The following is a 275,128-nucleotide window of genomic DNA, read 5'->3' as shown; positions in this document are numbered from 1 at the left end:
GGGGCTCACGCCTAGGGCTCTGTGCATGCTCTGTGCATGTGATATCTCCAGCCCTTTGTGTTACTTTTATGTAGTCAAGTAGTCTGTTAGCTTTAGCCAAAAGCATCCTTAGTACTGAAGACTCTTTGCAGCAGCAAAAGGTACACAGTAATGAACATGACAGACACAGTCTCTCTTCTCATGGGGCTGGCATTCCACTATAAACAATGAGCATGTTTACTTCAGGAATAGAAATTCCATACAGAGATTTAAAGCAATATGCTTCAGAGTCATTGAAGTTAGGCGCCTAGTGTAGACAGTTTGATCTAAAACAGCCTCTTTGAGCTGAATCCCAGGGAGGTGGGCCCTGCGAGTGGCTCAAGAATGCAGGGAATATCCTGAAGATGAAGGGAGACTTAATGTCTTCGAAGATCAGATTTTTTTAAAAAAGGCCCAAGAGGCCGAAGGACTGAAGTGAGACGAATAGTTAAGAGGTGGAGGCAGAGAAGTAGCAGTTTCTACAGAGCCTCGCGAGCCATGGGAAGCATATGTCATGCTGATGGTGCACAAACACCATCTGGCCATTGTGCAGTCTCCCCGCTCATTCATGAGGGTGTAGGCTTTACATCTTCTGCCTTAGGACTTGTGTTTAATTACTTACACATCGAGAGTGGAGCTATCCGCTGAGAGCATGAGAAAATTAATGGCACTGTCCAATTCCTTCATGGGAAGAATTGAAGTTTCTGGAGAGTGTTGTTTGTGATTTGAGGCAGGCTGTGATAAGGAGCTCAGTCCATTTTTTTTTTTTCCTTTAGGAGAGATCCCGCCTCTGGAGCACTTCTGAAGAAGGGGCTGTTAGAGCTGGACATTGAAGAATGAGTGGATGTGGGCAGGACTTCACTAACTCACGTGATAAAAAGAAATTGTAGTGGCACCTCTCCAGCCTGCAAGAGGGCATTTCATTTGGTGAGTTCGTGTCTACATTTGTTAAGCAGCTTTGGCGGTCTCTTACAAATTTACATGTCACATGAACTCTGTCATAACCAGACATGGTGGTGCAAGCCTGCAATCACAGAACTCAGATAGCTGCGGCAGGAGGATTGAGTTCGAAATTTTAAGCAGCATAGCAGTTTGAGACAAGCCTGGGACGCATAAAAGGAGTCAGTCTCAGAAGCGGGCGGAGGAGGAGGTAGTGTGGAGGGGGAAGAGGCTGAATAACTATTTGCTTATGGAAAATAATTCATGCATATACTTATGCCCTTATATGTGAATTAAGAGACTGGTAAGAGCCAATGAGCCTTTACATTTTATTATCCAGCTGAGACTTCAAATGTGTGCACCTCTACCCAGCTGGCTTTATGTTTAAGTATATCTTCATTTGATTACATTATAAATTCCATTCCTTCTTCACATGAGCCACCTTTTGCATGCTCAACAGCCAAATGCAGGGCACGCTTAGAAGAGCATAAAAGCTATTCAGGGACAAAATTGTGTGGGCCTTTTCCAATGAAAACACAGCGATTGTTATGTGAATGAAAAAACTAAAACAGCATAAGCAATCATAATGCTGTGTCTACCTCTTGAGCATGGTCTGAATGGTGAATGGTCTTTCTGGTAAGCCGAATAGTCTCCAGAACACATTCATGTCTATATCACTTTCTTTTTCATTTTTTAGATTTATGTATCTATCTAATAAATATGGGCATTCTGTCTGAATGGTTGTGTATGCAGCATGTGCATGGCCAATGCCTGCCGAGGGCAGAGGAGGGCACTGGATCCCGTGGAACTGGGATTAGCAAGGCTTTGAGCCGCCATGTGAGTGCTGGAAATTGGACCTGGGTCCCCCTCAAGAGCAACAAGAGCTCTTAATCACTGAGGTCCATATGTCCATATCTCTCTCAGTCTTCAGAACAATTGTGAGAAGTGGGGAGATTTGAGGTCATTTTCCCCCCATTTTATAGATAAAGAAATCAAGGAAGATAAATCACACAGTAGTTGGCCTTTGAGGTCTTTTGCAGAGATACCATATAGTGTCCAGAAATCCAACTGTTCCGGAAAACAATTCCATTACACTTTAGACGTTGTGAACTCATCGTTACTAATTTATACTGAGGTGTCAGACTGGATGTAATAATATATGCACTGTATGAAGATGTGTATGTAGAGCCCCATTGCAATCATATAGCATTCATTTAAAGTAATAGGAACCTTACTGAGTATCTACTATTGGATGGTTGTATGGTTTGGTATAATGGGTGATTTTTTTTTCCAGAAAAAGTTACAAATGTTTTAATGTTTTCTAAATTCACTTTCTTCAAAGGATATAGTAAAGATACACTCCAGTGGGCCACAGTTACCCCAACACTCAGAGGTTGCGGCTGGAGAACTGCCCTCAGTTACACAGCAAGACCCTGTCTTAAAGCAATGAATATTCTTTGTGAGCAAAAAGGAAGAAGGCATTCAAGGTATTCCTCTGGCCTCTTCATGCATTCACACTGACACATACTCCTGTCCTATCTGTCTCTCTCTGTCTCTCTGTCTCTCTCTGACACACACACACAACCCAAAACATAAAAAAAAATAAAGGTAGTCTCTACACATAGTAATAGTACTTTGTAGATTTAAAGATGAACTTTTCTCTTCCAGGAATTCAGTAATAGGTCTAAGAAAATGTCGTGTGCTTCTTATGTGTTTCAAATGTTACAGAAAGCATTGGGGAGTGCTTTTTCCAAAGTACATGTAAACTCCTAAATGACAGCTCAAGCCATGGAAGGCAAACCAGTAAGCAGCACTTCTCTGCAGCTTCTGCTTCACTTCCTCCTTCCAGGTTCCTGCCCTACCTGCGCTCCTGCCCTGACTGCCCACATGATGGACTGTGACGTGGAACTGATAGTAAAATAAACCCCTTTCCTCCCAAAACTGCTTTGAGTTGTCATGTTTTCCACAGCCACAAATCAGAGCATTAACCCTGGGGCAGAGCTGACCAGAGCAAGGAGGACTTCCAGGGACCTTTTAGGAACAGTTGCATTGTTCCCTGATAGTTGCAGGAACTAGGATCAGAGCAAGAAGAGGACAAGGGCTGGGCAGTGGTGGCACATGCCTTTAATCCTAGCTCTTAGGAAGTAGAAGCAAGAGAATGTCTGTGAGTCCGAGGCCAGCCTGGTCTACAAAGTGAGTTTTAGGACAGGCTCCAAAACTACATACAGAAACCCTGTCTCAAAAAACAAACAAAAAAAAAAAAAAAAAGAAGACAGAGAAGGCAAATTTGTAGACCTTGGAACAGATCTTAGACATTATACGGTGTCTAGTTGGTAGGACAAAGTGCGTTTTTTTGTACAGAAGCCAAAGCTAGGTTTCATCTAGATACAGGAACATGAACCACTCAGAAGGCAGGACCACCTCACAAGCCAACAGACAAGGATAAAAAGCTAGCTTGACTCTCACTAGGTATAGAACCTTCATTAATGAGGACCAAAACTGATACCCCAGAGAAGCCCTAGAGATAAGGACCCCCACAGACTGCAAGGTTATACCATAGGAAAGCTGGGGGAAGCGGGGGGGGGGGGGGGGAAGAGTTTACTGAAGCTCTACTCTGCACCAGGCAGTATGAGAATTTCTGTTGTCCGGTCACTCTAAAGACCAAGCACAGACACAACCCACATGGTTGGGGCTTACTGAGGCTGCTGTTAATCAACATGAATAGGGCAATGTCGCTGGTAAGCAATAGGGGCTAGGCTCGCACTGTACTGGGTCACAACATCTTGTTCCTCCAGCCGCTACTAGACTACAAGGACTTGGCTCACATGGTTATAGAAACTTAATAAGATAAAATACCCTAGCTCGCACTAAGCATCTAAGGATTAACTGTGGCAAATTGTGTTTCCCAAAGATATGGGCAACAGTACCTCCCATCTCGTGGGCTCTGCTGAAAATGCGGTTGTGGCACTTTTCCTTTCTTGGCAAAATCGGTTATAAAATCTGCTAGGCTTAAGGGACCCATGATCATAGTTTATTTCAAATTTCATGACAACAGTAAGAGAGCATTAAGTCAAATGCACAGATCGTGTGAGCGAGGAGCCCCATGGGATGGCACAGGTGGCAACACCTGTAACCCCCATAACAGAGGGAGGGGTCTGTGTTATCTCTGAGTCTTGGTTTACTTGTGACTGAGTCTGAGTCAACACAGATATCTTCTGATACCAGAACAGAAAAAGAGGGCTAGTATCTGGGTGCTCTTTGGGGTACCTTTGATGGAGCCCTTGGCTGCCACATAAACAGCCCAGCTAACCTTCCCGAGTCTGCCATGCAGGGAGTGACACTACCCACAAGGAGAGCCCCGTGAGGACATGAGGTGAAGGCAATGCATGCCCAGCTTTGGCAAGTGTCCAATTCCAGCCTCAATCACCAGCTCACCCCTCCCTCCTACCACACCACCCCACACGCAGCCTGCTGGGAGCGAATGGGTCTGAGACCTACATCTTTCAATTCGGCATAGCTGTGCCAGCAATCTATGAAGCCGTCTTGTTTTGCTGCTTTGGTTCTGTTATTTTGCTTGCAGTGTTCATATGTATGTCTCATGGTAGTTTTTCTTTGGTTTGTATATTACTCAGGCTTTGGGACTGTTTGCCCACTGTAAGATGCTTTAAGACAACACACACCTGGGTCTCAAGACACAGGGAAATCAGTCTGGAATGGACTGGGAACACCTCCGTGCCAGCTAACCAGCTAACTTCCTTCCATAGTGCGAAAAGGTGCTCTGTGGGATGCTGGGGGCAGGGACATCAATGATCTTACCCAGGGCTACAATACTACAATGCCACCCTGCCAAGCCAGATGTGCTTACTGGGAAAAAAAAAATAGTGGCAAAGCTCTTTATGAAGGCAACCAGTTTCTCTCTTGACTATAAGACTCACTCCAGAGGAGGGATTTCATGTCTGGTGTTGGAAGCCAGTCAAAAGCTCACAAGGGAGATCACAGGCACTAAAGGAAGCTACTAATGTTATTTTGCTAAGAAGTCACACCTTCAAACCTCCTTCCAAATATTTATGTTTCTAGCCATGGACCTGTGCTGCTCTCGTCGTTGCTCAGGGAGGCTCTTTCTGCAGCGGGCAGCAGTTAGTACAGGGGCACAGAACTGCTCAGCCCTAAATGGGACAGTTGCATCAACCCCTCCCCTAAGGTGGAGGAAGAGAGGGCTGGAACAACATAAGAGGCAGAGGACGGGGAATGCTATTTTGAAATACTGTCTTCTGGACACTTCAAGGTTGTACTTAAGAATGCCACAGCAGCCGGGGTTGCCTGAACAAGATCAAGCTAGCCAGAATCCCAGCATGGATCAGACAGGGCCTCCCAAAGCTTTACCCTTACTTGAGGAACAATTGGCAGCTAAGAGAAGGCCTCTTTTCTTTGGGGGCGTGGCCACTGGTAGGTTGTCCATGTTCCAGTGGATGAACCTACGCCCACATACCTGAGGGAAGCACCAACTAGACTCCGTGGGTTATTATGTTTTAAAAAAGTAGGGCGAGGACCAGGAGTGATGGTTCAGTGGTTAAGAGCACTGACTGCTCTCCCGGAGGACCTGGGTTCAATAATCAGCACCCACATGGCAGCTCCCAGGAGTCTGTGACTCCTGGCCTCCGCAGACACAAGGCACACACATGATAGGCAGAAATATATTGAAGCAAAACTTAGACACATACAATATTAAAAATGAAAAACAAGGGCTGGAGAGATGGCTCAGTGGTTTAGAGCATTGGTTGTTCTTCCAAAGGTCCTGAGTTCAATTCCCGGCAACCACATGGTGGCTCACAACCATCTGTAATGAGGTCTGGTGCCTGCAGACATACACACAGACAGAATATTGTATACATAATAATAAATAAATAAATAAATAAATATTTAAAAAAAAAAAAATGAAAAACAATTAAAGAAAGGGTCATATGACATCGGGAAGGGGACATGTTGGGAGGTGGCTCTGGACGGAATGAGAGCGGGAAGTGGATATGATCAAACTTCATTCTGAACCTGGAGGAACTTCTTTAAGGACTGCATTGAAAAAGCCAAAGGCGTGGGGCTGGAGGTATGCCTCGGCGGTTAAAAGCATGTATTGCTCTTGCAGAGGATCCAGGTTTGGTTCCCGCACCCAGATGGTGGCTCACAAGCATCTGTAACTCCATCTCCAGGGATCTGAGGCCTCTTCTGAACTCAGCGGTCATCAGGCATGGATGTAGCATGTGTAAGTGTCTGCAAACAAAACACTTGAGCATATAAAATAAACAAATCATGTAAAAGGCATGTGCTGTTGAAGCCGGATAATAGCTATATGAGAAGTAATTCAACTCCCTTTCCTTTGTCAGTTTTGTTTATGAGACAGGGGCTCACTATGTAGCCCAGGCAGGACTTAAAGTCCCAGAAATCCTTCTGCTGCAGCCTGCTGAGTGCCAGGATTGCAGATGGACATGCCCATGGCCAGTCACATCAGTTTATGCCCACAAACTTTTCTCAGCTACTGAGACCTACATCACCATCTGGGCCTTTCTGTACTCATCTTCCTCAGGTTGCATCTCATCTATCAAGAAACCCTGGCAGCTCTACCTTCAAAGTGAAAGAGCAGTTCTCACACCACCACTAATGCTAGGCTCCAGAGCTCTTATCTCTTCGGAGATGGCCGTATCTCCCACTGAAAATACCAGCCGCCCCAAGGGCCTCTGTGCTTGCAGCCCTAGCCCCCTTTGGAATGGCCACAAAACAAGGACCAAATGCAAGTCATTTCAGAAACTGCCATGATTCTCCTCTCACTCGGCAAAACCCCAGATCCTTTGGATGAGTCTGTACCCTCACCTCCTGTGGCCACTGTGGCCTCCTGCCCCAGTAATCCCTTCTTGGCCAAATTGTGTCAGGCCTGCTGGCTTCCTTGCTCTTTCATCAACCAGTGGAGCAATGCTCCAGTCTCAGGCCTTTACATTGATTGCCCCTTTGGTCTGGAATGCTGTCACTCCCACCCTCACCCCCACCCCCATCCCACCCCCATCGACAGCTGCAAGGCTCTCTGGACACTCTCCTGTGCTCAAATGCGCTTTCCCTGAACACCTCGTTTAAAATGGCAACCCGTTCCTTCCCCTGAGGCTTGCTATTTTTTTTTCCATTTAACCTGTTCTCTCCACTCCTCACAGCACACACTACTTAAATGGTTTGCAAACTGATTTCCCTGCAGCATAGTGTAATCTCTGGGTTAGCAGGACCTTTCGTCTGCTTCATTAAGGCGGCTACAGCACCTGGTACAGTACTGGCACACGGCCAATGCCCCACGCACACGTGTCGGATGACATGGGGGACTGAAAATGCCTACCCAGTACGATTATTTCAGAAATGTTCAGAAAACGTGTGCTGAGAAGATGCAAAAACCTATGGTGCCATTTGTAAACATTTCTTCTTGTCTATCACATTTTATTTAAAAAATCTGAAAACACAAGATGGTGGAAGTTAATGCATTTTTAAATTAAAAATATCTTTCAATATTTTACATATGTTCCCTTGTGTATTTTGATGTCTCAGGAAACTTATAAAGCCAGTGGATCAAACTGTAATAGTTTTGAAGAACAATTCATTTCTCAATTGTTAACGGATCTGCGGGCAGGCCTGCTTTTCATCCCACCCGGCTCCCCGCATGGCTAGCTTTACACCCGAAATAACAACGCATAAACTGTATTCATTTAAACACTGCTTGCTGGTCTACTATAATTCAAATGAGCATTATATCTTGAGTTCCTGGTGTTATTCTAGCTGTACATATTAACTTCAAGGCTGTCCCTTGCCAAGTGTGGCAGCTCGTGCATGGAGGCTGAAGTAGGAAGATCCTAAGTTCTAGGCAAACTTGATATAAGAAGGGAGTAATAGGCCAGCCTGGACTACACTGTAAGTCCCTGTCCCTGACAATCAGAACAATTGGCTGGCAAGGCCTGGCAGGAAAACTCCTGGGCTAAGAGTGTGTGCCTGCCAGGCTGACGACCCTAGTTCATTTTCTGGACCTCACATGTTGGAAGGAGAGAACTAACTCCTACAAGTTGTCGTCCTCTGCCCTCCACAGCATTCATTCAGCTTCAGAGAAATAAATAGACAGGAAAATTGGTAATAAAGCAAATAAGTTTCCCTTGACATTGGGGGAGTAGCTTAATCAAAATGCTTACTGCTGCCGCCGGGGTGATGGTGGCACACGCCTTTAATCCCAGCACTCGGGAGGCAGAGGCGGCGGATCTGTGTGAGTTCGAGACCAGCCTGGTCTACAAGAGCTAGTTCCAGGACAGGTTCCAAAACCACAAAGAAACCCTGTCTCAAAAAAAAAAAAAAAATGCTTACTGCCTTTGCTGGGTTTGGTTCCCAGCAGGGGAGGGGGGCGTGGAGATCTGATGTCTCTTCTAACTTCGGAGCTCTGTACACACTTGGAGTACATGCATATACCAGTCACAAACATATATAAAGATAAAAAATTAAATTAATATCTTAAGAGAGGAGGTGAAGGAGTGCCCCTTGGCTACATAACTATAAGAATTGTTGCTAAGTTCTGGGACAACCCCTCCTTTTCCTTTTTCTTCCCTCTAGCCCAAGGGACTTCATTTAACAACATGTTCTTCTGGTTGGTGCCGGCCTCACTCCAGGTGTGGCCTTTCCTTTCGTAGTTAGGGTGCCATTCTCAAGTTTTCCCTCTCGAAGGACTTGTTTCTTTGGATTCGGATTCCTCGTGGCTGTTGACTTCAGTTTCCTATTTCTCTTGAAATGACTGGCCAGGCCTCGGAGTCGATGCTTTTTTCTCTTCTAGTCTTCTTTGCAGTACCTCTAAAAATAGCTTTCCAACACTAACTGTCTCTAGCATGCAAACATAGGGCCTTAGGGCATCCCAAATGCAAAACATCTACGTGGACCTCTATCATCATGTGTATGACACAGTCATGCATATGTATGTATTTGTTCACTGTGAGAGACTTGGGAGGGCGTATTAATTAGTATTGTGAGCAATGAAAACATTCCACAATGTGTGTGTGTGTGTGTGTATAAGCATATATACAATTCATGTAGCTTACACATGTGTATATTCTTGTACATAGTCTGTACTTCCCAAAATTATAATATTTTTACATTTTTACTACATATATCCATATTCATAAGCAATATATAGCAATGCCTACTCTTCATTGCCCGCCTTCTCAAACGAATGGTCCACCACTTCCCCCTGCTGTCACGTGCCCTGGAGCATTCTGTCACCTGGCCTGTTGGAACTGTTAATCAGCCACCATTCCTCAGTCCTCCTTGTCTGAGCTCATCACTGTTCCTCCTCCTCTCCTTCTGGAATCTCTCTTCTGTTAAATGCCTCCTCTCTGGCCTGGCCCTTGGGACACATGAGACATTGGCACTCAGGGGGAATGAGCTGATTTGTCATTCCATCTTTGCGGTTTCCTGTGCCGACCCCCAGCATGACACACCTTGGCGTGCATCTCAGCGCTATTATTTCTTGACGCTTATCTTGTCTGAATTCCAGCTCAGCATCCTTCATGAAGCCAGCTTCTGCGCCTCTCTCTGTGTCACTGACATCAGCACCAGATATCCAACCTGAGTCAGCCCTGACTCCCTTCCTGACTTCACACCCACACTCTATCAATCAGTTCCTATTGTTGATTCCTTTTTTAAAAAAAATGTTTTGAATTTATGAACTATTTCAAACATACGAAGGATGGAATAAACCTGTTACAGCAGCACTCAGTTTTCATAACAAGCATTTTCAGTTCATGTGCGGACCTCACCGTGCCTTCCTCAATTCCCTTCTCTTCGCCACTGTTTTGGAAGTAATTTCGAGCTTCTTTTTCTTTTCTCCCCTTTCTTTTTCTCTTCCCCTCCTTCCCTCCTTCCCATACATCCTTCCTTTCTTCCTTCCTCCCTGCCTCCTTTTCCTTCCTTCCTTCCTTCCTTCCTTTCTTTCTTCCTTTCTTCCTTCCTTTCTTCGTCTCTCCTCTCTCCCCTTAGTTCCTTCCTTTCTTTATTTTGAAGAGACACCTCAGTCCCAGTTGGCCCCAAACTTGATTTTTCTCCTGTTTCAACCTTCTGAGTGCTGGCTTATGCCACATTGCCTGGCTCAGAAGAAACCATTATCTGATGTCTGTACATATATTTTCCAAGCAAAATTTTATACTTTAACTGTATGTGCATTTATCCATATAGCACATGTAGTATTGCTTTGTGTGTGCATTTTTTAAAAATTTAAGGATTTATTTAATGCATGTGAGTGTTCTACTTGTATGTAAGAATGTGTACCACCTCTATGCCTGCTGTCCAGGGAAGTCAGAAGGCAGCATCAGATCCCCTGGAGCTGGAGTTAACCTATGGTTGGGAGCCATGGCGTGCGCGCTGGGAGTCAAACCTGGGTCCTCTGCAAGAGCAACAACTGCTCTTAATCATTTAACCATCTCTCCAGCCCCTCCCTGTGTATTTACGTTTTGCATAGCTTTTGGGGCATAGCATTCTATAACCTGTGCTTGTAGTTTGTTTGGGCAGTGGAAAAAATGGCCTTGTGCATGCTGTGCAGGAGCTCTCCCTCTGAACTATGCCCATACCGTTCATAAGGAGTCTGAGTCTCTACTGCTTCATAAAACGTGGTGTTCCTTATTCTGGGGAGAGAGAAAGAATATGCCTATTCTCACAGACGAGGCTCTAATGACAGAACAAAGAAACAATTCTATTCTAAGGTTAGCTTGGTGAATCAGTGAATTTATTGGGGTTACTTATTGGGGTTATACTCATTATTCAAACATAACTGCCTAACCCGCAGGCAGCTCCAGCAGAGCCCAGAGCCTCAGGTCCTGGAAGAGACTGTTTACTGCTTTTTATAACCTTGGGGAAGGGCCTTGGGAATCATATAGCTCTCTAAGCGTCTTATATCTCCAGTCTCCTAAGTTTCATAAGCATCCTGTCTTATGAGCCTCTAGTCCTCCCTCCCAGGAGGAAATGTTTCATTCCAGAGGAAATATCTTAAATAATTAATTAATACATTTACTTCTAGCTTGTTCTATTGAACTTAATTTCATTCTAGTTACCTTTCTGTCAGTGTGATAAGAAACTTGAACAAAAGTAATTTAGGGGAGGAAAGTTTATTTCAGCTTATAGGTCACAGTCCATCACTGAGAGAAGTCAGGCCAGAATCTCTGACAGGAATTTGAAGCAGAAACCATGGAGGAATGCTGTTTGCTCTCTCCTCCCAGCTCCTGTTTAGCTAGCTTCCTTATATAGCCCGGGGCCACCTTCCCAGGGAATGGTGGCTGCCCGTAGTGGGCTAGGACCCTCCCACAGCAATTAGCGAACAGGATTCATCCAGCCAAATGTGCCAACAGGCCTATCTGATCTATGCAATTTCCCTCCCAGAGTGACTCGAGGCTGTGTCAAATTGACAGTCAAAGATACCTAAGACTATTCCACAAATACACACTCTCTCTAGAACTCTAAATATTTGTGCACAATATCTGAGAGTCTCTCTGGGTTTGTATAATGTAGCCCTTTCTCACCTTTCTCATCTCTTGTCAAATTGTTCCTTGATATGGCAGTATACCGTATAATTTTGAAAACTTTCCATTTCCAATTTCTCCCTATCCTCATTCTCCTGAGTGCTGTCTCCAGACTTCTAGAAGTCGTTTTAAAATATCCAAGTGTTTAGTTAACCTGGGGTGTATGTGCGTGCACCGCACATGCTTAGGTTCACTTATCAATCTCCTCTGAAAACCAATTGTTCTGGCACCAGATCATAGTCTACCATTTCATGTTTGTGTGTGTGTGTGTGTGTGTGTGTGTGTGTATGCGTGTGTGTTCACATGTGTGCATTTACATGTGTGTAGGTGCATGTGGAAACCAAGAGGACAATGTTGACTGTCATTCCTCAAGTATTGCGCTATTTCCTTTGTGACAGTGTCTTTTCCTCTTGGTAAGTCTCCAAGTAGGCTAGGTCTGTTGACCATTGAGTTCTAGCAATTCCCTCAGTGCCAGGATTTCCAGAGTGTGCCATATGGCTTTTCCCCACATGGGTTCTGAAACTCTCGAATTGAGGTTTCCATGAGGTACATGCCTTTCTAACTAAGCCGTCTCCCCAGTCCTAAAAAATCCATCCTGTCTTCTCTTCTCATTGAAGCCACCTCTGTCATATAGCAAGTTTCCACCTTGGGGTAGGTCTGTCCTGGCTTCTCTGATCTACCCCTAAGCCAATGCCACCGTGTCTTCATTGCTATACTTTTATAATAAAGAAAACATCCTCATGTTGTCTTGAAAATGGATTAGAATTGGCACTTTTTCTCTTACATACTTTTGGAAGATCAATTCACCAAATTTTACAAAAGCTTTGTAGAAATTTTAGTCTGATTATGGGAGTTTATATGCCAGTTGGAAGGGACGTGATCTTTTTATTATGCTACTCCTTCTATCACTGAACATCCTGTACTTGGATATTTGGTTTTTCTTTTTAGAATTATCATATTATAATCATACATACCACAAAGGTTTTATAAATCTTTTAAAACTTATAATTTAATAATGCATGTCCTACTGTGAATATAATCTTTTTCAATTGTTTGGTAACTTACTATGGGTACATAGAGCCTTACTGAATTTTTTAAATAGTAAGCAATTGTGTGTGTGTGTGTGTGTGTGTGTGTGTGTGTGTGTGTGTGTGTAAGCTGGAGGACAAATTTTTAGAACTGATTCGCTTTTGCTACCTTCATTTATCTTGCTTGGTGGCAGGCACTTCTAAGCCATATCGCTGGTCTGTCTCCTGCATTTTTAACATTTACCACAAGCCAGCCAAAACTTATTGAAGAATGGATGTCAGAATCAAGAAGGAAGAAGTGAGGAAAACTCCCAGACATGGGACTATAAAAATGGTCGGGGTGTGTAGAACTGAAATTGTCTAGGACTTAGACCCTAGGGGAACAATGGAGATTAATGGGAGTTAGCAGGGAGAAGTGGGGGGGGGGGGGTATTATGGGAGAGATATGCTCAATACATACTTGTAACAAGATATCCTTATATAACACAAGATGTGCACAATGAATATATTTGATAAAACTAAGATTGGAAGTTCTCTCTGTGAGAGCAGATAGACTTCTTTACTCCTGCCTGTGGCATTCATACAGTCACATGTCTATTTAGAGTTACTGTACAACACAGCTTCTTGACCTGTGAGTTGTGAACCTTATGGGGTTGCACATCTGGATGGTGGTGTTGCAAAGGAAAACTGCCAAAGGTAAAAGGTTTCTAAAATGCAATGACTGAAGATTTTATTCAGGATCCAGACAATGAATCCAAGATGGTTTGGGTCGCACTCAGCCAGGTAACACCTCAAACCCAGTGATTTCATTACAGCCCAGGTTCTGAACATAAGACCCATGCAGTTTGTGCTGTAACTGCTGTCAAGACACAAATCACCAGCGAAGACAGTTTGGAATGTCTTGGTTTGGATTTGGGAATATTGTATGCTGTGGACTAAAGCATATGACGTTTTACTGTGCACATAAGGTTTTCTGCTCTTAAAGAAACATCATAGTTTTATTATAGAAAACCAAGACCTTCAATATTTTCCTACCGCCATCCCTCATTATGTTGAAATCAAATCAGCATATCTTTATATTGCATTGTGTTAGAGTATTGCATTTTAAACATTGCTGTTTAAATTACTGACTTGAATCTCATCAAAATATCATCATTAATTTTGGCTTGGTTTTTGGATAGAATCTTCAATAATTTTTGAATGTTCTAAATATATTTCTTTCATCTTACACTACATATTTAGGTGAAGCAGTGTCTTCAGCATTGGCGATTATAAAATCAAAATATCATTCAATTCTGAAAAATATTCCCACAGAATCAAATGTTCAGCCAAGATTTATTATTTATGTAAAAATAAACAATTACATTTATCTCAGTATGTAAATCCACTTTTATCATTAATAAGTGGTCAAATTATATATATAGCACATATACACATATACATACCTATATATACACATATATTACATCCCAAAATTGTTTTTAAGATAAAATTATTTACAATTTATTATCAGTTACCATTTGGGCTTCCATAAACATTTTCTAAGTCACAAATTGATTGCAAGCACAAAAAATTGAAAGAGCCCTGGCATAGAGTATCCAATGATAGAGAAAAGAAATTTCTAGCCCCTTTTACTAGACATATGAACCTCAGCAGCAGTTATGACTACTGTTCTCATCTATTCCCACAATTCCCTGCTGAAACAAGTGGCCTTAATGGTAGCTACTGATTGGTCAAAGATGGGCACTTAATTTATGCAATCAATTCATACACCAATGGACAGTAACAGGATCCGTCTCTGCCCAGCATGAGTGTTGACAATTAACTTGATCAATAGTTTCTCTTTCTGGAATCAAATACTTTTACTCCCAGAATGATGGAGACAACATAAAATGAGGCACAGCAGTCCCTTGTTGATAGGGAACCAAATTAAAAATTTATAGTTTGAGGCTGGAGAGATGACTCAGTGGTTAAGAACACTGACTGCTCTTCCAGAGGTCTTGAGTTCAATTCCCAGCAACCCCATGGTGGCTCACAACCATCTGTAATGAGATCTGGCGCCCTCTTCTGGCCTGCAGGCATACATGGAGGCAGAATGTTTGTATACACTATAAGTAAATAAACCTTAAAAAAATTATAGTTTGTTCAGATGAGAATGTGCCAAGATGAGTGGTCCTTAAACCTTTCGTCAGAAGAAAGGTTGTAAATTACCTTATGGTGAGCAAATAGTATATATTCTTTTCATTTTTTTTCCTTTGAGGCAGAGTTTGGTTACATATCCTGGACTGACTTGTAACTATGTGGTCTAGCATAGCCTCAACGCTTCCTGCCTCAGTTTCCCCAATCTTGGGATTATAATTACATGCCATTACAGCTAGTGAGAAGACCATTTTTATACCTCCAAAAATATTTAAATAGGACTTAAAATTTGGCATATGGAGTGTAATGGCTAGTTGTACGTCAACTTTACATAACTTAAAATCATTTGGAAAGAAGGAACCGGGACTGGAGAGATGGCTCAGCGGTTAAGAGCATTGCCTGCTCTTCCAAAGGTCCTGAGTTCAATTCCCAGCAACCACATGGTGGCTCACAACCATCTGTAATGAGGTCTGGTGCCTTCTGGCCTGCAGACATACACACAGACAGAATATTGTATGTATAATAAATAAATAAATATTTTTAAAAAAATTTAAAAAAAAAGAAAGAAAGAAGGAACCTTGGCTGAGAAAACGCCCCCACTTGATTGGCCCGTAGGCAAGCCTGTAGCGCATTTTCCTAATTAGTGGTTGAGCGGGGGAGTGTCTTGGGGTTTCTGTTGCTGGAAAGAGACACCATGGCTGTGGCAACTCTTAGAAAGGAAAACATTTAATGGAGTGGCTTACAGTTTCAGGGGCTTTGTCCATTGTCATCATGGTGGGACACGGCAGCACAGGCAGACATGGTGCTGGGGTTAGGAGTCCTACCTATTGACTGTTGAAGGCAGCAGAATGTGGACTGGGTGTGGCTTGTCCTCAAAGCCTTCCTCCACATTGACCTATTTCCTCCCTCAAGGCCACACCCCTCTCCAACAAAGGCACATCTCCTATTAGCACCACTTCCTGTGGGGGACTTTTTTTCCAAACCACAGCAGGGAGGGGTCAGCTCACTGTGGGTGTTGCCATCCCTGGGCTAGTGGTCCTAGGTTGTGTGAGAAAGCCAGATGAGCAAGGCAGTAAGCAGCGCTCCTCCAAGGCCTCTGCGTCAGCTCTTGCCTCCAGGTTCCTGCCCTGTTTGAGTTCCTGTCCTGAAAGCCTTCGGGCATGAACAGCAATGTTTATGGTGTTTCATTGAAGCCATAGCAATCCTCACCAAGGCAATCAGAATGTGTATACATTTTTTTAAACCATGTAATAAGTTCCTCCTTGCCTTAAAGACCAGATTATTCACTTTGACAGTTTCTACGCAAATTTATTGCTCATTTAAGGGGGTGCTAGTGTCAGAGAGTCGATCTGGCCTGCACTGGTTTTACTTGCATGCACAGTAAGTCAAACTGTGTCCTCTGGGTGTACTTTTAGGGAGAATCTCCCATTTGCCATCTTATGCCTCTGCCCAACCAGGCACGGAGATGATTAAAATGATATGCATTATGTGTGGTGACCCAAGTCTTACATAATCAAAATCTATTAACCAGACTCGAAAACCACCACACTACAGCCTTTAGCTTCCAAGTTCCTCCCTCTGAACTCCATAAAAGAGATCACAAGCAATAATCAGAGCACTGGGCCCCTCCAGTATCTCCACTCCTAGGCTGGCTTTACCAGCTTCTCTCTCACAGCACGTCTTACCCATTAGAATCTTTTCAATCTTCAGTTTGTTTTGCTGGGGTGGAACCTAGCAACTTTGCAATCTGTGTGCGTTTTTATTCCATTCTTTAATAAGAGCCCAGGAGCCAGGAGGTGGTGGCGCACGCCTTTAATCCCAGCACTCGGGAGGCAGAGGCAGGCGGATCTCTGTGAGTTCGAGGCCAGCCTGGTCTACAAGAGCTAGATCCAGGACAGGAACCCAAAGCTACGGAGAAACCCTGTCTCGAAAAATAAAATAAAAAAAAAAAAAGAATAAGAGTCCAGGAACACTTGAATCAGACCCTGACTACCAACCAGGAAGGCCATTTGATACCAAAAAATACAACTTGATCGTCGTTTGGGTTTATCAGGTGTGATTCTCCGGTGTGTACAGAGAAGGTTTGTTTCTGTTCATTGTTTGTGTGTTTATGTGACCAGTCTCCAGCCCAGGGTGGCTTTGAACATGACGCTGTTCTGTTTCAGCTTTCCGTCTATGGAGATCACAGGCATGCCCTGCTACACACGTCCTGAAGAGAGAACATTTTACCTTCTTGACTTATAAACCCAAGGGTGTAGAGCAAGATTCCTGTTCTTATCGTCACATGTTGTTTTAAAGTCACACACTGAAATGCTAAAAGAAGGAAATGAAAGAACTCTGGGCTGTCAAATAACGGAAGAGGAAAAGCAACTACACCAAGAAATATTTTGAGAAAGAAATTCTTTGGGTTGTTTCAATGAATACTCAGGATAATTGGTTAACAGTTTAGAAAAAAAATTTCCTTATCATCTTTCTCCACGTACATTAAGCAGGGAAAAAATCAAATATAAAAAGCTAGAAAAATATGGATGAATATCAGATGATCTCTAGACAGGGAAAACTGTTCTAAGGATAGGGCAGGGAGAAAAGCCTTGGGGAAAATCTCCGTGAAAAACAAACAAACAAAAAACCTCAAACAAACAAAACAAAGCAAAGCAAAACAGAAACCACCAAAAAGGAAACTATGGGCTAGCAAGATGGCTCATGGGATAAGGGCACTTGCTGCAAAACCTGATGATCTGAGTTGAAATCCTCATACACACATGGAGAAAAGAACCAACTCCTACAAGTCTTCTCTGCCTTCCATACATGTGTCCCTCCCCATATACACACAACACACACACAAAGATAGATAAATTATAATTGCTTCTAAATATTTTGGGTCTGGTTATGTCTAAAAATGATTTATTTATCTAAAATTCACATTTATCTAAGTATCCTTTCTATTTTTAGTGCTGAGAATCAAAGTCAGGACCTTGTTTGTGGTAAGTATGTTAGGCAGATTTCTCTAGAAAAACATAACTGATTGTGTGTGTGTGTGTGTGTGTGTATGTGTGTGTGTGTGTGTGTGTGTATTTGTTGAGTTTTCCCAAGAGAGACTGGGTAGTCCAAAAATGGTCTCCTGCATACATGAAGAAGCCAAGAACCTGGTGGCTTCTCAGCCCATGAAGCTGGGCCCATTCTGATCCTGAAGGCTTAGAAGATTCCTGTAGCCTCACACTGATCTTCAGTCAAGGTTGGGAGGGCAAAGAAGCTTTATCCTTGGACTTCTTTCTCTCTGGACCATCCCTTGGAAAGTGCTGCTCCCTCTGAAGAAAGGCTTTCTCTTACTTTATTCCAGGAATCCAAGCATCCTGGATCATGTTTCTTTCCTTATTTTGGAGACAAGGACTCACTGTGTAGCTCTGACTGGACTGGAAATCACTATATAGAGACCAGGCTGACCTGGAACTCACAGTGATCTGCCTCCACCTCCTGAGTGCTGGAATTAAAGGCTTGTGCCGTCACAGCTGACTTAGCACTCTGTATGGTATCATGGACATCCTCTGAAACTCTCAGGGTCTGCAAGCGCTGACTTTAGCTTAGCTTTCAGAACGCCCGCACAGTGAGGCAGACGGTTAAACCAGCTTCAACGTGGACTTCCAGTTGTGTTCATCCGGGTGTTCACAAGATGAAGCTGGCAGCAGTGCGGGAGGATCCTCTTTTGTAACGAGGTTTAAGATCGCCACTGGTACAAGTCTACAGAATGTCATTTACATAGACTTTGATAGACACACCCCTACATTTTTGTTTTGACCCAAAGGCTCACTATGTAGCCTTGTAGCCCTGGCTAGCCCGGAACTCACCAATACATCCACAAGACTGACCATGAACTTCTCACAATCCTCCTGTCACTGTCTCCTGAGTGCTGCTGGGATTATAGGTATTTGCCAGCTAGAACGGCTTTCTCAAGATGCTAGTTCTTTGGCTTGGTTGACACATCCTTTCTGGTAGTTTAGCCCTCCCCATAAGTCTGGGAAAGACTCAGGATCTTTTAGTAAACTACTCTGCTCGGTGTTCCCCAATCAGGCTTGTTATTCGTGCCTGAGAACCCTGACTGGGGGCTGGAGAGCTGGCTCAGTGGTTAAGAGCACTGACTGCTCTTCCAGAGGACTAGAATTCAATTTCCTGCACCTATATGGCAGCTCCCAACTGTCTTTGACTTCAGGAGACCCGATACCCATGGCAAAATACCAGTGGACATAAAATTAAAAAAAAAAACTGACTATGGATCGGACCCTTAAAACATGTAAGTCTTTTGGATTCCTGTTCTAAGACTCCATCATGGTAATGTGTACTTCATAACTGTGGTGATATTTTGTATGCAAGATGTTCACCTAAGTTTCAATTTAGAAAACTGAGCAATTAGCAGCAATTTAAACCTCTGACATTAAAGGGAAGGTTGAATAAATTTGGGTACATTTACATACTGGGACACTGATGTATTCATCAATCAGAATCATTAGAGGATTCTTTATGGACATGGAAAAAACGCTATAACGTTAAGTGATAAAACGGCAATAATTTGTGTCTTGTGATCCCTTACATAAATGAAATCAAAGGAAAATCTGACAAAATAGCTTGCTTTGGGCTGACAGATTATATTTTCTTGTTTTTCCTCCTAATATGTTTGTTAGTGAATAAGAATTACTCTTGTAGCCACCAAAACAAAGAAACAAACAAAAAAAAAAACCACCCTCCTACCACCACCAAGAAAATAAACAGCCTTTGCTCTAGTCACATAGAGTGACCTATACCACAGCAGACTTTGCCGTTGTGCAAACCCTTGGTGACTTCTCCAGACACGGCAATGACAGAAGCACAGTACGGTTTGTTCTGATTTCTCCAACTAGGCTGGGGGACAGAATAGCTCTCCGCTCCTTTCTGTTTCAGGAAAGAATTTCTTTGGCTTGCGATATGGGTCAGCAGTAAAGACACCTGCTGCCAAGTCTGAGGACCTAAGTTCAATGCCCAGGACTCACATGGTTGAAGGAAGGAACTGACTCCTGCAAGGTGTCCCCTGACTTCCACAGGCACGCCATGTACACTCAGCCCCACACAAGACAAACAAGCAAATATAGAAGGAAATGAGGTTTTAGAGGAGTACCCCAAGCCCCTTAGGGCAATGTTGCTCTTATTGACTGTAAACATTTGGTTTCCACTTGCCAAAGAGCCTTTCAGTTCCTTTGTGGCATCCTTTTTGGGAAACCCTCTTATATGAGGTATATCCTTGAAGATATAAATTCACTAATCTAGTTGATATCAAAAGCACAGTTATTTTAGTCAAATGAGACTAAATGAGGCCTGCAAAGGGCTGGTCAGGATGGGAGGGAGACGGTCATATGTAAGGGACATCTTTCAGGACTGTTGACTTTATGAGAAAGCAATTAATTTCAAGGAGTATTTTTTCATTAAACTTGGAAACTGGGGTGTGGCTCTATGATAGAATGCTTGACTATAACACAAGTCATGCTCCGGGCTTAATCCTCATCATCACAAACACAAACAAACAAAATTCCACCAAAACTTGGTTGTGCAATGGAAGAGAACACAAAAAATTGCATAGTTTTTGTAAATAAAACATAAAACTTCAACCAAATTTTGTGTTTGCAGCACAACTCATACATCTGTCTTCAGGAAGTTCTGTGGGAAGTCCTAGGCAGGCGTTCATTTTCTTCCTGGATAGGAGCAGTTTTCTTCATGGAAACATCTCTCTGTGACTACTTAGGGTCCCTGAGAGGCTCAATGAGAATGAGCGCCATTTTATTTACCAAGTTAAGATTCATTCAGTAGCCCGGCAGCAGTGATGGCGCACACCTTTAATCCCAGCACTCAGGAGGCAGAGGCAGGTGAATGTCTGTGAGTTCGAGACCAGTCTGGTCTACAGAGCTAGTTCCAGGAAAGCCAGCACTATTCAGAGAAATCCTGACTTTGAAAAAAAGCCAAAAAAAAAAAAAGATTAATTCAGTGTGACTAAGGAAATGAACAGCCATGATTTCTTTATGCCCCTCAAAACTTGTGCAATGATTTTTCGCCCTTGCCTACTTGGTTGGTATCCTGGAGTTTTTGTGAAAGACAGACGGGTTTCTTTTTTATTTTTTTTTTTAAAGAAAACAAACTATTTTTTTCAACTTACATATCAATCCCATTTCCCTCTCCCCGGTTCTCCCATTCCCTCCACCTATCCCCCAAACCCCCATCCACTCCTCAGAGAAGGTAAGGTGCATTGCTTTGGGGAAGGCCCGAGGCTCTCCCTACTATATCTTGGCCAAGCAAGGTATCCATCCAAAGAGAATAGGATCCCAAAAAGCCAGTAGAAGCAGTAGGGATAAATCCTGGTGTTACTGCCAGTGGCCCCTCAGTCTGCTCCAGCCATGCAACTGTCACACACATTCAAAGGGACTAGTTTGGTCCTATGCTTGTTCCTTCCCAATCCAGCTGGAGTTGGTGACTTTCCATTAGCTCAGGTAAACTGTCTCAGAGGGTGCCCCCATCATGGTTTTGATCTCTTTGCTCATATTCTCACACTTTTCAACTGAACTTTGGGAGCTCAGCCCAATGCTCCACTGTGGATCTCTGCCTCTGTTTCCATCAGTTGTTGGATGAAGGTTCTATGGTGAAAGTTAAGATCTAAGTACAGGGCAAAGCCAGTTCAGGCATCCTCTCCTCTATTGCTTAGAGTATTAGCTGGGGTCATCCTTGTGGATTCCTGGGCATTTCTCTAGTGCCATGTTTTTTGCTAGCCCCACATGGCTCCCTCAATCAAGATATTTCTTTCCTTGATCTCCATCTCTGTCCTTCCTCCATCTCCACTATCCCATTCCCCCAAGTTCTCCTCCCCCTCCCCTCTCCCCTCATCTTCTTCCACCACCCCCCCCTTCTCCCCCATCAACATGCTCTCAATTTTGTCAGGAGATCTTGGACAGACATGTTTGTATTTGACTTTACTTGATGATGATAGAGATGAAATGTAGTTTTCAAGTTCCTTCTTATCCAGGCTTTCCAGATACAGTCTGTGCTCGCAGAGACTATGCCAGCTTGTCGGTTCCCCTTTCAAAAGTCTCTTAAACTGGCTTTGACACTTTTGTAACATTTTCATCTTAAATTCCACAGTGACCTCTGTTCTACAAAATGATTTCAGGGCATTCCTGACAGAACTGTGAAGCACTGGTCTTCCAGACAGAGAGTGGTGCGGCACTTGGACAGGAACAAACAGAGTGAGTCCCAGAGTTCAGAGCCAACCTGGGCTAGCCCCTTCAGCCTGGCTTTATATGGGATCTGGGCTCTGAAATCAAGAGTTCCTGACATGTGTGCTCTGTATGCTTCATCAATCTCTCCAGCCCATGTCGTAGGATCGTTATAAAGAAGATCGTTCTTTTTTGAATCAGTATTTACCACGATGGTCACAGAATTCTGGCTGCCCAGTTCTACCATTTCCTCCATACTCAACACGGGTAAGCAAGATTCCCCCCCTTAGCTTATTTTATTTGTTGATCTATTATCTGGATATTATTAGTATGGAATCATGGCTTCCTTGTTGAATTAGGAGCAGCGAGGCTGCGTCCCCAGCACCCGGCCGCCCGCACAGCTAGCTTTACCCAAAATAATTACACAGAAACTGTATTCTTTTAAACACCGCTTGGCCCATTATATCTAGCCTTTTCTCAGCTAACTCTTGCACCTGGACTAGCCCATTTCTTATAATCTGTGTAGCCCATGAGCTGGTTTACCAGGAATGATCTTAACCTGCGTCTGCCTGGAGTGGGAGAATCATGGCGACTCCCTGACTCAGCTTCTTTCTCCCAGCATTCTGTTCTGTTTACTCCTCCCACCTATATTTTAACCTATGAGGCCAAGCAGTTTCTTTATTACTTAACCAATGACCTTCCTCCATCATTTCCCCTTTTTCTGTTTAAACAAAAAGGAAAGGCTTTAACTTTAACATAGCAAAATTACATAAAACAAAACAGTTATCAAGCAAGAATTACAGTTACAATATTTATATCTATTTTATCTTTTATCATAACAATGGAAAACTATAACTATAACTATCTATCTATTCTTCAACTCCATCAAAGACTCCAGAAGAATACAATATTACCTAAGCAAACAAGAAATCCAAAGCTCTAGAAATGACAGAGACATTTCGCTGCCTGTACAGTCACCCAAAGTTCCTTTGTACTATTGGGGCATCCATCTTCAGCCTTCAGACCCATAGTATCCAGCAGACATTTGCATGAAGCAGGAAATTTCAAAGGTAGTTCAGTCACTATCTGCTGTGTCCTGCAGAATGTCTCGCAGACTCTTCCATGAGTCAAGAACCCTAAAAGACCATCTCACCTTTAGGCAAGTTCAGCAGTCCTCTCTCTGCGGGTTCTGTGTCCAGTTTATGCATCAGTCCAGGCAAGAGCAGTTTCTTGCCCAAATGGCTATCAAACTCCATAAGGATCCTCTTCGATGCCCATCTTCCTCTTGAAGTAGATTGGTGCTGCCAGGAGCAGAGTGTCTCATTGTCATGAAAAACCCTAAGTCATTAAAACATTTAAAATGCAATATTCTGCAGTCTTTGAAAGATATGAAGAATGCCTCTCTAACTGAAATATATCTCGAAATATATAGAAAATCTAAGTAACATGACTACAAGCTTTACTATTATCGATGATTATCCATTAACAACCTATATTTCTTAATTATACAGTACATTTTTAAATGAACTACACAATCACAATACCTTAATCAAGATCAAGAAATACATATAACAAAATTGACCTTAAAATCCACACCAATGCAAATTATTCATATCTATATCATATCCCCCTTTAAATGTAAAAGAACATTTATAAACCATATTTGGGAACATGGGCGCAGTTTTTTCTCTCCAAACTGCTTCCTGTTGAATGGGGGCGTCATTAATTAGGTCTTTCATGGTATAACCTGTGTGCCAGGGTCATCTCAATTGGCAGTTGAGTGAAGTAAATTTTTGAGGGTGTTCATAGGAACTTTTCGGGAGGTCGTGGTCTATCATACCATATCAGGATAGATGCAATCCACAGGGTCTGGTCCTCTGTGAAAACAAAAGAAGACCCTCTCCAAAGCATCATATCCTTAGACCCGAATTTTGAAATCGTAATACCCTTATATCCATTCTGGTTTAGCTTGGCAGCCCATGTAATGAAATGTCTCTCTGTACTTAGCTCCTTCACAGTCAAAAATTTTAAAGAAAACACAATGTACATTATCCAGACTCTCTGTGAATTTTCCATTTTTACGTGGCTTATTTTTACTTTATTTCTCTTAAACTATAACTTTCTGTACTCTGTCTCTTTAAAGACTTTACCTTTTTTTTAAGGCATTAACTTTATGCTCTCTCTATTTTTTTTCTCTCTCTCAAGCCTACGTACACTCATCCAACACTGTGATCCATTTAGTGGTCTGTCTGAATCTGTTTTATTGTGAATCTGTAATTTTTTTTACTATCCAGGAGCATTTCTTAAAATGTTAAGCAGTTCTTAAAAACTTAAGTTGCACCATGTAGGGGTAATACGGTACTGCCTGTTTATTGCCAAGTCTAAACCTTAACTGCGCTGTTTTTATGGTAATTATGGTAGTTCCTGCCTGAGACCAGCACAGTTCAGCTTGGAAGAGCTGAGCAGCTCCTGCCTCAGATTCACTTGGTGCCCCTGAGCTGAGCACAGTTCCAGGCACACAGCAAGTTCACATTGGAGCCACACTCAGCAGTTTAATTTTGAGACTGAGCGTGCAGCACAGAAACTCTTTTTATCCAAGTTACAGCCAAATCTGACACGCAGAGCACTGCGCAGTCTGAAAACACGTCTCTTCTGCCATGCTCTTCCACCTGCCTAAGCCTGATTCTGCCTTCTGCCCAGGTGCAGGCAGGGAGCGCTGAGCCATCAGCGCGGTCTCAGAGCACTCTCCTTCTGATCACAAGCGGGAACACAAACATCCAGTCCCATAAAATCCATTGAAATGCATTAAAGCCAGAGTTCACGCTGGCAGCACAGCCCAAAGAAGCCACGCTTTAAAATGATGCAGTGTTTTTTTTCTGCTGCTGATGCCGAATCAGGAAATCTCTCTACAGCACGCCACCAACAAACAGCAAAAATCTGTGTTAAACTCTCTCTCCCTTATTTTTAAGCCGTCTCAGGTTTTTAAGTGGATTTAGTCCATCACGTCTGGGCGCCATTCTGTTGAATTAGGAGCAGCGAGGCTGCGTCCCCAGCACCTGGCCGCCTGCACGGCTAGCTTTACCCAAAATAATTACACAGAAACTGTATTCTTTTAAACACCGCTTGGCCCATTATATCAGCCTTTTCTTGGCTAACTCTCGCACCTGGACTAGCCTATTTCTTATAATCTGTGTAGCCCATGAGCTGGCTTACCAGGAATGATCTTAACCTGCGTCTGCCTGGAGTGGGAGAGCCATGGTGACTCCCTGACTCAGCTTCTTTCTCCCAGCATTCTGTTCTGTTTACTCCTCCCACCTATGTTTTAACCTATGAGGCCAAGCAGTTTCTTTATTACTTAACCAATGACCTTCCTCCATCACTTCCTATTTTCTATTTTAATACTTCCCAGTGTATTGCTGTACTTCGTTTGGTTTTAGTTCTGTGTGTTCCATGTTTTAGCCTATGACCCCCTTCGAGCTGATTCATGCCCTTGTAATTTACCCCATCACTTACTTTGTGCACCTTGTAATTTCTGGACCAACAATACGTTCCCCGTATGCCTACATCACCATGCACTGGAATCAGCTAGTTACTTTTGGTGCCATACCATCTTTGGACTCCAGCACAAGGTTTTTTTTTCTTTTCTTTCTCTCTCTCTTTTATTATTTTTGCTTTTTGTTTCTGTTTGTTTGTTTGCTTGCTTGCTTGATTGTGTTTTTAAGACAGGGTTTCTTTGTGTAGCATGACAGTCCTGGAACTTGCTCTATAAACCACACTGGCCTCCAGAGATCTGCCTGCCTCTGTCTCCCAGGTGCTGGGAGTAAAGGTGTGTACCACCATCTGGCTAGCTCTAAGTCCTTATTAGATAACTGGGTAAAATTATTTTCAATATCAATCTTACAAGCACCAAGATTATGTTTGTTGGCTTTTTATGTAAAACTGCTTTCCTGGAAATGCAAGGTATTTTTCTAGAGAGTAATGGAAAACAAAGTTGATTAGAAAGTTGTCCGGAGTGCCAGAAATTTCTGAGCTGATCACACGGGGGAATCATGAAGTTTATGTTAGGAATTCGCAGTTGTAAATTCTAATAAAGAGAATGAGAATCCACATGGATGTCAAGCCTTAACAAACACTGGACTTATGGATTTATTGGTTGAAAACATTATTCACACACACACTTTTTATATATTAATTAAAAAGAAAAGTATGTAAAACACGTCCCTCATATTTTCTCTGGTTAATACAGGCTCATAGATTAATACAAATACAAACTAACAGAAATCAGAAATCTCAATTTCATTTTGTCCTCCATGTAACATCAGTTTCTTCTGCTTCCTTTTCCCCCTTTCTGAGACTGACAGCGAAGAACACAAGCATTTGGTTTGAGTCTCTTCTTCTTTCCCTGGCTGCCCTCTAGTGGAAGTGAACTGGAATTAGGCAATGGCCCATAAACAGTAGAGAAAAAAAGAAATCATTAGGTTTGAAAACAATAAATAAAGAAACCTGCCTGGCAAACACACACACACACACACACACACACACACAGAGACAGAGAGAGACAGAAATGGAGAGAAACAGAGAGAGACAGAGAGAGAGAGACAGAGACAGACAGAGAGAGATAGAGACAGACAGAGACAGAGAGAGACAGACACAGAGAGACAGAGACAGACAGAGAGAGATAGACAGAGAGAGACAGACAGAGAGAGACAGAGACAGACAGAGAGATAGACAGAGAGAGACAGAGAGATAGACAGAGAGAGACAGAGACAGACAGAGAGAGACAGAGAGATAGACAGAGAGAGACAGAGACAGACAGAGAGAGACAGAGAGAGATAGACAGAGAGAGACACACAGACAGACACAGAGACAGAGAGAGACAGAGAGACAGAGAGACAGACAGACAGACAGAGACAGAGAGAAACAGACAGAGAGACAGACAGACAGAGACAGACAGGCAGACAGACAGGCAGACAGAGAGAGACAGCGAGCTGTGGGGATGGCTGAGAGCTATGATTTTCTTTTGTCAGGGAAGATCACAAAAAAAATCACAAAAGGGAAGGAGAGAGAAATTCTGATTGTTACTTGTTTTCTTGAGCAGAACCTTTAGAAAATCTGAGACCTTGGAAGAATGAGTTGGAAATTGATTCCTTCAGAGCGGGTTGTTCCCAAAGATGTCATGCCTCCTCAGAAGAATATGTCCTCGTCATTTCCAGCTGCTTCAATCCAGGGATTCGTGAATTTGGGTGCTGACCAAATTTGCTTGAAGAGGCTAAGGATACACATTCCAGACCCTGTTCCCTGTGGTTCTGAGGCCAGAGCTCTATTGTTAGGCCCGGGACTCTGCATTCTGAACACTGCTCTTCTCCCTCGGTCATCTACTGGTTGCCTGTGCTGTGAGAGCTTGAACTCCAATAGAAAATGCAGAGGCCAGCCTGCCTGTTCCTAGCTTGCAGATTCTTCAGTTTGAATGTGTGAAACAATTCCCTAGAAAATTGTTGAGACCAATCCCCACCTCCCTTCCCACAGAGATTGGGACTCACTGTGGCCCAGGAAGCTAACAAGCCCACCTCCTCCAATGTTGTTGGAGGCTGTTTGCGCATTCCTGGCCACTCCAACCTGAAATAATCACTCAGAAACTATTCATTAAATCACTGCTTGGCCAATCACTTAAATGTATTGCTAGCTCCCTCATATATCTTAAATTAACCCATTTCTATTATTTTATATTTTACTATGAAGCTTGTAGCCTACCAGCAAGGTTCTGGCTGGTGACTCACGTCTTTCTCCTCTGGCGGCTACATGGCTTCTCCCTGACTCTGTCTTCTTTCTCCTAGCATTCAGTTTAGTTTTTCTGCCTAGCTTTATTCTGCCCTATCACAGAGCAAAGCAGCATCTTTATTCATTAACCAATAAAAACAACACATATACAGAAGGACCTCCCACACCACCCCAACCCAGGATTCTAAAAGGCTGGTGTAGAGAGAGAAGCAGTTGAGAAGTGCTCGTTAGACCAAGAGGATCTTGAAAAAAGAAAAACAAAATGTCCTGTTCTTGGCAATAACGCACGACAATAAAATACTTTTATGTGGTTGTTTATATTTATAAGCTTGAAACAAATTATTTCCCCAATGGAGAAGCTTGAAAGGTCATCTGACTGACCCCAGCTTCCAATGGCCCATTCTTTTGATTTAGTGAATGCCCACAACAAGGCAAAAATTGAAGCCAATGGAGTCACAGAGGGATTGTTGACATCCCTTCAGTTTTTCTAACTTTTCTTGTTTCCCTATGCACTACTGTAGATAATCTTTGGACTGGACATTTGTGGCGTGACTCCTACTTCTAAGGCCAGATGATTGGCTTTCAGATACTTTCTATGGGTGAAGTTCATCCAGAAAATCAATAATCGTGTGAGACAGTACTTTCCTTTATTCCTTTCAATTTGACTCCCAGTGGTTTTGAAGGCTTTCTACAACGTTCCATGCTCACTGCTGCCAGCGTCTGGCCCAGCTGCTGCTCTTTCTCCTGCAGTCTGCCTGCACCCACTCCCCCACCTCCACTCCCCCACCTCCAGCAGCATTTACCTTTTCAGATCTTGCCATACACAGAGCATCTTCAGGACCAAGTAAGCATGCCCTTTGTTTGGTTGCATCCAAAATTTACCTTGAGGAAAACTATTCTGATTAAGGATTCTGACTTAAACAAGATTAGGTTCTACTTTAATCTTCTTTGACCAAGCATCCCCTCCCCCGAGACAGCATCTTGCCATGTTGTGCAAACTGGCCTCAGATTTGTGATCTCTCCTTCAGCCTCCTGAGGAGCTACGATTATGACACACTTGGCCATCATTTTAATTGTCGAGTCTTACTGATGCTTAACACATTTAGGAAAAGTGTTCAGTTCTAGCTTACACACTTGACTAAATATCTAAGGTTAATTTCATGGTTCACTAGAAACTTAATTTGCAGTCTCTTTGAGCATCAGAAGACAGGGCCAGTTCATTGCTGCTGTTTGGCTCCTGTTCTGTTTGGTGGTGATCCTAATGGAAGCAACGTACAAACATGTACTCCAGGATTCCTGTTTCTCTAACCAGGGATGATGAGCACAGAAGACATTTTGTTGCAGCCACTTTACATTCTGCCATTGGTCTTTCTATCCAGGTAATGAATAACATGCACTAAAAGAGTCTAAATGTTAGCTCGATGTGGTGGCACATGCTTTTAATCCCAACACTCAGGAGACAGACACAGGCAGATCTCTGAGTTCAAAGCCAGCCTCCTGGTTTACAGAGTGAGTTCCAGGACAGCCAGAGATATACAGAAAAACCCTGCCTCTAAAAATAAACAACAAACAAAACAAAAAGGATTCTAAATGTCACCAATTACAAGAACCAGGACTTCAAACCAGGGGTTTCAACTCACATGCAGGAGCTTCATATAACCCTGCATCGCTATTTTTCCCTAAGGGTTTCTGCTTTATATTCATATTTTAAAGATCTACCTCAAGTCAACTGTTAGAAATCCTGGTACAAGCCGGGCAGTGGTGGCGCATGCCTTTAATCCCAGCACTTGGGAGGCAGAGGCAGGCAGGTCTCTGTGAGTTTGAGGCCAGCCTGGTCTACAGAGTGAGTTCCAGGACAGCCAGAGCTACACAGAGAAACTCTGTCTCGAAAAAAACCAAAAACCAAAACAAAAGCAACAACAACAACAAAAAGATAAATAAATAAATCCTGGTTCATTGTTTCTATCTTCCACTGTTACAGTGATACAGATAGGTGAATATTGAAGGTGAGAAGGTTGCTTAAATTATGCCTATAAGATTCAATATCATGGGGCAGGAGACATGGTTCAGCAGTTACAAGCACTGGCTGCTCTAGCAGATATCTTGGGTCCAATTCCCAGCACCCACATGGCAGCTCACAACTGTCTATAACTCCATTTCCAGGGGATCTGACACCTTCACACAGACATCCATGCAGAACAAATATCAATGCACACAAAATAAAAAGAAATAAATTATTTCAAAACATCATATACACACAACACATAAATAATCTTAAAAAATTCTAAAATAGTAAGACCATCTCTGAATGGTATTTCAGGTCATTATTTATACAGTTGGTAGAAATGCAAAGAGTCAGAGTTGTGATGAACATCTTGATAGGTCCTCGAAAAAAAAATGAAAATATGACCCAGGAACTCTACTCCTAGGTCATACTCAGGAGAAATGTAAGAAAATGTCCACACGAAACACTTTTGCATGAAATGATCTGAACAGTATTACTCATAACAGCCAAAGACCGGAAGCAACTGCTTACCAACTGATTAGTGGATGAACGAAATGTGCTGTGAATCACTATTTAGCAATCAGGGAGAATTAAGTATCAAGCTGTGCTCACGGAAGGAGCTAGCACAGAGGGCTACATGTTGTTTCATTCCCCTTCCATAAAATGGCCAGGGTAAGCGAGTCTCCATGGAGACAAGCCGTTTATGAGTAGGGTGAGAGAAGGGAAAAGTGGCTGCTAATGGGTACAGTGTGTCTTCTTGGACCGATGACGCTATTCTAAAGTTAGGACTGATTATGTGCGGGAACCAGTGCACTCGTCTACTTTAACTGGGCATATTTTTTGCAGTGCATAAATAAACACCAAAGGTTTTATAAAGCGCACCTGGGGGAATGAGCTGGGGTTTGAGGTATTCTTTTCCAGTACCTGTATGTGTCTAATCTCATGCTTATCCGCTCCTCATAAACCCTGACATCCTATGCTGTCAACCTGCTTCAACTTAGTCTGATTTAGATGTATTACATATGCAGCCGTACACCCTGAGCCAAAAAGGCTCTTTCATTTCACTTACAAGTTTCCAGCTTACCATTGTTATTACAGTTTCAACACGCTAAGATTTTTTTTAAAGCCGAGTGTGGTGGCCCAGCAATCTGGGGGACTAAGAGAGAAGGTTCATTTTAGCTGCAGAGTTCAGGATCAGCCTGACCAACAGAGCAACATCCTGTTCATTATTTTTTTTTTGAAATGTAATGATTACTTGGGGTAGTGTTATGGACTGGAAATGGTCTTTAAAGAGGATACTAAATTAAAATGATGTTCTGGAGTGAGCCCTACCTTGTCCAAGTTGAATAGCGTCCTTACCAAAAGAGGAGACTGGGCTCAGACATACAGGAAGAGGTCTGTTTAGGGACAACAAAGAGTATTCTCTTGCCAGAGGAGGAGTGAGTCACCTGATATTTGGTTGTAGCAGCCCTGGCAGATGAATATAGCAAAATCATTGCCATCAACCTATGGCTCTTCCATACTTGTTCTTCCCAAGATCTAGAGTATGTATAACAGTGGGAGATGCTGCATCCTGAACTTTTGATTAGCGTACCCATTCGAGTGGCTTTGCCTCCCTATCTTTTCACCAGGAGGGCTGAACACTTAATGACAGAACAGGATTCCTATTTAACCAGACTCTTAGCACCCTCCCACCCCCATGGACACTTGAGCCATGGCACAGAAAATAAAATTCCAGAAGAGCCCTTTCATCATGCAAATATATATTTCAGGCAGTGTCTTTCCCCAGGTAGATGTGTTCAAGGTCTTGACATAGAGCAAGCACTTGCTATTGGCTGAATGAACAAAACCTCAGTGCTTTCAAACTGCTGAAGGATAGTGGTTAGATCTGTGAATCTAATTTACTAAGTACTGCTGATTGAAAATTCTGACTTTGTAGATGATCAAATCGCAAAGGGTTGCATTAGAGGAACAAGTAAGCTGAATTGAATTGAATATTTATTTATTCGGCAAAATAAAAAGATTTTAATTTGGGGTTCATCATTAGAAAAGGAGCAAGTTGGGCAGTGTCCCCATCTGTCTTCCTAGTTTCCTGGGACGTTTCCCACCGAGTGAGGATTTCGTAGGCTCCATTGCTCGCTTGTGTGGACTTTCTGATTTTACATTTGCTCTCAGGTGCAAACAGTTCACTTCCTGCAATGTTAGCCTCTCACGGTTTTGTAGCAGTCAATAGTGTCCATCAGAAACCACTCTGCCTGCTAAACAATATCCTGACTGCAAAGCTTCTCTGACTATTGGTGGATCGATAATGACACAGCACAGCTGTTATCTCCATGGCAACAGTACTCAGGACCCATCAGAGGAAAACCGCACATGGAACCACTGGCTCTCAAGCAGGCGTGCCTCAGCTTCCTCTAGAGCATGATTTTCCCACAAATCTGGTGTGCTGTAGGCTACCACCAACCCAATGTGAATCCAACACTACAGATAAAACCTAATATTTAAAACGGAATATAAATAGAGAAACAGGTACTGACTTTTTGTGTGACCAAGTTGTTTCTTATTAGGGTAGGGTACACGTTGGTGATCTTGAAACTGGTGAATAAGCTGTGTTGGGATTGAACAAATAAGTAACTTGATGATAAGTGTCAGCTGGTTTTCAATGCTGGAGGAAGAGGTTTCAGATAAGCAAGGAGAGGGTACTACAGTAATTCGTGTGCCAAAGAACTCTAATAGAAATGGTCAGATATGTTGGGCGGTGGTGGCACACACATGCCTTTAATCTCAGCACTCAGGAGGCACAGGCAGGCAGATCTCTGTGAGTTCAAGGTCAGCCTTGTCTACAAGAGCTAGTTCCAGGACAGGATCGAAAGCAACAGCAAAACCCTGTCTTGAAAAACCAAAAGAAAGAAAGAAAAAAAATGGTCAGATATAGTTATATATGTGCATTGATATGTGTATATACACATATTAGTGTATATATATATATATAGTGCACCAAATAACTCTAATAGAAAAGGTCAGAAATATTTACATGTGTGCATTAATGTGCATATATACTCAGATTAGTTTTAAAATACAGGTTAGTGTGCATATACACAGATTAGTGGACACTTATCTTTGCCATGCCCACTTTGATAGCCTAAGAGACACACATGCTGGGCCTGGAGAGATGGCTCAGTGGTTAAGAGCATTGCCTGCTCTTCCAAAGGTCCTGAGTTCAATTTCCGGCAACCACGTGGTGGCTCACAACCATCTGTAATGATGTCTGGTGCCCTCTTCTGGCCTACAGTCATACATGCAGACAGAATATTATATACATAATAAATAAATATTAAAAAAGAGACACACATGCTATCTTGATACCTAGCACACTCTTTTAAATTTTATATTTTAACTTACTTTTGATGTGTACATGTGTTGCCTGCATCTATGTCTGGGTACCATGGCCATGCAGTGCCCATAGCAGCCAGTAGAATGTGTTATATGTCCTGAGGCTGGAGTTATAGACTGTTGTGAACTGTCATCTGGGTCCTAGGGACCAAATCAGATCCTCTTGAAGAGCCGTAAGCATTCTTAACTTCTGGGTCATCACTCTGGCTCCAAACAAGACTTCTTAACGACTGTGCACACGTCTGACTGTCGCAACCATCTAATCTTCCAAGACAGATCGTAGGTCATTGTGTCTTAAGGATCAAGATTGAAACAGCATTTAATATGATTAAACAAGGCTTGTCCTGGGCAAGGTAGTGTGCAACTTCCATCCTGGCACTTACAAGGAAAACGTAGGCAGGTCTCAGTGAATTCAAGGTTAGCTTAATCTACGTAGTTCTGGGCCGCTACAGGCTACATAGTGAGGCTTTGTCTCAAGAAAACAAATAAGCAGAGAACCAAAAACAAGACTCATAAATTTTCTTTCCTTTCAACTCTTTCAAAGGGAAACCTGTTTTTTTTTTTTTTTTTTTTTTTTTTTTTTTTTTTTTTTTTTAGGGTTAGTCGACCAATGGAATCGAATAGAAGACCCTGACATTAACCCACAAACCTATGAACACCTGATCTTCGATAAAGGAGCTAAAAGTATACAATGGAAAAAAGAGAGCATCTTCAACAAATGGTGCTGGCAAAACTGGATGTCAATCTGTAGAAGAATGAAAATAGATCCATATCTATCACCATGCACAAAACTCAACTCCAAATGGATTAAAGACCTCAATATCAGTCCGAACACACTGAACCTGATAGAAGAGAAAGTGGGAAGTACTCTACAGCACATGGGCACAGGAGACCACTTCCTATGTATAACCCCAGCAGCACAGACACTAAGGGCATCATTGAATAAATGGGACTTCCTGAGGCTGAGAAGCTTCTGTAAAGCAAAGGACACTGTCACTAAGACAAAAAGACAACCCACTGAATGGGAGAAGATCTTCACCAACCCTGCAACTGACAAAGGTTTGATCTCCAAAATATATAAAGAACTCAAGAAACTAGACCGTAAAAGGCTAATCAACCCAATTATAAAATGGGGCACTGATCTGAACAGAGAATTCTCAACAGAAGAACTTCAAATGGCCAAAAGACACTTAAGGTCATGCTCAACTTCCTTAGCGATCAGGGAAATGCAAATCAAGACAACTTTAAGATACCACCTTACACCTGTCAGAATGGCTAAAATAAAAAACACCAATGATAGCCTTTGCTGGAGAGGTTGTGGAGAAAGGGGTACACTCACCCATTGCTGGTGGGAATGCAAACTTGTGCAACCACTCTGGAAAGCAGTGTTTCGGTTTCTCAGGAAATTCGGGATCAACCTACCCCTGGATCCAGCAATACCACTCTTGGGAATGTACCCAAGAGAGGCCCTATCATACAACAAAAGTATATGCTCAACTATGTTCATGGCAGCATTGTTTGTAATAGCCAGAACCTGGAAACAACCTAGATGCCCTTCAACGGAAGAATGGATGAAGAAAGTATGGAATATATACATATTAGAGTATTACTCAGCAGTAAAAAACAAGGACTTCTTGAATTTTGCATACAAATGGATGGAAATAGAAAACACTATCCTGAGTGAGGTAAGCCAGACCCAAAAAGAGGAACATGGGATGTACTCACTCATATTTGGTTTCTAGCCATAAATAAAGGACATTGAGCCTATAATTCATGTTCCTAGAGAAGATAAATAAGGTGAATCCAAAGACAAACACATAGGCATCCTCAGGAATATTAACCTTCATCAGGCGATGAAAGGAGACAGAGACAGAGACCCACACGGGAGCACTGGACAGAAATCTCAAGGTCCAAATCAGGAGCAGAAGGAGACGGAGCACGAGCAAGGAACTCAGGACCACGAGGGATGCACCCACACACTAAGACAATGGGGATGTTCTATTGGGATCTCACCAAGGCCAGCTGGCCTACGTCTGAAAAAGCATGGGATAAATCCGGACTAGCTGAACATAGCGGACAATGAGGAATACTGAGAATTCAAGAACAATGGCAGTGGGTTTTTGATCCTACTGCACGTACTGGCTTTGTGGGAGCCTAGGCAGTTTGGGTGCTCACCTTACGAGACCTCGATGGAGGTGGGCAGTCCTTGGGCTTCCCACAGGTCAGGGAACCCTGATTGCTCTTCGAGCAGATGAGGTGGGGGGGACTTGATCGGGGGAGGGGGAGGGAAATGGGAAGCGGTTGTGGGGACGAGGCAGAAATCCTTAATAAATAAATAAATTTAAAAATGGCTTGAGCTTTCTGGGGCCACTCGAGTGTGAAAAAAAAAAAAAAAGAAAGATGTCACACAAGAGATTCATGAATGTAACAATTGTTATGTGATTTAGGGAGTGTTAATTCCAAATTTGTTCTTATAAAATCTATTGGAGGGGATTGCATTTTGTAGGTTTTTCACGTTTTAAAGATGTCTTTTAAAATTTTATTTAAGATTTAAATGTATTTGTGTTTACATGTTAGTGTGTGCAGGTGCCCCCAGGGCCAGAACAGAGGTGGCATACCGTACGCTGGAGCTGGGGTCATAGGTAGTTGTGAGCCACTCACTGTGGGTGCTGGGAATCCAACCCACTCTTAACCATGAGCCCACCTGGAAGCTTCTCACAAGCTTTATTTCACAGCAATGACCACTAACAAGGTAAGTGTGAAAATGAAAGCATCAAAAAGCTGGAGAAAAATAGGAATGGAGAACAAGCTGCCTTACTGTTACTATTCTACAGTATTAGAACTCAGGTCCTGTTCTTACTCGTGTGTGAGGCCTGCTTTCCACTGAGTCCCATATATTTGATTTCACAGAATGCAGCTGGTTGTGCTCCCGAGTTCAATCAAATTTTGGAAACTCTAGATGGAACAGGTAGACTTCCAGACCCTTTCACTTGCATCGCTGATCTCCAGGGAGACTGAAGAGTACTGTAGGCAGGCCTTAGAACTTCAGAGCCCCAGGCAGAAAAGAGGAAAGAGGCAGCAATGGAGAATATTGCAGTGAATGGCTCCATCTAGTGGCCAAACTACTGTAGAACTCAGGATGATCAAGACTTTATTTTCTCTTTAAAAAAAAAAAAAGCTACAAATCAGGGCTTTCATTGCCAAAGCTCTGCTTTGCTGTATAGTTGTCTCAAAGCCAAATTGCTAATCTCCTCTTGCCAGAGTAGCAGCGAGTCCCACACTTGAAGATGGGAACTGTTCATCAGGTAGGTCGAGGCACAAACTGTTGGAAAACATCAACCCAGCCGTGAGTGTGTGTGTGTGTGATGTGGCACACGCCTTTAATCCCAGCACTCGGGAGGCAAAGGCTGGATCTCTGTGAGTTCGAGGCCAGCCTGGTCTACAAGAGCTAGTTCCAGGACAGGCTCCAAAGCTACAGAGAAACCCTGCCTCGAAAAACAACAACAACATCAACCCAATAGTTCATTTGGACCCCAAATTATATCTACAAGGTCCAGAAAATTGACAGTGCAGAAAATGGATGGCGAGGATTTTTACTCCATGTATGTTATTTTGGAGGTTCGTCAACAGGAAAAATGGAAAAGAAATGCTTGCCAACTTCGTAGAAATAAAAAGGGAAGTGGCCCTTAAACCCCTTCCAGTCCTTGAGATTGGGCAATGATTAAGTGACTCACTTCCGCTATGGCTTGGATCTTACCTTCGCTCCAAAGTCCCATGTGTTTAGAGTCCATGGTGGAGCTTTGTAAAAAACAAAACATAAAAAGATTTGTTTTTATGTATATGTGTATATTCCAGCACGAGTAGGTCCCCATGGAAGGCAGAAGGTGTCCGATTCCCTGGAACTGGAGTTGTGGTAGTTGGTGAGCCACCTGCTGTGGTGGTGGTGGTGGTGGGAACTAACCTCAGATCTGCAAGAGCAGTAAGCACTTAAAAAAATATTTCAAGACAGGATTTCTCTGTGTAGCCCTGACTGTCCTGGAACTCTCTGTAGACCAGGCTCGCCTTGAACTCAGAGATGCAAATGCCTCTACCTCCCGAGTGCTGGCATTAAAGGCGTATGCCACCGTGAGTCCTGGCAACAGCAGAAAGCACCCTTAAGCACTGAGCCATCTCTCCAGACCCTACGGTGGGACTTTTAAGAGGTGAGACCAGGTGGGAGAAACTTAAGTCACTGAGGGTATGCCCCTGAAGATGCTAACGGCCCCAGCCCTTTCTTCTGTACATTTTGCTCCATTCCCATGAGGTAAAAGGCTTCACTCTGCCACAGGATTCCTCCCACAGTAGCTGCCTCACCACAGGTCCAAAGTAGCAGGCCCAGTTATCAGGGACTGGAACTTCTATTTTTTTTTCCATTTTTTTTATTGAGAAAAGGAGAAAAAAAAAACAAGTTTCCACCTCCTCCCAGCCTCCCATTTCCCTCCCCCTCCTCCCACCCTTGTTCCCCTCCTCCTACCCTTCTCCCCCTCCTCCCACCCTTCTCCTCCTCCCCCCACTCCTCTCCCTCTCCCTCTGGACTGAAACTTCTAAAACTTGTGAGTAAAACACATTTTCTTTTTTAAAGTTGGTTGCCTCGGGTACTTGTTATAGTGTCCGGAAGTTGAGGGTCAGAACTTCCAAAGAGCTCTAACTGCATAGAAGAGAGAGAGGACAATTACCGACTACCTCAGCCAGGTGCTAAGTCATGTTGAGTGATGTGATATATTTACCTCCGTGGTCTTCTTTGCAGAAGTCCATAACCCTTAACTGCATCATGAGACCAAAGTGCGAGATACTCACAAAATAACCCAACCAGGTTGTGCTTGGTGGCAGGTGCCTTTATCCGATGAACCATCTTGCTGGCCCACGCAGCTTCTTAATTGTGGGGGAAAATATGATCTTAATGTATGTCAGGAGCCATTTTCCCAAAGATTATAGCAGGGCAGATGCCATTTTCCCAAAGATTATAGCAGGGACTATTGTCCTAAGGATGTTTGCGGGGAGCCCCACACCCAACGTCTCTTGAGAACTATTTGTTAGCGGAACCCGCACCACATTCCAACTATCTAGAGAATTGTTTGAGCTTGGAATCACAAAAGGAACGATTCGGCTTGCACAGAGAACACTAGGTGTGTCGACTTGTGACCTTTGCTGCCCCAGCAAGGTCCCTTCTTGCCCTTGCCACGCCTCTGCCCCCTTCCCAAGCCAAATTCCTCCTTCAAGGGCTACAGAAGCCACAACCATTTCACTAATAAAGAGAGACCTTGACAACAGAACTTTGCTTTGTCTCCATTTCTCCCTCCCCTCCCGCCCCGTCTTTTTCAAAGAGAGCCTCTTCGGGACCTTGGAACAACTGACCCGCTGGGCGGGTACAAACGTAAGCCTAACAGTAGGGGGAGCGGGTGTAGGTGGACACAGGTACGGTTTTCCACTTCTATGAAAATCTGAAATTTGACATTTTAAAAAACATGATGTCTATAAAGGCAACATGGCATCCAGGCTGGATCTTAGAACAGTGGAAAACTGGTAGAATCCAAATAGAATCTGACTTTTCCCTAGTAATGATGTATTGGTGGTGCTTCTTACTTCCGATTAACGCATTCTGGTGAGATGAGACAAACGCTAAGGGGAGTTGGGGAAGGAGTGGGCGAGAACTACTGTCTTTATTACAGATGTGTCTAATGAGCATCGTGGCGAATGCACATATCTATGCAGGAATGAATACCTCCGCAGAGAGTCACAGAGCAAAGGAAGACGTCCGGTCTCCTGCTCTACTCCGTGTAGAGCACCGAACCAGAACTAGGCCAGCAGCCAGCAAGCCCCATTGTTCTTCCTGTCCCCGCTCCCTAGGGAACTGGAGTTGTAGGTACCTATGTGGCCATGCTGGGCCTTTTCACGTGGGTTGTTGAATCTGAACTCAGGCTCTCGTGCTGCAGCAAGAAGTACTCTTACTAAGCCATCTCCCCGGTTCTATTATTTTATAATTTTATGATGCTGAAGATTATGCTGAGACTCCACACATGCTAGGTAAGCATGTCTCTAAGAATTCTCGACTTTTCACAACATTTCAATACATCGAAAGTGATTGTTGTTATTCTTTTTTTAAAAAATGCTGCAAGATCCCTGGTGGCAGTAGGCAGTAGAAACGCTGTAGGTCCCAAATGGTGGTGGCGGGCCATGTGGTGGCAGGCAGCGGGCCCTGGGAGCAGCCAGTTCCAGGCAGAGACGGCTGCTGGTCCCAGAACAGTGGTGGCGGGCTATGTGGCAGCAGGCAGTGGGCCCCAGGCAGAGACGGGTGCTGGTCCCCGAGCAATGGCTGGTTCCAGGCAGGGAGACACATGGCGGGCGGGCAGAAGACAGAGACATGGATAGACACAACATGCAGGGTGAGGTTGAATGTTTATTCAGGGAGTTATGGAGGGGGAAGGGTGAAGGGGGAGAGAGAGAGAGAGAGAGAGAGAGAGAGAGAGAGAGAGAGAGAGAGAGAGAGAGAGAGGAGGAGAAAGAGACAGAGAAGGGGGGGAAGCTGAGAAGTGGGGAGAGAGGCAGAAGCGAAGCTGCCTCTCTGAGAGGAAGATGGAAAAAGAGAGCGAGCTCAGGCCGGAAGCTGAAGATCGATCAGCCTGCCTCAGCAGATGGGGAGGGGAATGGGTGTGGCTTGTCTCTTAAAGGGACCAAAACCATAACAATTGTAAAATAAAAGAAACAAATGTAGTGCAGGTAGATGAATGTACCAAAAAATCTCCTTGGATCACTCTGGTAGCCCGCACGAGGGCACCTGGCTTGATTAGGACTTTGTGGTAAAGTCTTTCCTTTGATAGGAATCTTCTGCTGGAAACAAGGAGACTGAATTAGAGAACATTCCTGACACACCGAGAGAGGCCAGGGTGAAGATGCGTCAGAAAAAATTGAAGACGGAGACGGAGGAGGGACAAGAGTCTTGTCCTCAGGTGATAGTGCCTCTTGAAGTGGTCCCTGTACCCGAGGAGCAGATGCCCGCCCTTACTGAACCTCCTGTCCTCTATGAAGAGGTCAGCACAACGGTTGTGACCACAACCGCCTCTGAGGCAGTGTTGGCGTCTTGGTCGAGGATTGCAGCCAATGCTAACAAGAATGAGGCCCTGCAGTCCATTACAACATCTGAGACCTATGGGGAGCTGTGGAGTGTGGTCCAAGGGAGAAGCCTTCCAGCAGACTCAAGAGGATGGGTTCGGCTGCAGTTCCACACTGGACAAGCCGGGGTACCTGAGAAGAAGGGGAAAGTGATTGCCTTCTTCCTGCTGCCAGCCTGTACCTTTCCACCCACACACCTGGAGGACAACATGCTGTGCCCCGCGTGTGTTCACAAGAACAGCGTCCTAAATAAGACCCAAGGATAAAGGGAATCTCAGGTGTGAGTAGATGCTGTCATTACCTACTCCTTGGAGTGAGATACGGAACTGCAGCCAAGACTGAGACTGATGGGAATTCACATCTGTGCCCTTGAAGGTGCCCGGATCAGCCAGAAGCCATGAGGCCTTGTTTGTTATTTGTTGCTGTAGTCCTAGCAGCTTGGAAAAAGAGCCAGTGAAGCCACCAAAACGCAGCAGGTCCACCTCTTCCTTGTGAGGACTGCATACTCTTAAGTGACTATGCCTTTTATTGTTGTGTGAAAATAAGGTTTTGCTGGGGTGGGAACTGGCATCTCCAGATATAGTACTTGCTTGTACTGCCATGACCACAACGGGTCATAGGCAGTTCTCTGGTCCCCTGTAAAGATTTAGCTTATGACTGTAGCCTCTGCATGTCCCCTTTCCTGAGTTATAGTATGTTTGTTAGTGTGTAGTGCTTGGGTTTGTTTTCTATTGTTGCAATATTAAACCAAATCTGGTTTTTGGCAAAAAAAAAAAAAAAAAAAGAATATCCATTAGAACAGTGCAAATGTATTTCCTATGCACGTGGAAAAAAAGTGGCTGCAGTGAACAATAGAAACTAGATGACCCAAAACTAGAGAATAAAGCAAAACAAAAAGGGGCCAGCTTTCAGAAGTGATGTAAAGCCGGGCGGTGGTGGTGCACGCCTTTAATCCCAGCACTCGGGAGGCAGAGACAGGTGGATCTCTGTGAGTTCGAGGCCAGCCTGGTCTACAAGAGCTAGTTCCAGGATAGGCTCCAAAGCTAGATGGAACAGGTAGACTTCCAGACCCTTTCACTTGCATCGCTGATCTCCAGGGAGACTGAAGAGTACTGTAGGCAGGCCTTAGAACTTCAGAGCCCCAGGCAGAAAAGAGGAGAGGCAGCAATGGAGAATATTGCAGTGAATGGCTCCATCTAGTGGCCAAACTACTGTAGAACTCAGGATGATCAAGACTTTATTTTCTCTTAAAAAAAAAAAAAAGCTACAAATCAGGGCTTTCATTGCCAAAGCTCTGCTTTGCTGTATAGTTGTCTCAAAGCCAAATTGCTAATCTCCTCTTGCCAGAGTAGCAGCGAGTCCCACACTTGAAGATGGGAACTGTTCATCAGGTAGGTCGAGGCACAAACTGTTGGAAAACATCAACCCAGCCGTGAGTGTGTGTGTGTGATGTGGCGCACGCCTTTAATTCCAGCACTCGGGAGGCAAAGGCTGGATCTCTGTGAGTTCGAGGCCAGCCTGGTCTACAAGAGCTAGTTCCAGGATAGGCTCCAAGCTACAGAGAAACCCTGTCTTGGAAAAAAAAAAGTGATGTAAAGACAAAAGCAACTGGGAGATCTATTATCCACTGAGTTCTCTCAAAACAGAGATGTTGACGGCTTGGGTGATACTCCATTTTGGATGCTTTATATCATCCTTAGTGCTTTATATGAGATTAGCAAAGTTCAGCTTGATAACCTAGTGTCCCCCACAATTTACTAAGGGTAAAACACACAGGGATTGGAAGAACAGGCAACAGTCACAAGACAGTTGCAAGCTTCTCGTTTCTGCAGCCGTCTTCTCTCCGGACAGAGCTCGTCTGGCGCATGAATCTGCCTGTTCATTGTTTCCACTCAGCAGTTTTCTATACACAGTAGGTACTTAGTATACATTGTGTGATTAATGAGCAAAGTGGGAGGCCAGAAACTAGTGTGACCGGCAGAAATTTTCTTTTGAAAATTTTCTATGAAGTCAAGTGTAATCATTACACTCTATAGATAGATCAGAGGTTCAAGGTCATCATTTACTACATAGAGAGTCTGAATCCAGCCTAGGTTTGCTGGTCAGTGTTATGTCAACTTGACACAAGCTAAGGTCATCTGAGAGGCGGGAACCTCAATGAAGAAAATGCCTCCACAACATTGGGCTTTTAGGGCATTTTCTTAGTGATTGATGGGTGAAGGCCCAGCCCATTGTAGGTGGTGCCATCCTTGGGTTGGTGGTCCTGGGATCTATAAGAAAGCACGCTGAGCCGAAAGGAGCAAGTCAGTAAGCAGCGCCCCTTCGTGCCGTCTACATTAGCTCCTGCCTCCAGGTTCCTGCCCTGTTTAAGTTCCTGGCCTGACTTACTTTGATGATGCAGTGATATGAAAGTGTAAGACAAGTACACCCTTTCTCCCACAACTTGCTTTTTGGCAGTGGTGCTTCATTGTAGCAACAGAAACCCCAATTAGGAGAGTAAGCTACATAAGACCCTGTCTTAAAAAAAAAGCAGGCTAGAGAGATAGTTCAATATTTGGAGTGCTTGCCACACAAGCATGAAGACTGGAGTTTGGATCTTCTAAAATCGTAAATTGCTAAGTGGATGTAGTGGCCTGCCAGTAATACCAACCTCTGCAGGGTGAGACAAGGGATCCCCAGAGAAAGCTGGTTAGCAGGACTAGCCACAGGCTTTGGGTTTGATGTAGGAGATCCTGCCTCAAAGAATAAGGTGAAAGTAATAGAAGATGATTTTTTTAAGACAGGGTTTCTCTGTATAACAATAGCCCTGGCTGTTTTGGAACCCACTTTGTAGATGAGGCTGGCCTTGAACTCACAGAGATCCACCTGTTTCTGTCTCCCAAGTGATGGGATTAAAAGCATGTTCCACCATGCCTGGCAAAGATAATTCTTGATCAGCTTCAGGCCTTATGCGCACATGAACAGAGGTATATGCACACCCACACCACACAAATGCCCACACATGTCAAAACATGTACACACACACACATACACACACACATACACAAAGGAAAATATAAAAAAAGAACAAGGTAAAGATAAAACAACAAAAAGAAGACTAAATCTATGAGGAAACAATCTCAAACATGTTGCTATATTGAAGTGATTAAAAATATTTTAATAATTCGATTTTTCATTCCAACAAAGAGAGACATGATGTTAAGAAAAGAAATTGAGGGATGGACATGTAATACGAAGTAAACATTTCAAAGGATAAAAGTTACTGCCCAATTGTGTTATCTGAAGAGTAGTAGAAAATGGCATGTTATTTTGTGAAGTTTGCATCCTAGTTAAGGTGAACAGAATGAAGATGAAGACTCAATGCAGCTCTATAAAAGAGGCCTGAATGAAAGACTCAATCTGTTCGTGGTGGTTCTCAGCCTGCCACAGAACACAATGAGATTTTCATGAAAAAAACAGGGGAAATAGAGGAATAAAAGTACTTTCTTTCAAAAGTCAGATTTATTCTCTGCTTCTACTTGGTTTTCGCCTATCAAAATATTCTTTCTTTTTAAAGAAGATAATAGTTAAAATAAAAAGGGATTGGGGTTGGTCTTTTTTAAAAGTCCCATGTTAATTCTTGAAAAGCTCTTGTTGGCTGGGCGTGATGGTGCCCTCCTTTAATCCGAGCACTCAGGAGGCAGGTGCATCTCTTGTCAGTTCTAGGCAGCCTGGTGGACACCAGACAGGGGCACACAGTAAGGCACTAACTGAAAAGTAAAACAAAATGCATGATTGTGTACGTGTCCGTGAATCTATGCATTTAAAAAGTGTGTACAAAAATGTTTTGTTTGGTCTGGAAGGGGAATTGGAAAGAGCAATGAAAAATGCACATTTACTGAGTACACCCACTAGCTAGATCTCATGTTTCACACATATGCAATTTAATCACTGAATCTTTGTATTTTGCATTAGCTATTTCCATATTACATACAAGGTAAACCACAGTAACATCGGATAAATAACTTGGCCAAGGAATGGAAGTTTATCTGACTCTAGAATCTGCTCTTTCCTAAATCACATCACACAATAGAGAATTTCTAATACTCATTTTAGGGAGAATGGTGTTCAACTGATCTTCATATACATTGTTCTATTTAGGTTTTTTTTTTTTAGTAGTGGGATTGAACTGAGGGTCTTCCACATGCTAAGGAAGCACTTACTCATCGAATTATATCCACACTCTTATTTTTCATTTTAGTCAGGGTCAAAGTTTCCCAGACTGGAGTTGAACTAACTTGCTCTTTAGTTCAGACAAACCATGAACCTATGATCCTCCTGCCTGAGCTGTGATTATAGGTGTACACACCCTGCCTAGCTTCTTTGTATTTGATGCTTCCTTTGCAAATGCACCTTCTGACTTATAACTTCACAGTATTTACATAGCAATTGGAGGTGTCAGCATTATGTACTTAAGCAACTAGTTTAGCCTTTTCTCTAAGCAACTGTGTGACAGCTATCAGGAAGTATTCTTACAGCAACACCCTGATTATCTGTAGTTGAAACACCCAGCAAGACAGAAGTCAGACAAAGCCAGGTGTGGTAACACACACCTTTATCCTAGCTTTTAGGAGGCAGAGGCAGAGGCAGAGGCAGAGGCAGAGGCAGAGGCAGAGGCAGAGGCAGAGGCAGAGGCAGAGGCAGAGGCAGAGGCATCTCTGTGAGTTTGGGGCCAGCTTGCCCTGCTGCTCTACATAGAGTTCCCTGATAGGACTAGACAGACCCTGTCTCAAAAAGCAAACAAATAAAAATAAAAGAAGAGGAGAAGAAGGAAGAAGGAGGAGGGGGAGAATGAAGAAGAAAGAAGAAGGAGAAGGAAAAGGAAGAAGAGGAAGAGGAGGAGAAAAAGAAGGGGAAAGAGGAAAAAGGAAAAGAAAAGAAGTATTCAGCACTAAGCTGCTTCAGATTTCAGAGTGGAGACTGAATTTTAAAAAAGTGTCCCTGGACCAGCCAGGGACTTAAGACTATAAAAACTGCAAATCAAAACCCTATGATTAGTTGGAAAGACAGTGACATAATAATTCAATTTATCATTGTATAGGATAGAGTGTGAGATCTAAGAAACATGAGAAGAAAGGGGAGAGGGAGAGGAGAGAGAGGTGGGCAAGGACAAGGAGGGAAGGAGGAGAAAGAGCACTGTCTAAAGAAAGGTGAAGACCAAGGCAGAAGAGAAGCAATCAAGTAGAAAGCCAAGACCTCTGAAGATGAAGAGCATGCTAGATTGAGGAGGATATGATGGTGACTCCTCAGGTCCTCACGTGCCAGAAGCAAATGCAGAAAGAGCCTGTGAGTGCAGATGACAGTACTTCAGAATTCAACTCAGGAAAAGCTTTAAAGTCATGTAGCTAATGCATCATAACTTAGGGATTTAAAATCTGTTTGCTTAAATTCAATTTAAGACAACAGTTTGTTTTTCTTGCATCTCTTTGTTTACTCAAGTCATCTAAAAATAATTCACCTTTGACAAGTGTTGATGACCAACTTTAATGATACATATTTCAACTTCATAAACATATGCAAACCATCAACAACATTACCAGGGTTCCTTTGTCCCAGATGTTATTTCATTGGTACATTATACTGGCATTTACAAAGCCTTTCAAATTCAACAACACAAAACAAAACAGCTTAATTTTTAAAAACTACAATGCTTTAAAAAAATGTAAACAATTCATTTTTACATTATTGTAAAAAAGAACTTACTCCTTAATGGGGCTTATTTTTAAGTGAGCAAAGCCTGGTGCTCATGGATAAAGTAAAGAACTCTTTACATAGAAACATTGTGCTCCAGTGTGGCAAAGGAAAAAAAATTATATATATATATTTATATATATATATATATGTATATATATATACACATACAAAGTAAAGAATAAGTCCACAATTTAGATCACAAAAAAAAATCTTGTCCCCAAATTGAGAAATTTATAAAAAACCATTTATACATGGTTATTGACCTATTGAAAACCTATATAACATTTTCAAAACAATAATTCAGTCAAAAGATACCACGTTTCTTAAAAATGAAATTTTGTGCAAAAAAAAATTTTAGAGCTAGAAACAAGACCCAGTAGGAGGCCAAAAGAGCCACCAAAATAATTTAACTTTGTTAGATTTAGTGCATGTAACCAAAAGGCACGCACATGTGATTAATATATTAATATCTTTTCATGCAGAAACCTGTGCATGTTTATAATTATATAACAAAACATAAACATAACAAAACATAAACTCTATGCTTGGCAATGTTAATCTAGACACATTCTTTCTAGTCTATCAGTCTAGGGGTTCCTAGATCACTAACACTGCCTCTCAAAAATATATATTATATTTGAACAACTTTCAATAAAAGTTAAAAAAGGATGTTAGCCTGAAACACTATAATACTTTTCTCATTTCTGATACATATAGAAACTTGCTGATGGGTTTATTTTAAATATAGTTTCAAATTAAAATACAGTTTTCCTTCTGTTAATAAACACTTTGATTGCTCCAGTGAAGTCAGCAGAGAGAAGAACTTCTGTGTTATCTGTCTTCACAATACCTGAAAAGCATGAAAAAAAATATATTACTTGATTTTAAAGGACTAGGAAGCCTGTTGCCACAATACTACATGCTCATGACCTGTTTCTATCTTTGGGAAAGATCCTCTTCCAACCATCTGTTTTTTGGATTTCTCTAGAATTTTTACATCCTCTGGTACCTTTCTGCCTGACTAAAGCATACTTATACTTAACTTTCTCTTAGCTGCTCTTTTCCTGTCTTAGGGATGTTACAGTTCCTTGGAGCCTGAATGGCTAAATTCCTCCAAGGTAATCTAGGCCTCTAAGTCATCAATTGCTTCTATTTCAATCTGCTTTTAAGAGGAGTCTCTAAGGTGATTGATAGGGTTGACTGTAGCACAGACACACCGAAACTGCCGTGAAATGAGTACGTTTGCTCTGGGAATGCTGACAGCCTGCTGCCCTTATGGTCTCTACTGATTATCTCTGTAGCTATGCTGAATGGGCAAAATGCTTCCCTTTTACATTTGCCAGCTGTATAATAACATTTGACATATAAACTCTGTGTTAGCTAACTTGATTATATGTAGACTAAAAACTGGAGATGTAAGAAATACTGATTACTTAGAGATAGATGAATTTAAATTTTCATTGAAAAGTTGGTTACAGGATGAGCAAGACACAATGTTTTCACTCTAGGTGTGTTAATACCATCTTGTGAGCCACCGAACATTCCTTATAATCCTTCTGGAATATCTTAAAGGCAAGCAGTGCAGCTGTAGTAAAGGATTTAGAGATAAGAGAAAAGCAGGAGAGGAAAACGGAAAGTCTTTATTGAGACTCAATTCTAGTGCCTGACAGTCCTGGAATCTCAGCACTAAGCATGCAAGGCAGGGGTTTGAGGAGGCCAGCCTCATTATGTAGTGAGTTCCAGGTAAGCTTGAGCTACAGAATGAGACTACTGTATTACACTGTCTTCAATTCTTGTTACATGCTGTAAACCACATCACCCCAACCTGGGGTGGGGGTTAATACAGGAAAGCTCAAACTGCCAATGTCAGGAATAAAGAGAGAGGGCCATTGGATGTGTTTTATGGTCCCGTGCCCTGGGTTACTAGTTTAATCTTAGATAGACCTAGACAGGTACACATTTGGAAAGAATCCATTAAAGTTGCAACTCTTTCAAAAGAATCTAGAGTTATTGCGATCTTGTTAATGTGATATAGTTTTAAGAAGGCTTTTAAAAAATATACTATACATTGTCTCCAAGTAGGCATTTTGTAAAAGCTTAATAATTATGATTTGTGTTGAAAGAAGTGCTAGGCTGGAAATCATCCTTGTATTCTTCAGATAGAATAGCACATTAAGTGGAATGGATAGTATAAATGACATTATTGGGACAGTAAATTGAAAGTGCTTAAGAACTTTTCAGCAATTCGTGTACTTTAAGAAGCTCCCTCTGAAGCCAGGTGTGGTGGTGCACACCTTTAATCCCAGCATTCAGGAAGGCAGAGCTCTATGATGTCATCCTGGTCAACAAAGTGAGTTCCAGGACAGTCAGGGATACACAGAGAAACCCTGTCATGAAAGACAAAGACAAAGACAAAACCAAAACAAAACAAAAGCCCCCTCTGTGCATCCTATTTATTGCTGTGATTTTATGGCTCTCTAAAAGAGAGCTGTCTATTGTGTGCAAAATGTTTAAGGAAGTATTCTATCACTGCTTTTCCTAATATAAGCTTATTTTCTCTAAAAACTGGTTTACATACACATGCTCTTAACCACATTCTTTGTTTTTTAAATATTTATTTATTTATTATGTATACAATATTCTTTCTACATGTATGCCTGCAGGCCAGAGGAGGGTACCAGACCTCATTACAGATGGTTGTGAGCCACCATGTGGTTGCCAGGAATTGAACTCAGGACCTTTGGAAGAGAAGGCAATGCTCTTAACCACTGAGCCATCTCTCCAGCCCTCTTAACCACATTCTTAAGGACAAGTACAGAACATTTTTATGATAGCTTCATTCAATTACTCTTCCTTTTGACAGTTTCCTTTCACTTCCTCTTCTAAGCATTTTAAATACCTAAAATTGATGTGGGATTCCCCTCTGTATGCTATGAAAATGTTTTATTACCATTGGTTAATAAAGAAGTTGCTTTGGCCTATGGCAGGGCAGAATAGAACTAGGTGGAGAAAACCAAACAAAAATATATAAAGAGAGCAGGTGGAGTCAAAGAGATGCCATGTAGCTGCCAAAGGAGGAAGAAGCCAGAACCTTACCTGGTAAGCCACCACAGCCTCATGGTAATACACAGATTAATAGGAATGGGTTAATTTAAGATGTAAGAGTTAGGTAGGAATACACCTAAGCTATTGGCTAAACAGTGTTGTAATTAGTATAGTTTCTGTTTGATTATTCAGGTCTGGATGGCTGGGAAATGAACGAGCAGTCTCTGCTTACATGAAATTGATTACAGTACTTGGGAGGCATAGACAGGCAGATCTCTGTGAAGTCAAGACCTGATGGAGGAAGGTCATTGGTTAAAAAATAAAGAAACTGCTTGGCCCTCATAGGTTAGAACATAGGTGGGTGGAGTAAACAGAACAGAATGCTGGGAGGAAGAGGAAGTGAGCTCAGACTTGATAGCTCTCCTCTCTGGGGAAGACGCAATGAAGCTCCAACCCAGGATGGACGTAGGTTAAGATCTTTCCTGGTAAGCCACCTCGTAGGCTACACAAATTATTAGAAATGGGCTCGTCCAGGTGCGAGAGTTAGCCGAGAAGAGGCTAGATATAATGGGCCAAGCAGTGTTTAAAAGAATACAGTTTGTGTGTTGTTATTTCAGGGCATAAGCTAGCCAGGCGGCCGGGAGCTGGGGCAGCAGGAATGCAGCAGCAGGAACGCAGCCCACAGGCTCCTACTACAAAGACCAGCTTGGTCTACAAAGTAAGCTCTAATCCAGCCAGGGCTACGCAGTGAGAGCCTGTCACAAAACAAATAAGTAAACAAATAACTAACTAACTCCCAATTTTCCAAAATCCCTAGAGGAATTTAAAGGTATAAAACTTTCAAGAAATATGTTATTTGAATGTTCAGAAATGGGTATCTAACAACTGTTATGTTGTCTACGAGAAATGTTCTTTATGTGCATGAAAATCTTACCACAGGGGGCTAGAAAAAAACAGGACAAATAAAATATAGGCACCTACCAGTAGATGTGCTATCCAAAACTTCAGCATCTTCACTTGTCCCTTCTAATTTTTCAGTTTGTATATCAAGGGATAACATCAAACTCGGGTTCGGAGCAAAGATGGCTGATGTAACAACTGCATTATGTGCTGGGAAAAATTATTTTAGGATAACTGAGAAATTTTATACTAAACATGAGGACAAAAAACGAGAATATGAAAAAGCTCTTTTAAAATATATAAGACTAATTTAAAACCCAGAAGTATATTTTTTTTCTATACCCCAGAAGTATATTTTAACAAACTATCTCATATAGGTTCTGTTTCCATATTTTTCAAATTTTAGGCCAAGAAAATTCTTTTTTGGTATAGAAAACTGAAATAGTTTGCTATTGAAATACAATGAGTTATAATTGCTAAACTGAGAATATGTCTTGAAGATCAAGCTGTGCCTTGCTCCAAGTTTCTCCAAGTCTTGCTCTGGGTGGCTCCATCTTACAAAGCAGTATTTGACTCCATTTTGAATAGAAATGCAGAGGCAGGATGGCTTTACATCTCATTTGTACACACAGACACCATCACCCGTCCAGCACCAACTACAAGCACAGACTGATACCTTATTAAAGCTACAAGGGTAACACCTACAAACTCATCGAAGTAGATTAGAAGCGTATGACTACATGGGCCTATTAAAACTTCATCAGAGAAAAAATTGGGCCCCAGAACTTAGTGAACACATTGAAAGGTGGGATACTCTCATTTGGACCCTATAAAAAGATAGAACCTATCACTTTAATGACTGGTTACAAATGCAGTGAACTGCTATCTGACAACCTGGTCTATGTCAGAAACAGAGAACTTCTAATTGTCCTGTGAGTTTAAGCTCGCTCAGTCCCCCTGCTGGAATGTCCCACTTGAATTGCCTGCCTGCCACCTGTTTTTCAGTTCAGTATTTTCATAGTTTGGCTGTGGGTGGCTCTGCTGAGCTTCCAGAAGCTCTTCAGTTGTGTTCCTTAATGTCTTTTCTAACTGCCTCAGTGACTCTCTTTGCATCTATCTGCCTCTGCCCCAGGAAAGCTTCCCTGAACTCTGTGACCTCTTTAACCCTTTTGCACCCACTCTATAAACTACTAATTACTGTATTATGTGCAATGTGTGATTTGAAACGTAATATTAGTAATTAAGATTGGAATGAAAGGGCCAGCGAGATGGCTCAATTGGTAAAGGTTCTTGTGACACAAGCCTAGAGACCTGAGTTTGATCCTAAAACCCACAGGGGAAGGAGAGCACTGACTCCACAGAGCTGTTCTCTGGCCTCTACACTTGCACAGTGTCATGTGTGGAACTATACCTCCCACACTACCCCCACACAAGTAACAATTCTTAAGAATTGGGATAAAAGAGCCTGTGTTGGCCAAAGGCCAGCTATCAAAGAAAACTGGGACTTCTTGGGAAATTGCAGCCAACAAAACTGTTGTAACTTGTGAGTTTATTGTAATTCTATAAATTCTGACATAGTGGAGAGACATAAGTATGTCCATCTATGTTTCCAGCATTGCAGTCACAACAAATCTCTACTCCTTTATAATAAGGCACATACATATAAGTAAGCTGCATTTGCTTACCTTTAATACCTTCCCAGAAGTCATTACGATCTCTCCTGACTGAAGTAAACTTGCTTAGGTCATGGTAAGTACTCCAGATATAAACATATTTATCTTCTGAACCGCTAACGAGGTAAGTAAAGTCATGGCTATATTTGAGCAGGACAGGTCAAAAAATAAACAGAAAAAAAAATCAAGGTTTCCTTCTATCAGTGCTTCCTAATTTAAAATATCTAAAGCAACACCTGAGGGAGATTGTTGAAAACTCGAGCCATCTCCTTATTCTGAAGATTCCAAAGGTGGTTTGATTCAGAGCCAGGCTTTTTTGGTGCTGTTGCTCATTGCTACTTACTTGTTCTAGCACTGTTATAATGACTATACTATCTCTTGTGATAACAAGGCTAATCTTTCCAGACATAGGGATGTAACCTGCTGTTCAGTTTTTGAACATTATTATTAGTGCTGAGCACCCAACCCTGGGCTTCATCATGCTAACCATGATCAGCACTAGTATTTTCATCAAAGTCCTGATAACTGTGATGTTGACGAATTCACTCTAGGAGAACTAGTGACTTAAAGGATAGTTCATCAGTTGAATGGCTGGGTAATTACCAGGTACTTCAAGAAGAACTAATTTTTTAAGAAAAGTTGATAGCAGAATTTGAAAGAAGAAAAGCTAGGCAGGTAATCCTATTTCAGGAGAGCTCACAGATCCCAAATTAAGAACTGAAAGAATAATGACAAGTAAAGGTATAATGACAAGGTACTTTAGGGTGATAAAATACTTTCTTAGCTCCTGCACCTAAAAGGATAAAGACAATATGCATGTAGTGGTGGTGGGGGTGAGTGCCTCTTAAAAGCTTACATGAAAGTTGAAAAGCAAATATTCTGGAACTAAGAATCTTCTAAGCTCTAATGTCTCTGACAATGATGATTTTAGGCCAATTATTTAATGTTCTGGGTTTTGCCTTTTTTATTTGCAAAAGAGGGGTAGTTTTCTTACCTACCATTCAGGTAGACAAAGTAAGCACTGTATGATGATAGTGTGTGATATGATTATAAAAACATAAAGACTTAAAACCTTATATAATGAAAAACAGGGAGTGAAGAAATGCCATACTTTTGGGAATTTCCCATTGCCAATTTACCTGAAACTTGCTTTGATCTGGCTGCTGCTATTGACATAACCCTTATACTTCATGGACAGTGATAGGTCTCTGAGATCATATAGTCTGATTCTGGAGTCATTTGAGGTTACCAATATCTAAAAGCAAACCAAAAGCAAAGTTAAAAATATCATATTTTGCTAGGTGGTGGAGACAGAGGCAGGAGGATCTCTGTGAGTTCAAGGCCAGCCTGGTCTGTACAGTGAGTTCCAGGACTGGCTCCAAAGCTACAGAGAAACCCTGTGTCGAAAAACCAAAATAAAAATCATCTTTTAAGGGCGGTGGTGGCACACTCCTTTAATACCAGGATTTAGGAGTCAGAGGCAGGTGGATCTCTGTGAGTTTTTGGCCAGCCTAGTCTGGTCTACAGCCAGGACAGCTAGGGCTAGACAGAGGAAATCCTCTTTAAAAGAAAAGTTTAAAAAAAAAAAAACACCTTTTAATATAAATTAAGTCATAACATCAAAAGGTGTTAAACACCAAGCAAATAAACAGCAAAACTACAAACAACAGTATTCCCCTATGTTATTGCTCAGATATTAAAACTATCTTTCAAGAATCAATACAAAGTGTGGAGAGAGATGGTTTTGAATACTATAGTACCTTATTTTCTCCAGGTAAAGGTTCAATGCCAGTAATTTTTCTTCCAACCTTGTTGCGCCCTCTAGTAGATCGTACATGTATTTGTGTATGGTATTTCAAATGCTAAAACAAAAATCATAAATTAAAAATATCAGAATTAGAAGAAACCTCAAGGATCATTTGCTCTAAGTTTCAGATATTACCATTTTTGCCCTATTTTACAGAAAAGGCAGTTAAAGGCCAGAGGGTAGGAATTACTTGTGTAAAACCACAAGGTTCTTACCTCTGTATCATAGAAAATACATCTACCATCATACGTCCCAATTACTGCATATTTGCCATTCTGACAGAAGTTGGCAGCTGTGATCAATTTTGTCTGACCATCTACTTCATTCCATAAAGCCACTTTTTTGTCAGGAATGTTCCATAGGCGGAGCTTTCCGTCTAATGATCCACTGAGAAAATACCTGTCATCCTAAAAAGTGGCGAAAGAGAATGCTTTTATGTTCATATCAGGCCAATTAATAAAATAAAAGATTAGAAATAATAATCTAAAATAAAATCTTACTTGAAAAGTAATTATTACTGCTTTTTCTTGTGAAGGCTGGGAACTAGGGAGTCAAGTCAGGGCCTCATGCATGCAAACAAGTACTCTATCAGTGAAACTACATTTACACCTAGCCACAAAGAATCAGTCCTCAAGCAAGCACCATTCTGTGCACTAAAAATGACAACAATTAAACATGTCAGATTTCATGTTGGAGAAACAGAATTCAAATCACTTTATCATATCCTTAAACTGTTTTTCCAAAGTATGGCTGTTAATAGAAATGTTTGAGTAAGCATCACATGAAACAATATTCTACAATCAATTAAGTTTAATAAATTCTGGAGTGTAAAAACTTTATAGGATTCTCTGTTAACTTGTATTTTTGAATCTCCAAAAGGGGGAATAAAGTGGGTAGTGGCTTTTTAATTTCCTTCACCCTGGATTTTCTTTGGGTATGCTTTGGGAAACACTATCTTATGCCATACATGTTTCAGGGACATGTGTAACATTGCGATACCAGATTAACGCCAGTTACAAATTGAACCTGCGTTTTAGGAACTCTGATACTGACTTACAGACTAAGAGTTCTATATATAGAGAAACTGACTCTATCCTAGGCACACAGCAATGTCAGCATACATTTCTGATTGTCATAGTCTGGTGTAGGGGAGGATGTTACCACTGTAAATAGAGGCCAGAAGTGCTACTAAGCATCCTACAATATACAGACAGGACATTCATCCCTCCCCATAACAAACAATGTCAGTAGAGTCAAGGTTGAAAAGTCCTCTGTAAATGACACTAGTCCTACCACTCAGCTGGGCTAAATTCTGGTAATGTCATAATTACTTATTAGGGGCTAGGGAGATGGCTCAGTTGGTAAAGTGTGAGGACCTGAGTTTGGATCCCCAGCACCCACATACATGGCAATGGCACACATTAGTAACTTTAGTGTTGGGGGTCAGAGAAAGGTAGAGCCCCTAGAATTCCCTGGCCAACAAGTCTGGCCAAATGGGTGAGCTCCAGATTAAGTGATAATCTCTTTCTCAAAAGATAATATGAGAAGGCACACATACACAAAAGATAATATGAGAAGGCACACATACACAAAAGATAATATGAGAAGGCACCACCCCCTACAAACACAAGGATTACATATTAATAATCAGGACATTTTCTTCGTATTAGACACTTAATTCACTGCTGAAGCCTCTCATGGATGCTGCTTAAACTACTCAAAAGGTTGAGGCAGGAAGAACACTTGAAACCGAGATTTTGATGTGTGCCAGAGCAACACAGTGAAACCTGATCTCAGAAACAGTAAACAAGAAACAAACAAGATTAAGACTAACAAGAGCTGGGGAGATAGCTTGTTAGGGTAAAGTGCTTGCTACCTAACCAGGAGGACTCGATTGTTGATCCCTAGCACCTACATAAAAGCTGGGTGTGGCGGTACAAATCTGTAACCCCAGTGCTGGAGCAGGGGACAAGATAAGTACACTCTGGAGAGTTTGCTGGCAAGCCAGTCTAGCCAGAACAATGACTCCATGTTCAGTGAAAGAGACTCTCTCACAAAAAATAAGGTAGGGTGGGCGACATGGCTCAGCAGTTAAGAGCACTGGCTGCTCTACCAGAGGACACAGGTGCAATTTCTAGCATCCATTTGGTGGCTCACAAGCACCTGTAACTCCAGTTCCGAATGATCTAACACCCTCTCTGGCTTTGGAGGGCACCTGACACACATGTGGTACATAGATATACATATAAAATATCCATATACATAAAACAATAAAAAATCATTAGTTATTAAAAATAAGGTAGAGTGTCACAGAGGAAGATAATTCAAGGTTGACTTTAGCCTCCACAAGTGAATACAATGGCAAGTATACTCCCATACGCACATGTATACACACAAGTGCACACACATGCATGCAAGCATACACACATACAACACACACACAAAATATTCATTAACAATGTTTCAAGAGCCTAAATATTAATTTAGGATACCATACAATGAAATGTGGTCGCTACCTATTTCAGTCTTTTGTACTTTGTCCCCCTTCCACAATTCTCACCTATATACTTACTGCTACCATTTTACACCTATTGTTTCCTCCTTTTAGAGACAACGTCTTATCATATAGGCCAGCCTGTCTTAAACTAGTGATCCTCCTGATTTAGTTTAAAGAGAGCTGGGATTACAGACATGCACTACCATTTTTAGCTGCTATTTTTCTATCTCTCTCTACTATCTTCCATACGTAGTGTATACTGTATTTATAGTTCATGAGCTATTAAGGATTTGGGATAGCTTTTTACTACTGTATTTAGAATATAATTACCCACTTGTAATACAAATTATTAGAATATTTCTTTTCCAACCACTGACTGATTGATTGACAGGGTCTTCTTATGTATCCCGGATTGGCCTCAAATTCATTGTGTAGTGGAAAGTGACTGTGAACTTTTGACCCTTCAGTCACTACCTTCCCAGAACTGTGAGGACAGGCATGTGTCACCACACCCAGTTTCTGTAGTACTCGCAACTAAACCCAGAGCTTCCTGCTTGCTAAACAAATACCTTACTAAGCTACATTCTCAGTTCCTTTCCCCAGTTTTTGAGACATGGTCTCCCTAATCAGCCTTGGCTGTCTGAAAACTTACTCTATAAACTAGGCTAGACTCAAACTCACAGAGATTCATGTGTGTCAGCCTCCGAAGTGCAGGGACTGTGTTACAACACCCAGCTCCCTTCCCATTTTTAAAGCAAAATGTGACACTAATTTGCTTTTAGTTATGTGGCCACTAATGATTTTTTTTATCCTGTAGTCCTGACTGCTCTCCACAGAAATCAAATTCCTTCATCTCATGACAAAGAGTGAATGGTTACTTACTCTTGGATGGAAAGCGATGGCAGTGACAAAATCTATATGTTGAAAACAGCAAAGGCATTCTTTTCTAGAAATGTGCCATAACCTGACTGTCTTATCCATGGAAGAAGAGAGCAGAAAGTAGTTCTATGGAGAAAATGACATCAGTACTTTATTACTGTATATATTAAAACACTGCTTATACAATACAATTTAACTAGAATCACAGTTTTATTTTCCAGTTTTTAGTTTTATATACTATGTTATTGCTATATGCAGCATCACAAAGAACACGACTATTTCAATTCACTTGAAAAATGTGTTATTTTCTCAAACTAGTATCTATTTCACTGACTTTAAGACATTTCAGCATTACCTGTTGTTACATTATTATGAATCTTATGATGTATGATAGGAAGTATGCCAGGTATAAGCAAAGTAGTAAGGAGTACTTTAGCTATTTTAATCTGCACATGTTCAAACTTAGCTATGAATATATGGTATCTATTTATTTGATTATTTTAGTTTAGCTATTCTTCACACCAAAAATGCAGGTGAATTCTAACTTACATGGATCTTAATTGTCACTTAAAATGTCTTCAAAAATATTACTCTGTAGTGCAGCAAGAAATGAAAAGTTATTGTGCTCCTGTCACACGGTAGGCAAGAAAATTCGAGAACAGAAACTGTCAAGTTTCTCAGAAGACATCATAGAATTTTCAGAGCTGGAAGAAGTAGGCTAACTGACTTGGGCATTGTATTTGACCAATTACCCTGGAACCAAACACCCACCCACCAAAAGCACACAGCTGGAAAAGCCCAATAACTTTTAAAACTCATCTCTTTAAAGGGTGAAACCATATATTACACTGTATGAGGAAACTCAAAACGACTCCAGTATTTTTTGAAATGTCTAAGACGATCAACAAATCAAGGTAGTAATAACATCTATCGAGTACACAGAGTTGGCTAAAAGCTTTGTTCTTAGCACTATAGCAACTCTGTGAGGTAGGCAGATTCTTTTCATCCTTTGTGACAACTGAGAACAGTGGAGCATAGAAAAAGAACTTGCATAAGATTACACAGCCTACAGATAGGGCTCAAGAGCAGGTGCTCTGACTCTAGGTCTAGGCCCTGACCATGTTTTCCAGAGTGCAGAAAAGCACCAAAATGCTTTGCCATTTGCTCAAAGTTAATTAAGAACGCTTAATCTTTATCTATGTGACAGCTCATACTTGTAATTTTGGGGATGTGGAGGCACAAGAATTAGGAATTCAAAGTCATCCTTAGCTACAGAGTAAGTTTTAGGATAGCCTGGCTACAAGAGACCTTGTCTTCAAAAAATCATAAAAAAATAAGCAGAAAGACTAATTGCAAATATTTATTTGGCTATATAACTGTAATGAGCTACTCTATAAAACACATTTAAAATACCTATCTTTAAATAGATACTATACCTTATTACTAAAATAAAGCTTTGGAGCACACATGGTGGGAAAGAACTTGCAAGACTCTAGGACTGACCCTGAGTATTCAGAAACAAAGCAGAAAAAAGGAGGAGAAATTTGGAAGATCTATAATAGACTCTGGGGGTATCTAATAATTATTTTTACTTTCAAAGATAATCCAATTCCAGAAAAGTTTTAATGAACATATATAGTTTGCATTCTAATTTTCTGTTGATTAATAGCACTAAACTTATGGTGCAGTGCTCTTGAATACTAGCCTTCTTCAGAGCTGCAGGTGTAGCTCCTTCAGAGCTGAAGGTGTAGCTCAGTAGGAGAGTGTATGATTAGCATTAAAATAAGCCAACCAAGCAACCAACCAAAACAACTCAAATAAAATTTGGCTTTATTCAGCTCTTACTTTAAGCATATCATAGATGAATATATTCTTAAAATACTAAATATATATGCTAAAGACATGCTAAATTTTATTCTACTATGCCAAGAATTTTTGTTCAATAAATTCTTACTAAATGAAATTAATTTCTTTAATTTTTATGTGTATGAATGTTTTGTCTGCATGTATGACTGTATACCATGTATATATGTGGTGCTCAAAAAGGCCAGAAGAGGGTGTTGGATCTTCTGGAACTGGAACATATAGTTGTGAGCCATCATGTGAGTGCTGGGAATTGAACCTAGGTTCTTGGGAAGATGAGCCAGTACTATTAACTGCTGAGCCATCTCTCTAGTCCTGAAATAATTTCTTCAACTCATTGCTGAACTTTGGAGTCACATAAAGTATATTAAACTGAAATTCTGTATGTAACTAGACTTATAATACTTAGATGGATCAGGGAATGTAGGACTCTCATCTATACAATGAAAAGATCCTGCCAGGCAGTGATGGTGCAGCCCCTTAATCCCAGCACTCGGAAGGTAGAGGCAGGAGGATCTCTGTGAGTTCGAAGACAGCCTGGTCTACAAGAGCTAGTTCCAGGACAGGCTCCAAAGCTACAGAAAAAAACTGTCTCGAAAAGCCAAAAAGATCTTTCCTACATGGGATTTTTACTCTATGATATAATATTGTGTTAGCTGCTATAAAACAAGTATTTGAAAAATAGAAAACTCACTACAAACAGAGATTCTAATGGACACTGAAGAGACATAATAGTAAAGTAAGATTTGGCTGCTATCCTTTAACAGATTAGACTCTTATTGTAAATAAGATCTAGACATCTTTGGTGGTTTGAATGATAATAGACCCTACAGGATCATGTATTTGAATGCTGGTCCATAGTTGGAGGAATTGTTTGGGAAGGATAAGGAAGTGTGACCTTGTTGGAGAAGGCTTGTCACTAAGGAGTAGACTTTCAGGTTTTAAAAGCCCAAGCCATTCCTAGCTAATTCTCTCTTATCTCAATATGTTAACTCCCAGTTACTGCTCCAATGCCATGACTTCCTGCCTGTTGCCATGTTCCCTGTCATGATGATCATGGACTTGCCCTCTGAAACTGTAAGCAAGCACCAAATTAAATGCTTTCTTTTATAAGCTTCCTTGGTTATGGTGTCTCTTCACAGTAAAAGTAATTAAGACAGTAGCAGTTAGGTCTTTCCCGGTGAAAAGCAAACCAAAGTAACACTATATTATATTGAGCTGGTTGTATTTATGCATTTAGGAAAACACAAACATACATACACAGAGAGAATGAATAAAAGAAAAAAGAAGCCATGACTTTGAAAAAGAGCAAGAAGTGGGTGGTACATGGGAGAGTTCAGAGGGAAGAAAGAAACAGGGAAATGATATAATCTCAAAAATTAAAACTTAGTAAGATAGCTGAAGGAAGGATTCAACAAAACAAGTCAATACTCATTTTCATTGTCAGGAAGGGCTGACAGAGGATGCTCCTTCAGGAGGAAGCAGCATCAAAGACACTCTGATTCATGATGAGTGGGAACCAGCCCAATAAACGTATCTGGACATAAAACTAAAGTTAGATGCTGCCTAAGGAGCAACACCTACGACTGTCTTCTGCCCTGCCCCAATGCATGTCTGTACACACACACACACACACACACACACACACACACACACACACACACACACACACATTAATGTGAATAACTATGACAAATTTTCCGTTTATTCCCTTACGAATAGTATTCATAATGTCAAGAATCAGGAAGTCTCAGCTCACAAACTGGCACCAGTCATAAGGCAAGTATACAGACTGATACTAAATAGATTTCATTGATTTCATTGATGTACAACATTTGTAAAGAATGCAGGAAAGGAAGTATTTATGATTCTTAAATCTTTGCAATATATTCAGCATTTTCAATTTTTGTAAGCTAGCTTCTGTAAGGTGATGAGCTATTGTGACATGGGAATGGGATGAGAGAGTATGGTTCTAAAGACAATTCCCTACTCCATAGTGACAAGCCTGTCAGCATGTTCCTTAACTCATATACATCTTTTTCAACTCCTTGATAAACATCAGTGACCTCACCTGTTTTGATAACACAAATAGAGAACACACGCAAAGTACTTAAATTTGGTGACCTTGCTGCCTAAAGTCCTCTAACTGGAATATTCATACATTGTAGGAAGTTAAGGCCTACCAGGCCAAAAGGAGCCAACCTGGAGTCTGCCTGAACCTGTCAAAGGTCCTGTCTGTGCCTAGCCAATAAGGAGCAACCAAACAGTGTTTCTGAGTGCCTAGCAACAGGCTCTGTCAGAGGTCCTGACTTGCCTAGCCAATGAGAGATGAGCATGAGCTGTCAACTGTCAAGGGATCAGAAGGTCTGGGTGCTGGGAGGGTATATAAGCTTTTCCTCACTGTTAAACAAATGAATCTGCTGTGAGCCTTCTACCTGACTCCTGGCGTCTGTGTCTGCTGACATCGTGCCTTTTCACCCCCTCCCCCGAGGAAGACGTTAGGACTCAGCAATAATAGATAAAGTTCTTACTTCTCTATTTTTAATTATATGTGTGTAGGGGGTTATTTGAATGTTAAGTGTAGTTGCTCATGGAGAACAAAGGTATTGTATCTCCTTGGAGCTGGAGTTATAGACAGTTGTAAACTGCCCCATGCAGATGTTGAGAACCCAACTTGGGTCCTCTCCATGAGGAGCAGTATTCATTCTTAACTGCTGAGCCATATTCCCAGCTCCATTTGCAGGTAATATTAACTGAGCATTTACTGTGTGCTAAGTACTTTTTTGTTTGGTTTTGTTTTTTAAGATTTATTTTATGTGTATGGGTGTTTTGCCATTTGAATGTATGAGTACTGCATGCATATCTGGTGCCCATGGAGGCAATAAGAGGCTGTTGGATCCTTTAGAATTGGAGAAGCAAATGGTTTTGAGCCACCATGTGGGTGCTGGAAATGGAACCCAGGTACTCTGCAAAAACAGCAAGTGCTCTTAACTGCTAAGCCATCTCTCCAGCCCTATTTACATAGTGCTTTGTATTTACTCAGTTAATCTTTCCCTGCAACTCTGCAAAGAAGTTACTTTTACTATGCCTATTTTATAGGTGCTGTATAGTAAAGTTAAGGAAAGTGGCCAAAGATCCCACAACTACAAGGGGGCAAAGTAGTTAGAATAGGAACACTGGGAGTCTGTCTCCAGAGTCGTGACCTTAATTTAGGTGGTTAAGAGAACAACAAATATGTTTTGAGTGAATCTGAAATACAGAATATCTAGTAGGAAATTGTTTTAGAAACTTGGTTTATTCTTTCATTTTAATTAAGATATAATTCCATCACTCCCCCCTTTTCCTTTCCTTCTTCTAAAGCCTCCCATGTTCCTTCCTGCCACAACCCCTCCTGTGCCCTCACTTACTCCCCCTTGAATTGAGGTCTTCATTGACTATCATTATTAATCAGGGGAGAGGGGGAGGAAGGGAGTGAGATGGGAGAGAGAGAGAGAGAGAGAGAGAGAGAGAGAGAGAGAGAGAGAGAGACACAACCTGCTGAGTCTCTTTAGTGTTGCATCAAAATGCAATTAGGTAAGAGGAACAAATTGTGTACACACAAGTGCACACACGCAAATAAATAAATGTAATTTTAAAATTTGAAAACCAAAACTTCAAAATATTTTTTTAAAAAGGTGCTCTGTTCCTCTTTGTGTTCATGTATGTACACGTAAATGTGTACGTACATGCATGTGGAGGTCAGAGGATAACATTAGGTGTTGTTCCTCAGGTGCTACAACTTATTTTATGAGACAGGGTCTTTTACTGGTCTTGAATTTTCCAAGCTGGTCAGGCTGACTTACCAGAGGGAAAGAGAGTCACATGGGTCTATGTGTCTCCTCCTATCAGTGCTGTGATTATGATGTGTGCTTTTCTTTTTTACTGTAAAATTTTGGGATCAAACTCAGGTCCTCAAGTTTGCAAGGTATTTGATTTAAAAAGCAGACCACCAGACAGAAATAGAGAGAAACACACACACACACACACACACACACACACACACACACACACACAGAGAGAGAGAGAGAGAGAGAGAGAGAGAGAGAGAGAGAGAGAGAGAGATCAACTATGGCAAATATAAAACACCAAGAACACCTAATGGGAATCAGCAATTCACAAATGGACTGACTCAAAAGTGGTGCATAGCATGGAATGTTGATGGAAGCCTATAATCCTGGTACTTAGCAGACAGACGCAGGGGGCGGAGGCAGAGGTGGGAGGATCACAGTGAGTGTGAAGCTGACCTAGGTCACAGAATGAGTGTTAGCCCACCCTCAGCTACAGAGACTCTGTCTCAAGGAAACGAACAAAGCAACAAACAGGTAAGCAAACAGAGTTCAGGCACAGCTTGATTTAGTTTACCAAAATATACCATTAATATCTCTGTGCTACACAGGGTTTTTCTGACATAATTAAAATATATGTATACCGTTTGTATCTCTGGTATTATTGTTTAGTTAATACAGTTCATTTTTCTCAAGTCATGGTATTCAGATATTATTTTCTCTCTTAAATTTTAAATGTATTTAGATACTGATTACTGACAAAGTTTAAGGTATAAAGCAAAATGCTAAGGTGAACAGGCAGTGGTGGCGTACACCTTTAATCCTAGCCTCAGGAGGCAGAGGCAGACAGATCTCTGTGAGTTCAGAGGCCAGCCTAGGCTACAGAGTGAGTTCCTGGACTGGCTCCATAGCTACTGAGAAACCCAGTCTCAGAAAACCAAAGCAAAATATGCTAAGGTGTTTCATATTTAAATACCTTATTTAAAATCCAAGATATCTTAATTTTTTAGAAAACTACTGAGGTATTTAGTGGCAAAATTGTCCCTTTACTGAAGTTATACTATTACTCTATCGAAAAGAATCACAAAATGAACATTTCATGAAAAATAAATAATTGCATGAAGGTAGCAAGTTAGCCTTAAAGCAGGTTTAAAGATGGACCAGACTTGATATTTGTAGCTGTAGTCATCCATTTTGTGGATATGACTTTTGTGAAGTTATTTGGGTCTGGGCATCTGGGAAATGAGTAAGCAGCCTCTGTTTACAAAATGACGCCCACTGTCTAGGGCATGGATCCACGTAAAACCTAAAAAAGCTTTTAAAAAAATGGCTTCTAGACCCACAAAAATGGGAGCCAAGCACAGCTTCTTGGTAGTCGCTTTTTTTCCCAGATAGGTTCTGCTTGCTAGCAAGCAGAGGCACAGCTCCTTTAAGAAAAGGTTTCCGGGGCTGGAGAGATGGCTCAGAGGTTAAGAGCATTGCCTGCTCTTCCAAAGGTCCTGAGTTCAATTCCCAGCAACCACATGGTGGCTCACAACCATCTGAAATGAGGTCTGGTGCCCTCTTCTGGCCTGCAGGCATACACACAGACAGAATATTGTATACATAATAAATAAATATTTTTAAAAAAAGGTTTCCTGACTCAGCATTACCAGCAAAAACTGGTTGGCTTCTTGGTTCATGCTGGCAGCAGGGACAGACAGCTCTGGTTCTTTCAAGAGGTCATGAACTTAAATGGGGTTTGTGAGCAGCATGCTGTGTGCTTAAAGGCAACATAAACCCATTGCACCCCTGGAGCTGTGGTGGTGAGCATGGTTTACATAGGTGGTGAACATGCCTCTGACATGTTGGACTGGGCAGAGCAAACAGGCAGAACTGCAGAATTGGTCCTAGCCACACCCACTTAGCATTAAAAGAAGGGGGGGGGGCTCCTGGTCAGAAAATGATTACAGATACACAATAAAGATAGATTCAGATAAAAATAAACCTCTGATTGTATCATAGTGTGTTTAAAAATGTATGTAGGCTTGGAAGAGAGGAAAAAGAGTATAGACAAGAATACAGTCATAGATGAAAAGAGTAAAGACAATAAAATAAGTATTAAAAAGTAATAGAGTTAAAAAATAAGCCTCATAAAGATGGAAAATACAGAGTCTAGATTATGTATATTATTGTGTTTTCTTTTAATTTTTTGACTGTGGATGGGCTAAGTACAGAAAAACATTTCATTGTACAGCTGCTAAACTAAACCAACATAAGTATTTTAAAAGTATCTTAACTTCAAAATTTGAGTCTAAGTATATGTTACTTTGAAAAAGAGGTCTGCTTTTGTTTCGACAGAGGGTGGGAACCTGTGGGTTCCTTCCAGACTAATGCTGTTTGATGGGAAAAGACCCCTCTGAAAGTCTCTGTGAACCCTAAAAATACTTCATCCAACAAACAACAGGAAAAATAGTTGAGAGAAAACAATGCACAAATTCCCAAAACGATTGTTTATAAATGTTTGTTTTTATTTAAAGAGGGTTGATTATAGATGGTTAAATGGTCAAGTCAATCTCTTTCTTAAAAAAAGAGGGGGGATATGATATAAAGAAGAAAACTTTACATTGTTATGGATCTTCATTTATTGATACAAAATTAAGGTCAATTTTGTTATATGTATATTTTACTCTTGTTTAAGGTACTATGTTTATACAGCTCATTTAAAATGTAATATAAAATTAAAAATTATAGATTAATAATAGATAGTCATTTATAATAGTCAAACTTGTAGTAATGTTAGGTTTTCTAGATATACAGAGATGTATTTCAGTTAATCTTCAACCTTTCAAAGATATTTAAAAGGTTTTAAGAACTTAGACTTTTCTCAACAGTTAGACATGTCTGCTTCTGGCAACACCAATTACTTCAGAGAGGCTGATGGACATTGAATAAACTCGTTATGGAATTTGCCTTCAATGTGACAAGGCTAGTCATTTGGGCAAGAAACTGTTCTTTCCTGGACTGCTTGATGGTATGCTATACAAGCTGGACATGCAGGACCCACAGAAAAATGACTGCTTAACTTGCCTAAAGAAGGTCAGATAGTCCTTCAGGGTTCCTGATTCATGAAAGAGTCTGCCAGACATTCTATAGAACACAGAAGAGAATGACTGACAAACTGCTAATATAGACAGAATAGTCTTCCAAATTCTCTGCTTCACAGAAAAGTCTGCCAGATACTATGGACCTGTAAGCTGAATATGGATGCCCCAATGTTACAAAAGAATTTTGGGTGACTGTCCAGGCAGCGAGATGTCTCTGTCAATTCTAGTTTTGGAAGCAACTGTTTACAATGCACTTCCTATTTACTTAGGTAATATTATATCTTGGGATCTTTGCAGAGTTGAAGACAGATAGTTAACAGTTTTCCTTAGTTATGATCAAAGATAAATTGGATATAAAACTTTAGACTAACAAAAATAGGATAGATGATCGAGTATTTTCCTTAATTTGCCAAATGTAAATGGACTAGATATTATAACTATGATTCTTGCTTGATAACTGTTTTATATACATAATTTTAATATGTTAAAATTCAAACCTTTCTTTTTCTTTAGACATAAAAGGAGAGATGATGTGGGATTCCCTTATGTATGCTGTGAATGTTTTATTACTAGTAGTTAATAAAGAACCTGTTTTGGCCAACAGTTCAGCAGAATAAAGCCAGATGGGAAATCTGAACTAAGATAATATAGAGAGAGTTGGCAGAGTCAAGGAGAAGCCATGTAGCTGCTGAAGGAGGCAGACGCCATGTAGCTGCCCAAGAAGCAAGAGGTAACAAACCACAAGCCTTGTGGTAAAATATAAAAGAATAGTAATGGGTTAATTTAAGATGTAAGAGCTAGCTAGAAATATGCCTGAGTCATTGGCTAAACAGTGTTGTAATTAATATAGTGTCAGTGTTATTATTTGGGTCTGGGTAGCTGGGAAATGAATGAGCAGTCTCTGTTTAGAGCAAAGGATCATTTCTTTCTAAAAATTACTGCATATAAAAAGCAAATGGCAAATAATACATAGATCTAAATTGTTAAGCAATATGAACACTTTTAAATTCTTCTTTTTAGAACTCAGATTAGCTTATACATAACTTTCACAAAGTTGACAGCCTTCTAGTATAATAAGCATACAAATAAAACATTTTTAAATCCTAATGTCAAAGTCATATAGAATTAATGCATAATTCAAATAATAATTTCTTACTTTAGACCATGAAAGATCAAGGAGATCAGCAGTATGTCCTTTATATTTGCAAAAGGGCCGTTGCCGAAATGGTGCATTTTTGTCATCTGTGTCTTCATCAGTTCCGCTACATACCTAGTTTGATATAAAACAAACTTTAAAGCTGAGCTGTAGTGCTATCAAAACAAAAACTCCATACTTTTCCCACCCACCTGTTCTCTCATCAATTTGTATGATGCCCAATTGAAATTTCAAGCCACCCAAAGCAGATTACCACCTTTCTTTCTCTCCATGCAGTAACAAATTAGAATCATTCCTGGGGCAATTATACCCTGCTATCATAGTCTTTCCTCTCTCTATAAGAGTCCTTTCTTTGTCCTTTTTCTAGCATCTATTTCTTCAGGAGAAGTAGGGCCAGCTCAAGGGTTTGAGTCATGACTAGGCTAAACTAATTTAGAATTAGCTTTCTCCATTTCCAAAGGATGACTAGTTTAGCCACAGGGTGTGTTCAACAGAGCTCCCTTAAGAGACTTTCCCCTTTTCTGCCTTTGAACATTGTTGTTTCTGTGTGACATTTAATACAGTAGTTGCCCTTTTATGACCATAAGGCAGAAAAGGTCCAAGATAAAAGAGAGTAGAAAGCAGGAAACTGGTGGGACTCTGTGCCCCTGATAATACTACTGAGATAACTCACCACAAGAAACCTTACCTCTAGACTCACTTCCTCATTATTTAAGCCATTTTTAGTTAGGTTTCTGCTATTAGACAGAGGTGTGTAGAAAATAATGCTATACACACATGCCAAAATTTAGTTAGTGCATGCTTTGTGTATCCATCATCTGAATGAATCCTAGCAACTCTTTGAAATAGATATTAACACTATAAAGACATTAATAAAAAGACTTGTAGGTCCAAATAAACATTAGAAGGTCACAAAGCAACCTGTGAACAAGAGAATCAAGGTAGAATAAAAGTCATCCAACTCCTTCTTTTATTGGTCTTTTGAGACAGGGTTCTGTGTATAGCCCTGGTTGTCCTGGAACTTGCTCTGTAGACCAGGCTGGCCTCGACCTCACAAAGATCCACTTGTCTCTGCTTCTTGTGTGCTAGGATTAAAGGCAAGTGCCACCAACATCCAGCTGTTATCTAACTCTTCTTTCAACTGATTTAGAGCATGTAGTGTGAAAGAAAACATGGAGTGCCAGCTAAGAATTTCATGTTTAGGAAAGAGTGACTAGGATGAAGATGGAGACAAAAGTTCAAAGAACTATAAAGAGAAGACCATTTTGTGAAGGATTTCAAACTTGTAGCTCAAAAGTTTTGGTGGTATAAAGCCATGGAGAACCAATATAGAATTCTGAAAAGGAAAAAGTAAATGATCTTACTGGAACTTTCAAAGAAAACTGAACAATGTCCAAAACTATTTGGATGAAGCAAATGGAGGCAGGAAGAACAATAACTTAAAGAATGATGGCTTGGCTTAAAGTACAAGTCTTGAAAGATCTGAGCTGGGTTTCATTTGAAAGCTTCCTTCCTGAGGACTAACTTTCATAGTTTAGGACAAGGCTATGCCAGCTGCCAAGGGAGACAAGCAATCTGAGAAGCCCAGAAACCACAACAATAAGTATTCTAAGACTGTAACAGTGGCAATCATATCCTGGCAATAACCAACAACTATAATTGGATTTAAAGCCTACTCAACAGGAGGGAATTCATGCCTGCTATTAGAAACCTAGCTAACTACCTGGGACTAGTGAGGTCATGGATCTTAGAAGAGAAACTACTGCTGCCACTTTACTAAACTAGCATAATTTTTAATTACATTCTAAATACTTACCCTTATACATACAGATAAGTGTAACTCACAGCCTTCGCCAAAGAAGCTTCTATTTGCAATAGGCAGAGACCATTATAGAAAATCAAAACAGGTCCAAAGGCAGAGAAAAACTGATCATATGGTGTATAGTCATGATGGTTATATCTACAACACAACTCCTACATCTAAGACTTAGGGAACCTGGACTTAGTCCCCAGCACCACATAATCCAGGCATGGTAGTAGATGCCTATAACCTTAAAAACTCAGAAGGTGATGGCAGGAGAATCAGCAGTGCAAGGTCATCTCTTAGTATGCAGTGTATAGCAAGTCTGAGGCCAGCCTAGGCTACAAAAAAAATAAGTCAAAGTTTACCCTCATTATAAACAAAAATTTTAAATGTTGCTGTACAGTGGTGGTACACATCTTTAATCCCAGCACTCAGGAGGCAGAGACAGGCCGATCTTTGTGATATTGAGGCCAGCCTGGTCTACAGAGCTAGTTCTAGGACAGCTAGGGCTACACAAAGAAATCTTGTCTCAAAAAAACAAGAAAAAATGTTTTAAATGTTGTCTAAGTGAATGATATACAAATCAGAGAGATAGCTATTAATTGTATTTTACATATGAGAACTTGATGAGTACAAACCAGGTATCCTGATTCCAAAAAAGCCAAAATAATGCATTTTGCCTATTTAAAAAAAAGATCAGGTATGGTGTCATGTACCTTTAATCCTAGCACTGGAGAGGCTGAGGCAGGTTGACTCTCCATGATTTCAAGGCTAGCCCTATTTACACAGCAAGTTTCAGACCAACCAGGGCTACATAGTGAGACTGTCCCCCCACCAAAATAAAAAAAAATTTATTTATCTTAAAAAAAAAAAAAAAGACTTAGGGAACATCGAGAAAGAAGGATCAGAAAGATTTTAAGAGCCAGAGGACCAGGATATCTGATGTGAGATTGTGTCTCCTAAAAATGACAGAGAAGCTTCATCCATGATACCTCTACTTTATGGCTCCCTAAACAAGATGCGAACAAAGACAACACCAAAAGACAAGCAATGAGGAAGTGGGAAAGAAATGTCCTGGGACCATACCACAGGACAAAGAACTATAGGCAACTAATAGATAATGACAGAGGGAGAAATAGTCTTCTCCCAAGGGATAAGCCCCCTTAACCGCTTACACAATAACAAGTGTTCAGCACTGAATTCATGTAGACATAAGCAACACTAGCCATACTCAGTAGGTTATATTAATTTATTTACCTGTGTGTGTATATGAGAGGGAGGAGGAGGGAGGGAACATAGGAGGGAAAGAGGAGAGAAAACGAAGAGGCCAGGAATTTGAGAGGAAGCAATGTATGTGTGTACGTGTGTGTGTGTGGGGGGGGGGAGTTCGAAGAAGGAAAAGGAATGGGGGTAAATAATGCAATTACATTTCAATAATAAAAATCATCAAAGTAATAAAATATAGGGAAAATGAACAGTAGTCATGGGGTAGAAAATAAGCAATGACATTATTTGTCCATACTGGAATGTGATTTGTGAGTGCTGGGGATGGAATTCAGGGTCTCGTGCATGCTGGACAAAGGTTCTTAATACTAGACTATAACTCCAGCCCCACAGAGAAACTTAAAAGTTTATAAATATAAACATCTTCACAGGAACCATGCAGGCAAACCAGAACATTGAGCTCTGGGCTTTTTACCAACCACTTCTAGATAACAACTTCTTCCCCAAATTTAACTACCAGACTAGTGAGCCCCGATAAAAGATATAACTAACATTAATAGTCTTGCCCTATTACATAAAAGTCAAATTCTTGCTTAATAACTATTTATTTTTCATTAACTTCTAAGCACATTTCCCCTAACAGTGATTCCAGGTCTCTTTAATTTTTAAAACAGATTTGTTTTATTTTATGTGTATGAGTGTTTTGCATACATACATGTATGATGTATGTGTATGTGTGTATGTATATGTGTATACCAAGTGTATGCCTGATGCCTTGGCGGTCAGTAGAGGTTGTTAGGTTCCATAGCACTGGAGTCTGCATGGCTGTAAGCCACTGTGCCAGTGCAGAAAACTGAATCTAGGTCCTCTGTAAGAGTGACAAGTATTCCTAACCATCTGCCCAGGCCCCTGGCCCCTAAACACCACCAGATTTCACTTTTTAAACAAGCATTTTATCTCACTGACTTTTTTGTGCTAGAGAGCTAATCTAGACCATTGCACTCTACCTCCAGTCCTCAGGTCTCTCAATATTTTTAATAAACTTTTTTTGGTTCTTCTGTGTAGCTGTCCTGGAACTCACTCTGTAGACCAGGACAGACTCAAACTCATATCTGCCTGCCTCTGCCTCCAGAGTGCTGGGATTAAAGGTTAAAGGTATGTGCCACCACACCAGCTCTATTTTTAATCATTTTATGCATGAGGAAAGTTTTCATGATGTGAAACTATTTGTGGCATCATATTGGTGCTCAAAATGTTTTAGATTTTAGATTAGATATGTTTGACTTTTTGGGCTGGAGTGATGTCTCAGAGGTTAAGAGGACTGGCTACCCTTCCAGAAGATCCAGGTTTGACTTTCAGCATTCACATATTCTTGTAACAGTCTATACACATACCTCGGTTACTTAATTCTCCCCCTTGCCCACTGGCTCCAGTTACCCAGGCCTGGATGCTATTTCTTGAACACAGTAGAACTGCCTTGCAATTATTATTATATTCACTTCTAGGTACAAACAGAATCACTTCCTTACCACTTTCAGATTTTGCACAAATGACAAGCCAGGTGGTGGTGGCGCACGCCTTTAATCCCAGCACTAGGGAGGCAGAGGCAGGTGGATCTCTGGTTTACAAAGCATTTTGCAGTTACACAGAGAAATCCTTTCTCAAAAACAAAAGAATGAATTTGGACTCTTATTTTATGCCATTCATAAAAATCAATTAAAATGGATTAAAGAATTGACTTTAAAGCCTACACAGTAAAACTCCTGGAAAAACAAGGAAAACTTTTCTCGGCATTGGATCTGACAATGATTTATTGGCTATGCTGCCAAAAATTGTGCGAAAGGTAAATGAGACCCGGGAGAGTGCAGTCGCTCTCCTCTGTTCCCAGCTGTGCATTCTGTAATTCCGGTTATTTACTTCGACTCTTTCAAGAGACAGACAGAACATTCATGTCATTTTAGTACAGAATAGTACTATAACTGTTCTGTTTCATAATGTTTTATTAAATCTTTTATATCTACCCCATCATAGGTCTACAAATAAAAGGAAAACATTGCATGTGTATGGTTTTGCTATACCCACAGTTTTAAGTATCCACTGAAAGTTTTAGACCACCTCTCCCAAAAAAACAAGCATCAAAATCAAAAGCATTTTAGAGAAAAAGTAAATCCCAACACCTACAGGCAGGCAGATCTCTATGAGCTCAAGGCCAGCTTGGTCTACAAAGCAAGGACCAGGACAGCCAGGCCTACAAAACTCTGTCTTGAAAACCAAAAAAGAAAACAACCAACCACATGAAATAGCAGCTATAGAAATAGAGGAAACTATGTGTCATCCAAATATCTGATAAAGTTTTATATGCAAATATATAAGGAACTCTACAACTGGACAGTAAAAAAGCTAAACTAAAATCAAATCAGATAACTCAATTAGAAATGGTTCAAAGGTCCAATGTGGCTCAGAGTTAGAGCAGTTTCCTAGTGTGCAGAAAATCCTAAGTACCACTTGCAGCATACATGCGCATGCACAAGCACATACACGCATACAAGAGAGAGAGGGAGGGAGAAAAAAAAAGGACTTGATAGGCATGCTCCAAAGAAAATATTTGAACGGAGAACAGGTATACACAAAGGCATTGGACATCATTAACCATTAGAGTGATTTGATTGGTACCACCGCAAGTAAAAAAAAATGCTATGATGTATTGCCCTACAGTTGTCATAATGACTATCATAAAAAAATTCAGTTACAAACCCTGCAATCTACAATGGTGACCTGCCTTCATGATCTGATTGTGCAATAAAGGCACAAATGTAGCAGGAGTAGCCAATCTGAGTCTCACCCAATATAAAAACCACACTTAACTGCAGGCTCAATGGTACTTTTGGAATTTTTTGTCTTACATTGTTTTTTTTTTTTTTTTTTGCATTACTAGTCTTTTGTTTATATACTGTGGTTTCTGGTTCGGTGTTTTTATGGTTTTTGTTTGTGTCTATATGTGTTTCTTATGCTTTTAAAAATTCTTTTTTTTTTAAAAAAAATCACCTGTTTGACTTCTAAAGAGAGAGAGAGATGGCATATAGAGTTAGATGGGGGAGAGTAGGAAGGATCTGGGAGGCGTTGAGGGAGGGGAAACTGTTATCAGAATATATTATATGAAAATACTATCTTAATAGAAATAGTAAATAGTAAAGGCTGACAAGAATTTGGGGGAAAATGTAACTCTAGGCACTGCTGGTGGGAATGTTGATCGGTTCAGCCACTAGGAAAGGCGGTATGGAGATTCCTCAGAAAATTAAAAATAGAATTCTTACATGATTCATTAATCTCTTTTCCTGGTGTAAATCCAGAGGAATTGAAGTCGGGATCTAAAAGATTTGCACTATCATGTTCACTGCAGCCAATGACGAAAGAATAGATAAAGTAAATGTGGCTTATACACATCATGGAATACTATTTATCCTAAAAGGAAAATGCTGCCATTCATGATAACAAGAATGAGCTTAGAAGATAAGTAAAATAAGCTATACACAGAAGGGTAAATACTATATTGTTGTCACATAAACGATTAATGTAACATAACATAGTTCTATTCACAGAAGCAGAATATGGGGGCTGCCAGCGATCAGGGGAAAGATGAAGCAGATATCAATACTCAAAGCATATAAAGTTTCAGTTATACAAAATTAGTAAGTACTAGAGAGCACAGAACAATGATTATACTTAATATACTATATTATAGACTTAAAATTAAAAATAATAGTCCAAAAATTATCACAAAAATTAATAAATAAGGGGAATGACGAAACAACTGGAGTCGATGGGTAGATTTTTGGCATTCACTGTCTTTATGCTTCCATAGTTGTACATTTATCACCAAACTCACCAAATTATGTATGTTCAGCATATATAGCCTTTTACATGTCATAACACAATAAAGTATCTTTAAAACTTTTTTATTACATTTGTTATTTGTGTATGTGTATGAGTACATGCAAGTCAGAGTACAACTCATAAAAGTTCATTCTCTCTTTCTATTATGTGGATCCTGGGAATCCACTGCAGGTCAAAAGGCTTAGTGGCAAGCACCTTTACCTATTGATGGTTCTCAATAATATGTTGTAAAAAATTCTATTCTTTCATTTAATATTCATAACATAGCTTTGTCTTCTTTCTTTGTTTACTACTTCTCCAGTTATTTAAATAAATATTAATATGTTGTAGGAACTCAATAATACATATTTTTGGACTGAATGAAGACAAGTACCAGATATCAAAATGGCAACTAGTGTAGCATAATTCTTAAGAGCATAGGTTATAGAGGTAGAAGTGGAGACCAATTCTGATGCTATATTTATCAACTGTGAAACTGTTACTTAGTATTTCAAAGCTTTCTTTTTTTCTTTATCTATAAATTAGATAGTGAAAGTAATAAAGTATAGATTTATAAAATGTTGTAGACACAAATTTCACAAAAATTTCTCAATTCCTTCTAGCTCTCTTTATTCAAGTTTTAGATTCTGATCTATGACCCCCCAACATTTCAATGATCTATTCCCCTCCAAAATTTTAAGTAGCTGTTAAGTGTTATTAATACTCATTGACATTCCACCAATTAAGTATACTGAACAAAAATTTACCCAAGAAAAACCTAGTTTCTAGGGTTTTAAAAAAAGCATCCTTACAATTTATAACATTAAGAAGAAACTGTACACAGAACCACTACATTATACTCTTGTCCAACTGCAGATTCTTAGAAAAACCCAGAAGGCTAAAAGTCCATGCTAAAGCCAACACTACTAGTTTTTAAACATTTAGACAGCAGGGCAAGCTAAGCATGCACCTCGCTTACACTTCCTGAGCTACTTTCGGTAATCATAAGACACATCATAGGAGTTATAATTCTAGGTTTGGGAACACTGCTAGGGAGTAGACGAGTGGCCTTGGCTCATCACTGTACAGAAGATTCTTTCATGTTCTGCTTCACATGATGATACAGCATGTGAAAATACTTCAAAAGGGCTAAGACACCCAACCATGAGCCAGACCAACTGCATAGGAAAATGATCTCTACTGTGCTTATTGTGCTCCACTGTATCTAATTAGGTTCAAAAATAATTCCAGACAACAAACCCCAAAAGACATGAGACAGAAGCCTCTCTCTCAGCTGTTTTGAGAAAGAATGAGAGAAGTCAAAGCAATCTCAAATGACCTTTTCCTGAAAATGACAGACTACTCAATTGTTTCAGAAGAAAAAAGTTAAATAGCATAAGACAAAGACTAACTTTTCTATTAAAGAAGTTTAATAATTCTCATTTATAATGTTTTATACTCCATTAACATTGTAATTACACTTAGAGATCGGGGTGGGGAGGTTAGACAGAAATAGTTATGAATCTATAAGCTGCTAAGCATAAACAAGACGCAGTATAGTTTGTCTTTCAAAAGCAACAAATATTTAGAGGCTTTATAGTAAATTAAACTAATAAGTAAACAAACCCTTTTCTCCAAAGCAGTTAAAATTGTCACTATGCATTAGTGAGTGAAGGTTTTAGAGAAAAAGTGGGCCATGTAGAATGGGCATAGTTTAAATGGAAAGAAGGGAGACTAGAAGCATTCAGATAAGGGAAAAACTTAGAATAAAAGCACAGAAGCGGGATTTCAATGCTGACTGCACACCTACTACAGTCAGCATGGAATAAGATGTCAAGGATTAGTTCAAAGCCTAAACAGAAGGAAGTATGGTAAACAATATATGAAACTACACATGACATATTATCAAAGCACAATGAGTAATAATTCTGCCTGCTGGATTTAGGGAAACTAATAAGAGAACATAAGCCATTTAAGCTGAATTCAGATAGGGTATTCTGGACAAAGTAAATACATGGGAAAAGATATCATTGTGAAAGAATATTTAGGACAGATCAGCATGGGAAGTAGAACTTGCAGACACCAGAGTATTAGAACTGAGTTAGAAAGACAATATGATGCAATATTAAGAAGTATCTTTTTCCTGGAGGCAATAAAAAGACATCAGAAAATTTAACTATAATTAAACTATAAAATTAATATTTTTAAAAATATTAAACCTGGATTAAAGTGGTATTTTATTTAAGTATGCATCATTAGGTTGGTAGCTTGAATAATATTCACCACTTGACAATCCTGAAACTTGATGATTTTTCACTTGGGAATATAAATAGAAGAAACACTTGAATATTATGTGTTAATTTTAATTAACACCTTGACAAAATTTATAATAGAAAAATATTTTAGGGCATCAAATAAATCATAGAATTTAACAAAAGTAACCATAAAACTTGAACATACCCCTGTGTCTGTGTCAGACTTTGATGAACTTAGACTTTCCTGCGATGGTGATGGTGACACACGGCCTAAAAGCAGCATAGTAATTGTTAAAAAACAAATATGAATATAAGCTAATCTACCAACAAAAATATTCTGAAATAATAATAGTCAAAATAGAATACCCTGGAAAAACACATTTTCTAAATGTGAACTATAACCACACAAGCACCTACATGTTTGTCTTTATCATTTTTATCAATTTTAATAAAAGAGCTTAAACAGTTCCCTAAATTAGTAAACAAAATATCATCTAATCTTCGTTATTCATAGTGAATACATTTTTACTAATTACAAAAAGTAGCAAGGGGAAACAGCAAAAGACCAATAAAAGGTCTGAGCTGAGGTCAGGCTTCAAAGGTAACTGCAATTGTCTTTTTGCCTTAGGTAGAACAAGAAATGTCCTTGTAGAACAAGAAAAGCTCACTCACTCTACAAGTAACCCATTTGAACTTTGGTCACATCATCTTCAATTATATATTATGACATACATTAAGGAAATCCACAAAGGTTTTCTAAAGAATATAGGGTCGCCAGGTCTGGTGGCACAGCCCCATTAACTCAAGATCCTCGTGAGGTTGAGGCAAGATCTTATGTTCAAAGCCTGCCTGAGCTACAAAGAGAGTTCAAGGCCAGACTGGGCATCACAGTGAGATACTGTAATTTCTTAGACTGAGAGACAGATTGTATAGAGATTAATCATAGATGACTGGTATACTGTGTTCTTTAAATTGGTATTGCACTCTATATTCTCACCAATGGTTAACTCTATTTTCTTTTCTCCCATTTCTTAACGTCTTATTTTCAACCTTAGATGATTAGGAAAGAGATGATTTGTGGATAAAGTTAGTTACATTAAAAATTATAAGAAAGTTGGGCCAGGAGGTGGTAGCGTACACCTTTAATTCCAGCACTTGGGAGGTAGAGGCAAGCAGATCTCTGGGAGTTTGAAGCCAACCTGATCTACAAGAGCTAGTTCCAGGACAGCTAGGACTGTTACACAGAGAAACCATGTCTCGAAAAACAACAATAACAAATATATATATATATATATATATAATATATATATTTATTTATTTATTTATATATATATATGTGAAAGTTAGCTCATGCAATTAGAGTTCCTGCTTAATTAAATTTTTAGTGATAGTGTTTACATATATTCATAATATTCTGAGGTCAGTTTTTTGTTGTCAGTTAACAGTTTTTCATATATCCACTGATTTCATATATCCACAAACTTAATTATTCTTCATGGCTTAATTTTCTTAATCTTTCTTTACATAGTGGGTATACGTAGTATTTTTATTATTTCTCCAGTTTAATTCAATCTTTCATTTTAATTTAGGATAGAAGTGAAGGTTGCCAGGGGAAACCAAGTAATTTCTAAGTGTTTGATACAATTACATATTTACAAGAAAAGGTATAAATCAAAAGCTATGTGGTATTCTTTTCATTAGGTCTAGAGATTTTTGCTATTGCTGTTTATCTTATTTTTATTTAGTTTTGAGACAGTCTTGCTATATAAGCCATATCATCCTTAAATTTCTGACCATCTTGCCTCAGTCCTGCAAAGAGTCAAGATTATAGGTGTACAACACCATATGATGTAAATGCTGGCTAGTATGATAAGTAGTGTTTCCTACAAATCACTGACCAGTTAAAGGAAGCAATACAGTTGAATATTCGTTATTAGATTTGGAACTTGTTGGATTTTTTAAATAATTGCATGGTCTTTAAATGTTCAGCATCCCTAATCTGAAAAAAAAATGAAACCTAAAATTCTTTAAACTTAGAAACCTTTGAGCACTTTTTCAACATTTCATGAGTTTCAGATTACAAAGCATTTTTAGTTTGAGAACTGAGGATTCTCAACAAATGCTACACCTAAAACGCAAAAAAAAAAAAAAACAGATTTACTTAGATATTTAAAGAAATGAAAAATACCTTCAGTATTGTATTTCATTCGCATATTGTTGAAATAGTCAAAAGCATTTTTTAAAGCCCATATCCTCACTATATTGTCTTGTCCAGCTGAGGCAAGTAATCGGCCACAGTGAGAAAATTTCATTGTCCAAACAGCTCCCTATGAAAACAGAAGGTTCAAAATGACTTTACAAGCTTAAGAGACGTTCCTTTAACCCAACCTTTAAAGTTCTACCGCATTATACATAGTAAGATAACACTAATTTTCCTAACATGTGTTACAGCTACTTGTGCAATAGTGCTACCAGAAAGGGAAGCTTTCAGAAGAAAGGTCTGTTAGGATCATTAACATTTCCTATATTTTAACCTAACAAATTTAAAACCCCAAACTATGTTCACATATTAATAAAAATGAGGGGTATTTTTGGTTGCATATAGGCATGTGTGTGTGGACTTAAGTGTAGAGGTCAGAGGGTAACCTCAGGTGCCATTTATGAGAGTCCCTATGTAGCTAGAAGCACAAACCACAGTTTGGAAACTCCAGTCCCTTAGCAGGACTGAAAAGAATAAGGCCTAGCCTACCTTAGCTGCCTATAGCATAGTGCCCATATCATGAGACACTTCAAAGGACCTAAACAGTTTGGTCTTATTCTGCTTTTCTCTCTACAGTACATGACTAGACTCTCTATAGAAACTGAAATCTTTGGATATGTATATGATCAGAAAAGTGTTAAAGAATAGGAGTCTTTAGTAGGAAGGCCAAATCCTATTCCAACAAATAAGGTTATAACACAGACTTAGGTATATTAAAAACATTAGCTGCCTATGGATTCTTTATCTAAGTTAGAAGCAAGTTAATTAACTTAAATAGCGTTTATTTCTATAAAAGTCAAATACAGTAAAAAATCATTTGGATCCCAATATAATGGGCTTTTTACTTATTATTATTATTATTATTGTTTTTTTGAGACAGTGTTTCTCTCTGTAGTCCTAGCTATCCTGGAACTAGCTCTTGTAGACCAGGCTGGCCTCAAACTCACAGAGATCCACCTGCCTTTGCCTCCTGAGTGCTGGGATTAAAGGCGTGTGCCACCACTGCACGGTGAGGCTTTTTACTTAAGTAGGAAATAAAGGTGGACTCAACATAGTATAAAAAATTTTATCAAATAGATCTTTCACTTCCTTGGTCAGAGTTACCCCAAAATATTTTATGCTATTTGTGGCTATCGTAAAAGGTGATGCTTCTCTGATTTCCCTCTCTGCATCCTTATCCTTAGTGTATAGGAGGGCAACTGATTTTTTGGAGTTGATCATGTATCCTGCCACATTACTAAAGGTGTTTATCAGCTGTAGGAGTTCTTTGGTAGAGTTTTTGGGGTCGCTTATGTATACTATCATATCATCTGCAAATAACGAAAGTTTAACTTCTTCCTTTCCAATTAGAATCCCCTTGATCCCCTTATGTTGTCTTACCGCTATTGCTAGAACTTCAAGCACTATATTGAAGAGGTATGGAGAGAGTGTTCCTGATTTTAGTGGGATGGCTTTGAGTATCTCTCCATTTAATTTGATGATAGCTGTCGGCTTGCTGTAAATAGCTTTTATTATATTTAGGTATGACCCTTGTATCCCTAATCTCTCCAAGACCTTTATGACTCTAGAGGGGTTCTCAGGGGTCCAGAGAGATGTCCCCAACTAGGTCCTTGGGCAGCTGAGGAGAGAGAGCCTGAAATGGCCCTATCCTATAGCCATACTAACGAATATCTTACATATCACCATAGAACCTTCATCTGGCAATGGATGGAGATAGAGACAGAGACCCACATTGGAGCACCGGACTGAGCTTCCAAGGTCCAAATGAGGAGCAGAAGGAGGGAGAACATGAGCAAGGAAGTCAGGACCACAAGGGGGGATCCCACCCACTGAGACGGTGGAGCTGATCTATTGGGAGCTCACCAAGGCCAGCTGGACTGTGACTGAAAAAGCATGGGATAAAACCGGACTCTCTGAATATGGTGGACAATGAGGGCTGCTGAGAAGCCAAGGACATTGGCACTGGGTTTTGTTCCTACTGCACGTACTGGCTTTGTGGGAGCCTAGTCTGTTTGGATGCTCACCTTCCTAGACCTGGATGGAGGGGGGAGGATCTTGGACTTCCCACAGGGCAGGGAACCCTGACTGCTCTTAGGACTTAGGAGAGGGAGGGGGAGGGGAGTGGGGCGTGGGGAGTTGGGGGAGGGAAAAGGGAGGCGGGGAAGAGGCGGAAATTTTTAATAAAAAAATAAAAACATAAATGTAAACTTCACAGATAAAAAAAATTAGTAAGTTCCAAAATGAAACCACAGTAAAATTTAAAACATTGATGTATAGTTTAATAGCACAAAAATTTAATTTCAATGTGGCCACTGCTTATAGTTGCTTTGTAGTTAGGGCAACGCAGGCTTTATTTGATTCCTTGATCAAGGGCACAGCCTAGTTTACCTATGTTTGAGTTTAACTGCTATAGTCCTTACGTTCCTAGATTTGTAGACACTATCTGCAATCAAATCTGAGGATTTCCGTCTACATTGTTAGGCTTGAATTTTTTCTTTGCAGTATTAGTGATCAGAGCAGAGCCTCATGTATATGAAGGAAACACTACGACAAAACCACATCCCCAGTATGGTACTTTTGAAATCTTAAAGAATGTAAACCTCTAACTATTTCTAGCTTGGCTGAATATTTTACTGTGGAAAACACAGTAGGATTCTGAATACTTTTTACCAAAGTGCTAGGGATTGAAAGCAGGGCTTTATGTATGCTATTGAAAATCTCTAAGTATCCATATTTATTTAAATTGTGGTTGGAAATATTTAAAATACTTTTATAAGTGACAGACTATTTTCTAATTTAAGTGCTGCAAAGATTGGTCTCTCTGCATAGTTTTCTTAATAATACAGCCTAGAGATTATTTATTGCAAACCTTTTTTATTTTGAGATTGGGTTGCCCTATATAGCACAGGCTGGCCTTGATCTCATCTTCCTGCCTCAGCCTTCTGTGTGCCACGATTATAGGTCCAAGAAACTACATTCAGCCTAAAACATTACTCCTTAAACAATATTCGAGACAAACACTGCATTATCTATTAATTTAAATAAATTAATATAAATTTAGTGCTCTTGAGTTGAATTAGCAAAAGCATATACATTGGTAAAGATAAGTTAAATAGAAGCCTCAAAAAATACCCTAGCAGTCATGAAAAATGAAATAGTTGCTTACCATATGTTCACCACTAAGATCTTGCACCACTTTGATCTGATCAAAATCATAAGGTCCTTTGAAACCATGTGCTGCCTTGAATTTAACTGGCCTTGTATATGGCATTCCTTCATCATCACTTGATGAAGGGTCATCTTGATCAGTATGAAACACTGAAGAGAAAAGTAACAAAATTCAATGGTTAATATATATCTAGTTACAATTATATTTTCAAATACATTGATCATCAAGTATACTTTTAGTAAATAGAGAAGCAAAATTTGTCAATTACTATGTAACATATTGGTTGAGAAAATGGAGACTGATGTTACATTGGTTGAATTTATATCCGTTACTTATAATCTGCATGACCGTGGAGAAGTTACTCAACCTTTCTATACCTCTCAGTTTTCTCACCTATAAAATGAGGATAATGATGATACTCCATTGAGTTATGAGATTAAATTAATTAAAATGTAGGTTAATTCTAAGAAGATTATCTGGTATTGTGTGAGTATTAATAAGTGCACTTATTAATAAAAACAAATGAGTAGAATAATAAAGGTACAGTGGGCTACAGTCTCTGCAGATTAAGAAAATCTTTTTACCTTATTTATGGTGTTTACATGTGCATGCCGTGAGATGCATATGGACTCAGTTCTGTCCTTCTACCAAACAGATTACAGGAATTGAACTCTGGTTGTTGGACTTGGCAGCAAGCTCCTTTACCCATGCACATGCCACAGCACAAGAGTAGAGATCAGAGGAATTTTTTTTTTGAGAGTGGTTCTAGCCTTATGCCTTCTTTGAAGCAGGGTTTCTATTGTTTTCCTCTGCTGCTGTGCTACATGCTGCAGACTAGTTGGCCTGTCACCTTGAGGGCAATTCTCTCTCTATCTTCTATGTCATCATAAAATGTTGATGATACTATAGCATCTAGCTTCTAACTGAGTTCCAAAGAACTCCATTGGGCTTGCATGGCAAAATTGCTTTTATCCAATGAAATAATTACCTGGTCACAAGTTTACCTCATTAAAAAATAGCTTTAAAAGTCTATTTATTTTTATGGGCATGAGTGTTTTGCCTCCATGAATGTCTATGTGCTACGTGTGTGCCTGGTGGCCTTGGAGGCCAGAAGTGGGTGTCAGATCCCCTGAAACGAGTTACAGACAGTTCTAGTTTGCCATGAGAGTACTGGGAAATTAAAGATGGATTCTCTGGTGCCCTTAACCACTAAGCCAGTTCTCCAACCCTTTAAAAATATTTTTAAAAGCCAAAAGGTTTGACAAAACCAATTTACACTTAATCATTGTACCATAAATCTTCAAAGTTGTTATAATCACAAAATACTGAACCAATTCATACTTAAAAGGATACATTTATCTTTTTTCATATTTATAAAATTAAGGGAGACACTTGTGATTTATTGAAATACTAAGATATTGGCTATAAAAGTTTATTATGTTCATTGATATAGAGTGCCTTTTATAAACGCCGAGCTAAATTTAGAAAATACACATTAATGGAGTGTTGCAATATCCTCATGCTACTGACCTTCATCTCTTACACTTTTAACCTTATTTATAGCACGTTCACCATATTCCTCAGCAAGATGCTTTGCTCTCTTTACTGATTTTCCAAGGAATTTCTTTAGTTGAGTCCTGAAGAAAAATACACAAAAATGTAGTGACACAATTGTGCAAGGTGAACTACCCACAAACTTAAGATGTATCATTTAAAACATTAAATGTAGGTATTCAAGTTCTTGGATTCCTTGTTTTTTTTCTTAATTTACTTAATTTGTGTACATTGGTGTTTTGTCTGCAGTTATGTCTATGAGTTATAGACAGCTGTGAGCCACCATGAGGGTTCTAGGAATTGAACCTGAGTCCTCTGAAAGAGCAGCCACTGCTCTTAACCACTGAGCCATCTCTCCAGCCCCATCAGATTCCTTGTTTTATGGAATGAACATATTCAAGACAATAACCTTCAAAAATATATGAATAAAATTTCTCCCAATTAAGTTTATTCTAAAGCCATACTGTTCAAGTGTGATTGGCAATGGTGGGCTGAGGAAGAGCATGTTTAAGCAGATCTATGGGTCCTATCCCCAGATAATCTGATTTGGAGAGTTCCTGGTGAAGCTATAAACATGCAGTTAAATAATTTTGAAAAAACTACTTTAGAGACTTATCTCTAAGAACGCATTTTACCAACAAAAAGGAAGGGTTAAAGAAAGTCATTGATCTACAAAATAGAATACCCGGGAAGCCTAAGAGGACCTACTTAGTGTGTTTTCTCTTTAATCTGGGTATTCACAACAATAAAATTAGGCCGAGCTTTTCAATAGACACCCCCAAACACAAAGTTACACAAGCATCAAAGCTTATATAAACATGATTCAAATTTTCTCTATTCAATTGAAAAGATATAAATGTCAATCAACAGCCAAATGGATAAATAAGTGTTGGCATAAACTACAATAAAACAAACCCCTACTCTTTGAATTGCCAAGCTCTTATTCATAGTCTTTCCTCATGTTGTTACTTCTGATTCAAATACCCAATACTGATTACTAGTTTTTATTTACCCTTTAGGTCTTAGATCAAATAATCTTCTCTCAAAAAGACCTTCTTTGAGCCAAAACATGTTTTCTTGTTGTAGACTTTCATAGCACCTTGCAGTTTTCTTTTACAGCAATCATTATAAATAAAGGTACACTTTTGTGCATGATTACATATTCAGTATCTGCCTCCTCATTTACACAGAAGGTCCCTGAAGGTATGAGTGTAATTGTCTTAACTACTGTATCCACAGCAACTAATTCCTGTGTGGTTCATAGAAAGACTGCAATCAATGTATTTGTCTTTTGTGCTAACATGAAGAGATGACCATGACGTATTTGATTTACAATAAAAAAAAAAAGCAAGCTAAGAATCTACAGACATAATGTAACCCCTCTCTTATGAGAACCAAAAAATTCTAGGGTATAGCTCATAGTCCTTGCTTAGCATGTGCTGGTCCCTAGCTTTGATTCGCCAGCATTGACAAAGAAATTAAAGAATCTTGATAATAATCTGTGAAATAATCATAAACTTTCATTTTCAATTTTATACATTTCTGTTGCTACTTTCAGTCATCAGAAAACAGAGATGACAAAACTAATTTTATAGTGCTGGGGATTGAGCCCAGGACCTTGTATAAGCTACGTGAGCACGCTACCATTAAGCTACATCGCATCCCTGTGAAACCAGTTTCTAAAACCAAAATAAGGTGCCTACTCTAAAGTTATAGTTTATGGATAACTATAGGTTCATTACAATGATGTTTAGTTTTAATTGCTAATTTGACACACTCTAGAATCACCTGAGAAGGGTGGCTTAATAAGGAACTCTCTAGATTGGGCTGGCCTGTGAACGTGTCTATGAGGGGATTATCTTGATTAATAATGGGAAGATTGTGGGTGACGCCATTCCCTGGGTAGGGGATCTAGATTGTTTAAGAGAGAAGAAAGTGAACTGAGCACTAAGTGCAGGTATTAGTTCACTGCTCTCAGCTCTTCACTGTGGATGTCTTATGACTATCTACTTAAAGTTCCTACTACCTTAACATTTCTGCAATTATGGGCTGTGAGCCAAATGCACCCTTTCTTTCTTAAGATGCTCTTATCAGGGTAGTTTATCAGACCAACAGGAAATGAAACTATGATGATTGCTATTTAAAAGCCAAGAAGACATTTAAATCACTGTAGATGTGACGTTCTAAATATGTTTTATGTTTATGTTTTGTTTTTGTTTTCAAGACAGGGTTTCTCTACGTAGTCTTTCTTGGCTGTCTGAAACTAGCTCTGTAGATCAAGGTGGTCTTGAACTCAGAGATTCTGCCTGACCCTTCCTTCAAGTGCTAGGATTAAAGGTGTATACACTAGGCTCAGCTATAGACACCTATGATTTTAAAATGGTACTATTTAGTAGATTCCTTTTCACTGATGAATAGGGTCTGTTACCACTTGTACTATTCTCAGGACCTTTTGAACAGGATTCTCTTAAGCTCAATTACTAGTTGCTTCCTCAGTCTTCAAAACAACTTGTTATGATCCAGGAAAAGTCAGAACCAGGGGCCAATCTATACTGTCTACTGGCTGCATTATTGGTTTATCTCATCATTCAGTATAAATATTTTTTTTTTGTTGATTTTTCGAGACAGGGTTTCTCTGTAGCTTTTTGGTTCCTGTCCTGGAACTAGCTCTTGTAGACCAGGCTGGTCTCGAACTCACAGAGATCCGCCTGTCTCTGCCTCCCGAGTGCTGGGATTAAAGGCGTATGCCACCACCGCCCAGCCCAGTGTAAATATTTCTATGTTCTATGTGTATGATTGTAAGAAAAAAGTCTGGAAAGAGTTACTATATACACAGACTATTGTGCTATGTATGGGTCTTTTATCATTTTCTGATTACAACCTTGCAATCAGAATATTACCAAGCAGTCTCACATGCCAACTTTTATGTCAAATTTTTCAGGTTCTCTGTTGCTTTAGAAGCTCGGGCACTAGATGACCAGATTTAAGAAATGATGTATGAATAAAAAATGAGACATATAGACCCATTTTCTGAAGAAAAAATTTCTGAGTACAATTTTTTTCTTAGAAAATGAGCTTTAACAGAACATAGTGATGCACACCTATAATCACAACACTCAGGATAAAGAAGCAGGAAAGTTGTGAGTTCACACCAGCCTGACCTGGTGTAGAAAGCCATATAGTGAGAACTTGTATAAGAAAACCAAAACAGAACATAAATGAGCTGTAGGGCATCAACTATATGACAGTTCACCTGGATGTTTATGTTTCCTGAACAATTCCTAACTCTTTGGATCCTGACAGCTGTCAGTGTTAGACAGCCAAGTTTCAAACACCTGGTGTTAACATATATCTGCATTTTGGTACATCTTTTCTAAATAGTCAGATTTAAGTGGATCATACATTTTGGATGTTATATGACAATACTGACAATTTAGTGACTCAGGCATAATCAGACATACTCTATATGAGCACCTATATACTATGTATTTGTGGGGTAACAGAAGAATCATATGATCATAAACCTTTCATATCACATTGTCTAGCTATTTAAAATGTGTTTGCTTTAGGCTCACCCTCCTTGAGGATCTATAGGAAGCTAATGGCTACTAAGAGAAAGAAACATTTCTTCACCATAGTCACTGATAAACTGTCCATGCTCCTGTAAGTAACCCTTATTAAACAAACTGGGTAACTTAAAACAAAACAAAACAACAAATAAACAAAATCAGCCAGGCAGTGGTGGTGCAAAGCTTCAATCCCAGCACTTGGGAGTCAGAGGCAAGCAGATCTCTGTGAGTGAGAGGTCAGCCTGGTCTACAGAGTTAGTTCCAGAACAGCCAAGGCTACACAGAGAAAACTTGTCATGAAAAATAAAAATATGAAAAAATTAAAAATATATGAAAGAAGAAGGGAAACTATTTAAAAAGAGAACAAAGATCAGCAGGAGTGAGGGGCAAGAAAAGGCAATAGGTGCGAATATGATAAAATCCATTATACACATGTAAGAAAATGTCATAAGGAACATGTAAAATATATACTGATAAAATAATTTGCTTTTGAAATTAGAATATGGAATTAAGATAACATGCTAAAGAGGAAAAAATAAGTTATGTGGCTATAGATTTAGATTTGCTATGAACTGGAGTAGTTAGAAAGAAATATAAATAAGGTTTGGAAAGATGAAGAGAAGGGGGAAGATATCTAAGGACAACGATGTTCTTCTATTCACAATTCTAGCATCTAGGATGGAAAACAATATAAGGATGATACAAAATATATTATTGGTCATTTACTTTATGTCAGATGCTTTCAAGACGACCTAAACAAATGTAAGAAACTCATAGTTAGCCAATAGAGGGTAGAGATGGTTTGGGTAGATATTTAACATGATTTAAAATCTTCTGGAGGGAAACCACATATTTCATTCAAAGCAATTCTCTCAAGTTGAAAGAAATTATGAGAAAGAAGTTACTGAAATTAAGTGGTAGCAGATATATTCAAGCAATATGACAAGGATTGATTTTCTTAGGAATTTCCTGGGAGATTAATGTATGGTTATGGCAGTTAGTAGAAGCAAGAGAATAACACTGGGATGATGGTAATATAAGGTAATAGTGTCGGGTTAGAAGCCTTGGAAGAGTGTAACTGATTTTAGCAGACACATCTCTTTAAAGGGTCTGTTTTACTGTAATGTAAAAAGTGGCTAAGAACAATCTGGTACTACAGTTTTTATATTACATTTTTTTGATTAAAAAAGCATGGAATTTTTTTTCCTTTTCTAGTAAATACTTAAAAAGAAGGAAAGGTGTGTAGAGTAGTAACTCACGTTTTCTGCTTTAACCGTCCACCGTCAGTATCTGTTTGTTGTGACTGCAACTTTTCTTCATCATCAGATTGTGTGGCGTCATTGCTACAAGAAGGGTGAGTCATTTTAAAAGAAGCCATTTCTCTTCTCAAAAATATCTTTTTATGTTTACTATGCAGCAACTAATCAGAATAAGAAAAACTATCTTGATATGCTTATATAACTTCAAATTAATGAATAACCTGAGAATTACTAAATAGTTTCCAAGAGTAAAGACTGGAATCTTAAAGCAAGATGCAATTTGCAAAATTTAAATGAATGCAATTTAATAGCTTATTAAAATCCTACTATATGAAGTCTGTGTATATCAACAATAAAATAACCTGTAGATAGCTTTTTCTTGGTCCACCAGGCACAACATATATTAAATTTAATAAAAGGTCTTTGCTCTTCTAGAACTTATTCCTTAGGTCCTCATTACATCTCATAATGAAAATCAATCATTTTGCTCTAAAGCAGTTTTCAAATACTTACAAAGCAAAATTTTAGAATACTAAATGATCCTCACACATATGGCTTTTTAGTCTTAATGTTTTGATTCTGTCTCCAGCATAAATCATTTTAAATGACAAGAAACTAAATAGTATGAGATTTAAGATTTAGAATAATTTCCACAAGTAACTACATGGTATGTCAATAATCAGAGGCAAAGATCAAAGGTAAATAATGCATACTCAAGCTAATTTTACTTTTAGATTAAAACAGAGGACTGAGTTTAACTAAGGAGGGACAGTTGTAGTTCAAAAAAAGTTAAATAACATTAAGTCATACCTTACATACTCCTTTGTCCTTCTCATGATGTGTAGAGTGAGAGGATTAATACCTGTTGGCAACTTTTCTTCAGCAAGACTTAGAGGTATTTCTTCTCCAGTATCCAGGTTCTTAATCATTACACTGGCTAAAATTTCCTAGAGGTAAAAAATAACACCCAGATGACTTTCAACTTAATTATCTTTAAATTTTTATATTAGTTTTAATTATGTATGTTGTGCACAGAGGCCAGAGGTGTTGGATCTCTTGGAGCTGGTGTTACAGGTAGTTGTGGATTGTGGTTCTGGGACTCAAACACAGGTCCTCTGGAAGAACAGTAGTACTCTTAACTGTTGAGCCATCTCTCCAGCCTTTAATTATCTTTTTTGAGTCTAGAAAATTCTCAAAATGTTAAGGATTTTCTAGATAGTCACTACTGGGCACAATAAACTTAAACATTTATGCTGAGATATAATTCTCATACCATAAAATATTATCCCTTAAAACATGCAATTCAATGGTTAATAACATATCTATAGTTCTTACTTTATGATTAAATTATAATATTTGATTGCTCATAAAGGAAATCAGTTGCACATTAGCTCTCAATCCCATTTAATTATTTCTTAGTCTCTGGTATTACTAATCTACTTTCTGTCTGTATTGATTTGTTTATTCAGGACATTTCATAAATTCACTCAAAAAATATATGTATAATGCACGCACACACACACATACACACACACACTAACATACAATGCATCTTGATTCTTTTATTTAGCATGCTATTTTTAAGGTTTATCCAAATACCAATATCGTTTTCCTTTTTAACTGCTGAAAAATATACTATTGAATGGGAATACTATATTTTATTTAAGGATTCATCCATCATACATGTTTGTGCTGTTTCCATTTTTAGCAATTATAAATAATGCTGCTTTGAATATCTTGTACATTTGTGTGTGAATATGTTTCCATTTTTCTTTAGTATAAAAAAAATGGAACTGCTGGGTCATGGTAATATTAACATTTTAAGAAAAGGTAAACTGTTTTCCAAGGTATAATTTAGAAAAATGTATTATTTTATTTGAACATATTTGAGAAAGGGTCTGTTGAACTGTTTTCCAAAGTATAATTTAGAAAAATGTATTATTTTAACACATTTGAGAAAGGGTCTAGTTATGTTAGTCAGGATGACCTCAAACTAATGATCTGCTATCATTGGCCTTCAAGGAATTGAAATTATTTTTATTTTCCGTGTATGGTGTTTTGCTGGCATGTATGTCTGGGCACCACATGTACATAATTCTGATGGAGGCCAGAAGAGGGCATTAGATCCCCTGGAACTGGAGTTACAGACAGCTGTAATCATGCGTGTTCTAGAAATCAAACCTGGGTCCTTTAGAAGAACAACCATTGCTTTTAGCTGCAGGGCCATCTCGCTAGCTCCCCATTCTAAGGTTCAAAAATAAGAAACCATGGGGGGCTGGAGAGATGGCTCAGTGGTTAAGAGCACTGCCTGCTCTTTCAAAGGTCCTGAGTTCAATTCTCGGCAACCACATGGTGGCTCACAACCATCTGTAAAGAGGTCTGGTACCCTCTTCTGGCCTGCAGACATGCACACAGACAGAATATTGCATACTAAATAAATAAATATTTTAAAAAAATAAGAAACCATTATAGAGTTAGGGAAATGGCTCAGCAAATGAAAGGTCTTAAGGCCAACTCAGATGGCCTGAGTTCAATACAAAGGACTTACACAGTAGAATGAGAGATCTGAGTCTTACAAAGTATCCTCTGACTTTCCTATTTGTACTGTGGCATGCATGTACCCATAAGTACACACACGCATGCATGCACACGAATAAATGTTAAAAAAGCATCTGAAATACTAGGATTATTTTAAAGCTCATCTTTTTTTTAAATATTTATTTATTATGTATACATATAAAAGATGATACAAGTGTTCCTGGTATTGAAATGATGTTCAAAAAGATGGAAATACTGATTTCCTGGATTTAGTCATTATATACTGTATCAATTTATCAAACCATCACATTACAATCCATAAATATGTACAAATGTGAAATTTCAATTTAAAAATGCAGTAAGTCATATGCAACATGAAACAAGAATGTGTTAACTATCTTTAGGTGTAGTGTAAAGTCGCTATGTACTCTTACATTGCTATGCAGCCAGCGCCACAACCCATCTCTAGAACTTTCTCATTTTCTCATTAGGATTTTTACATTTTATGCTTTTAAGAACAAAAAAATTAAATTCTACCTCATCAGTAAGCTCTCTCCCAGAGTTGGATCTAGGTCTCTGAGGGCCCATCACTTCCCCTGCTACCGTCTGCAAATCAGGTGCTTTTCCATTTTCCTAAAATTATAATTGTACAAACAGACTAAATGAATTTCTATAAATTTTAATTATTCATTACCATGCACACTTCTACAAAATTCCACAAATCAGAAAATAGAGCCTACTGAAAATGTAAATTAATGATTCCATTTTAGTCCTTTATCATTCTCTACATGTTGAAAGATATTAGACACCAAAATTACTGTTGCCCATGAAATAGTGCCTTAGTAGTATCACAAATATTTTATTTGAGCCCATTCAAAGCAATAGTTCTCTACTAAGATTGCAATTAATTCAAGCCATATGTGGATACTGCTAAAGACTTCTGTTTATATAAAGAGCTAGACAACAATATGTTAAAAATTCACATATAGTTGTTGCTGCATATTCTTCTAGATTAAAAAAAAATCAATGCTTTAAAAAGACAAACACCACGTTGATTCTACAAAAAGAGACCGCTTGTGACCTCTACTGTATTGTTATAACAAGATGGTAATGTCACATTTCCAGGTCTGCTGACACTCCTCACCTCAGCTACTACATAAATTACCCCGAGTTCCAGAATTTGGCTGTGGTAAAATGCTATGCAGTTTTTTTGTACAGCCTAGTACATGAAGTGTTTTATATCTAGGAAAAGGAACTTATTAAAAATAGAAGCAGCTGGTTTTAAAAATACATATAACATGCCACACACTTGGCATATATTAGCACATTTCATTTTCGCAGAAAACTTTCAAGGTGAATACTTTTCCCATGTTTTATCAATAGGGCATCTAAGAATCAGATGCTAAATAACTAGCTAGCTCATTAAACTAGTTAGTAGCCAAGCCAGAAAGGGAAGTGAGGTGGTCAGGCATGGGAGACAAAGAAATATTTGGCCTAGAGAAGAAAGAGGGTTTCAGTAATTCAGTCAGCTAGTTATATGAAGCTTGAATTAGCCTATACCCAATATAATAGTAATTCACCAACCTGGGCAGTAACTATTTTATCTCCACTTGTAGCACTTGCCAAATCAAGAGAAGGCTGAGAATCTCTAACTGTACTCTCTGAAGCCACATTTGTAGTAAGGAGAGAATCAGATGTAATGTTGTCTTTGGGTACTGCAATGATAATAAAAATAATAATAGTAATAATAATGATAATGAAGATATTAATAACAGAAGAATAATACCAACAATTTTATACACACACACAAATAAAGAAGTATTTTTAACCTTTATTTAATTCTTATAACAAACCTATGAGAACAGTGGCTTTTATTATTTTTATTAAAAACAATGGCTCAAATGAATTATTTAACTTCTTCAAGACTGCACAGTTTATACATTCAAAGATTAGCATTTAAATTTCTGCTGTTTTAAGTCTTTCACTCCCATTTTCTTCCTACCACTTCCATAGCAATTCTTAGAGGGTTAAAAAAATGTAAAAGTCTGGAGTCTGAAAATACTCAGTAATATTATTTTAACTTATGGCCAGTAAGTTTTCAGCTTTTGCCAACTTATTCAAGAAATAATTTATATATCCTAGTTATCACAGCAGTTATTCTTTAGCACAAATTGAAGCAAAAGCAGAAAAGTTAGCTGAGAATCATAACAAATGCCTATACTCAACAAGTAGAGGCAGAAGATCTCCACAAATTCAAGGACAGCCCAGTTACATGCTAGTCTGGATGATATAAAACGACCCTATCTTACTTCTTCCCAACCCAAAGCAGAAAAGTTAGTTTTAACTCTCATATTTCCCAACCAAAATATTTCTCAGTTAATACTTGCCATCCAGATCAGGTGTTTTAAGAGCCTCAAGCTCCAATTCACTTTTCTTTTTTCTTGGTGGTGGTGCAGGTCGGGTTGGAGGTGGGGGTCTAGGAGGTGGGAAATTAGTTGGTGGTGGTGGGCGTGCAGGAACAGGCTTCTTTGTACTGGCTACTATATCAGGTTCTGGAGTAAGGTGCCTTGGGGGTTTGGCGGGAGCCACTTCTTCCGCAGCAGCAAAATCTTTAGCAGACAAAGAATCTGAGGATGCAGGATCTAGAATATCGCTTTCTTTGACTTCCATTGCTTCCTTGCTCAGTATTTCGGTTTCCAGTTCAGAAACATCAAGCTGCTCAGCTGAACTTACTTCAGCTACATTAGCAGTTTCGTCTACAGTCTTCTCACAGGAGTCCTCAGAAGGAAAACATCTTTGTGCTTCTAATTCAGCTTCTTCAAATACATTTGGACTGTCTGCCTTTTCAGAATCATGCTGTAGTTCGTGCTCTATGGATAATAGTCCAGGTATGTCACTAAAGTCTGTCTCAGCCACAGAAGAACTGGCAGTAGCCTGATCAGAGAGTCCTCTCCCTTTGGAATCCAAAGAGTCATCTTCTGATTGTAGTACTTTCTGACTTTCCTCAATAATACTTTCAATTATCTAATGAAAGGTTAAAATGCAGTTTTAAAAATAATGAAGTTATTTACAACAAAGTAATAGCTAATTCAATATATATGACAGGCAATGTCTGGAACACTTTATTGATTTTAATCTTTACACAAATGTATAAAGATTTGCTCCTATTGTCATAATTTTACAAATGAAGGAACTAAAGCATACATGGACCAAGTGATATGTCCAATGTTTTCAAGTTAGTCAGTGATAAAAATGGTATTAAGTCCTGGAAGTTTGCTTCCAGAATCTATACACTTATACACTGTAATAGGGAACCTGTGTTATTATATCATGACAAAAGTTCAATGAACCCTGTAAAATGAAGCCATATATCTCCTCATGAAGACTTCAAATGTCAAGAGTTTATTTACATAGTTATGCCAAACTAGTTGCAAGAACCCCCTGCTGTCTCTAGTTAACAAAATCACGGAAACAAAATCCACCTAGGATTAGAATTGAACTCGATGCAGTCTGAACTCACGACTACATCAGAAAAGTTGGCAGATGCAAGGTAATAAACACACTTGAATTAATTATAAGTCTTCATTCTTCAGACTCTGGGGGGGGCGGTCTATGAATAGAGCTCCAACATCCAGCCCACACTGCTCCCACTCCTCCTATTTCTTACATCGAAGTGAAAAATATGCACAGGGGTCTATGTCTTCAAGTACTATTTAGAAGAAAATATATCTTCTATACAGTCTTGGCATTACTAACACATTAAATTCCCTGATCCACTCATACCAAACCTGAACTCTGCTTTTTCAATTCCCCAGCTCCTGTAAGTTAACGGAATATGTTGCAGACCTGCCCTGATCAGCTTTGTTACAATTCCATACTAGTAAAACTGGCTGTTATTCCTGTTCAGTAAGATTTGCCCCTGACTTCCCAGTATATTGCAAGTAATAGTTTTTCACTATCTTAAAAATTTTAGTACTAGAAATTTCCTCATTTTACCACATATAATATTAACTAAGGTTTACAACGTTTATCACATTTGGCATTTAATCAACATTAACGACTTTAGTGGTAACAGAAGTCAGATAACAATGTATGTGAAAATGAGTAACAGAGGTCACTGCGGAAGAGGAAGTGGAAAGAGTGTAAGAGCCAGAGGCAGTAAATGACTACAAGGAAACTAACTGCAGCATACAGCAGAGCAAATGAAGTGTGAACTCACAGAGGCTGTGACACCATGTGTGTATAAGACCCGTGCAAGCTCACGTTAGACCAAATCCTAGCATGAAGAGAGGTTGTGGGCACAAAGCTCCACCCCTAGCCTAGAAGCTTCTGGCAATTGATAACTGTGTGAAGAGAGAGAGTCAGTTTTCTCAAGAGTGTGACCCCTGGTAAGTTGACCATGCTCTAGTGGAAGACCACACATCCAAGAATATATGGGCAAAACAAATAGGTTTTGATAGGTTTTGAAAAGGGCGAAGACACAATGTTTGAAGGGGAAGTAAAGGGGTGAATTTGGGAGGAACTGGGGAAAGGTGAATATTTTCAGAACACATAAGCAATTCTCAAAGAACTAAAGAATGACTAAAACGTGAAGACATAGAGTCAGCTGGGTACAATATAATTCTTAAAAATTACATTGCCTGGTTGGTTGCCTAGCATTTACTAGGCCCTCGGTTTGATCTTTAGTACCAGGGGGTTGGGGAGGAGGGCTTGGCTGTAAATAGAAAAAAAAAACTTCAAAAAAAAGTGACCCAGCATTTTTCTAAGCTGAAGGGAAGTTAGCCACAGGAGAGAAAGCTAACAGAATAAACTTCTCAAGTTCTAGAGACGAAAGGAAAGAAAGCTTTCTGTGTATCACATCCAGTATACTTTACCCTGTGATGGTCTCATTAGATAGCTAGATTATCTATTGTTTTTTTTTTGTTTTATTTTATTTTTTTTTTCAGAAGAAGGATCTGAGGGAAAACCATTAGGAAATTTCCCCAAATGCTACATAGTAAACAAAAATGTCCAAACTTAAAACCCAGGTAATCTTCCACATAATACTTTGGATAGGGAAAAAAGAATACTTAATTGTCAGCAATAGATGATAGAATATAGAAATAAAAGATGAAAACAAGTTTACAAATAAGGGGAAAATAATGGAAAAAGGGGCTTTTAGGCTTGTTAGCCTCCTATGTCTATGTGCAGAAGAAAACAAGGGATGGGGAAGAGCCACAGTAAGAGCAAGGTTATTACAAAGGTTTGACATGATCACTGTGTGTCACAGACAGGTTCATGTTATAAAAATAAGGCGTCAAGATGAGGCTGAAAATTTTGTCTTCCCTCGTCTGTTCTAGTCTCCCTCTTCTCTGACCTTACCATTCACTACAGCACGGACAACACAACACACAGACTACACAGGCTAGCTCGGCACATTCACTTCCTCACAACACACCATCAGTTCCTGGAGAACAAGCCACGCTCTTCAGTCTGCTGATGACACACACCTTTCATACCTATTTATGGTCCCTCACTGTCATTTTTAAATGGATTTTAAACAATGCAATGGGTAAAAAAAATAGAACTAAAAGCAACAAAGAGATGTTGCTGCTGCTACTCTTTATACATCAAAAGCTCACTGTTTTCTGAGTGATATAAAATGAAACCGAGATATTTCAGTATGACATTCTCATAACTTGGAGTTATTAGCCTCATCCTCAAACATTCTGCACATTCCCCATCTCTAAGCCATTGGTGATGTCTTTCCTCTTTTATCTCTGCATGCCAAAATTTTATACGTTCATCAAAAATCAGCTCACATGCTACTTTCCCCATAAAGTTAGTTCTGTTCCTACTGTCCAACAGGAGATTGTTTCTCATTGGGTTTTTATAATATTTTGTAAATTTGGTACAACATTTATTAAATTTATTTTCATCCAATTTCCTGATTTTCTTTTTTACATATGGGTGTATACAGGCTGGCTTCAAACTCCTGATGTAGCTGGAGGGAGATCCTGATTCTGATTCTTTTCCTCTACAACCTAAGTGCTGCGGTTAGAAATTTGTACCACCAAGTTTACTCAAATTCCTCTTCTAAATGTAAGATACTCCTGAACACGTAGTTGGTATTATATTCCTATGGTCCTTTAACAATTAATGCTTAACTCATCTTAAAAGGCTAAAACTTTAAAAGATTGTTAAACCTCACTTTCTGTCCAACAGAATTTTCTCACTACTTCTTTGGTTTCTATTTAAATTCTCCTTCAAATCACTATAGACAGGATAAATTGGAAGTAGGTAACTGATTTTTAAAGGGGTGAAATTAAAAACTATGGAGGTGATGAATGTCTATAATCCTAGCACTTGAGTGTCTGAAGAAGGAGGAAGACAAGAAAAAAATGGCAAAAAAATCAACAAGTTTCAACAATAAAAATGACTGAATATAACTTAAACCATTCGAGAGAAACATAGTAATGAAATATGAAGCACATATAAGCATGGTAAGAATAAAAGTTCTATTTACATTGTAACTGGGAAGAAAATAAATATATACAAATGGTTGAGAACCATCAAGAAAAAAAAAGAATCAAAGAAACTGCTCCACTGTAGAATTGTGGTTTCTGATTTTTAAAACCAGCTCTATGTTTATTCTATATGCTAATATACAAGAATACCTCTTCTCCCTAAAGGGATTTTTTCCTCTTTTATAGAAAAGGTATGATCAACATTAAAATCCATATTCTGCTATATTTATAAATTTTATAAGGGTAGAATAGTGTATGTAGTTCCACTGACAGCAAATTTGCCACCAATCCATCCCAGCTGTGGAGACACTTTCAGTTGTCATGACAAAAGGAGGGAGAGAATGCTACTGGTGTCCAGGCAGGTAGAAGAGTCCTGCACTGCACACAGTAGTGGCTGGTCCTCCACAACAAGGAGCATGAAGAGAGCTACTAATGGAGAAGCTCTGCAGTAGAGAAGGAGCTGTTTTGCTGGGCTCTAGAAACTTACTGGCTACAACAGTGCTCATGGCCCACAAAATACACAAAAACACTCAAAAATAAATGAACACAAATCTTTTTCCTTGGAATTCATGCTGACACTACTAATGGCCCATTTTACAATGCTTATTGTTTTAATTGTGCCTAATGTGTGTATTACAGGCTGAGGTTAGATAAGGATAATTGTGTCTTCGTCCATATTCTCTACCTTATTCTCTTGAGACAGGATTTGCCATAGAACCTGCTTTGCCTCCTGGTTTGCAGGCCAGAAAACTCCTGTTGGGATCAACCTGTCTACATCCCTGAACCCCCAAATGCAAGCATATGTGGTCAGGAATAGCTTTTTTTTTTTTAACATAGATTCTGGGGATTTGAACTCAGGTCCCTATGCTTAAACAGTAAATGTTCTTACCCACTGAGACATCTCCCCACTCCCAGCCCCAAAATATGTATCTTGCATTTAGTCTCTCTTCTTGCGAACTAACTTCTGGAGCATCACAGCACTGATTATTTAAAAAGGCCTCAAGGATCCTATCAGTGTAAGGACTTCCTGGTATCTCTGACTCCTAAAGATAACATAATTTGCTACTATGAGCCTTTCAGTATCTGTAAATTCTATTTGTTTTTGCTGTTGTTGATGATTTGATAGAGTCTCAGTATATAGCCCTGGCTGTACTGGAGCCTGCTAAGTAAACCAGGCTGGATTCAAACTCATAGAGTTCTACCCGCCTCTAACTCTTAAGTGCTGGGATTAGATGTGTGCAACACCATGCCTGGCTCGGGACCTGCAACTTTTAATAGTAAACTCAAGATTTGGAACTCAGAAACCAATAAATATTTTGCTGTTGGTTTAATTGTTTTTGATTGTTTGAGACAGAATCACCCTTTGTAGCCCTGGTTGACCTAGAACTCACTATATATATCTCAAATATTCATCTTCTCCTGACTTCCAAGTGCTGAGACTAAAGGCCCGTGTCATAGTACTCAGAGGCCATATTAAACAAACAACTGTTTCAAGCATAAATTACCAAGTAAATGGTGACATGACTTCTAAAAAAGGCCAGTGTGTCTTCTACCACAAAGCTGATCATGCGAACATATGCTAAAACAATTAGTATGTACAGAACAGTATGCTGAAACAATACAGAAAATGTTCTAGCTTAAATGCATCGTATAAATTTGATATCCTCTATAAACTAAATTTGATATTATATCTTTCCAACCTTTTTAGATACATCTTGTCTCAGCTCTTGTACAGGGGACTCATTTCCAGCTTTTTGTGCTGTGTTCTCTGTTTCCTGTTTAAACAAGGAAAGAAACAGACCAAATGATGACTTTTATTTAAAAGTCTCCTCAAAAAGGATGCAAGGGGAGAAATAAAGCATTCTTAAGTCAAAGAAGACATGAGATTGTGTTTAAAACTAAAACAAAAATAATACTAAACAAAGAAAAGAAACATAAAAAATACCAACAGATAGTATGCCATCTATGACACTAGATTTGCAAAAAAATAAAAAGCAGTAAATATGTAATTTTTTAAATGAAAAAATTGAGCCTAATTTTCAGAAAGATTTATTTCTATTTTATACATATGGATATTCTGCCTGAGTGTGTGCATATACACAATATGGATGCCTGTAGAGGCCAGAAGCCACTGGGTCCCACGGAACTAGAGTTGCAGAGAGTTACGAGTTGCCACAGGGGTGCTGGGATCTAAATGTGGGTCTTCTGAAAGAGCAGCAGGTTACTCCAGACCCCTCAGCTTATCTTTTTAACACTAAAATATAATAGAGGGCTGGTGAGATGACTCAGAGGGCAAAAGAGCTCGTCACAAGCCTGACAACCTGAGTTCAATCCCTGGAACACCCAGCCTGGAAGGGGAGAACCAACTCCTGTAAATTGCCCTCTGATCTCCAGAGTTGAGATTAACATGTATGTGCCCCCAGTAATAATAATAATAATTTTAAATTTAAAACATTTAATAGATGATAAGAAGTCCAGAATATCTTTGTGGCTAGAAAACATTAGGATCAGAAATATTTTCCGGGCTGGAGAGGTGGCTCAGAGGTTAAGAGATTAAGAGGTTAAGAGGTTAAGAGGTTAAGAGGTTAAGAGGTTAATTGAACTCAGAGGTCCTGAGTTCAATTCCCAGCAACCACATGGTGGCTCACAACCATCTGTAAAGAGATCTGGTGCCCTTTACTGGCCTATAGGATATATGTAGGCAGAATATACATAATAAATAAATCTTATTTTAGAAAAACTATTTTCCTGGGGCTAAAGAGATGGCTCAGTGATTATGTACACTGAACTGCTCTTCCAGAGGATACAGGTTCAATTCCTAGAAACCAAATGGTGACTCACAACACAAGAGTCTGTGACTTCAGTTCCTCCAGGATAATCTAATACCCTCTTCTGGCCACTGCTGATACTAGGCAAGCAAAGGGTACACAGCTATGCATGCAGGCGAAACACTTATACACACAAAATAGCTGAGGATCTCTGTGAGTTCGAGACCAGCCTGGTCTACAAGAACTACTTCCAGGACAGGCTCCAAAACCACAGAGAAACCCTGTCTCGAAAAACCAAAAAAAAAAAAAAAATACTTTCCAAAAGTATTACTATATAAATATATAAAATAAAAATCTTATGACACAGAAAAAAACATATTTTGAGAATATTTTTAAACTCTATATGCTTTAGATAAAAAGAAGCAAGATTAAACCAGAAGTTAAATGAAGGTTTCCAAAACACTAAAAGATGAATAAAATTGCCGGGCGGTAGTGGCGCACACCTTTAATCCCAGCACTCGGGAGGCAGAGACAGGCGGATCCTCTGTAAATTCCAGGCCAGCCTGGTCTACAAGACCTAGTTCCAGGACAGGCTCCAAAGCTACAGAGAAACCCTGTCTCGAAAAAGCGGGGGAAAAAGATAAATAAAATTAAACCCACCAAAAATACATATATATATATATATATATATATATGTGTGTGTGTGTGTGTATGTATGTATGTATGTATGCATTTATATGCACATATATACAAACATGTGGGAAGTTAGAAAGGTAGACATAGACACTGTATTGCTACAAGAGTAAAATAATCGTTTCATATATTTATAAATCTTGCTTTTTATATTTATAAAAGGATAGCAATTTAAATGCGACTTCTGATATAATGAAATATCAATTCATAATTCTTTGTCACAGAGCTTGTTAGAGGAAGGCAGCTATAACTTTCAAAGACAAGTGATATAAGGCATATATGATATATATATATATGTGTGTGTGTGTGTGTGTGTGTGTGTGTGTGTGTATTAAGATAGCACTTATAAAATTATCAGAAGATGAAGTTTTGCCAAAGATTACTACTGTTTAGTATAATTGAGTAAAATATTCTACTGAAATCTTTTATAGCCTTGAAACATTTTCAAGTTTGTTTCTTTGGATTCCTCAATATTTGGGGGAATACTATTAATTTTATTATAGAATCTGATCAAGGATCATTCCCCTATGGAATCTTAGGTATCAGGTAACATCTAAACTCTCTCACAGCCCATGAGGGCTTAACACGATGTGGCCCTCTTCCTACACACTTGATAGCTCATGTACATCTCATCACCACCCTCAATGCCTAGGTTCAGTAAACCCTTGCTATTAGGGTTCAAGTGACATTTTTGTCATGGAAGGCTTGCCTGACCATTGTTTAAAAAATATTTATTTGGTTTTATGTGTATATGTGTGTCTATTAGTGGAGAGATACGGGAGCTTGGAGCAGGAGGATTAAACAAGGAAGAGGAGAGATGAGGGACAACTAACACTAAAGGCCACATGAAAACAGTGCCCCAACTAGATATCTTTCATCACCAAGTGAAAACAATGCCAGGAATGGGCTGTATCTAGTTGAATCATTGGCCAAAGGGGCTCCTAAACATTGGCTATTGCCAAGGCTATTGGATGCTCTCCACAAACTGATGGCAAGGTCCTATTGCTGAAGACAATTCTTACACATCTTACTGAACACGGAGAATTTGAGCTGGTGCCTAATTAGAGCCTTCCCCTACTGACTAGTGTTTATGGTACTCTGCACGCTACCAGGAAAAAGGTAACCATCTACAAACCCCACGATCTACAATGATGACCTGCTTGCAAGATATACTGGACAGTAGTGGTGCAAACATGGGAGAAACCAACAACTCTCTGATTGGATTTAAGACCTACTCCACAAAATGGAAATCATGCCTAACATTGCTCAGGTGGCTGTGAATGGGTCTAGAGGAAAACAAAATACTATTGGATTGCTAAAGGAACATAGCAATAAAATGATGCCTAATGCAATTTTGTTATACCCATAAACAGTGCTTCCCTCAGCAATCATCAGAGAAGCTTCCTCTTGCAGTAGATGGTAACTAACAGACAGACCAACAACTAGACAATGTGGAGAGAGTGAGAGATTTTGGAACGCTCAGTCTTAAATGGGATGTCTTCATCAAGCCCTTCTCCTCAGGGCTCAGGAAGGCTATGCAGAAGAGGAGGCAGAAAGATTCTAAGAGCCAGAGGGGATGGAGGGAGGACACCAAGGAAATAGTGTCTTCAAGACACAACAGGACTGATGGAGGGAGGGGAGCAGAAAAAAATGTAGAGCTCAATAAATATCAATAAAAAACATATAAAAAAGACCCCATCCAAGCCAAAAAAGCTATATTGCATTAACAACCACTCACATAAAAAATTAGTTTTCTACCAAATGGGAGTCTCAATGGGGATATTTAGTACACATAAAGGCAGATTCTATGCTCAGCAGTCAATGGCCAACACAAACTGAACTCAGTGGTATTTTGTAGACTTTTTGACTCCTATTGCTTTGTTTGGACATTTTTATTTTGCTTGTATAATAAATATGGTTTTCTAATTTTGTGCTTTTATGGATTTCGGTTGTATATGTTTGTACTTTGTTTTTTATGGTTTGTTTTTTGTTTTCTAAAGAAAGAGAGAAAGAAAGTGCATAGAGTTAGGGAGGTAGGGGAAGTGGGGAGGATCTGGGAGGAAGGGAGGATCTGGGAGGATTTGGGGGAAGGGAAGCTGTGATCAGAATATACTGTATGAAAATTTTTTCAATAAAAATAAAAATTAACTTAAAAATGAAAACAACATGTTTATTTATTTAATTTTATGTACATGTGTGTGTATGAGTGCATTTATGCACTGCATGACCATAGTGCCCATCAAGAGCAGAAGGTTTTAGATTCTCTGCAATAGAAATTATAAATGGTTGTGAGCCACCATCTGGGTGCTGGGAACCACACCTGGGCTCTCTGTAAGAGCAGTAAGCACTCTTACCCACTAATCTCTCTAGATCTTTTTACTGACCATCTTAAAGTAATTTTTCAGAATCTGAAATGAACTTTGTTATTTGCTTAATTTTTTTCTTCCTGTCCCATTAGAGTATAACAACTGTCTATAGTTAGGGTTTCTATTGCTGTGAAGAGACACTATGACCATGGCAACTCTTAGAAAAGAAAGTGCTATGGGACAATGGTCTGTACCTTGTCATTTATATTTTAAATAAATGCTGATTGGCCAGTAGCCAGGCAGGGAGTATAGGCAGGAGGACCAGGCAGGAAGTAGAGGCAGGGCAATGAGAATTCTAGGAAGAGGAAAGTTCTTTCTGCAGTCGTGACCCAGCCTCAGAGGAAGCAAGATGTGACCGCCTTGCTAAAAATGGTATGGAGCCACATAGCTAACACAGATAAGAATTATGGGCTAATATAAGGTATAAGAGTTAATAAGAAGCCTGAGCTAATGGGCCAATCAGTTTATAACTAATGTAAAGCCCTGTATGATTTCTTGGGACTAATCAGCTCGGGGACCTGGTGGGAGAGAAACCTCTGTCAACAGGAAGGCATTTAATTATTGTGTCTTGCTTTCAGTTTCAGAGGTTCAATCCATTATCATCAAGGCATGAAGCATGACATGCATCTTGATCAGAAGGCAACAGGAAATCAATTGAGACACTGGGTGATATCTTGAGCATAGGAAACCCCAAAGCCCACTCCCACAGTGACACACTTCCTCCAACAAGGCCATATCTACTCCAACAAAGCCACACCTTCTATTAGTGCCACTCCCTATGAGTTTATGGGAGCCAATTACATTCAAACTACCACAACGACCACAAGAACGAGGACATTGCTTCTTGAGTCTACCATTATTTATGCAATATCTCAAATGGTGTCCAGCACTAAATAATCACTGCTAAATAGTGAAGGTCGAATAATGTATATTCTGGTTTTCCTTTGGTAAATATATAATAATATATACATCTTAAGTTTATATATTCTTTAATTGATTTCTGGATTTAAATTTTATTTGTTGAAATAGCACCTCACTATATAGCCCTGGTTGGTCTGGGATTCACTGTGTAGAGCAAACTCAAACTGCACTCATAGAGATTCACCTGCCTCTGCCTCACAAGTGCTGAGATTAAAGGCGTGTGCCAACTATGCCCAGCCTGCTTTTTTTAATGAAGTGCTTTTTCCTTTTATCTTTACGATTATAATAAAACATTTTCCCTTCCCCTATCTTCCTCTCAAACTCTGCCATATACTTGTCCTTACAAGTTCATGGCATCTTTTTCATTAGTTGTTATTATATACATATGTGCACATAAATATGTATTCCTAAATATAACCTGCTCAGTCTATATGATGTTATTTGTATGTAGGCTTTCAGGGCTGAACATTTAGTATTGGATAACCACTTGGTGTGTTTTTCCCTGGGGAAGACTATCCCACTCTCAGTATTTCCTAGTTTTCTGTAGTTCTTTGTGTAGGTCAGAGGCCTTGTACAAAAGGAACTACTTATTAAAAACATGTATTTATTTACATATTTTAAGTGTATTGTTTTTCCTGCATGTATATATGTGCACTGTGTGCATGTCTGATCCTCTGCAACTGAAGGACTAATAGCTATAAATCAAATGTACATGCTGGAAATCAAATTTGAGCTCTCCTTAAGAACAAGTATTCTTTTTTTTTTCAAAAAAAGATTTATTTATTTATTTATTTATTTATTATGTATATAGCATTCTGCCTCTGTGTACGCCTGCATGCCAGAAGAGGGTACCAGAACTCATTATAGATGGCTGTGAGCCACTGTGTGGTTTCTGGGAATTGAACTCAAGGCCTCTGGAAGAGCAGCCAATGCTCTTAACCACTGAGCAATCTTTCCAGCTCCAGCCTAGGTTTAAACTAAAGAAGATCTAATCAAAACTATTTAGTAAGATTACTTGGACAAGATAATGAATATCTGAAAGATCATCTTTAAGAATAGTTATCACATAGCATCATCAATCCTACCAATTTTAAGTATTTTAATTTAATTATTCTCTAACTGTATATTACCTGGAAAATCAAAAGCCTTTTACAACATAATTTAAAGGAAAATTTCTTCATTTAAGCTATTAAAAATTACATGAAAATTTTCTAGGCCCCCAATTTGATTTGTTTTAATTAGTATTTACAAAGATCCTGGTTAGCACTCTTACACTGAAAAAAACTGCCAAGCAGTGATTAGATTTCTATTTTATATAGCTTACCAAAGCTCTTTTGGACTTTGCACTTGAAATGTAGCAAGCTGCTAAGTCAGAAGTTAAAAGGTGTCATATAGCACCAACCAAAGGACCTGATCTCCAGGGAAATGAAGTCAATCAGAAAATTTCTTAGTAAAATCTAAATATACATAAGTCAACTATAATTTCACTGAAAGAAAATCAAAGTAGTTGACTATATATAGCCCAAGATCCTTCTGATAACACCTCTGTCAGGCTGGGAAGATAAGGCAATAGAAATAAAGTATGTGACAAGACAGCATCATCAAGTTAATGATACTTGAGACACTCTTTATTATCTTCTTATAGGGTGGAATGTTCTTTACTCAAACACAAAACTAAGTTCCTACTTTCCCAATATCATGTTGTTTCTCTAGTCTGTATCACAGTATCAGAAACACACTTTAGTAAAAGGTATAATTCATGATTCAGTTTTTAGTAATCCATGTAGAAGTTATGTTCTACTTGTGTTGACTAATATAGTTGCTTATACTTTCCCTATTATAGGACTTGAACATTTTACTTTTAATACACATGTTCCCCACTCCCAGTTCACCCATAAAATCTATACTATTTTCCCCTCCCAGGAATATCCATGTCCCCCCGAGTCCCTTCCTCTATACCTAACCTCTCTGTGACTACAGATTATAGCTTGGTTATCATTTATTTAATGGTTAATATCCACATATAAGTGAATACATATCATATCTATCTTTCTGCATCTGGGTTACCTAACTTAGGATGACTGGTCAGGAACAGGAGGAACAGGTTGGGAGGAAGAGGGAAGATGTGGTTAAGGGAAGGAACGCAGAGAGAGACAGAACTGTGGGGCATTTGGTGGTATAGAAACCTAGTGCAGTGGGAAAGTCCTAAAAATATACAAAGGTAATAATAATGAAGACTTGAAATAATGAGGGAGACAGAGTCCCAACTAGCCATCTCTTGGGGTCCCATGAAAATCCCCAAGTAATAAAGGCTACTGCTAAGACAACAGACTGCTCCTCTCAAACAGACAGCAAGGACTCTTTGTTGAAAACATCCATGCAACTCACTAAATATGATGGAGAAGTCAATCTGGTGCCTACACAGAACTTTTACCTTTACGTTCTAATGTCTTTGGTATGGGAAGGTACTCTTCAGGCTACCAAAGAAGAAACATAAAATCCAACCCATCCACAAAACCTTTGATCTATAATGCTGTCCTGCCTACCAAATAAGCTAGGGCAATGGTGGCACAAAGCTTGTCGGAGTAGCCAAGCAATATCTGATTTGACTTAAGGCCCACTCTAGGAGATAGAAATCATACTTGACACTGCTTTGGGTGACCAAGAATCAGACATTAGACAGCCCAGAGACCCAGGGTAAAATCAAACACTAACTACTGGTTTATGGAATATATACATATTAGAGTACTACTCAGCAGTAAAAAACAAGGACTTCTTGAATTTTGCATGCAAATGGATGGAAATAGAAAACACTATCCTGAGTGAGGTAAGCCAGACCCAAAAAGAGGAACATGGGATGTACTCACTCATATTTGGTTTCTAGCCATAAATAAAGGACATTGAGCCTATAATTAGTGATCCTAGAGAAGCTAAATAAGAAGGAGAACCCAAAGAAAAACATATAGGCATCCTCCTGAATATTAACCTTCATCAGGCGATGAAAGGAGACAGAGACAGAGACCCACATTGGAGCACTGGACTGAAATCTCAAGGTCCAAATCAGGAGCAGAAGGAGAGAGAGCACGAGCAAGGAACTCAGGACTGTGAGGGGTGCACCCACACACTGAGACAATGGGGATGTTCTATCAGGAACTCACCAAGGCCAGCTGGCCTGGGTCTGAAAAAGCCTGGGATAAAACCGGACTCACTGAACATAGTGGACAATGAGGACTACTGAGAACTCAAGAACAATGGCAATGGGTTTTTGATCCTACTGCACGTACTGGCTTTGTGGGAGCCTAGGCAGTTTGGATGCTCACCTTACTAGACCTGGATGGAGGTGGGTGGTCCTTGGACTTCCCACAGGGCAGGGAACCCTGATTGCTCTTTGGGCTGACGAGGGAGGGGGACTTGATTGAGGGAGGGGGAAGGAAATGGGAGGCGGTGGCGGGGAAGAGACAGAAATCTTTAATAAATAAAAAGAAAAAAAAAAGAAAAAGTAGTAATAAAATGACTCCTAATTATATACTGCCCACTCATAGATCAGTGCCTTATTCGCCCAACATCAGAGAATCTCCCTCTTGCAGCAGATGGGAAAGCAGATGGGAATAAACACAGAGCCATACAATACCCTCAGCCATACAATATGCAAAGAGCCAGGACTTAGAACACACAGCTCTGAATGGGATGTCTCAATCACATCCCTCTACTCAGGACTCAGAGAACCCTGAAGAAGAGGAAGCAGAAAGAGTGTAAGAGCCAGAGGGGGATGGAAGACACCAGGAGAACAGGTCCTCTAAATCAACTGAGCAAAGCTCATATGAACTCAGAGACTGAAGCAGCAAGGACAGTGCCTATACCAGGTCCTTTGCACATATATTATAGCTTTCACTTTAGTATTTTTATGGGACCCTGAGTGTGTGAATGAGTGGGTCTCTGATTCTTGTGACTTCTTTTGGGGTTCTTTTCCTTTCCTTGGTTTTGCTCTGTCAAAATGAAAAAATTATAGAGATAGAAAACAAATTTGGAGATGATGTGGGGCATTTGCAGCATGTTAACTATAAAGCGGTAGCACAAGAACTGTGTTGATGACAGTTCTGCATCTCGGTTGTGGTGGTTACACAGACACACAGAGAAAATACTGACATTCACACTGAACCAATGGTTTTGATACTGTTCTATAATTAAGTTATAACCATCAGGGAAACTGGCTGAAGGATATGCAGAACATCTTCATACTATATTTGTAGCTCCCTGTGACTTCATACTTATTTTGAAGTTAAGAAGGTAAAAAGGGAACACTATCCATTCTCATATTTATTTACTAAATATGTACATTTGTTATCTAATTTTAGTCAAGTATGGACAGTCTTTAATTACTGGTGTAAAGTAGATTCTCTAAACCTATTTGTTATAACGTATAAATACCTTAGAGCCAAGTATAAAGCATAAAAAGCATTTGCTTCTAGAAATAAAGACTAAGAGGTAGGGGCTGAGGAATAGAAGAAAAGGCTCTTTTCATTATGTTTCTTTTGCTCTATAGATATTTAACCCATTTTTATGTGTTACTTTTTATTTTATTTTTTTTTTTTATTTTTCGAGACAGGGTTTCTCCGTAGCTTTTGGTTCCTGTCCTGGAACTAGCTCTTGTAGACCAGGCTGGCCTCGAACTCCCAGAGATCCGCCTGCCTCTGCCTCCCGAGTGCTGGGATTAAAGGCGTGCGCCACCACCGCCCGGCTATGTGTTACTTTTAAAACATGTTTTATGGAAATAGTAAGTAGAAAGTTATAAAATACAAGGAAGAATTATGATAGAACCTTTCTTAAGCATCCAGTTAAAGAAAAAGGAAAGAGTTTTAAACTCTCTTATACATTATTCTCATTTTCCTTTATAATCTCTCCTGAGAAATGATAGCCTAAATTCTGTTTATCATTACTCTGCTTTCTTCCCAGTTTAATGTTTATATCTCCTTTTTCCTTTTTTCTTTGTTTGTTTGATGGAGACAGGGTCTCATGTAGAACAAGATGACCTCAAATCCACTATGTAAACAAAAATGATTTTGAATTTTTTATTCTTCTGCCTCCATATCTCTAGTGCTTGGATTATAGGCATGAGCCATTGCCATAGAATAATCCTTTGTACACTGTGGCAATATATTGCTCTCATTGGTTTAATAAAGAGCTAACTGGCCAAGAACTAGTCAGGAAGAGGTCAGACAGGAGGGCCAGACTGAAAGAACACTGGGAAGGAGGGTGGGGTCACCGGCCAGCCACAGAGGAAGCAGGAGATGAACATGCTCTGGTGAAAAAAAGGGACCACCACATGGTAGAGCATAGGTAAGAAATATGGGTTAATTTAATATGTAAGAGTTAGTTAAGCAACAAGCCTAAGCTATTGGCCAAGAATTTATAAATAATAATAAGTCTCTGTGTGGTTATTTGGTAGCTGGCTGGCAGGACAGAAAAGCCATCATGCCCAATTTTATGGGGGTAAGGGGATTGAATCAAGAGACTTCTTCGTGGTATACTTTTGAATTTAACATAATGGAATCACGGTGCATATATTTTTCTGTGTCTTGTACCACCAATCATTACTCTGAGTTTGAAACACATTTGGGTTTTGTATATAATTAATTCATTTTTACTTCTGTAGAATGTTCCAAATAAATATAATGTATCTAATGTACATAAAAGAAGGTATGTGTATACATATGCATATATATGATATGTAGAGAATGTTTAAGATTGTACATACAAAATCATGTAATACACATATATCAATACTTATTATATATGATGTATTAAATGTAAAAAAAATTTCACCATATTTTTGTATTTAAAATGGTTATCTCTTAGGGGCTAGGATATAGCTCAGTGACTGAGCCTTTACCTAGAATGTGCTAGGAATCATGTTTGAACTCCAGTATGACAAAAAAAATAACAAAGCAAAAAAGGCTACCAATGACAAATTGTCACAACAGAAAGTCTCTTTCCTTAGAAATAAGACCAGTATTATTTTTTTATTTATACACTATTAATACTGTCAAAATATGTGCCCATAGGAAGCTTAGAAGTATTTTTGTTATTCTTGATTTGTTTTCTTTTTTTTAAAAAATACTAGAGTCTGAACCTAAGGTCTTTTATATACTAGGTAAGTACTTTATGCACTTAGATCTATATAGTGTTCTTTCATTTTTAAAATTATAAATAAAATAAAAATAATGAATATTTAAAAAATTATATGTAACTGTGCTTATAGCACAATATTTACATAAGTTTAATAGATTATATAAATAATTGGTAAATCAGAGTATAACGACAATGTTCTTGCACAAAAAATAACTTTAAAAAAACAGTAGCAAGGAGGTGACAAATACCAAAATCTCTGAGAAAATACAACTAACCTTGACTGATGAAAGTCCAACTTTTTCTGGAGACCTGTTCAGAAACAAAAGATGGTGTTAGATTGAAGAAACAAGAAAGACTTCTACATATAAGAAAGACAAACTTGCATTAAAAAAAAAATTAGGTATATATTTTGTTACTGGAAAATCTTATTTTTGTATAACAAAATATGGAAAACAAAAGAGCAGGGAAGAAAGTTAAATCAGATATTAATAAGCTTACCACCATCTGTCTTCATAATACATATACTATAGGGAGCTTTGTACATAAGAAACTGTACAACTCCACAATAAAATTCCTCAAAATGATTTTTCTAGATGTGAAATTGTGGGTTGAAAGTATAAAAATTTAAAATTTTTAGGAAGCTTTCAGACTGCTATCCAGACACACCAATTTATGCTCTCACTACTTTAAGAATGCCAGTTTAATACCATCATCAAAAATGAGTGCCATTTACAGTACTTGCCAATTTGATGAACAAATGTATATATCTGTCTTTTGTTACACTTCTTTGTTTGCTAACATGGTTGAAAATTTTCATAGCATTATACATACTGATTTTGGAAAGAGAAATCATTTTCGTTTTTGACTTCAATTTTTCTACTGGAGCAAACCTCTACTCAAACCTGGGGTAAAGTCAAATAATACAAGTCTAAAAAAATAAAAACATGTAGTGATAAAAACATGTAGAGATAAAATAACTCCTAATGATATTCTGCCATTCTCATAGATCAGTGCCTTGTTCGGTTACCATCAGAGAAGCTTCCTCCTGCAACAGATGGGAACAAATACAGACACTCACAGTCAGACTTGACACAGAGAGTGAGAGACTTTGGAACACTCATCCCTAAATGGGTTGTCTCCATCAAATCCCTCCACTCAGGGCTCAGGGAATCTCACAAAGGAGGAGGTAGAAAGATCTGAGAAGTAAAGCAGGCAGCCACTAGAGTTCTTACCTCTACAAAATCTTCAAACTAAAGGGGGGTGAGCTCCTATCTCCTCCTGCCTTATATTCCTTTCTCCACCCAGCCATATCACTTCCTGTCTCCACCTGCCTAGTGCTGGGATTAAAAGAGTCAACCAAGTGCTGGGATCAAAGGTGTGAGCTAGCTCCGCCCCTCTCTCTGAATCAAAGGTATGAGCTCTGTTTCTCTCTGTTTCTCTCTCTCTCTCTCTCTCTCTCTCTCTCTCTCTCTCTCTGAATCAAAGGTATGAGCTCTGTTTCTCTCTCTCTCTCTCTCTCTCTCTCTCTCTCTCTCTCTCTCTCTCTGGTTTTATGAGACAGGATTCTCTCTCTCTCTCTCTCTCTCTCTCTCTGGTTTTATGAGACAGGATTTCTCTGTGTAACAGCCCTGGCTGTCCTGGAACTAGCTCTTGTAGACCAGGCTGGCCTTGAACTCACAAAGATCCACCTGACTCTGCCTCCCTAGTGCTGGGATTAAAGTCCTGCACCACCACTGCTTTTAGGCTGGTTAAATCTCCAGTGACTCAGTGTGGCCTTAACCTCCTGATCTTCCTGCTTCTACTTCACCGGTGGGATTAAAGGCATTAGCCACCACTGCCTGGTCTCTATGATTAAGTAGTACCTAGCTCCACCATCTGATCTTCAGGCAAGCTATATTTGCTAGAGTACAAACAAAATATCACCACAAAGAAAGGAGGCATAGAACTTGAAGGAATAGAGGGGAAAACTATAATCAGGATATATTATGTAAGAAAAGAATCTATTTTCAATAAAAGAGAAAATAACAATAATAAAAATAGTCTACCCTTAAACATAGACTACTCTAGATATAGTAATTTCAAAAGTAATTTCTTACCAATTATCTTTACTGATTCTTTCCTCACCTTTTCCCTTTTTAAAAGTAAGAACATTGGCTTCAAAGCATAATCAAGAGAACACATTTATGGCCAATTAGTATACCTCAGGGCTACACAGCAACAGTAAACAGTTAATTTGCCATTCCTGAGGATTATGAAAAATAAAATGCAATTATCACAGATGATATAACTTTGGGCTGAATGGCAGCTTGAAACCAAAACCATTTAATCACAGTGTTTTTGCAGAGATAGAAAAACATTTTAAGAGACTGGGTGACTTTTCCTCAAAGTCATATTTATAATAAGAGCCAAACTGCCATATTCTCTGTATGCCATATTTAGTATGATGTTGTTATAAGAATCTTCAAGATCTACTTAAAATTTTGTGGGAAACAAAATGACTTTCAAAGAACACTCAATCCCTTCACTGAACAAACATTTCTGGAATACCACTATGTCCTAGGACTAGAGATTAGAAGATGAAATAGACAACTGTAGTTGGTTTTTCTAAGGTTACTAAAAAACCACAAAATTAACTGTCATAAGCAGTGCCCATTTAACCATAAGTAGTTTTGGTCAATATAAATCTGGGTTAACAAAGGGCAATTTCCAGAAATAAAAACAGGTTTTGTTTTGTTAAGACAGAGACTTGATACACAGTCCAAACTCAAGATTTTCCTGCCTCAGTCTCCTGAGTACTGGGATTACTGGGATTATATGCTTGGTATGTTGACATTTGCTTCTCTAGTCAAATCTACATTGCTGTGTAATAAAATCCTACATATGGAAAGCTTGTTAGAACTAAGGTTATTCTAATTTCAAAGAAAGAAAGAAATATCAATTCTATAGAAATGGATGTTTAAAACAAACAAGTCAATCCAAACAAAAATAAAGACCTTAAAAAGCTCAAATTTCCATAAACCTCAAATTCTGAAGGGCAATGTGAGGAGGTGCAGACTTGCAATAGAGGTCTAAAAGCCAGAGCTAAGTTCTCTAAAAACAAAACAAAACAGAAACAAATATACTAAAACCCATAGGAAGTAGAGAAAGGAGGAAATTTTGTTCATCTCAGGATCCTTACACCTGTAGAAATTTGGCCAGGTTCACTGCCTTCATCCCCTAGAAAGGAAGATATTGTTAGTTAGCTCTTATATGCAGTAGGTTCCTGGCTGTTGATTTGATGTCTAAGTTATTGGCCAGTTGTTGACATTAATGGAGATATTCCAGATTATGCTGAGTAACTACTTCTTTTTGAAAGACAAGGGGCATAGTATAACAGTCTTTTAAGCAGGCTAACGTTGTTTGAACACTGTTTAATGATATCCCATGTGTTGATCAAACCACTTAATGATTCAGTTTCTTAAAGGTACTGTTTGGTCCTCTGCAGAAGGGGGTAAAAATATCTCCCTTGGACTGATATGAGGATTCAGTCAGGGTGTATGAAGACAGTGCATGATAGTTTCTTTAGCAACTTTGAATTGCTCCACATTTTTCCATGGTACTTTGGCAGCTCTCAGTAGTGAGGAGCCAAAAACTAATTTCTGGGCACAAAAACGGTACTGTACAGCCTCTAAAGCACCGGCTCATTTAAAAAGAGTAAAAAAGCCAGAGTATACTGAGCTGGGGATTCAAATGAAATCTTATCAATGGGTGATACTATTAAACGAAAAACCTGGAAACCAAAACCACTCACATTTGAAGGATATTTAAGTATAAAGTCGTTAAGAGTTTGGTGTGTAGCAAAATATTTAAAACTACCATGGTTTCTTCTAATGTTTTAAGCTTAAAACTGTTTTTTTTTTTGATCAGGGTAGTATGTAATGTTAGAATTCTTTTGTTATGCATTTCTGATCTATTTATAAAACTTCAGTGCCTAGTAAAAAGTAAAAAAAATACATTTAACTTGTAAATGACCTTTGTCATGTGCCAAGATGAGGAAAAAACAATTTATTCCAACATAAAAAGCAGCAAACGGGACTGCAGAGATCGCTAAATGGTTAAGAGTGACCGCTGCTCTTGTAGAAGACTCTTTAGGTCTCAGCACCCAGGGGCCGCAGCTACCAGTAACTCAGGCTCCATGGAACCCAATACACTTTTCTGGCTGCTGTCACTCACACACATATGACATACACTGACACAAACATAAATAATAAACAAACAAATAAATAATAGTAATCATTATGGTGTATATATACAGTCCAAGTTTTTCTAATAGGGGCTATATAAATAATAAAACAATGGCCATCATTTATCACGTATGTGCCAAAACAATACTAACATATTTGAACTTTTTGAGTCCTCAAAAGTCTCCTACTAATTATATTATTTTCACAGAACAAAAGTCTAACTTGGATCAGACTCAATCATTTAAATTCTACCTTTAAAATGCAGGGGCTGGAATGTGACCTTAGGCAGCTTGATTCAAGGCTTTCAACCACTTTGCAATATTGCCTCCTTTCTGGGCAAGGTCTTAAAACACTGCAAAAGTTGAAGATTCAAAGGTTTCATTTCTCTGGAGATATTACATATGAATCTTTATTTCATTCCCAGGCTATGGCATGTCAATTACACATTCATTGTAGCTATTAAGGGCCAGCCAGAATTCAAAGCCTTAAACAAGTTTAGTCCAACTCATGAAGCAGCATTAATTGCCTTCACTTTGCTGTTCATGCATAGACCAGTTACTGTTGTTTCCCAACCATTGTCTTTCAATGGTTTTTGAACATAAAATCTCAAAAGTACCTTGTATATAAATACATGAGCAAGCCTTGCAATTTCAGTATCTGTCACTTAGAAATAACTCTTTAGATAAAAGATGTGTAATTCCTGTAGGGCCCTGGTCTGCCCTTGTTCCTAGGGTGTATTTGCGGGGACAGTTTATGGTCAGCTGACTAAGCATCCTGTTTGTTTCTGTGCTCTCCCCCCCCCCCCCCCCCCCCGTGATTAGCTGCAGGGCATTGTCTCCATTGTTAATATGGTAATTTCCCATCTGCCTGGGCAGAGATCCTTGTTCAGCAGTTAGGTAGATAAGGACTCCCCCAAATCTGAATAAACTGGCATTCTGCTGGTCTCCTTTCAAATGACCCTGGGCTCTGTGTGTGTTCTTTCAATCTCCAGGCCCTTGCTCAACTCGACTCCCGTGCGGAACAGTGGCGCGCAAACTGTACCGAAGGTGTAACACAAAATCGGGTGTTACAAATTCCCCCTTAATTAGCATGCTCAAATATAATACTTTAATATAATAATGCCATCTTGGAGGTGATAGAATACAGGGACCTTATTTGTTTTTATTACAAAGAGTCTAGGTGTGGAACAAGTGTGTCTTATAGCTGTGTTTCTTCCTCACCTTTGAAAGACCCCCACAGTATAGACAAACAGCTAAGCAGCAGCAATGCCAGGCTTAAACTTTGGAGCAACGCAAGTAACATTAGAGCAGGGAAGTTCGACTTGAGAACAAGGGCGGAGAAGCCAGGCAAGATATCTGCGGTCAGCCGGTCAGCCATCTGGCCCCAAGCGATAAGGAACCCGCAGCTGGCCTGCTCTAATGAGAACCTCCCGTTTGCTTAAGGAAACAGGATGCCTATAGTCAGCACATGTGCCCAACTTAGAATATCAGTAATTCACAGAAGAGACAACTCCCCCTATGAAAGATCCCAGCTTGGCTGCTGTAACGTCATTTCACAAAGCTTTTGATGAACGACTGTAAGTGCAGAGTAAGGTCAGGGTCCCTGGCTGCAAAACAGGATATTTATATCCATAGATTCGGGCAGGACATCAATTAACAGGATATCTGTTCCCATACATCTGTGCTGGGAGAGGAAAAACCACCTGTGCCCCTTGCCCCATTCCAACTGACCACTAACGATGCATTTGCTTCTGTAATCTGCTTCTGCTGCCCTCTTTCCTATAAAAAGACCTTCCCCCAGTCTGCAGGCGCGCTTGTCTCCCGAGAGACTAAGTCGCCCCAGGTGCCTGTGTACTGAATAAAGCCTCTTGCTATTTGCATCCGAAGAGTGACTCGCTGTTCCTTGGGAGGGTCTCCTCAGCCTGAAAGACTGCCCACCACTGGGGTCTTTCACCTTAAGTGGTTACTTCTTACAGCTGCCCATGTTCATTTGCTTAAAAGCTTTCTTGCTTCTTATCTATGCTGAACAGAGAAGCAAGGATTCTTAAAACTGTAATTGCAAGGTCAAATAAGAATGGGGATTTGGGGGCACTGCCAAAGAGACGTTATGATTTTATTTTGCACGTTGTGGTACTTTTTCAATTGTTCAGGGATTTTTAAAAGGCTTATTTCTTATGTTCAGCTCTATCTGAGAACTGTCATTAGTGAAGCAGTAGCTGCCAGATAAGTGTGCTACTTAATACTCTTCAGTATCCTGGGGCTACTCAGCCCTTCTATGAATCTCAGTCTCTGATTTCAAAGTGAAGATACAATACTATTTCAGAGTGGGCATATGCCTACAAAAACAACTACTGAGGTCAGTCATAGGGATTCAAGGGACTAGATGTCAAAAAAAAAAAATTCTCTTTCTTCAACCATCAACTAGCTGCAAGATCTTAAGCAAGGATCTGTAGAGTTTCTGTGATTTTAGGAACCTTTTTTTTTTAATATTACAAAAGCCCAAACTTTATTTTTCTTATTTAGTCCCAAAAAGACATCATAATAAAAATACTGTCAATTATCAAAACTTATCTTTATAATTTCACGAGGTTTGCCTTAGTCATTTCACCATAATAGCCAGGCCAGATTAGAAGCTATATCCGTGGATAGCCACATACTCTAAACCCTAGGTCAGGGGTATAACCTGCACCCCTCCCACCCCAGCCCCAGCAGCAGGCAAGTCTCCTGTGGGCTGGCAGCTCCACCACCATCCCCACCTACAGAGGGCCCCCGGAGGCACAGCCTGCACCAACTGAAGGAAGAGGCAGCTCCATCACCATGCCTGGCTGCATCAGAGGGCCCTGGAGGCACAGTCCTCACCTGTGCCTACTGGAGTACAACTGCACTAAAAGGCACACAGCCACACCTCCAACCTGCACCAACTAAAGGAAGAGTAGTGGTGCACAGCCACAGAGGCACAGCTCCTAACTGCGCAGACTGGAGGAAGAGCACTAACAGCCAGTCAGCAGGAAAGACTTCCACAGCCAGGCCCTCCACCACCAACCCCAGAGGCATCAGAGGCCACCCAGAGAGAGGTGCAGGCTCCACCTGCACCAATTGGAGGAAAAGAGTCCCCAAGGCACAGATAACATCTGCACCAATTGAAAGAAGAATCAATGTATGTACCTATAGTTATCCCAAACCCAGACAGGTAGAAGGCAGTGCAAGAATACATTCAACAACATAAAGAGCAATATGGCACCACCAGAACCTAGTGGTTCTACAGCAGCAAGACCTGAATTTCCCAAACAGACAAAACAGGGGGAAAAACTAACCTTAAAAAATAGCTTTAGGAAGATAATAGAGGCCCTTAAAGAGGAAATGAAAATTTCCCTTAAAGAAATGGAGGGAAAAAAACACAAAAAAATTGGAAGAAATCAATAAATCCAGGAAATAAAGCCAGAAAAGCCAAGAAAAAATAAAACAGGTGAAGGAAACAGTTCAAGACATGAAAATCGAAATAGAGGCAATAAAAAAAAAACACAAATTGAGGGAATTCTGGAAAATAGAAAATCTGGGTAAACTAATAGGAATCACAAATGTAAGCATAACCAACAGAATACAAGATGAAAGAGAGAATCTCAGGCATTGAAGACACAATAGAAAGTTAGATTCACCGATCAAAGAAAATATTAAGTCTAACAAATTCTTAAGACAAAACATCCAGGAAATCTGGGACACCATGAAAAGACCAAACCTAAGAATAATAGGGATAGAAGAAGAAGAAGAACTCCAGGTCAAAGGCACAGAACATAGAAGAAAACTTTTCCAACCTAACGAAAGGGATGCTTATGAAGGTACAAGAAAATTACAGAACACCAAATAGTCTAGACTAAAAAAAAAAGGTCCCTCTGCAACATAATAACCAAAACACTAAATATGCAGAAAAAGAAAGAATATGAAGAGCTGCAAAAGAAAAATGCCATCTAACATATAAAGGCAGACCTATCAGAATTACACCAGACTTCTCAATGCAAACTATGAAGGCCAGAAGGTCCTGAGTAAATATTTTGCAAACACTAAGAGACCACTGATGCCAGACCAGACTACTATACCCAGAAAAGCTTTCAAACACCATAGATGGAAAAAAAGACATTCTGTGACAAAACTAGACTTAAACAATATGTATTCACAAACCCAGCCCTACAGAAAGTACTAGAAGGAAAATCCCAACCCAAGGAAGCTAACTGCATCCACAAAAACACAGGCAACACCAAAGCCCAAAGAAGGGAAACACAAGCACACTACTATTACCACCAACAAAAGCAGAAAATAACAGAAATTAACAATCACTTAATATTCATGGACTCAACTCACCTATAAAAAGACACAGGCTAATAGAATGGATATGAAAACAGGACCCATCCTTCAACTTCAAAGACAGACATTACCTCAGTGTAAAATGGACCTAAGAAACAAGCTGGTGTAGCTATCCTAATATCTAACAAAATAGACTTCAAACTAAAATCAATAAAAAGAGATGGAGAAGGACATTTCATGTATATCACAGGAAAAATCCATCAAGATGAAATCTCAGTTCTGAAGGATACCCACATTTGTAAAAGAAACCTTACTAAAGCAAATCACACATTAAACCTCACAAACTAACAGTGGGAAACTTTAACACCCCACTCTCACCAATGGACAGACCTGCCAGACAGAAACTTAACAGAGAAATAAGGGAACTAACAGATGTTATGATACAAACGGATTTAAGAAACATCTATAGAACATTCTACCCAAACAAAAAACTTGACTAAAAAAGATATACTTTTTTCTCAGTACCTCATGGAACTTTCTATGTTGCTTAATGGCAACATAGTCCCGCTGTGTGCCTAAAAATGGGGCAAGGTACATGGCTCTCAGAGGCAGCAAACAGCTCCACCATGCTGGACTGGGCAGAGCAAGCAGGCAGGGCCTCTTTTGCCCTAGCAACACTGCCAATTAGGTTTTTAAAAAGTGCTTAACATTTTAAGAAGCAGTCCTGTAGGGATAAGTCCCGCCCCTTAGGGGGCGTGTTCGCCTCAGGCTAATGTTTACCTATAAATCTGGGGAGCAAGCTTGCAGTGCTTGCTTCTGCTTTCCTGGTCTTCCTGGGAATGGTGGTTCAGTACGTCTATTAAAGCTGTCTATATTTTTACAATCTGTCTGCATTCATTTACGCCGTTACACAGTCCTGATCAGAAAAGCATTAGAGATATGCAATAAAGACAAATCCAGATAAATAAAGAAGACTTCTAAATGAGTCACAGTGTTGGATAGTAGGCTTGGGAGAGAGAAGGAAAAGAATATAAAAAGTTATAAAAAGAAGCAAATGGTTTTTACAAACTAAAACAAAGTCTAAAGAGACAGAGTAAACTTGTAGAAAAAGTAATAGGAATGAAGAAAAATAAGCCATGTAAAAATGGAATATACACAGAGAGTCTGGATTATGTATATTATTGTATTTTTTTTTTAATTTTTGACAGCAGAGAGACATTTGATTCTGGGGACTGCTAAGCTTAACCAACATATATGTTTTAAAGGTTCCTTTTCTCCAAAATTTGGGTCTAAGGATATGTTGCTTTAGAAAAGAGGTTCTTATTTTGTTTCCACAGAGGATGAGAACCTGTGGATTCCTTCCAGACTAATGTCTGCAGGACACAAAAGAAAGCAACTGATGGACTTTGCCATTACAAGTCAGAACAGATCTTCAAACTTCCTGCTTCATGGAAAAGTCTGCTGGATACTATGGGCCTGTAGGCTGAAGATGGATGCCCCAACGGTACAGAGGAACTTCGGGTGACTGTCCAGGCAGTGAGATGTCTGTCAGTTCTAGAGTTTTGGAAGTTGCTTACAAGGTACTTCCTGTTTAGCTAGTTAGGGAGAGGTAGAAAGGAGGGGTGGGGAATGGGAACATGAGGTGTGGGGATGGTTGAGTTTGGGAAGGACAGAAGAGGGACAGCAAGAAAAGAGATATCTTGATAAAGGGAGCATCTATGGGGTTAGGGAGAAATCTGGTGCTAGGGAAAATCCCAGGAATCCACAAGGATGACCCCAGCAAAGACTCTCAGCACCAGTGAAGAGAGTGCATGAACTGGCCTTCCCCTGTAATCAGATTGGCGACTACCCTAATAGTCATCACAGAACCTTTATCCAGTAACTGATGAAAGCAGATGTAGAGATCCACAGCTAAGCACTGGGTTGAGATCCTGGAGTCCAGTTGAAGAGAAGGAGGAGAAATTATATGAACAAAGGGGTCAAGATCATGATGGGGAACCCATAGAGACAGCTGACCTGAGCTAGTGGGAGTTCACTGACCCTGTACTGACATCTGGGAAAACCTGTATAAAATAGAACCATGCCCTCTGTATGTGGATGACATTTCTATGACCTGGACAATCTGTGGGCCCACTGCCAGCGGGATCAGGATTTATCCTGAGTGCAAGAACTGGCTTTTTGGAGCCCATCCCCAATGGAGTGATACCTTGCTCAATTAAGATACAGGGAAGAGGGGCTTGGTCCTGCCTCAAATTGATATGCCAAACTTTATTGACTCCCCATGGGAGGCCTTACCCTTTCTGAGCAGTGGATGGGGGGAGGCTGGGTGGGGAAAAAGTGGAGAAAGGTGGAGGAGGGGAGGAAGAGGGAACTGTGGTTGGTATGTAAGATGGGAAAAACTTTTAAATAAAAAATTTTTAAAAAGGAAAAAAAAGTTCAATATCATCCTACGGACATACTAAAAAAAGAAAAATTATTTCAGTAGAGGCAGAACACATTCCACTTAGAAAACAGTGAAGAGCCGGGCGGTGGTGGCGCACGCCTTTACTCCCAGCACTTGGGAGGCAGAGGCAGGTGGATCTTTCTGAGTTCAAGGCCAGCCTGGTCTACAAGAGCTAGTTCCAGGACAGGAACCAAAAGCTACAGAGAAACCCTGTCTCGAAAAATCAAAAAAAAAAAAAAAAAAAAAAAAGAAAAAGAAAACAGGTGAAGAAAGGCACAAGTATCTGTTCATATGCGTAAAGCGTGTTCTTTATGTGACAAACACAGTTTTATATTATAATAGTACATAAGCAAAGACACTATGACAAATCCACAAACATTTCAGAGAGATTTGGGGCAAAGGAAATGGTCTTGTTTGGACAAATTTCTACGAGACTCTAAAAAAAAAATGACACATGATATTCCTAATGGTTAGGAATTATGAAACATTTTGATATGTAAGATTAAATCAAGATAATTACCCTGTCAGTTTACAAGTTTAGCATTTGTTTCTAAAGGCATTTGAAATTTACACTTGAGGACTGAAGAGATGGCTCAGTAGATAAGACCACTGACTATTATTTCAGAGGTCCTGAGTTCAATTCCCAGCAACCACATATGGCTCACAACCATCTGTAATGAGGTCTGGTGCCTTCTTCTGGCCTAGTAGGCATACATGCAGAAAGAACACTGTATAGATAATAAATAAATAATTTTTTAAATGAAATTTACACTTTTAGCAATTTTATTTGGAGACAGGGTCTCATTTAGCCCAGATTGGCCTTGAATTCACTATATAGCTGAGGATGACCTTGAACCTCTTCTGGGGCTCCTATCTTCTAAATGCTGGGATTACAGGCATGTATCATAACATCCAGGTTATGATGCTAGGGACTGAACCCAGGGCTTTATGCATGCTTTAAAAGTACTCTATCATAAACACCTTCAGTAATGTAGCAGGATACAAGATTAACTTAAAAAAAAGTAGCCCTCCTTTACACAGATGATAAATGGGCTGAGAAAGAAATCAGAGAAACATCACCCTTCAAAATAACCATAAATAACATAAAATATCTTGGAGTAACTCTAAACAAATAAGTGGAAGACCTGTATGACAAGAATTTTAAATCTTTGAAGAAAGAAACTGAAAAAGACACCAGAAAATGGGAATATCTCCCATGTTCTTGGATAGGTAGAATTAACATAGCAAAAATGGCAATCTTACCAAAAGCAATCTACAGATTCAAAGCAATGCCCATCAAAATTCCAGAAAAATTCTTCACAGACCTCAAAAAAAACAATACTCAAATTCATATGGAAAAACAAACAAACAAACAAAAAAACAGGATAGCCAAGACAAATCTGTACAATATAAGAACTTCTAGAGGCATCACAATCCCCGACTTCAAACTTTACTACAGAGCTACAGTACTGAAAACACCTGGTATTGGTATAAAAACAGACAGGAGAAACAATGGAAGTGAATTGAACACCCAGATATCAATCCATGCACCTACGAACACCTGATTTTCGACAAAGAAGCAAAAAAATATAAAATGGGAGAAAGCATATTTAACAAATGGTGCTGGCATAACTGGATATCAACATGTAGACGAATGAAAATAGATCCATATCTATTGCCATACACAAAACTCATGTTGAAATGGATCAAAGACTTCAACCACGCTGAACCTCATGGAAGAGAAAGTGGGAAGTACACTTGAATGCATTGGCACAGGAGACCACTTCCTAAATATAACTCCAGCAGCACAGACACTGAGAGAAACAATTAATACATGAGACCTCCTGAAACTGAAAAGCTTCTGTAAAGCAAAGGACATGGACAAGACAGTCAACAACTGTGCTCAGCATCATTAATCATAAAGGCACAGTTGTTGACTATCCCCATGTCTCCTGTTTATTTTGGGTGCAGAGGTGGGATCACAGGTAGGACAGGCTATCTCAAACTCACTAGTAGCTGAGGATGAACTACAACGTCTGATCCTCCTGCCTCTACCTCCCAAGGGCTGGAATTACAGGCATGCCTTTTTGTCCATTTAAACAATTGTTTTATAATTTCCTATGTACGGGTGTTTGCCTACACATATGTATACCAAGTGTGTGCCTGCTACCCTCGGGGGCCAGAAGGAGTCAAATGCCCTGGAACTGAAGTTCCAGATGATTATGAGCCATCATATGGATGCTGGTAATAAACCAGGGTCCCATGGAAGAGCAGCCAATGTTCTTAACTACCAAGTCACCTCTCTAGCCCCTGCCCATTTTTATTTTTTTTTTTTTTAAAGATTTATTTATTTATTATGTATACAACATTCTGCCCGCACGCCAGAGGAGGGTGCCAGATCTCAGTACAGATGGTTGTGAGCCACCATGTGGTTGCTGGGAATTGAACTCAGGACCTCTGGAAGAGCAGCCAGTGCTCTTATCCTCTGAGCCATCTCTCCAGCCCCCCTGCCCATTTTTAAACTGTGCTATTGTTTTCTTGCTTCTGAGTTGTTTGAGTTTCTGATATAGATATTAATCTTTTATAAAATATAAGGTTTGCAGGTATTTTACCCCAGTTTATACTTTATTCTTCTCTTCTGATAACTGTTTCTTTCTTTCCTTCTTTCTTTCTTTCTTTCTTTCTTTATTTATTTATTTTATTATTTAATTAAAAATTTCCACCTCCTCCCATTTCCCTCCCGCTCCCCCCATCCCCCTTCCCCTCCTTCTCCAGTCCAAAGAGCAGTCAGGGTTCCCTGCCCCGTGGTCAGTCCAAGGTCCTCCCCCCTCCATCCAGGTCTAGGAAGGTGAGCATCCAAACAGACTAGGCTCCAACAAAGTCATTACATGCAGTAGGATCAAAACCCAGCGCCATTGTCCTTGGCTTCTCAGTCAGCCCTCCTTGTCAGCCACGTTCAGGGAGTCTGGTTTGATCACATGATCCATCAGGTGATTTTACCGTTCATTAGCTTCTTTGTAATCTTATTTGTATATCACTGTTGCTATTTGTGCTTTTATAGTAAAAAAAAGTTACTGACTCAATGCACACAGTAAAAACTTGATTTTGCAGCATATTTAAAGCAGTATCTATTAATGTGTTTTAGCTATACACATGAAAAAAGCAATTTTTGAAACAGCTCCAAAATAAAAGTGCTTTAAATAACTACTGGGGTTTTACTAAAAGAAAACAAACATGGTTTTCATGCAAAAATAGCAAAAAGTATTGAGGCTTCTCTTAGATATAAAGATAATTTTCATGTTAGTAGCACAGCAACTGTCAACATATATAGAATATTTTTATTTATTATAACTTGCTTTTATATTTCTGAGACAAACTCTCAGTGTATTGCCAAGATTATCTGCAAAGTCCTGCGCTCAAGTAACAGTTCTTCCTCAGCCTCTCCTGCACCTCCATGATGGCTATAAATTTTTCTTTGAGAAACTTATTTTTGCCCAATAGCTACAGTTTATACTGTATATAGTTATACATAACAAAATTTTTGAAAAGAAAAATATGCATTATAAATATTTTCTCTTGTATTTTTGGTTGTGAGCCTAAACTTTAATGGCTGATCCATTTCTCCAGCCCTATAGATATTTTCTCTAGTTTCCAATCTGTTTAGTATCTTGATCATGAGTTTTCTTTTTTCAAGCAGTATATTGATGGCTATAGTCAAAATGTATTTTACTATTTGCATTATAGTCATTTAAAAAATTACACAACTTTAACACATTGCTCTTCTCTTTTGTAGAATATTGGAGAAATTATTTTTCTTTTATAATGTCTAACCCTAATTTGACAACCTCCAAATTTATGAAGCAAAATCTATAAAAGAAGCACAAATGTCTAATCTCTGGGGTTTGGATTTAATGACATCTGGAACTTACCTAGAAGATGTTCAGAGACTATACAGGTTGTAAAACCAAACACAACTGCAGTAAAAGGTGCAAGTATGTAAGCAAAGCAACCTTTTATCAATTTTCTTAAAGATGGACTTTGGAACTTGCTAAATCTGACTCTTTTTGTGTTGAGAACAGTATTTACTTCCTTTAATAAGAATAAATTATTCCCCAAATATTATATGTGCCTAGTGTACACAAAGACTACATTAGATTTCCAGCACACCCTCAAAGAATATAAGAGAACCAGGTTACTGTTTCAGAGATTTAGATATAACAACTGTCATTTGTTTTGCTGTCATAGTGTGGAATGGGGAAACACTTATTCATTGTTGGTAGAAATACAAACTGGAGCAGCAACTATAGAGATCAGTGTGTTAGTTCCTCAAAAACTAAAAATAGACCTACCACATGATCCAACTATACTACTCCTGGGTATCTACCCAAAGGACTCCATAGCCTACTCTAGAGATAGCAGATCATTCACATTCACTGCTGCTCTACTCACAATATCCGGGAAACAGAAACAGCCTAGATGTCCATAAGCTGATGGTGGATGATGAAAATATGATATATTTACACAGGGAAATAGTATTAAGCTATAAAGAATGATGAAATTATGATATTCACAGGTAAATGACTGGAACTAGAAACAATCATTCTGAGAGAGGTAACCCAGATCCAGAAAGATAAATCTCATATGGTTTCTCTCATTTGTGGATGCTAGATTTGAACCTTCAGATATGTTTCTCTCATTTGTGGATGTTAGATTTGAACCTTCAGATATGTGTGTTTCAATTGGAATGATCATAGAGGTTAAGAAATTACTAAGGAATCATGGGGAGGGGGTTTCATATGAGGGGGGATAGAATGCACTGGTATAAAGAGTTAAAATGTGATAATGGAATAGAAAAGGTTAAATTGTGGTGGGAGAGAAGAGGACAGGAAAGGGGAGGGAATGTGTGAAAGAAAAATAACACAAAATACTTTTAAAAAGTCTTGGAAAATTCCTACTACAGAGGCTTCCTAATACACACATATACACAGCATACAAAGAGTTAGAATGGGGCAACACTATTGTTGACAAAGGTTTCTGCCCCACCTGGTCCCACAGCCATTCAGTCCCAAAGAAACACACAATGCCTACATTAATTATAAACTGATTGGCCTATTAGCTCAGGCTTCTTATAACTAACTCTTACATCTTAACCCATAATTCTTATCTGTGTTATTCACGTGGCTTGGTACCTTTTATCAGTGAGGCATTCTCTTCTTGCTTCCTCTGCATCTGGGTGATGACTACAGACTGAGCTTTTCCTCTTCCCAGAATTCTTCTTGTTCTAGCTGCCCCACCTATCTTCCTGCCTGGCTACTAGCCAATGAGCATTTTATTAAACCAATACAAGTGACCAATACAAGTGACAGAGTACAAGATCAGTCCCACAGCACACTATAACAGGGCAACAATGTTCATACTGGACATAAAGGCTAACAAAAGATGTCCAGTGCCATGAGTGGGTTGATTTTTTTGGAACTGTTGGCTAAAAAGGTCCCACAGACCTCCCCCACAAACATTACAGGCTATGGCCCTTGCTCTTGGTTACCCTCTAGAACTTGTATTGCTGATGATACCACATACTTGAGTTAAAGAACATGGAGAAAGAAAGGTGGTACTGACCTAGAAGCTTCACCTCTTTTAGCTAGCTTTTACAATACTGTGCATGCTTCCAGAAAAGAAAAGTAATTACCAATCTTCCTCCTCTGCAAACCCTGTGAACTACAATATATGAGTGACCTGGCAACACATGCCCACTGGTTCATAGCAGCAAGAATAACATGGGAGTAACCAGATACTTTCTGATTAGATTTCTGAGTACTGTTCCCCAAGGTAAAGCCCATATTTGGCACCCTTTCTCAAACCAGAACCTATCTAGACAGGTCATAGGCCTTAGAGGAAACCCTACTACTATAATTCTGCTAAACTGACATAGTACTATACCGATTCTTAATGACTTATCGTTATACTCACATATCAACACATCTCTCAATCCTCTGAGAAGCTTCTATTTGCAGTAGATGGTGATTAACACAAAGACCACAACTAATCAAGGTGCCGAGAATATAAGCTTCAGAATGATGAGCCAAAAGTGGAATATATATTGCACCCCTCCTACCAAGGCTCAGGGATCACTATACAAAAAGGGTCAGGAAGAGTGTAAGTGTCAGAGGTAGTAAATGACTACATGAAACATGTCTTATGAATACAGTGGGGCAGCTGCACACATAAACTCACAGTGACTGTGGTAACATATACAATAAGCTCTGTATATAAGCTTAAGCCATTCCAAATTCCAGCACGGAGAAGGAAATTTGGCACCAACTCCCACTCCTAGTCATCAAGCTATTAGCAACTGTTAGCTGCTGCTACAAGAGAGAAGCCATTTTCTCTAAGAGCACAGCCCTTGTAAGTCAAACACACTCGAGTAAAATACTACACATCTAAGAGTATTTGAGCATCAGAAATTGATCTTGATGGCTTTGAAAAAAGCAGACAAAAAGTTGAGTGGGTAAGAAAGGAGAGAAGTAGATCTGAGAAGAGTTAGGGGATAAATATGATCAAATCATGTACAAAACTCTCAAACAACTAATAAAAAATTTTTAAGAATTAGCATACCACCTATGATGCTACTGAGTATAAAAGGAATTATAACAATATTTCCCAAAATCTCAGATTTTAAAAATTAGTCTCAAGGCAAAAAAAAATTCTTTTTAGTGTTTGAGGTCTCATAAGAATCATTTCTGAGGTCGGTGAGACTGCTCATGTGGTAAAGACAGTCACATTACAAGCCTGAAGTCGTGCGTTCAATCCCTAGAAGCCATGTAAAGATGGACGGAGTGAACCAAATTTACAATATGTCTTCTACCTCCACATGTTTACCACGGCATCCCTGCACTCACATACACACATCATGCACAAAAGGGTTTTTAGAAGAAAATTCAAAGACTTCATTTCCAGAAGTGTTCAATCTTTTATCATTGTGATATAATGTCATCTACATATGTGTTGTGTTGATTCATATTCGTGGCTATCATGGGATACAAGCAGTCCATAGCTATAGGCTGAACATGCCTGCAATTACCTTATTTTTGAAAAATAACACAAAAAAGTTTAAATTAATTCATTTAACACTATTGTTTATCAAACAGCTTGCTAAGCACTGAGTATAAAGTAGAAACAGACACTGTCCTTCCTAGAACTTATGCTAAGGCCAAAAGGCTTGGGTTATTAAGTTAATGGTAGAGTGCCATACCTCATGTGTGAGGTCCTGGGTTCAATTCCCATCACAAACCAACCGAGCCTAGTTAGAACTAGGGATATTGTGAATAGTTTCCAACAAACCACCTAGTCTCACAAATTACTTTAATAATCCATATGACCCATTATGGTTTCATATGGGTAGGTAATCTGCTAGTTGAAACTTTAACCGTTTATTAAATCTTTGATTTATCTAGAAGCAACTTCTTAGGCAAAGTCAGAGATGGGGGTCCTAGAAACTAAACAATCAATATGATATCAATCTACAAGTAAAAGGGCTCTAATTTTAGCCATACGATGGAAGAATATGTAAGCTACAATAGAGTGAGTTTTGGACCTGAATAAGCAAATAACTATCTATATGGCAATAAAAATATTGGGGAGAATTTCTAAGTTTTCATTACGAATATTTAGAATATAGACAAAACTTGGAGAGTAATATGATAAAGCTATACCATATTTGCTGACCATGTTCAACAATAATAGATCAACACCCCTCTCTCCATTCTGTTTGATATTTTGAAGTAAATGACAGAAACTATTTCCTTTCTATCCATTAAGCATTTTAATATGCATCTTAAAAAGATAAAGACTTCTCTTTAAAACATAACCACAATATTATAGAGCTTAACAATTCTTAATTATTTGTAGCTGACATGCAGATTTATTCGATTTCCTTAGTCTTTTTTAGTAATGTATTTAGTGGAGCAGTGCAGTGTGTTTGCTCACCATCGTGTCTGTGTGGAGGCCAGAGGACAGTTTGTAGGAGGTGCTTCTCTCCTTCCACCTGGGGACTGAACTTAGGTTGATGGCATTGTCTTTTACCCACTGAGTCATCATCAGTTGAGATGGCTCTTTAAACCTCCTTCTAATGTTTATTTCTTGTGATTCATGTGCTGAAGAAACTGTGTTGTTCATCTTGTAGAAATTCACACGGTTTGAATCATCATGATAATAACATAAGAATTATCGTCTCCCTAGGGAACTCATTTATTTCACTAACGTTCACGACAGGTGGGTGTGAGGCATAAAGGGAATCTGGAGAGGCTGCAAGGACTAGTACAGTGATCCAGGATCATAAGAGGGCTGATGGCCATTCCAGAAAGGTGCCTGGCTCAGGTGCACAATGCCAGGTCCCATCTACGGGACTGTCCAACTAGCCTAGGTTGTATCTGGGGAGTCACAGGGCTGGTCTGGTTTCCAACAACATGCTCTCTAGCTGTAGCTTGCAGTCCCTTCCCTGGTAGGTGTAGCTACATCTGAGGATGAAGTCATAGTCTGATGGAGGAAGGTCATTGGCTAATAAAGGCACTGCCCTGGCCCATTTTATTGGTTAGAGGATAGGTGGGAGGAGTAAACAGAACAAAATGCTGGGAGGAAGAGGAAGAGAGCTGAGAGACTCCACTGCTCTGCTCTCGGGAGCAGACGCCTCAGGGAGACGCCATACTCCCAGCTCCCAGGCAGACACACGCCATGAAGCTCGACCCAGGATGGACTAGGCTAGAATCTTCCCGGTAAGACCGGTGCTCACCGATTATTAGAGATGGGTTGATCGGGATATCAGAATTAGCCAGTAAGGGCTAGGGCAGAAGGGCCAAGCAGTGATTAAATGAATACAGTGTCCGTGTAATTATTTTGGGGCATAAGCTAGCCGCCAAGCAGGCAGCCGGGGTGCTGGGGATGCAGCCCCGCTGCCCTTATTACTACATTTGGCGCCCAGACGTGTGAACAACTAAACCCACTTAAAAAACCTGAGAAGGCTTAAAAATAAGGGAGAGAGAGTTTAACACAGATTTTTGCTGTTTGTTGGTGGCGTGCTGTAGAGAGATTTCCTGATTCGGCAACAGTAGCAGAAAAAAACGCTGTGTCATTTTAAAGCGCGACTTCCTGGGGCTGTGCCGCCATTGCGATCTCTGTCTGGCTCCTGTTTTGTTTGATGGCAACTAGACTCGCTGTGTTCTCGGGTCTACTCTGCTTGCTAGAGGCAAGCAAGCGCCTCATCTGAGAGAGGCTTCCTGACTCAGCTTTAGCTGCAAAGCCTGCAGCTCATTAAGAGGTCCTGCCACGAAACACTTAAACGGTGTTGACGAAAAGCTTTTCGGTTTTCAGCCTTAGCAGGAAAAAAGCTGCGCCATTTAAAAATGCTGGCTTTCTGGGCTGTCCTGCCAGGGCAAACTCTGACCGTTTGAGGCAGGAGGGCCGGCTACCAAGAGAGGACGTGAGTGTTGTCTGTTGTAGCTCACTTGCTGGCAGGGACCTTGAAATGCCACACAGTTGTTGCAGTAAACATGGCTACAGCCTGTATATCCGCCATGAGGCTGGAAAGCTAAGGAATGGACTGGATCTAGCTGGCAAAGCCACGCCTTTAATCCTACCCATATTGCTCAGTAATTTAAAGGCTCGTGTGGTCAGAAAAAGAGAGATATACAGTAAAGAGAGATTCAAAGACAAAGAAAATTTCTGAATGGTTTAAAGTGTGTTAAAAATATATGCAGACTAAAAGTTGAAGTTCTTAAAGTAAAAAAAAAAAAAAGAAAGAGAGTTGTTGTGTGTGGTAGCACACGCCTTTAATCCCAGTGCCTAGAAGGCAGAGACAAACAGATCTCTGTGAGTTCAAGGTGTAGTAGTGTACACCTTTAATCCCAAATGCCTGGGAGGCAGAGACAGGCGGATCTTTGAGAGTTCAAAGACAGCCTGGTCTACAGAGTTACTTCAGGTCAAAGATACAGAGAACCTGTCTCAAAAAGCAAAAAGTTAAAAGTAAAAATAAACGAAATAGAGGTTAAAACAAAGCTGTACAAAGATGGAAAATACACAGAGAATCTTGATACTGTATGCTATTATGCTCTCTTTGAATTATTTAAATGCTGAGGAAGGAGCAACAGATGCTAAAAGATATTTATTTATAAATGCTGCTGAACTAATCCAACATAGATATTTTAAAAATGCCTTGAATTTGAAATTTGGATCTAAGGACATGATGCTTTGGAAAGGAGTTTCTTATTTTGTTTTCACAGAGGGTGAGACGCTGTTCATTTCTTCTATTCTGATTTGGTATGATGGACCACGCCCTCCTGAAGGGTTACAGTGAACATCTTTAGAAAATTGCTTTGCTCAACTACCAACTGAGATGAAACTAGCACACAGGTTATACCATAAAAGACCTAATTAACGACGCCCCCATTCAGCAGGAAGCAGTTTGGAGAGAAAAAACTGCGTCCATATTCCCAAATAATGTTTATAAATGTTCTTTTACATTTAAAGGGGGATATGATATAGGTATGAATAATTAGCATTAGTATAGATTTTGCTTTATTGATAGAGATTTAAGGTCAATTTTGTTATATGTATAAGTGTTTCTGATTTTGATTAAGGTATTGTGATTGTGTAGTTCATTTAAATATGTACTGTATAATTAAGAAATATAGGTTGTTAATGGATAATCATCGATAATAGTAAAGCTTGTAGTCATGTTAGTTAGATTTTCTAGATATATAGAGATATATTTTAGATAGACATTCTTCATGTCTTTCAAAGATTACAGAATAGGACATTTAATGTTTTAATAACTGAGGACTTTTCATGACAATGAGACACTCTGCTCCTGGCAGCACCAATGTACTTCAAGAGGAAGATGGGCATCGAAGAGGCTCGTTATGGAGTTTAATAGCCATTTGGGCAAGAAACTGCTCTTGCCTGAACTATTGCATAAACTGGACACAGAGAACCCGCAGAGAGAGGACTACTGAACTTGCCTAAAGGTGAGATGATCTTTCGGGGTTCCTGATTCATGAGAGAGTCTGCGAGACATTCTTCAGGACAAGCAGATAGTGACTGCCTTTGGAATTTCCTGCTTTATGGAAATGTCTGCTGGATACCATGGGCCTGAAGGCTGAAGATGGATGCCCCAACGGTACAAAAGAACTTTGGGTGACTGTCCAGGCAGCGAGATGTCTCTGCCATTTCTAGAGTTTTAAAAGTTGCTTTTTTCTTGTTTGCTTAGGTAGTATTGTATCTTGTAGTATTGGAGTCTTTGATGGAGTTAAGAATAGTTAGTTATAGTTATAGTTTTCCTTAGTTATGATAAAGATTATTGTAACTTTTACTTGATAACTGTTTTGTTATATGTAATTTTGCTATGTTAAAGCCTTTTTTTTGTTTAAACCGAAAAAGGGGAAATGATGGAGGAAGGTCATTGGCTAATAAAGGCACTGCCCTGGCCCATTTTATTGGTTAGAGGATAGGTGGGAGGAGTAAACAGAACAAAATGCTGGGAGGAAGAGGAAGAGAGCTGAGAGACTCCACTGCTCTGCTCTCGGGAGCAGACGCCTCAGGGAGACGCCATACTCCCAGCTCCCAGGCAGACACACGCCATGAAGCTCGACCCAGGATGGACTAGGCTAGAATCTTCCCGGTAAGACCGGTGCTCACCGATTATTAGAGATGGGTTGATCGGGATATCAGAATTAGCCAGTAAGGGCTAGGGCAGAAGGGCCAAGCAGTGATTAAATGAATACAGTGTCCGTGTAATTATTTTGGGGCATAAGCTAGCCGCCAAGCAGGCAGCCGGGGTGCTGGGGATGCAGCCCCGCTGCCCTTATTACTACAATAGTCTGGTGAGGAGCCAGCTCCACACTAAGGGTGTGCTGAGAAGGATTTCCTTTCTGAACATGCCAGAGAGCTGGCAGGAGATTTCATAAAATAGATTATTGGTCACATGTGAAACAGTGGGGTTCCTTTAGTATCCTTTCCACTACGATAACTTTATTGTTCACAAATTCTCTTAGTAGACAACTTTTCTATTTTCATTTGTCTTTTTATCAAACCATTCAAGGTAGCCTAGAGTTCCTCACATTGCATCTTGAATCCCTTTGCATGTTCTGGATGTCTTTTCTTCCTTTTTGTTGGAAATTAGGCTGCTGTTCTCTAATCCAATGTTGTCTTTACTGAACAAGCTGATTTTCAGGTTGGCAATGTTACTCATAGTATTAAAACCTGAATCACTGAGGCTTTTCCACTTTAGGATTAAATTATGCCAATCAGCTTTATTCTCCTTAATTGTTCTTATGCAGACAGATAAAGACAGGCTTTCTGGGTGTTTCAGGAGTCTGCATTGTGAGGTCCGCAGACATCCCTGGAAGAAGACCTGAATTCTTCAGATTCACTCAATCTGTCTTTCATGGAGATCAAAAGCACATTATGAGAAATACCTTAAAGAAAAACATTCGCCAGGCAGTGGTGGTGGTACACACCTTTAATCCCAGCACTTCAGAGGCAGAAGCTCTGTGAGTTCGAGGCCAGCCTGGTCTACAAGAGCTAGTTCCAGGACAGGCTCCAAAGCTACAGAGAAACCCTGTCTCAGAAAAAAAAGGAAGAAAAACATTCAATGAGGAAACTGGGACCTACAACACTCAAGAATAAGTCTCAAGATGTTCTAAAGTTCAGCTTTACTGCACCATACACATTATCTCTTGGTCTATGTGAGAATTTACACAGCTCGTTCTCTAGGTAAAACTTCAGAAAAACCAAAGCAAATGGAAGACACCATAAATAAAACACTGTAATAAGTCAACAATTAAAAGTAGGTGGATACCACAAATTATAGACATATTCAGTACATATCAATCCCAAACAAGTTTTTGACACACACCATTAAACTGTTGAAGAGCCCTGGGCAAGGAAAAGGTGTACTAATTAAGAGTCAGCAAGCATTCACTGAAACCAACCATGCAAGAAATTCCTGGTTTTCCTTTTAGATAGAGTTATTGGCCTTGAATATCAAAGACTACTGTACACAAAAATCTAGATTAAAGCACTGTTCTAGTTTGGTTTGTATTGATAAAAGAAGCACAACTAAGGCAACTTATAGAAGGGACAAATCTGTGTGATGATATTTTGTTTCTTTCTGAGCTAACAAATAAGGTTTGTCTGAAGATAAAAGTGCAGAGCTAAGCCACCAGTTAGCCATAGAGGCCAGATAGTGGCCACCCAGCACTGGGGAGACAGAGGCAGAGGCATCTCTGTGTGTTCAAGGCCACCCTGAGCTAAATGGCACCATCTAGTCTAAAAGAGAAACAGAGCCAAGTAGTTATGGCTCACACCTTTAATCCCAGCACTAGGAAGGTGGAGATAGGAAGGGATATGACTGGGTGGAGAGAGGAATACAAGGCGAGAGGAGACCAGAGCTCAGCCCATAAAGTCTGGGGATTGGTAGAGAGGAGATTGACCCTTTTCAGTCTGAGGATTTCATAGAGGTAGGAACTCCAGTGGCTGGCTGCCCTGCTTCTCTGATCTTTCAGTTTTCACCCCCTAATCTGACTCTGGGTTTTTATTATTAAGACCAATTAGAATTCACACTACAAATCTGGGTTTACAGTTTCAGAAGGCTAAGAGCCATCATGGCAGGAAAGCATGGCAACAAGCAACAGGCATCAGCAGGACCAAGAAGCCAGCAGTTCACACCTTAAACCTCAAGCATGAAGCAAACAGAGTAACTGCATTCAAGGCTTTTGATTTCAAAGCCTGTCCCCAGTGATGTACTTCCTCCATCAAGGCTGTACCACCTAAACCTCCCTAAACATTACCCACTGGGGACCAAATATTTAAATGCCTGAAACTATGGGAAACATCTCTCATCCAAACCACCACAAACATTCATTTCTTATCTACTTCAAATTCTTAATATTTTAGATAAATACATTGAAAATGTATTATACATTTCCAGATGAGACACAGTTGGGGAAGACAGATAATATACTGGCTAGAAGGATTCAAAAATATTCAAATGGACTAGAAAAATAGATCAAATCTTAGCAGAATGAAATGTAGCAGGAATAAATACAAAGTGCATGATAAGGGATTCATGGTTTAATAAGATGCCACGTGAAACCTTACACCTGGTAAAGCTGTGACATGGCTGCCATCCTAGACTGACTTAGAACACAGGAAGAGGGGGGGGACACTTTGTATGCACAGTCTCATAGATAAGAGCACACTGAAAACCATTATGCACTATCTGAGAAATAACATTTAGAAAAGAATACGGATGAAGTAAAAGAGGAGAAACCAGTCTGGTGAATGTTCTGAAACCCATGTGAAAAGATAAAAAGAAATAAGGATGATCAACCCAGAGAAGACAAAAAAAGCGATAAACAAATAAACAAAGAAACAAACAAAAATCTGCCTTAAAATGTTTGAAGCACTATACATCAGAACAAGGACTAAGAGCAGAAATCCCTTGGTGGGATTTTTTTTTATTCTCAGTTTAATATGCGTAATTAACAACTAGAGTTTAGAACCTCTTCTGTGATAAAGTATTCAAACAGAAATTTAGTGATAAGCTTAACAAGGACATCACAGAAAGTTGGGACAGCCTACTTCTTAAAGTCGCAATCCCTCTAGACCTCAGTTTTCACACTTTGCAAATTAGGGAGTTAGATAAGCTGGGTTCCTGGTTCCTTCATTCCATCAACAAACCATTATTGATTGTCTACCACAGGTCAGTCATTGCTAGGCAACAAGGAGAAAACAAAGATAAGAAAGACTCAGCCTTTGCCCACAGAGAAGTCATAATATAATAGGTGAGTCAAACCTAGGAGAAACAATTTTAATATATAACTGTAACCAAAGCACATATGATATCAAGAAGGACAGAAGAGGTGCACTCAAAGTGTATGTAAAAAGATGAAGGATGTTTAAAAGGCTCAGGGGAATAGCCTTTTAGCTCTCTCTATACTGGGAACTTGCAAAAGGCTAAAGAAAACGAGTGCTTTAAAACACTAAATGTAAACAAAATGCTTCAGCCGTATGCATGAAACTGGTTGATATTTGTTTGTATGTGTATGAGTGTCCATGGGTATATATTGTGGTGTTGGAGGTTGAAGCCAGAGCCTTGCACTTGCTAAACAAACAATCTACCACTAAGCTGTAACTTCAGTCCTTCTTGATAGTTATTATAGACTGTCCAAACACAGGTATGACTCAATTAACAACTAAGACACACTCTAAGAAATGTGTACTATGCAGTTTTGTTAAGTGAATATCACTTAAAACTAAAAAGGCAATGATGTCATTAGGGATGATATCTTACAGGATCACTGTACTATGTGCAGACTGTTTTTAACCAAAAATATCATTATGCATCACATGGTTGTATTTCTTATAGGGGAATAGTTTGAAATCTAATTTTTAAATATTAATAAAATACAGAAGAGGTCTGTGTGATTTTGTTCTAGGAATCCTAACACTTTTACCTTGGTTACTTGAAGTAACCATATCTTTCCACATGCTCTAGAGGCCTCCTTTAATTTGATATAACACATTGGAACCATTAATTTCCCCAAGTGAAAACATAAACTGAAGCTTTGATGGAATTTGATAGAATAATGAAAACAAATAATAAAGCTTTATAAATGGAGGCGTTTAATTTAGACATACTATAATAGTTAAATAATCATGCTAAAATTTATTCATTACCCGATAGGATCTCTGGGAAATCAGTGGAGGCTGACTTTTCTTTTTGGATTTAGTTTGTAAAGTACATGCAAAGTTAGCCCTTATATATATACTAACTTTTTCATTGAAGTCCATGTTTAAACTTTTAAGCTATTGTTCTTTATTTGGTATGTACAAAACTATATTAGAATATGCAGCTTGAGCACTGGAATCTGAAAATCCAAAAATGTTTCAAAATTCAAAAATTTTGAGTGTCAACAATGATGCCACAAATGGAAAATTCTGTGTCTAATTTCATGTGAAGGGTAGAAAGTGCAGGCACATAAAGTCCCTATAAAATTACCTTCAAGTTTTGTGCATAGGTCATATATGACACATAAATGAATCTTGTGTTTAGAGAGTCAGTTCCCATTCCAGAGATAATCCTATTATACATAGGAAAATATCTCCTAAAATGAAAATAATTGCTAAAAATTCCTAAATCTAAAATACTTTTGTTCCCATGAATTTTAAACAAGGGATATTTAACATATGCATGTAATTTTCAAGTGTAACACATAGAATAAACTCCCGTGACTCAGCATTTTACCTGGACACTTGAGTAACAGTCCTGCCAGGATAATTATTGTATGCTCTAGTTATCTACCTACCCAATACAGGTCAAACTGGGTAAAATTCCCTGATTTTTAGTTTTTAAAAAAAGTTTCATGTTAGGCATGGTGGCACAAACCTTTAATATCAACACTTGAAAGGCAGAAGCAAGAGAATCTCTTTGAGTTCAAGGCCAACCTGGCAGAGCAAGTTCTAGGACAGCCAGGGTTACACAGAGAAACCCTGTCTTGAAACATGCCCCCATCCCCAAAGTTTCATCAAACATCCACACATGTGTATCCCTAACAATATATGAAGTTTTACTATTTTTGAGTTTTGTTTCTAATAATGTACTTCCAAAGGAAAAAAAGTGATGGATACTAAATAAAACAAAACAAAACAACAAACTAACAACAAAATCCAGCACTACACTAAAAACCTTAGTAGTTTTTTCAGACTAAATGCCACTCCTCACAACCGTGCCTATATCCAGAGATGTTTCTTCTTCAACTAGGGTTATTATATTTAGAAACTTAAAAAATATATACAAAATGAACATGCAGCTAACTTACAACAATAAACAATGAATAAACTTTAATGTATTTATCTGAAATTAGAATTTAAGCGAGAATATATACCTTATTTAGCAATTCTACATTCTCATCATGTTAAATTATGTAGTAATTATGACGGTATATGATGAAAGGACAAAGAAGAAGGAATTGAATGGTCAATGTCAATTATAAATATTCATCTAAGTATTTAGTAGTATTCATTCAATGAAAGATGCTGTACACGTGTGTACTCAAAGTTCTATCAGAGTCTATTCAATATATATGCCCAAATGTAAATACTATGTCCTATCTATATGGCATTATGTACAGTTAGAAAACTGCTTAATGAAGAGTAGGGAGAAAAATAAACAGCTGCATTATGCTTGCTTAGATTGTTCCTACTCCTAAAAACACTCAAGATGGCTTCTTTCTAAAAAAAAAATACTATTTTTAAATAAATTATTTGTTTTTATTTTATGTGTATTGGTGTCCTGTCTGCATTCATGTCTGTGTGAGGGTGTCAGATCTTGGAGTCACAGACAGTTTTGAGCTGCCACGTGGGCACTGGGAATCGAACCTGGGTCTTCTGGAAGAGCAGTCAGTGCTCTTAACCTCTGAGTCATCTTTCCAGCCTTCAAGATAGCTTCTCTAACAAATTGACACAATGTCTAGATAGGTAAATTGACTTATAGCCACTATTACTCAGATATGTATACGAAACTGACTTAATTCAACATATTCAAAATGGGATCAATTCAGTGCATTCAAAATAAGGTAAATGGGGTAGGTCAAATAAATATCAATAGTCAATTTTCTAGGTAAGTATCAATTAATATTATGTTGTCATTAAAAAAAAAATCAGGCCGGGTGGTGGTGGTGCATGCCTTCAATCCCAGCACTTGGGAGGTAGAGGCAGGTAGATCTATACAAGTTTGAGGCCAGTCTGATCTACAGAGCAAGTTCCAGGACAGGCTCCAAAGCTACACAGAAAAGGCCTATCCCGGAAAGAGAAAAAAAAAAAAAACAGTTATAACATACGAAAAGTCATTTTGGGGGCACTATTCTTGCTTTATAAAAAGTGTATGGGTAACATTTCAGACACATTATTCTATATCAATCACAAACTGGTGAGCCATCTGCAATACAAAACAGATTTTGTTTCTTGATGCTTTCAACTAATAATCCTCCTATAACTTGAAGTACTTAGCTCCTTGATTTGAATAGCAATCAATACAAGTGTGTATTAACTCATATAGGTATATTAACCCAAAAAGCTGCTTTTCTCAGTACACTGAGAAACCCTCATTTTGAAAGCAGCTGTTGACAAGATCATAATAGCAATTTAACTCTTTTTTTCCCCAGAGCTTCAGTGAGAGGTTTCTTTAGAGAGTCAAGAAGTCTCCAAATTTTTGGCTTCTCTAAGCCACAGTGGAAGCAAAACGGTCTTTGGCCACAGCAGGGTTTCCGACTGTGAGAGCATACATAAGTTTATTTTGTATGACACTGTGAAACAGTGCTATCATGTACAAAGTTCAAGCTCAAAACCCACGCAATCAATTAACAAAAAATCATCACAAAAACAATCACATGCTGTCCTAAGTAGGTTTACAATTTTCTGTTGCGCTGCGTTCATAGCTGTACTGACTGGGCTGCATGTGGCCTGTGTAGTTACACACCTCTGCTTGTAGGCAATTATTGTTGGGTCATCTTTTCCCATTTTAAGATCAGATCTTTATTGTTCATGCCTTATCAGGACTTAAAATCATGGGCAAGAGCTTAAAAACTACTTTTTATAATGAACATTAAGTATTTATAGTTTAAAAGAGCCAGAACATATGTTCTGCCATCTTCTTCTTAGTTTCTCACCCCCTTAGCTGCAGACATTCTGCTTTGCGGGGTTGTTATTTCTCTTCCCCTTACCTGAAGGTTATCTGAAAACAAACAATCTCTAAGTCTTTGGCCAACACGGAGGAATCAGTAAAGAGACTAATCCTACATTTGCCACCTGCTTCATATTCAATTAAAAAACAAGAAACTCAAAGGCTACCTCCTACCCTCCTACAGTACAAAAACAAAACCCAAGAGCAATCTCATCCTTAACATTGCCAATTCTAAATTCCCCATTATATTTATGAAAATATATTAAAACAACTAGCCGAAACCCGGGAATACGGCTTAGTGGTAGAGGACCCACCCAGCCCAGGGAAAGTCCTGGACTCAAATCTCAGCATTGCAAACCAACCAACCAATGAATACCACCACCATCATTACCACCACCACTACCAACAACAACAAACAAAAATCAAATGAAAAGAGAAGCAACGCCAACCCAAAAAATCAAAAACCCAATAGGAAGGACTACACACTGAAAAATCTAACAAGGCATTTCTTTTTGTTCAAAAAAATCTATTTCAGTCTTGAGGGGGAAAATGGATGGCTGGTTCTTAAGGACCTAGTCAGGTTGCAAAATCCTGTCAGAGTCCTGAAGGGGTAAAAGGGGCAATGACACAGAAGGAAAGTGTCTAGAGTGAGTCGGCTGGAATAAAGCTGGTTGCTCGGGAAACATTTCTTAGAGGAAGGTGACGACAAAGGGCTGTTTAACAGGAACCACCTTGTAGCTGCATTTTGCCCTTTATTCTCTTCTGCTTTTGCCAAACGGAAAATGTAAAAGTAAGACTAGGTAAAGCAGCATAACAAGCAACTGAAACAAGCAGAGCAAAAGTCAACTTACTTCTACAAAGAAAGTGCTGGGATCCTAAAGATCCTGAGATGAACAGGACGTGAGAAGAGATAAGGCCTTTGTCAGGCTCTAAAGTAAGAAGCTAGCTTAAGGGTTTTGATTTCTAAAGCCAGAAAGCTGAAACAGTAAAATCTGATAGCAAACAAAGAGCAACACTAAAATGTTAAGTCTAAACAGGAACTTGGAAAGCTTCTGGTGCTCTGAAAACGAATATGATGATTTATTTTTTGCCTAAGAGGCCAGGCAGGACAAAAGAGGAAGAAGTTAGAACTAAGTAGATAAATAAGCACAAATAAAACAACCAATCCTAAACTGAATAGAAAAAACTATCTTGAAAACATACATACAGTAACATTATACAGACTGAGCACATCATATTCAGGAGAGAGAGAGAGAGAGAGAGAGAGAGGCAGGTGACAACTAATAAAAAATATATTAATTTAAAATACAGGAAGAAGGGGTATATGGGAGAGCTTGAAGGGAGAAAAGGAGAGAGGGAAATTATACTGATATAATCTCAGAAATAAAAAAAAATTAGTGGGGGGAGGGAAATGGGAGGATGTGGAAAATTTTAATAAAAAAATAATTTTTTGTAATATACAAAAAAATCATCTCAGTTAATTTTTCTCTTTCTATAATAAAATATCTTGACAAAAGGAAAAAACAATTTAAAAACATTCAAATTTATAGAACAAGATACTTTCTTGCTTTCCTCTTTGTCTAAGTGAAGTTTTAAATTTTTCATTTATAATATTGTATATTGGCATTGAAATAAACAATAATCATTCTTAGTTATATTCTTGTAGAACATGTTACTTGATTCTATGCTAATAAGAAAGTCTTTCATAGAAATTGGGAATTCAAAAAACACCTCCAACTTAGTAATAGTACAAAAACTAAAGAAATGGCATCTAAGAAAAAATGACTTGCTTTGTCTTTGAAATGCGAACCATGACCATACCCATATGGTCTCATAGTCTTATTTTAACTTTGCTAGTATTAAAAGGGACATCAACAAAACCTATAAAATCAAGGAATGACAGGCTAAAATAGGTGCTATACAATCATAATCCACTCTTACTTTCCTAAAGAAGTCATTTTTAGCATGTGTGTGGAATGATATGTATTGCAGTAGTACGAGGATTTGAGTGGGCAGAGGCCAGAGCAGAACATCCGGTGTCTTCCTTTATCACTTTCCTCCTTATTGTCTTCAGACAGGAACTCTCACTGAACCAGAAGCTTACTATTTCAACTAGGCTAGGTGACCAGTAATTTCTCTACACCCACCCATCTCTCTGTCCTTCAATGCTGGAATTATAGGCATGCATAGCCATGTCTGGCTTTTTATGTGGCTGCTGGAGATTCAAACTCAGGTCCTCATGTTTGCACAGTTACCCATTAAGCCATCTCCTTGGGCCCAGAAATGTCATGGCTTAACTCAGAAGTAGGAAATAATTATTACTGAGATTTCCCTGAATACAAAATAACAAAAATCTGATAATATAGCTAAAATAATCAAATAATAAGTATTAACTGAATCCTAAAGGTTTAATTTATTAGTTTTACTATTATTTGGCAATTTAAACTTTTTATTTTATTTTGATAGTATAATTTAATTATACAATCTCTCTGTTTATTTAAAGTTTTAAATACTATATAATCCTCGAGCCAGGGCACATATAAAAATAACTAATAGAATTTTATCAATGATATTAATGGAAATAGATGGTGAGGCAATTTGACACAATGTCTAAATGTTTTTGAAAGGTGGTTTTGTGGTGATTTTAATGAAATCAAAGGGAACTGTGAAAACTACATCTGTTCACTATAAGGTATAAACTATAAGCTTAAAGTAGATCTTTAAAAAACTATATTTTGTGTAAAACAGCCTGAAAATCCAACAAATATTTATATAGTACAGTTCTATGCCATACCTCTGAAAGAAAAACGTATTAATATATTTATTGACAACAGAAAACAAACTATATTCTTGTATAAATTTGCAACCACTCAACAAACATTAGGGTAATGTGGTACTATCACAATGTCAGATTTTCAAAGTAGGTTAGAATAAAAATGAGATCTACTAATGGTTTACAGTAATTTCTAATATATCTGAGATCGAGAGTGATTAAGTGTACACCTGCCTAGAGAAATCAAGACCTAATATAAGCACACCAGGTTCTTTTTAAGAAGTAAGCAAACAAGCAATATTTCAGATGCTTTATTAAGTTAATATGTTAATATGATTTTATACCATACAAAGCATTCAGTGGGGTTCTAGCCTTGCTAAGTCCCAGTAACTTCTAAGTAAAAAGTAGGACTCTAAAGCACCGCACCTGTCACAAGCTCCTATTTTTAAAAACTATTCTAGGGATCCGTAAGATGGCTCATTGGGGAAAGGTTCTTGCTGCCAAGCTGGATGACCTGAGACTGAGGAGAGAACTGGCTTCCAGAAGCTGTCCTCTGACCTGTGCACCTGCGCCATGGGGCATGCCCACACTGACACCCCCTCCCACAGAATAAATATATGTTTAAAAAACTATTGATAGCGATCTTATTTTCCAGACTGTTGATTCTTCCTGAGTCCATTAGTCATTACCAAAGATGAGAAGAGAAACAAAATTCAATCCAAATCTTTTTTTTCCCCCTATTGTTACTGAGGGTTTAACCTAGAGTCTTTCACATGCTGGGCAAATACCTACTTCTTGCTTTTTATGTTTAAAACCAGGTATCACAAAGCTTTCTAGAGTGGCTTTGATCTCTCTCTAGTTTTAACAGGCCTCGAACTTGCAATTCCCCTGCTCTCTAAATAGTTCAAATTATAGGACAGGCATCATCAAACCTAGTCCTTTGGTTTATTTAATTAAAAAAATCTGTTATAAAATCTGTTATATGCCAATAAAGGGCTTGACAAGGAAAGGAAGTTGTAAATTAACCAGTGAATTAAGATCATGGTGTAGCTGATAGCTTTTCATTATGTATGTTCTCTTTCATATGACTAATAAAAACTATATTTCAGTAAGAATTCAATTATATTTTTATGAATTCAATTTCTGTTCTATATGTTTAAATTTCTATGCCTATATTCTTTTATAAAATATAATCAACAGTCAATATTCTAGAAAATGCTTAAACTACCCACACTTACTTACATAAAATATTCCATAGGTCCTTTATTATTCATTATAAAGAAGACTATTCAATCTTGTTTATTTAATAATTTTTGTTCATGTACCTTTTCTAGTTAGAAGTCAGAAATGTATTTTTCCATTTAGCTAACAGCCAACTGAGGGCTGATTAGGAGAAAAATGTTAAAGACTACCACATATATTCAGTGTGACTATTAGAAAACACATCTGAAGGGAAAAGGAGAAAAACATACTGTTTCCAGTTAGTGGCTTGTGGCCAAAAAAATGAATCAGAGTTACAAAAAAATCACAACACAGTACTGTGCCTGACCAAACAACTGACAACAAACTATAAAACAATTACAGAAAAAACTATGTAGAGGGACTTTGATGAGGCACTGGCAACTCAAGTCAGTGGCTCAGACTCTGAGTGAGCTCTCCCCTGGGAACAAAGAATAGATTCTTTGAAAGGTAGTGAGCATGGTCTGGGATTAGTTTTCAATAACAAAGTCACTTTTGGACTTGGCTCTTGGCCAATAATTAATTTAATTAATGCATAAGAAGAAAATTAAAATGCCATTTATTTTGTTTTTAACACTATACAGATACAAATGGTAGGATTATCTTTGTTATTCTAACAAATCACATGCAAAACACAGCAAAATGCTCAATCTTCAGAAAAAGTACAGAGAAGCCTAGAATTCTCATTTTTTTTTACATTTCTCACTCTGTGTGTGTATGTGTGTGCTCACATGTCACAGTACACACTTGGAGGTCAGAAAACAACTTGCAAGAGTTGGTTTTCTCCTTGTACTGTGGGGACCCAGGGATCAAATTCATGTGTCAGCCTTGGCAGCTGAGCCATCCAGCTAGCCTGGACTTAGACTTTTAAATTCTCTATTACTCAGTTTCCCTCTAATGAAACCTAATAGTGAAGTGCCAGCCCTTGGTGACTATGCAGCAAGCCCTTTAGCATACTGATCTGTCAATACTTGTCCTACTCACTTCACAAAAACTGTCCCATCTCACAGAATCACAAGATGGTCAGAAGTGACTATGTACATAAAAGACCTCTGAAAGTGAAGAGCCAACACACTGTGCCATTTCTCATTCTTTGTATGTAACAACATGTAGAATTATCTATCATTTCTTTCTTATTTTGAACACATTCACATGGAAAGACAAGGTTGATAACAAGGAACTGATAAGTGCAGGATAACCGTCAACATCTAAGACTCCACTGTAATCATTTAGTATTTGCTGAGAAGGTATCTTCAGGTTACAAAGATTACACAAATGCAAACCACTGTCCTCGTCTCAGCCCTCTCCCTTACCTGGTCCCTCTTATGAAAACTAGTGTGTGGATGTGGGCTTGAAAGGGTGGGATTTAACAGAGTTAGGAAATTCAAAGTAGAAGAGAAGTAGAACATTAGAGAACATGCTTACAACCCAATTCTAGTCCCACTTAAACATTCTTCTACATATCAACCATGCTAAATAAATAAACAATAAATAGATAAATAAATAAATAAAGCAAAGGTTAAAATAAAAGTCAACAGTCAAGAGCTATGACTGGGACATAATGGAGACAGAAAAATTCACATGAAGGAAAAAAACAAGAAAATGACTAATCTCAGGCAAATTTAACTCCTTAAGCCAATCTGATAAAGACCAAATACCAACTATAAAATATTAACAAATCTATTTGCTCTTATTCATCAAGGTACTGACCTTTATACAGATATCTAAATCATTCGGCTCACCCGTTTCACTAACCCAATAACTAACTCCCAGCAGAGACATCAACCAATCCCATTTACCAGTGTATAAATTATATCCAATTTAACCAAGTTTTCCCTTGCTTCTTCGCAAAGTCCCCTACCCTTTACATTTCAGCCATTACTATCCTTTTTCAGTTGTAAGCGACAAGGAGATATATCAGTAAATCTTAAAACAGTAATGATATGGCTAATCTAATTAGGAGAAAGTTGGAAGTTGGAAAGAAGGTGTGGATACCAACTACCATTTTAGTTTGACGAGGGTAGATAAGCATATCTTTCAAATGAGACTTTTAAAAGGGTGCCCAGAATGTTCACAGTACTGTTGATAAACAAAAAGGTGATAGCTTCAGTCCCATAATTTTATTAAAAACTTTCAGGGACCAACTTAAAGGAAGACTATGAAACTAAGCTCATCTGCAACTACTCTTAGCAATTCAAGAAGGAATCAACTAATCCTCTTCTTTAACCTACTTAATGACCAAAATGCCTGCTTTGAACAATGTGTATTTGAACATAGAACATCTATTGGTTCTCTGAAACTTTAATCTGTGGTTTAGAAGAATATTTAGGTTTCAATGAATCTTGTACTAGAAGAGCTTAACAAATGGGAAAAAATATTATTCACTGTCAAAAACCCTCAAAAATAACGCCAAGAATGATGTACCCAGCACTTAGGAGGTGAAGGTAGGAAGGTCAGGTGTTCAGGATTGTCTTTGGGGATATGTAGTGAGTTCAAGGCTAGCCAGGGAGCCATGGGGAAAAAAAAACAAGAAATTTTTTAAAATATTATTCTTTAACCCTAGGATTTAAAAAAGTAAGTCCCCTTTCTTTTACAAATGTAAAGATCAGGGGGTTCCTTAGCAAAAAGTAAATTTTTCTGTGCCTAAGTCTATTTGTGAAGCTAAAGTTTTCTTAGGCAACATTATCAGAATTCAAGAACAGTTTTGCATATATAAGTATTTAAAAGAAACCACACAAATCATGATTAAAAAAAAATCAGAAGTATTTAGTAATCTCACAACCAAAAGAATAAACTAACAAGTTGTACTACAACTATCTTCTAACTTGGAAAGTTAGAATGTACTCCCAACTATCACTGACAAAAATGATAAGAATACAAATTGGGAAAAAAAAAACAAGAGTTGGAGAAATCACATATTTGAATACAGAACAATGAAATTAGACCACACCTCTTATCAATTACAAAACTCAACTGAAAACGGGATAAAGATTGAAACATAAAACTAGAAACTGCCATTACTAGAACACAGGATAAAAAAAAATATTTTAAGGTACAGAGGCACAAACAGTGAGTTTTCTAGGTAGAAATCCAAAATCACAGTAGAAAAACGCATTTTATTAAACTAAAAGGCTTTGGCACAGCAAAGGAGACAATAGACAATTTATAGAATAGGAAAAATGAAAACTGTAACATCTGACAATATCTTAATGGTTAGAATCTAAAAAGAACTCAAATAAAAATAACAGCAAAAGCCGGGCAGTGGTGGCGCACGCCTTTAATCCCAGCACTTGGGAGGCAGAGGCAGGAGGATCTCTGTAAGTTCGAGACCAGGGAGGTCTACAAGAGCTAGTTCCAGGACAGGCTCCAAAGCCACAGAGAAACCCTGTCTCCAAAAACCAAAAAAACAAAAAAAAAAAAACAAAAAAAAAAACAAAACAGCAAAATAAAATTCTAAGTAATTAAATAAAGAAGGGACATTAGACCTAAATAGAAAATTCTCAAAAGAATAGATACAAATGAAAATATACTGTATAGCACTAATTGTCATGGAAATGCAAGTAAGAACAAGAAGGTATCACCTCACTCTAATAAAAATGGCTAATTACAAAAACGATAAATGATAACAAATGCTAGTATGGTTGTGGAGAGATGGGAATCCTCGCATGTAACTGACGGGAATGCAAATTAGTACAGCTATCACTGGAAAATAGCACGTGATCTCCTTAAAAGTTAAAAACAGAACTATTATATGATCAAGTGGTGTAGTCTTATTATTGTTTATATAGCCAAAGCAAGAGAAATAAATTTACCAAAAAAAATGTGTCTGCACTCCCAAGTTTACTATTCACAATAGTCAAGGGTCTATTAGCTCATGAGGGGATAAAGAAACATGGTACATATACACAACAGAATAATATTCAGTTCTAACAAATTATTAGACTGTGTCATTTATGACAGCTTTGGTAGAAATGGATGTCATTTTGTTAAGTTAAATAAGCCAGATACAAAAGACAAGTATTTCATTAGCTCATTCATGTAGGATCCATGTAAGAAAATCTCGTAGATGGAATAGAATCATGGTTACCAGATGTTAGAGAAACAAGAAGGCAAGAATGTGTCACAGATCTCTGTGAGTTCGAGGCCAGCCTGATCTATAGAGTGAGCTCCAGGATAGGCTTCAAAGCTACAGAGAAACCCTGTCTCAAAAAAACAAACAAAAAATTCCTTTAACCTTAAAAGAAGTGGATTATGTCATTATGTATACAGATGACACCTATATTGGTATAGTCATGGACAGAGTAACCACCTAGAATTCATCCAGGCCTACAGAAGAGCTGTACATATTCAAATAATTTTATTACACCTTGCAGTATTAACAACTAGTACGAGAACCATACATTAACAGAAACAACTTGAATTTTCTAAATGTTCCTTATATTTCAGCATGGTAAACAAGTATTTTAAAGCTATTTTAGTTACATAAATTGTGTCATTTACAGAAGACAAAATTTATTAAATGAATGGGAAAAATTTAAAGAGCCATACAATTATCAAGTTGTTTCCTTTTTTGCTTATTCAAAGGTGGCAAAAGAAAGATAATATTTTCTCAAATTAGAATAAATTAATCTGAAGGCTAACCATTCTTCCTATAGCCTATGAAAACCATTTTTTTAAAGCCAGATTATTTACTTGGTGAGCCAAGGTGTTTTTACTCAAGGGGCTTCAGCTATTTAGTGATGTTAATATATTCCAAACCCTACTGGCAAATGTATTTTCTGAATGGTCACCTTTGGGCTTGGAATCCACTCTCACTGATACTACAACAGGATAAGGATGGATGGTAGTTATGCAATGCATTTAGTCTTCAATACAATGGCTAACAATGAAACAAAAAATAATACAAGGAATATGGGTTTTTTGCTGTTATTAATCCTATATGTTTAAACTGTTTGCATGTTTGGAGACAAAGAGTTTAGCGAACTGGGGAGCAACTAACCCTGATGGAATGGCAAACTGTAAACTGTTAGACAGCTGCAGCTAGTAATAAAACGCTGAGACCTGAAGCACATTTGCACAGCCTAATTACATGGCAAGTCCCAGTATCTGAGAAAAGGCAAAACAGCTAGAATAACTGATAGACTGGTTGCTATAGTAACTGAGATAAATTTGTATACTGACTAGGGGGGAAAACACTGAGGTTGCTATAAGATATGAAGTCCATATTATGTTTTAGTTGCTTTTCCTTCAATATTGAATCATGGGATCTGACTAATATAAAGATGATTCAATTGGAAATAAAAGAATAGACAGAATTTCACTTTGAAGATCAAGCAAGAAAGCAACCAATTAAGGATTTAGCTGTTTAGCTGAAAAAAATCTCAAATCAGGAGGGGGAAAACTGGTGAAAGGAAGATCATGGAAAATAAATTAGATATTTGTGAATAGAATAAAGAAACAAGTTATCAATTCAAGTAAAATATCAGTATGGCACCATAAATGGGCACAAATTTTATTATTTTAAACAATGCTTAACCTATGTATTAATCTTTAACAGAAAGGTACTTAATTTGCACTGCATATGTGTATCCCTATGACAAAAATGACCTTGAGAATTATATATCATATCTCAGGTACTAGGCCACAGGCGGTAGCTCATAATCTGATCCCTTAGGGTGCTTAGGGTGACATTCAACCTCTTCCATCTCCAGCACCACAATTTCCATGATCTCAAACTACTAGTCCTTCTAATGTTACCTCCACTATACTCCCACAAAGTAGCTACTAAAATTGCAGCAGGAATATGAGGAGTGAACAAACACCTCCTCGGTTGTAAATTTATCAGATTTTATCAAAGTTATAACAAGGAAGCTGGGTGGTGGTGGCGCACACCTTTAATCCCAGCACTTGGGAGGCAGAGGCAGGCGGATCTCTGTGTGTTCGAGGCCAGCCTAAACTACAAGAGTTAGTCCTAGGACAGGCTCCAAAACTACAGAGAAACCTTGTCTCAAAAAATCAAAAAAAGTTACAACAATGAACTGAATAAAATATATTGACTTTTGTGCCAGTTACATATCCCAAATCAAAAATTTTCTGCCCTGTAAGATTACCAATGAGGGGCTGAGGAAAGGACTCAGTCCATAAAGTACTTGCCATGCAAGCACAAAGACCCGAGTTCAGATCCCCAGAACCCTTGTAAGACAGGCACGGAAGCTGAAGAGATGGCTTGGTGGTTAAGTGTATTTGAAGAGGACTTGCATTTGGTTCCCATCACTGACATGGCAGCTTACAACCATTGGAAATTCCAGTTTCAGAGGATCTGATACCTTTTTCTGCCCTCCACAGACACCAGACACACATGCAGTACATACTCATATATGTAGGAAAAATATCTATACACATAAAATAAATCATTAAAAAGACAAGTACGGTGATATGCAACTATAATCCTAGCAGTAGGGGAACAAGATAACTGACTGGGGCTTTGTGAACAACTAGTCTTGCCTAATAACAGAGCTCCAGTGAGCAACTCTGTAAAGGGTGACTGAGGAAGACACCTGACATTAACCACTAGCCTCCATAAGCACATAAACCCACAAGAGCATGCTTGTTTTCACACACATGGACATGGATTCTTTTAAACACTACCAATGGGCCTGGACTTGCTGGTATGCAACATTAATCTCAGTTCTGAGGAGGCAGAGGCAAGAGAATTTCTGTGTTCAAGTTAGCCTGGTCTGCACAGTGAGTTTCAGAACAGTTATGGCTGCATAGTGAGACCTTATCTCAAAACAAAACAACAACAACAAAAGATTAAAAATGGAAATTAAGGAAAAAGACCATCAGTGAACTTATCCTATAACTTCTTATATATTACTTTGTTTTAGTTTTGGCTTTTTGAAACAGGGTCTTAGTATACAGCCTAAACTGATCTTGAACTCATGATTCTCCTGTCTCCATTTCCTCAAGCACTAATATTACAAGTATACACCATGTCTTATTTTTAACGTTCTTAGGAAATCATGTTCTATGTCTTATTTAATGAAATAAGTAATCACAAGATAATAAAGTTTTCAACTTACATGAATTTGTACAGATTCAAATTGAGTCTGCAAACTGCCATATTGCTACCAACTGTCCTACCTCCATGAGTCACCAATTGACAGTTGGAGGTCACTAAATTTAGAAGCTAAATTTACTAATTAATATGTAGAAGGATGTTCCCCACTTCAATATGTTACATAGGTATGTTAAAACTGCACCGATAAATCTACAGAGCCAACAGTAATCAGTACATCTGTAACTGAATGCCAACTCAGGAACAGCTAGCTATTTTTGTTCCTGTTTTAAGAAAGGCTCTTGTGTAGCCAAGGTTGGCCTGAAACTCATCATACAACTGAAAATGAATATGAACTCCTGATCCTCAATGCCCCTATCTCTCAAGTGCTCAGATTAGAAACACGTTATTATGCCTAGCTCAAAGAGCCATTTACAAGATTTTTTCCTAAACTTATAACACACTAATATTTTGTAAAAAAAAAAAAATGTGTGCTGAGGTAGGTGTAGTGGAACAGGCCTACAATTCCAGGACTGGGAATGCTGAGACAGGAGGATCAAGGGTTTGAGGCCAAACAAGGCTATATAATAACACTGCCAACACATACACACACCACTACCACCACCAAACAAAAGCAAATGTGAATTTTCAGTTCAGGGTGAAATGCCTCTGGTGCCAAAGTGAAATAAGAAAACTGAGTTTTCAACATAGAAAGCCATCCAATTTGGGGTGTTTTCAGATCTAATCATTCTGTTGGGTTTATCTCTATGTGTATATGTATGATATTTGAGCACATGTGTATGGGTTTGTGTACATACAAAGCCCAGCAGGTATTTTCCTCTACTGTTCTCTAACTTTTTTGACATGAGGTCTCTCACTAAACCCTAAGGTCACAATTTCGGCTAGGCTGGCCAGCCAACAAGCTCCTAGGATCCACCTGCTTCGGCCCCCAATACTAGGGTTATGGCAGGTGCAGCCATGCGGGACTTGGTACTCAAACACAGAGCTTCCTGTTTGCATAGCCAAGTGTTCTTACAGACAGCCATCTCTCTTGCCCTTTTTGTTTACTTTTATTATTATTTTTTAGATAGGGTCTTTTTTTTTTTTTGATTTTTCGAGACAGGGTTTCTCCGTAGCTTTTTGATTCCTGTCCTGGAACTAGCTCTTGTAGTCCAGGCTGGCCTTGAACTCACAGAGATCCGCCTGCCTCTGCCTCCTGAGTGCTGGGATTAAAGGCTGGCTAGATAGGGTCTTGATAAGCAGTCCTGGCATTCACTATGCAGACCATGATGGTCTCAACCTTGACATGATCCTCCTGCTACTCAGCCTCCTGAGTGCTGGGATTGCAGACGCGAATGGGTTATTATGCTCAACTCTTCCTAACAATTCTTCCAGACACCTGAACCTCTGTTCCCACGATTCAGTTCGTAATTTACCACTACTCCAACCTAAACATGGTAAATTGCAGGTAACATTAACAAAACCACTAGAAATGAAACAAAACTACATTACCACTGTTCGTAGATAAGCTATTCAATCATTGGTTTTCATTCTGACTTAAAGGAAATTAGTGAGCCATAATTAGAATCCTAGAACGATGTCTTTTGAAAAGGAAACCCTAAAAAATCATGTTAAATAGAAGTAGATCACCTTAGTGGCCTGACTTAATAGGGTATGTGCCAAAAATCTTAGCATAGCTACCTGCTCTTCCTCTCTCCATGCAAACGTGGCAGCATCAAAAGGCCTGGATTTTAGTTTGAACTACGATGTGTCACTTCCTTCTTTACGTCTAGGTTTCACTTTCAGTTAAATGTGAAGTCTGAGCCAAATTATGTCTAATTAATTCCTATTCTTAAAATGCATGATTCTAGCCTTTTTTTTTTTTATTTTTCAAGACAGAGTTTTTCTGTAGTTTTGGAGCCTGTCCTGTAACTAGCTCTTATTGACCAGGCTGGCCTCAAACTCACAGAGATCCACCTGCCTCTGCCTGGGATTAAAGGCATGCACCACCACCACCCGGTCTATCCCTCTTCTAAGACTTTGAGACCTATGAAGTCTAAGGAGTTTGACTATCACTAAAAAATAATGTTGAAAATATTACATTTATTTTTATAATGTTCTCCATTGTAGCCTTTAGAATATATAGGTATAATTTACAGTTGTAAGACGCATCCATCTCATATATAATTTATGCAGTAAATAATTTCAAATTTATGGATTTAGAACCACATATCAAAGCCATCAATGTTTGTTTAAATAAAACATTATAAAAATATGTAAGCCAGGCCTACTGGAATTACTCGCCAGTAAATCTAGTTATTCAGGAAGTTGAAGCAGGACAGAATGCTTAAGGCCTGCCTGGGCAACTTGGCAGGATATACATTAAAATACAAATAAAACAAAACAAAATAGTCTGGTAATACAAATGAGTGATAGAGTATATCTAGCATGTATCAGACCCTAGATTCAATCACCAATACAACAAAAAGCAACTCAACAACGTGTATGTATGTGATATACATACAATACATACAGATATACAGATTTCGCCAAGAGAATAAGTTTATCAGTAAAAGCACACAGTACTGAATTTCAATACAATGACAGACATTTAAATTTCAAAGAGTTCTTAAAATGTAATTTCAATTTAAAGTTGAGGAAATAAGATGGCTCAAATAAGTGTTGGGCTCTTTTCTACTATACCACAGTTCCTCCTGCCTTTCCTGCTGTATTAAGCAGCAGAACAGAAAGAATGTCACATTATGAAACTGATCTGGGATGAAGTTCTGTTATTAATTCACTGTGGCATCATGGGTAAACCACTTTCTTTCTCTGGGCTTTAGTTTTCCTAACATTTTGTAAGGGTTAAAACAACTGCCATTTCTAGGTATAACATACTACAACATTAGAAAAGTCCTATGTAATAAAACAAAAATATAGATTCTTGAAAGAGAAGGTGGGAATTTGCAGCAAAAAGAAATGAAAAGTTAGGGCTGATGGCTTTAAATAGATTTATCAATTCAATTTAGAAGGTTGGTAACAAAGCATTTTCCTCTTGTATCAATTGGGGGAAGATCCCTTCTTTACACGGTGCAGAACAGCTATGATGCATCAGAAAAAACACTGGGCTAGTGTTGGATGAGATGGTTTCAAAGGCCAGCTCTGTTGCTTGCAAGTTGCTTCTCCTAGAACAATGTATTTAAGTTCTCTAAGATCTCAAATGTAAAAATGGAGAAAGTACTAGTCACAGAAACCATTACAAATGGGGTACACATTATAAAATGGGGTACACATTATAAAATGGGTAAGAGCAGATCTGCCACTGCTGAAACATAACTGTAGTGGACTCAAACTGGGCTGCTTATTAATTTTTTTCAAGATATAGATTAACAAATAGGTAAGAAATTTAAAAAATAAATCAGTATTAGGGAACAGACTGTGTATTTGGATTCTTCTGATTAACAAATTATTAGATGTCTCTCAAGTGTCAACTCAGTTTAGTGCAATTTGATGAAATGCTGTGTGTTCGCAAACATACAAACATCAAGAAGCATTTCTTTAAGTGGCCAAATTTACTCAATTAGCCTCTTAGAGCTTGTATGGTGTGCCACTTCAGTTCATGTCAAGGAACAGAAGACATTTCTTAGGATTGACTAGCTCGTGATGCCACCTGTTTTCAGAAATCAAGATTTCTCACTGAGTTTTTAAAGCTGTTAGCTGCCAAGCTCTGTCTGCTCACAGTACCTTACAAGTCTGCCACAGGATAGAGGAAAATATTCACAAAGCCACCCCTTTTCTGCCCTCTCTATATTGCTAACTGTTCTCAGGTCCAATTTTCCAGATAAATCTATTCTTTTTCCAATTCTCCCACTAATACAGTAGAAAAAAAAAGGACATGTAATAACCCAAACAAATCTTGTCATTTTTCCATGAAGCTCTCAACATGCTCAGTTTGGGGGTGAGTTAGAGTTAAATTTAGGAAGCTGGGTCCCAAAGGACTTGAAAAAGAAACAAACTTTTCACCTACTATCGAAGTATAAAGTTCCTGAGAAGCCATATGATCCCAGGGGGAAGAAGTGACTATCAATTCTATCATAATGACTCACTGGATTCAGATAAGAGAAACAGCCTAAGTTTGTATCCTTCCCCCCAAAGTAAGCACTGGATAATACTAACAGTCTAATGTCAAGAAAAGAAGAATTTACTTTTGAACATTTTCTGTGTCAGGTATTGAACTTAACAGTTTACAGAGGTTCTGAAATAACTGTCCTTTCCAGACTAAACTTCTTTTATTCAGTGAGAAAGAACAATATCCACAAGGCTCTAAATTGCTAACACAATCAAAACTGATTATTCCCCCACATAAAAAGAAAAACAAAAATGCATAAATGCTTACTAAGTGATTATTCTTTCATTTAGCCTGAACTGACAGTTACTGACAGTTCATTACTTTGAAGAGAAAGGCACACACAGACTTTATTTCGGGAGAACTCATTATGTTTGAAAATCTAAATGCATTTTCTGCCCTGTTCGACCCAGTTATGAATTTGAATCAGATACTGAACTTCAAGGAGATTCAGTGTTATCTCATAGCAGATCATTATCATTCTAAACTCTCACAAAAGTGACAGACAGCTTCCTGGAAACACACATTAGTAATCTACCAACATCCATTTCTTTCTGATTGCCTTGCTGTAACTTTTGGGGTATGTATTGTATATAATACATAGCAGGCTTTTAAAGGGACTTCTAAAATGTACAGATAACTTTATTTCTATCCAAAGTTCTTCCACGGCGTAAAAAGAGTTCAACTCCAAGAATCAGACACATTTTTACCAATTTTCACGATCTTATAGTCTGAGACAATATTTCACTGCTTCTAGTTGCAGGCATGTCAAGAGAAGAGTTTGGGAGAGCATGTCAAACTCTATTTAACAGTGGAGGAGTAAAATAAGTTCCAAATCCTGGTCAGAGAAGCTTTCCATGGTGAACTTCCTACTCGGAGCTACCCGGATTAATCACCAGTAAAACATCTTGCAAAATTAGAGAAAGGGTCCAAAGCGGGGTTGTCCTTCCCAGGACCAGATTAGTCAGCACTTGTTTGTGCCTCGGCACTGGGCTGTGTACATTTGTGCCCGGCTGCCGGCTCAGACCACATCACGCTCTCCGATGGGAAGGACCTCGTCTACAGTTTCCTCTGGCGCACTCACAGTAAAGTGCTATTTCAATAAAACACTGTTGATGCCCAAGGCGTCGGCTGCAAGACTTCCTTAAGTAAATACCTGCTTACTCCCCGCTTCTTTTTTATGCAAAAGAAAAGGTGAGCGGCAACTAGGGCAGCGTTACAGCCCCTTCGGAAACGAACAGATAAACTAGAGGTTAAAAAAAAGAGAGTCGGGGAAGTTCAGTTTCTGCCGCTACCGCTCCTTTTGGTACCCCAGGGCCAAAGCAGATGTTAGAAAGGTACGCTTTGAACACCGCAAACAGAAATCGTTGCCTCTCAGGCACAAATGCCATCCACTCAATGGCCGGTCAAGACAAGAAAGGGGTTCCGAAGGAGTCCCCGCGCTGTTCACTAGGGAAAAGGGTGGAGCAGGATTCCCTGTCCCTCTTCCAACTCATCCTGCCCTAAGGAGTCCCAGGTTTGGGTTCTGAGGTGTCCAAGTGAGACTAAGAGGAACAGCGGTGACGGACACAGCGGGGTTGGGGAGAGGAGTGAAGGGAGGCACGGGAAAAGAAGAGACCGGGATGTCCGAGTTCTGGGCCCGGGCTTCGGGTACTTACCCTACAGGATAGCCGCCCCCCAGGTGCACATCTTCAGGGGCATCATAGAATTCTTCGGTGTCGCTTTCCGACGCCATTTATAGGACACACCCGCGGGTGAGGGGGCCGGCTCCGCCTGGAGGAAGGGTGATTCTCAGCGTCTCCTCCTCGTCAGTTAGTGTGGGGAGAGGTGGGTCCCGGGCGACGCTGAGGAGGGCACAGATGACGTGGAGTGAGAAGTCGGTTAGGGACAGGGGACCACCCTCAGTTGCCGGGCTAAGGGAGATGACCTGTAAAGCGAATGCCTGAGGTGGCTGCAGTGGGTCTGGGACTGTTGTCGGCGTCCCGGGCGCTAGGTGTATGAAGAGCGCTAGAGAAGAGGCTGTGGCTCTTCTCAGTCCGGGAGAGAGGCAGCGGGCGTGCCGGCGACAACAGCTCCAATTTCTCCCGCAGCGGCAATTACAGCTGCTGGGAAAGCTACTAGCCCGCAAAATACAGACGCGCACCTACCCTCGCGAGATTTCGGGTCGGGCCGGTAAAGCGTGGGCGGGGCGGAGAGGTGGCGGCGGGGGGGGGGGGGGGCGGTCCCAGAGAGGCAACGTTCTGATTACTAATGCGGGAGAAGCCTGTCAAAATGGCGCAAGCGCGTTAGGGGCCTTTGGTGGAGGCCGGAAGTAGAGGGAGGGAGGTGGCTACTCTTCGGAGGGGTGGAGTCTAGGACCTGCGCAGGAGCAGCCTGGTGCCAAAAGTCTGAGGCACGCCCGAGTTAGGTGGGCTGTCGCTTAGCGTTTTACTCACTAATTCTACAAAGTGCAGTTCGGAAAAGAGGGATGATTATGAGTCTCTTCCATTTTTCGTGAGAGAACGGTATGGGCATTTGGGTTTGTATTTTACTTTGTCCTCCTAGGCAGTCTGAAATACCCCACCATAGATAGGATTTTGGCAGCTTCACCGTCTCTAGTTTATAGGAACAGAGATGTCTTATTCGCTTACTATGAGATCTCTAGTTGAGATCTACATATGATCCAGATGGCGAAAGGGTAAAGTCCATAAGAAAGAGATAGCTGTGGAGTGTCCCATTTCCGAAGAGTAATTAATGGTGCGTTTATTGCTGGAGCCGGGCTAGAATAAAGCCTCTAATTACTTCTTCTCAACACTTATCCAACGTCGCCGCCCACAATGTGAGAGACATTCTATACTGCCCAAGATGTGTGTCAGTCAAATAATATATTTGTGTGTGTGATATGTGTGTATGTATATGCACACACACGGTTATGAGAAAAGACGATGCCATTGCAAGGATAAGACAGTAACTTAATTCTGGTCCGATTTTCAGTTGCCCAATGTCCAGAGACCGAAACAGAAAGATACTTTTTAAAAGACTGAGATGTTCTTTCTAAAACAAAGGGTCATTCATTGCCCATTAAAGTGATAATATTGACTTTCAGTGTTTTCATGAGGCACATTTATTTCTTCCACTGACGTCATGATAGGCTCTGGGAGTTGTTTGTGCTGCCCCAACCGTTAATCAAGATGGCAGCATAAAAGCTTGGACTGGAACCAGGGACAGAGCCTCAGAGAGATTGGAAATAGGGTTCTAAAGGTATTGTGAAGCATCCAACCCCACGCAAGGTCTAGTGTGCTCTGGGGAATTTCTATAATTTATTTTTGTATTTTTTCAAGACAGTTTCTCTGTGTAGCCTCGGCTGTCACGGAACTCACTCTGTAGACCAGGCTAGCCACAAACTTGGAGATCCACCTGCCTCTGCTTTCCGAATGCTGGAATTAAAGACATGCACCACCACCAATTTCTATAAATTTAAATGCTATAAACTCTAGATTGTGTAACATCCCAAAGGATATAGGAAAAACACAACATAATCAAATATGTTAATATTTTGCAGCAGAACTTATGATAGTTTATATGAGTAAACAAAAAATAGTGTATAGCCTCATTCAGTTCAGATAACTACTGCCAAATAAATTGAGATAGATAATTTGATTGTCAAATAAGTTCCTTAAAACGAAAATTGTGTACTGTATTTAGATCATTTTACCCCCTCCTCGTTTTAACCCTTCCCTTGTCAGTACCCCCCCAAAACGATGGGTCTCCTTTAATTATTATTTTCATATGTATAATAAATAATATATATGTATATATGTGTGTATATACGCAACCTACAGAGACCAGTTTATGTTGCTCATAAATCATTTTAGTGCAGATCACTCTATATATATATATATATATATATATATATATGGTTTTAAGTATAATGGAGACTTAAAATCCAGCCTTTTAAATTAACATGAAAATATCTGGATTTCAAGAGCTTTATAGATTTCCAAAGGGAATTGTGGGTTCTTGTGAAAATATAACTTTTATCAAAAATTACTATTAGATTTTTATGTGTTTTAAATGTGTTAAAGAATAGACTTATGAACCTTACTATAAAATAAGCTGTTGAGATGATGCAGCTTTATTGAATCTTTCTAAAGTGTTTACACTGATCAACATGTCACATTGTACTCTCCAAATATGAGCAAATATTTATCAATTAAAATGAGTCAGTGACAATAGGTGCATTGGTGAATGTCAGCAATACTAGCATTTGAGAGGTGGAGGAAGCAAGATCAGTATTTCAAAGTCATCTTAAGCTATACAATGAGTTTGAGGCCATCCTGAGCGACCTAAGACTCTGCCTCAAAGAGCCAAAAATTCATCCCAAATGATGTTTTTCTTGTTGTCGTTCACCATAGAGGATAGCCTTTTTCCTTTCAGATTATGGAAAAGGATAGTGTATGTTTATCAAAATGTATGTTGTATGAAAGTATATAATCATTTACATTTATTTTCTTCCTAATTACTTTCTACTGAGCCTATATGTTTCTTAAAATATCTTGGTTTATTATAGAGGCATCATCTGTTTGTATATTAAAGGAAAATATTTGAATGCTATGTTGCTATGTGGGAATATATAGCAATTCAGTGAACATGTACTCTTTAATGTCATGTAGTACTCTAAAGTGCTAAAGACTATTTGAATGTGAAGAAGGCAACTTAGTTCCTGTCTCCCACAAGCTCACAGTCTAGTATCGGAGTCCTAGTTTGAAGTTTTATTTGAATATTCCATCCCAAGTCTCTTGGAGTCTTCAAGATAAGTTAAACATTAACTTCTCCATTGAGAAAAGGTCAGAATGGGGAGTGGGAATGATAAGCCAGTGATCTTAGAGTTATTATAGATGTCTATTTAAATGCTTTTATAACTTTGTCGAAAAGTTCATTGTTGTGAGCAATAAAACATATCCTGACATTCATCATTTTTGAAAATGTTAAAGATGTGTTTATTTTGCCCAAATATCTGTTTTTTTTGAGTTTTAAAGCATTATATTTAGTTCAAAGCAGTGTTTTTAAATGTTTTCTTTATAGCCAGGTGGTGGTGGTGCACGCCTTTAAGCACAGCACTCAGCAGGCAGGCAGATCTCTGTGAGTTTGAGGCCAGCCTGGTCTACAGAGCTAGTTCCAGGACAGCCAGGAATGTTACACAGAGAAACCCTGTCTGGAAAAACCAAAAAAAAAAAAAAAAAAAAAGTAATTTCACAAGAAAATCCATATATAATTTTTAAATACTTTGTTTGTAGCAGAGGTAGTTCAGGTCTCTGTTTTATTGGCTTTTCCTGACCCTTTCATGGACAGCCCTGAGGTTCTATAAAACAAATAAAAACAAACAGAAGAAAAGGGAGAAACTATTGTTTTCCTAAGTATGGGTCAACAAACTGGTCCATGCTGGTTTTGAAAATAGCATCTAATTGGGATATAGATAGGGCTTTTTATGCTATGTGTTGACTGTTTGCCTGGAAGAGTTTAGCGGTTGAAATGTTGATTGTATGACTTGCAAGGTGTGAACTATTTACTATTGGAGTCTCTACAGAAAATTTTGTTGAACTCTTGTCTATACAACAGTATTCTGTCGGTCACCCCATAACTGAAAGTACCCTTGAATTAAATTGTTGTTCAAATTCATTCCACGAAAATCATAAGCTCACAAAATCTTCTGCATAGATGGAAACTATGATAAAATCTTTTCCCCACTTGGCTCATTTCCAGTGACTGTAAGAACTACACTGCCCGAAGGTTAAAATAGGTTTAAGGGAAGTCTTTGTGCTTGGCTAACCTCCTCTATATAGAGAAGAAGTCGCAACTACCATATGGAACAGCTTATTGTGGAGTGTTTCCTCTCTTCTCTTAACAAGAAGAAAACAAACTGTCAGGCTCCCTTGAGCTAGTTTTGTGAGGACCCTGGGGGTAGTCACTCAGAACATCAGTGATCCAAGCACCTTGTAAGCCATGTAGCCTTTCGTGAAGCCTGTACTACAGTGATAATTCAGGAAAAATTGTATAGAGGATTACAGTATTGGCGATTCAATACAGACACAAAAAGATTTGATATTGCAACTTGCGCGAGACTTTTTTATGGGTTTCGCAATATCAGAATCCATGAAAAACACATTCTGATATTGTTCAGACCTTGTCAGGGACAAGATAACATTTGCTAATCCTCAACCCTAAATTATCTGTTTGTAAAGGTCAGTTGTATTCTAGCTGAGATACTAAATATTAAAACACTCATTCCTGTTTGGCTTTGGAATCTTTATATCTTTTTCCAGCCTTTCGATGTACCTTTTAAGTGATACTTTATGTTAACATTAAAATGAGTTTTCAGTCGTTACGCTAACAAGAACTGAAGTAGAAAGTCTAGAAATGTATTGACATAACAGAACCAGCCTGCAATTCAAATGTGTTATTTTATTATAGAATACTATGTAGCCATGCACTCTTTTGTTCAGGACTCTGGAAGAAAACGAACTGGAATTATCTCAAGAGGGAATTTGTTAGAGTACGTTTGTTCTATCATGATAAATACATTAAAAATAGAGCGTGAGGGGAATTCCGCATTTGCATATGCATAATTTCACCACCAAAAAAAAATTTGGTAAAAGCAGAAAACTACACTTAAACTGAATGAGGTTACATAGGAACACACAAAATAAGCACACCCATGCCTCAGATAGCCGCCACTTATCGCAGTTCAGTAATCATGGTTAGCCATCATCATCCCGTCTCTCTTTTCCAGCACCACTTTTGGAACTTTTAAGTTACATATTAACTGAAACAATTACCAATTCTTACCAGTTCGACAGGTATCTAGTGGTTTACAGTGTATATTGGAAGAAGCAAAGATTAACACGGAAATTAGTTAATTCTTAATAGTTAATTAGAGCATTTTCTTTATCCGTTCTTTGGCTGAGGGGCATCTAGGTTGTTTCCTGGTTCCAGCTATTATGAATAATGTTGCTATAAACATTGATAAGCAGGTGTCCTTGTGGTATGATTGAGCATCCTTCGGGTATATGCTCAAGAGTGGTATCACTGGGTCTTGTGGTAGATTGGTTCCCAATTTTCTGAGAAACTGGCATACTGATTTCCAAAGTGGTTGCACAAGTTTGTACTCCCAACGGCAGTGGAAGAATGTTCCTCTATTCCGCATCCCCTCCAATGTAAGCTGTCCTTAGTATTTTTGATCTTACATTCTGACAGGTGTAAGATGGTATCTCAGACTCAATTTGGTTTCCATATCCCGGATGGCTAAGATGTTGAGCAATTCTTTAAATGTCTTTTGGCCATTTGAGATTCTTCTGTTGAGAATTCTCTGTTTAAATCTGTACCCCATTTGTTAATTGGATTATTTTGTATTTTGATGTCTAGTTTCTTGAGTTCTTTATATATTTTGGAGATCAACCCTCTGTCAGATGTGGGGATGATGAAGATCTTTTCCCATTCTTTAGGCTGTCATTTTGTCTTATTTACTGTGTCGTTTGCCTTACAGAAGCTTTTCAGTTTCAGGAGGTCCCATTTTTTGATTGTTGCTCTCAGTGTCTGTGCTACTGGTGTTATATTTAGGAAGTGGTCTCCTGGGCCAATGTGTTCAAGGCTACTTCTCACTTTCTCTTCTATGAGGTTCAATGTGAACGGATTTATGTTGAGGTTGTTGATCCACTTGGACTTGAGTTTTGAAATCCATATATGGGGTGTATGTCTATAATTCAAGCATTTAGGAAGCTGAAGCAGGAAGATTGATACAAGTTTGAGGCCACCTTGGGCTACCTAATGAGTTAGAGCAAGACCAATTTGAATAAATAGAGAAACCTTGTCTTAAGAAAAAGGATGTTGGACTGGAGAGGGAGTGAGAGATTGAGAGAAAGAGGGAGGAAAGAAGGGAGGAAGAGCCTGGAGCGATAACTCAGTTGTTAAGACACACAGTGCTCTTTCAGAGGACCTCAGTTCAATTTCCAGTACCCTTGTTAGGCAGCTCCCAACTGCCTGTAACTCCAGTCCCATGGGATCCAATACCTTCTCCTGGCCTCTGTGGGTACCCATACATGTGCATGCACATGCACCCACATAAGTAAAAATAAAATAAATCTTTAAAAAATAAATAAGTTTGATATTTAGCTCAGCGGTTGACTGATTGGCTAGCAAGCTCAAGGTACTGGGTTTTAGCTCTGGGGCATGGGGCAGTCAGGGGGAGATCACTTAGGTCACATTTTTTGAGACAAGGTCTCACTATGTAGCTCTGGCTGTCTTTGAACTCACTCTATAGACCAGACTGGCCTCGAATTCACAAAGATCTGCCTGCCTCATCTCCCCAGTCCTGGGATTAAAGGTGTGAATCACCACACCCAGCCTCTTCTCAGAAATTGAAGAATTCCTTTGTAACTTTCACAAATCTCTCTCTCTCTCTCTCTCTCTCTCTCTGTGTGTGTGTGTGTGTGTGTGTGTGTGTGTGTGTGTGTGTGAGAGAGAGGGGGGGGGAGTATTTAGCCATCTCTTTTATTGCTTAACTTTGGCAAACATTTATATAGAAATGTCAACCAGAAATCTTGAATATAGATATCAAGTTAACAGGAATCAGTAAAATTTTATGACACTATAGACTATTTCATCTCAGAATTTGGATATTTAAATCTAGTTTCCAATGTGCTTGTATTTGGAATTGTGAAGAATCTTTGAAAATCACTAGTCCAAGTCTCATATTGGATGAGTCAATTTGTTATACAAATTTCCCTGATATATAGTCTTTCAGTATCATGGAACTTATTATTTTTCCAGTCAGGTTTTTTTTTTAATCTCAAACATTAACAAATTTGTTCATTTCATTTAACCTGAAACTAGATTTCTATAAGTTTGATTCTTTTATAATTATGTTACTATGTTCATATGGATATTTTAGTATTCTCAGTGCTGCCATGATGGGAGAATCTGGGCAATTTATAGAATAGTAGTTCGTTTGTATAGTTCTAGATGATCTAAGTCCAACATTGGGAGAGGAGAGGTTCATATTGGACAAGAGCCTTTGTACTTCAATATCATACAACCGAAAAGAGGGGAAGGGGGAAAAGGAGGAGGCTCAACTCACTTTCATAATAAACTTAGTCTTTCAGGAACAGACCTACTGCACAGTAATAATAATCCATTTATTATTATTATTATTATTCCCTAGTCCTCAACAGTGTTTTATCAGGGATCATAGCATATGAACTTTGGTGAACACTTTCAAAAACATAACAATACTTATAAATTCTCTTCACGTTTATCTTGCGAATACAACTAGTATGTTTACAGTGTTCAAAGACAGAGTTAAATGAGAATTTCAATTGCAAAAATAAGCCAGGTTAAATACAATAATACATGTAGATACTAATTCATCACTCTCCAGCATATGTTGAGTTCCTGTTTAATAGTCTGACCTCTATGTTCTTGATGATAATGTTATAGTACAGTAACTTTTCATACTTCGAGATTTTTTTCTTAACAGTAATTATTATCATTAAATTAGTGTTTACTAGAAGCCAGAAACCATACTGAATACTTTTTGCATATTATTTTACTTAATCCATATGCTACACGAGGAAGATCCTAATATTGTCCTCATTTTTAGTTAGAGAAACTGGGGTTTAGAAGAATTACATAAATCAATCAAATTTCATGGGGAGCATTTATTTCGTGTTCGGATTTGATGCCAAATCAATCTGAATTGAGGGCTTAAACCTAATTTTCCTGTTAGGGAAGATCACACTGTCACCTTCACTTTATCAGAGTGAAAACTGAGACGTTCAGAGTTGTCCTGTGTCCAAGGTCACACTTTGAAATGAATTCATTATTCAAGTTTGTTCTTGTTTCCCTAGCTTTTAGCAAATGAACGTGCCGATGAGTCAGCGGTCTGAAGTAATATAAGGAAAATGAAGGCAAGTAGTTGATGTTAGGGAGAGGTGCCCCCCAGGACACATTTAGACACCAAGTTCTCAGCACAAAGGAGATTTATTGTTCTGGAAGGGCAAGTGTGTGTTTGTGCAAGGGGGCTGCTTCTGGATTAGGCTAAGGCAGATAGCAAGCAGCAGCAGCAAGTGTTGTTGTTGTTGTTGTTGTTTTTCCAGGAGTGAGTTTTTAAGGAGAAAAGTTGGGGAGTCTGTGCTAGGGTGAGTTGGGAAGTCATGCTAATAGTCAAATAATGAATTTTGATTGTTGGAACTTAGTTTTTTGTCTCAGGAATGACTCAGTGGCCAAATAACGGACCTTGGGGACTAGCTTTTAGCAATGCAATCTAAGCATTTTTAGAAAGGGGCAGAAAAGGGTAAGGGGCAAACCTGTCAGGGCCATGTTTGCCATGTTCAGGCATTTTAGAGCCCTTCACTTCCACCTTTTTTATTTTATTATTGGGTCACTGGGCGTTATGTAAGTGGGACTCTTTCTTTCTGGCTGCTTCTTGCTGATATGCGGCATTGTCCTTAGGGACCCAAGTTGGGCAAGGTCGGGAAGAGCAGTCTGTGTTAGTTGCTGTCCAGATTCAGGAGGATCATCTGGGGCTAGGGAAGTGTAGGCAGTAGTTGATTTTCTTTTGATTTTCATTTTATTGCATATTTTATATAAATGAATACATTTCAATTGAGGGTACAATGGCCCCAACATTACCAGCTCTTGGTATATGCACCTTTTCCTGGGTTATTCAATCTGACAATCTATATAATGCTGTAAAGGGATTTTGCAGTCGTTATTAAAGTCCCAAATCAGATGACTTTACAAGTATGGAGATTATATAGACATATCTCACCTCATGACAGGAACTCTTTAAATGGAGGTTTTTCTGGCTAGTAGAGAAGAGCAAGTCAGGCAAAGGAACTCTGGCTGGCCTAGAAGGAAACAAACATCTATGCTGTGAACCCGCTGAGAGGCCAACTGAATGTAGACTGAGCAGTCTGTGGGAGCCGCCGGCAGCTTCCCGCTGATAACCAGCCTGTCAATGGAAGCCTCAGTCCTAAGACTACAGTGAGTTGGCTTCTGCCAACAGCTTTAATGGAGTTGGAAGAGGATCCCAAGCTGCAGATAAGAGTGCAGCTTGACTCCATTTTGCTTTTAGTTTTGTTTGACGCTGAGCTTAGAGTGTAGCCAGCCTGGATGCAGACTTCTGGTTTACAGAGCTGTAAGCTGTTCGTGGTAACTTGTTATGAACCAGTATAGAAGTAAACATCCCTATCTTCTGGCTCCGGGTTAAGAACCACAGATATAGATAACTTATGATTAAAAAAAACAAAACAAAACAAGTTGAGACTGTATGTTTTCTGAAGAAGTCCTTGTCCTTGAGTGCACTTGTGATTAAATGTAACATTGAAATGAATATTGACTAAGGAGTAATGTAAAAGAAGAAAAAATACCTAGCAAATTCAGAAAAAATAACCCAACAAACATTTAAAATTTGAAAGAAATGTCTACGTTCACATGTCCTTACGCATACTCTAAACCAAATGTTCTACCTCGTTCACAAAATGTTATCTAGAACCCCAGTAATCCTGCTGCTATCCATTTGATTTCAGGGGATGGCTGCCATCTTGTTCACAGGGCCTTTACCCATTGGCTAAACCTGCTTAGCTTTAAAAGTTGTGCTTAATTTCAGTGCCATACCTTTGAATTTCACTCCAAGGAAGTTTTTTGAAATTTTAATTCGTGTATAATAAAAAAGCTGAACATATTTATAGTATAAAGTGCAATGCTTTGTTAGAAATATGTATTTTAAAATGATATCAATCTCTTTAAATACTCAGCACTTTTTTTTGTCCTGAGAACATTTAAAATCTAAGCAAATTTTTAGGAGATTTTTTTTTCATTTTACATACCAACCGCAGTCCTCCCCCTTCAGCTTCCTCCCTACCCCCCCCCCATTTCCCCCCATCCACTCCTCAGAAAGGGTACAGCCTCCCATGGGGAGTCAACAAAGTCTGGCTTATCAAGAGGAGGCAGGACCACCCCACCCCCCTGTTGAGACTGAGCAAGATATCCCTCCAAAGGCAATGGGCTCCAAAACACCAGTTCATGCACTAGGGATAAATCCTGGTCCCATGGCCAGTAGCTCCACAGACTGCCCAAGCCACAGAATTGTTCTATGCAGGTTCCACAGCTTTCAATCCAGAGTCAGTGAGCTCCCACTAGCTCAGGTCAGATGTCTCTGTGGGTTTCCTCATCATGAAGACCTAAGCAATTTTTATGTATATGTTACTTTAGTTTTTGACTGGCTATCCTTATGTTGCCCAGGCAGGCTTTCATGCCTCAGTCTACTGAGTGGTGGGACTACAGGTGTGCACTACCTTGCACAATATGTTATCCTTAAATATCATAGCTGTATGTAATAGATGTCCGGAACTTATTCCTGTTATGTGACTGAAATTTTGTAGGTACCCTTTGACCAATATCTTCCTATTTCACAGCTGACTCTATACTCCCCCAAGCTCAGACAATCATCATTATATTCTTTGTTTTTGAGTTTGCTGATTTTCGAGGTAATATATAAATGATACTTGAAACGTTTGTCTTTCTGTGATTGCCTTATTTCACTCAATAAATTGCTTTAAGTAACCAAATTTAAAAAGAAAGAGAGGAAAGAAAGAAAGAAAGAAAGAAAGAAAGAAAGAAAGAAAGAAAGAAAGAAGGAAGGAAGGAAAGAAAGAAGGAAGGACAGAAAGAAGAAAGAAAGAAAGAAAGAAAGAAAGAAAGAAAGAAAGAAAGAAAGAAAGAAAGAAAAGAGGAAGGAAGGAAGGAAAGAAGACAGAAAGAAAGAAAGAAAGAAAGAAAGAAAGAAAGAAAGAAAGAAAGAAAGAAAAGAGGAAGGAAGGAAGGAAAGAAGGAAGAAAGAAAGAAAGAAAGAAAAGAAAGAAAAGAAAGAAAAAGAAAGGCTCTCTGTGGAGCCCGGAATGGCCTTGAGTTTATGGTACACCTGCCTCAGTCTTCGAAGTGCTAGAATTGCAGACGTGTGCTCTCAAGCCTGGCTGATTTCCTTCCTTTTAGATTCTAATAGTATGCTTTATACTGACTTTCCAGCATCATTATCTAGTTCACCCTGGTTACTTGTCCAATCATTATTCCTGCCTGCCTATCTATCTATCTATCTATCTATCTATCTATCTATCTATCTATCTATCTATCTATCTATCTATCTATCATGTGTGTGTGTGTGTGTGTGTGTGTGTGTGTGTGTGTGTGTGTGTGTGTGTGTGAGAGAGAGAGAGAGAGAGAGAGAGAGAGAGAGAGAGAGAGAGAGAGAGAGAGAGAGATGGAGGAGGGGCGCATAACAGGTGTGTGGAGGTCATAGGACAACTTACAGAAGGAAATTTACTCCTTCCACTCTGTGGGTTCTGGAGAATCATACTCACTCAGGCCATCAGACTTGGCAGCAAGCACCTGTACCTGCTGAGTCATCTCACCATTCCTAGTCATTGATTTTTTTTTTTTTTTTTTTTTTTGGAGATAGGGTTTCTCTGTGTAACAGGCCTAGCTGTCCTGGAACTAGCTCTTATAGACCAGGCTGGCCTTAAACTGCCTCTGCCTTCTGAGTGCTGGGATTAAAGGCATGTGCTACCACTGCCTGGCTATATTCATTGATTCTTAAACAGAATTAAGAACAGATGAAAGGTTCCTTATATGCCAGACGTTGTCCTGTTTAATGAGCTAAAAATACTGATTTCTTTCTTCCCCAATCTCTGATACACAGTCAAACTTGATACATAGGTAAGGATGACTTTGAACTGATTCTTCTACCTCTGTCACTTAAGTGCTAGGATTACAGGTACCTCTGTTTCTACAGTCCTGCTGTATTGCTTTAACCTTGTCATTTGAGCATTTAGTTTTAAGTTCGACTTGGAGCCCCAGTATCCTGTGTCTGGTTGTGACCCAAATCAGCTGGGGATGAGGTTCCAATTGGTAGTTTTCCAGTTCCTAAGAAGTTGAATCCCTTAGTTTTCACGGATGGTCTTTTGCCTACATTCAAGGTTTTTGTGTCTGAAGTCCAGGCTTCTGGATGTCAGCTTTCTCCAGCCTCCCCTGATCACAGTCTTCCTCTGTGCCTGGATAGTACTTAGTCGTACTCTTACGCTTTGTTGCATGCCTCTCGCATCCTGTCTGGTTTTTGCCACCCTGCACAGCCGAGTCACACTTGGTGGTTGTGGTTGAGAACAGCGATTCCCCTGCAAGCAGCGGTTCCTGAAGAGCCGAAGAACACAGAAAATGGGTCAATCACTGGGTAGAAGGTGACAGACCATTTTTTTTTGTTACAGCAGAGTGAGAATATTTAGTCTGTGTAGGAAGTGTAGAGCTTTAATTGATTTTCAACTGAGCTACTTTATAATCAAAGAGCCATAACTCTATCCAAGAAAGGGTCTGTGATGGTTCATCTCAATTTTCAACTCTATGAGATCTAGAATCATCCGGGAGGTGGGTTTCCGGGAGTGTCTGGAGGTGGTATGTGGATTGGGTTAATTAAAGTGGGAAGACCCACTCACTGTGGGTAGGACCATTCCTTGGATTAGGATCCTGGACTGCATAGAAGGAGAAAGTGAGCATTCATATAGTCTTCTTCCTGACTGAAGCTGCTTGAAGCTGCTGCTGCCTTGACCCCCTCCCAGGAAGGCCTGTAACTAACCAGTCTTCCTTCCTTCCCTCCTCTCCTCCGTCCCTCCCTTCCTTAAGTTTGTTTTGCCAGGATGTTCTATCATAGCAGCCCCAAAGCAACTAAGACAGGGTTATTTACTTATTTGATTCGAATCTTAAATATTGTTCTTCTGGGTGTGCATTTGTTAGTGAACAGTTATTCAGCATCCACCATTTTAGTTATGGAATAGAAATCAGTGAGGCTAGTAATAGAAGTAGGTTTTCTCTCTCCGTGTACTCTATGTGAGAAAGTGGGATATAATCTGTGTTTCATATGAGCACTGGAAAAGACTCTGGACCTTTAGCTGACACTACCACAGGAGTATGGGTTGGGATAATGGTAGAGGAAATTTATTTTATTACAGAGGACATTATATTATGCAGCAAGGGAAATGAAATTGGTTGTTTTCAGCTTAGACTCCAAACTTACTTTTTTCCCCAAGCAAGGTATATTTAAATATTCCTTGCATCATTTTTCATAAAGATTGGTGATTTTTAAAAGTAAAAATCCAAATACTGTAATTAACACAGCCGTAGAATCAGTTAGACCTGTGAATCTCAACCCAAATTCTCTACACTATCCACAAATGTGTGTCTTGCCAAAGTCCCAGGTATCTTGCGCAGAAGCACATGTCATTTGGAAAGCATCCATACATCATATATTTATTAGTCAGGGAATATATTTTTTATTAGTCAGGGTTCTGTAGAACTAGAGTAGCAGATCTATCTATCTATCTATCTATCTATCTATCTATCTATCTATATATCTATCTATCTATATATCTATCTAATCAGTAATCATGGTTAGCCATCATAATCCCGTCTCTTTTCCAGCACCACTTTTGAAACTTTTAAGTTACATGTTAACTGAAACAATTACCAATTCTTACCAGTTCGACAGGTATCTAGTGGTTTACAGTGTATATTAGAAGAAACAAAGATTAACACGGATATTAATTAATTCTTAATAGTTAATTAGAGCAAGTACTTGGAGTTCCTCATAAGCATCCTGAAGCAAATGAGAATTAAATTTCACAAATCAGTTAGGGCAAATTAGGAAGGACAAGCAATGAAGCCCAGAAAATACATAGGGTCGGTTCTGAAGATTAATGTCAAAAACAGACCATAGGCAACTAATTATATTTTGTTTATTGAAATAAATGCAGTAAATGAACAGAATGTATGTGTGTGCACATATGTGTAAATGTGCTCCAAAAGGTATTTTTGTTTTGTTTTTTCTCCCCTCCCCTCTTTTCCTTTCTTCCCTTCTTCCCTCTCCCTTTTTCTTTCCTTCTTTTCTTTTCAAGTCAAGGTCTCACCATGTCTCTCAGGCTAGCCTATAACTCACTGTATTGCTCAGGATGACCTGGGGCTTATTATCCTTCTACCTCAGTGAGCTATGTGCTGGGTTTCAGGCATGCTCCAACATGCATGGTAATATATAGTTATTATTAATAGAGTTCAGATTCAGTTGTTTGCTTTCTTTTTAAACACCCAAGGTAAAGAATTTACCATATACTGTTATAGGCACATGGCCTAATGATGTGATCAAGATCCTCATGCCTAAACTGAATAAAGCTATATAAAGTGACATCTTGGAAAGCCTATTTAAAGGAAGGGGGTTCTGAGCTCTCATTCTATCATAGATCTATCCAAATCTGTATGCTTGAGAAGGTACTTAAATCAGCATTTAAAAATCGCCCCCAAAGTGACTGTAACATGAGAAGTCATCAAGTAATACTTTAAACATTGTTTATTTGCGGTAAACACACACACACACACACACACACACAGAGTCTTGCTATGTTTCCCAGATTGACCCTGAAATATTAGGTTAAAGCAATCCTCCTTCCTCATCCTCTCAAATAGCTTGGATTATGGTCTCATGCTATCATGCCCAGCTCCGTGTCAGATTTTTGCAATTTAGGGACTTGTCATTTTACCATGAATTGTAGCTTCTAGCCACAAGCACCCAGAACATCTGTAAACTAATTCCTCTGGCTTACTGAAATTGGGAAGGGGGACTTTAAGTGACAATATTAAAATATAAGACTTTCCCTCTGTTTCTCTCTCTCTTACACACAGACACATATACATAACACACTCACACACACATGCATGCACACACACTTGATGGTAATTAGTCATCGTGATAGTTCCTCTGAAGATTTGCATTGCCAACTCCCGAATGGGAAGAAAGACTGAATTGGAGGGAGATGAGGAACTGTAGTCTGACGTGACAGCTGCACGATATCTAAAGGCAGCCGTGCAGAAAGCAAATCCAGCCTTCAAGAGTGCTTGTGGGGGAAAAATAGAAAAGACAAAACACTTGGGATTGCCAGTGTCGAGGGTGGAAGAACCTTGCTGGGGTCCAGAACATATGATGGTGGTTGCAAATTGCAGGGACCTGGAAGGGAGTCTAGAAAGAGGCAATAGAGCAAAATTATAGCCTGTTCTGAATATTATGCTCCTGAGAGCCAAGTCCAAGAACAGTGTGGGAACAGGGCTTCAACGGGACATTCTAGGAGCAGTCAGAGGGAAACTAGCCAAGTAAGTGATGAAAGGTAGTCAGGAAGCCAGAGCTAGTTCAATCTGAAGCCAAAAAACCTTTCTGTTGAAGGCAGATAATAAAGAACCTTGTACTTTGAGAGGACAAAAAGGAAGTTAAGCCTATATTGTAACCTGGGAAACGGGAGATAGGACATGGAGGAAAATAATTGAAAAGCTAAAAGTTCAAGTTTGGGGTCTAGAGAATATTGTAATCCCCCTGTATTCACAGTGAGCGCAGGAAGGAACTTCTTTGTGAATTCACATGTTCGGAGTCTATCACTACCTGCCATCCTTGCAGATATACCTACCCTTTCCAGACTTCCTTCTCAGTGTTCTCTCTCTCTCTCTCTCTCTCTCTCTCTCTCTCTCTCTCTCTCTCTCTCTCTCTCTCTGTGTGTGTGTGTGTGTGTGTGTGTGTGTGTGTGTGTGTGTGTGTGTGTGTGTGTTGGAATAGGTTAATGGAAAGTAGAGTAAAGAAATCAAGAAATCAAAGTAAAGAATTCAACCAAAATGGTCCATTTTATTCCATCTGTAACCATAATAAAGCCCTCCACTAAAGAACAAGACACATGCCATTTCAGTTCTGAAAATCAGAAGCATATTAAAAAAAAAACAAATCCTCAAACAGTCTTTCTTAGACTAAGTCGAGGCAACCTTTAGCTTCCTTGTGCTTGTAGCTTTAAACTATGCTTTATGAGTTTATTGGTAAGGAAACCAATTACTCTTGAATCCTGTATTTCTTGAATTAACTATGCATGCATGAACACACTTGTTACCAGCTCATGGGCCTATAAAATATTCAGGTCTCTGATCTCCTGAAAGTGTGTTATGGTCCCAGTTCATAAATATGCTATATGTGTCTAAGTCATCAAGGTGAAATTGTTGGGAAGGTTCTCTCACAGAACACACTGCCCAAGTAGGGTACAGGTGAAAAAATATACATATCTTAGACCCAACTCAGATTTTCTTATGACTCCATGTCCAGGGACTTTCCAAAGTATAGATAAATATTCTCTCCTAAAATAACGGCTCAAGTTGTCTGGTGTCTTCTTTGTTCTGTAATGATAACAACAGGTGCCCTCTATTTCAGTGGCCTCTGAACTCTTATAATTCCATAAATATCTTCAAGATTTCCGAGCTGGACTTGCTGGGCCATCAAGACTTTTTAGCTAAGCAGCTGTTGGTAAGAATGTGGTGGTGTAATGAAGCCATCTAGAGAGGCTGCTTTGGGGATAAATTGTTCTTGGTCCAAGGATCGAGTTCTATCTAAAAAAGAAAACTTTAGATGGGTTCATTGCACTCTGTGTTTTCAAGCCGTCTCTGGAATGTTGCTGCATGCCACTAGTAAATATATCCTTAGGAAATATGAGTAGCTACAGTTATAAATATCTTCTGGGGAGATTTATTAATTCACCTATAGTGGTTTTACAATAATTTATCAAAGGAAATTTAAATTATTGTAGCACATTTCCGAGCAGGTTGAGTTTGATGTCAGTGAGGATATGTGGTCATTTACACCACTGATGAAAATATTTAGTCTTCATTATCAAGGCAATTCTTATAGTCTCATAAGATAATACTATATCATATTTTGATAAAAAGAAAACTACATATGCTTATAGATGGCAAGAGTAATAGTAGAAATTTATTTTTATATTCATTTGTTTTCTTCAGGTACTGGGGTTACAAAATTGAGCATGGCATGGTTTCTCGGTACAAAGTCTTGAGAATGTAGCTGAGAGAGCAGATAAGGAGACCTGTCTGAAGTACAATGTAGCTTTAGGGAATATGATAGCAGTGGTACTCAGCTTTCCACAAACATCACAGCCACCTGGAGATCTTTTAAAATTCATTAAGCCTGTATGGCACTGGAGAAATTTCTTTTTGTTTTTGTTTGGTTTGTTTTGTTTTTCTGAAACAGGGTCTTTCTTTCATGTAGCCTGGCTGTCCTAGAACTCACTGTGTAGGCTAGGCTGGCCTCAAACTCACAGAAATCCACCTTCCTCTGCCTCCCAAGTACTGGGATTAAAGGAGTGTGTGCTATCGTGCCCAGGCTATAATGTTTTGGAGGGTGTGGAGAAACTTCTTTTGCCTAGAAAGAGAAGGCAACTTGTTAGCTGAATGTCTGAACGCTGAGTAATTTACTAGATTAAGAAGGAGGGTATTATAGGCAGAGGAAATAGCACTTGCAAGGACACAGATGGGGAACTGAAATTTTAAAAGCGTTAAATCTTAGTATGCAAGAGTAGGAGGAACTACATCTTTCTCCCCCATTTTTCCTGTTTCTTTTTGAGACAGCATCTTACTGTGTAGTCTAGGATGGCCTAAAGTTGCCACAAACAAGCTGGCCTGGAACTTCTATTCCTCTGTCCTAGGAACCAGATCTTAAAAGGACTTGAGAAGATACCTGTACTTTATGTGTTCATTATGGAGCTTCTGAAGGATTGTAAGTGGGGAGGTATCACAGTCATGACTAGCTCTTTAGGAAGCTGTGGATTGGGGTTTTGATTTTTGTGAGACAGGGTTTCCTGTAGCCCAGATTGGCATCAAATTCACTCTCTTGCTAAGGATAACTTTGAACTCCAGATCTCTTTCCTCCACCTCTAAAATGCTCAGATTACAGGGCTGTTGAAATGGCTCAGAGGATATGAGCACTGGCTGCTCTTCCAGAGGTCCTGAGTTCAATTCCCAGCAACCACATGGTGGCTCACAACCATCTACAATGAGATATGGTGCCCTCTTCTGGCCTGCAAGGATACATACGGGCAGAATATTGTATATATAATAAATAAATAAATGCTCAGATTATAAGAATGTATCACCATGCCTGGCTACTTTGGTTTTAAAGGGTCATTTTGGTAGTGTTCATGAAGGAATTGATTACTCCAAACCAGATCTAAGAAACCCTTTGGGAAATTGTAATTATTAGCTTAGGTGAGAAACCTTATAAGCCTTGATGTAAGTTGTAGTAATGGCAATCAAGGGCAACAGACAGATGTGGGAGTTATGTGGGAAGTTAATTCAGTTGGAGGCGTAGAGGGAGTACACAGTGGAGATAAGGAGGCCCAGGACTGTGTGGTCTGGACACACTGCTAGAGTGAAATTGTCGGAAGGGCGAGTCAGCTTTAGGAAGGCATGTGCTTGATTTTACTGTTTGGTTAACTGTGAGGTAAGGGAAGAAACAGGAGTTACTTGAACGAATATACTGGGATGTCGATTTAAAAAGTGGGCCGGACACAAGCTCGAAAATTTAGATTTGTACTCCTCAATGTGATGTGAAGCATGGCAGTAGACAGAGTCTGTAAGTTTGGCAGTCATTCCTACCTCATTTGCTTAGCTCATCTGAAAACTTAGTGACAACACACATGCATGATATCTCTTTAAAAAATAATTGTTATTATTGGATGTGTGTGCCTGCATGTATATCTGTATATCACGTGTGTACATGGTGCTTACGGAGGACCTCAGATCTCCTGAAACTATAGCTATAGACAGTTGTGAGCTGCCATCTGGTTGCTAGGAACGGAACCTGGGTCCGCTGTGAGACAAGCTTGTGCTCTTAACTGCTGAACCATCTTTTTAGTCCCACAGCATTTCTTAAATGTGTCTCAACTCAGGTAAAGTGATCAAGAAATATGTGTTTAGGATCCTCGGTTTGATCAAAATATTATTGAATTAATATTTCAGTATTAGAGGCTGGTGGCACATCCATATACCAAGAATCCCAGCTTAACTTTAATTCATCACTGATGATAACTCGGAGAGAATTAGGAGGACTTGAAATTGATCTACTACTACTCTGTTTATAAGGAATCATGGATTAACCCTATGGAAAAAATTCTTCTAAAGCTGTGGTTGTAAACTTTGAAGTGTTAAAGGATCTCAATGCTCAAGATGTACCTGTGTTCAAATAATGAGAAGCTCTGAGGTTGAGGTTAATATTCACTACATTGCCACAGGTAGGTATTTGTGTAGCCAAGTTTGAGAACTGCTGTTCTAGAAGATGAGAGCCTAGAGATTTATTGAGGCGAGTACGAACTACTGGCCAATGTGGCAGGGGACAGCGTGTTCAGGGAATCAGATCTCTAGCAACCAAACTGAACCTAGGCTCTGCTTTTGAGAACCATCCATGAGGCCCCACCTCAGCTGCCTTATCATTCTTTGTAGGCTAACCTAGAGATTAAGTAAAAAAGAAAAATGAATTATGGATTGGATGGTTGTAGGAATGGAAACAGGAAGACCAATTAGTAGGATGCTTGCTTGTAATAGCATAAATAAGATATGATAGTCACCTGGGCCAAGGTATGACCTTGGAAAGAAGTTGGTATATTTGAGGTATATTTAGATGTTGAAACTATAGGTATTTAGTCAATTTCTCTATATATGCATGTATATATTATAGATCTAGCTATTATCTATCTATCTAGGTTTTTGAGACAGAGTCTTAGATTGTCAAAATGAGTTCAAGCTGGCTAGGTAACTAAGAACAAGTTTGACCTTGAATTCTTCTTTTTTTTTCCAAGACAGAGTTTCTCTGTGTAGCTTTAGTTGTCTTGGAACTTGCTCTGTAGACCAGATTGGCCTCATAGATCCTCTTGCCACTGCTTCCAGAGTGCTAGGATTAAAGGTGTGTTCCACCAAAGCCCAGCTGACCTTGAACTCTTGATCCCCCTGCTTGCACTTCATCAATGATAGGATTATAGGCATGCAGCACAGTGCCTACCTTTCATAAATAAATTTATAACGAAAAGTTAGGTATTGGTGATGAAAGCAACAGTAATGACAGTGGGTTTGTTAAGGATAGTAGCTGTGTTGATAGAGATATGTGTATTGTTGATAGAGATATTCAAAGTCTTAGATAAACAATGTGTCTTAATCACTGTTCTATTGCTATGAAGAGACACCATTATCAAGACAACTTTTATTTAAAAAAACATTTAATTGGGAGTTTGCTTACAGTTTCAGAGATTTATCATCATAGTGGGGAACATGGTGTCACATGATCCATGGATGGGGTGGGGAGAAAGAGAGAAACTGGGTTTTCCTGATGTGAGCTTTTTTAAACCTCCAAGCCCACCCCCAGTGACACATCTCCTCCAACAAGGCCACACCTACTGCAATAAGGCCTCACCTCCTAATCCTTCAACTCTTCTCAAATAGTGTAACTCTCTGATGACTAAATATTCAAATAAATGAACCTATGGGCGCCATTGTTATTCAAACCACCAATTTCACTCCCTGGTTTTTAAACATTCAACTGTCTTGGGACACTCTGATTCAAACCATCAACACAGCATCTTCAGTTTAGACATTAATTTATGGACTCTTCATGGGTATTGTTGACATACAATATTAACTACACTTGTTGATGAGATTATTCTGGAGTAACATGGCAATGAATAAAACTCATCTCAGAGTTCAAAATGATAGCCTCTGAGTACTTATTTCTAGAAATATTCCAGAAAAATTAAGATAGTTTATTTATGGTTCTATAGAGCAGATAGAAGAAAAATCAAAGATATATAATTATGTGATTATGATCATATGTCATCTTGGGTTATTTTGACAGAAGTGATTTGGATGACTTATAGAAGAGGTCCCAACTAAATTGGACATTATCAAATACACTTACGGTAGAAATTCTACTGAATATATAAACATTATATTACAGTAGCTAAGACATATTCAGGTACATAATGATAAAGATTCAAATTATATAGAAGTTAATTGCTACAATTATTTGCCTTCAAGTAACCATCTCCTAGAGAGATAATTGTAATGGACAGTTCAGTGAGTTTCCTTCTAATTATTTTATGCATGTATTTGTATATAATTTAAAACACAAAATCATAAGTATTGATTAACACATTTATAAAATGTAAGAATTGATCCAAAGCATCTTCCCATGGCCATCCATCTTTTAAAAAGACGTATATAAATTCAGTTGTTTAAATACAACATACAATCAGTCCTGTTTGATGGCTTTGCTTTGTGTATCTGTGCCAGTGTGCCCCAAAACCAGTATTCTAGTAAAGGAATTTAATGATTGAAAAAAAAATTCACTTAGGCTATATTAGAAATACACCACATTATTCTTTAAGATTGTTCCCCGTTTCTTTACATTCTCACCCACTGGATTTCATTAATCTTTTTCTACATTTTCCAGCAAGATGGGTAAAAAATGATATCTCATTATTACTTAATTTGGATTAGTGACTCAAGTTTAGTCAGATTGACTATCTTTATACACTTACTGATTACATTCTTTGACTTTTAGGAATAACCTCCCCACCACCAGACTGTGTTTTGCATGTTGCCCAGGCTGGCCTCAAATTTGCAATCCCGCCTCAGCCTTCATACTAGTTGGGATTATAGGCATGTACATACATATTCAGCCCTGTATACTGATATTCTGTTTTTGAAAATACAAAAATAGCATACATGCATACATACAATACATATATATTATTTTTAGAGTTTTTATTATAGTTTTTATTGTTTGAGAGTTTCACACATGCATATAATATATTTTGATCAAATCTATCTTTATTCCTTCCCCTCCAGTTTCTCCTCTAGTCTCCTACTGCTTTTTCCTCCCAATTTCATGTGCTATGTTTTGAAACCCACTGTGTCCACCTAGTGCTTTCTATATGTACAAAATGGTATTCCTCAACTAGGGATGATGTTTCAAAAGCCTATGGAATTTTGGCTATTTTGATCTTGTGCAGGTTTTATGCATGCAGCCATAACTGTTGTGAGCTCTTGTGTACAGCAGCCTTGTCATGTTTGACAAATTCTATTTTAATGCAGATGTCCATTATCTCTGGCTCCTATAGTCTTTCTGCTCCCTCTTCCATGATGACACCTGAGTTCTGGGGGGGAGTGAAGGTGTGTGATATAGATTTAGAACTGAGCTATCCATAGTCCTTTCATCTTTGCATGTTGACCAGCTGTGGGCCTCTGCATTAATCAGCATCTATTATAAAAAAGAAACTTCTCTGCTAATGACTGAGAGATGCATTAATATATGGATATGATGATAAAATTTTGGGGTAAGTTTGTTACTGTATACATTTAGCATAATAATAATACTAGGTTCTCCCCTAAGGTCTATGACCTATCCAGCATGTTTTTTTAGGGTGTTTTTGTTGTCGTTTAATTGGTTTGGGCCCAATAAATGGTAACAGACAAGAGTTCCATCTTCTGGAATGTGCCTTATAGCTAATAAGAAGGTAGTTAGATATCATGGGAAATCAGTGTGGAGGTTCTTCAAAAAGTTAGAAATAGATCTACCAAATGATCTGGCTATACCACTTGTTATAGTCACTGTTCTATTGCTGTTAAGAAACACCATGAGCAAGGCAACTCTTATAAAAGAAATCATTTAGTTGGGGGCTTCCTTAGAGTTTCAAAGACTTACTCCATTATGATCATGGCGGGGAGCATGGGACACATAGATATGGTCTTGGAGAAGTCCCTGAGAACTGGCTACATCCTGATCATCGAGGAGAGAGAGAGAGAGAGAGAGAGAGAGAGAGAGAGAGAGAGAGAGAGAGAGAGAGAGAGAGAGAGAGAGGCTCTGGCATGGGCTTTTAAAATCTCAAAGCCCATCCCAATGACACACTTCCTCCAACAAGGCCACACCTACTCCAGCAAGGCCAGATCAGCTAATCCTTCTCTAATAGTCAGATAGTACCACTCACTGATGATGGGAATATTATCAAAGGACTCTATATTCTGCTACAGAGATACTTGCACTTCCGTGTTGCTTGCTGCTCTATTCCTAGTAGACTAGACATGGAAACAGTCTAGATGTGTGTGAAACTGTTGAATAAATAATGAAAATGTGGTACAGACACAATGAAATTATATTCAGCTGTAAAGGAAAATGAAATTATGAAATTCATAGGTAAATGGATGGAGTTGGAAATAATCATTCTGAACGAGGTAACCTGGACCCAAAATGACAAATGCCATGTGTTCTCTCTCATATGTGTTTGCTAGCTTTGAATCTTTAGATATGTGTGTTTACATTGGAGTACCCATATATGTCAGGAAACTAGAGAGGGTCCATGAAAGAGGAATTTTGAGGAACAGAATATAAAATGTAGATAGTGTGAAGGGAAAAGGTACAGGAAGGGCTAACTAAGGTTGTGGGTGTGAGGACATAGTATGATAGGGAGGATGGAGGAATAACTAGCACCAAAGACCTTTGAAGAAGCCAAATGGAAACGTATTAACATAGAAACTTTCTAAAACACACACACACACACACACACACACACACACATATATGTATGTATAATATGTATATATATATGTATGTATAATATGTATATAAAAGCTTAAATGGAGTTACCTTATAACAGTGAGACAGTTCCTCTCCCAAATGCCGTAGGCTCTCCAATAAAGAGCTCAATGCCAGATGTAGGCTACCTCTTCTCTAGTTTTTTTGTCAGTGGGGCCTCATAATCTTCTCTTAACATTGAAAGGCATTGCTTGGCTATCCACCAGAACTTGATATTCTTAGCTGACATTTTCTGATGGGTTATCTTTTCCTCATTGATTTATAGGAAGAGGATTTGTTCAGGCATTTAAAGTATTAATCTTTTTCTCATATAATGCAAATCTTTGTTTGCTTCTCTGGAGTCTTTTAAGTTTGTTTGTTATATTTTGTTATACAAATATTTAAAAATACTATTTTGAGACAGGTTGTTACTGTGTCTTCTAGGATGTCCTAGAAGTTGAGTTCCTCCTCAGTCTCTTAATTGCTAGGATTGCAAGTATGTACCAGCTGTCAGGTATTTTAAATTTTGATTTCATCTAATTCATGTAGGGGATTTGGGGTTTGGAGTGTTGCTGGGGAAAACCCTTCCAATAGAAGATTATGCTGTATTTTCTTTTTAATACATAGTTTTCCAGGTATATGACTTCTTTCTTTTTTGCTTTATTTTTCTTAAAATTTAAGACTATTAAATATATGACACAAAATAGCATAAGCAAGTATATTCATCATACAGCTTAAGAAATCTCTCTCTCTCTCTCTGTGTGTGTGTGTGTGTGTGTGTGTGTGTGTTTCTCTGTCTCTATCTGTCTCTGTCTCTGTGTTTTGAATTATCAATAGGATCCCAGGATGACCTCAAACTAGTGACATTACCCCTGCCTCAGCCTCCTGAGTGAGTGCTGAAATTGTATGTATGAGGTACTGTACTAGCTTAGAACATGTTCCAGACGTTAGAAGGCCTTATGTGTTCCTCCTCACGTCCCATGCTTTCACCACCAGGGATAATCACCATCTTGCTGTTTATTTAAAATATTTTTTTTTCTTGCCAGGTGTGGTGGCTGACACCTGTAATCCCAGCACCCGTGAGTTGGAGACCAGCTTGGTCTACGCAGTGGATCCTAGGACAGCCACAGCCTCAAAACAACAAAACCAGAAACACCCTGTTTTAATTTTTTCCTTAGCACATTAACTACTTTTTGAAAGTTTGGCTAGCAAGAACTCATCTTTCTATATTTTTTAATATTTTTTTCATTACTTTTAAAAATAGTGTGTGTGAGATGGTACATGTAGGGATGATGCTATTGTCCTCAGAGTCCAGAAGAGGGTGTTGGATCCCTTGGAGCTGGAGTTATGGGTGGTTGTGGCTGCTAGGAACTGAACTTGACCCTTTGCGAGAACAGTAGGCACTCTTAAGTGCTGACCTATATTGCTAGTCCCATATCTTACTATATCAAGAAAGGGCAAGATTAGCAGTATTTTAACAAAGGCTTTGAGAGACAGGGTCTCTAAGCACAGCCTGTCTTCACCTTCTGTGAGTGTTTCTAAGATTCCCTTCTCGGGAGTGAGTGCACAAAGCTGTGGGCACCTGTGGAACACAGTGGCATGGTGGAGCTGGCTAAAGGTTTCAAGAAGCTGATATATGGTAACGTCCTGGCTAAAGGTTTTAAGAAGCTGATATATGGTAACATCTTGAAATCACTCATATACGTCAGGGGAGAAGTTAGTTGAAGGACACAATATTTCAGTTAAATTGGAGGAATAAGTTCAGTGTATTTTATACTTCGAAATTGCTAAGGGAACTGACATGGAGGTACATACCTGTAATCCAGGCATTTGGTGGCCAGAGGCAGGTGTTCGTGGCCAGCCTCTGCTACATCATGAGTCATTGGCCCTTCTAGGACTATCCTGTCCTTTTGAGTCATAGTCGTGTGATCAGGTTAACTGTAATTATGTGCTTAATATGTCTACATTCACTGTACTTTAAACTTTAACAGGACCACAACTGACCTATAGGAGCATTTATGCTTCTACACCCTTTTAATAGTACATGGCACATAAACACTATTAAGTATTTGTTGAACTTATGCTTTCTTTGGTCGAATTGTGTGCTCCACAAGTGTGTGTGAGTGGGGATTTGTGAGGCTATCTTTCCAGCTGACTGTGGCAGAAGCACAGAGCCTGTGTATGGATCCTTCCCTTTAGACAAATTGAAGACTCCTTGAAAGATTATCCATCCTCTCATTTTCTTTTCTTTCTCTATTAAGTACACCTTAGACATCAGCTATGCATGTTTTTCTGATCTAATTATCGGGTTATTATAATCCTATCTGATGCTACCTGGCTATAATATTTTAGTTGTTGGGATCTCATGGGGTGAGGCAGTATCTGCGATTTCCTGGTGATTCCCTGGCATTTTCTGGTATATGATAAGACATCTGCTTGTTGATCTAATTTATGTTAGATGTGGAGCTTAAAATAAAACTCTACAAATAACATTCTTCCTGTTTGTTAAAATAGAGTTTTCTGATTTGTCTAGTATCTTTTGCTTGTGGTGTCTGATGTATCAAAGGAACTTTAAAGGACTTCAAAGTAACATGTCTTAACCTATTACCTTCCAGAACTAAATACTTGAGCCAAAAATAAGTTTAAGGGTAAAGTGATACATTTTGTAGGAAATGTAATTAAAAGGATCTTTCTATTGAATTGGTATTTGGTTTTAATAACTCAGGAGCATGTTAGGGTAAAGTAGTTAAGAATAAAAGCAGACGTAAGTGGTGATTTTATTTATTGCCATCGTGTGACTGCATGAGAAAGGCTACAAACTTTCTTTTTCTTTCTCTTCTTGCTGTAAGCATTTATGAAAATTTAGTGAACCTTCGGTGTTGCTTCAAGGCACTAGGACATGATTCCCTTCTGAAAAACACCACGAATCCTCTTTTCTGTACTTCCATACAGAAGTTGACCCTTACGATGACAGACTACTCTGGAAGTTTTCCCCTGAACTTTAGAGTAGCCCAGCCACACCACATCAGCGTGGACAGTTTTGGTTTTGGCAGCCTGTTCACTGACCAAAATTTATGATTTAGTAAAGTTAAGGTTAAAACTTTGGCCAAAACTCTGGTTCTTTTTGAGTGGTCATGCGTGCTGCCGACTTTCTGAAAGTACCCTGGGGGATAGTTGTTGAAGTTGATCTTGTAGAAGGTGATACATGCCACCAGTTTGCCAATGCCACCAATATCTCTACCTCAGGTGCCCTGAAGGCTTTCGGTTTGCCATAGTCTATATGACATGTGAGTCTCTGAGATCAAAAAACAAGCCTTCTTTTCTTTTATAAAAGCTATTGGTGTGGAAAACTAGGGGCTCTCCAGTAATCGGCTGGTTTCTTTAATAGTGTGTGTGTGGGGGCTTTCCACTCTAAAATAATTGATTCTTTATTCAGCAACTTGAAGATATTTCTGCCAAAGTGGTCATGTCATTTTTATTACTAGACTTTGTGAAATGAACATTTCTGAGTTTATTCAGGGACAATCAAGGAGCAGGAAATTCTTCAAAACTACTGAAACTTCTGTCAGGAAATTGTATGGCATCCCAAGCACTGGCCTTTGAGATATATTCAGAGCATGTGACGTAGAGTAGATGGCATTCTACATACATCTCCAAGGCATATCTGGACGAACTCTTTCTGCTAAGCAGAACTTAAAGATAGATTAGTATAGTCCAAGGAAGTTGAATCTTAGTAGGATCTAGATTCCTGAAAGTTGGCATAATAATATCATAAAGATAGATGGTCATAGTAGTAATAAATGATTACTACATTGAGGCCATGTGTTCTAGAAAGTTAAGAGCAGCATATTTTTCTTCTTTAAAAAGGGTGTCAGAATATTAGGGAAACTTATTTAGAAGAACCTTATTTCACATCTTTTTATATTTCTTTTCATTATTCTATCATATATTGCATCCCAGTTGCAGTTTTCCCTTCCTTCCCTCCCGGAAGTCTTTTCTTGCACCTCCCATCTCCCCCCATCCACCCTTCCTCTGTCTCCCCTCTGAAAAGAGCAGGCCTCCTCCCAGGGACATCAACTGAGCATGGCATAATGTGACCAGGCATATACTACCAAATCTAGGCTGGATAAAGTAACCAAGTAGGAGGAAAAGGACCCTATAAGTAGGCAAAGAGTCAGAGACAGCCCAGCTGCCACTGTTAGGAGTCCCACAAGAACACCAAGGTACTCAGCTATAAATATTCAGAGAACATAGGCCAGACTTTAACAGGCTCCCTGATCTCTGTGAGCCTCAAGAGTCCCAGTCAGTTGATTCTGTAGGCCATGATGGTGGTGTCCCTGACCACTCTGCTTCCTCAGATCTATCCTCTCCTTCCTCTGCAGGACTCTTTGAGCTCAGCTCCGTTTGGCTGTGGGACTCTGTGTCTTCTCCCATCAGTTGCTGGATGAAGTCTCTCTGGTCTCTTCGATGAGGATTCTGTTAGTCTCTGCCCCCAGAACATTCTGCACTCAGGACAAAGCATAGGTTGAAGGTTTAATAGCTGGATTGGTGTCTCAATCCCTTCACTTGTGGCCTTGCCTGGTTTCAGAAGATGGCTGGTTCAGGCTCTGTGTCACTTATTCCTAGGAGTCTTTTCTGGGGTACGTTTGTGGATTCCATGGAGTTTCCCTTGCACTAGGTTTCCACCTTGCCCCCCCCCCCCCCAAATAGCCCCAATTCCAGTCATTATTTAACATTTTGTGCCCAAATAAAGATTAAAATATATGCTTAAATAAAACCATTAAATTACAGAATAACATATAGATACACATTCATAAGGGAAGCATGTGGATTGCTCTTTTAACAAAAACAGAAAAGGAAGATTATAGATTGGACTTCATAAAAACTTTAAAATTTGAAAAGCAAAGACTAACATAAGTAAAATAAGAAAATGTCAAATCTATGTTAATAGTCTTACAATATATACAGCTCTCACTAGTCAATAAGAACATAAAATAGTAGTGGAATAATTGGCAAGTGTCATGAAAAAAATTATACAGAAATCTCAATTTCCCAAGTACTCATAAAGGTAAACTAGAAGGTTGAGATAATAAGACTTTGCATGAAATACGTTTGCTAAGTTTAGTGCATGCTGTTGAAATTCTGTGAACAAGGACAACCATTGTTACTGACAGTTTCAGTTGCTGCTATGTTTTGGAGGGTTATTTGATAATATATATTAAGGCATTAAGTCGTATGTGACATTAATTTCTTTGAAGTATCTTCTAATGTTCTTTGGTTAATCTGAAAAATTTCTAACACTTAGTACGTCCAGGAAATGGAGAGAATACTTTCTTGGGAAGGAGAGAACATTTTGTGTTATCTCTATAGAAGAAGTAAACTACAGTTCTTATGGTTCCTAGGGAAGGCTTCCTGAGAAGGAAAAGAAAATGATCCTTAATAAGTTTAGAAGATTCTTAAAGCATTAGAGCCAGTTCCTTGCATTGTAAGATATAAATTTAACCATTGTACATCAAGTAGCTTATTCTAAAGAAATAACCCAGCAAGAGACCAAAGATAAACCTTTACGAGAACACATTTAACCGAAAGCTCATTGTAGCAGTTGTAAAAATTGAAAATCTGGAAACAGCCAAGGGTTTTTCACTGGATGAAATTACTTCGGTTAAAAAGAAAGCGAGAAATTTGCAAAGGAATTATATACAAGACTTGTTTTAGAAACAATGAGAGGCAGGTCATGCCTGCCAGATCAAGTAGGCTGCCCATAGATCTTCTCCACTCTCTCTGTTTCCCCAGATCCAATCCTCAGGGTCCTCCCTAGCACTGCAATAGACACCACCAGCAGCCTCCCCTCCCCCTCCTTTGCATCCCTCAGACCATCCCTCCCTGGGCCACCTTCCTCTGATCATTGCTGTGTCCCAGCCTCCAACTTGGGTGGACACCCCCTGTTCAACCACAGGCCACACCTGCCAGAAGATAGTTAGGCCACCCATGAACCTTCTCCCCACTCTGTTCCCCAAGAACCAATCCTCAGGGTTGTCCTGAGTGCTGCAAGAGCTGCAGCCTCCCTTCCCACTGGTCAATGCCTCCTGTGGATCCCTCACAAAGCCTCCCCTTCCCCCAGCCTCCAACACCAACCAACAAATACTCCCTGTGAACACACCAGCTGAGCAGGTCGGTAAAAACAATTAACACACAGCCACCACACTCTCTGAAAACACAGAGAGGAAACAGAAACCAAGGGAAAAAACACCCTCCCAACAAAGACAAACCCAGAACCTATAATCACCCCAAACCACCTAGACCTATAATCACTGCAAACCCAGATGACAGCATAAGAACGCAATAACAGCCAGGACAATCCGTCTCCACCAGAGCCCAGCTATCCTACTACTGAAGCACAAGAAAAAGACCTTAAAGCCAGTTATATGAAGATGTTAGAGGTCTTTAAAGAGGAAATGAATAAATAACATTAAAAATCCAGGAAAACACAAACAACTGGAGGGAATGAATAAATTCCTTAAAGAAAGCTAAGAAAAAAACAGTCGAAGGAAATGAATAAAGTGTTTCAATACCTGAAAATAAAGAAAACACAAACTGAAGGAATTCTGAAAATGAAAAATTTAGGAATTGGAATGGGTCAGAGGCAAGCTTTGTCAACAGAATACAAAAGATGGAATAGAGAATCTCAGGCATTGACAATACCATAGAAGAAATGAATACCATTGTCAAAGAAAATATTAAACTTAAAAAAATTCTTGACTCAAAACATCCAGGAAATCTGGGATACTATGAAAAGACCAAACCTAAGAATAATAGAAGAAGACCCTGAAAATCTTATCAACAAAATTATAGAGAAAAATCTTTTTGTTTGTTTGCTTGCTTGCTTTTCAAGACAGGGTTTCTCTGTAGCTTTGGAGCCTGTCCTGGAACTAGCTCTTGTAGACCGGTGGCCTCGAACTCACAGAGATCTGTCTGCCTCTGCATTCTGAGTGCTGGGATTAAAGGCGTGCACCACCACCGCCTGGCTAACGTGCCCAGTCTCGTCTGATCTTGGAAGCTAAGCAGGGTCCGGCCTGGTTAGTACTTGGAAGGAAAATCTTCTTTTTTTTAATTTTATTTATTTATTAAAGATTTCTGCCTCCTCCCCGCCACTGCCTCCCATTTCCCTCCCCCTCCCCCAATCAAGTTCCCCTCCCTCATCAGCCCGAAGAGCAATCAGGGTTCCCTGACCTGTGGAAAGTCCAAGGACCACCCACCTCCATCCAGGTCTAGTAAGGTGAGCATCCCAACTTCCTAGGCTCCCACAAAGCCAGTACGTGTAGTAGGATCAAAAACCCATTGCCATTGTTCTTGAGTTCTCAGTAGTCCTCATTGTCCACTATGCCTTTAATCTCAGCTTGGTCTATAGAGCAAGTTCCAGGACAGACTCCAAAGCTACACAGAGAAACCTTGTCTCAAAAAACATAACAAAACAAAACAAAAAAGGAGGATTGCCTATAAAGGTACAAGAAGCAAACAACACCAAATGGACTGGACCAGAAAAGAAAGTCCTCTCGCCACATAATAATCAAAATCACTAAACATACAGAACAAAGCATGTTAAAAGCTGCATGATGAAAAGACCAATTAACATATAAAAGTAGAGCTATTAGAATTGCATGGGGAAAAAAGACCAATTAACATATAAAAGTAAAGCTATTCGAATTACATTTAACTTCTCAATAGAGACTCCAAAAGCCAGAATGGTTTGAGCAGATATGCTGCAGACTCTGAGACCACAGGTGCCAGTCCAGATTACTATCCCCAGCAAAACTTTCAATCACCATAGATGGAGAAAGTAAGATATTCCATGATAAAGCCAAATTTAAATAACTCTCTCTACAAATCCAGCCCTACAAAAGGTACTAGGAGGAAAACTCCACCCAAGGAAGGTAATTATACCCATGAAGACACAGCAAATTAATAATCGTCCCTATCATAGTTTCCCTTCCGTCCACTCCTCCTAGTTCTACTCCCATCTTCCCCAGATCTACTCTCCCCATTTCCCTTAAAAAAAAAAAAAAGGAGATCAGGCCTTTTAGGGTTATCCATCAAACACAGCCTAACAAATTACAATAAAAATTAGACACAAACCCTCATATCAAGGCTGGAAGAGGCAACCTGATAGGAGGAAAAGGGTCCCAAGTACAGACAAAAGAGTCTAAGTCAACTAAGGGAACACCAAACTTCACAACCATAGGTATATGCAGAGGACCTAATTTAGACCCATGCAGGCTCCGTGTGTGTTGCTTCAGTCTCTGTAAGCCCCTCTGAGCCCTACTTAGTTGATTCTGTGGGCCATGTTCTCATGGTGTCCACAACCCCTCTGGTTCCTATAGTCCTCTCTTGCTCTCATCCTTAGAGTTCCTCTAGCTCCACCTAGTGTTTTGCTGTGGGTCTCTGTATCTGCTCCCATCAGTTGCTGGATGATGCCATTCTGAAGACAACTGGGCTTGACACTGATCATGTTTGTCTTTCGAGTTCTGGGTTACTTCACTTAGGATGATCTTTTCTAGTTAGGATGGAGCATCCTTTGGGCATATGCCCAAGAATGGTATAGCTGTGGTTGGGATGTATTATATGAGAGAAGAATCTATTTTTCATAAAAATCAGAAAGAAACAAAATAATAATAATAAATGACTGTAGACTATGCCCCCGTATTCATTTAAATATGTATTTATAATAAATATTTCATATATGTAATTACAGAAAGCCTCAAAATATCTATCTACCAAGTTGTTAGCAATGATTATCATTGGGCAGTGGTAGAATTTTTACCTTTTTGCATATTTTTGTTTTGCCAAATATCTTCCCCATGAGCTGTTGTATAATTTGTTTTCTCTAAGATTGAAAAATTCCATGCTGGAGGAAAGCTTTTAAAGAAGAAGGTAAATAGGTAAATAACGAAACAACAGCAAAACAACAACAAAAAACACCAAAAAAATCTTTAAGAAGTCCCTGAAACTGTCTAGAATTACTAGGCTCCTCAGGAAAAAAAATAAACGGTAGAAGAAGTCCCTCTTAGATAAGTCAAGCTGCAAAGAAGACTCTGAGATCAGACTGCTGCCTGGAAGAAGCAACAACCATCTGAGCTGCCTGGAAGGGGTTTAGACCAACTGAGGCAACTGGAAAGAATAACCTGTTGAGTTGCTTGGAGGCTGTTGAGTGTGCTCCAGGTTCCCAGATTTCTGAGCTGTCACCCATGCTGAGGTGGGCCTTGGTGATGCAGCTTGTTTGAGACATTTCTGTTCCTGGAAGTAACGACTCACTGTACGTCTGTAAGTAAACCCCTCCCCCCCAAAAAAGCCCATTGGTTCACCAAGCTGGACTTCGGTGGTATCCATACCTTAGTTCTGTCATGGGCTCCCTATCTGGGGTAAGTAGATCTGTGTGTTGCATTCCCCAAAAAAGTTTTGCCACACAACATGAGTTAATATTATTTTTATATTTAGAAAAATCAGCACACTAATTTGCTTATTAAAATAAAAACAGTATTTACATTTAGTAATATGGTTATCTGAAATAATCCAATACATTGAACAATAAGATATTTAGAATGTATGGTTTAATACCATTTTGCATAATTTCTATATGTACACATAAATGGTATATATGCCAACATTTAAAAAATATTTTATGCATATGAATGTTTTGCCTGTATGATGTCTATGTATCACATGCATTCTTGGTACCCACAGAGGCCAGAAGATGTCAGATCATTTGGAACTGGAGTTCATGTAGATGTTGGGAATCACATCCAGGACCTTGGGAAGAGAAGCAAGTGCTCTTAACTATTGAGTTATGTTTTCATTAAAAAAAAATCTGTTTTTGAAACAGGGTATCATATCTTCCAGGCTGCCTTGATATTTCTATGCTAATGAGGATAGCCTTAAACTTCTGGCCTCCACTTCCTCAGGTTTGAGATTACAGGCACGTGCCACTGTGCCTGGTTTTATGTGGCACAGGGGTTCAAATCAGGGCTTGTGCATGCTAGGCAAGTGTTCTACACTAAGCTCCACTTCAGCCCCTAAAAATGTTTTTTTTTTACAAAACCAGAAAAAACCTTTTTTCCTTGGTGTTACACATTTTTTCTGTTTATGTGTATAATCCACTGTCCCCATTGAAGTCGTTTACAAAGCAGAAGTTGAAAGATAAAATTACTAAGCTTTTAAGGTGGTGGCAGAGTATTAAATCAAGTCTGGGATCTTGGAAGTGACAGGTCCTATGTGGTTGTATGGTTTTGCACCTAGAAAGCTGGTTTGTGGTCTGAAAGAGGTGTGTGTGAGAGGGCTGCTTCTAGATAGCATTAGCAGGAGATACTCATGAAGCTACCAGCTACGAGACAGTTCGTATACTATACATAACTGGGATAGGTTAGGTTTCTTGGTCCAGCCAAGCGTTTCTATGCAAAGCTGGTAGTGTATCCAAGTATATATCTGGAATTGTTTTCTAACTCTTCTGACTTCCACGACTTCTGAGGTCTAGTGTTTGGTAGAGGACCAGCACTGATTCAATTAAGTGTCTATCTATTTGTGGACTGTGTGGTATATTTCTTTTGTTTTGTTTTGTTGTTTTGGTTTTCTCGGTGTAACAGTTCTGACTGTGCTGGAACTAGCTCTGTAGACCAAACTGGCCCTGTATTCAGAGGTCCGCCTACCTCTGCACCTGGAGTTCTGGGATTAAAGGTGTGTGCCACCACCACCCGGTTTAACTATGTGATATTTTATTAGTGACTACAATTGTGCTTTGGACAAAGAAATCTGACCCAAGAATGTTTAGTAAAAGCTTTTGCCAACTCTGTTCAATTTTCTCTTCCTTACTTTGAAGGTAATTTTTAAGTTTTGATATAAATATCTTGTAAAAATTTGTTCTAAAAATAGTTTTGCTACCTTTTTAGTACTCGGGTAGAATTCAGTGTTTTTTTTTAATTCATTCTTTGTGTCTTTCACATTATGTGTGCCTCCAGATCTTACTCATCTCCCTCCCCACCCCAAAATAAAAGAAAATAAAATTTAAGAGAAAAAGAGTGAAAAAAGAAACAAGGGGAAAAATCTCATCCTGGAAGCTGTGTTTGCTCACCTCAACATCCCCCTCATCTGTGATCTTTGGCGACTGGGGTGGGGTCAGTCATCTGGACCCAAGGATGCAGGATCTCCACAACACAGGGCAGCAACTGGATATCCAGGAAGACTCCCCAATGAATTCAGTGTCTTTACAAAATATAGTCAAGCCTCTTTATTGCTGAGCTACATCCAGAAAACGGTATATTTTGTTTGTTTGTTTGTTTGATTGATTGATTGATTGATTGTTTTGGTTTGAGAAAAGGTCACTACGTAGCTGAAACTGCCTTGGAACTCACTATATAGCACAAAATGACCTTGAATTAATGATCCTCCTGCTTCCTCTTCCAGGGTGCTTGACCCTAGCGCTCTGCGCTCTCTGTCTCTCTCTCTCTGTCTCTCTCTCTCTGACTCTCTCTCTCTGTCTCTGTCTCTGTCTCTCCCTCTCTCTCTGTCTCTCTCTCTCGTCACACTGTATAACTTTAGCAAGCCTGACATTTGTGATCCTTCTGCCTCTGCCCCTCTGCCCCTCTGCCCCTCTGTCCCTCTGCCCCTCTGCCCCTCTGCCCCTCTGCTTCTGCCTCGTGGGAGGATTTTAGGAATGCACCCCCACTCCCAGGTAAGATCGCTACTTTCTAACATAGTGCTCCTTACACAAGTTCTTGGCATGAGGGGCTGAAAATTCTCCAATTCTATGCAGCTAGTGGCAGTTTCCCTGATCTTCAGTTCTGTCTCAGGAAGTGAAATGCAGCCTTGAGTAGGAGTGGGAGGCAGAAATGCTAGAAGTTCCTGAGTGAAGAGCTGCCAGGGTGATTCTAGGGAAAGCTATGGAGTGAGAATGCTAGGCTGAGTAATTTGAATGATGTCTAAGACAATCGAAAGGCAATTGAAAAGGCGTGGGTGAGTAGAATCAGGGATTCTTAAAAGTTGCAAGCAATCTACTCAATTTTCTTCTTATGGATATGTTAAAGATAAAATACCAAACAGGAGTTAAAATTTGCAGCATGTTTTAAAGGTACACATATAGCTAATTTAATGTCTTCTTTGTAGCATGGATAACATTATGCTTATACATAACTGCTATGCTTATACATGATAAATTTATAGTATAGAATGAATTATTTATTTTATTATTAATTGTAGAGAACTACACATAATATCACATTTACCACTTCAGCAATTTTAGCATGCAGTTAGAGAGTGTTAGTACATGGACATTATTATACAATCAATCTCCAGAACTGTTTTCATCTTGAGAAAGGAAACTGTACTCATTAAATAAGTCCACATTCCCACCCTGGTTCCTGATAACCACTATCTACAACTTTATGTAGCTAGAAATTTGACTGTTTTGCATTCCTCACATCAGGAACCATATAAAATTTGTATTTGGGGGACTGTCTTGTTTCATTTGGCATGATATCCTTAAGATTTACCTATGTGGTAGCATATGACAGCATTTCTTTCTTTAAAAATGGAATAATATTCCATGTATGTTTATGCCTCGTTTTGTTTATCTGTGGATGAACTTATGAGCTCCTTCCACTTCTTGGCTATTGTGGACAGTGCTTCCATGAGTGTGGGTGTGTCAATAGTTCTCTAAGACCTATTTTCTTTTGCATGTATATAGTCCCAGGATGATTATTGGAAACATTTTCTGATTTTTTTTACTGTATCAACATCTTTCCCCCATAGCTGCAGCATCATTTTACAGTCTCATAAACAGTTTCTTATGATCCTAATGTCTTTATATTCTCGCCAACACCTTATTTTCTGGTTGTATGTTTTGTGTAATAGCATATTTAGAGGTGAGGGGTGGTACTCATTTCTTTCTGTAGCTAAGTAGTATTGTAATGCATGTTGTGAATGTATCACAGTTTGCCTAACCATTTGCCCACTGGAAAAAAAAACCCTGAATTTTTCTAGTTTTTACTATTATGAATAATACTGTTATTCACATTTATATACAAGTATTTGTGTGAAGATATGCTGTAGTGATCTTTTGTTTGTGATTTAACAAATAAAACTTAGCTGAAGATCAGATTGCAGAGCTAAGCCACTACAGGCCAGGCAGTGGTGGCACATGCTTTTAATCCCAAGATTTGGGAGACAGAAGCACAGGGACATCTGTTAGTTCAAGGCCACCCTGGGCTACACGAGATTGAATCTATCTAAAAGAGAAACAGAACTCATACAAAGGTCATCCCAACACTTGGGATCACAGGCCTTTAATCCCAGGACTCGGGAAGTGGAGTGATATGGCTGGGCAGAGAGAGGAATATAAGGTGGGAGGAGACAGGAGTTTGCTCTTGTTTCAGTCTGGAGATTTCATAGAGGTAGGAACTCTAGTGGCTAGCTGCTCTGCTTCTCTAATATTTCAGCTTTCATCCCGCTAATATCTGACTCTGGGTTTCTATTTTAAGACCAATTAGAAACTCGTGCTACACTCCATGGTTTGCTTAGTCTGCCTCCTCCGCCTCCTCCTCCTCCTCCTCCTTCTTCTTTGCCATCTTCTTCCTCTTCTTTCTTTTTTTTTTTTCAAGACAGGGTTTCTCTGTAGCTTTGGAGCCTGTCTTGGAACTCACCCTGTAGATCAGGCTGGCCTCGAACTCATCCACCTCTCTCTGCTTCCCGAGTTCTGGGATTAAAGGCAAGTGCCACCAACACCTGGCTCAGTCTGCTTTCAATATAGAACCCAGGACTACCAGGGGGCTGGAGAGATGGCTCAGCGGTTAAGAACATTGCCTGCTCTTCCAAAGGTCCTGAGTTCAATTCCCAGCAACCACATGGTGGCTCACAACCATCTGTAATGAGGTCTGGTGCCCTCTTCTGGCCTTCAGGCATACACGCAGAAAGAATATTGTATACATAATAAATAAATAAATTTAAAAAAAAAAAAAAAGAACCCAGGACTACCAACCCAGGGATGGCACCACCCACAATGAGCTGGGAACTCCCCCATCAATCACTAATTAAAAAATGCCCTACAGCTGAATCTTATAGAGGGATTTTTCTCAATCGAGGTTACCTTCTTTCAGATAACTCTAGCTTGTGTCAAAAAAACTATCCAGTACACTGTTAGTCATTGGGGGAAGTCTGAACAGGAACTCTAGCATGGTGGGAACCTGGAGGCAGGAGCTGATGCAGACAGAGGCCATGGAGGAATGTTGCTTACTTATTGACTTGTTCCTCATGGCTCACTCAGCCTGTTTTCTTATGGAATCCAGGACTGGTGCTCAGGGGTGGGCTTGGTTCTCCCCCATCAATCGCTAATTAAGAAAATGCCTTACGGAAAGAAAGAAAGAAAGAAAGAAAGAAAGAAAGAAAGAAAGAAAGAAAGAAAGAAAGAAAGAAAGAAAGAAAGAAAGAAAGAAAGGAGAAAGAAAAGTAGCCAGGCGGTGATGGCACACGCCTTTAATCCCAGCACTGGGGAGGTAGAGGCAGGTGGATCTCTGTGAGTTCGAGGCCAGCCTGGGCTATAAGAGCTAGTTCCAGGACAGGCTCCAAAGCTACAGAGAAACCCTGTCTCTAAAATAAATAAATGAGAGAGAGAGAGAGAGAGAGAGAGAGAGAGAGAGAGAGAGAGAGAGAGAGAAAGAAAGAAAGAAAGAAAGAAAGAAAGAAAGAAAGAAAGAAAGAAAGAAAGAAAGAAAGAAAGAAAATGCCTTACCTAGATAGCGAGGAAGGCCCAAAGTGGGATACTTGGATTACCCTGGGAAGGGAAAGTAGAAAAGATCTCCTGGGTACTGGGGGGAGTGGGGGTTGGGGAATGGAGGGATGGGAACTAGATGGAATTGGTTGGGTGGGCTGAGTGTGGAAGGAAAACTGGAGGCAGGATGGAGGGGGAGAGTAACAAGAGACATCTTGATAGGGGAACCATTTAAGGGTTAGGGAGAAACCTGGTGAAAGGGAAACCCCCAGGAACCCACAAGGATGACTCCAACTAAGACTCCGAGCAATGGTGGAGAGGGTGCCTGAACTGGCCATGTACTGGAAGCAGATCCGTGACTTTCCTAATTGCCATCAGAGATACTATATGTGGATCTTTACCTCTGATTAGGAAGCAGAAGTAAAGATCCACAGACAAGCACTGTGTTGAGCTCTGAGAGTCTTATGGAAGAAAGGGAGGGGGGATTGTACCAGTCAGAGGGGTCATGATGGGGTGGGGCCTACAGAGACAGCTGACCTGAGCTCACAGGAGCTCATGAACACTGGATCCACAGTCAGGGAGCCTGCATGGGAATGACCTAGGCCCTCTGCATGTGTGTGACAGTTGTGTAGCTTGGTCTCTTGGTAAGGCTTCTAGTAGTGGGACCAGGACCTCTCCCTGGCACTTGACCTGCTTTTGGTAACCTGTTCTCCATGCTGGATTATCTGACCCTGCCTTGATGTAAGAGGAGGAGCTCGGTCCTGCCTCACCTTGAGGTGCCATGCTTGTGCAAGCCCATTGGAGGCCTGTCCCTTTCTGAATGGAGATGGGGGAGGAGAGAATGGAGGAGAAACTAGTTGGTATGTAAAATAAATGAAATAAAAATTATTAAAGAAAAAAAGAAAGAAAGAGCCTTACAGACTGGCTTACAGACTGATCTTATGAAAGAATTTTCCAGTTGAGGCTCCTCCTCCTCCTCCTCTCTGATAACTATAGCTTGTATCAAGTTGACAAAAAATTAAGCAGCACAATGTGGGGGTGGGGGCTTGCTCAGGTGTGCATGTATGTGAAGACTTCCACAAGCATGTCATCTGCCTCCTTTGAGGCAGGACCTCTCATTGGTCCAGAGCTCAGCAGTTAGGCTAGACCAATTGACCAGAGAATTCCAGGGATCTTCTAGCCCCGGGATTGCAGATATGTGCCACTATGCTCAACTCTATTTCTGTTGTTGCGAACCAATGAATTTTTATTGGGGTTACTACAGGGGTGGGGGTTATTTTCATGGAACAAGGATGATTTGTAAGCCGCTGCATCACAAGAAAGCCTACCCTAACGTGATGAAGAGTCACGAGAAGTACAGCCATGGAGCCCTCTGCACAACTTGCAGGTGGCTCACCAGCTGGAGTGTCTCCTCTCCGCAGTTCTGCAGGCCAGTCTACCCAGCAGTACTTTACCTTTTTATACTGCTGCGGAGGGGTGCGGGACTCCCGAGTTTCTCTTCTCCCAGATGAGTGACTGCGGGTTTTGAACTCAAGGCCTTGTGTTTACAAAGCAAAAGTACTTTACAAATTGAACCATCCACCAAGCCCATGTCTGATTTTTTAAAAAAGTATTAGTTTATTATTTTTATTGATTCTTTGGGCATTTCATATCACGCACCCCAATCCTACCCATTTCCCAGTACCTTCACATCCACCCCTCATCTTTATAGTGTCTCCCCACAAAGGAAAACTAACAATGGAATATAAAAATAAGATAAAAGTAAAAAAGAAGGGAGATGGAGAAATGGTTCAGAGGTTAAGAGCACAGGCTGCTCTTCCAGAGGTCCTTAGTTCAATTCCCAGCAATCACATGATGGCTCACAGCCATCTATAATGAGATTTGGTGCCCTTGTCTGACATGCAGCCAGAACATTGTATATATAATAGATAAATAAATCTTTTTTAAAAAAGAAAATAGAAAAATTAATAAAATAAAAACACAAATAAGAATATCAATTTCAATTAAAAACAGACCAACAAAAGAACAAGCAAGCAAACAAAACAAAAGCCTTGCCTCTCATTAACCTCTTCATTCATCTTAGTGGCACTGGGAGCCGTGGTGTTTCATGCAGCTTGGCAAATGTTCATTGTGTAATGTGTTGCTGGTCAGGTTCAACGCCCCTGGCCTCTGGCACACCATCAACACTGGACCCTCACTGAAGCTCCTCTCAGATATCCTGCCGTTGGGTGGGATCCTGGAGATCCTGCTGCTGTGGTTCCACAGGACCAGTCCCCTCATGCACTCCAGCAGGTCACAGATGGGGTAGATGTTGAGGAATGCCAACTCTATGCCCTGGCTGTATACTTGGGTGGTAGTTGAGCTGGTCAGTTTGGACTGCTGGGACCACACCCCTCAGGTGAGGAGCGGAGCCAGCTCTCCCACATCTGTGGTGAGGAATGGGGCCAGCTTTCCCAAGTGTGTATGTGGCAGCTCTCCTATAAGGAATGGGGTCAACAGGGAATGGGGTTAGCTCTCTGGTGGTGGGGGTGCTCTCTCTGGGCCATTAAGGGGTTGGGCCAGCTCAGCGAGGCCCTTGTACTTCAATGCATGTTTCAGGCACATGGTTTGCATGGACCCCCTGTGATCACACAGGACACTGATATCAACACCGACCCCAGTTGTGGCAGGACCATGGCCATCGGCAGTAGATTGGACTGGATGTCACCATGGACTAGGGTAGCAGCATATTCCTCTCAGATTAGCATGGGCCCAGCAACAACATGGTCCCTAAACTCCAGCATGGCCACAGGTATTGGTAGAGACCCTGAGCAGTTACATTGCCTTGGATGGCAACAGAAGCCACAGACGTCAACACAGACCTTGGCTGCAGTAGGGCCATGGATCCAGGCATGTTCCTGGGGCACAACTCAGGCTGGAAGTCATGGCCCCAGGTGGCAGTGCAGGACACCTGAATGTTCATGGCTCCAACAGCAGTATGGTTTTCGGGTACCAGCATGGCCTCAGGTCTTGGCCCAGAACCTGCGCATCTGTAATGCCTTTGGTAGTAGTCTGAGCCACAGACATCAGTGTGGACCTTGGCTGTGGTAGGGCCATGGATCAATACATGGCCCTCGGCAGCAGCCTGAGCCAGATGATTCCATGGCCACAGGTGGCAGGGCAGGCCATTCAGGGCAGCATGTCCCTAGGACTCTACCATGTTTGATTTTTACTATTGAGTTCTGAGAATTCTTTAAAATTATACATATTAGTCTTCTGTTAGATATATACGTGTTTTCTTCAGGCTTGCCTATCTTCAGACAAACAAACTAGAACATCTAAAACAACTCACTTATGTAGCTTAAGTTGTCTTTGAACTTATAGCTATCTTGCTTCTGCCCCTTTGGTTTTAAAGACATCAACCACCATAGTATTTGCTCTGTATCTGTAAGTTTGCAGAAACAATTAATTAATTATTAATTTATTAACTAATTTAACAACCCTAAGAATAAATGAGCTTGCAGGATTAATTATTATTAATTTATTAACTCATTTCTTTATTAATTCTAAGAACTCTAAGAATAAATGAGTCTGCGGAACTCATTTGTTAATTCTAGCTTGCTACGAAGCTCAGGTACTCCTTTATTTTTTTTATTAATTTATTTATTAAAGATTTCTGTCTCTTCCCCGCCACCGCCTCCCATTTCCCTCCCCCTCCCCCAATCAAGTCCCCCTCCCTCGTCAGCCCAAGGAGCAATCAGGGTTCCCTGCCTTGTGGAAAGTCCAAGGAACCCCCACCTCCATCTAGTTCTAGTAAGGTGAGCATCCAAACTGCCTAGGCTCCTACAAAGCCAGTACGTGCAGTAGGATCAGAAACCCATTGCCATTGTTCTTGAGTTCTCAGTAGACCTCAGTGTCCACTATGTTCAGCAAGTCCGGTTTTATCCCAGGCTTTTTCAGACCCAGGCCAGCTGGCCTTGGTGAGTTCCCAAATAGAACATCCCCATTGTCTCAGTGTGTGGGTGCACCCCTTGCGGTCCTGAGTTCCTTGCTCGTGCTCTCTCTCCTTCTGCTCCTGATTTGGACCTTGAGATTTCTGTCCAGTGCTCCAATGTGGGTCTCTGTCTCTGTCTCCTTTCATCGCCTGCTGAAGGTTAATATTCAGGAGGATGCCTATATGTTTTTCTTTGGGTTCTCCTTATTTAGCTTGTCTAGGATCACTAACTATAGACTCAATGTCCTTTGTTTATGGCTAGAAACCAAATATGAGTGAGTACATCCCATGCTCCTCTTTTTGTGTCTGGCTTACCTCACTCAGGATAGTGTTTTCTATTTCCATCCATTTGCATGCAAAATTCAAGAAGCCCTTGTTTTTTACTGCTGAGTAGTCTTCTAATATGTATATATTCCATACTTTCTTCATCCATTCTTCTATTGAAGGGCATCTACGTTGTTTCCAGGTTCTGGCTATTACAAACAATGCTGCTATGAACATAGTAGAGCATATATTTTTGTTGTATGATAAGGCCTCTCTTGGGTATATTCCCAAGAGTGGTATTGCTGGGTCCAGGGGTAAGTTGATCCCGAATTTCCAGAGAAACCGCCACACTGCTTTCCAGAGTGGTTGCACAAGTTTGCATTCCCACCAGCAATGGATGAGTGTACCCCTTTCTCCACAACCTCTCCAGCAAAGGCTATCATTGGTGTTTTTTATTTTAGCCATTCTGACAGGTGTAAAATGGTATCTTAAAGTTGTCTTGATTTGCATTTCCCTGATCGCTAAGGAAGTTGAGCATGACCTTAAGTGTCTTTTGGCCATTTGGACTTCTTCTGTTGAGAATTCTCTGTTCAGCTCAGTGCCCCATTTTATAATTGGGTTGATTAGCCTTTTACGGTCTAGTTTCTTGAGATCTTTATATATTTTGGAGATCAGACCTTTGTCAGTTGCGGGGTTGTTGAAGATCTTCTCCCAGTCAGTGGGTTGCCTTTGTGTCTTAGCGACAGTGTCCTTTGCTTTGCAGAAGCTTCTCAGTCTCAGGAGGTCCCATTTATTCAATGAGGTCCTTAATGTCTGTGCTACTGGGGTTATACGTAGGAAGTGGTCTCCTGTGCCCATGTGTTGTAGAGTACTTCCCACCTTCTCTTCTATCAGGTTCAGTGTGTTCTGACTGATGTTGAGGTCTTTAATCCATTTGGACTTGAGTTTTGTGCATGGTGATAGATATGGATCTATTTTCATTCTTCTACAGGTTGACATCCAGTTTTGCCAGCACAATTTGTTGAAGATGCTCTCTTTTTTCCATTGTATACTTTTAGCTCCTTTATCGAAAATCAGGTGTTCATAGGTTTGTGGGTTAATGTCAGGGTCTTCTATTCGATTCCATTGGTCGACTTCTCTGTTTTTATGCCAATACCAAGCTGTTTTCAATACTGTAGCTCTGTAATAGAGTTTGAAGTCAGGGATGGTAATGCCTCCAGATGATCCTTTGTTGTATAAGATTGTTTTGGCTATCCTGGGTTTTTTGTTTTTCCATATAAAGTTGATTATTGTCTTCTCCATATCTGAGAAGAATTTTGATGGGATTTTGATGGGGATTGCATTGAATCTATAGATTGCTTTTGGTAAAATTGCCATTTTTACTATGTTGATCCTCCCAATCCAGGAGCAAGGGAGATCCTTCCATTTTCTGGTGTCCTCTTCAATTTCTTTCTTCAAAGACTTAAAGTTCTTGTCAAATAGATCTTTCACATCCTTGGTCAGAGTTACCCCAAGATATTTTATGCTATTTGTGGCTATCGTGAAAGGTGATGCTTCTCTAACTTCCCTCTCTGTTTCCTTATCCTTAGTGTATAGGAAGGCCACTGATTTTTTTGGAGTTGATCTTGTATCCTGCCACAATACTAAAGGTGTTTATCAGCTGTAGGAGTTCTTTGGTAGAACTTTTGGGGTCGCTTATGTATACTATCATATCATCTGCAAATAATGAGAGCTTAACTTCTTCTTTTCCAATACGAATCCCCTTGATCCCCTTATGTTGTCTTATTGCTATTGCTAAAACATCAAGCACTATATTGAAGAGGTATGGAGAGAGTGGACATCCTTGTCATGTTCCTGATTTTAGTGGGATGGCTTTGAGTTTTTCTCCGTTTAACTTAATGTTAGCTGTCGGCTTGCTGTATATAGCTTTTATTATGTTTAGGTATGACCCTTGTATCCCTAATCTCTCCAAGACTTTTATCATAAAGGGGTGTTGAATGTTGTCAAATGCTTTTTCAGCATCTAATGAAATGATCATATGATTTTTTTCTTTCAGTTTATTTATATGATGGATTACATTAATAGATTTTCATATGTTGAACCAACCCTGCATCTCTGGGATGAAGCCTACTTGATCATGATGGATAATTTTTCTAATGTGTTCTTGGATTTGGTTTGCCAGTATTTTATTGAGAAGTTTTGCGTCGATATTCATGAGTGAGATAGGCCTGTAATTCTCTTTCTTGGTGGGGTCTTTGTGTGGTTTTGGTATCAGGGTAACTGTAGCTTCATAAAAGGAATTAGGCAATGCCTCTTCTGTTTCTATATTGTGAAATACATTAAGGAGTATAGGTATTAGCTCTTCTTGGAAGTTCTGGAAGAATTCTGCATTGAAACCATCTGGTCCTGGGCTCTTTTTGGAGGGGAGATTTTTGATAACAGTTTCTAGTTCTTCGCGACTAACAGGTCTATTTAGATCGGTCGCCTGGTCTTGGTTTTGCTTTGGTATATGGTACTTATCTAAAAAAATGTCCATTTCTTTTGTATTTTCTAGTTTTGTGGCATACAGGCTTTTGTAGTAAGATCTAATGATTCTCTGAATTTCCTCTGTGTCTGTGGTTATGTCCCCCTTTTCATTTCTGATCTTATTTATTTGCGTGTTCTCTCTCTGTCGTTTAATTAGTTTGGATAGGGGTTTGTCGATCTTGTTGATTTTCTCCAGGAACCAACTTTTTGTTTCATTGATTCTTTGGACTATTTTCTGTGTTTCTATTTTGTTGATTTCCGCCCTCAGTTTGATTATTTCCAGTCTTCTACTCCTCCTGGGCGTGTCTGCTTCTTTTTTTCTAGAGTTTTCAGGTGGACTGTTAAGTCTCCAATATGTGCTTTCTCCGTTTTCTTTAAGTGGGCACTTAGTGCTATGAACTTTCCTCTTAGCACTGCTTTCATAGTGTCCCATAGGTTTGAGTATGTTGTCCCTTTATTTTCATTAAATTCAAGGAAGACTTTAATTTCTTTCTTGATTTCTTCCTTGACCCAGGTATGGTTCAGTAGTTGACTGTTCAATTTCCATGAGTTTGTCAGTTTTCTGGTGGTAGCGTGGTTGTTGAATTCTAACTTTAATCCGTGGTGATCTGATAAGACACAGGTGGACACTGATATTTTTTTGTATCTGTGGAGGTTTCCTTTGTTTCCAAGTATGTGGTCAATTTTCGAGAAGGTTCCATGAGCTGCAGAGAAGAAGGTATATTCTTTCCTATTTGGGTGGGATGTTCTATAGTTGTCTGTTAAGTCCATTTGCTTCATTACCTCCATTAGTTCTCTTACTTCTCTATTAGGTTTCTGTCTGATTGACCTGTCCATTGTTGAGAGACGTGTATTGAAGTCTCCTACTACTAGTGTGTGTGCTTTGATGTCTGCCTTGAGTTTTAGTAATATTTCTTTTACATAAGTGGGTGCTTTTATATTAGGGGCGTAGATATTCAGGATTGAGACGTCCTCCTGATGAATTGTTCCTGTTATGAGTATAAAGTGTCCATCTCGATCTCTTCTGATTGATTTTAGTTTGAAGTTAGTTTTGTTAGAAATTAATATGGCCACACCTGCTTTTTTCTTAGGACCATTTGCTTGAAAGACCTTTTCCCAACCCTTTACTCTGAATAGATGCCTGTCTTTGTGGTTGAGATGTATTTCTTGCAAACAGCAGAATGTTGGATCCTGTTTTCGTATCCAATCTCTTAGCCTGTGCCTTTTTATAGGTGAATTGAGACCATTAATATTAAGTGATATTAATGACCAGTGGTTGTTTACTCTGGATATTCTTATTGTTTTTGGAAGTAGAATTTGTGTGTCTCCCTTCTTTGAGTTGTGCTGGTAAAGGGTCGCTAGATGCCTCAGTTATTGTAGGCAGTGTTGGCAATGTTGGATTCCTTGGGTTGCGGTTTTCCTTCTATTACTTTCTGTAGGGCTGGATTCGTGGCTACGTATTGTTTATATTTGTTCTTATCCTGGAATGTCTTGTTTTCTCCATTTTTTTTAATTTTATTTATTTATTTATTTATTTATTTATTTATTTTTTTGGTTTTTCAAGACAGGGTTTCTCTGTGGCTTTGGAGCCTGTCCTGGAACTAGCTCTCTAGACCAGGCTGGTCTCGAACTCACAGAGATCCGCCTACCTCTGCCTCCCGAGTGCTGGGATTAAAGGCATGTGCCACCATCGCCCGGCTTGTTTTCTCCATTTATAGTGAATGAAAGCTTGGCTGGGTATAGTAGTCTGGGCTTGCATCCATGGTCTCTTAGCTTCTGCAGTACTTCTATCCAGGACCTTCTGGCTTTCATTGTTTCCATAGAGAAGTCAGGTGTACGTCTGATTGGTTTACCTTTATAAATTACTTGGCCTTTTTCCTTTACAGCTCTTAATATTCTTTCTTTAACCTGTATATTTTGTGTTTTGATTATTATATGGCGAGGGGATGTTTTTCTTTGATCCAGTCTGTTTGTTGTTCTGTATGCTTCTTGAATATTCAAAGGAATATCTTTCTGTATGTTGGGAAAGTTTTCTTCCATAATTTTGTTAAAGATATTTTCTGGCCCTTTGAGCTGTGACTCTTCTCCTTCTTCTATTCCTATTATTCTTAGGTTTGGTCTTTTTATTGTGTCCCATAATTCCTGAATGTTTTGTGATGAGAATTTGTTGGCTTTGCAGTTTTCTTTGATCATTGCATTTATTTTCTCTATGGTGTCCTCAGAATCTGAGATTCTTTCTTCTATTTCTTGTATTCTATTAATTATGCTTGTTTCTGTAGGCTCTGCTCGATGACCTAGATTTTCCATATCCAGCTGGTCCTCAGTTTGTGTTTTCTTCCTCGCTTCCATTTCAGTTTTCAATTCTTGAACTGTTTCCATTACCTGTTTGATCATTCTTTCTTGGTTTCCCAGGGTATTATGTATGTATTTACTCATTTCTTCAAACTTTTGGTTATACTTCTCATCCGTTTCTATAAGGGCATTTTTCACATGTTGTTTAAGGGACTCTATTGCTTTCATAAAGTCAATTTTTTCCACTTCTTCTGTGTTAGGGTGTTGAAGACCTCCTGTTGTAAGATCGTTGGGTTCTGGTGTTTTCATGCTGTTTTTCATATTATTGGGTGAATTCTTGCCTTGGTGCCTGCCCATCTCCTCCTATGGATGCTATCTTGTGGGTCTTTTAAAACTGGTTCAGGTTTCTCTTTTGGCCAGGGGCTCCTCTTACAAAATGCCCTCACTCTGTTTCCTGGTTCCTGCCGGGGAGTGGGGGCAAGGTCCCTCTCACCCCTCAGAAGGGTCTTCAGGAATAGGGCCTGGCTCCTCCTTTGCCAGGGACTTCGCCAACCAAAGGCCTACCTCTTTGATTTAATTGTAGTGGGGCGATCCCCTCTCGGTGTGCGGTCCCTGCAGCCTATATCTGCTGCCACGATGGCTCCCGCCTGTGGCCTGTGTCCTCTGCTGCCGCTCGGGTCCCAGCCGGTCCCCACCGTCTGCCGGGTGCGTCCTCCATCCGCCTCCGCGACCGGGTTCCGTCCGCCCCAGGTACTCCTTTAGATCACAATCCTCCTGCCTCAGCATCCTGAGCACTAAAATTATAGGTAAACCTCTGATCATGATGGGCTTTCTTGGAGAAAAAGTTTCAAATTTCAGTTAAACAAGTTTATCAATATTTCCCTTTTTCTTTTGGGTGTGTTCGTGCATATGTGTTTCTATGTGAGAGACTTTCAATGTGGAATACCTTCCTCAATTGTTCTCCACCTCATTTTTGTAGAGAAGGTCATTTGCTGTCTCTGGAGCTCACCAATTCAGTTTGGTTGGCTGACCAACAAACCTCACAGATGCTCCTGCATCTACCTAGCCAGTATGAGGATTATGGGCACATACAACCACAACTGGCTTCTCAAAAATAAAAACAAAAACAAGCAACAACAAAAACCATGTGGGTTCTGAGGGATTGAATTCAACTCCTCACGCTTGCGTGACACACTTAATCTACTGAGTCATCGCTCCAGAACCTAATTTATTCTTCCTTTTATGCTTGGTCTGTTTGCTGTCAAATCTAAGAACGCTTTACCCAACTGAGCCACAAAATTCTTCTCTCTCTCTCTCTCTCTCTCTCTCTCTCTCTCTCTCTTGGATGGGTCTTTTCTGTGTAGGTTTGGAGCCTGTCCTGGAGCTCAGACTGGCCTTGAACTCACAAAGATCTGCCTAATTCTGCCTCCTGACAAAATCAGTTTCCTTAAAAAATTTTCGAGTTAACATTTTATGTTTTAACCCAAGATCCATTTTGAGTTAATATTTGTATAGAGTGTGAGACTTAGATCCAGTTTCACTTTTTACTAATGGTGATCAATTGCTCCAGTGCTACATATTGGGAAGGCTATCTCTCCTACTTTAAATTAGTTCTTTACATTTTTTTTTTAAAAAAATCAGATTTGGAAGCCAGGGGCTATGGTGTGTGACTATAATCCCAGGTACCCAGGGTTTTGAGGCATGATTGTTAGTTTGAGGACAGTCCTGAATATATCACAAAATCCTATCTCAAAAATATAGTAAGTTGGGCATATTTGGGTGGATTTAGTTTCATTGTTCCATGAACTCATCCACACAGTCCTGATTACTATGAATGTATAATACCATGAACTGGGGAAACTGATTCCTCCAACGCCATTTTTTTCAGAATTGTTTTAGTAGTTCTAGTTTGTCTTCCTATTAAGATTGTGGGATACTCTCATTTATATACAAGATAGTTTTGCTCAATTTTCATATGAATTAAATTGAACTTATATATAAATTCCGGGAGATACTGCTTCCAGTGTTGAATCTTCCAAATCTCTGAATACAGTATGTCTTACATTTACTGATTGATTGTTTTGAGGCAGGTCTTACTGAATATTTTTGGGTAGACTGAACTCACTATGTAGCCCAAGCTGACTTTGAACTTACAGCTTTCCTTCTTTTTCTGCCTCTCTAGTGCTGGTATTCCAGGCATGAGCCACTGTAATATTTGTTCCATATCCTGAAAGTTTGAAGAATTCATTTATTAATTCTAAGAATTTTTATAGGTGCCTTAGGATTTTTTTTTACCTAGATTATCTTTTTCACAAATGGCAGTTTTATTTCCGCCATTCTGATCCTATTGCCTTTACTTTTATGTCTTGATTTAGGTATGTAGTAGTCTTTTTGTTACTATAATGCTATCTCTCTCTCTCTCTCTCTCTCTCTCTCTCTCTCTCTCTCTCTCTCTCTGTCTCTCTCTCTTCATTGGGGAATATTATTTCAAGGTGTCTGACTTTTATTTATGCTGCATTTGTTTAACTCAGTGAAGCTGTGCTTCTTTGTCTGTCTAAAAACCTAATGGTCCTAATAAAGAGCTGAATGACCAATAGTGAGGCAGGAGCAAGGATAAGCTGGGCTGGCAGGCAGAGAGGATGAATAGAAGGAGCACAAGAACAAGGAAAGGAGGACATCAGAGGCCAGCCACCCAGCTACACAGCAAAACGTAAAGAAAGGTATACAGAAATAGAGAAAGATAAAAAGCCCAGAGGCAAATGGCAATCAGTATAATTTAAGTTATAAGCCAAGGCTGGGCATTCCTAACTAAGAATAAACCAACAAGCCTCTATGTGTGATCTATTTGAAAGCTGGGTGGTGGGCGCCCCAAAAGCCAATACATCACACAACATTATCTATCTATCTGTCTGTCCATCTGTCAATACCAAGGCAGGTTTCCTCTGAGTAGCTCTGGCTGTTCTGGAATTCGCTGTGTAGACCAGGCTGGCCTTGAAGTCAGAGATGTGCCTGCCTCTGCCTCCTGGGGGCTGGGATTAAAGGCCTGATGAGTTTTTCTTTATCATATCAACATGCTATTACTTGAATTTTGAAGACTGAAACAGCCTTGTTATTTCTGTAATGAATTCTGCTTGCTCATGCTTTATAACGTTCTCTTTTGTATAGCTGGATTCTATCTAATAACATTTATTAGGACTTTATATATGTGTAGTCAAAAGGCATATACTTCCCCTTTTTATACTACATTTAGTTTTGTATCTGTGAAATAAAAGGATTTAGGAAATGTCCAAGTCTCTTCTGTTGGTTTAGTTTTTAAGTGTTTGACAGAATAGTCCAGTGATTTCTGCTTGGGGGAATTTCCTAAACTACAAATTTAATTTTCTGCATTGATGCTACTGTTCACATGAACCATTTTATATCGAGTGAGTAGTGTTCATTTATGGTTTTCAAGGAAACAGTTCATTTATTCCACACAGTCAAATATATGTGTAATGTTGTAGCGTTTGCTTATTAACCCTGCGATGCTGTTAGGTTCTAGAATGATGTCTTCTGTTTCATTCCAGATACTGGTAGTACTGGTAATGTGAATTTCTTCTTTTTATTTTTGTCAGTATTCCTAAACATTTGTCAACTCTCTTGGCCACTTTAAAAAATTGACTTTTTATAGCAACTAAAATAGCATGGTACTGGCAGAAAATCAGACACATAGATCTGTGGAATACAATAAATGACTCAAGTATAAACCCACATAGCTACAGCTACCCTATTTTTAAAAATAAAGATACTAAAAATACACATGAGAAAAGAGAGCCATTTCAAAAAAAAAAAGATACTGGGAAAATTAGACATCCCCAAGTAGAAGATGAAACTAGATCCCTATCTCTCACTCTGCACAAAAACCAACTCCAAATAGATCAAAGGCCTTAATTTAAGACTTGAAGCTAAAATTGGGAGAGGAAAAAAAAATGAAAACACTTTCAGATTTAGAAACAGGCAAAGACTATGACTAGAACTCCAGTCGTTCAGGAAACGATTCCAATGACTGACGAGTGGGGCTTCTTGAAATTTAAAAAAAGCTTTTGCATGACAAAGATGAGAATAAATTGAGTGAGGAGACAGCATATAAAATGGGAGAAAAATACTGGCTAGCTATGGGTCTGACAGAGGAATCATATCTAAAAGATACAAAGAACTAAAAACGAAATGCCAAGTTGCTGAAACTCAGGGCTGGCGAGCTGGCAGAGCAGATATGAGTGCTTGCAGCCAAGCCTGGCAACTGGGTTTGAGCCCTAGAACTCATATAGCGAAGAAGGGAACTGCCTCTTAGGGCAGCTATGGCACGTGCATGCCCTCACACCCGCATGCACAAAAATAAAAACATTCCAACACCCCGATCAGTAAATCAGCTAATAAATTGACCAAATATGTTTCAAAAGATAAAGTACAGATGGTTAACAAACATGAGGAAATGTTCAACATCCTTAGAGATGTGCAAATGAAGATCACAATGAGATTGTCTCACTCAGTTCGAATGGCAGGCATTGGGAAACAGAGAGAAAGAAATGCTGGTGATGATGTTCGCAACAAGGAACCCTTAAGCATGGCTGGTGTAATTACTATGGAAGTCAGAATGGTGGTTTCTCCAAAAGCTAAATACAGATCTACATATGACACAGCTATAGCATGCAAAGGAAAACAAGTCAACATATTACATTGAGGCTTGCACATTAATGCTTGTTAAAGCAGTATAGAATCAACCTTGTTGCCTAACAACAGAGAAATAGATAAAGAAAACATATACATATGGATTTCCCCCAGCCATATAGAAGATGGAAATTATATCATTAACAGAAAAATGGCTACAGCAGGAGATACTTATATTAAGCAAATTACAATAGTCTCATAAAGACCAATATAATGTTTTCTTTCATTTGTGGTTCTTATATTTTATAGAGAAATACAAAATCACACACACATATACTCACACACTTGGCAGAAACTTAAAAGTAAGACTGTCTAGGGAGCAAAGCAGACTAATGGGAGGAGGAGGAGTGAGGAAGGGGAACAGAATTGGTATGGAAGGCATATGAAGTATACTTTATATGTATATAAAATATTCACATAGAACCTAGTACCATGAAAGTTAATTACATCACTGAAATAATTGGCTATTTGTTTCATTGATAGTTCTTCTACTTTTCTGTTTTCAATTTAATAGACTTCTCCTTATTTATTGCTGTATTTTTTGTTTTGTTAGGGCAAGATCTTACTAGATATCTTTGGCTGGTCTGGAACGTCCTGTGCAGAGAAAGCTGGCCTTGAACTCCTAGATGTCTGTCTACCTCTGCCTCCTGAGTTCTGGGATCAAAAGTGCGTGCCACCATACCCAGCTGACTTCTGCTCTGCAGTAGTTCTTTTATTCTTACTTGCTCCTTTTCTCTTGTTAAATGTTTGCGGTGTGTTCTTACATTGCTCATTTTACACTTTTCCTCTTTTCTACTATGTCTATTTAGTTCTATAATTTTCCCTCTCAGCACCATTTACCTGGGTCTCACAAATTTTTCTATATTGCATTTAAATTTTAATTCATTTTTCATCACTTTAATATACTGTGTTTTTAAAAATTCCCCTTGATGATTCCTATTTGATCCATGAATTATTTAGGCATTTGTTGCTTAGTTTCCAAAGTACTTGGGATTTTTTTTTTTTCGGTATATCTTTCTAGTACTGATTTCTAGCTTGGTTTTCTTGTAGTCCAAGAACAAAATCTGCATGATTTAAGTGTTTTTGAATTTGTTACAGTTTATTTGTTACACTGGGATATAGCTTATCTTGATATAAGTTCGGTGGTCACTTGAAAAGAAAATGTATATTCTATTCATGTTTGGTAAGGTACTATGTAAATGTTGATTAGATTCTATTGGTTGATGATATTGAGCTATATATCCGCACTCTTTTCTATCTGGTTATTTTTATCAATTATTAAAAGAGGTATTAAAAACTCCGCTGGGCCCTCACTGGGACTCTTCCTGAACATCCCATTGCTTCCCTGTGCTGTGTCATGGAGATCCTGCAGCCTTCAAACTGGAACCCGCACACACACAGCCCTCTGCCTAGTGCTCCAGCAGATCGCAGATGGAGTGGATGTTGGGGTGGGCCAACATATAACCCTGGTTCTGGGACTGGGTGGATAGTTGCATTGTTGGTCAACTCACTAGCTCTTCCCAGCATTCACCACCAGGATGGGTTCTCCAGCATTGCCCTGGTTAATCCACCCCTTGCAGCAATGAGCAAGGGGTGGAGCTAGCTCTCTGGCTCTCAATTCCTCAAAGTCTGCCACATCTGCACCTTCAAGGCCAGCTCTACTGTGTTATCTGGGCAAGGTGTAGGGGCCACTCTTCCCAGTGCTTCAGCTGTTGAGAAGGAACAGCTCTCCCATTTGCCTCCGGCAGTGATGGGCAGGGGTGGGGTGGGGGGACAGGGCAGATAAGTAATGGGGATAGCTGTCCCATGCTCACAACTTTGGGGCTGGTTTACCCACACCTCCGCCAACAGGGTTGGTTTTCTTGTGCTGCCTCGGCACCGTCTTTCTTTTTTTTCGCTCTTCTACATTCTGTCTGATTATACTATTGCATATACATTTTTGTGAGGTGCTAGAAATATGACATTCTTCCACTGAATTATATCTCCAGCCTTTAGCCCCACCACCATCGCGTGTGCACGTGTGTGTGTGTGTGTATGTGTGTGTGTGTGTGTGTGTGTGTGTGTGTGTAACAGATTCATTTTTGAGAACAGGTCCCAGTTTGTAGCCCAGGCTGGCTTGGAATTCACTATTAAACCCCAGACTGTCCTGGAACTTATGGTGGTCTCCCTGCCTCCACCTCCCAAATGCTGGGGTTATAGTTGTGATCTATCGTGCCTGATTTATACTGTTATATTTCAAGTGTCTCATAGACAGCAAAAAGTCGTGTGGCTTTAAATCTATTCTACTAGTCTCTGTATTTTCTGCTTCATTTATACGACTTAATTTTCATATGAATATTGAAGTATTTGGATTGTAAGAGTTTTTCACTGTATCATCTTGAGCATAATAGCACGTTGTCAACAGCTAATTACTTTCTCTCCTGCTTCCTTTCTCTAGTCTCTCTTTCAGTCTGGTTTCTTATAGCCCTTAGCACAGTGAGTTCTTTTCAAGGAAAACTTTGTTGGGTAAAATGCTTACAATGCAGCAGAGTATTTGAAGAAGAAAATCATGGAAAAGCCACATTCTGGGGTAAGATGTTGGCAATACTTAGGAAGGCATGAATTCCTTCCCGTGCTTTTATGAGACACCAAGAGGACTTTCTCCCCTTAAAGTTAACTCAGAGGAAGAAGCATAAGGCGGTGAAATGAAGTTAAACAAGACAGAGGAAGACAGAGGAAAATTGATTTTTTTTTTTTAAAAAAAGGTGATTTATGGGGTGGGTAAGGAGCAACCCACCATGCTGCAGCACCTATTACTTCCTGTTGTCTTGGCGGGCCTCCCTGTCTCACAAAGCTTAAAGGGGTGGTGTGGGAGGGTGTGTGGAGGAAATGGGAGGAGGGGAGGGAGTAGGAATTTGTATTGGCATGTTTTAAAAATATCTAACAAATTAATAAATGTCATTAAGCAAAAGCCATTAATAAAGACATTCCCCCCTTTTTTTCTTTTTAAAAAATTGTTTTTATTGATCTCTACACTTTTCTCTGCTTCCCTCTCTCCCTCTACCCTCCTCTTCTACCCTCTCCTATGATCCCCATGCTCCCAATTTACTCAGGAGATCTTAAGACATTTTTCCTTTGGTTAACTGGACACTTTTAAATTTCTGAATCCTAGAAGCCTTGAGAATAAAACTAGATAAAACAGGTAGTATTTTTCTTAATTTAGTTGCCAATGCTATGCCAAAATGAAAAGTGTGATCAGCCAACATCAGCCTATTAACAAAAATGAATGAATTGTGAGTTTCTCAAACCGAAGCATCCCAGTTATAGATTATGTGGTTGAATTTTTAAAAGTGTAACTAATAGTATGGTATAATGGATTTCATTATGATGTTTTTGTGCATGCTTGAAGCATATTTTAATCATATCCATATCCTATGGTACCATTTCTAAAATCTCTTGTGCATTTCCCCTTGCACAGTCCAACTATTTCCCTTGATGCATCCATGTTTTCTCTCCCCCTCTAGTTTCATAGATCAAAGACAGCTTGTATGAGTGGATCTGGCTTATGCTGATTAGCTTGGTCGTCTTCAATTCTGTCCATTTTCCTAAAAAGGTCATAAATTTGTTCTTTGGGGCTGAATAAAATTCCACTCTGCATATATACCAGATAAAAATGAGAACTGTAACAAAAGAACCTAGCTTTTCTTGAGTTGTACTTGAAGAAATTAACCTTAGAACTTACCCTCCTTTCTTGTCTAGATAAAGAACATTGTCTATTAGAGTCTACTAGAGACACAGAGTCTATGGCAGCAACCCTGTCATTACTCCTCTCTCTATCAGCATAAACTGAACCTCGACAAGAATACAAACAAATGAAATTTTTAATTTGTTTATTTATAAGAATACACAGATATTATAATGATTAAATCAGACTTGACATATCTCTACATTCAAATACATCAATGCATTATTTCTCTCCCCCCCCCCACTTGCTTGATCTGTGAGTGTGTGTGTGCGCATGTATGTGTGTATAGAAGAGCACATGTGTGTTCCTTAGGTGCCATCCATCTTTTATTTTTTGAGACAGGGTCTCACTGTCCTGGAACTTGTTAAGCAGGCTAGGCTGGCTGGCCAGTGAGCCCCAGGGAATCTGCCTATCCCTGTGTCTTCAGTTCTGGGATCGCAAGTGTGCACCCTCTTGCCTGCTTTTTTATCTGTAAACCTGGGATTATATTCAGATCCTCATGTTTGCAAGGCAAGCACTTACTGACCAAGCTGTTTCCCAGCCAGACTTATTTCTTTATAATAAAAATAATTAAAAATCCTTTTGTGTCATTAGTATGCCAGAACTTCTTGCTCCAATCTAATTGTAACATAGCACTCACCAATCAACCGTTTTTAAATTTTTCTTCCCCACCTCCACCATTCTTCCTCCTATCCTACTTTTTGATAATTAGTATTCTATTCTCAACTTCTATTAGATCAAATTTTAATTGTCCATATATGGGTGAGATCAAACGATACTTGACTTTTTATACCAAATTATTTCACTTACTGATCTCCAGTTCCACTTATTTTATTGCCAATGATAGGATTTCAATTGTTTTTAATGATTTATTTATTTTTATTTTATGTACCTTGGTGTTTTCTTACATGTATGTCTGTGTGAGGGTGTTGGATCTCTTGGAACTGGAGTTACAGACAGTTGTGAACTGACTTGTGTGTGGGTGCTTGGAATTGAACCCAGATCTTCTGGAAAAGCAGTAAGTGTTCTTAACCACTGAGCAATCTTAACAGCCCCTTACAATTTCCTTCCTTCGTTCTTTCTTTCCTTCCTTCCTTTCTTCCGTGCTTCCTTCCCCCCTTCTTTTTTTGAGACAGCTTCTCACTATGTAGTCCTGGCTCCTGGTTGTTCTGGAAGTCACTATGTAGACCAGGCTGGCCTTGAACTCAGAGATCTCTGCCTGCCTCTGCTTCTTGAGTGTGGGGATTAAAGAAAGGTGTGTGCCACCATGCCCAGCTAGAATTTCATTTTTTATTGTCGACTGAATAGTATCCCATTGAATATAGCTGTTTCCATTTCATGGCTATTGTGAGTCATACTACAGTGAACATGGGATTGGTCATATCTCCTTTACATACTGACTTCTGAGGAGCCTCCATACTATTTTCTACAATGGCTATACTAATTTTAATTCCTACATACATTGTGCAGAGATTTTCTTTTGTCTCTGTCCTCACCAGCAGTTGTTATATTTTGCCTTTTTCTTATCAGCCACTCTTACTTATATGAGGTGATATCTCATTGTGGGCTCGCTTTCTATTTCTGTAGTAATTACTGATATTGAACATGCTTTAATACACCTATTGAACAATACTATGCCATATTTGGGGAACATCTATTTAGATCTATTGCCGTTTGCCCAATTTTGAGATGATGTCTTAAAATGAAATCATGGCAGTCTGAAACTTGCTATGTAGCCCAGACTGGGCTTTAACTCTCTGGCACAAATTTTTAAATTGGTTTATTTCTTTGTTGGTTTGATGTTTGCTGTCAAAGTTTTAAAGTTCATAATATGTACTTGGTATCAACCTCTTGTTAGATAACAGTTTCCAAACATTATTCTGTGTGGTGGTTTGAATGAGAATGTCCCTCACAACTTCACATATTTGGATACTTGGTCCCCAGCTGATGGAACTATTTGAGAGGTATTAGGAATTGTGACCTTATTGTAGTAGGTTTACTACTGGGGGCAATCATTGAGATTCTAAGAGATTCTCCTCATTCTAAGTCTCTCTCCCATTTCTTCTTCCTCTCCCTCTCACCCTCCCTCTTCCCCCTGCGTTGTTCTTGTATCTCAAGATGTGAGCCCTCAGACTGCTCTAACACCATAGCTAGCTGTCTGCAGCCGTGTTTCCCACTGTCATGTCCAAAGACTCTAACCTTCTGAAACTGGAATTCTCCAATCAACTCTTTCCTCTGTAAGTTGCCTTGGTCATGTTGTCTTATAACAGCAATAGAAAAGTAGCTAATACGGATGTTGGTACCAGGAAGTGGTACTGATGTGATAAACCTGACTATGTGGGCTATTTTGTGTGTGTGGAATATGTAAGATTTTTGTATTTTATATTAGGAGACTGGTTGAATGCTCTAAGTGGGGCTTAATGGGCCAAGATAGTAGGAGCTAAGAGCATTGAGGAATATTAAGGCCTAGATCAAGAGGTTTCAGAGGGTAACAATATTAGCAATTTAGCAATATTTTGGTAAAGAATGTGGTTTTCTTTCACCCATGTCCTAGGAATCTGCCTCAGGCAAAATTTAAGAGGAATAGGTTAATTTCCGTGACAGAGGGGATTTTACGGGAGCCCAATATTGATTCTGTTACATGACTGTTAGTAATCTTATGCAAATCTACAATAAAAAAGATCAATTGGGCAAAAAGAAATAAAAAAATATACAGCTTGCAAAGAAGAGTGTAAGAAAATTTAATGTTGGAGCTAAGACTTGTACTGAAAGAGTTAAGAAGATTAAAGAAACACCTGTTCCAAAAATGGAATAAATGGATGGTGTCCTTAGGGCATGGCCCCACCCAGCTAAGCTTCCAACTTGTAAAAAGGTGCACCGACAACAAGGTGAAGCTTATACAAATGTGATTCAAGGTAGGGTTCACCAGCGTTGTAGTCAAACTTGGCAGCATCACCCATGTGGTGTTGGCTCAAGGAACATGAAGGCTTGTGGAGTCTTCCGCCACAGTTACATAGAGCTGCTGACGTCAGATGTGTGGCAGGGAGTGAATCCTTCCGTGGAATCCCTGAGAGGCCATTACATGAAGCATTGAAAGTAAAGGTTGGATTGTATTGGAGATCCCAACACGTTGGAAAGGCCAGAGACACGAGATATCTGCCAAAGAGAGCTACAGACAGAGAGAAGAACCAGACAAAGAGAGAAGTGTTTTGTGATCATTAAAACTGCAAGGGGGGAGTTATGTCTTTGACATCAGACATGGTGCTACAGGAGTTAGGGTTTGTCCTGCTGGGTTTTGATCTTCCCTTGGTTCAATAATTCCCCACGATGCCTCAATTCCTCCCTTTTGGAATGTTAATGTATATTCTATGCCATTGTATGTTGGAAATATGCAATTTGCCTTTTGATTTTACAGGGGATTATAGTGAAGAGATTGCCTTGAACCTCCGAAGAAACTCTGGATTTTTTTAAAAATTTATTTATTTATTATGTATATAGTATTCTGCCTACATATATCCTATAGGCCAGTAGAGGACACCAGATCTCATTACAGATGGTTGTGAACCATCATGTGGTTGCTGGGAATTGAACTCAGGACCTCTGGAAGAGCAGTCAGTGCTCTTAACCTCTGAATCACCTCTCCAGCCCCCAAAGTCTGGATTTTTGAACTGTGTTGAGACTGAAAGACTATGGGGATTTTTGAAGTTGGACTAAATATATTTTGTATTACGATATGGTCAAGGGCCTGCGGGACCAGATAGCAGACTGTGGTGATTTGACTGATAATGTTCCTTGTAACCTCATATGTTTGAATACTTGATCCCCAGTTGGGAGAGCTTTGGGGGGAGGGTCAAGACGTGCACTTGGAGGAGGTGTTAAACCGTCGGCTACAAATGAATTCTTCCTTCTGTAAGTTGCCTTGCTTGTGGTAAGTCTTATCATAGTAACAGAAAAGTAACTAACACATTTTGTAGTTTATAACCCTTCCTTCTTTTGCTTCCATTGTGTTATAGAAACTTTGCTTTTATTAACATCTAAAGAATTTGGTTTCGTTATGAAACTTTGCAGACAAAATATCTTTTCTGCTCCCTTTCTACCCTGCTTCCATTTCCTTCAGTCCTCTACCCTGTTTTTCTTTCCAACTTTCACGTCACCTTCCCCTCACAAACATCTCCTTCTCCTCTCCTAGTATCCTATCCAGTGTTTACAACCATGCTCACAATCGCTTACTTATACATACAAACAGTGTAAGTTAGGAGCAGCATATGAAAGAGAACATCCCATTTTGTTTTCTGGTTTTTTTTTTGAGAGTAGGTTATCTCAATAAATCCAATACTGACAGCTGAGTCAAATTTCTTTGTGTATATGCCACATTTTAATTATCCATTCTTCTGTTGTTGGAAATCTAAACTGATTCCAAATCTGGCTGTTGTGCAATAAACATGGAGTGGGTATGCCAGTGTCTGCGGTGTGGCTGCTCAGGAATGGTACTGATAGGTCATGCAGCAGTTCTATTTTTATTTCTCCGAGGAAACACCACAAGGATTTCTCTGCTGATTGTACCATTTTATATTCCCACCAATACTGGATAAGGGTTCTTGACCAGTATTTGTTTCTTGGTAATAGCTTTTGGTGTTATGTGGAATCTCAAATTCATTTTAACTTGAATTTTCCTCATGGCTAAGGATGTTGAGCATGTGAAAAATATTTATTGTTCATTTGTGTTTCTTCGTTTGAGGACTGTCCATTCATTTCATTAGCCCCCTTTATTGATTGGCAGCATTGTGGTTTCAGTGTTTAAGTTCTGGAGTTCTTCATATATTCTAGATGTGAACACCTTTCTTATCTGAGGTATAGATTCCAAAGATTTCCCTCCCATTCTATGGGTTATCTGTTTGCTCTATTGATAGTTTAATCTGTTTGTTGTGTAGAAGATTTTAATTTCATGTAGTCCCCTTTGTTGATTCTTGGGACAATTTCCTGTGCTGTTGGAGGAGTCCTATGCAGAAAGTTCTTGCTTATACTTGTAACTTCAAATGCATTCCCTATATTCTCTTTTACATTTATTTTTTGACAATTTTATTTAATGAGTACTATACTTACGTAAGTCCCACTTGCTCCAACTTCCCCAACTCCCTTTCAAATTCATGAGCTCTTCTTTTTAATGTATTATTGCTACATATAAACACAATCTACTAAGTCCATTTAGTGCTGCTTGTGTGTGTGTGTGTGTGTGTGTGTATGTGTGTGTGTGTGTGTGTGTGTGTGTGTGTATAGGACTTACTACCTGGAATTGGATAATCTATCAGAGGGCTCATGCCTGGTGAAGACTGATTCTCCCTCTCTGCAGCCATTGGGTTCCTGTGTCTTGAAACTAGGCATGGGACCTTGTGAAAATATCTCCATTAATGTTTGAATATCAACTTGTATGGTCATTGTGTAGGTCTTGCTTAGGCAGTCATGCTGTTGAGATTTCATAGGTATATTTTTCCTATCATATGTAGAAGGTAAAATTTTATAGCAAATGTTTTAGTCTTCTGGCTCTTAGAATCTTTCTGTGTACTCTCTAGTGATATTCCCTGAGCCAACAAGGCAAAAAACAAATGACAAGCACGCGCGCGCACCACACACACACGAACATAGAGTTCATTTTGTGCTAACCAATTGCTTCTGAGTGAGGGTTATTCCCTGGAGTATGGTTAGTATACCCAGTGATGCGCCATTGGAAAACCTAATTTCTCCATTCCTAGCAGTTATCAATTGCAAATTGCTTTTTGGTTAGGATGGGACTTTGTGTCCAGGTCCCATTCTCAGAGTTGGGATTTTGTCTGGTTTGAACTTGTTCAGTCTCTGTGAATTCCTGCGCATATCAGTCCTGTTGTGCGCTGTTTTCCTGGAGACCTCTACCTCTATTCATGGCAGGCAGAAACTGGAAACAGCCTAGATGTCCGTCAACTGAGAAGTGGATAATGGAAATGTGGTACATTTACACAGTGGAATATTATTCAGGTGTTTAGAAAAAAAATAAATGATGAAGTTTGAAGTTGAATGGCTGGAGAAATAATCATCCCAAATGAGATAACCCCTATCCAAAATGACAAATATGGAATGTTTTCACTTACATGAGGACTGCTGCTCTTAAACTGTAGATATGTGTATTTCAATCCAAAAGGCTAGGTAGCTAGTAAGGGACCAGAAGAGAGAAGGGGAACTTCTCTACTGTTATAAAAAGATAAAGGGCGAACTAGAATAGGAGGCTTAAATGGGGAGGGAGATGGGAAGGCTGGGTAAAGGAGGGAAAGTGAGGGAAGACAACAATAAATATCTTTTGAAAAGCCATATGGAACCCTACTACTACTTTAGAAGTTTCCTAAAATATATATATGTATTTTTAAGTGAAGATAAAATATTTTCCTATGGCTTTCTCACTTACCTTTTTCACTTGTTGCCTCTCCCTCTGTAGTCCCCTTCCTCCCCACTTTCCAGTTAGCCCTCCCGGTCCTGTTTTCCCTATTTCCCCTTCCATAGCTCCTGTGCCCCACTATCTCCCTTCACTTGCTGTTATATTTTTAACATGCATTATTGACCCAAAATGTCTACAGTAATAAATATCTGCATTCTCTTCTAAAGATGAGTAAGAACTATAATATTCATGTATACCTACTCAGTAAGCCACTTTGCTTGTTACTGTTGTCTATTATTGTACTCCTGATGTAAGTTTTTGAGAATGACAGAGTCTTTCTCTGCTCTTGGTGAACTTAATTCAGGGAGCTAGGGTGCCACATGATCAACAGTTACAAATGCAATGATTTCATTGTCTCATGACCAGGAATAATAAGGAGATATAGACAAGGAGTGAACAGCACAAATCCAGATTTCTTAAGGATAATTGAGAACGCGCTCCTGAGAACGGCAAGGCCTCCAAGAAGGAAAGGTTACTGTGTTGTCCGGCACAGTGGCCTTTTAGGTTCTGATAGCAGGGATTGGATGGAGACTGAGATGTTTACTGAGCTTGGTCAGTGTGTGTGTGTGTGTGTGTGTGTGTGTGTGTGTGTGTGTGTGTGTGTAGTGAGCTGAGCCAATAAGTGACTTACACCCCCTTTGAATGCCTCCTGGACCCAACCAGAGTAATAACCATGCATTACTCCTTCAATCAGGATGTTGTGGTCACTTTTGTCTACTCTTTCTTGGTCATTTTATTTATTTTGTAGGCCATTTATCAGATCAATATTTATGTGAGCAACATATGACCTACCATACATAGGCTCCGTCCTTACTTCCAGTGGGGAGCTACCGCCTGTCTCACTTCCTCCTTATCCAAATTACAACACATAACTAGTGTTTGTTGCCACTGACCATTTTTTCTAATTTCCTTACAAGTCACCCCTTCTTAAATCTACCTTCCCTTCCGAGTTCATTGCTACTCAGTACATTCATCAGAGTATCTCTTAGTAGTGGTTTGTTGGTGAAAGTTAAGTTTCCTTATTTGAAAAAGTCATCATGTTAGCAGGGCATCACAGTTCCCTTTTGTGAATTCTTCGTCTTGTTGCTAGATTTAAAATGGACTCAGAAGGAAGTCCAGGACCCATTTTATTATCGTTTGAGAGAAAACTAAGAGGCCAGGCAAGCTGTAACTCTCAACTGGGCAGAGGGAGATGGAGAAGAAGAGGGATAGCCATGTCTTTTGAGTTAGAATACAAGAAAGTTGGCAGAGTCGGCAGTGGAAGCCAGCAGCTGCTGCCTGGTGTATCAGGATGTCTTCAGAGAAAACGGTAACAATGTCCGGAATGTCAGAGCAGGCTTGCTGAGGATTCTGGCCAGTATCCAAAAATTGTCCTTTTTAAATTCCAACTCAGAATAGCAGGTAGGCTTAGCAGTGCTTCATGCTGGAAGCTCTGGGAGCAGCTGTATCGGGGAGGGGCTTCTGGGAAGTACATCACTTCATTAAAGAGATAAGTTTCCATCCTACCTTCTTAGTATTTCTTCAGGTTTGTCAGTTACTTTTCTGTTGCTGTGACAAAATATCACGATAAAAAGCAATTTAGAGAAGAAAATTTATTTTGGTTTAAGGTTCTAGACTAGGGATAAGACTCCACTATGATGGGGAGTCCTGTCAGCAAGTAGCAGGGGCGGGAAGTTGAGAAATAATTTCTCTGCTGGTACTGATGGTGGATCTTTTAATCCCAGCTCTCATGAGCAGAGCAGGTGAATTTCTGTAAATTCGAGGCCAGCCTGGTCTACAGAGCAAGTTTCCAGACAGCCAGGGCTACACGGGGAAACCCTGTCTCAAAACACCCAAAACCTGAACCCAAACCAAACCAAAAACAAACCAAAACAACAAAACCCTGAGAAATCATACCTCCAAACACATGCAAAAGCACAGAGAGTGAACTGGAGGTAGGGCCAGACTATGGCTTCTCAAAGCCTGACCCAAGTGGTGCACTCCTCCAACAAGACTCCCTGTACCACAAGGTTCCCAAGCCACAACAACTCCTAGGTACTAAGAGACATTAGCCTCTGGGGGCGGGGGGGGGGGGGGTGCATTCTTATCCAAACTACCTCATTTGGTGAATCAGCCTTCCTGCCGAGTAATCTGCTAGCCACTCAATTTTCAGGCATAGTAGGATTAACTCTTGAGACAATGGTGTGTAATGTTTGGGGCAGCTTACAGTGTTTACACTGCACCCAGGGCTGGATTCTCTTCTTTTGACCAGCGGGGGGCGGGGGGGGGGAGTAGCTTTCTCTCAAAGGGCCTCAAAAAGGCCAGGTATTTCTACTTTTCGCATAGCATTTAAATCTTAAAGCAAAGACAAATTGTGATTTGCCTCGGGAAAGCAGGTGTTGAGTTCCAAAGTTGATTATGAGGGGCATTCTATCCTCAGTGGCCTCCAAGAAGCTTGAATAGCGACCTAACAGACTCTTTGATCTTATTCTTGACACTTTTGCTAGTTTCACACTTCCAATCTAACAATTTTCTCATCATTCTGGTTATATCATTTTTATTATACTTACCTTCTTCTTGTTGCTAGAGACTGTCTTTTAAATTTTTTTATTTATTATCTTTTCTCTCTGGATTTTTTTAACATTTGTTTTCATGTTTAAAGACATGGTGTTTGGATACTGTGTCTTCTAGGTTTTATAATGTACAACTTTCACATTTCCGGAAAATCCTCTGCTAATGTCTTTGAATATTGGCGACTGACAAACCCAGAAGCACTTTGGGCTATTGAAACACAGGCATCCATTAGGGCTTTGCTGCTGTCTTTTCTCATTTTTTTTTTTTTTTGATTTTTGGAGATTTTCTTTTCTTTCTGGTTGAGTTCTGGCACACATCAAAAAATTAAGAATAAGGCTAAGTGATGGCTCATTGGTTAAGAGCACTTACTTGCTGCTCTTGCAGAGGACCTGGGTTCAGGTTTCTAGCACTCATGTCAGGTGGCTCATAACTGCCTGGAACTCCAGTTCCAGGAGATCTGATGACCTCTGGCCTCTGGGGAACACCTGAATGCACAACGGTGCACGCAAACTCATGCAGGCACAGACACATATAATTAATTTTTTAAAACATTAAAAATAAACCAACATGACTTTTCTTTCTCTTGTAGCAGAAGATTTCCCAGGGGAGCTAGTGTTCCACATTCATAGAAGTCTTGTAATCTTTTCTTTTCTCTTTGAGATTGTGTGTATTGCCAATAACATTTGCAAATTTAATCTATTAATTTTTAGTTAGTGCAGGAAGCAATGGGTTCCATTGTGGCCTGTGCATATGTATAACATTGTCCTGCTTTGCTCCTTTATCGCCCTCTGCTGTTTCTTCCTCGCACCCCTTTCCTATGCTGGACCCTCCCTCCCTCCACCAGATAACCTCCCTCTGCTTTCATGACATAAATATGCACGTATATAATCAAAGCTAGGTTTCACATATAAGAGAAAACATATTTTGTTCTTTTTCCTTCATTCCCTTTTCTTGCCCATTTAGACATTTTTCTCTCCCTTCATAGTTGCCCTTCTACTTTCTTAGTTTGTGTGTGTGTGTGTGTGTGTGTGTGTGTGTGTGTGTGTGTGTGTATGCTTATAGCTTATACCTAGATTCTACATATGAGAAAGCATATAATTATAAGTGCTAGGAATATTTCCTAACGCGAGCTCCCTGCCAACGCAAATTTCCCAATCAAGCCAAATCAAAACAAGCCAAATTAAGAAATATCCAGGTTTAACGGGAGTTCTGCACTTTTGGGTGGCCCTGAGGGGGAACCAGGAAGCCACGTGCTCCTCTTTTGGGGGCTCATTTAAATACCCTGGGAAGTGGTCCTAACCCCCCGCCCTCCCCTGGAGGGATTAGGACCTGGCCTGCTGGGATTTGGAGTCCAGACCAGGCCTGGGGGCTGGGATAGATGCGCGGGGCTGGGGCCTATGCTCCCAACTTGACAATAAGTAGCATTATTTTAGACAAAATCTAATTGCATCACCCAAGCTGTTGGGTTTGAATTCTTGATCTTTCTGGCACTGTGCTGGGATTACTCCTACCCACCAATGTGTTCATAAATAACACTGAAAAGTTACACTTTAATACAAAATTATAAGAGGTACAATAATAATAGTGAATATTTGGCTGAATAGGCAACCGTCAACCATAATCCCATAAAGTTGGGCCCTGTGGTGAAGACATTACAAACAAAAGTGTGTCTTCTTTTCATGTTTTCTCTTGCCTTTGTTCCCTTTTTGCCACTGGCTGCTTGTGAAATGTTGGACACATTTCTTAAGGTCTTTTGGACTCCGGTTCTTTATCTGCGCCATGAGGATATAATAACTCAGTATTATACAGATGTTATAGATTGACACATATATAAAATACTTGGCACAGTACCTAGCACAAAAAAATGATGAGGCTAGGGAGGTAGCTTACTGGTAGCATGCTTGATTCTTTGCACAAGATTGTTTTTTATCCCCATAGTTGCAAAACAAAACAAAAGAAAATTTAAAAAATCTTTAAAGGAAGGACCTTAGTTCCTTTCTTTCTCTTTAATAGGGAAATGGGCATCCATGTAGGTGAAAATTGGTATATGTAATCAAGGACCACTTTCCATTTGTTTCATCTAAAATGAGCTGAGAATCTCTGTGTTTAGTAGCAAATATTTCAACCATGTGTGCATGTGTGTGGTACTGAAGATCAAACTGACAGCCTCACTCATGTTGGACAATATTTCAGTAATATATAATTTCAGTTTATGCATATTTTTTAGAAAGTATCTATCAAAGGTGGAAAAGAAGTAGGGGAAAAAAAGTATATAAACCTAAATTGCAACTCAGAAAATAGGCCATAATTCCCACTGTTTAAAATAAATGGAGTCAAGATTTGATGACTTCAAAGTGTTTCTGGGATTTCATTCACTAAAATAGTATGTGTTTAGAGGAATGACTTGCCAGCTCAAAATTACTGGCTTTTACTTTAGATCAAAGAACTAAATCTATGTTCATAACCAATATTAGTGAAAATAAAACACACAACTACTTAGCATGCTAGATGATATAGGATTAAGTATGTCATATTAGATTGAAAGAAGAATCTTGATCTTGTTTCTTAATTCACGAGTTTCTAGATGATCAGGTTAGAATTTATAGTAATTTATGTAAGCTTTCTTCATGGTTTAATTTTAACCATACAAAACCAATTCTAATTCAAATGTCAGAGTCTTAGATTAAGAACCCAGAGAGGTCTTAAATTATGGGCTTCTGCTGTTTCACACTTGCCTGATTTACCAATTGTGGTAAAGCATGAATTATAGCCTTGCTATTCTCTGGAAGACCATGAATAATACTAGAAATAATAATAATTGTTGCTAACCCTAAATCAAGGGAAACAGCATAAAAGTGGTAACTGACTTGGAACATAGAAGCCAAATTCATTTCTCTTGGAGTGAGAATAAAAATGTCAAGTAATTTGCATATATTTAGGCAAGGATGTAGGCCAGATTTTGTGATTAGTCTCTTGTTATTTGAGAGGGACTGTGAGAAGGCCGTATGTAGAAGGCAGATCATTTTGAAAACCAGGGGAAATGAACAAAGGACATGGACTTTGTATAATTTAGAAGAAGCAAGGTTGCTGCTCGATTTGCTAATATTTATTAGCATGGTAAAAATTAGTGAGGATTGGTAATTTAGAATCTCTATTTTCAAATGAGGCTTTTCAAACTATAAGACATTGCTGGCTAGACTTACGTCAACTTGACACAAACTAGAATTATCTGAAAGTAGGAACCTCAATTGAGAAAATGCCTCCATAAGATCCAGCTGCAAGGCATTTTCTTAACTAGTGATTGATAGGGAAGGGTTCAGCCCATTGTGGGTGGTGCCATCCCTGGGCTGGTGGTCCTGGGTTCTATAAGAAAGTAGACTGAGTAAGCCAGGGGAAGTAAATCAGTAAGCAGCACCCCTCCATGGCCTCTACATCAGCTCCTGCCTCCAGGTTCTTCTCCTGTATGAGTTCTTGTTCTGACTTCCTTCAGTAATGAACTACAACATTGAAATATAAGCCCAATAAATGCTTTCTTCTCCAACTTGTTTTTAGGTCATGGTGTTTCATTGCAACAATAGAAACCCTGACTAAGATAGCAATAGTCTAAAAATTTGACTATTAGCTATAATATCATGTTTTGTGGGACTGTGTTCTATTGAATTTTGTATAGAATGAGGAGTGTTTCTAGGTATGCAAAAAAATGTAATGACATATGTAAAAGAGAACTGAATTTTCATCTTTTTAGCTTAAGGTGCTCTAGGAAGTGTACCTCCTAAACTTTCTTGACATATCCTGTAGTCAAGCTTCATAGAACATCTATATTACTTTGCATTTTATAATGTTTCAGAATGTCAACCAAACCACCTTTGTCATTTGCCTTCCTGGTCCTTCTCTATATCTTAGCGCCATTGAGTTATTTCCAAAGCCACCAAAGTTACTGTATTGGAGGAGGGTTCAATTTTAATCTAATTATAAATCATTTATAGACATAGAGATGATTTTTATAGATTCTGGGTGTGGTGGCACATTTCTGTAATCCCATGAAGCCGAGGCAGGAGAATTCCAAATATAAGTGTATATGGTAACATCCTGTCTCAAAATAGAAACATGAAAGAATGAGGGGGAGGAGGAAGGAGAAAGGTGGGGGAAGAGCTAGTTTATGAAAAAGGGCAGGTCAGAGAGCAGAGGAGAGAAAGAAACTAGATTTGAAGAGTAAAACTTGACTAACTGGGTGTCTGTCATTTGTCAGTGATTGATCTCGAAACATTATGAAATCAAGGAATTTTAGTAGGTAAGGCAGAAACAAGATACCACAAGTTGCTGCTAGTACATTTCCTCCCCCAGTCATCAAAAGAAATGGCCAATTGCTTTCTTGGTGGAGAGACTGAAGTGGGGCTCTGGAGCAAGTTTGCCTCATAGCACACCCTATCATTTGTGTGAATGTGGTGTTGATCATATTACTTAGTCGCATGGTGCCTGTTTCTCCTATTAAATGCGAATGAGCCCTCTTTCATAGAATTGTTATTAGAAATTGATATAATGACACATCTAAAACACTTCTGAGTGTCTGCTACCTAGTGAGTACTCAATAAAGGTTCCTTATCATTACGACTTTGTCCTGGAGTAAAAAAAAATGACAGTATGTGGTTAATATCTAACTGTGACCAGCATTTTGTCAATTAGAGCCAACGCTACTTTGATATAGTAGTATACCATACTGAGAGCAGCACCAGAATTTAAACCGCGAGATTAGGAGTGAAAAACAACAGTTGAATATAGCAATCAATTTTGAAAATCAGCCATCTGCCAGCCAAGCGCATAGCCCAACAGGTGTGCATCACACATTGTCTTCTGTTGCAACAGATCCTTCAGCGAAAGCATCCAGACTCTGTTGAAGAGGCCTGAACAGTAGACAGGTGCTAAGTCTAAATGGGGAAATGTAGAGACGCCGTGAAGCCCAGCTCGCCTGCAAGAACGCGTGTGAGGAGGCAGGGTTAGCTCAGTAATTCTCTTGTCAGGCTTGCTGACATTCCACTCTAGTTTGGCCTTTACTTACGCTTTTCTGTGACATTTTTGTAAAACACATTATTTATTATTTTCATGTTATTCATGATCCCCACCCCCTGCTAAAGTCTGCCATTGAACATTCTGTTGTATCTATAAATTTAATTTATAGTAAATAGGCAAAAAATTCTTTCCAGGTAAATGAGAGTCCAATTAATAGGACAAGCAAAAAAAAAAAAAAAAAAAAAAAAAAAGAAAATAAACTCCTTGTTCACTGGACTCCAAACTTGAGAAAAATAGTAATTATATTGTTAGGGGTACCTTAGAATCATTCAGTGTTAATCATTCAGTATTACTCAAAAGAATCATTCAGTATTACTCAAAAGGAAAGACACAGTTCTCTCGACATTTTTACTCGTATATTGAAGTTAGATATAGAGCAAAGGGTTGAGGTTGTGACAGGGCTATTTCTTTGGTAATTCCCTGTAGCATGCATTTATCTCCCTTCTCCTGTGGTTGGAGACTTTTGTCCTTTTGCCAGCTGCTGTGTTCAGTTGTCTGGGTTATTTTGGGTGGCAGTGGGTTGATTTAAGAGGGGGAACAGTTGTATATCTTTGTATTTTGAAAGACCTGGTGCAAATGTGTTACAAAAGATTTGAGGGGAAAGTATAGTCTTACAGAAACTGAGTTCTAGGTAATTGGCCAAGTTGTAAAATGTAGAATCTTGCAGAATTATAGTAAAAAAAGTGTACTTCTTTATTCATTTTTAAACACTGGTTGTAAAAGAGGCTTTAGAGAAACATCACAGGGGAAAGAATGCTCTGGATAAATGTTCAGTAAGTTATTTTGATTCCTAGATATCATATGGTCAAGGGAAAGTACAGGAATGTGTGTGAAATGATAAATGGTACAATTAATTGGGTGGATAGCTGATTACCCAACAAGGTAGATTGCTATGAATCCCTAAGGCATCCCTAGTGCTGCCATCAGTATTCTGCTTCAGCACTGTCCTGTGATAAACACTCTCATTAGTAACTTTGATGGAATACTGAAAGAATGGTTGTCAGATTTAAGAAAGTCATAAAGATGTAAGCATTGGATCCAGGATCATCATATAAGAATAACATAGCTGATTGATCTTTTGGATGCATGATGAACCTGGACAGGGATGTAATAATAAAGTCTATGTTCAGAAATGAGGTGGTTTGTTGATTGGCTGATACTTGTTTGTACCTGTGTGCTACATGTGTAACTTGGTTTGTTGTATGTGTAGCCTTGGACAGCTTATACAATCCTCTTTATATCCCACTTTCCTCCTTCACAAATAATTACTTATGGTAAAAACAAAAGCCCAGCAGTGCAAAGGGCAATAATGCACTAATAGAATAAGTTACCCCGACTCCCAAGTCTTTTCCCCAATCCTCTGCTCCAGAACATTTTTCTTTTGTTTTATTGTGACACCAAGTGCTTGGTATGTAGCTCTGGCTGGCCTAGAGCTCACTATGTAGACCAAACTGCTCTGGGACTCATAGAGATGATCCTACTGTCTTTACCTCCTAAGTACTGGAATCACAGACATCAGCCATAACATTCAGTTTCCAAAATTTGTGTGTATGTATTCTCCCAGGCTTAGGACAGGCTTCTTAAGCGTATAGTAACCTCCTTTTTGAAAAAAAGCACTACTTCCCTCCTACGACTTTGTCTAGTAGAGAGGTTAAAAGAATAGATTCAGTAACCATATTTCTTCCTTTCAAATCTCAGCTTTGGTGCTTGGCTGGTTTTGTGACCTTGTGCAAACATCTCTAAGTCTGCAATAACGACATAACCATTAGACACAGTAAAAGAGGCACTTAGGGACTGTTGAATACTTTAAGGAGCACACAAATAATTTAAGAATCTCTGAAGCCCCATATGTTGTAGGAGGCCACTTGTTTGTTTCCGGCTGCCCAGACTCCCAAAATAAACACTCAGAAATTGTATTAATTAAAATCACTGCTTGGCCTATTAGCTCTAGCTTCTTATTGACTATCTCTTACATCTAAATTTAACCCATTTTTATTAATCTGTGTATCGCCATGTGGCTGTGGCTTACTGGCAAGGTTCTGTCCGGTGTCTGTCTCTGGCGGGGCTATATGGCTTTTTCCTGACTCTACCTTCTTTCTCCCAGCATTCAGTTTAGTTTTTCCTGCCTCGCTCTATTCTACTAAGCCACTGGCCAAAACAACTTTATTCATTAACCGATAAAATCAACACATAAACAGAAGGACTTCCCACACCACCATGGTAGCACATGCCTGTAATTCCAGCTCTTTGGAGACAGGAGACAGAAACAGAAAAACTGCTATGAGCTTCAGCCTGGACTATATAACAAGACTTAGTGGCAGAAAAAAGCCAATGAAGTTGTTTTATTAATGAATGATGTGGGAGTGATTTCTTATTAATAAAGAAACTGCCTAGACCCATTTGCTAGGCCAACCCTTAGGTAGGTGGAGAAAACAGAGCAGAATGCTGGGAGAAAGAAGCTGAATCAGGAGTCGCCATGATTCTCCCACTCCAGGCAGATGCAGGTTAAGATCATTCCTGGTAAGCCAGCTAGTGGGCTACACAGATTAATAGAAATGGGTTAGATCGATATGTAAGAGCTAGCCAATAAGAAACTGAAACTAATGGGTCAGGCAGTGTTTAAAGAATACAGTTTCCGTGTAATTATTTCGGGTAAAGCTAGTCGTGTGGGCAGCTGGTGCCGGGGATGCAGCCCCGCTGCCCTTATTTCAACAGAGTGGCGCCCGACGTGATAGACTAAATCCACTTAAAAACCTGAGAAGGCTTTAAAATAAGGGAGAGAGAATTTCACACAGATTTTTGCTGTTTGTTGGTGGCGTGCTGTAGAGAGATTTCCTGATTCAGCAACAGCAGCAGAAAAAAAGCTGCGTTATTTTAAATTGTGGCTTCCTAGGACTGTGCCGCCATTGCGATCTCTGTCTGGCTCCTGCGGGAGACAGAGCTTTTGAATGGAGCATTTGGAGTAATGTGCTACGGCTTGGTTGATGGCAATGTGGACTGCTGTGTGCCTGGAACTGTGTGTGGCTCAGGGGCACCAAATGGCTCTGAGGCAGGAGCTGCTCGGCTCCACCATGATGAACTGTGCTGGTCTCAGGCAGGAACTACCGTAACTACCATAAAAACAGCGCAGTTAAGGTTTAGACTGGGCAGGAAACAGGCTGTACCTTATTACTGTATTACCTGTACATGGTGCAACTTCAGTTTTTAAGAAGTGCTTAACATTTTAAGAAATGCTCCTGGATAGTAAAAAAATGTTACAGATTCACAATAAAACAGATTCAGACATAAAAGACGACAGTGTTGGATGAGTGTACGTAGGCTTGAGAGAGAGAAGAAAAGAATATAGAGAATAAAGTTAATGTTTTTTTTTTTAAAAAGGGTAAAGTCTTTAAAGAGACAGAGTACAGATAGTTAAGAGATTAAAAGAAATAAAGAAAAATAAGCCACGTAAAAATGGAAAATTCACAGAGAGTCTGGATTCTTTTTATTATTGTGTTTTCTTTAAAATTTTTGACTGTAAAGGAGCTAAGTACAGAGAGACATTTCATTACATGGGCGGCCAAGCTAAACCAGAATGGATATAAGGGTATTACGATTTCAAAATTTGGGTCTAAGGATACGATGCTTTGGAGAGGGTCTTCTTTTGTTTTCACAGAGGACCAGACCCTGTGGATTGCATCTATCCCGATATGGTATGATACACCACGACCTCCCAAAAAGTTGCTGTGAACACCCTCAAAAAATTACTTCACTCAATTGCCAACTGAGATAAACCTGGCACACAGGTTACACCCTAAATGAACTGATTAATAGCGCCCCCATTCAGCAGGAAGCAGTTTGGAGAGAAAAAACTGCGCCCATGTTCCCAAAATATTGTTTATAAATGTTCTTTTACATTTAAAGGGGGAAATGATATAGGTATGAATAATTTGCATTGGTATGGATTTTAAGGTCAATTTTGTTATATGTATATGTATTTCTGATCGTGATTAAGGTATTGTGATTGTGTAGTTTATTTTTAAAATGTAATGTATAATTAGGAAATATAGGTTGTTGATGGATAATAGTCAAGATAAATAATAGTCAACTTTGTAGTCATGTTACTTAGATTTTCTAGATATATAGAGATATATTTCAGATAGGCATTCTTCATATCTTTCAAAGGCTGCAGAATATGGCATTTAAAATATTTTAATAACTTAGGGTATTTCATGACAATGAGACATATCTGCTCCTGGTGGCACCAATGTACTTCAAGAAGAAGATGGGCATCAAAGAGGCTCGTTATGGAGTTTGATAGCCATTTGGGCAAGAAACTGCTCTTGCCTGGACTGTTGCATAAACTGGACACAAAGAACCCACAGAGAGAGGACTGCTGAACTTGCCTAAAGGTGAGATGATCTTTCAGGGTTCCTGATTCATGAAAGAGTCTGCAAGACATTCTGCAGGACACAGCAGATAGTGACTGAACTGCCTTTGAAATTTCCTGCTTCATGGAAATGTCTGCTGGATACTATTGGCCTGTAGGCCGAAGATGGATGCCCCAACAGTACAAAAGAACTTTGGGTGACTGTACAGGCAGCGAGATGTCTCTGTCATTTCTAGAGCTTTCTTATTTCTTGTTTACTTAGATAATATATCCTTCTGGAGTCTTTGATGGAGTTGAAGAATGGATAGATAATCATAGTTTTCCTTAGTTATGATAAAGGATAAAATAGATATAAATATTGTAACTGTAATTCTTGTGTAATAACTGTTTTGCTATATGTAATTTTACTATGTTAAAGTTAAAGACTTTCTTTTTTGTTTAAACAGAAAAAGGGGAAATGATGTGGGAGTGATTTCTTATTAATAAAGAAACTGCCTAGACCCATTTGATAGGCCAACCCTTAGGTAGGCGGAGAAAGCAGAACAGCATGCTGGGAGAAAGAAGCTGAATCAGGAGTCGCCATGATTCTCCCACTCCAGGCAGACGCAGGTTAAGATCATTCCTGGTAAGCCAGCTTGTGGGCTACACAGATTAACAGAAATGGGTTAGATCAATATGTAAGAGCTAGCCAATAAGAAACTGAAACTAATGGGTCAGGCAGTGTTTAAAGAATACAGTTTCCGTGTAATTATTTCGGGTAAAGCTAGCCGTGCGGGTGGCCGGGTGCCGGGGACGCAGCCCCGCTGCCCTTATTTCAACAAATGAATGAATGAATTTATTTATTTACTTGAGACAAAGTCTTGTTATGTGCCTAAGGTGGTTTCAGATTTTTTATCCTCCCACCTCAGCATCCTGTATAGCTGAGATAATAAACATGTTCCACCACACTTAGCCTAAAAGTATATTAGTTTTTTTTAAAAAGATCAGAAAATTTTAAAATAATGAATTTGTGATAATGAAGCATGCCTGGGTTGGATTTGTCTTTACTTATTGAAACAGTTGTCAAAAATACTTTTTAATGGAAGAAGTGTTCTGCTGAGGTCAAATTACACTGATGGTCCTGTGAACCTTGGTGTCATCATCTGTGAAATAGACAACATTTATTTCCAAGTAACATATTAGAGTAGAGTTGTTAGTGCTTGACACAAACTAAATACTATGTGTTTATTAAATATATAAAGTAATAAAAATGACAAACTATGAATATACTGAAAAACCTAAAGAGAATAAAAAATTTATCCAATGAAGCAAAAATCCTTTCCAAACATGAATTCCATAGTTAAACAACTTAAGTTTTTATGAATCAGGATATGACAGTATTTTCTTCATCAGTCCTGGATTTTATGTCTTGTTTGGAAAGGACTTTCTCATTATTTTTTGTAATCATATTCTTAATGATTTGAACATATTTACATTTTTGATGCATTTGAAATTATTTTGAGACAAAGAGGTGGTTCCTTGAAGAAGATTTTAATTTTAATCTAGTCAAGTATTTCAATTTTTTTGTGATTTTCGTATTACATTTAAATGGACTTTCCTTATCCCAAAGTCATAAACATATTTGTCTTTTCTAATTATATTTTACTTTCTTAAAAATTCTTTAATCCCTCCTGGAATTTCTTTTGGGGCAAGGAATGTGGTAGACAGCTATCCAGAGTCTAGCAGTTGTCATTATAACATTTTCAGAATGCAGCCTCTCCTCTCACTGATGTGAAATATGGTTGTTATTTCAATGGTAAAGGCCTTTAAATAGCTTACTGTGTTCCTGATCTGTTGTCTGAGTTTTCTGTCCACCTGGTTTCCCAGCCGTTTAGTCCCAGAGAAATCAGACAGAGGTCTACATTAACTATAAACTGATTGGCCTAGTATCTCAGGCTTCTTATTAACTCTTACAACTTATATTAGCCCATTATTCTTATCTGTGTTAGCCACATGGCTTAGTACCTTTTTCAGCAAGGCAGTCACATCTTGCTTCATCTGTGGTGGGGTCACAACTGCTGCAGAGGAATGGGCTTCCTCCTTCCCAGAATTCTCCTGTTCTCATTGACCCACCTCTACTTGCTGTCTGGTTGTCCCACCTATACTTCTTGCCTAGCTACTGGCCTATCAGCATTTATTTAAAATATAATTGACAAAATACAGACCATGGTCCCATACCACTGATCTGTATTTTATATCTAAGTTATCTCTATCTGTCCATTGTGCATCAATGTCAAATTCTTAAATATCATTATCCTAGGAAATATCTTATATTGATTTTCAGTTTATTATTTAAGCCAGAAACCATTGTTGAATTTTTTGTGATGTTGAGAACTGAACCTAGGCTCTTGCACTTGCTAGGCAAGCACTCTGTATTATGTAGTCTTAGCTAGCCTGGAATTCGCTGTGTCTGGCCTTGGAGTCAGAGATCCAACTGCTTCTGCCTCCCAAATACTGAGATCAAATATACCTGCGCACCAAGTAAACCTTGTTTTTTTTTTTTTTTTTTGAGGTAGCTAGCGCAGTCTAGCCTTGAACTCAACTGACGTTGAATTTGTTGCCTCTCTCTTGAGTGCTGGGATTACTGGTGTGAGTGGTTTAACTGTTGAATTTTGTCAACTACTATCTTGCTCTATTAATATAGAGTGGGTTTCCTAACATTAAAATAAATTTGCTTTTCAAACTGATTGGTTACTGATATGTTGGTCTTTATTCTGTCTGTTGATAGTTTGCTTAGGAGTTTTGCACTGATATTAATAAGTGAGATTGAATCTATAACTGAAGTAATAACTTGGATTTTCTCTGTACTATGGGATAGGTGAAGAAGTGATAGTTATTCAATACTTCAATAATTGATTTATTTGAGTCACATTTAGTCTGAGTATCATGCATTTTATACTCTAGTAGCATTTTTCATTATTATTCATGGTAATTATTTTGAGACAAGCTCTTACTCTATATCCAGGATAGACTTGAATTTGTGATCCTTTCTCAGCTTTTCAAATGTTAGTAATTGTTCTTTTATTTGCCATCCCTTCTTGGATTAATTTGAAGTTTCAAATTCTGTGGGAAATTATACTGCCCTTTCCATGTAGGTTTCACTGCTTTTTCAACACTCAGGCTTTTTTCTACTCTTAAAGTCAGTTTTTAAATTTTTTTCTTAATTATAGATATATGTATGCCAGATTGTGCACTTGTGACTTAAGGAGTAGAGAAGAGGGTGTTGGATCCCCAGAACTGGAGTTACAGGTGATTGTGAACTGCCCTTCAAGTGCTGGGAACAGAACCTTAGTCCTCTGCAAGAGCAATACATCCCCGAGCTGTCTCTAGCACAGGAATTGAGTTTTAAAAGCAGCCATATTGAGACATACTTCAGATACTATATTATTGACCTATTTAAAATATACAATTTGGCCAGAGAAATAGGTCAGAGGGGTTTTGCTGCCAAGCCTGACTACCTAAGTTCAATCATTAATTCAATGTTTACAACTCACATGAGAGATCCAATTCCTGAAAGTTGTCTTCTGACCTTCTTTTGTGCAGTGTGCCTTTACACACACACACACACACACACACACTAAATGCAAAAAAACCTCTTACAGATTTCATCTACACACTTTTATTTTAGAAATAAACAAATGTGACCGTCATTCTAGCAACACTGACGCGGGCTTTGCAGTCCTTTGTATGAATTAAACTCAAACTTCCACAGTTCTTTTTTTAAATATATGTATGAGCTGGTCAGGGAAGCAGGCGGCTAACTGCAGATCGTCACCTTTCCCTCTGCTCTCCAAATGCAATCCCCCAGTCTCATCTCTAGCTCTGTAGCAGAACACCTGCTGTAGTCTGCCTTCCTCCATTGCCTGCTTCTCAGGTGAATCACACAGATTTCCCCCTCAACTCGTTTATCCCAGCCTCCATCCACGGAGGGCATTCCGTGGGAACCCCAGACCACTGCAGCCAAGGAAAAGGCCAGGCTACCTGCAAATCTTCACATCTCTGCGTTCTTCCCAAATCGACGCCCAGTGTCAGCCCCAGCTCTGCCGCGGACCCCCTGCTGTGGCCTCCCTTTGACCTGCTCCTTTCTCACTGACTTAGACAGATTTCCTCAGCAAAATTTGTTTCATTCACTCATTGTTTTAGCTCAGACTCCCAACCCCCGCCCCCCCCCCCCAAGACTTCCCTGGGAAACCGCAGGCCACCCCAGCTGGGGAAGCAGATAGGCTAACTGCTGACGGGCACCTCTTCCTTGATGCCTCCAGGTCCAGTCCCCCAGTCTCATGCCCTGCTTTGGAGCAGACCTTCTGTTGTGGCCTCTCCTCACTCATTCCCCATTCCCAGGGGATTAAGCAGATCCTGGTGGGAACACCCTGATTTTCTCCCTCCTCTGGACCCCATAAGTATCCCTCTAGTCCATCCCTATACCTACTCCTCAGCTCCCAACACCTAGAAGCACACATATCAGGATCCCAGAAGAATTTCCTATCAGGCAACACACAGCCACTGCACTCTCCTAAGATCCATAGAAGGCAACAGACACTGAGGAACTAAACACCTACCCAACAAAGACAAGACCAGATATCACCATCTAGAATTATAATTTCCCAAAACCCAGGTGTCTAGGCACCAGTGTAAAAACATGATCAATCCCAGCCAGGACTAGCAACGCTATCACAGTGGGCCCAGAACACTGCCACTTAGCATTTATGGATAGGGATATGGTAGAGGTCCTTAAGGAGCAAGTTACTAGATCCCTTCAAGAAATCTATGAAAACACAAACAAGCAGTGGGAGGAAATGAATAAAACAGTCCAAAGCTTGAGAGCAGAAATCGAATCAATAAAGAAAACTCCAACTGAGGGAAATCTGGAAACGAAAAGCTTGAGAACTGGAACAGGAACCCCAGCGACAAGCCTCACCAACAGAATACAAGAAATATAAGAGAATTTCAGGCACTGAAGACACAATAGAAGAAATGAATAGCTTGGTCAGAGAAAATGTTAAACCTAAAAAACTCATGGCACAAAACACCCAGGAAATCTGGGCCACTATGAAAAAAACCAAAACTAAGAATAGGAATAGAGAAGGAAGAAACACGGGTAAAGGCACAGAAAATATATTTAACAAAATCACAGAAGACATCCCTAACCTACAGAATGAGATGCCGATCTAGGTAAAAGAAACATAGAAAAATCAGGAGGTGGTGACACACACCTTTAATCCCAGCACATGGAAGGCAGAGGCAGGTGAATCTCAATGAGTTCGAGGTCAGCCTGGTCTACAAAGCAAGCTCCAGGACAGCCAGGGCCATCCCACAGAGAAACCAACACTGTCTCTAAAAACCAAAACCAAATGAAAACAACAACAAAAACCAAAAACCAAAAATGGAAACAGAAAATATCAAATCGACTGGAGCAGAAAAGGAAGTCCTTTTGGCACATAATAACCAAAACACTAAGCATACAGAATAAAGAATGTTAAAAGCTGTAAGTGGAAAAAGGTACCATATAAAGGCAGAGCTATTAAAATTATACCTTACTTCTCAATGGAGACTCAAATATCCAGAAGGGGCTGAACAGATTGCTACAGACTGTAAGGAACCACAAATGCTAGCCCAGGCTACTATACCCAGTAAAACTTTTAGTCACTCTAGATGGAGAAAACAAGACATTCCATGGTAAAACCAAATTTAAGAAACATCAGTCTACAAATCCAGCCCTACAGAAGGTGCTAGAAGGAAAACTCCAACCTAAAGAGGTGCCTTGCTCAGCCATCATCAGAGAAGCTTCCTTCTGCAGTAGGTGGGATCGAATACAGAGACCCAGAGCCAGACATTATACAAAGAATGAGAGAACTTGGAACACTCAGCCCTAAACTCAAAGTCTCTATCAAATCCCTCCCCTCAGAGCTCAGGGCAACCTGCAGAAGAGGAGGTGGAAAGAATGTAAGACCCAGAGGGGATGGAGGACACCAGGAGAACAAGGCCTTCTGGCTCAGTTGAGCAAGGATCATAGAAACTCACCGGGACTGAAGCTGTCAAGCACAGGGCTTACATGAGTCCTTTGCCAGGTCCTCTGCATATATATTGTAGTTTCAGTTTCATATTTTTATGGGACTCAGCAAATGTATTAAGGTTCATTATTTTGTTAGAAATCAGTTTTACTTTTTTATTTATAGATATTATTTTTGTTTTTATCACTCACATAGGTATTTGAAAGCAATTTTTCTCTACAGTGTTTTTCACATCTCTTATCAATTTACCACCTGTATTACTTTTGTCGGACTCACATAACAAAAGGTTTAATAAACAACATAAATTTAGCTCTTGTTGTTTTTGAGGCTAGAAGTCTAAGTGAAGGTGTCATCAAGTTTGCCTTTTTCTGAAGCCTCTTTTTTTGGCTTCCAGATGGTTGTCTTCTGGCTGGGTCCTCACTTGATGGTTCCTCTCTCTGCATCTCTGTCCTAATCTCTTCCTCTTTTTGTAAGAATGACAGCCAAATTGGATTAGGGACTACCCTAATGGCCCATTTCCACTTCAGGACTTCTTTAAAGGCCCCAACTCACCATGGAGTCATATTACCAAGTAGTGTGGGTAATGACTTCATCATATGAATGTTTAGTGTTGCAATTCAGCGTATAACATTACTTCAAAAGGGGAAAAATCAAACCTGTGTGGCTCTTTCTGCTTATACATATATCTCTGATCAGTGTGACCTAAGTCAGTCAAAATACTCAAATAAAAAAATATTCAAATTATTTTATTTCTGTCTGTCTGTGTGTGTGTGTGTGTGTGTGTGTGTGTGTGTGAGTGAGTGAGCACGTTTGTGTGTATGTGTGTGTGTAAAATTTTAGGGTTGGAGAGTGATCTCAGTGGTTGAGAGATCTCAGTGGTTAAGAGCTCTTGCTGCTCTTGCAGAGGACCCAGGCGTAGTTTCCAAACCCACATGATGGCTCACAATTATATGCAGCGATACAATTTCAGGAGATCTGAAGATCTCTTCTGAACTCAGTGCGCACCATGAATGCATGTAGTATACATACATGCATGCAAAAAAAACACTCATACACGTAAAAGAAATCTTTTAGAAAGAGGAAATCTTAGCATTACCAACCTTGCAAATCTAATCCTTAAATTATTTCTTAAGATTCCAAAGTCAATATGCATAAATTGCAGAAGATTTGGAAATATATAAGCTTAAAAGTTAGTGTTTTCAGCTTGCATGGTTAGTAATTAATAGCTAATTTCCTCTAATTTTCTTCATTGCATACAGATGATGATGTAAATAAGATCATATTTAACACAGTATTGTATAATAATTATTTCAATTAACATAACATATTTTCCATATTGATTCCTGTGAATATGTGTACTTTGTGTATAGACTGTGCCCTGATTTATTTAAATATTTCTCTATTAATTAGTATTTTAATTGCTATTAGTCCTTAGGTATTGAAAATCCTGAATTTTACTGCAGCAATATCTTTGTACATTTATATTTATACTATTGTGGGATTTTGGAGAAATGTTTCCTGGAAGTTGACAAGCTATCTCAAGTGTTACCAACATTTCAAATTTTAAATACTGCCAGATTTCACAGCATTTAAAAATGTGGTAGTTGTTCCTCCAGGGGGAGAATGGAATACTGAGAAACACTATTTTTCTCTTTCTTTTTTTTTAATTTACCAATTTAAATTTTCATTGATTTTATTGAGCTATATATTTTAATCCACTCCCCTCCCTTCCTCTTCCCTCCCCTTCAACCCTCTCCCATGGTTCCCATGCTCCCAATTTACTCAGAAAATCTTGTCTTTTTCTACTTCCCGTGTAGATTAGATCCATGTATGTCTCTCTTAGGGTCCTCATTGCTGTCTAGGTTCTCTGGGATTGGAAACACCATTTTCCTTAGGGCTTAATCAAGAAGTTCTCTAACAGTCCATAGTGGACCCAATTCTGTCCTGTCTTTGATAGGGGTCCATTTTGTGTAGTTTTTATAATTCATTTTTGAGAAATACTGATCTAAAGTTATCTCTCAGCCTTTGACCTCTAGTATTTTTTGGTCAGTAAAATTGACCACTATTATTTTACTATATTTTTAAATTCTCATTTGCTTTTTTTTCTTTGTTTCTTTGTGATAGAGTCTTGCTCTGTAACCTAGACTGGCTTGGAACTTGTGATCCTTGTGCCTCATTCAACCTTCTTCGTGTCAGATCATAGATGTGTGCCACCATGCCATGCCAACCATTAGGCTTTTAAAAACTTAATTAGAGTACACTGTTCATGTTGGAAACACAGAAACACACACACACACTATCGCAGTGTTTGATGCAAATATTCTCCTTTTCTTTTCTGGATTGTCTCTACTAATGGCTAGCATATGATTAATTTCTGTCACTCTAATAAGATTATTAATTATGCTATGGAATTTCTCCTTTTCTATTAAAAATAGTGAGCCTAAATACATTTTGTAAAACCTGCACATAATGATATTGCCATAGAATATTGAAACAATGCAGTTATTCTGTATCTCTGTTATGAACAATATAAGTTCACTTAACCTAAAGATTCTATCTTGGAACTGTGAGTTTTGTTTTGGAACTAGTCCTTCACATACAACATGTATTCTATTGCATATTCATTCATTAGCTATGCTATGGTATTGATATTTGTGAATATACAATTATTCTATTATGTGTAAATACATTTGTAGTTTAGTACAATAAATGAAGCAGGCAAGAGACACAGGCAAGAGGACTGTTCTGGGATATTGGCGCATCCTGTTTCTTCTTTTCCTGTTACCATGCCAGCAACCTGATGTTGCTGTAACTCCACGGGTTAGCCTTCTACTTCAAATCAACAAAGCCAGCATTATTTAATTATTGGGTAAGATGACCTAATCTTCACAAACAGCTGGCATCAGCCTCACATTAATCAAAATTATACCATAGCATCTCATTCTTTCACTTTTGCCCACTGTAATAATGTAGAAGCGTAGCAGGAATATAATAAAATATATTCATAGCCACACTTTGCATTGACGTGTTAATAGCTGCTTCAAGCATTTTGACATAATGGAGCATGGCACTAAATTTACAGAGAGCATTCTTAAAATGGGACTTTCAGGTACGTTATTTTAACCAGGGCTGCTTTGATTTTCCTAGTTTTACTAATGAATACTAAAGACTGCCTGTGTTCTTTTTCATTTTCTTCACTGTCAAGACTTTGTTTTTACTGCTTTTTGTTTTACTTTTGTTTTTACTGCTGAGTACAGTAGTGCAAAGCCATTGTTAGACAAAACAAAATAAATAACAGTAGACTTTGTTGTAATCCTGTGCTCCTGGGGTAATCACCAGTCAAAATTAAGATCATGGGCTGGAGAGATGGCTCAGTTGTTAAGAGCATGGCTGCTCTTCCAGAGGATGCAGGTTCAATTCCTAGCACCCACATGGTAGTTCCAATCATATATACACATGAGTGCAGGTACCTTTGGAGGTCACAGGCTTCAGATCTTCTTGGAACTGGAGTAGCAACCAGTTGTGAGCAAAACAACGTAGGTTCTGGGAACCAAACTCAGGCCCCCTGTAAGAGCAGTATCAACTTTTTAACTTTTTTCTTTTCTTTTCTTCTTCCTTTTTTATTCCCGAGAAAGTGTTTCTCTGTACACATAGCTCTGGCTATGTAGACCAGGCTGGCCTCGAAATCACAGAGATCCACCTGCCTCTGCCTCCTGAGTGCTGGGATTAAAGACTTGCACCACTACTGTCCAGCTGCCCAGTATTAATTCTGAACTACTAAACAATCTCTCCAGCCCTCAACTCACTTTAAAAGTAGTAATTGTTTCAAACAAAGACAAAAATAAAAATAATATAAATAATATTTGGGCACTCACTACTTGTCTTTACAAAATATTAGCAGCAGGTTTTATTTTTTCAAGAGGTTTGAAAATAGACATAAAAATGTCTACAGTTTAGATTCCCATATAGCTTTCTTTAATTTCATTTTCATTTCTTTCCCAAGACAAGTATTATTACAATTTTGTGATTGTTACCCATGTATCTATCAGCAGCAAACAGTAGTGTGGGCTTTAAGTATCTACCAGGTCTTCAAATCTGTATATAAGTTGTGCCATTATATACATGTAATTTTACAACTTGTGTTTTTCATGCAGTTTGGGTTCTGTTTACCACCTTGCTTACTTTGCTCTTCTGCCTTCCCAGCTTTGTGTTGTATTAGTATGGTTTTCCATCGTCTTCTTATTTTCTGCTAGTTTAGAATTGGCATATCTTATTTTTTAGGATTTCCATTAACATTTTAGGATAGTTAAAGATATCTTTTTCATAGAAAGTCCACAAGTTATCTGGTGGCTATGTGCTTGTGCTTACTGTCATATGGGCTTTATTCATCCCCTTTGCCGTATCTGCACAGTCCCTCTCACTGTTAATATCCCATAGTAGAGTGCTATAATTATTGTAATTTAAGTATTCTTCATTTACGCATCCCCAACGCTCAGTCCATAGTTTAAATGAGGGATGAGTCCCATACATTCTATGACTATTGACAGATATAAAATGGCATGTATCCTCTATTATAGTATCATAGAGAATAGTTTCACTGCTCTCAAAATCCTATGTGAATTGCTTATTCATCCATCCATTCCTGCTACTGAACTTTCAATAGCTCCATAGTTTTTTGTTGTTTTGAATGTAGGAATCCTGTTATATGTTCAGAGCCTTTTCAAATGGGTTTTCCCCTTAGGCATATGCATTTATGCTTTCTCCATGTCTTCTCACGGCTTGATAAGCGTTTGTAGTTTTTGATAGTGTGTGGATAAATAATGCTTGATAGGTCATTCTATAGACCTATGACAAATTAATATTCCCTCACCTATTGAAGGATAAATTATTTGTTTCACACCAGTGAAGAATGGGAGTTCCCACTGCTCCATGTCCTTATCCATGTTGGGCTTTTCCAGGGATTTGCATTTTGGCCATTTAAAAAAATGTGTACTAGGTCTTTTTCTTCAAATTTCCTGCTTCACTGAAAAGTTTGTCTTGTATCATATTTGGTGAATTATCTCCCTATGTTTTTTGCTCATTAAAACAAAAAGAAAAATTTTGTGTGTGTACAACATGCTCCCATTGCGTGAACACAGTCATGGAAGTCAGAGAACAGCCTCAGATGCCCTTATCTTTTACTTTGATCTTTTTTTTTTTTTTTGATACAGGGTTTCTCTGTGTAACAGTCCTGGCTAACCTGGAACTTCCTCTGTAGACCAGCCTGGCCTCCAACTCACAGAGCTGCCTGTCTCTGCCCCCCATGCACCACCACACCTGGCAGCCAGATCTACTTTGTTTGGAATATGGCCTCTTGTTGTTGGATGCTGCATATGCTAGGCTGGATGGCTTGAGAGTATCCTCAGATTGTCCTGTCTCTGCCTCTCATCTTACTTTAGGAGCATTGGATGTGAGGGCATACTCTGCCAAGCCTGGCTTTCTGAGGGCTCCTGGGACCCGAGCTCAGTCCCCAATCTTGCATGGCAACTGCTTTAATCAATGAGCCATTTCTCTAACCCTATTTTGATGATTTTTTAACTGGGTTATATTCTTGTTGTTTGTTCAGTCTTAACAGTTCTTTGTAAATTTTGAATAGTAGTTCTTTGTTAAACATGCCTTCTGTAAACATCTTTTCCCAGAAATCTATGACTTATCTTCACATTCTTTTGACAGAATTTTTGGCAGAATGATTGTAATGGGTCATTAAAAATGCTGCAGGATCCCCAGCAGCGGCAGGCAGCAGAAATGCTGCAGGTCCCCAAGTGGTGGCAGGCAGTGGGCCATGTGGTGGCAGGAAGGGGGCAGTGGGTCCTGAGAGCAGCCAGTCCCAGGCAGGGACAGCCCATGAAACCATGCAGCAGGTCTCCGAAGGTGGCTGGTCCCCAGCGGTGAGCCATGTGTTGGCGGCAGGCAAGAGACAAATGGATAAGCATGCCATGCAGAGTGAGGTTGGATGTTTATTTAGTGGCTATGAAAGGGAGGGGAGAAGGGGAGAAGAACAGAGAGGGAGAGAGAAAGAGGGAGGGTGAGGGAAAAGGGAGAGATGGAAGCTGCCTCTCCAAGATGGAGCCGGAAAAGAGAGAACTCAGGCTGGAAGCTGAAGATCAGCCTGTCTCAGCAGATGGGGGAGGGAGTGGACATGGCTTGTCTCTTAAGGAGACAGAACAATCATTACAGTGAAAAGTTTTATTTTTATTCTTTTTTAGTGAGACACAGAATATTAGTTATTTCTTTCAGGAGTGTGGCTTTGGTCTTGTACCTAAAAGGTACATACCCACAGTCATCTAGAGTTTCTCTTATGTTATCTTCTAAGAGTTTTATAGTTAGGTCCATGGTATATTTTAAATTAATTTTCAAGAGGAATATAGGGCTGTGTTTATATTCCTTTTGTGTACATGGAGATGGCCATTTGTTTTTGTATTACTTATAGAAAAGATTAGCCTTGCAACTGAGACATATAGATCAGTGGTAGAATGGTTGTCCAGCATATATGGGGTCCTGGGTTTGATAACAAGAACAGAAAACTAAGTGAAATGAGATTCTTTCACTTTGCATTACTTTTTTCTTTTTGAGACAGGGTCTCACTTTGTAGCCCTGGCTGACCAAATGTCGCTATGTAGATTAGGTTTGCTTTGAACTCAAAGAGATCTGCCTACCTTTGCCTTCAAAGGTTGGGGATCAAAGACATGTACCACGATGCATGACACCTTGTATTAATTTTGCACTTGACTTCATATGAGGATCTGTTTCTGGATCTATATTCTGGGATTTTTTTTTTTGCTTTTGTTGTTTTTCTTTAGGTATGACAATGTTCTTGGGATTGAACCTAAGGCCTCATACATGCTAAGCAAGTGCTCTATACTGAACTACATCTCTAGCCCCTCTATTCTGTTTCATTGATATAGTTGCCTATTCTCAAAATACCACACAATCTTGATTACCACCACTTTAACTTAATTGCTAGAGTCAAGCAGAAGTATTTGATTTTGTTTTTTTTTCCATTCTGTATTATGTTGGCTACTCTGGGTCTTTTGCCTTTCCTCATAAACTTTGCAATCAGTTATCAGTATCTACAAAACTCTAGAGCTGTGATTGGTATTGCTTTGAATCTATAGATAAAGTTTGGAAGACCTCATGTATTGATAATATTGAGTCCCCCTTTCTGTGAAGATGGAGTATCTATTTATTTAGTTCTTTAATTTCTTTAGTCATTTACTTCATATATGTTGTATGATTTTTGTTATATTTGCACCTAAGTATTTCAGTTTGCAAAGTGTTACATAAATACCACTGTGTTTTAAAATTTAAGTTCCACTTGCTAATTGTCTGTATATGGGGAAGTGATTTATTTTTTCATTAGCTCTGTATCCTGCAACTTCTTTATAATTGCTTATTAGTTTCAGGTTACTTTGTGGATACTTCTTTGGATGACATGGTATATAACCATGTCAGCTGTGAGGAAAATTTTATTTTTTGCTTTCCCATTTTGTGTGTCTTTTTCATGTTTTATTGAGTAGCTAGGGCTTCCAAAATGATGTTGAAAGGGAATACTACTTGCTTTTTTCTTCATCTTAACAGGATAGATTTATATTGATCTAGCTTCCAAGGTATTCCATAAAACTCGTAGGAAACAAGCACATTCACTATGATTCAGTGCTCATAGATAAGTCCTCCAATGAATTTAGAAGGAATAAGATCAAGATGATTAACAATATGCATTAGTATAGAGAGGAAAATCATAGTCCATGCTTTGAATTTTCATTAGCTGTTTAATTTCACAGTGATTTAAAAGATTTTGTGACGACCCAAGATTTAGTATTGAGCAATAAAATATTCAATATCCTTATCTATTTATTTTAAATAAATCTATGTCGTTGGACTGAACACAGTCTTGCTCTGGGTTTTTTTTTTTTTTTTTTTTTTTTTTTGGTTTTTCGAGACAGGGTTTCTCTGTGGTTTTGGAGCCTGGCCTGGAACTAGCTCTTGTAGACCAGGCTGGTCTCAAACTCACAGAGATCCGCCTGCCTCTGCCTCCCGAGTGCTGGGATTAAAGGCGTGTGCCACCACTGCCCGGCTCTCTTGCTCTGTTTTGAAGGGTAATGATTTAAAAAGCATGCCAGCTTTCTGGGCGGTGGTGGTACATGTATTCAATCCCAGCACTTGGGAGGCAGAAGCAGGCAGATCTCTATGAGTTTGAGGCCAGCCTGGTCTACAAAGAGAGTTATAGGACAGCCAGGACTGTTATATAGAGAAAACTTGTCTCAGAAAACAACAACAAAAAAACAGCTTATTTTTTAAAATGTAAATTAAATTATTTCTATCTTTATCTGTACAGGGTTATAAAACTAAATCTCATGGTAAATCAGTAAGTAAAATATCTCTGAGACTTTTTGTTTTAATGTACAGTATATATATATTATAGCTAAAATATTCTAATAATCTTATTTTAATAAAGTTTTTCTTAAGAGTATAGGGTATAAAGTTTTGGCAAATTATAGGCATTTTTCTGAATTATAATTATTGTCTAATTTTTTAGCTTATCTGTTAAATTTCCTATATACTATTAATCTAAAAGCCTATAACCTTAGGCTATGAGATTATGCGTCAGTTTTTTTCTGCCTTTGCATTTTGCATCTTGATTATAGTAGCTACAGATAATTGGCAATCGGATTCAAATGAGATCAGCTATATGTAAGGATAAAGAAGTAAATAATTTATGAATAGATAAAGCTGGAGTTGATTGGATAGAGGTCATTATGAATATTGTTATATCTGATATTTTGCTATTTTTAGATCTAGAGGTATACTTAATTAAATGGTACATTTTAGGCCTGCACCTATGAATGACTTCCACGTGACCCATAATAGAGATTTTCAGAAATCTATAATAAAATTTTAAAATGAGAACTTAATGGTAGGCAATTTGTAAAGTAAGGCTAGGACAGTCACCCTCTATTATTGGTAGTGCTCTCCTAAATAGCCCCCTATTTTAGTGTTTAAGCAAAGGAGACACTTAAGAGGTTTATTATTTTTTTTTTACTTACTTAAGAGGTTTATGTTGAAGTAGCACATGACTGCTCTTTAAAAATTCAAGCTATCCAAAGAGTGAGCCACAGCAATATCAGTTTCACTTACTGGTCATTGTGCTATTCTCAATTTGTTTCAAATATGGCCATCTGTCTTCTGTTGCTGAATGCTTTCCCCATTTAGACTCTCTGGTCTATTTGATAAGGGATTAAGCTTGAAGAGATGAGGCAGGTGTGTCTGACTGAGCTGGGCTAATTGCTTCACTTCTAGGTTCCTGAAATAGGAACCTGCTTCCAAGCCTCCTTCATAGTCAGTCTTGACTACATCTACTGTACTGCTTCACCAAACTCTGAAACTAGTGTATGCTCCCATTTTCTTGCCTTCCTGTTTAGAAATGGCACAGGCTTCCTATAAATTTTCTTAACCTATGTTTCTGAATTTGGTATTCAAGGCCCTTCAGAATTTTACCTAACAATGATTTCTTTCCTTTGTTTTTGAGTCAGTAACACTTGGGCAAGGGAAGCTAGGTCATATCAAAGAAAGGACCAGAAGCAGAGTTTTAAGGTGAAAAAGACAAAACCATGATCTGGGATTTAATTATGTATATTTAGTTCCAGGGCAGGATGTGGTGAAACACTATTTAGTTTGTGTGGGAGACATAAGAAAGGAAGAATGAAGTTGATAGTGTATGTTGGGTGGAGAAGTTCAGAACTTAGCTTTTGAACTAAATATGCTACATTTTATTGGCTTCTCATTTTACATAATACTTAATATATACTGGTAGAAACATATATAGCTTGTGTGGTTGTTTGAATTAATAAGAATGGCCCCCATCGGTTCATATATTTGAATGCTTAGTTACCAGGAAATGGCACTATTTGAGAAGGATTAGGAGGTGTGGCCTTGTTGGAGGAAGACTGTCACTCAGGGTAGGCTTTGATATTGCCAAAACCCATACCAGACCCAGTCAGTTAGTCAGTCTGTCTGTATATGTCTCTGTCTGTCCATCTGTCTTTTTCTCTCTTTGCTTGTGGATCAGTATGCAGCTCCCAGCTGCTTCTCCTGCACCATGCCTTCCTGCCACCGTGTTACCTACCACACTGATAATGAACTTAACCTCTGCAACTGTAAGGAAGCTTCTTTGAAACTGTAAGACAGCTCCAATAAAATGCTTCATTTTCTAAGAGTTGCCTTGGTCATGGTGTCTCTTCACAGCAATAAAATAGTAGCTAAAAAAGCCGTTAAAGGAGCCACAATAGACAGGCCACTACTCATGTTCATCGTTCTCCCTTTGCTACACATCACCCTGGTGTGTGTTGGGCAGTTGGAAGGCAGGTATGCTCCTCTGTACATAGCCCTACCATGGCCCAGATACTAGTGAATCTTTATGGTGTCAAGGGGAGTTCAAGATTATTGTATGAATAGTCCTGGTCTCCAGAACTCAAATCTTGCCCTGGTAGGGTGAAGTATAGCTAAAGTGGAAGGAGCCAGAGGCAAACATCAAACCCAGAAGTAATGTGGAGAGATAGACACAGAGGTTAAGTAGTAGAACCCTGTATGCTACAGGACAATTACTTAGCTGTTAATTATAGCGAGAATGTAAAGCAATGGTTCTCCACCTTCCTAATGCTGTAACCCTTTCAGACAGCTCTCATGTGACCCCCAAACAAAGTTATTTTTGCTGTTACTTCATAACTGCAATTTGCTACTGTTATGAATTATAATGTAAAAAAAAAATCTGGCATGCAGGCTATCTGATATGCAACCCCTGTGAAAGGGTTGTTTGAGCTCCCCAGAGAGGTTGAAAGCTGCTGATGTGGAGCTAGAGGGGTGGCTCAGCGGTTAAGAGCACTGGCTATTCTTCCAGAAAACCTGGGTTCAATTCCCAGCACCCACATGACAGCTCACAACTGTCTGCAACTTCTGTTCCAGGGGATGTGACACCCTCACACAGACATATATGCAGGCAAAACACCAATGTGTATAAAATACAAATAAATTATTAAAAAATGAAGACTGCTGATATAAAGTATCATGGATTAGAACAGGCATTATCTGCAGATAGGTTTTATGAGGAATGAAGTAGTGACAGCTATTAAGAATATAGTGAATTTAGGCATATTTTTTCAGGACTTTTCTAATTTAGTTTTATTTAATATACGGGTAAATGTTTATGCTTCTATGATGGCAAATGGGTCAAATGATGCTGAACTTTAATCATCTGCCAATAAAGAGGATTTAAATCTGAAGCAAAAATTATGCCTTAAAAATAAAAACAATCAGCAAAGGGATCTGGAATCTATAGGCCAACTCCAAAACCGAAGTGAATTTATAGCATCTGCAAAGAAATTAGAAAATTACATCCCTACTTTGGATGAGGCTATCATAACAATATTCAATTAGCTGAAGATGAATTGGAAGAGGTGCTTAAGTATAAATTTCAGGTCATGGGTGCTCCCTTTCTCAGAACTAGCTTTCATAGTACTAAAAGATGTCATGTGTAGTAATAGGAGCGGCTGGGCTGCGTCCCCAGAACCCCGGCCGCCTGCTAGCTTATGCCCAGAAATAATTACACGGACACTGTATTCTTTTAAACACTGCTTGGCCCATTATACCTAGCCTCTTCTCGGCTAACTCTCGCACCTGGACTAGCCCATTTCTAATAAGGTGTGTAGCACCCCAAGGTGCGCTTACGGGGGAGATTCTGGCCTATGACTATCCTGGGTCAGAGCTTCATCGCGTGTGCCTGGGAGAGGGGAGCTTGGCCTCTGCTCCAGAGAGCAGAGCTGTCGAGTCTGAGCTCACTTCCTCTTCCTCCCAGCATTCTGTTCTGTTTAATTCACCCACCTATGTTCTAACCAATAAAATGGGCCAAGGCAGTTTCTTTATTTTTAACCAATGACCTTCCTCCATCAGTCATGCAAGTTTCCAAAGGAGGAAGACAACCAACAGCTATGAATCACATCAATGATCAGCATTGCATGATAACCCACACATACCTTGGCAGTAACCAACAGCTCTCTAATTGATCTTAAGACCTGATTAACAAGAGGGATACTATGTTTGGTATTGGAAACTTACCTGACTACTTAGAGCTATTGAAATCATGGCTATTGGAGAAGAATATACAACCACTAATTTACTAAATCAGCACAATCCCTGATAATAACCTATAAACATTTGTCCTTATACCCACAGATAAGTGTAGTCTTCATCCCTGATCAAGAAAAGTTCTCTTTACAACAGATGGAGACCACTACAGAAAATCAAAACCAACCAAAATGCAGAGTTGTGGAGCCCAGTCTTAATGGGTACATCTATAAAACACTCCTGCTCCTAAAGCTCCGGGATTACTGAGGAAGAGGGAGCAGGAAGATTCTAAGAGCCAGAGGAGCAGGGGGTTGGCTGTGTCTCTTAGGAACACCAGAAGTTACACCCATAAATCTCACCAACATGACTCCCTAAACATGTGCTTAGGATGACCCTGATGGCCATGCTGGGATGCAATGGGAAAAGCCCATGAGGTCTCAGCCCTACACAAAGTGCAAAACTGGGAGCAGGACAGGTGCTCTACCCCAGGAAAAAATGCACCAATAAGTTGCCCAGTACCAAAAGATTATATTTAAGAATATATATGTGTATGCAAATACACGTATGCATGCAATAACAACTGATGAAAAATATCATGAATTTGAAGACGAGCAGGGAGGGGTGGATATGTGGGGGGATTTAGAGAGAGGAAAGGGAATGGAAAATGTAATTAAATTATAATATCAAAAATAAAAAAGTTACAGAACACTTTTACTTATGTAGAATCATCCAGATATCTCCAAGAATGCATGGACAGTGCTGTAGCTTTCTTTCTCTTCCATAGTTGCAATGGTTTCTATTTCAATGTGATGAGGTTTTGAAGCGTTACTAGGAAATAGGCACCAAACTACTGATGTATATGTTTAAAGATGGATGTCCTGGGAGAGTTCTGGCTAAAGATATAAGTTTGGAAGTTGTTAGCCCATACTGATTCTTAAAATCCTGGGAAGCTGTGTCAAATGAGAAAGGGGTAGCAAAATCACTGTGAGAAACTCTGAGAGATAAGAGGCGATCAGAAAATTATGAGAAACAGCCTGATAATGGAACTGAGGGTTTTAGTAGGATTGGGTAAATGTCAGGACCAAATATTTCCAGGAAAGCAAGAGGGATTCAGACACAAATGTGCCTTTTGGATATTGTTACGTGGAGGCGAGTGGTAGCCTCAGCGCAGACATTTTTGTACAGTAGCGAAATTGGTTAATATTGTGTTGGCTAGGGGGCTGTGTGTAGTGTGGCCTAGAGATATAGGGGACTTTATAGCACTCAGTAGTGCCAAACCTTTGATCAATAAAGACATGAGCTGACAGCCGAATCTTTTTCAATCTTCTTTACTAACGATTCTGAGATGCAAGTCGTGCTCATATCATCTCTCTGAAAATAGCCCCAAGAGTGTAAGAGTGTTAGTAACACGCCTTTATAGTCACTCTCGTTCCTTCACATTTCCCTTTCTTTCTTCCTGCTTCCCTGGGATTGCATATTCAATAATATTTTAGATTGAACCATATGCCCTCTGTATGTATGCCAAGCATTTGAACTCACGTGCTTTTACGTGATTCGACAAAATAGTAGCATGTAACCTGTTTCTCTGTTCTCTGGGGAACTAATGATAAAGAAGCATTTAATTGTCTTATCAAAGTAAGGAATATAGCAATCTGCTGAATCTGAGTGCTTGTTAATAGTTATCACTTATTAAACTTCAGATAGGTGTAATGGAATGTGTTGGTGTGTTGGTTTTTACATATACATTTACAAATCATACCATGCACATACTTCTCCTTTGCTCGTGAGGAAAGGAACATAAAGGGGGGCACATAATTTTCTTGGGATGGCAGCTAACAAACATGTGAGACCAAATTTCAAACCCAGATCTGTCTGTCTTCGAAGCCTACGTGGTCTTGCCTAAGAAGAATAAGAAGTTAAACAAGGAATATTAAAATTATTGACTACAGGTAGTGAAAGCCTAGTTAAGGTTAAAAACGCATCAATTTTTCTGGTTATAGGGCGGCACATGCCTGTAATCCCAACACTTGGTGGGTAGAGGTAAGATGATCACTATGAGTTCAAGGCCAGTCTGGACCATTTAGTGAGTTGTAGGACATCCTGGGCTACATAGTAAGGCTCTATTTCAAAATCAAAAAGTCGCTGGCTCATAGTAACTCAAGCTCACACAGTAGTGCAGCACTTGCCACCTTATTTATCCACTTGACTGTGAGGTCAGAGAGGGCCTGTAGCCGACTGATTCAGCGTTAAGATGTGATATTGGTAGGTAGCTAAGGGAATAGAAAGAAAACTAGAAAGGGAATTGAAGGTACTAGTAAGAGTGACTGATTAGGATGCTCAGACTGTGGCAGGACAGTGAGGCTCCTGGTGGAAACTACTAGTTAACGAACTGGGGATTCAAGATCAAAGAGCAGATTTATTGGAAAGTAAAAGTTGGACAGTCCTTACTGCTGACGTTGAAGCTCTAGTGCGCTATTTGTCTGAAGAGACCTAAGAGAGAGGAGTGTTCCCTACAGCAGTGGATTGGATTGTTGAAGTGGAGGGGAGATTAAAGTCATTGGAACTGAAGATGTCAAGATTCTGTGGACACATGGCTGTACATCAGTAATTCTTAGGGATTTGACAATTATCTAGATTATGGTGAAAGCAGAGATTGACTGTGATCCATATGTTTGTATTAGTTACTTTGATTGTTGCTGGGATGAGATGCAGAAAAACCTAACTTAAAGAATGAAAACTGTGAGTTACATTTAGAGGGCTGAAGCGTGATTTCAAGTGGAAGAGTTGGTAGTAGGATCAGGAGGCAGCTGGTCACATTGTCTCCACACTCAGGGAGCAGAGCTATGAAAGATGGCGCTCAGTTCACACCCTTCTGTTTCATTGGCAACCCCAGCTTATGGAATACTGCCATCCGAAATTAAAGAAGACATCCCCAACCTCAATGCATGTAATGTAGAAACTCCCTTCCAAACACACTCAGAGGTTTGTTTCCTAAGCGATTCTGCATCCTGTGAAGTTGGTCATCAATGTTAACTACCATCGTAATAATGAAGTCCTCAATAAACATGAATGAACCAGGGGTTATAAGATGGGAAAAAAGACAGGTCAAATATGGCATATAGTTAGTTTGATTTTCAAAACCCATGCGGATTATTTTATTCTAAGAGCATTTCATACACATATGCAATGTGTCTTGATCATATCCACCTCTCTGTACCCCCTTCCAGCTCCCCCGAGGATGCCTCATTCCATCTACTTCTCAACTTTGTGTGCTCCATTTATAAGTGGGCGTATTTGTTTATTTACTTATTTTTAAATCAATGAATCTCATTAGCACAGTTGTAGGGGTTACTGTACAAGATCAAGCAGTTAAAAATTACTTCATGGAAGGATGAGGGCTCCCAAGGCCCCACCCTTAGCTGAGGTGCTCCCAGCAGTTGGGGGTTGCTTGGGGTGGAGCAGAGATTGTCCTTCAGGAGTCTGTCTGCTGGTACGTGTCCCATGTGGGTGCAGTACTAGTTGGACTCAGAGGACATTTTTTTTTGGAAGTGAAAGATTAGGAGTTTAGAGTAGAGACAGGCAAAAATAAAATCTGGTCTCCTGCGTGTTTCTGTCAATACAACTCTACTTGAGCGCAGCCTTGCCTTTTTGTTTACATCTGGCGTATGACCACCTTGAACCTTATTTCACAAAGCCTGAAATGTGTATCATCTGTTCCCTTAAAGAAAAATAACCTGTCTCCCGCTGGAGGGTGGTAGTGGTGATAAGCCGAATGATAACATAGCTTTCTCTAACTCCACACCAATCTAGAAAGCCGGTTGCACAAGAAAGAAGCGCCTTAAGATGACTCCGTAAGATGTGGGGCTGTGGTATAGAGAGCCAGCTTCCGGTCACCAGTAGCAGATGGAGTTGAGCATAGAAGGAAGAGGCAGAAGAAAGAAGGGGCAGTGATTTCCCGGCACGGAATGAGTTCCAGACAGTGTAGTAGAAGTGTTGGGAGTGGAGGAGCAGCAAGACATTGGGGAGAGAAGGTAGTTGGAGAAGCATGGCGTGGAGAAGATGGCTGGATTGTTGCTGTCTAGCCAGTTTGCAGTTTGGGTGCTGGCCAAGGAGCACTGACACAAAAGGGGAAGGCGGAATTTACCCGAGGTTCCCATTTGGGTCAGGATGAGCTACTTCCACATCTATCTTAGCAAGGAATTAAAATTGCAAAAGGCAAGATACCATTTCAGATGGATCCCAGAGTATCCCTAGACCAGCTGTTATCAACTTGTGGGCTGCAATCCCTTTTGGGGAGGCAAATAACCCTTTCATAGGGGTCACCTAAAACCACTGGAAGATACAGATATTTACATTATGATTCATAACAGTAACAAAATTATCGTTCTGAAGTATGAACGAAAATAATGTTATAATTAGGGCTCATCACTACATTAAGCTGTATTAAAGGGTCGCAGCATTAGGAAGGATGAGAACCACTGCACTAGACCTATTTACTCTTTTTTGAAAGTCTGAGAAAAATATCATTTGGTATTTTGTGAATGTAGAATACACTCTTGTTAGAGTTACAAAGATTGCCAGTTTTCTTTTTGTGCCGTTGCTGGTTAGTATGCACACTGCCAACTTTAGTTTGAAGGTAGTACATTTCACACACACACACACACACACACACACACACACACACACACACACACACTCAAACACACATATCATAGTCTAAGACTAAATGTTTTGGAAATCAGCGTTTTATGAAAAATTCAGATCTGTGTTAATATTGGAGGATATTTATAAAAGTGTTATCTCCATGGTTTTAAGTGTCTGAACTGTGAAGGGGCTGAGATCCTGTAGGTGTTGGAGGAGAATAAGATAGTCACAAACCTTAGATTCTAAGATAAAAAACTTTCTACTGAAACTCAGAATTGTTTTCATAATAGGGAGGAGCATGGGAGGTAAACCGGAAATTCATGAAAGGCACAACATTTATAAATAAAATTTATTTATTTATAAACATGGGTCTTTTATTGTCTGTGCTAGTTGTGGAAAGAATATAGACAGGATTCTGGCTTTGGATTGTTTATTTTGAGCGAGAGCGAGAGACCATATAAAATTTCGCTTTAGAGAGGTGATAGGCTGGAGTGGTATGCAGTCTGGGCTAGTAAGCTTCAAGCCCTGAATGATGCTTATTAACTGTGCGGCCTTAAGCAAATAATTTCCTCTAGGCATCGCTTTTCCATCTGCAAAATGGAATTGGTAACAGTACCTAATGTATATGGTATGTATTAAATTAGTATGTGCTCGTATATCTTTATACCTCATATGGAATGGACTTGTGTAACTAAATATTCAGTTAGTGTTAGCTATTATGATGTTAGGTACCAAGTAAAAAATATTCTGGTTATTTGCTATATTATTATGTGCCCTTTCTTTTTCTTCCTTCCTTCTGTTCTTCCTTCCTTTGTTCTTTTTGTTTCTTTCTTGTGACAGGGGTTCATTGTCTGGCATGGAACACACTGTGTAGACCACGCTGGCCTTGAACTCACAGAGATCTGTCTACCTTTTTCCAAGCTGGGATGAAAGGCATGAACCACCCTTTCTGGATATATGTACCTTTTGATCAAGTGTCAAGCCTAATAACCAAACGAGAGGTTTTGTACAGTCTTAGCTAAACTTTATCCTTTTGCCAGTGTTAGCATATTGTGGAAGAGGATTTATAGTATGTTGGAGGATATTATCTGTAACCTAAAAATACTTTTCTAGGTAAGCCTTTCATATGACTCTTCTAAAAATTTTGTGGCTGTAGGGAGGAAGGGAGAGGAAGAGAAGGAGAGAGGATTCTGAGAGTGGTGGTGTTTCCTTCGGTGTACTTCAAAACTTTACCACCAGGTGGAGCTCTTTCCTTACACTAGAATCACAAGTGGGTCACACTTGCTTTTTAATGAGGTAGGTAGAGCAGAGAAAGGAACTTAAAATCGATTGCTTCTTCGTACACTAAGGGTAGTACCATTTTCAAAAGAATTAAGCTGTAAAAGGATCTAACTAGAAATACTTCAAGTATACAATTTCTTCTAGAAAAAAAATACCAAATTGAAGGTTTTAGATTTAAATCAGAAACATTAGGATTAAAAAAAATATTATAAAATCTAAAATCAGTTGATTACATATGAATACCTACTGTATTTGTGTACACACACACACACACTTTTGCAAAACCCCTTTAAGGCCCAAAATCAATGCCTGAGATCTCAATCGATGTGGATTGAGAAGGTTTTTCAGGACAGATGTTGAAAGCACAGGTCTAAGATGGTTATAGGTCTGATGGGCATTATGGGACCACTTATTCACCTTGTGGCTAGCATACAGTGAGAAAGAGAAGTCCAGATATGTTTACTCTGGTCACGAGTGAAGTTCTGAACCCCTGGTCTATTGGGCTACATAAAATTGTAGGGGTTATAAGAGGTTCCAGCATGTAAGAGTGCTGTTTCTCAGGACTCCTCAAAGAAACTGAGGTGCAAGAGGGCATCATCTGGGTGGGGACCCCTTTGTGTGGGGGGGTCAAATTATTTCTTTCAAGGGTTCACATAAGACCACCGGAAAACTCAGGTATTTGCATTATGATTCATATAGTAGCAAAATTATAGTTATGAAGTAGCAATGAAGATAATTTTATGGTTGAGGGTCAGCACAACATGAGGAACTATATTAAAGGGTCATAGGATTAGGAAGGTTGAGAACCATTCTTACAGTGCATTAGTCCCAACAGCAAGACAAATTGAGTCTCACATACATATTCCTGAAGTGTCTTATGGAAAACACTAGAGAGACAGAGGCAGGTGGATCTCTGTGAGTTTAGGCTAGCCTGGTTTATCCAGTGAGTTCCAAGACAGCCAGGGAGATCCTATCCCTCACAAACGAAACTAACTTTATATTTCTGTTACATTAGCCACTTTCTTTGTTCTCCAGCTCCTCTAAATGTGATAAGAATTGGATCTTCATCTGACAAAAGAGTGGAGAATGATGATAGAGTCATTCTTTTGCCCTTCTCATGAGAGTGCCTCTGTGGATCCTTTGGAAAAGAGAGCTGCTGGGACCTCTGCTTACTTTTCCGTTTATAGATGAGAAATGTCATGTTGTGTAATTGGCTTTGTTTTGAAACAGAGACTTTTTAGGCCAACTTTGTTTCTCTGACCCAGTTTTCCCCTATGTTCTGTCACTTGGCTTACTTAAAACATGAAACTGGGAAGCAAGCACTTGGGGCCTCATGATGACTATGTCACTGATTTGGTATGTGATGTTGGCCAAGACGCTTAACAGATGAGACACAGAAAGGTTAAATGGGGTCAGAAGAACTGTAAGTCTTAGTGTGGATCATTAAGATATTATTTAAGTCAGTATTTTGGAAAAAAAACCCTCAAAGCCAACCCTGAATAAAATGTAAACCCTTCTTTTCTATTCTCTTTCTGCTTCTTCCTGCATATTGTCCTTTCTTCATATAGCTCCCAATAAAATCCAGAACAGAGAAGGTCTGTTTTAAAGATAGCCCTCATCCCTTTTGGTCTTGGCTCCTGAAAATCCAGCTGCATATTTGGGGTATGTATTGGGGTGTTTGGTATATCCAAATAGAAGGTTCTACTGTGGAGTGGAAATAATCTGTTTCAAATACTTGACTTATGTAGATCAAAATTGGATGTGTTGACGACATAGACCTAAATTCACTTTCTGTCCTGGTTCATGGTATAAACTTGGGTACCTTCTTTTGAGATAGAAGGGAAGTGTTGGTCACTAGCCACAGGTAGACTTTGACCTCTTGATATTCCTGCCTATGTTTCCTGAGTATCAGAGATTACAAGAAGGTGTAACCAGGCTTAGTTAGCCTAGGAGTAGGAAACTAGATAGAAAAGAGTTTTGAAGGGATAAATGATGAGTTTGATTTGGGCATATGGATATAAAGCCCCTGCCTGTCACTCAGAGAAATGTAGATGATTCTGTTATCCAAAGAGGTGGTAGGACTGAATTCAGATAGGTAGCTATGTCCGTTTCTACTCACTCCATTAAAGTCCAGTATATATAAAACCCAGACAAAATAGATATGGCTCCATTGAGCTCACTTTTGAAATATTACCCAATACTCAAAGACCAAGAACTTTCATATTAGTATTGCTAATTTGAGTCCTTGCTTTTTGAAATATTTCATAGCATTCTAATTTTAACTTCAATATATAATCTTTTCAAAGCCTTTTTTCTTCTTTGAGAATTTCATAATGCATTTGATGTATTTTAATCACAGTTCACTCCTCACTCCTCCCAAATTTTCTCCCTCCCATCCCCTCTCAAAACTTTATGTCGCCTTTTATTTTGAAAACACATTGAGTCCAATTTGTGCTGCCATACACTCACAGAGTTGTGATCAACCTATGAGGGTCCACAGTCCTAAAGAGAACTGATCTGCCCTTCCCTGGAAGCCATGAACTGCCAATAGCTCTTCATCCGTGGATGGGCGCCCAGGAGTCCCTCTTTAGTCAGTGTTGAAGTGCCAACTGTCCTGATCTTGTGCAGGCCTTCTATAGGCAACCCTAGAGACTGGGAGTTTATGCCTACAGTGGCCCTGCCCTGTCTGGAAGATACTATTTCTCTCTGGTTCTCCCCAACTTCTGGCTCATACAACCTTTCTAGCTCCCCTTCCAGGATGGGCTGAATCTTGGGGAGAGTTATGGTGCAGGTGTCTCATCTGTGGCCTGAGTATTCCACAGTTACTTATTCTATGCACTTTGCTCGTATGTTCATTTCTGCCATCGTTCACTGCTCAAAAGAGCCTTCTCTCATGAGGGTTAAGTGCAGTGCTACACCTATGGGTAGAGAGGTATGAATTAGGGCACAGTTTGGTAGTATGTCCATTTAGCAAAATAATAGGGCCTGTGAGCTCCTCTTCCAGGGGTTTTTGACCAGATTATAAGATTACAAGAAATGCATTCCTTCCACGGAGTGGCCATAAATCCAACCAGAAAACATTTGGTTACCCCTGAAACATTTATGGCACTATTGTACCGATGGGCATATCTTGTCACGTCAATCATTATTGTAGCTTGCAGATTTCATGTACATGTGACTAAAGTAACTTCTTGGTAGCATTGTAACTTATGCTTAACTGGTCAGAATTAGATTCGTGTATGCTGATACTCAAGAAGCTGATTTGATTCCACTTTTCCAATTTTGTACATTGTGACTTTTCATACAATCTGCTTTACTTAGGCCGATATGCTCTCTCAGTTCTAATTGTGCCCCACTATTTTCTCTTTCTTCATTTGCATGTTTAGGCTCACCAACAACCAATATGGACACTTTGTGAAAAGTAGAAAAAGGTGTCCCTCCATTTTTTTCTGACAAGCAGCTCCTATTCGTCATCATCTTCATATATTCAATGGATACTTGAATACCATTTTGTAAAGCTTTTCCTGATTCTGGAAGGTGAAAATACATTTCTTCTAATCTTCAAAATGCAGGATAATTGACTGAAAACTCTCTAAGGGTATTTATGTCTTTCTAATAATATTATTTATGAATGTGGATATAGTGTCGCAATATTGGACAAAATACCTTTAAAGGCTAGGTAAATTTGTAGTGCTTTTTTTTTTTTTTTTTTTTTACAATCCTTAGTGTTAGAGAGTTTCCGCATATTGCAGTTTACCCATGATGACTTGGCTTTCTTCCCGTTTTTCTGACACTGCTGTCATTCACACTGAAAATGTCCCACTTTGTTTGGGATATAGCTCCATGTTAGCATACTTACTTACCATGCACAGGTCTCCGAGTGGTGGCCAGCACTATAGGAAAAAAATAGAAAGAAAAGAAAATATGAAATGTAGAGTTCGAATGATTAGGTTATATAGTCCCTCTGTTTATGGGGCATGCACTCAAGTCAGTGAGTGAGAGGGATTAAGTAGCTGTCAATGTAGAGAATACCATTGGGTATATGAAATTAGCACCCACGCTACTCCCTCAAATTTCATTTTCAGCTCAGAAAAACAAAATTTTGTTAATTTCTCAAAAGAAAAGGTGAATGTGTTCACCAAAATAGAGGAGTAAAAGAACCCTACGTGCAGTTCAGGAACGGAGGAAGAACTAATCAGGAAGATCGATCCAAAGCAGTCACCGAGGAAAGAGAGAAACCCAACATGGAATCCAGGAAAGCAGAAGAGACAAAGTGGGCAGCAGTGGGCAATGCTATAGTGGGGCCACGAACGATGAATTCCGGGACAGAATTGGTGAATCTGCTCATTACAAGATCATTGCTGGGCCTGGAGAGATGGCTCGGCGGTTAAGAGCATTGCCTGCTCTTCCAAAGGTCCTGAGTTCAATTCCCAGCAACCACATGGTGGCTCACAACCATCTGTAAAATGAGGTCTGGTGCCCTCTTCTGGCCTGCAGGCAGACACACAGACAGAACACTGTATACATAATAGATAAATAAATATTTTTTTTTAAAAAAACAAGATCATTGCTGCCTGTCATGATGGCATCCTTATTCAATAGGCTGGAGGGTATTAGCTAACTTGCAAGGGGTTAGTGGGTAAGTTAAGGCAAAGAAGCGAGGCAGGGAGGAATTTGGTTGGTGGAAGGCAGGTAAGAAATTTGGTGATGATTTGGATCAAAGCCAGAGAATCCTTAATGCCGACTACAGAGCGTTTACTAAAAACAACTGAGGGAACAGTTTCTCTCAAGGGGAGGGGTGAGGTGGAGGAGTAGTGAGCGTCCAAGTAGAGGAGGTAGCTTTGGCAAGGTAATGTGGCTTGCTTTCTTTGAGACTGAAAGGGTTGTGGAAGAAAACAGGCAAAAAAGCATGATGTGTTTTGAGGAAAGAAGGGAAATGGGGGGAGGGGGTGCAGGGAGGGGTGCTGCATGCCCAGGGTCTCTGTGGTGAAGTAGGCGGTGAGGTCATCTGTGAGAAGGACAGCTGGGGCAGGACCAGGGGCTTGAGAACAGTGCTAACAGTTTGGATTTAGAACAACTGTTCTAAGAGACTCCCGAGGGAGTCCACAAGAGGCCTGCCAAGCTGCAGTGCAAGCCCAGCTGAGGTTTAACTTCCCATGCAGAATGAAACAGTTATTTCCACAGAATCCATAGAAAATGTGCTTCTCAAGCTGAACATCAGAATGTTTTTCTTCCACCAGGAAGCGAGTAAAGGCAAGCAAATGCATCATCTCCCCCCAAAACCTGCTGTTGCTCAGTCATCCAGAAGTCTTACAATAGCTCTGGAAAGGAACGCTTCCTACAGATGCTTGTGGGAGGTTCAGAACATGGGCCTAAACCTGAGGACCTTCTGCTTTTTGAGCTACCCAGGGACAAACCTTGAGTTCCTATGCCCAGTTCAGAGTAAAAGCAAATGCTGACATTTCTGTAAGCAAGAGCATAAAGTTGCAAATAGCCTCTGAGACAAAACCTGATTTAACCAAGCAAAACCTTTAAGCTTCCAAGCAGCCTGTTAAATCCATCAAAGACCAAATGTCAGGTGTTGCCCTTTAGAGCCAAAGGAAATGACCACAGTACTGGTGGCTTAAGATGAGAAAAATTAAAAAAAGAACTCCCACACACAGTCTTCCCAAATGTCATTTAATCATATATTCATAATTATCGCAGTGTTCTTTGAGGAGGATAGCATTTGGATATGACTTCTGCGCTCAAGTGTTAATCATTATTTTTTTCAAAAAAGAGTTCACTTCCTTTGTTTCAGTGGGGAATCTGAGTGGCATTGATCCAACGTCACAGCTGCCCTAGAACATATACAAGTGACTCTCATTCTTTTTGCCCTCCCTCTTTAGAGATGGGAGATGTACACATGCATTTGGGTAAGGCCGTTTTCATGGGTTTGTGTCACTGGGTTTTTCCAATGGCGTGCATCTGAAGCGATCAGTAAAGCCGATCTAGTCTAAAGTCATACACCAGAAGGTACTATGAACAGTTTCCCTTAGGTACTTCGAAACCATCCATGGTTCCCTTTGTTGTATACATAGTTAAGGGAGGATTTATTAAGCGTCACCTACATTAAATTATGAGTAGTTGTCTCCTTTAGAAGTAATTAATTTGTCTATGTACCATTTTCTTTAACCTCAACTGTACTGTTTCAGAGGCATTATAGAAGGAGGGGGAAGCATTATTTGGGGATAGTCGTTTTTAATCTTAAAGGGGAATATAGCTCCTTCTCCTCAACTCTTTCATACAGCTCTGATTAGCAGACACAGGCAAAGAAATCACTTCTCTCCTGCAGTGTCAGATAAATTTATATGCACTAATATTAGGAATTATGGTTATGCCTACCGAGCATTTAGTAGGTGCCTAGGGTGCTGCCCAATGCTCTTTCTGTCTTATCTGATCACCACAATATCCCTGGGCTGTATTTTGGTTATGTTTTTGATATATATGACATACCAGAGTATCATGGAGTTTGTTAAAGGATTTCCTAGGATTTCATCACACAGTGTTAGGACCTAAATCTAGGTTTTCTGTTAGCTGTCCTTCGGCTAATGCCTTTCGTGGTCAACTGGAGGAATACATTTCCATATTTCTCTACTCTCAAACTGGACTCCCCCAATGCCTGTCTTACACTCTGGGACTGGTTGTTGAGGAAGTGTTTAATTTCTCTCTGCAACGAATACTTCCTTTTCCTTCCTGTGTCAGGCTCTCCTCTCGTTTCCTCCATGATCGCCGGCACACTTGCCTTTCCTTAACAATTACTGACTCACTTCTGAGCTCTCAGAGAGACACAAAAGGACAAGTTGTCGTCCAAAAATAAGTGGTTGACTCAAATAGCCGCTAAGTTCTGAAAGAGTTCTGCTCTAACCAGCTAGTAATTATAGACTTAGCTATGCCCTGGGCTCAGTCACAGCTGCCGAAGAATCACTTCCTACCACGTAAGCCTGATCAAAGATAATTAGAGGAGCGCACAGGTGGCAAGTTTGTGCCCTGGGTGAAGAATTACAGCTACCTTCAACCATACAGTACCCAGAAAAATTCTACGCTGGTGTGCTCTGGGCCAGACTCGCAAGGGCCTCACTTTTCTCTGTAACCTCTGACTGTTGACTGATCCTGTGTCCCTTTTTTGAGGATCATCTGGGCAACATAACTTTCACCCCCGTGTTTTAAATCATAGTTCCACCATTATCTGTGTAGAAAGTAATGCCCTTGAGTGTTTAGGGTAAGCCAATAGGCCAAGATGGACAAGGTGTACAATCCATTTTCCTACCAGCTTGCTCTGTACTTATAGTGGCCTGGAGAGTACTTTCAGCACATGCTACTTTGGGTCTGGTCCCCCGGCTGTGTTATTGGGGCAGACACTATATCCATATGCTCGTTCCTTATATGCTCTGGCACTATGGTATTTGCCCATGCAGCCTATTAAGCTTCTACGTATCTGCAGCCATTTAGTAGCATAACATCGTAATAGTTTTCCCCTGGAATGTGGACCAAATTACAATCCTGTTGAAGGAGAGAAAACTTTGCTGAAGGCATGAATTTTGATACCAGCTCCATGAGTTCCCTGGGTCTACATGCGATTGGCATGCATAGATCCCTCAGAGGATGTGAGACCAAGAATAACAAACCAGCCTAGTTCTCAGAGTCACGTTACTACCTGCAGTTTGTAGAAAAATGGACCAATGTGGAGCCGAGTTGTAGAAACAAAGGGCAGACTTGGAAGACTCTCTCTAGAAAGGAAAAGCAGTCATACTTCTGAAGCATACATCAAGCTGTCAAGCTATGGAAACACAAAAGTCAGGTAAATCTCTTCCATCTGATTTCTCATTCATCCGCTAATGACTGTTTTATTTTCCTCCATTGTAATGCAGTAGATGAAAAGAACAGTCGCACTTCGATGCTATCCCATTTAGTGCCTATTTTATGCTAATTTATACTGACATAAAACCAGACTAAAGGGGCCACCTCATTTCTAATAACCACAATTGCTTTGAAACAAATTGTCTGACTTTGGCTCCTCACAAATACTGAGAAAGCACAAATATTAGAGTGAAGTGCATGCATCTTAATTATGATTCAGTGTTCACAATCAAGGCAACATCAGGAGTTCAGGTCTTTGTTCGTGCACACATAATAGAGAATGTGATCATATGCGCTTGAAAATGGTTATGAGAGAAATTGTATTTTACTCTTATCAGATTATGTGCTGGAGTGAAGAATTGCTATTTGATATATGTATATCAGTTATATTTATTTTGTAAGAAGCAATGTTCACTTAGAAAAATGTCATTTGGTTTCAGTTGCTTCTATTCCTATATAATACCTGTATTTGTTGGACAGATAGACTATCTCTTTATAAAAATCAAACATTGAGTTTAAATAATATATGTATTTAAATATTTGACATTTATTTATCTTTGGGGATGGAGGACACGTGGTGAGGTACACAGGCAGATGACAGAGGACACTTGAGAGAGAAGGAAGGAGATGGAGGGAATGGGGAGGAGAGATACATACTCACTATGTAGCCATGACTAGACTGTTACTAGGCTGGCCTTGAACTCAGAGTTCTGTCTTCCTCTGCCTCCCAAGTGCTGGAATTAAAGGTGTTCATCATCATTAATCCTCATTCCCACCTTATATTTTGAAAATCTCATTTCTAATATAATTTGGTTATGTTATTCATATATTCCATCTCAAATTATATTCATTTTTTCTGTTTCTTTTCATTCTTTTTACTTTTATTGAAATATTAAAATGTGTAAAAGAGTCATTTCAGGTTCCCCATCCTCAGCTGCCCAAGGAACTAACTGGGGACCTCGGCTTGGGTATCTGGGAGCCACTCTAGGTTCAAGTCTCTTGCCAACCCTAAGGTGGCTCCCTTAACTAAGAATTGTGCTTCTGTGCTCCCCTATCCAACCTTCCTTTATCCCAGTTCTCCTTTTCCCCCAAGTTCCCCCCATTCTCCCCTTCTCCCTTTACTCTCCCCATCTCCCCTTACCACCATCCCACCCCACCCCCAAGATCTCAATTTTCTCCCCGGCAATTTTGTCTACTTCCCATAGCCAAGAGGGCAACTATATGCTTTTCCTTTGGTTCACCTTCTTACTTAGCTTCTTTGGGATCACCAAGTGTAGACTCCGTGACCCTTGTTTATGGCTAGAAACCAATTATGAGTGAGTACATCCCATGTTCATCTTTTTGGGTCTGGGATACCTCACTCAGGATAGTGTTTTCTATTTCCATCCATTTGCATGCAAAATTTGAGAAGTCATTGTTTTTTAACGCAGCATAGTACTCTAATGTGTAGATATTCCACACTTTCTTCATCCATTCTTCCATTGAAGGGCATCTAGGTTGTTTCCAGGTTCTGGCTATTACAAATAATACTGCTATGAACATAGTCTTGCATATCATCATAGAACCTTCATCTGGTGATGGATGGAGACAGAGACAGAGACCCACACTGGAGCACTGGACTGAGCTCCCAAGGTCCCGATGAGGAGCAGAAGGAGGGAGAACATGAGCAAAGAAGTCGGGACCACGAGGGGAGCACCCACCCACTGAGACAGTGGAGCTGATCTATTGGGAGCTCACCAAGGCCAGCTGAACTGTGATTGAAAAAGCATGGGATAAAACTGGACTCTCTGAGCATGGCGAACAATGAGGGCTGATGAGAACCCAAGGACAATGGCACGGGGTTTTGAACCTACGTAATGTGCTGGCTTTGTGGGAGCCTAGCCAGTTTGGATGTTCACCTTCCTAGAAATGCACGGAGGGGGGAGGACCTAGGACTTACCACAGGGCAGGGAAATCTGACTGCTCTTTGGGCTGGAGAGGGAGGGGGAGAGGAGTGGAGGGAGGGGGAGAAGGGTGGGAGGAGGGGGAGGGAAATGGGAGGCTGGGAGGAGGAGGAAATTTGTTTTTTTTTCTTTTCTCAATAAAAAAAAAGTTAAAAAAAAAGGGGGGTTCTGAGTGTGGCCCAAGTGGATGTAGCTTGAAGAGGCTTGTGACGTTCCGTGCTCAGTACCAATGCCAGCACCCTCTTCTGTTACACTAATGTCCTGGAAGGTGTTACCACTGGGGGAAATGAGCAAAGGGGAAAATTCTAAATCTATTAGGATTCATTCTTCTGATTACAAAAGGGTGCACAATTACCTCAAAAGCCATCAGCTACATTGGTGGTTTACATTTAGCTCACTATACATTATTCAAGTATCAAAATGATAAATGTTACATTGCATCTAAAAAAAATGTGTAAAAGAAAAATAATTCAGAGCACAGTATTGCTGAGATGTTAACCCTGATGTTTTCACGGGCGCATGATTTACAGTAACCAATAGGTAGAAATACCCATTAACAGATGATTGGACAAAGAAAAAGTGGTTATTTATAACCCAGGGAAATACTAGTCAAAGCCTTAAAAGGGAAGGGAATCATGTCACACAGTGCAACATAGATGAACTTTGAAGACATTAAGCCAAGTGGAATAATCCTACTAAAAAAAATACCAATGCTGTATGGTTCCACTCCCCTGAGCTATGGAAAGGCGTCAAACCCGTAGAAGCAGAGAGCAGAATGGCAGTTGTCAGGGACCACTGGGAAGGGTGAATGGGTATAGAGTTTTAGTGTTAGGAGATGAGAATTCTGGTGATATGTGGCCCAGCACGATGAGTATAAGCCAGTACTGCTGAAACGTGTGCCTAAATGTTAAGGTTGGGTGGCTCAGTGACTAAAGTACTTGTCATGCAAGTGTGAGGACCAGAGTTCAGATCCTTAGTACCCAATACAAATGCAAGTGGGCATGGTGGTCCGCCTGTAGTTCCAGTGCTCAGGATGCAGAGAGGGAGGAATCCCAGCCTAAGCCTGCTGACTGCAGTGGTAGAATCAGTGAGCTCCTGGAGCATTGGGAAACTCTGCTTTAGTGAAGAAAGCAAAACGAAATCAAGGAAAACGCCTAATGCCAACCTCTGCCCCCCTCACGCACACACATATGCCTGTGCCTGTGGAAACACGTACTTTCACACAGAGAAGCATATACACTATACATCCACACTGCACACAGGCACATGCAGAAAATATATTTTTTATTTATTAGATTTTTTTTTAAAAAAAATACCAATCCAAATTCTTATCCGCTCCCCTCCTCCCATTCCTTCCACACACCGTCCCACCCCATCCCCCTCTAATCCTAAGAGAGGGTAAGGCACATTGCTTATGATTTATTTTTTCCTAATTTAACATTTTATTGATTCTTCGTGGATTTCACATCATGCACCTCAATCCCATTCATCTCCCTGTTCCTTCATATCTCCCTCTGCCCTTGCAACCTCCCCAACAAAATAAAAAAAAATAAAATTTAAAAGAAAGAAAAAGAAATCTGGTCGTGGAAGCTGTAGAGTGACACAGTGAGTCACACAGCTTACCCTTGGGTCCTTCCATCTTTACTTGCAAGTGTCCATTGCAAAGAGTCCTTGGTCTGGTTCGAGGCCTCTGGTTTCTGTTACATTATTGATATTGGGCTCTCACTGTGACTCCTCATGGAGACCCTGTGTCATGGAGATCCTGCAGCTTTGGGTCTGCAGGATCAGTTCTCCACATGCTCCAGCAGATCATAGATGGAGTAGATATTGGGGCAGGCCAACTCATAACCCTGGTTCTGGGCCTGGATGGTTGCTGGGTTGGTCAGCCCACCAGCTCTCCCTCGTCATCACCTCCAGTGTGAGCTCTCTAGCACTGCCCCTGCTAGCTCACCCTGTGCAATAAGTAGGGCTGGTTTTCCCCCTCTCAAGCCCTCAGGAAGGCTTACCCCCCCACCCCCTCCACACACACCTATGCCACCAGGGCCAGCTCTTCTGTGTTGCTCAGGTGAGGTGCAGGGGCCACTCTCCTGAGTATTGCATCTGGGGAGAGACATGGCCAGTTCTTTTCCTCTCACGGCCTCTGGACTAGTTCTTCCACTTACCACAGGCTTCAAGGGGGTAGAGGGCTTCTCTCCCTCACCCGTGCCATCATATTGCAGATGAGGGAAGGGGCCAGATCTCTCACAATCATGGTCTATGAACTGGCTCACCTGTGCTCCTGTCAACAGGCTCAGTTCTATTGTGCTGCCCAGACAGGGTGCTGGGCCTGCTTTTCCAAGTGCTTCAGCTAATGAGGGCCAAGGTCAGCTCTCTTATCTGCTGAAGGTGACGAGGGGGGGAGGGGAGGGAACATCTTTTCTTTGTCCTTGCCACCACATGGCAAATGAGGGGGTAGAGCCAGCTCTCCTACTCTCAGGACCTCAGGACAGGCTAAACCACAGCCCTGCCGACAGAGTCAGCTCTACTATGCCACCCAGGTGAGGTGCAGGGCCTGCTCTCTGTAGTGCTGCAGTTGGTGAGGAGCAAGGCCAGCTCTCCCACCTGTCACACACAGTGAGGGGCAAAGGGAGAGAAGGGCTTCTTTCCCTCCCATGCCACTATGTGGTAGATGAGGGGCAGGACCAGATGGCCCATGTTCACATTCCTGGGGCCGGCTCCCCTGCAACCCTGTAAACAGGGTAAGCTTCACTCTGCTGCCCGGCAAGGTGCAGGGCCTGCTCTCCTGAGTTATTGTCATGTATTTTTATAATATATGTTTATGGTGTGCTACATGAAACTTTTTATATCACAGTGAAGTAATCACTACAATCAAACACATTAAAGTATCTTCTACTTAGTTATTATTAATGTTATAAGAGAAACATATTCTTTTATGCTACAATTAGTAAACTTCCTGTAACAATAAAATATTATTAACTTCAGTCATCATGTTATGCTGGTAGAGATCTAGATTTATTCATCCTTTATAACTGAAATTTTATTCTCTTTTATTTACATATTCCCCCTCTAACCTTGATTCCTCACTGCCCCTGGTAACTACTGTTCTATTTTTATTTTTGTATATTTCTATATATTCTATTTTTTTTGTAGAGTTGGAGAGTGAACCCAAGTCTTGCATATGTCAAGTTAGTGCTTTATCACTTACTATATTCTCGTCTTTTATCTTCTTTATAAGTATCCACATATAAACAAGATAATGTACCATTTTTCTTCCCATGTTTGGTTTACTTGACTTAGCATAATGTGTTTCGATGTTCATCCCTGTTGTTGGAAAGCAGAATGTCCTCTTTTAAAAGATCTAGTAATCTAATTACTGCAATATGTGTAAAACAATTTCCTTTGCCGCTTATTTCTTGACAAATGTCTAGGTTGTCTCTATAAGTTGGCCATTGTGAAAGGGCTGTAATCACTGTCCAGATAGCTTTGTGAGATGCTGAGTTGATTTGTTTGGACTATATACCTAGGAGAGGCATTGGTGGATCATATAGTAGTTTATTCTTATTTCATGATGGTTGTACTGATTTACAATCCCACAGACACATTTTATGTATATGTTCTTAATTTTTTCTTTTTTCTTTTATTTAAAAATATGTTTTTAAATTTTAATTACACTTTATGGGACTGGAAAGACGTTTCAGTGGTTAAGAGCACTGGCTACTCTTTCAGAGGGCCCAGGTTCTACTCTCAGCACCCACATTATCACTTACAACTGTCTGTAACTCCAGATCCAGAGGGCCCTGTGCCTTCTTCTGGCTTCCATGGGCATCAGGCACACATGTGATACAGAGAAATATGTGTAGGCAAACTACCCATATACATAAAATATAGTTTAAAAAGGTAAATTATGTTGTGGTTTATTTATTTTGTGTGTACACAGGCACATGAATGTGCTCCATGACACATCCTGCAGTCAGAGAAGGCAAGGGCCTTCTACCACGTGGGTCCAGATGCCTTTACACACAGAGCCACCTTGCCTGTCTGCTCTGTTTCTAACTGCAACTAAAAACAAAAACGAGATGGTACAGAATTAGAGTTGGCCTCTACTTGTGATTTATTTGTATTTTATAGTATACGTGTATGCTGTACACATGTATAATGGTATCTATATAAGAATATGGCTATTAAAAATAATGAAATCCTGTTATTTGCAACAACACGGATAGAGCTAGAGGACATTACATTGAGTCAAGAATAGCAAGACAAATACTGTGTGTTCTTACTTATATGTACAGTCTAAAATAGCTGCTCTAACAGAAGTAGAGAGTAAAATAGTAGTTGCTAGAATATGAGAAAAGTGTAAGGATGTATGGAGAAAGGAAGGGTTAATTGCTACAGGAGTGAAGTTGGATAGAATTAATACCATTCTATTGCCCAACAGCATAGCTACAATTGACAACAGTTACTTGAATATTTCAAAATACCCAATAGAAAGAATTTTAAATGTTTACAAAACAAAACTGAGAACTATCTGAAGTGAGAGATGCCAATAGCACTGATTATTTGGTCACTATACATTATATGCATGTATTGAAATGTCACAGCGTTACCCATAACATATGCAATCCCTTGTGTCAGATTAAAGAATGAAATAGGAGACTGCAGATGATTTCATGGCTACAAACACTTACTGCTCTTCCAGAGGACCCAAGTTAGGATCCCAGAACCCACATCAGAGTGTTCACAACTTCCTGCAACTCCAGCTCCAGGGCACCTAACAACTCTAGTCTCTGTAAGCACCTGCACATAGGAAATCCTGGTTTTGCTCCCAGTCTGAAATTCCTGGGGACATACCCATTTCTTTGGGATCCATTGTTCTACTAGTCAAATAGATTGAGAGATACGAGTGTTTCTGACAGGCTAGTTTCAGCATCTTTCTGTCTCCACTGGTAAGAACTACTGCTCCATGAGAGGCCTGGTAGTCTAGTAAGTTTGCAAGGTCAGGCTGGTTATATATTATTAAGGCAGAGAACGCTGGCTCTAAAACATGTTAGGATGGTGATTGTACTTTTGCTTTTTTAAAAGCTCCTGTGTCAAAAGATTGAGAGATCTCAAGTGAATTTAATGATGGACCTCAAGTCTTTGGAAAAACAAGAACAAACAGCACTCAAAAAGAGTAGATGGGAAGAGATAATCAATATCAGGGCTAATGTAGTCCCTATGAGCCACCATGAGGTTTGGCTGAGTCCGTCTTCCTTCCTCAGAAAGTATGCTTAGGCCTTACTTACTTACTTGCCTTTCCTTCAATATACATGATGCAGGCGTCCTTGACTTCTCCATTTTCCTCCTCTGGGAAGTTAGGAGATTTATCATTTTCCTGGTCTAGTGTTGTCATTTTAAACTCTAATTGTCTTTGCGCTTAAAAATATCAGGGTTGAAATTAATGAAGTATAAACAACAACAAAACCAATACAAAGAATCATTGAAATGAAAAGTTGGTTCTTGAAAAACATTAACAACATTGACAAACCATTAGCCAAACTGAATAAAAGAAAGAGAGGATCCAACTTAATAAAATCAGAGACAAATAGGGAGACATTACAATAGATACTGAGGAAATTAGAGAATCATAAGGTCACACTTTAAAAATCTATATTCTACCAAACTGAAAAGTATAAAGCAAATTTACATGCCCTACTAAAGATAAATCAAGATGAAATAAATAATTTAAACAAACCTTAAACAACAAATGAAACTGAAGCAGTTTTAAAAAGCCCAGGATCAGATGGACTTAACATAGAACTCTGCCAGACCTTCAAAGAAGAACTAATACCGCACTCCTCAAACTATTCTGTAAACAGGAAGTGAAAGAGCATATCCAAATTCTTTCTTAGAAGGGAGACAAAGACCTAACAACAACAACAACAACAACTAAAAGGAAAACAGTAGGCCAGTCTCCCTGACAAACATAGACAGAACAAATTCTCAATAAGATACTTGCATGCTGAACTTTACCTTTTATAACACATTGGAAACTCTGATGTGGATACTGATTTAGAGCTGTATGTTTAAATCTTATTAGAATCCAAACCCATTTTTAGAGGATAATAATTAATAAATAAAATTTCACTGACAGAGAGGATGGGCAACACCTGATAGGAAGGACAGGTAGAAAAGGCCAGGACACTCATAAGGGCACACACCCTGCTTTGGGAAGTCCCAGATTCTCCTAAACAAAGAAACAATAACAAAACGACATCAAAAAACCACAGAAGGAAAAAGAATGTTTACTTGTAGCTCTTTTTAGTGTTTTCTTTCCTAAATCCATTCCAGTGGTTTTCTTTGTGAGTGGGCAAGGGTGATGTTGAGACAAGGTCTCACCATGTATCCCAGGCTGGCTGTGAACTTGCAATCCTGCTGCTTTCACGTCCTTGATCTTGGGATTTCAGGTATGAGCCACCACGACCAGATTTCAGTTATATTTTTGACACATTCTATGTGTTTATATTTACCACCCTTGTTACCTGTACCCATGCCTTTTGTAAACTATAAATTCTACTAAAACCTTTTGGAGGCAAGTAGAGCATGAATAATAACTAAACATATTAAAGTACATATTTAAATAGATGGATAAACAGAGTAGACCTTGTGTAGGCTTAAGCAATGCTCACTTAAGCATATATCACATATATTGGGCACATGGCTAAGCTGTTGCTCTTTTCCTTTCAAATGAGAGCTGTCTTTTTGTTCAAATGACATAGACTTTAATATAAAAATGTATTACATTCAACAGAATAGCACTAAAACTAATAAACAAGCTTATCAACATCGCAAGATAAAAGATAGGCATACAAAATTAAATTGAACATATATATGTATATATCTATATATGAAAAAAATTGACAATACAAATGGAAGAAAAACCATTTCATTAATAATGGAATAAAAGTAAAATTTTAAACTAAGTTTAATAAAAGAAGTACAAGGTCTTACACTGATTTAAAAGCCTCTAAAAGAAAAAATAGACTGAAGAAATTGATATGTATCAAATGTGCAAGGATAAAAGTATTTAATATTGTTAATATTATAATACCCCACAAGCTGATATACAGATTCAGTACAAATTCCTTCCCAACTGTCTTTTTAAAAATAGAAATTGATGAGATCACTGCCCCCTAAAACTTATGTGGCTGCACATAAGGAACTAAGCACAGGAGGCTAAAACTGAGACTGAATGACTTTTATTTCCCAATATTAACTGCTTCTCTTCATATTTATACATACAATATGACTGATCAAATCCAACCTCCCATGAAGCTTTCTCTATTTCTCTTTTTAACTTCTAGTAATTTTTAAACAAGATTAATCTCTTCAACATGTATCATTTTTCTTTGGTGAAAACACCCTACAATCCTTTCTTCTAGCTTTAGTGAAATATATGAGTTTATTACCTTTATTTACTCCCCTAGGCAATATCACACCAGGACTTATTTCTCTTGTATAGAGGAAACTTCATACCCATTAACCCAATTGTTTCACCCTTCCACCTCCCTAACAACATTAGCCCAGCTCACAGAGACTGCGTTTAAACTTTTATGGGACCAACTCTTTAAGGCTCCCACATAGGAGTAAAAGAAAACATGTGGCATTTGTCTTTTTAATGTTTGTATTATTTTGATTAAAACCATGTTGTAGGAAGCTGCTTGTTGGTTTCCCAGGTGCTCAGACTCCCAAAATAATCACATGGAAATTATATTATTTAAATCATTGCTTGGTCCATTAGCTCTAGCTTCTTATTGGCTAACTCTTACATCTTAATTTAACCCATCTCCCTTATATTGGCTAACTCTTACATCTTAATTTAACCCATCTCCCTTAATCTTACCTAATGAGCCCACATTGAGGGTTTTAAAAATCATATTTAATTAGCTCTTTGAGAATCCCATACAAAATGTTTTGAACATATTCATCACACCCAAGCTCTTCCCATATCAGTTCATCCCTTTCCCCAACCACCCATCTTTGTGTCCTTAAAACAAAGAAACAAACAAACAAGCATTAAGGTCAATGTGTGCTGCCCAATCATTCTGACTGTGTGACCTTCCATTGGAGTGTGGTTGACTCACTGGGGCTGTACTCTTAGAGAAAACTGAGTCTCCTTCTCCCAGTTGCTAACAATTGCCAATGACTTCTTGTCTAGCAATGGAACTTCATGCCCAGATCTCCTCTTTATGCTGGGGTTTGGTCTGGCTTGGCCTTACACAGGTCTGTGCATTCTCTCACTGCCTTTGTCAATTCACATGTGCAGTTGTCTTTCTGTGTCCTGAAGACACTGTTTCTTGTAGTTGTTGAACACCTCTGGCTTTCATACTCCTCTACAATGAAGCCTAGATTTAGGAGAAGACAGTGTGCCTTATGTCTCCGTTTTGGGATGAGCTTTCTGCAATCTCTTATTCTCTGAATCATAGACAGTTGTAAGTCTCTGTCTTAATGACCACCCACTACAAATAGAAGCTTCTCCAATAAGAGCTGAGTGCTGCATTAATCTAAAAGTATAACAAAAAGTCATTAGGAGTCACCAACATCTGTCTTCAGCTCCATTCATTCACCTGCATATTTCATAGTTTCATTTTCCTTTACAGTTGAATAATAGTTAATTGTGTAAATGCACATTTCCCATATTTGTTTTTCAGGTGATAGACATCTATATGTAACTATCTGTTGGTTGAAAATGTTGTCTTTTCTACAATATTGGCTTAGAGTTTCTGTTGCTGTGATAAAACACCATGGCCAAAAGCAGTTAGGGTCTGAAAGGATTTATTTCGTCTTACAACTTGTAGTCCAGTACCCAGGGAAGTGAAGGCAGGAACCTGGAGGCAGGAGCCGATGCAGATGCTGCAGGGGAGAGCTGCTTACTGGCTTGATCCTCATGGCTTGTTTAACCTGTTTTCTTATAGCACCCAGGAACACCAGCCCAAGGAAGGTTCTGCTTCCAATGGGAAAGACCCTCCCCCATCAATCAGTAATTAAGAAAATACCACCACAAACTAAGTAAAACTAGTATTCATTGTTGGCCTCTTTGTTACAAATCAGGTGGCAGTAGGAATGAAGGTTTATATTTGGGTCCTTAATTTTATTCCATTTGTTAATGAGTCTACTTTTATTCTAATACCATGCTGTTTTTATTACTATACCTTGGTAGTATAATTTGAGATCTGGGATGGTAATACCTCCAGCAGTGGATATTTTTGTTTGTTAGTTTTATTTCAGAAACTTGTTGTTTTTTTGTTTTGTTTTATTGTTATGTTTTTTCCTTCTTTTGCTATCCTGGGTCTTGGGTATTTTTATAAGAAATTTAGGAATATATTTTCAATTTCTTCCAATAGCTGCATTGGTTTTTTGATTGGGGATTGCACTGACTCTCTTGATTGCTTTTGGTAGGATAGCCATTTTCACGATATTAATCCTACCAATCGATGAGCCTGGGAGGTATTTCTATCTTCTGGTATTTTCTTCAATTCTGTTTTCAGTGCCTTAAAGTTTTCATTGTATAAGTCGTTCATGTTCTTATTTAGATTTATTCTATGGTATTTTTTGAGAGTAGTTTGAATGGTATTATTTCCTTGTGGTCTTTCTTGATGTGTTTAACATCTGTATATAGGAAGGTTATTGATTTTTGCATATTGATTTTGTATACTATTTCTTTGATGAATTTTAACAGCTGTAGTTTTCTAGTGAAGCCTTCAGCATCTTTTATGTACAGAAAACATCATTTGCAAAGGGATTCTTTGACTTCTTTCTTTCCTAGATGCACCTTTATCGCTTTCACTTTTCTTTTTGCACTAGTTGCAACTTCAAATACTATGTGGAACAGGAAGGGAGTGCACAAACAGATATTCTTGGCTTCTTCCTGATTTTAACGGAAATGTTTCCCCTTCTCTCCCTCTCCCTCTGTTGCTCCCTCCCTCCTCTTTATAGTGTCTCACTGTGTAGTTCAGCCTGGCCTTCGTCTCTTGATCTTCCTTCCTCAGCTTCCTGAGTACTAGAATTATAGGTGTGCACTGCCATGTTTGGCTATCATATCATAGTTTTGATTTGAATTTCCCTCGTAGCTTATGATGTTGAACAGTTTGAGCTTTTATTGCCTCTTTTCATTATTTCTTTTGAAAGTATCCATTCAGGTACCCACCTCCCTTGTTGGTGTTGGAGATTGAAGCCAGGCAGGGCTTTGCATATACTATCACATATTTTGCAGTGGAAATACACCCCCAGCCCCCATTTGCTCATTTAAATTTGGGGATACTTGGTTTTGAGCATGTTCTAAGTATTAATTGTTTGTCAGATGAATGTTGACAAATATTTCTTCTTATTCTGGAGACCCCCTCTCAGCTGAATGGATCATTTTTTAGACAAACAGAGAACTTTTAGTTTGATGAAATCCGATCACTTTTGCTTCTGTTTCCTGTGCTTTTGGAGTTTCC

The 275,128-nt window shown here is 39.3% G+C and overlaps 2 protein-coding genes and 1 non-coding gene across 7 annotated transcripts; 1 reads left to right on the top strand and 2 right to left on the bottom strand.

Annotated features, from left to right (window-relative positions):
- Positions 1 to 31,916: 31,916 nt before the first annotated feature.
- Positions 31,917 to 32,191, bottom strand: LOC121441715. The gene has a single exon (XR_005973495.1).
- A 3,640-nt stretch (positions 32,192 to 35,831) lies between these two features.
- On the top strand, positions 35,832 to 40,509 carry LOC121441665 (developmental pluripotency-associated protein 4-like). The gene is made up of 2 exons (XM_041642868.1): positions 35,832 to 35,846; positions 39,952 to 40,509. The coding sequence occupies exons 1-2, from the start codon at positions 35,832 to 35,834 to the stop codon at positions 40,507 to 40,509; spliced, it is 573 nt and encodes a 190-aa protein (XP_041498802.1).
- A 5,085-nt stretch (positions 40,510 to 45,594) lies between these two features.
- Positions 45,595 to 156,645, bottom strand: LOC121441707 (WD repeat-containing protein 44). 5 transcript variants are annotated; one of them, XM_041642939.1, is made up of 21 exons: positions 156,417 to 156,645; positions 156,148 to 156,333; positions 109,870 to 109,903; positions 98,418 to 98,492; positions 92,599 to 93,235; positions 91,796 to 91,926; positions 90,749 to 90,844; positions 88,484 to 88,620; positions 87,674 to 87,757; positions 82,822 to 82,928; positions 81,289 to 81,440; positions 78,051 to 78,189; positions 76,068 to 76,132; positions 66,707 to 66,820; positions 56,781 to 56,903; positions 53,617 to 53,808; positions 53,355 to 53,456; positions 52,734 to 52,849; positions 51,607 to 51,734; positions 50,003 to 50,131; positions 45,598 to 46,826 (listed from the first exon to the last, which is right to left on the bottom strand). In XM_041642939.1, exons 2-21 carry the CDS (start codon positions 156,222 to 156,224, stop codon positions 46,732 to 46,734), a joined length of 2,733 nt encoding a protein of 910 aa, XP_041498873.1. In that variant the 5' UTR covers positions 156,225 to 156,333; positions 156,417 to 156,645; the 3' UTR covers positions 45,598 to 46,731. The 5 variants fall into 5 exon arrangements, with proteins under 5 accessions (XP_041498875.1, XP_041498873.1, XP_041498872.1 ...); XM_041642938.1 differs by having other exon boundaries at positions 156,148 to 156,645; XM_041642941.1 differs by lacking the exon at positions 56,781 to 56,903 and having other exon boundaries at positions 45,595 to 46,826; positions 156,148 to 156,645.
- Between the last annotated feature and the right edge of the window lie 118,483 nt (positions 156,646 to 275,128).

Source organism: Microtus oregoni, unplaced genomic scaffold, assembly GCF_018167655.1.
Source record: "Microtus oregoni isolate MIOR12 unplaced genomic scaffold, Mior012 000080F_ref0000499, whole genome shotgun sequence".
NCBI classification, from domain to species: Eukaryota; Metazoa; Chordata; class Mammalia; order Rodentia; family Cricetidae; genus Microtus; species Microtus oregoni.
This window is presented reverse-complemented; position numbering and strand designations above follow the sequence as displayed.

What these genes read in the sequence shown, in the direction of transcription:
- LOC121441707 (XM_041642938.1), bottom strand. Translation starts at nt 156,224, where the DNA reads ATGGCGTCGGAAAGCGACACCGAAGAATTCTATGATGCCCCTGAAGAT. An exon ending in GACAAGATGTATCTAAAAAG is followed by an intron (nt 93,236 to 98,417) that starts GTTGGAAAGATA and finishes ACCTTTCATTAG; the next exon opens with ATAATTGAAAGTATTATTGA. An exon ending in CTTTACCTGGAGAAAATAAG is followed by an intron (nt 52,850 to 53,354) that starts GTACTATAGTAT and finishes GTTTGCTTTTAG; the next exon opens with ATATTGGTAACCTCAAATGA.